The 288,358-nt window shown below is 30.0% G+C and overlaps 6 protein-coding genes across 13 annotated transcripts; 4 read left to right on the forward strand and 2 right to left on the reverse strand.

Annotated features, from left to right (window-relative positions):
• Positions 1-9: 9 nt before the first annotated feature.
• On the forward strand, positions 10-21,698 carry LOC129976610 (chymotrypsin-like elastase family member 2A). Its single transcript, XM_056090258.1, has 8 exons — positions 10-82; positions 2,864-2,912; positions 7,555-7,631; positions 11,595-11,686; positions 11,921-12,195; positions 14,205-14,308; positions 19,206-19,453; positions 21,540-21,698. Exons 1-7 carry the CDS (start codon positions 32-34, stop codon positions 19,416-19,418), a joined length of 861 nt encoding a protein of 286 aa, XP_055946233.1. The 5' UTR covers positions 10-31; the 3' UTR covers positions 19,419-19,453; positions 21,540-21,698.
• A 5,949-nt stretch (positions 21,699-27,647) lies between these two features.
• On the forward strand, positions 27,648-80,411 carry LOC129975132 (phenoloxidase-activating factor 3-like). 3 transcript variants are annotated; one of them, XM_056088082.1, is made up of 8 exons: positions 27,648-27,713; positions 35,045-35,093; positions 36,875-36,951; positions 38,090-38,172; positions 38,403-38,674; positions 42,582-42,676; positions 45,030-45,276; positions 47,257-47,414. In XM_056088082.1, the coding sequence occupies exons 1-7, from the start codon at positions 27,705-27,707 to the stop codon at positions 45,240-45,242; spliced, it is 798 nt and encodes a 265-aa protein (XP_055944057.1). In that variant the 5' UTR covers positions 27,648-27,704; the 3' UTR covers positions 45,243-45,276; positions 47,257-47,414. The 3 variants fall into 3 exon arrangements, with proteins under 3 accessions (XP_055944057.1, XP_055944056.1, XP_055944058.1); XM_056088081.1 differs by lacking the exons at positions 27,648-27,713; positions 35,045-35,093; positions 36,875-36,951; ... (2 more) ...; positions 42,582-42,676; positions 47,257-47,414 and adding exons at positions 65,841-65,889; positions 70,398-70,474; positions 72,044-72,126; ... (2 more) ...; positions 78,949-79,195; positions 80,333-80,411 and having other exon boundaries at positions 45,103-45,276; XM_056088083.1 differs by lacking the exons at positions 27,648-27,713; positions 35,045-35,093; positions 36,875-36,951; ... (3 more) ...; positions 45,030-45,276; positions 47,257-47,414 and adding exons at positions 59,936-59,980; positions 65,841-65,889; positions 70,398-70,474; ... (3 more) ...; positions 78,949-79,195; positions 80,333-80,409.
• On the forward strand, positions 66,989-153,699 carry LOC129975131 (tRNA wybutosine-synthesizing protein 5-like). Its single transcript, XM_056088080.1, has 8 exons — positions 66,989-66,996; positions 141,668-141,738; positions 143,607-143,761; positions 145,046-145,121; positions 147,610-147,792; positions 148,617-148,704; positions 150,411-150,527; positions 153,422-153,699. Exons 2-8 carry the CDS (start codon positions 141,670-141,672, stop codon positions 153,664-153,666), a joined length of 933 nt encoding a protein of 310 aa, XP_055944055.1. The 5' UTR covers positions 66,989-66,996; positions 141,668-141,669; the 3' UTR covers positions 153,667-153,699.
• LOC129975473 (oocyte zinc finger protein XlCOF26-like) lies at positions 83,200-83,742 on the reverse strand. Its single transcript, XM_056088536.1, has one exon. It carries the CDS (start codon positions 83,740-83,742, stop codon positions 83,200-83,202), a length of 543 nt encoding a protein of 180 aa, XP_055944511.1.
• On the forward strand, positions 99,649-113,987 carry LOC129975474 (serine protease 27-like). Its single transcript, XM_056088537.1, has 6 exons — positions 99,649-99,675; positions 100,075-100,084; positions 101,478-101,569; positions 102,695-102,783; positions 111,921-112,219; positions 113,848-113,987. Exons 1-6 carry the CDS (start codon positions 99,649-99,651, stop codon positions 113,985-113,987), a joined length of 657 nt encoding a protein of 218 aa, XP_055944512.1.
• A 486-nt stretch (positions 153,700-154,185) lies between the features above and the next one.
• LOC129975129 (homogentisate 1,2-dioxygenase-like) lies at positions 154,186-209,279 on the reverse strand. Of its 6 annotated transcripts, none has more exons than XM_056088077.1 (18): positions 194,505-194,554; positions 182,572-182,712; positions 180,332-180,749; positions 177,587-177,658; positions 174,436-174,524; positions 172,918-173,023; positions 171,567-171,626; positions 171,282-171,373; positions 168,788-168,822; positions 165,729-165,808; positions 165,149-165,248; positions 164,077-164,198; positions 163,496-163,600; positions 162,550-162,676; positions 159,405-159,457; positions 158,198-158,326; positions 156,156-156,292; positions 154,186-154,369 (listed from the first exon to the last, which is right to left on the reverse strand). In XM_056088077.1, the coding sequence occupies exons 3-18, from the start codon at positions 180,746-180,748 to the stop codon at positions 154,354-154,356; spliced, it is 1,740 nt and encodes a 579-aa protein (XP_055944052.1). In that variant the 5' UTR covers position 180,749; positions 182,572-182,712; positions 194,505-194,554; the 3' UTR covers positions 154,186-154,353. The 6 variants fall into 6 exon arrangements, with proteins under 6 accessions (XP_055944052.1, XP_055944049.1, XP_055944050.1 ...); XM_056088074.1 differs by lacking the exon at positions 194,505-194,554 and adding an exon at positions 184,250-184,813; XM_056088075.1 differs by lacking the exon at positions 194,505-194,554 and adding an exon at positions 184,250-184,799 and having other exon boundaries at positions 156,128-156,292.
• Positions 209,280-288,358: the final 79,079 nt, after the last annotated feature.

Raw genomic sequence — 288,358 nt, forward strand, 5'->3', positions numbered from 1 at the left:
GAATTTTATTCGTGCTAGTAAACATTTAAGAATGTTTAATAAATCTTACATAGCGTTAATTCTGTATTGCTGTTTGCTAGTTGTAAGTATTAGTTTTGATCGTTTGGTTAAACATTGAAACATTTCTAATAGTAATTCAGTTAGAAATTCAGTGATAGATAATCCATATAAAAATAAGTATTATAATGATTCCTATTAAGCATAATTGATATAAATCATACACATGATTGAAATTAAAGCAATTTTTGATTTGTTTTCCCATTTAAAGAATAAAACTTTTTAAGATTGTTGGATGGAATCAGCTTAAATGGTGCTTTTATTAATTCAGACAATATTCGAAAGTGATATTACTAATTTTATATTATTCAATGATTGATAGCTGGACCATTTTTATATATTTTAAATCATTTTATAATGGAATTAAAAGTATTATATGCATACTACATTTCTTATTTATTATTAAATTACTACGTACCACATTTTAGAAGAAGAAATGATTTTTATTCAACAAGCTTTAATCAAGCAAATAATGTTTTTTGAATAGTTAAATTTGATTGAAGTATTTTGTTCTGATTTTTTTTTCTAGTGCATCTTACACTAATTTATATAGATTTACACATTAGTTTTAAACATATTAAATATCTTAAAATATTAGTTTTATCAATGAAATGCCATTACAATTTTTTAAGAATATTTTTAAAATGTCAAATTATTTATTATGATTGAAAACATAGACTTTTCTTGAATTTATACGATTTTGAGATCTGAAGAGGTCATATTTAACCCTAGAACTTTGACTTAGAACCCATGATTTTTTACATTTTTACAAAAAAAAGCATAGCTATTTTGAAAACTGCATATAATTTAGAAAAATTATTAAAATTTTTTTTATTAGTTTTTTTTGGGGAAATTTTAACAAAATTAAACGATACCGATTGATTAAATTACGAATTAAACAATATTCTAATGTCACAAATCACATTTTAAGAATTCTGCAATAAAAATAAAACTCCCTTTTTACCAATATACTTTTATAATGCAAAAATAATATTTTTTAATGGCAGAATTATTCACATAATAGCCATCTTATTTTTCCAAGTTTCCAGTTTAAATCTTAGTAATGTTTTATGCTTATATTTACAAATGTTTATAAAAAACATTTAAAAGAGGATTTCCACACACTCGTTGTTGCTCGTTGAAACAGTCATGAGAAGTTTATAAATGGAAATAAAAACGTGTAACCAAATGTCTACAAGATGAGTGTACAAGTAGTGTTAAGATCTTTTCGATTCACAAAATGAAATGCACGTATTTTTATCCAAATTAATTCTTAAACATGGAATTCAGATTAAAATAAATTCCTCTATGAAAGATTACTCATGCTTGAAGTTTCTTTCACGTTGTGTTTTACATATGTACATGTATAAAAATTGCACTGAAATTACATTTTGAATTGAAATTTACTATCCTATCCATATAATACTTCGACATTCTAACTCATTGTTTACTGTACATAAGTGATTTTATATTTTTAGCCCAAATGTTGTTACTACACCACGAGTTAACTCGTGACTTAATATTACACTTTCACATCTCGAAAATATACATCAAGACATAAAATAACTTCTGTTTCAAATGTTAGTCAGCAATGTGCGAAGACACCTCAAGAATCTAATTAAAACCTTACACCTGCATCCTACAAAAGTCTTTAGAAATGTAGTTTTATAGTTTCTTGTCATTTTAGCTGAGAACTCTTGAATAAAGAGGGAGAGAGAGCAAAATCTATAGATTTAACATAATTGACAAATCAAAACAACTAGTCCTCCAGGCATAACCACCTGATTCGATTTTTTCGGTTTTTTTGTACATAAGAAAGCATGTGAAACCTATATCATCAAGTATATCACCACCTATGTATATCCTCAAGTATATATCAAGTATCTAAATACATATATCACCACCCCCCTTCTCCCATTTTCGAGAGAAATCGCAGAACTATTACTTCACTGTGCATTGTAAAGGAGGAAAAAAAAAAAAAAAAAAAAAAAAAAAAAAACCACGATAAAATTTTTTGTCCCTTAATGTACCGAATTTACAAATTTATTATTCATTTAACCCTTTCTAGGGCCGTGGGAAGTATGCTTCCCACCAAATTTATCAATCTTTGTATGAAATTATGTAGGTTGGCATAAGTCCTGACAAATTTTTTTAGTAAGTCAGAAACTTAGATAATTCAGTTCTTTATCGCAGACAAAATGATGTGTCGTGATTTGTTACTTAATCATTAATTCACCAAATTAATTAATTAATAAAATTAAATTTATATAATAAGCTAAATGAATCCTTTTTCTTATTCTAATTTCAAGCCTAAAAATATTTTAACATAATATGGCTAGAAAAAAATGGCCCTTTAAAAGGGTTAAAAGCTCATAACCTTTGGTATGTCCTTATTGACCCCCCCCCCTTCAGTATTTTTCACAGATATCATAATATAAAACATTGACATCCGTGGCTTTGAGATATAAAAATGGATTTCTGATGCATATTGCATTACATCGGTTATAGTCTCAATAAAAAGAAATCGAATATGGAGAGAAGAAATCATATTTACATTTTAGATATAAACAAAAATCTTATGAAGCTTTTGCAGAAATCAAACATACTCTCTCCCTAATTCTTTGCATTCTGGAGGGCAAGTTGTTTTGTTTGAGAATTAGGGAAACATCTCTTTCCCTAATTCTTTGACTCGTAGGAAATACCACTAATAATTACTGAAATTCTCTAATTTTCTGATAAAAAGAGTAAAATATTTTACATTATGATTACCTTGCTTCTAATTTTAGTAAAATTTCTATTCATTTAGAAAATTGTAGTAGCAGTATCTCCACCTCAGATTAGGAACCTCCAATGTGGTAAGTGGTTGCTATACTTAATATAAAGATAAAAGTATACTGGTTCTCAAAAAACATCGTTAAATTAAAAAAATATATATTAAAAGAAAGCATACAAATTTATGAAATTTAATTTAATTCAGTTAGATTCATGTTCGTAAAGATGAAATTTTGTAGTTGATTTTTGTTAATTCATGTTCTGATATGCTATATCTATGAAATTGTGTAAGTTTCTGTACTCTCTACGACAATTTTTGTTCTAAACCAATGGCGCCATCTGGTAGACAGTTTGAGAAAAAATTTGCCAAATTTGAATGTGGAAAATAATTTAAATAAGAGAATTTATTATTTAGTACACTCATAAAAAGTATTTTAAAAAGCTGTTTAATTATTAATTTTCTTTATATTCAATGAAGAACATATTTAAAAAATTCTTTTGCAGTGTTTAGAGCATTTCAGAGTGCAAGTCTTTATCCAATGACCAGCTACTGAAGCGGAAGAGAATTTTTTTCATCAAATTCTATAACAAACAGAGAATCGATCCGTCTGTTACAGTGTTATTGTTAGTGACGGTTTCTGAAAGTGATATCAATGATATGTAATCTAAAATCGATCTGTGTATGTTTTACATTTCTATAAACTAAGAAATAACCTGCACTTTCCTCCTCCATCAAACAGCTTTGAAATGACAATAATAATCTCGTGATGCCACTCAGTCTTTATTTCATTAAAAAAATTACGTTATTTTATTTATTCTGCCTATTTCCTTTTATTATTTCTTCTTTATTTCTGCTGCCAAATTCTCTCTTCTGAATTAAATGAAATACAAATATTTTCGTTAAAATGAAACCCAATTTTTTTCTTTGTGTAGCGATAGAAGGTTCTATTTATGTATATGATGTACATCAGCCAGGATTTAAATTGCTAATCATTCTTTTGTCTTAGCACATTCAATAATAAAGAAGGAATAATGACTCGTATCAGAATATTTTTATTTTTCATATTTGAATAATCTTCGAAAATGTTATGTTTGTTAGGGATGAGCCATAGTTGCCTCACTCCACATAACGGTTATTTTATGGACTCATATCTCATATGATGTCCCGTAATGAGGCGCCAAAGCTCCTATTCAAGTCCGCTGTCAAAGTGCTCTGCAGCCAACTTACATAGCAAGACAACTTAATCATTTGTGCCGTCTGTCACTTGACTACAATATTTTTGACGAATCATCAGAAACTCATGCTAATTGATTGTCACTAGGGATGACGAATATTTTACGAGCGGTTATTACGTAACCAATATCATAAAGTCACAAATATCAGTGATTAATATTTTTCAAAGAGGTGTGTGATTCAAATCCTTGATATGATCTTACTGGTGATATTTCGATTACAGGTTTTGGATCACGATAGAAAGTAACAATCGATACGATATCACTGAAATTTACCGAGCTGTGACTTCACTGGAAAGAAACAATCGATACGATCTGTCCTATGGAAGCTCTCGAACGAAACAGAAAAGGAGAAATCTGTGAATGGATTGAAAAGTGAACGGACCGGTTATTGGAATTATCGTATCATTGAATTGCATTTCACTGAAATTTATCGGAGAGGTGACTTCACTGGAAAGTGTGAAGTTGTCGCTCCACTTCATGAGAGTAACCTTGACTTTCCGATATTCGCATTTGATTATGCACTATTCCATACAAATCTTTTTTTATTGCTTACTAGCCGCCTTTGGCGACCAGCCGGTTCGTCAATCTTAATGTTCGTTAAAATTTTAATAATTAAATATTTTATGCAATTCCTACTTTAATAGCTTCTTCATCAAAATATTTTAAAACTTCAAATTTTGATATATAATTCACTCATAATATTATAAACGCCTTCAGTCATAACGTAATATGTATCTCTCTAATTTTCTGTTAGTTCCCGTAGAATTTGTACTATAAATTAAAGTGGAAAGGATTAATCTGCAATTAATATAATAATATTTTTTACTGAAACAAAGTTTTTTGTAATATGATTACTGAAAACAGTCACTGAACGTTTAAACTTTATGGGCACTAAAGAATATCTTTCCTAATTTATGTAATATTTCAAGAATTTGTCAACAAAATATTCTCAGATTCATCAGGAGCAGATCGATTCATTAACAATGTTTAATTTTAAATGTATCAAACACTAAGAAAATAAAACGAATCGTTTAAAATAATCGGTTGAAAAAAGGTTAAAAAAACTACTTAAAAAACGATGTACTTAAAACTATAAGCGTATACAAAAAATATATAAGTAACATAAATACAATTTAATTACAAAAACATGCAACTAACCTAAAAATAATTTAAATCATCCGTTGATAATGGTTGCCATGTCAACAATCAGAACACAATGCGCATGCGTGAATTTTCAACGCCAGTTACGGAACGCAAATGCGTGAGTTTTTCTACGCCAGTTGGGGTAACGCTATGCAGATTAGAAATTTTTAATTTCCTTTATCCTGTTTTATTTTAATTCAAAAGTACTTAAGAATGAATCTGAAAGATCGATTCATTAACAATGTTTAATTTTAAATGCATCAAACATTAAGAAAATAAATAGAATCGTTTCAAATAATCAGCCGAAAAATCTTAAGCCTAGCCTCATGACTGTTGGGAAAAAAAACTGAAGCCGTACTCATTTGGCAGTGGGGAAAATAAAAAGTTTTTTGGCGGGAAAGTTAGTTTTTAATTAATAATTAAAATTCTAATTAAAAATTCAAAAAAAGGGCTATCCTATCTTTTAAGTTACATCAAACTGCACACGGTGTGCAAATTAGATTAAAATCGGTTAAGTAGTTTAGGAGTCCATCGCGGACAAACAACGTGACACGTAATTTATATATATTAAGATGACTTGACGTTGCATATATTCCGTTTACTGCCGGTGCCATCTATTGGTAGAATATAGAACTAAAGTAAACATTTAAAAGAAATAACATATATATTTAATTCAAATTTTTCAGAAAATAGTTTACTCCAATAAAGAAATTAAATAAATAGTTTTGAAAAAAAATCAAATTTAAGAATTAAGCAGAAATAGATAAATGAATTCAGTCACACGTTACTCAAATTAGTAAATTAAGTATTAATTAGAATTATTAAATTTTATATTTAATATTAAGTAATAATTTTTAATTAATAATATGATTGAAATAACAGATATTTGGAACAAATATTTAAAAATAACAATAACTAAATTATTTGTTATCCAAAAAATCGTGGGTTATGCATTTCTAATTGTCACAGCCATATTGTTACAACTTAAGGAACATGCTGAGCATGGAATACGTGGTATTATTTCCTCTTTCTGTAACATAAGAAATAAGGAAGTACTAATGCCTTTTATTCAATCCTGTTTCCTTTATGTAAACCCAAATTAAAAATGTGTGCTCACAGAAAATGGACAGAGAAGATGCCCAATGCTTTATTTAGAGGTGCAGTAAAAAGGATCAGGTTTATGAGTAGTCCCCGATAATGAAATGTGACATCAAATCATATACCGAGTCGTTGAATGAGACATGCGTTGCCAAAGCATAAATTACTGGGACACAGATGATTCAAATTGTTTAGCAGCAATTCTCTGGACACATGAATCATACCTGATTATGAATAGACATCAAAATTGAAAGCAGTTTCAGTTGGAGCAATTGATGCTTTTGTTTGAATCGCTGCACTGGGATTAAGTAAGAGAGACCAAGAGACTGAAAATTATTCTTGTTAATTCCATTATTATTTAATTCTTTAGATTTTATTAATTATTTAATTCTAATTATGTATTAATATGTATTCATTATTTTTTAATTCTTTAAAAATTTATTATTCATATTCTTAAATAATAAGGAAATTTTCAAATACTGCTCAACATACACATTTTTAGAAATTAAATTAACGTGAAATAATGCCTTTATAGATACCGTCTTATTTTGTTTTCTCAAAATTCGAAAAGTTCTACGTATATTCATAAAATAATTTTTTTATTAGGGGTGAAGTCTTACTTCTACATCAAGCGATACTTAGGCGATAAGAAAGTATCTTAAGCCAACAAAACATATATTATACTCTTTTTCCAGTGTGATTTTATGCTGAATAACTCTGTGTTAGGTCAAGTGCTTACACAATTACGTATAAGCAGAGTAAATGGATTTATAACCATCTACTTTGGGAAATATAGATTTGAGTTCAAAGTAACTTTTAAACCCATCCTATTTCTACATACGGGCTTTATTTACTCATTTACAAATAATCTTCTGACAGCTTCCTAATTAACATAAAATATTTTCATTTATACCCTCTGAGTAAAAATTATACCTCTGGGAATAATGTAATAGACTACTGGTAGTAAGTACATGTTCAATCCATTGAGTAATCCTTTGTGAGACGAAATATTACTGGAACCACTAACACGGTATTCTAGAGTAGAATTTCAATGAAAGTAATTTTCAACAATATCACATGCATCTGCATATGGTTTGGTAATTTGCAAATATTCCATGAATTCCTGATTAACAGAAGTATACTTCACTAAATAATGAATTTGAATTTTTGAATAAAAATGTTTCTGTAAGAAAAATATATGTATGGTTGAATGAATAATGATAACTAAAAATGCTGCATTTTACACAGATTGCGGAGTTGCTAATGAAAGGACGTCGAAAATTGTAGGTGGTGCTGTGGTTACTCCATATAAATATCCTTGGATGGTAAGATGTGTAGACAATTACTCATGAAAAGTATGTTGTATAAAATATATGATAAATATGTTCAAACCTAATTTTTATCAAAAAAAAAAAAAAAAATGAGGAAGCACAAATCTTTTTGTTCCCCCTTCACTTAGATAATATAGCATATTCTTTCCGCTCCTACTTATAAAAATACAGGGTGTCCCAAAAAAATGTATACACATTTTAGCAGCTGATAACTAAGTTATTTCTTCTTTCTTTACAAACTGAACCCATTGAACCGAGTGATGGCAGACAGACTTGAATTTGAAGAAAGGAAATTTATTCTAAAAGGCTACTGGAAGTATGAAAATGCAGTAGAAGTGCAAAGACAATTTAAGAGGGAGTTTAACAAAGAACCACCTACACGAGTTACCATCACTTGAATTAGAGATAAGTTTGAAGCTGATGGAACTGTTCAGGACGTCCATAAACCTGCAACAGTTGTTCAATTGAGGGCAACCATTGAACATGAATGTACGAATATCCCAAGGGAATTGTTCCATCATGTGTGCTATTCCATCGCTTCGCGTTGTCAGCAGTGTCTGGAGCAGAACGGACATCAGTTTGAGAACAAGACAATAGAATGATATTTGTAGAATCTTTTACATGTTGAAAATTATTCGAATTATAATAAACCCCAAATTTACAATTATTTAAAGTGTGTATACATTTTTTTGGGACACCCTGTATATATCCACTCAAACATATCCTGAAAAATATGGGGCAAAAGTTCGAAGTCAGCAAATAAGTGTGTTTTTCTCTTGCGCGGATTAGTATATGCCGACTTAATTTGCGCTTCATTGTACCAGTATATAAAAGAGTCCAGCGCCATCTATAATGCTGAGTGGAGTTAATAAAATATCCACCCTCTTGGTTTGCATTATCATCAAATGTGAAATTCAAACTTCCGCTTTGGTTCCTTGCAACAGAGAGAGGGATTTTTTTAAATGTTTAAACATACTGATTTTTCGGTGTATGGAAAAAGCTTACGATAGATATAAATTAGTTATAGAATCATTTGTTTAACATTTTATTTGCATTTTTAATGTTAAAGTGTAATAAATGTTAGTGAAATTGAAGTTTCAGTTTTATTATAGTTAGAGTGTATATATATCTAATATATAAAAATCTCGTGTCACGGTGTTTGTGTTCGTACTCCTCCGAAATGGCTCGACCGATTTTTATGAAATTTTTTATGTGTATTTGGTAAGTATGAGAATAGGTCGTAAAGTATATTTCATAACGCTAGGTAATTAGGGTATGCGATTATTGTTATTTAATGTCACCGGCCCATTGTCATTCCAAGATATACGCAAAGTGAATGGAAAACAGTATCCAACATATAAAGATACATGCCTTGCACTCGGCTTGCTCGAAGACGACAATCACTGGGACGATATGCTTTCTGAAGCAGCAATGGGCTGTACAGCAACACAAATTCGTTTACTATTCGCTATAGTGTTGTCTACATGTTTGCCGGGACGAGCAGACACGTTGGGTGATAAGCACAAAGATTCAATGACTGAACGATATATTGCAACAAATTCATACACGGTGCAACGATCTAACGATTATCGAGGATCATTGCGTTGTCATTGCCAATATACCACTCGGTTATTTCGGCATGAGTGCGCCAAGTCGAAGTGCATCTAGGGATGACGAATATTTTACGAGCGGTTATTATGTAACCAATATCATAAAGTCACAAATACGAGTGATCAATACTTTTCAAAGAGGGGTGTGATTCAAATCCTTGATATGATCTTACTGGTGATATTTCGATTACAGGTTTTGGATCACGATAGAAAGTAACAATCGATACGATACCACAGAAATTTACCGGAGCGAGGATTTCACTGTAAAGTAACAATCGATACGATCTGTCCAATAGAAGCTCTCGAACAAAACAGAAAAGGAGAAATCTGCGAATGGATTGAAAAGTGAACGGACCGGTTATTGGAATTATCGTATCATTGAATTGCATTTCACTGAAATTTATCGAAGCGGTGACTTCATTGGAAAGTGTGAAATCGCCTCTCCACTTCATGAGAGTGACCTTGATTTTCCGATATTCGCATTTGATGATGCACTATTCCATACAAATCCTTTTTAATAGCTTGTGAATAACTTTGTAGATATTCCGTTTACTGCTGGCGCCATCTATTGGTAGAATATACACCTAAAATAAACAATTTTAAGAAATGTCATATATTTAAATCAAATTTTTCAGAAAGTGGTTTACTCCAATAAAGAAATTAAATAAATAGTTTTGAAAAAAGAATTAAGAAGTAAGCTGAAATAGATAAATGAATTTCAATCACACGTTACTTAAATTACTAAATTAAGTATTAATTACAATTAATAAATTTTATATTTAATATTAAGTAATAATTTTTAATTATTAACATGATTGAAATAACAGATATTTTGAACAAATATTTAAAAATAACAATAGCAAAATTATTTGTTATTCAAAAAATCTTGGATTATGCATGTATAAGTGCATCTGATTTAATGGACACCGAAATGAATCGTGAACTGCAGTACGATACTGCAGAAATGGCAGCGACTGTTACTACTTTCAGGTGATTTCAGACAAACACTTCCCGTCATTCCACGTTCAACGTACGCTGATGAGATCAACGTTTCCTTGAAATCATGGCACTGTGGCTTAATGTTGAAAAAGTCCAGCTAAAAATAAACATGCGAGTTCAAATGCTACATGATCCCTCTGATAACACATTCTCGGACTACTTGTTGGATATCGGCGATGTAAAAGTTGCTGTCTATGAAAATACTGGATGTATTAAAGTGCCCGCTCATTTCTACACTATTGTTGATTCACAAAATGCTCTCATTGACCGTATATTTCCCGATTTACGCACACAACACATAAATCATGCGTGGCTGGCAGAAAGAACCATTTGGCAGCAAAAAATGTGGAAGTCGACGATTTAAACTTCAAGATAACGCAGTCGTTGCCAGGCGACTTGGTATCATACAAATCTATCGACACAGTTTGCGATGCTGTAAGTTGTCAAAAGAGTTTTTGAACTCACTGGATTTGCCAGGCATGTCACCACACCTTGTACGACTGAAAGTTGGATCTCCAGTTATTTTACTTCGGAATTTGAACCTACCACGGCTGTGCAATGGCATGCGATTGGTCATTAAAAAATTGATGAAAAACGTTATCGAAGCCACCATTTTGAATGGCAAATTCTGAGCCGAAAATGTTTTGCTGCGACGAATTCCAATGTTTCTCACAGACGTGCCAATTGAATTCAAACGCGTTCAATTTTCTATTAGATTGGCATTCGCAATGACAATCAATAAGTCGCAAGGCCAAACGATGTCTGTTTGCGGCTTCGATTTGGGCACGCCATGTTTTTTACACTGACATTTACACGTGGCATGTTTTTTGCGTCGGCAGATCATCGAGCTTATTTGTGTTGGCAAAAGACGGACTGACAAAAAATATCGTACACTCAATTGCTCTTCGAAATGAATATTGATTTTCTTTATTTCATTTTTATACTTTAGGATAAAAAAATATATTACTTTTTTTCACCTTACGTTTAACCTTTAAGAGATCAAACAATGTTCGTTACGTTAAGGAAATGCATTGTATTGAGAAATGAATGTTTTTTTTTTTTTTTATTGGCGATCATCGTCTCCAGCGCTCCATTCCTCTTTCTGTCATAGATCCCATCCCCACACTCTTAGAATACATTAGTTATTTTTTAATTGACAACCAAAATATTCACTAGAAATAATTTATATGACAAAACAACGTTTGCCGGGTCAGCTAGTATATATATATATATATTAATGCTGTTTAAAATAGCAAGATTTTTAATTAAAAAATAAAAATAGAGTATTTTATAAAAAACTTTTTGTATTTTCATTTCTAAAGGCCTAACTACACTTATTTTCAACTAGGTTACAGTACAGGCAGATTCGGCTAATGGGTTGTCAGTTTGCGGAGGGGCTTTAATTACTCGTCAGTACGTCTTGACTGCAGCCCATTGTCTGTAAGTAATGCTCATTTCGTTAATTTTACCAGCAATAGATTAAGTTTGTGACATTCCACTAACTTTCTGATTCTACTAGATTTCTAAATGAAATAATTTTGAACTATCGATTCATATTAATCTTTGCAACTGCTGTTATGCTTTAATTTCTAAGAAAAATAGTTTTTCTTAATCAGATATGGTAATTGATAATTAATTGGACAGGAATATAATCATTTGATCATTCTTTTAAAGGGAAGATCATTGGAGCGTATCCGTCGGAATAGCTGTTCATGATTTGGCCAGGCCAGGTCAGATGATACCAGCCTCAGAAAAGATAATTCATCCAAACTATATTGGAGAACCGTTTTACGACGTTGGTTTAATCAAACTTTCGGAAGCAGTTACACTATCGGAAGAAGTTGGAACCCTTTGCTTGCCTCACAATGTGAAATATGAACAACCTGGCAGGCATGCCTTTGCTGCGGGGTGGGGAAGAATAAGGCCTCCAACCTCACCCAAAGGTAAAGGTGAGTATTAGACAAACGAATATGGAGCAATTTGTTACAGTGCTTATAATGCATGAATTTTATTTAAACTTTTATAGCTTTTGTATAATTCTTGATAGCTGAGCATTCGCGTTAAAAGCAGAAAATTTTTAGAGGATTCTTTGAATATAAAGGAATGAGAATAAAGTATTATCTATGTATTTAAATTATAATATCTTTTAAGAAGTGCCCGCAAATTTTCGGATTTACATATATTTTCTAATTAATCGAGAAATTTGGACTTAACTATATTTGAACTTCGGCCAGACAAAAATTATACTTGAATTCAAGATTAAAATTGAAGATTCGAACACCTGGGCATTGGAGAGGATCAAACAATAATTAATGAAAAAAAAAAGATTTGGTTTGCATTTGAGAGGATCAACCAATAATTAATGAAAAAAAAAAGATTTGGTTTAGTCCCGTTTTTTCAGAAAGCCAATGGTGACTTGCAGGTTCCTTCAATGAGTTTGTTTGCAGTGCACAAAACTTCTATGCAGTGAATTTCGGCATTTGAATTGGGAAGCTGTCTGTGCAGATTTATCAAATTACATAATAAATCTAATGATTGCGAAACTACTAATGAATCCCTTAATAAAATTGTTTGTGTTTTTATGATGCCAGTTCACTGCTGTTTATGTTACGTGCTTATTTATGAGTATGAAAGAGTTATTTAGCATATTTATTTATATTATTTTATGGAATTCTTTGTAACTATTTGAAATTCAAATTTGCAGAATATTAATTTCTGGGAGAACACGGTTTTTTTAGACTTTTAAGAAGTGGCTAAAATTTAGCTCACAGCGATACCGATATTCTTCTGAATCTTCCAGGTTTTCAACTGTAATTTTTATTAAAACTGTCCTAAATGATGAAAGGAAAAATTATTTAATATTTACTTGAATATTTATAAAATTTAATTTAAACTCATTTCAATCATATATTCTGTAAGATTGCAATACATTCAGTTTGTATATTTTCTTGAAAATTGCATTTTAAAGCAGAATAACTTCCGAAAAAGTTGGAATAAAAAACATACCTTATGTCTTTCCAAATAAACGTGCCTTTTTTTGCGAAAATACACATAAGAATTGCACATAATAAAAAAAATGTTGTAAACAAATTTTCTGAGAAATAATGGTGGGGGGGGGGTCATTTTAATCTTCAGCGGTTCCTGGATTATATGCCTTTAAACTTCCGACCAACAATCCCCTCCTTGACGAAGTTGAAAGATGTGATACAAATGCTAAAACTATGTATCAAGTTTTATTCATATAAGTTTTTATGTTTTGTATTTATACTTCTCATTTACTCTTTTCATCTTCTCTGTGTGAAAATCTATCAAAATGTAACAGAAATCTACATATATGTTGTAAAGTCTACATACAAAATTTCTAGTTCTTGTCACTTTTGAATTATCTTGTTCACAGACAGACGGGCAGATATAGTTTCTCGAGCTCAAGTAAGTAGGTAACATAAAAATCATTAAAATATCATTTTTTCTTGACTATTATTACATATTTTTTAGTATATTTCGTATTCGAAAATGTGAAAAGTGTGATTATTCCAAGTAAGAGCAGAAAATACCTGTAAGTTTGTAAATTCGTTTGCACTGTGCTGGCTTAGACCGAGCTCAGGAGCCACAAAAATAAACTCGTCCATTTGTGCCTTTCAACACAGTAAAAGGTTGCAGAGTTTTTTTTTTTTTTTTTTTTTTTTTTTTATAACATTAATTTTTATCACTGCTAATTGATATTTTTTCCCAGTTAGTTAACAAAACGGCAATATTAGCATATTCTCACCCATTTTCCTCAATTTCAACTGTGAGATAAATATTGCTTCTGAGTGTCATAGAAATTGAAATATTCAAAAACTGGATACAGAATAATTCAGATATTTTCTATATTATAAATCTGAAAATGAATTTGATTAGTATAATATTTATAATAATAATTTACATTTGATTTTACAACTAAAATTTTATTTATTAGATGGTCCAGTGAGACGGTTTTTAAAGGAAATCGATCTGAAAATATTACAAGCTGATGAATGGTTAATCTCAGCCGAAGGAATAACTGGCAGTGGTGTTTGCAATGTAAGTAATTCATTATTTACTCTCTATCTTGATCAATTATTACCAATTCGTACAACATTCACAATTTGATATCTTGTTTAAGATACAGAAAATGCAGCGATATATTACCCATTTCTAATTTTAATAATTTTTCAGATCATAATTAAAATTTCTCTTACAGACGGTACAGATGAGATCGAAGAATAATTTTTATCTTCATCTGCTATTTGGTACAGAGATTATACCAAAAGAAAGATTACCATTAGGATTTCATTATCCAGCAAAGTTATCTTTCTGCTTTCTAATCTCCTCGCAGATAGTTTTATTTTCATATTCTATTGCATTACTCTTTATATTGTAGGTGGAATTAGTATAAATGTTTGAAAAACAAGATTATAAGAAAGAAAGACAAGACTTTCATGGGTCAGACGGAAGGAATAACAAGTCTTACATTGCAATAATGCATTAAGAGGAAAAGTTCTTCCAATTTTTTTTTGGTTATAATTCACATTTTAAAAGGATGTTTCGAATTCCATCTGTCCTCGAGATAATTCATAATGGTAAAAATCATTCAGCTTTTGTTCCTTAAATAATCCATTGATCATGAAATTTCAAATTTGTTCCAAAATATTATCTTCGTTAATTTCTGAATTAGCCGACGTAAGAAAAACTTGAAAAGAGGCAAGAACAATTTCGTATTTAACATTAGCAGCCATCTCCCTCTCTCTCTGTATATATATATATATATATATATATATATATATATATATATATATATATATATATATATATAATTACTAAAAATTATCATGATATATATCTTGTTGTTGTTTCTTATAGGACTTGTCATAGACAAGCCCTATAAAACAAGACCGCTCAGCGATTTTAAGCCGAGAGAGCATCTCTTGCTTCAGTAGCGCCATTTACGGTCAAGAGCTACTCTTGCGTCACAATCTTTTTTACGAGGCGGAATTCATTCATAAATCGCAATTTAGATAGCGATCACCTGTGATCCAGTACCCCCAGTGGTATTGTCTCAACATCGGGGACTTTGCGGCCACGACAGAATTTATACGTGCACCAGCCACCACATACATTGGTGTCTTCGGCCGGCGAAATTCGAACTCCCAACCCAAGGGATGCGAATCCAACGCCCTACTTACCAGGCTATCCTGGCGCTGATATATATCTTTAAAGGAGAGAGCTAAAGATACAGCACGTGTAAATAAACTTTTCAAATAAAATGAACAATATATTCTAAATGTGAAAAGAAAACAATACCAATCATACACTTACACAAAATTTATGTAATCATTGTAGTAAATACTTATTATAAATGAATGTCCCAACTTTGTGAGACTATCTGAAGAAAACAGAGAATAACTTTGTTATTCATCGGGAATTACAAATAACGGTTGGAAATTTAAATCCAATACAGTTATAAGTGTTCGTTATAAGCACCTCTAAAACTATGTATATTATCAAGATGATACCATAATTCATCCCATACTCTTTCAGCATATCTGATGCGATGCGTCGATATACTTACTTGCCTTAAGTTTATCAGTGTAAGTTCGTAGCGAAAAAACAAACATCAGTTGCTTGAAGTAGCAGCAGAAAACAAATCAAATGTCGGCATACACGCATATTTGCAACCTTTCTAGGGATGACGAATATTTTACGAGCGGTTATTATGTAACCAATATCATAAAGTCACAAATACCAGTGATCAATACTTTTCAAAGAGGGGTGTGATTCAAATCCTTGATACGATTGTGGTGATGTTCATGTAGAGTGTTGTATAAAGCATTTTATCGCTATTAGGAAATTAACTCTTTATTTCACTAACAACCATCGGCACATCACTGCTTAGCGCACGTATACATAGAACGGGGATTTTCCCGGACGAAGTATTAACATAGATTGTATTAGGGAAAGTTGATAGGTAGCGCTTTAGAATGACATGAATGAAAGGTGGCGCTACGATCACTACACGATCTTACTGGTGATATTTCGATTGCATGTTTTGGATCACGATTGAAAGTAACAATCGATATGGTATCACTGAAATTAACCGGAGCGGTCACTTCACCCGAAAGTAACAATCGATACAATCTGTCCAATGGAAGTTCTCGAACAAAACAGAAATAGAGAAATCTGTGAATGGATTGAAAAGTGAACGGACCGGTTATTGGAATTATCGTATCACTGAATTGCATATCACTGAAATTTATCGGAGCGTGATTTCACTGGAAAGTGTGAAGTCGCCGCTACACTTCATGAGAGTAACCTTGACTTTCTGACATTTGCGTTTGATGATGTACTATTCCATACAAATCCTTTTTAATTGTTTGTGACTTGACTTTGCATGTATTCCGTTTACTGCTGGCGCCATGTATTGGTAGAATATAGAACTAAAGTAAACAATTTAAAGAAATGACATATATTTAATTCAAATTTTTCAGAAAATGGTTTATTCCAATAAAGAAATTAAATAAATAGTTTTGAAAAAAATCAAATTGTAAATCAAGTAAGCTGAAATAGATAAATTAATTCGATCACGTTACTTAAATTCGTAAATTAAGTATTAATTACAATTAATAAATTTTATATTTAATATTAAGTAATCATTTTTAATTATTAATATGAGTGAAATAACAGATATTTGGAACAAATATTTAAAAATAACAATAGCTAAATTATTTGTTCTTCAAAAAATCGTGGATTATGCATCTCTAATCCTTTCAAAGATACCCACCAGGCAGGAAGGAAAATTGTGGAATAAGTTGTGGCACCGCTTCGATATCTTTCGTATTTCTGGACAAGCTCACATTAAACATTTATAACTGTATTGAATTTAAACATTCGACCGTTGTTAATGATTCTCGATGAGCAACAAGGCTGCATTCTGTTTTGTTTTCTATTACAGAATCAGAAAAGTTGGGATATTCATTTATAATCATCCTGTACGATCTTATAAAAGGAAACGACAGAAAATATTATGTTCATTTCTCGGACTAATTTCTTGGATTCTCAGTCCGCCGCAAGAATTTATCTATGTTTGTTGACCTCCATCGAAGATGTTTCGAATGCATAACCAATTATTCGGTCCTTCACCAGTCTTCTTGGTACGAGTTGACATTCATTGGAGAATTTGAAATTCTCAAAATTAGGATTTCCAGGCTATCATATAGAGTTTTTAAGTGGCAAAAGTAATGTTTTATAGTATATTGGTTGCATTGTGTTTCTATTTTTTTTAAAGTTTTTTTCAGATAACAATTTGAAATTTTCAGTGAATATATTTCCTAATAAAAAGTAAATATTCCTAGTCGCCAATTGCTGTAATAAATTGCTAATTGTCGTAATAAGTCGCTAATTGTTGCAATAAGTAATAAATAAAATCTTGGAGAATTTTTAAATCCATGTCATAGTATGTTATTATAAAGATTAATTCTAACTTATCTATCATAAATTTAGAAGTAAGTAAAAAGGATAAAAATCCGATTTTACTGTGAAAAATAGATATGATAATTGAGTTTGTTTTGTGATAAAGTGTATCTCAGATGTATCTCGCCATTCCATTTGCAGATTTCGAGCACAATGCATCCATTGACGTGTACGGAATTTCCTGGCATGAATTTTAGGGTACATGAAAGAAACGAATCAGCCTCTGTATAAGGTATATTAAGAACAAACGATATCCGTATTGGTTTCTTCAATTGCCATCTTCGAAATGGCTGTATTCAGAGAAGAGGAACGCCCATTATCTGGAAGTATCCCATTGATGATGATGTCGTGTCCGCGTTACCACGGAAAGGGGGGTGCAGTAGCTTCTGAGGGTAAAGACCCCTGAGCACCCGTTGGCAGAAGTCTGACTTCTAGCTCATATGAAGATAAAACTTACACATTCGCTTGCACAACCCCTTTTTACATGGGGGGGGGGCACATTCACACACCTCGCAAACAAAACACAGATGAAGAACCACCAAGCCCGAACCGGGATTCGAACCCGGGACGTCCAAATCACGAGAAAGATGCTCTACCCCTGTGCAAGGACGCCGGCAATCCCATTGAATCCATTGAATATTTAGAAACTAGATCATCAATATCTTTAATCGTATAGGGGAAACTGCCATTTTGCCTTTGCTTCTGAGATAAACTGAATAACGAATAGATATCAAATTCTGTAGTTGTTCAAATTTATCTAATTACAAGCAACAAATACATCGGATATTTCTACATAGGTACAATCAGTCATCAGTAATTTGCAAGAGAGCACTGTTATTGTATCCAACAAGAAGGCAAGAAACTACAACCATATCAGGAGGCTTCTGACACTTACTTCGTGGTTCTTCGCGGGATTCATCAATTCCTGTAACCACAAAAGATCAACTATGCCTGATCGTCTGGGGCGTCTAAATGACTGAGTCGTCAAGAAAATCAAAATGAGTATTGTGCTGCTTACATAATATGTCTCATTACGATGCGGGGCAGAAGTACAAGCCATCACTAGTAATGGTAACTGGTAATTCTTGTACCCTCTAGAGAAGTTAAAACCTCATTCCAGGATCTTCTCCTTTTTACGCTGGGCGTTTCCTCCAATATGATTAATCAGTTCCTATTATGGAAGAGTGTATAAAACGTCTAAGATATTTCGGAAGTGCACTGAAATATGTGACTCGGATGCAAATCGCATATTATTCTTTGCTTTCTCAATATCAAATAATTATAATAAAAGTTGAATCATTATTTAAGTTTGATTTTTTCTTGTGATTCATGTTTTCTATATTAGACAATACCTTTAAATCCCACTTTCCGATAACACACAGGCCAAATAATTACCTCTTTATTGTGATCTTATTTATCTGGTTATAAATCTTTTAGATATTTTTAAATCACATTGTGTTGAATTTTCCAGGGTGATTCTGGTTCCCCCTTATTTACAAGATATGAAGATGGAAGGTTCCACGTGATTGGAGTGACCTCAATAGGATTAAAATATTGCTCGGGACCCTCCTTTTATCCTAGAATATCTGCTCTTAATCAGTGGATTATGAGTAATATCATGGATTCAGCACCATGTGAAACGGCTAGTCACCAAAAAGCACTAAATGAAACCAACTACTTGTGAAACTTCATCAAAACCCTTTTACTATACTTACGAGAGTAAGTAATTATTTTTAATTAAATGCTTAAGGTTTCGCATGTTCTGTATTTGTGAAGCCCGAATTTTATAATCATTATATATTAATAATTTTAGAGTTTTTAATATTCAAATAAAATACTAATTTAGCTACAAATCAATTTCGTAGGGGTGGCGACATTAAAAAATTAATTTGAAAAATATTTATTTCTTGATTCCATACTATTTAGAACATGAATGTGGGTACACATTTTAAATATCGGGTCATTTAACAAAATTAATTGGTTCATAGATAGAATATTATTGATAAGAGGAATTGTTAAATTATAGGATTGGCATCAGGAGTTACACTAAATTTAAGAATATTACGGTGTCTTTCTGAAATAGTGCTAATAAGATTCTGTAAATCCTAAGTGAAACACATAATTGACAATTCGAGCGTCTCTCTAAAGTCGCCCATTCTTTTTTCTTCGCTAGCGTGAAATGTTAAAGGACGCTGCTTTTATTAAGAGTAGGTGTTGATCTGAGGTCAAAATGGGTTATGAAAAATATATATTGAAAATTAAAAACCATCTTTAATAGTTCCCCCAAAATGTTTCTTGCATATTCTCGAATAATCTCTCTCTCTCTCTCTCCTTTCTTCTCGAAGAAAATTGTAATACTGTGAATTTTGATAAGATCGTGAATATGGGGAGAACGCAGATTTTTATTTTTAGAGTCTCGTACATGAAAAGTATGTGTTTAATAATTTAGTAAGAAAACCGAATATTCATTTTGAACACCATTTTTTTAGTCGATTGAAACCAAAATTTGACACAAACTATAATTTTTGTAATAAGTTAACAAACCAAATTTTATTATCAATGTTTTCTCGTTTTGAGTTTTCTTGCTTATATACATGCGAAATTATAAACTGAGAGACAGTCAACCCTTCGTCAGATTGGGCTCAAAATGCGATTAAAATCTGCGTTTTAAATAGTATGTACCAAATTTTATTTACCTAGTTTAGGAGCTTTTTTTTATATGAATAGGAATATAAACGTTGGGATCATAACGGTACAGACCGACAGATGGACAATCTTTGAACTACTTTGATTGTCAAAGTAATACCGATCTTTATTTTAGATGGAAAAATTGTGTACACATTTTTATCGACCCAGTTCTGTACGTTTCGTAATTATCGTGGCCACGAGTAAGACAAACAGATTTCCACTGAATAGATCAATACAAAATGTAATAGATTTTTATAAATTTTAGTAGAAGTCCATATGCCAAATTTTATCCATCGATTTCAAAGCATTTGAATTATTCTGTTGAATTATTCAGATTCCAAAAATATGTTTTTAAGATTCAGGAAAATTTGGAACGAGGAGATGCGTCAAAATCTCTCTTTCAAGTTTTTCCGACATATGCGATATTTATTTTTGTATATTTCTTATAAAAAAAGTAACTAGAAAAAAATTAAAAACTTTTTTACTATCAATACGATTATAATCATATTTATAATTTTTCTTGCCAATTGTTAATTGCTTTATGCCAATGTTTATGTTTTTAGTTTGTCACTTTTTTTAATCACCTCGTTTTAATATTCACGGATAAACATACGGACAAATAATTTGATCATCATTAAGATATTGAGAATAATTATAAAAACGGTACAAAAAATATTTTTTCTTTCACTTTCAATCGTTATCAGTGGCTTAGAGTCCAAGGCACAATCTTATCCTATTTTTTCAAAATATTTGCTTTAAAAGTGCCCTAAATGCCCAAACGCAATGTCTCCATCATGCCCAATAAGAACAGGCACCGGGAACTTCTCTACTTCTTTCCAAACTTTCCTCCCCAGTCATTACGCTGCTGGCGACGGTGGATTCTGAAACACACAGATAATTAAATGGTTTCTCAAATGGTAATTAAATGGTTTCAAAAATGGTTTCTCAGGAGAATTAAAGCTAGAGACGGTATCCAAAATGCACCAATTGAGGCCAAAAATGCGTGGTGCTCCTTTAACGAAAAAGTACATTAATTTGCTATTGCAAAGAGACATATTCTTAAGGATGATAAATAGCAGTAATTTTAGTTTGCAATATTTCCTTTTTTCTCTTATAGATTATTCTAAATGGAAGCCGATTTGATGAATATATACGAGATGAGGATAATGTTCTGAAAGTTAATCTGGAGGTTTCTGCAAAATTCATATGAAATAATTTATGTAAAATGTATGTAAATTTATGTGAGTAAAATGTTTCAAATAATTACTATTGTAAAAAAAACCTTGTTACATGTGAAATTTGAATATTTGAATAAAAAAGAATGCAAAATTTAGAATTTGTTTATTTTTACAATTCATAACTACTGTTAAAACTTCACAAGCTCAAAAAATAATACAAATCTATTAAATTTGCTAATAAATACGATTATGTTATTCATTTCTGTAAGATAATCGTATTAAATGAATTATTTGATTTATCTTATTTTCAAAGAATTATAAAAAAGATGAATTAAATAATGAAATTAAAATAAAATTTTCTAATGAATATATGAAATAACACAATTTTATTCTACGAAAAAATAATAATTTTTCATTTTTAAATTCTTCTGAGATTAATTCTAATTCTATAGCGTGAGATTTTCTCAAAATTCTAAGAAAATCTTATTATTCATACATGTGCAATTAGTAAGAAATTTATTTTACAGAAATGAGGTTTAAAGATATCATTGAAGTTTTGGACAAAGGCGCAAATGAGGAACACGAAGCACAAACGAGGCGCATACGACAGCAGTATTTGTAGATATCGACACTCCAAAAAGTATCAACACTTTAATTACTATTCTAGAAAGAAAAAATAAATAAATGAAATAATTTAGCAAGCTGCTTGTTCAAATTTTTAACTTATATACTCTAATTTTCGATTTTTCAATTACCGAGACGAGGGAGACTTTGACATGCTGCTGCCCTGAAATGCAAAATTCATTTGATAAACGTGTGCTTGGCTTGAAAGGAACATCATTATCGAATATAGGGGACATTTCCCTAAGGAAGTATTTCTGCACTGTACGAGCATATACCCTGTGCTCCTGTTTGCAAAAAATAGAAGATTCTAGGCAAGAAAAACCAGGAAACAGTTTTCTTGACTAGTTCATCCATTTATTCACATTGAGCCACACCTTAATTTTTAAAAAAATTCCGATAATCAATTCCATATCACGATTACGAATATTTCTTCAAAACAATAAAAATTATTTTCTTTATAAACTACTCATTTCACAAAGAAACTCGCTGGGTTTTTGCGGGATCTCTAAAATAAATTTGCTCTGCTTTTCCTTGCGAGCTATCGATCGCTCACACTCACGTGAACGTCACCTTTTCTTGACTGCCAAGCAAAACAAGAAATCTTTTCTGCATGACTTACAAGAATGCGCTGCCATTTGATGTTAGGAAGGGGAACTAATTCCATATATCGTGCACTTCTGTCTCTAAGTTTGAACTGAACTTTTAGTTCAATAACTAAATTGTGGAAGTTCGATAAAAAAAAAAATGTTTTTACGTATATGAGATATAGAAAGGTGATTTTTTTTTGTTTTGTTTTGTTTTTTCGAAACTACTGACAGTTTTCATAGCTTATGAAAATTAAAATGCCAGTATTAAGAAAAAAGTAAAATAAAATTCTCTGCATAACACGAGCTATTCGCAAGGATTTTCATAATCTCCTTAAGCGTGTTAATTCTGCATGTTCCATTTTTAATTCAAGTTGGAATAAGAATCTTTGAAAAGCAAAACTTTTTGGTAGGTAGATTCCTCATAGGAAGACTACCTGTCGCAATGTTGCTCAAAAAATGGGCTTCGAGAAAATTTCTGCAGATCTTCTCCAATCACGGACCCAAGAATAAAATTTAAAAAAAAAGATTATTTACACACACACACACACACACACACACACACACACACACACACACACACATATATATATATATATATTGTATATGGAATGAAGTAAGAAAAGAAATAATAACATTAAGCAAATTATTGTCTCATTAAGACGAAAAACTATTATATTTCAAGTGTTTCGATTTCTGGTAGGAAGTTAGACGCTGTAAGATAGTTTTCAACCATTAATTTTGTTTTCTTTCAACATCAACAATTTATTTTAAAATGAAAACGGGAATAAATCTTCTATATTTACTTCATTTTCATACTTTGCTTAATTGCATCTGAAAAAAAGATTAAAACCACGGAGAAGGAGAAATAGATGCCTCACTCTCATGGATGCTAATGGCAACTTTTTTAACATTGCACTTCCACAGACAGTAGCATCACAAACTTCCAGAAAATGAACTAACCGGACACGTCATCGTGACGTCATCAACACAAGAAAGGATGCCTGTCGCCATGACAACGATTTAAAAAGTTTTTGCAATTGCAATTTCGACGGACTGAAATCTCAAGCTAATTTTGCTCCTCATTCATCTGTGTGAATAATCCATTCTATGACTATGATCAAAAAATTCCAATCCTTTCCTCACTATTTTGAGTTCAACTTTTTGTAGAGAACTAATAATTTAAAATTTCATTTAAAAAGTATTTATTTTATATAAAATCATATTCATTTTTAATAGTAAGTAATGGAATAATCAGGACAAATATTTTTATTTATCGCAGGAATATATTTTTCATTACAGTAGACTCTTCTTAATGTGTTCACTTTGGGATGTTCATTAAAGGATGTAAAAAATTAGGAGGTAATGGTGCAAAATTCAGAACAGTTAACCAAATAAGAAATTAAATGCAATGCAGAAATAGTATCGTTCTCTGTGAATGATAAACTCAGAATACTGTATTAAACAAACTAATTAAAATACATTTGGAAAATATTAACAATTTACCTGAGTAAGGTTGTTTTGCTTGGAAAAGCAAAGTGTTTCTATAGCATCCGATATGCACTTGGACTGCGTAAATAAATATTAATTGTAAATGACTTTTCTGGGGTCGACAAATGTCTACGAATATGGTTTTTTGCTTGTAATTGTCCCAAAAGGCGAGAAGTGGTATGATTTTCATATAGACGTTTCTTTCATTTAGAAACGTCTATAGAAAACTTGAAAACAAAGTCTTTATTTTCTTTGTTTTAAGAGTTGTCTGCAGACCATTATTTGTGGCACAGGTTGATACTGTTGGAATACGTATGAGATGTAGGGATGACGAATATTTTACGAGCGGTTATTACATAACCAATATCATAAAGTCACAAATACCAGTGATCAATACTTTTCAAAGAGGGGTGTGATTCAAATCCTTGATACGATCTTACTGGTGATATTTCGAATACAGGTTTGAATCACGATAGAGAGTAATAATGGATACAATCTGTCCAATGGAAGCTCTCGAACAAAACAGAAAAGGACAAATCTGTGAATGGGTTGAAAAATGAACGGACTGGTTATTCTTGGAATTATCGTATCATTGAATTGCATATCACTGAAATTTATTGAAACCGTTACTTCACTGGAAAGTGTGAAGTCGCCGCTCCACTTCATGAGAGTAACTTTCACTTTCAGATATTCGTATTTGATGATGCACTATTGCATACAAATCATTTTTCATTGCTTGTGACATAACTCTGCATATATTATGTTTACTGCTGGCGCCATCTATTGGTAGAATATAGAACTAAAGTAAACATTTTAAAGAAATGACATATATATTTAATTCAAATTTTTCAGAAAATGGTTTATTCCAATAAAGAAATTAAATAAATAGCTTAAAAAAATCAAATTTAAGAAGTAAGCTGAAATAGATAAATTAATTCAATCACACGTTACTCAAATTAGTAAATTAAGTATTAATTACAATTAATAAATAATTTATTTAATGCTAAGTAATATTTTTTAATTAATAATATGATTGAAATAACAGATATTTGGAACAAATATTTAAAAATAACAATAGCAAAATTATTTGTTTTATTCAAAAAATCGTGGATTATGCATCTCTAATGGAGTGTTTAGTGTCTTCAACAGATGAGCAATTGGATGCAGGTAAAGGCAGAGAGTCATCATGGGTTGATGTTGTTTTAGAATTTACAGATTCAAGACAATGGAGAAAAATCTACTTCTGCTGTAGATATTCCTTCTGTAATAGTTAGGCACTTGTTTAAATTATTTTTCAGCGTGCTAGTAAAAGAGGAATCGTAGAAATGTTTGGTACACAGTCTAGCATTCTTTAAGATGTGCTTTAATTTTTGGGGGGGAATTTTTTATTTTAGGGCAGAAACCTTTTTTTTTTTTTTTTTTTTTTTTTTTTTGGAAAATATTGCATAAAAAATTTATGATCAACACAAATTAAATTTCACCAAATTTTAAAAGACAGTTATATGAGTTTAGATATTAACTCCTATGATGAACAGTATGTACTGGCTGAGAAAAAGCAAAAGCGAAAGTTACTTCGCTTATACATATCATGCAACTATGCGAATTGATGATAATCATACCTATCCACATATGGAGGAATTCAAAATAAAACTTGTCCAGGAGTTTCACACAGAAACGTCCTTAAACAATTCTTTGTTCTAATTTTCGGACAGGCATCATTGGTGTTCAAAAATAGTGCACACAGAAAAGAATATGTATACAAATTTATATTTAGGCAAAATAATAAGCAAAATATAAAAGATAATCTCTGGAGCAATCAGAACGCAGGGTCACAGCGGCGAGAAAAAGCACAATAGAATAAACAACACGAGGAAATCTAATATGTCACCCACGTGATGTCACCGTGTTGTTTTTTGTAGTTCTTTTAGACGCGGGGTTGAGATGGCGCTGGGACCGTTAACCAAAAGCTGAAGTGAAACTTTTGTCTTCTCCTTCTCTGCCATTAAGACTTGAATAAAATTAAATAATGAAAATAAAAGAAGAAAAAGATTTAGTACAACATTATGTAAAAATGACAAGGTTAAAAATTTTCAGAATCATGTGTTTTAATTCTTTTGAATGCATTTTATTATGATCTATATCATAATAAAAAAACAGATTGAGAGTGTTTTTTTCCCTCTCTTTACTTAACCTTTAGAAATAAAACGCACTACTTTCTAAAGTTTTATTTCCTTCATGAGAATATACATAAATATATAATACCGTTCATTCACTCTTTGATAAAGAAATTTCCTTAGCTTTTGAAATTGGTCAAATGTTCGTATCTTGGGTTGTAGACTTTTTTATGAAAGGTTAAAATACTTTCAAAGAGATTAAATTAGTATTTTTTATAGAAAAAACACCTTATCATGAAATAGTTTTCATAGTGATTATATATGAATATTCCGACTTATACGTATGTTGCGGTGTTCAATATATGAATTATAATTTTGGATTGAATCTTAGCTTAAAATCCTCTTGAATTTATCTCTAATATGGATCCCAAATAAACAAACAGAGTAATTATTCTACCAATCCTAATGCTGATTTGTTTCATATGATTTTCACTTATTGAATTCTACACCTACTATAACAATCTTGTGAGATATGAAAATTAAAAGTAATCAAAAGGACAGAAAATTAAATAATTTGGCTAAATTCTAATCTATTGCGCCCCCGAGTTTGTCGCCAATATGGTAATCGGAAAAAAGATAGCTGAATAATTCGCCTAGTAAACCTAAAACTGATTTGCCAAATAAAATGGATTTTTTTTTTTTTTTTGCTTGTTGAGTTGTACATATACTACAACAATGTTTTAAGATATGGAAATTAAAAATAATCTTAACATCCTTAAAGAATTTAATTTATTTATAATTTATAGTCGAAAATAATATTACTACTAACAAAATATTCCAATAATATTTTTTAAATAATTATATTTATCTTTTGCAATATTTATTGAATTAAATTGTTCTAATAAAAATCTTCTGTTCACGAATTTATCAGATCAGAAAATAAAAAAAAATTAAAACATCTGCTGCTGCTTATTGAAATCGTTTGTATTTATTTCACAGTTTTTCATTTTAATATTTTCTTGCCATTCTAACGGAATTCTACGCGATTTTTGTTCTTTTCGTGGATTTCTCTGATAATTTATGTCCGTGATATTTAATAATACGACGTCCGATTATTGGATAATCAGAAATATTGTGATCATATATATTAAAGGATATATTTTATTGGAGAATTCGATGTCTGTATTTGGAGTATATTAAGCAACGATAGAACAGCGTTTGCATCAGTAATAAGTTCCACGGTTTTTTTATAGAAATTCCTACATCGTTTCTCTCTCAAATGAAGAATTAAATGAACCAAGTAAGTGTATTTTTTCCTTAAAATTTCTTAATGAATAAAATGAATTATTAGCAGAGTTATTGCTCTGTTTTGCCAACTGATTCAGTATGAGAATTTTATAGAGACAATAATTAATTCTGTACATCATTTGATATCGCTAATTAACCAAACAATGCCGCTACATATTTTCATTGAATTTCAGAGCAGCATCATATTTTATAAAAATTTAAAATATTTTTATGTAAACGTAGTATAGAATTCTTAGTTTTACTTTTCTAAATATATGGATTTTTCTTTTCAAATATTCTTAAAGAATTTTTAAAAAAATATTTTAAGCTCATTTTTATCTTTCTCATTATTTAAGGTAAAAAATTTTTTCAAAAATTTTAACCAATATTCTATTCACCTTTTTTTTTTTTTTTTTTTACATTTTCAAGATAGCAGCATCGATTGCTGAGAAATTTTCTTAAATTTGATTCGACGAAAAAACGTTTCCGAGTTATTGAAGTATATTTTCTTAAATAACAGCTGATTTCAAAGTTTCACCTGAAAACTCATCCTTGCTAAATCTTTTACACAGTATTAAAATAAAAAGATTCTAAATAATGAGCCTAAATTTTATATTATCACCTAAAATGCAAATTATAAAAAGAAATTAATATTCTCTCTTTGTCGTTCCCTTTCTCTAACTTTTTTTTTTTTTTTTTTTTTTTGAGAAATTTGTTTTGGAAATGGATTTCTATGTTCTTCAAATTTTGAATATTACATCAATTTAAAAATTAAATTCTGATTTAATAGTTGGGTTTTGTTAAAAAGATTTTTTTTCAGTTTTAGTGTATAGTGAATATATTTTTATTTAAATTATATTTCGGAGATTAAACTCACACATTTTTCTATTTGGAAAACACTTTAAAAACTATTTCAAGATATTAGAATTTTTTAATCAACTGATCATGTTTTGGCTTTCATAAATGAATTAAGAAATACTGTTTAAAAATTATATTTTCCTGTAATTAATAATGGGTTTTAAAAAATTCAGGCATATATTTACAAATATAGGCAGATTGCAAAATAAAATGGCATAATATACTTTTCCATTATTTAAATGAAATAAACCATTGATAATGTAAACCAATATAAATTATAATATTTCTGCAAATATTTATAAGTCGGAATTGTATATATAAATTTAAAATGACGGTTAGTTCATCCATCAAGTTAATTTCATTGATTTTATAATGAAACAATAAAATAGGCGTGATTTAAATTTCAACATTGAAATTTACAATTTACAATTTTTAAAATCTATTAAAAATAGAAACCAATAGCATGACAATATATATAATTGAAATGATGTTTTTTTCTTTAACTCTAAGATGAGCAAAAGTATTTTTATGTAATAATATTTTAAGAAATTAGTACAAAAATATGTGAAATTTCGCAGAGTTTTTCATCAATTAAAACTAATGCCAATTTCAAAAAAATCAATTTGAGGAGTATGTTCGCACCTTCAACAGCTTATTTAAGCCAAGTGTGATAAAATTGAATCAAAGTCCGTTTGGTCTATAATCTGCCAATAGACACACAGATTGTAAATATATAAATCTCCCTTTCAGTATTAGTAAAGTTAACAACTGCATAATGTATATTTAAATACAGACGACTCTTTTACCTAATATATCATTAAAATGTCCTTTAAAAGATTTTAAAAAAACTTTTCAAAATTTTGTTACACTTGCTCAGGTAATATTTGATATATATTAACTCTTTAAAACATTTAAAAAGAAAGGGCTTGAATGAGAAATCCGGGCAAGTATTTCTGTGAAAATTTCGATATTCGCTATTATATATGGAAGTACTTTTGGAAGAACTACATGTAATGTGCATTTCGATTTATAGTCATTTTTTAAAAATATAACTTGAAATAATTTTACACATTTAAATGATGTTTTCATCAACAGTTGCCTTTATAACTACTATATTATTTAATTCTTAAAATAGTCTAATTAATCTGTGAAATAAATTTGATCGGCTGCTAGATTATATTATTCAAAAATATTTTATATATAATTTTTTAGGTTTAATTTAAACTCCTTCATTCCTCTCTATCATAAGGTTTTTTTTGGGTAGAAAGGGAGGGAAGAATATGATGATAGGAGTTCAAAAGAAGAGGAGAGAGGGCGCTGCTTGTCCTGGTATTTACTTTTTGGTACTTCATCTTATATAGGTACACCTCTGCTTTTGACGTCTGAGTATTCATTTTTATGACAAGACTATGAGGTAAATAATGGCCTTTATTCTTTAGTTCTCCTCCCGGAACACTTTCAAAGATATATGATGTTTTATCCATTCTGATAAAAACCTTCTGATAGTTATAATATTTTACACTTGCCAAATCAATTAGAGGCGCACATGTTGATGTGTCTTTCTTTTTTCTACTTTCAGCTGCTTACTGACTGGGGAGTTCACTTGATGAAACCGCGGTCGTCGGCGAAGAGAATTCAATTTCGAACGCAGCACGAAACCACCGAAAATTCGAATGATGAGTCGCGGTATTTGAAAGTGTGAAGAATAAATATACTTCAAACAATTTTTTTTTTCTGCAACGGGTACACATGGAGTTAGAATATATCTTCGTTTTTCATAAACAGTATGATTATTGCACCTCCACAGTCATCAAGAAAATTATTACATTTTATGTATCAGTATCAGTATCAGTATGTCCTTTCCATATTACCTCTTCATTGTTTGGAAAAATTAGAGAATTTCTTTAAAAGGAAATTCTTCCTCTTAAGGATTTTTGAGAAAAAAAAAAACATTCAAATTTCCTTGAAGATCAATCAAATATTCCTTATAAGTAATTTTCGAAATTTCAACACTTACTGGTCTATCAATTTCCCGCATTTCAAATTTCATTACATGTGTCATTTGGGATTCCCATAACGCACCACTCGAGTTTTATTTTGGTGATATAAGACCCGCGTCTCAATTAATTAGTCGTCAATTTGAGCAACTTTTCGGCCTAGTTCTAGGTTCTTTTTGATTTTTTTGGTTTACTATTGCTTCACATTTAAATTTTGATTATTTTTTTAATATGAGAAATACAGAAACCAACTTGAAAATACATCAAAATTAAAGGTTTTGAAAATTTTTCATCATTTGCTAAATATAACTGCTTATACAAATAATTAAGATCAATAAAAACGTCACGTTTTTTATTTATAGTTGGAAGTAAAAGAGTGGAATAAGAACTCCCGAAATTTGCATTGTTTAAAATAATCTCTTTCTATCTTGATTCATGTAAAAAATGATCAAACTAGTCAAATATCCCCTTAAAATTCTTAATTTTCATCTAGATGTTTAAGTGTTTCAGTTATCTTATTTGATTGCTCTTGGGTGGACAAAAAGACAAATTCCCAGTGAATGGATTTCGTTTAAAATTTAAGAGGGATCAACAAATTTAGTGTTAGGTTCGCATACCAGATTTCATCCGTCAAGCGTCCGCATTTTTGAGTTATTGTGTTCATTAACATGCAGAGGGGCATACAGACAGATATAGTTCAAAAATGTGCTTTTTGACCGCAGGAAAATTTCAAATGAGAACATTCATCAAAATCTCGAGTTTGAATATTTTGACCAACTATTTTCTTTCGTATTTTTTTTTTATAATCCTTCTTATAAGGAAAAGTAAAATAAATTAATTAATTGAGTTCGCTACACTAACTATGAAAATAGATATGTAACATATGTTTCTTAACTGAAAGAAACAATACAGCAGAGAGCGGTGATATATTAAAATGAACTAATTATCTAAAGCTGTTTCGAGGTTCAATTGCTAATTTTGAGCTGAAAAGATGTAAAAAAAGGTTATTTATATATTTGTCAATTAGAAAATGTGAGAAAATGTTGAGAACAAAATTGATGACTGTTAGATGTATTTATCAGTATATAAAGGTTTTGTTCCATTTACAAATAACATTTTATTCAAGTGCTTGTAAAAATTTAAGGATGTTTAGTAAATTTAACACAATGTTGATTCTTTATTGCTGTCTAGTAGTTGTAAGTACTGTTTATGATATATTTTTTTTAAAAAATGCGTTGAAGTTTTTTTGATAATGATCCAGTGATAAATTTAGTGACATATGGAAAAATAAGTATAATAATGACCTGTAAGAAATATATACAAAGCATATGTAGTACCGAAGTTAAAGAAATTTTAAGAATTTTTCCCCAGAATTTTTAATATTGTAGGATTGTAACGGCATAAATATTTCGTTCATTAATTGAACCAAAGGGGAAATAAACATTAGAAATCGATATCACTAATTTTAAGAATAAACGATTATCGATAGCTAATATCATTTTAGCTTATTATCAGTTTGAAATAATTTTATAATGAATTAAAAATATTATATGCTTGTTATATTTTTGATTAGCTGTTAAATTACTACGTACCATATTTTTAAAGAAGAATGATTTTCAATCAACAGGTTTTAACCAAACAATTAATGTTTCTGAATAGCTAAACTCGTATGAAGTATTTAATTTATTTTTCTAGCATATACAACTTTCATTTACATAGATTTGCTCAGTTTTTGTACAAATATTTAATCACGTGAAGAGTCGATTTAAACAAGATAATGCATATAGAATTTATTAAAAAAATTCATAAAATGTCAAATATTTTAATTGAAAATGTCAACTTTTTTTGAATTCAGAGTATTTTAAGATCTGAAGAAATCAGATTTAAGATCTTTTCGAATCGCAAAATAAAGAGCACGCATTTTTATTTATTATAAACAATTATTTTATTCAGTTTAAAATAAATTAATTTTTAAAGTGCACGTATTTTTATTTATTACTAGCCGCCTTTAGCGACCAGCTGGTTCGCCAATCTTAATGTTCGTTTAAATTTTAATAATTAAATATTTTACGCAATTCCTACTTTAATAGATTCTTCATCAAAATATTTTAAAACTTCAAATTTTGATAGTCATATAATTCACTCATAATATTATAAAGGCCTTCAGTCATAACGTAATATGTATCTCTCTAATTTTCTGTTAGCCCCCGTAGAATTTATGCTTCAAATTAAAGTGGAAAGAATGAATCTGCAATTAATATAATAATATTTTTTATTTAAACAAAGCATTTTTTTTAATAATATGATTACTGATAATAGAGTCACTGAGCGTTTAAACTTTATGGGCACTAAAGAATATCTTTCTTAATTTATGTAATATCTCAAGAATTTGTCAACAAAATTTTCTCAGATTCATCATGAGCAGATCGATTCATTAACAATGTTTAATTTTAAATGCATCAATCACTAAGAAAATGAAATGAATCGTTTAAAATAATCGGTCGAAAACAGGTTTAAAAAAACTACTTAAAAAACGATGTACTTAAAACTATAAGCATATACAAAAAATATATAACTAACATAAATACAATTTAATTACTAAAGCATGCAACTAACCTAAAAGTAATTTAAATCAAATCCGCATCCGTAGATAATAGTTATTAATAGAACACAATGCGCATGATTGAATTTTCAACGCCAGTTGTGATAACGCAAATGCGTGAATTTTTCTACGCCAGTTGGAGTAACGCTATGCAGATTAAACATTTTTAATTTCCTTTATTCTGCGTTATTTTAATTCAAAAGTACTTCAGAATGAATCTGAAAGATCGATTAATTAACAATGATTAATTTTAAATGCATCAAACATTAAAAAAATAAACAGAATCGTTTGAAATAATCGGCCGAAAAATGATAAACCTAGCCTCATTACTGTTGGGGAAAAAACCTGAAGCCTTACTCATTTGGCGGTGGGGAAAATGGAAGATTGTTCTGGCGGAAAAGTTAGTTTTTAATTAATAATTAAAAATTCAAAAAAAGGAACCCCAGGGGCACATTTCCGACCTCTAAGGTATACATGTACCAAATTTGGTAGCTGTAGGTCAAATGACCTGGCCTGTAGAGCGCCAACACACACACACACATTGAGCTTTATTTATAAGTATAGATATAGATAAAACGTACTCAAGAGAGGCTATTAAAAAATATTATTTTGTTTTTCTTAAGTAAATGAAATCATAAAGAAATATAAAATCCTCTCTCTATGCATTAGAATATCGTCGGATAAATACAGAAATTTTATCCAGTATATTTGGACATGTTCCTGTACATCCCATTAAATCCTGTTAGTTATCAGATTATTTATAAAAAAAGAAATTTCTTTTTGAATAATAATATGTATAAATGCTGATGTGAATTATAATAAATAAATAAATAATAATTCATTACTACAAAGTTGATAAAATTAAAAAAAAATATTAACTTAAAAAAATCATTAACCTGTCAAAAATGTATTGAAACGTGAAACGAAATAAACAACTTTTTTAAAAAGGGGTTTTGTAATCTGCATTGTTATGCTGTATAATACCTAAATGCGTAACCGTGTGTATCTCCAGCTTAATATGTGTTTCTTAGTGATAGTCTTTTCAAGTAGACTGATCTTAGTTTTGGAGTTGAGATTTTTTATCAGTCTTTAAGAAGCACATGCAAATGTTGAAATAAAATAAATACAGTACACTCCCGATTATCCGCGGAATTGGGTGGCGCGGCCGCCGCGGATAACAAAAATCGCGGATAATCCGAAAAAGCTAAAAACTGGTATAGCAAAAGAGAAAACAGTCATTCCAACTTTGAAAAATCGTTTTATGTACAATAAAACGTAAAATAAACAGCAGGAAATGCTTAACTAACGCTTAATATTTTAGTATATCACTCAAAACTAACCTAAAATGCATTTTGTTAATGAAAACAGAAAAGTGCTTTGTATTTACGAGGGGCGTCAAGGATACACAGAAAAATGAATACATATGTACTGTTTTAATACTGTAATGTATTATATAATTACAAAAGCATAACTGTAAAACTGCACCTTTTTGAAAAAAATCAGTAAAAAAAAAAGAACTTTGTGCGGCAGGCGCGGATAATCCGCACCGCGGATAATCGGGAGTCTACTGTACTTCCCATTCATTTTCAATATGTCCGATATGTAACAATATAGGTTACTATTTCATTAAATAGTCATAATTTCAATAAGAAATAATTTAATGTGGAATGTAGACAAGCCATTTGCATTTTAGATATAAACAAAGATCTTATGAAACTTCTGCAACTTTCTTTCTACAATTCTCCGACTCGTAGAAAATATCACAAAGAATTGCTGAAGTTCTTTGTTTTTCTGCAAAAGGGGGTTGTTCAGACTTAATTCAAACTTAAGACAATTTTAATTTATGGCCACCTGCAAATAATTTTAATAAAATTTATATTCTTTCAGAAAATTGTAGTAACAGTATCTCCATCTGAGATTAGGAAACTCCAATGTGGTAAGTGTTTTGCTATGCTTAATTTAAAGATAAAATATATAGGGCCCGAAAAACATCGTTAAATTTTAAAAATTAGTAAGAAAAAACACACAAATATGTGCAATGTTAATTTAATTCGGTTATTTCCTGTTTGTAAAGACGAAATGTTGTTCATCACCATGCATATAGAATATTTATACAACTATCTGAACATCGTCTATAATGGCCTGAAAATAATTATTAGGTTAACAGAAAATTTTATGAATTTTAACTCGCAATGAAGTAAATTTGTGCTTACATGATACTAGTCAACCGTTATATACTAAAATAATTTTAGAATCCGCCTGGAATTTCTGGAGTATGTTGGCCATCGGTTGGATGCGGTTTTTCCGTATTACTTGGATAGCATTCTTAGGTCTCTTATCTCTTAGTCCGTTGACCTGCAGGACCGTAGAACATTCTGACAATTACCATTCACCTTTCACTTCTTAATCACAAAAGCCACTGTCTATTTTGGAATGTTTAACTCAATAAATATGTTCCTTAGGGATCGGTCATTTTTATGATATCCGACAATTACACCTGTCTCGAAGTCAGACAGTTCTAAATTTCGTCGCATCTTGCATACCACTAATGCCAATGCTCTTTCCTACACGATATTTAAGATATTTAAGTGAAGAAGGCGTGATGCATATCTGGACAGCAGGTACCTTAATTTGCATGGGTGCCCAAATACTTTTTGGTAGATAGAGTATATACATCTGAGTAATATAGATTTTTTTACAAAAAAAAAAAAAAACCGATAAAAGGTGCAGAATTTCAATTTTATTTGGAAGATATATTTAGATCTTTTATTTATTTCCTTTTTTGAAAAAACTGCGCAATCAAAAATATTTTATAGTACCATTATTATACATGTACCATAGTTTAAATAAGCTTATGATATATTAAGTAGTTGCTCTAAAATGGAGTGAAATGAGGATGCGTTTCAAAAAGCTAAATTCAAGGCAACATCTGCTATGTATTAATTCGAAAAATAGATTTCTGTTTCAGTATGAATTATGGAATTCTAACCAGTATATCATCATTACATCAGCTGCCATAGATGCCAGTTTAAGAGAAAGTCAAAAAGAAAAAATTATACACATAAAAAAAAGGAGTTAAAATGACAAAAGAAATACCATCTTTCATTTTTATGAAAAATTTATTCAAATCTTTTATGCAAAATAATGTAATGTACCATTAATGACACATAACTATAGTTTGAATAGATAATATCTAGGTCAGGTGATTACTCAATGATGCACAAACAGAGTAAATGGAATTATAACCATCAATATTGGTAAATATATAATTGAAATCAAAGCAACCTTTAATTCTGTTGCATTTGTAATTACTAGCATGGCTTATTCATTTAAAATATTCTTCTGATAGCTAATATAAATATTTTATTAATATTCATTTAAGTCTTCTGAACAAAATTTATACTTCCAGAAATAATGTAATACAATATTGGTATTAAGTGCATATTGATTAAATTGAATAACTCTTTGCGATACCAAATACTATTGGAACCACCAACATGGGATTCTAATACATAATTTGAATGAAAATAACTCTCAACAACGTTACGTTCATCCGGGTATAGTTTGTTAATTTGCAAACATTCTATGGATTCCGAATTAACGTTCTTATTTTTGAATAAATGATAAACTTGAACTTTTGAATAAAATATATCTGCATGAAAATTATATGTATGGTTGAATGAGTAATGATAACTAAAAATGCTGCATTTTACACAGATTGCGGAGTTGCTAATGAAAGGACGTCGAAAATTATAGGTGGTGATGTTGTTACTCCATATAAATATCCTTGGATGGTAAGATGTGTAGACAATTACTAATGATATATGTGTTGTGTAATATATAAAATAAATGTATTCAAACCTATCTCTAGCATCAAAAATGAGAAAACACAAAATACTTTGCCATGTAACATAGAAACCAGCTTGGAGTTTAAAATATCCCCTCCTCTTTTGGACTGCCTTATCATCGGATGCAAATACCAGATTCTGTTTTCTCCTAACAACCGAGACAAGTTTTTGAAATGTTTGAATTGATTGATTTTTCAAAGCACGAATAAAGATGAGAATGAATACAAATTAGTCATGGAATCAATCATTTCACATTTTAGTTACATTCAATTTTTAATGTTGATTTGTAGCAAATGTTAATGAATTGAGGTCTGCAATTTTTATTATTTTATTGCGAACCTATTACGCGATTAGTGTTGACATGAGTGTTTTCGAATATTATGAAAAGCGAAGATTAAATCACAAGGCAAAGATCATTTTTTAATATTACTGTAAATTTACACACATACGCACGCACACAACCATATTTATTATATTTATATTTATATATAAATATATACTGATTGATTTACATCAAAATTTGTCACAACAATCTTGTCAACAAGACAACATACTATTACTAGCGTTTTTAAGATTTCACATTCACTTACATGTGAATATACAAATCAAAAGACAATCAGCTCTTTGATGGAGTTAGCTAAATTGGATAGAAGTGCACAATTCTTATAAAAAAACATATGAATTGCATCCATCTTCTTGCACAAGTGTTTAAGTTACCGGGCTCACATACACGGCCCGACAAATTTGTTCTAGATGAATTTGATCCCAAATTTAAAAGAAATCTATAACTTTGGTGTAAAGATCACGTGTCAAATTTTATTTGTCTCTGTGTCAACGTTTTTTGTAATCATGTTATGGCAGATACAATTACAGAAATGTTTTTTTGTACACCCGGAATTGGATGCCAAATTTTTTTAGATTAATATTTTTATTGCCTTATCAAATTAGAATCCCTTTTTCATCCATGCCGGTATTAATTCAGAAAAGCAAGATTTTTAATTACAAATTTAAAATTGAGAATTTTTATATAAACTTTATATAATTTTGTTTTTTGTAGGAATAACTACACTTTTTTTTCTTCAAGGTTGTAGTGTATAAAGGATACGATTCTCATTGTGGAGGTGCTTTAATCACTCGTCAGTATGTCTTGACTGCAGCCCATTGTCTGTAAGTGATGCTTGTTTCGATAATTTTATGAGTGATGAATAAAATATTGTGACTTCCCATGAACTTTCTGATTCTATTGCTTTCCTAAATGAAATAAGAAAAGTTTCCATTTCAAATTATTCCACTATTTGTACATGCATTGTTTATATGATTAATAGTTTTATTTAGTCAGATATGATAATTGATAATTAATTGCACATGAATATAATCATTTGATCATTCTTTTAAAGGGAACATCCTTGGAGCGTATCCGTCGGAATAGCTGTTCACGATTTGGCCAGGCCAGGTCAGATGATACCAGCATCAGAAACGATAATTCATCGAAACTATATTAGAGGAGGGCCGTTTTACGACGTTGGTTTAATCAAACTTGCGGACGCAGTTACACTATCGCAAGAAGTTGGAACCCTTTGCTTGCCTCACAATGTGAAATATGAACGAACTGGCAGGCATGCCATTGTTGCGGGGTGGGGACGAAGGACGCCCCCGCCGACATTGAAAAGTAAGGGCTAGAAATGGGCAACTGAATTTGGAATAATTTGCTGAATTGCTTATAATGCTTGAAATTTAAATTTAAAATTTTAATTACTTTTGAATATTTCTGGCATTCATTTTGCATGGTAAAACTTTTCAAAACTTTTTTTTAATATAAAAAAATGAGAAGGAAATAATATTTATGAATTTGAAATAAAGTACCTGGACACTTTAGGTAATACGCATTTTCCTAATTTATCTAAGAATGCTGGACAAACACTCTTTGAACTCCGGCAAAGCAAAAATTATATTTGAATTCAAATTTTAAGTTTAAAACTTGGTCACGAGGGCATTTGAAGAGACTGACAGAAATTAATAAAAGGGGGGAAAACGTCATTTAATTCCATTTATAAGAAAGCCAGCGTTGATTTGTATTTTCCTTCAAAGAATTTACTCGCTGTGCATAATATTTATATGTATACTTATATAATTTCAGCATTTGAAATTGGGCAGTTTGTCTGCAGATGAATAATATTAAGTAATGTTATAAATCTAATGTTTGTGAAAGTAATAATAAATATCTTAATAATAGCATCATTTATTTTTATGATGCAGATACTCTGCAGTATAGGGTACGTGCTTACTTATGAGTATGAAAGAGTTATTTAGCACATTTCTAATGTTCTACAGAATTCTGTGTAATCGTTAGAAAATTCAAGTTGGAAAAATATTTATTCATGGGAAATGCCGATATTTTTCTGAAATTATGAGAAATTCAGTTGGAATTTTTATTTAAACTATGCTATATACAGGGAGTTCATTAATTATTGTCGGGGTTTCCGTACCTCATAACTTTCGAATAAAAAATATTACTCAAAAACCGATTACGTATTCGTAAATTACAACTCAAAGAATTTTATTAATGATATTAAAGTGTAAAATTTGTACAATTTGCACTTTGTAGGCATTCAGCTGAAGGCGATTCTTTGAGTTGTACTTTACGAATACATAATTCTTTGAGTTGTAATTTACGTATTCATAATACTTTGAGTTGTAATTTACGAATACATAATTCTTTGAGTTGTAATTTACGAATACATAATTCTTTGAGTTGTAATTTACGAATACATAATTCTTTGAGTTGTAATTTACGAATACATAATTCTTTGAGTTGTAATTTACGAATACATAATCGCCTTCAGCTGAATGCCTACAAAGTGTAAATTGTGCAAGCTTTACACTTTAATATCATTAATAAAATTCTTTGAGTTGTAATTTACGAATACATAATCGCCTTCAGCTGAATGCCTACAAAGTGTAAATTGTGCAAGCTTTACACTTTAATATCATTAATAAAATTCTTTGAGTTGTAATTTACGAATTCGTAATCGGTTTTTGCATAATATTTTTTATTCGAAAGTTATGAGGTATGGGAACCCTGACAATAATTAATGAACACCCTGTATATGGCTTCGAAATGATGAAAGGAAAAATTATTTCCTTTATTTCAATGTTTATAAAATTTACTTTGAAATGAAAAAACCTATACAAACTGAATTTATGACGCACTTATAATATATATATTTGACATTTGCTTAATGTTTATACAATTTACTTTAAGCAAATTTCAACCCTATATATTATAAGTTTGTCATAAATTCAGTTTGTATAGTTTTTTTTTTTTTTTTTGAAAATTGGATTTTAAAATTTGGAACTTCTAAATGGGAAACAAATTGGAATTTCTAAAAGGAGAACCTTTTTCCTTCCCAAGCATGCTCGCTATTTTTACGAAAACGCCTTTAAGTATTGCCTATACTGAACATAATATTGATAAAAGTTACATATAAATTTTCCGACCAACAAACCACAAGTTGACGGATTTAGTAGATTTTGATGCAAATGATAAAACTGGGTACACTTAATTTTTTTTTGTAGTTATCTTGTTCATTTGCTCTTTGTATCTTCATTGAGTGAATATCGGTCAATAGTAATAGAAATTTACAAATCCGTTGCAAAGTATGCATATAAAATTCATCCCTCTAGTTCAAGTCATTTTTTGAATTCGTGTTAGCAAATGATTGACAGATATAGTTTTCGAACTCAAGGAAGTTATGTAACATGAAGCTTCATTAAAGTATCGAGTTCATTTTCTTTCTCTCTCTCTCTCTCTCTTTATATATATACTAGCCGCCTTTGGCGACCAGCCGGTTCGCCAACCTCAATGTTCCATACAATTTTAATAATTAAATATTAAACTTAATTACCTACTTTAATAGCTTCTTCATCAAAATATTTTAAAACTTCAAATTTTGATAGTCATATAATTCACTCATAATATTATAAAGGCCTTCAGTCATAACGTAATATGTATCTCTCTCATTTTCTGTTAGCTGCCGTAGAATGTATGGTTTAAATTAAAGTGGAAAGGATTAATCTGCAATTAATATAATATTTTTTACTGAAACAAAGCATTTGTTTTATAATATGATTACTGAAAACAGAGTCACTGAGCGTTTAAAATTTATGGGCACTAAAGAATATCTTTCTTAATTTATGTAATATCTCAAGAATTTGTCAACAAAATTTTCTTAGATTCATCATGAGCAAATCGATTAATTAACAATGCTTAGTTTTAAATGCATCAAACACTAAGAAAATAAACAGAATCGTTTAAAATAATTGGTCGAAAATAGGTTAAAAAAACTACTTAAAAACGATGTACATAAAATTATAAGCATATAAACTAACATAAATACAATTTAATTACGAAAGCATACAACTAGCCTAAAAATAATTTAAATCAAATCCGCATCCGTTGATAATAGTTGTTAATAGAACACAATGCGCATGCGTGAATTTTCAGCGCCAGTTATGATAACGCAAATACTTGAATTTTTCTACGCCAGTTGGGATAACGCTATACAAATTAGAAATTTTTAATTTCCTTTATTCTGTTTTATTTTAATTCAAAAGTGCTTCAGAATGAACCTGAAAGATCGATTAATTAGCAATGTTTCATTTTAAATGCATCAAACTTTAAGAAAATAAATAGAATCGTTAGAAGTAATTGGCCGAAAAATGTTAAGCCTAGCCTCATTAGCGTGGGGGAAAAACTGAAGCCTTACTTATTTGGCGGCTGGGAAAATGAAGACTTTTTTTGGCGGGAAAGTTAGTTTTTAGTTAATAATTGAAATTCTAATTAAAAATTCAAAAAAGGGACCTTAGGTGCATATTCCCGAACTCCAAGGTATACATGTACCAAATTTGGTAGCTGTAGGTCAAGCGGTCTAGCCTGTAGATCGCCAACACACACATATTGAACTTTATATAAGTATAGATATATATAGTAATGGTGAAATAAATCGAAGTTTTAAAATTTCAAAAGTTTCTAAGTTTCTTCTATTCCGCCACGATACTTCTAAAATATGTTTGCACACACACCTACACACAAAGATACACACACTAGCACACACACACGTATATAGTTAATACTTTTTATTCAAGAAAGTAAAATGCGTTATTATTTCAAGTAAGATAAGAAAATACCACAAAGTTTCTAAATTCACATACAGTCTACTGACTTACGACGAACACAGAAGCGACAACAAGCCATCCATATCCATCACCACAAAGAAAAATTGCAATTTTTTTTTGGGGGGGGACACTCTCAATTTCATCACAATTAATCGACAATTTTCACTCTTGGTTAATACAGCGGCAATGTTTTTAGAAAACAGCATTATTGGCATATTTTCGCCCAAATGACGCAGCCTCAACTGTAAGAAAAATATTGAGTCTACATGTCTTAGAAATTTAACTATTCATAAACAGGAAACAAAATACTTGAGATATCTTTTATATATGAAGTGTGTCATATCTATAAAATGTATTTCAATTGATTTTGCAACTAAAATTTCATTTATTGGGTAATTCAGGGAGCCGGTTTTTAAGGGAAATTGATTTGGAAATACTGTACACGGATGATTTGAAAATCGATGCCCGAGCAGTAAACGGCGGTGGTGTTTGCTATGTAAGTAATTCATTATTTAGTCTCTTTCGTGATCAATTATTAGTAATTCTTACTACGTTTTCAATTTGATATCTTATTTTTAAACAGAAAATTCAGAGATATCTTGCCCATTGCTAAATACTTTTTAGGTCATAATTAATATTTCCTTTACAAAGGTACACATATTCGCAGAAAGTTTTTTAATCTTTGGACAGAGTTTCTTCCAAAAAGGATTACTATTAGGATTTGATTATCCTGCGAAGTTATCTTTCTGCCTTCTAATCTCCTTGCAGATAATTTTACTTTCATATTCTACCTTTAATATTCTAGATAAATTTACTATAAATCTTTGGAAGAGAAGAGTATGCACTTTCATGATTAAACAGAAAGGTTTAGAGGTCTTACATTATAATAATGTATTAGATGGAAGAAACCTTCTAATTTCTTGGCTGTAATTCACGTTTTAAAAGAATGTTTTGAGATTTAATCTATTCACCAGATAATTCATAATGATAAAAATCATACGGACTTTATTTTTTGGAGAACCTATTGATTATAAAATTTCAAATTTGTATCAAAACTTTATCTTCGTTCTGAATTCGTTCTTTATTTTCGTTTCTGAATTTACCGAAGAATAATAAGCAATAAACTTTAAGAAAAGCATTCGTATATAGAAATAGAAGCCATTTCCTCTCTCTCTCTCTCTCTCTCTCTCTCTCTCTCTATATATATATATATATATATATATATATATAGAGAGAGAGAGAGAGAGAGAGAGGGAGGGAGAATATATAAAAAAATGCTTCTTTATGTCTTTTGAATAAATTTTCAGTTTTTGCCCAATTTAGTTTAATTACATTTTAAGGTAATTGGAAAATTTCTGCTAATTTTTCAAATTCTAAAGTTTATTAATATATGAATTAATTAAAAATTAAGTATGTTTTTTTGTTATTTTTCAGTTACAACTTCCAAAAATATTGGTTTGCAAAGATAATTTTTCCCTGTCAATACTATTTTAATGATATCAATTTCATTTTTTCTCAGTTTTTCTTTCATAAAAAATTTTCAAATTTCATTACATATGATTATAAAATCTTTGTTCAAATAAAGCATTTTTCTGAAATAGAAATTAGGAAATTACTTTCTTTGAGCATTAACAGGAAATAGGATTTGTATTTCACAAACACGCAAAGGTGAAAATTCCATACCTGGCAAACATCGATATTTTGGGCGTTTTCTTCGTGGTAAGGCGCTGTTACAAATTCTAATTCAGGCGCATATTGCCACTCCAGCTGCAGATTTTGAACATTATACATACATTAACGTAACAAACTCATTGATATGCATTTTAGGGAACACGAAAGTAAACGAAGCACTACTTCTAAAAGAGTATTGAGAACAACTATACTTATTGACCTCTTCAACTGTCATTTAAAAGATATTGGATTCAGGGAACAGGAACGCTTATCGTAAGAATTATCTGGGAGAATTCCATTAAATCTGTAGAATGTTTAGAAAATAGATCACCACTTTCTTTAATCACAATAAGGGAAATTGTTGCCTTGCCTTTGCGTCTGAGATAAACTGAACGACCGAGTAGCTGTAATAGATAATATCCAATACTGTTGCCATTTAAATTTCATCTAATTACATGCAACAAATACTCCCGATTTTCCTTCACATGTACGATACGTCATTAGCTGGTTGTTAGAGAACATTACTGTTAATGTACCCATCAAGAAGATGAAAAAACTACAACCATACCAGAAGCTTCTGATCACTATATCTAAAGATCTTCTCGGAGGGATTCATCAATTCTGAAACCACAAACGATCGACTTTCACAATGCTTGAACATCCGGAGTGTCTAAATGACCAAATCCCTAAGAAAATCAAAGTGTGTACTGTGGTTATTACGTAATATCTCTCATTACTATTTGGTTCAGAAGTACAAGGAATGATCAGAGTGGTGGTAATTCGAGTTTCATGTGCTCATTAGAGAAGCGAGAACCTCTCACCCTACCGGAAACTTCTTTTCACTTCAGTTTTCCCCAATATGATAAATCAAATTCCTATTATGAAGAAAAGTATGAATGCCTATGATTTTCGGATGTCCGCTAAGCCATGCGACTCTAGCTTAAATCTTATATTTTCTTGATATTAGCAATATAAAATAATTGTCATAAAATGATGAATCATCATAATTCTTGTGATATGAATCACAAGAATGTGATTCATATTTTCTATACGACCCAACGCATTAATTCATCATTTCCGATCATAAAGGCCAAATCATTACCTGCTTTTTATAATCACTGTTATCTGGTTATAAATATTTCAGATGTTTTTAAATCACACATTATTAAACGTTCCAGAGTGATTCTGGTTCTCCCTTATTTACAAGATATGCAGATGGAAGATACCACGTGATAGGAGTGACATCAGGAGGCGAAATAGATTGCTTGGGATTATCTTCTTATCCTAGAATATCTGCTCTTAATCAGTGGATTATGAGCAATATCATGGATTCAGTGCCTTGTGAAAAGGCCAGTTACCAAATAACGCCAAACGAAACCAACTACTTGTGAAATGCATCGAAGGCACTTCCTTATAGTTATGATAGTAAGTAATTATTTTTATTAAATGCTTTTACATTTTTCCCAAACTACGTATCTGTGAAGGCCGAATTTTGTAATCGCTACATTTTAATATTTTTAGAACTCTTAATGTTCAATTAAAATAGAAATTAAGTTTCGAATTTTATTCATAGAGGTGGTGGCATCTAAGAATTAATTTTAGAAATATTAAATTTTAGATTCCGTAATATTTATAAAATTACAAATTTGACGATTCGAGCGTCTCGCTAAAATCGCTCATTCTTTTTTCTTCGCTAAAGAGAACTAACTAGAATTTTTTTTTTTAATTTTTGCTATTGATATGATTATTTTCATATTTACAATTTCTGTTTAAATGCTTTATGTCATTGTTCAGATTTCAAAAAAGTCGATTTCGTCGACTTTTTTGAAACATCTTATTTAAATGTATGCGGATAGACATACAGACAAACAGCTTGATGATCAGTAGCATAGAGAGAATAAATAAAAAAAGGATATTAAACAGGGTTTTTTTTTCACCTTCAGTCGTCATAAATGGCTTGGCCTTATCCCACCCTTCAAAATATTTGTTTTGAAAGTTCTTAAATGTGATTTAAATATAAAAACTCAATGTCTTCATCTTATCCAAAACGAACAAGCACCGGGAACTTCTGTACCTTGTCGTAATTAGGGTAGTGTGCATTTGTTGTGACTCTAATTATTGCAACGTTTTTTAAAAAAAAATTTATTTACATTTTAACAAAAAATTAAACATTTGATTTTTACTACGAGTTTCACCGAGGCAGTGTGCGCGAGAGTGTTCTTTAGAAAGAAAGAAATAATAACTTTTTTAGAAGCATACCCGGATGATGAGCGGTGCGGCAATTACGTCACACACAGTCTCGACGGAGCCTGTAGTTTACAGATATCTGATATGATTTATATGATACTGTATATATGATTTATTATAGGCATGTATATGATTTATTATAGGCATTCACTACAAACTCCTGCCAGATATATTTTCTTCCACCGTCATTATGCTGCTGGTGACGGTGCAGTTCCGGATTCAGAAACACACAGATATTTCCAAAAATCATTTCTCGGGGAGAACTAAAACTTGAGAGTTAATAATATCTTGAAACCATCATCGCTGACCTTTTTTTTTCTTTTGGCTTGATGATTTTTCTTGGAGCGATGTATCGCTCTCTGAAGTTTGGTTCCTTTCTTGGTGAAATTACCTTCTGCAAGCATATCTTCCCCAAATAATTAACGCACAACTACAGTTCTGTTACTCTTGCGCTTCTATTTACTGAATATATAATTTAAATAAGATAGCGAATTTACTATCCTTCCCGTCCCCGAGAGGGAAGCCGTAAAAATGTTGCGATGCTTCAGACAACGTTTGCAAGACGATCTTATTTCATCTGTGTAATTCATAAACAAGCGAAATAAGCCAATTCATCCTTTTCAATATTGTTTTTTAAATGTTTACATCATCTTAGTATATAACAGGGCAAAATTTTTAAATTTAAAAAACCATCCTCCTGTAGTTTAACAAAAATTAAGAATTGATCGCCAAAATTGTGAAATTTTTTTGGTGACTTTTTGTCACATGCGTGAATTTTGAAATTCTTATTGCAAAGCATATTTTCCATATAAATTTATCACGATATCTTTCAGTCACCCCAAATAATGGACTGTTAGCAAGTTTAAGAGCGTTTAGTACGATTTTGTTATGTTTTGCAAGAAATTGTTCTTAATTCTTACACCTCTGATTTCGATAGCAACGGAAGTTGGGATCTAGTAGATTCATTAGATCATTGAAAGTCAGAAATCTTTAAGCAACACTAGAGTCAAGATCTCGAATTCGCCAATTTGGGGCCAAAAATGCGTGGCATTCGTTTAACGGAAAAATATATTAATTGTTTTTGAAAAGAGAATTATCCGTAATGATGATTAAAAGCAGCAATTTTTGTTTGCAATATTTTCTTTTTTTCTCTTACAGATTAATCTAAATGGAACCTGAGACCGATGAAAGCATACAAGATAAAAATAATGTTTTGAAAAAAAATCTGGAAGAATCAGCTAAATGCATATGAAATCATTAATGTTAAATATATATAAATTTATGCGAGTAAAATGTTTCAAATAAATATTGTTGTATAAAGGCTATTATAGTTGAAATTTAAATAAAAGAATTGAAAATTTAGAATGTTATTATTTTTATAATATATATTTACTGTTTAAACATTACAAGAAATAAATAATCAAACAATAAACAAACAAGATTTTAATTTCAGAAAATAATACAAAGCAATTAAATTCTCTAAGCAATACATTTCTGTAAGATAATCGTATGAAATTCAATATTTTATTTAACAATTTTTCAGAGAATTATAACAAAGAAAAATAAAATGATGAACATAAAGTAAAATTCCCAAATGATATATGAAGCAAAACACTTCATATTCTACGAATTTATTATAATTATTCATTTAAAAACTTTACTGCATTTAGGTTTACCATAGTGCTATAGCGTGAAAGGTCATCAAAATTTTAAATAAATGCTTATTTTTATAAACGTATATTTATTTATGAATTTATTTTAAAGAAATGAGATTAAAAAAAAGGTAAACTAATTTTTTCTCATAATTCTGTAATTTTTTTCTGTACAAAAAAAGAAAAAAAAATACATAGATGAAGCATGCACAAGAGCAGTACAGACGAAAATCAAAACACACAAGCCGAAGATCGTTATTAAACGACCACAGCAGCAAAAAATGCGCAAAGAGATCTTACTGGAGATGAACACTCCAAAGAGAATCAGCATTCTAATTAACATTCCAGAATAAAAAAAAAATATATATATAACAAATAAGCAAGCCTTTTAATTAATTTATACTCTATATATGCTAATTTACGCGTTACATATTTGAAATTTGTACACTTTTATAGTCTCTACAGCAATATAAATTACGTTGTTTCAATACATAATTTAACGAAATACATTTAACATTATTTAAAACAATCATTAGTAAATAATTAGCAATAAATTGAATTTTGGTTCTAAACTAGTGGCACTATCTAGTAGCGAGTTTGAGAAATAGCAAGCCAAAATTGAAAGTGGAAAATAATTGAAATAAAAGAATCTATTATTTAGTACACAAATAAAAAGTATTTTAAATAAAATTTTCTTATTATTTTTTTATGTTCAATTAAAGAAGTATCAAAAAAATTCTGTTACAATGTTTAGAGCATTTCAAAGTGTACACGATTAGCCAATGACAAAATATGGAATCGCAAGATCATACAAGGTTATTTCCATACGGACATAATTTGCAAATTTACAAATATTCTATTAATTTTAATCTGAGAGCAAGACTTCCAAAATTATCTAAATGGAGAGGACAAATAATCTGGTTTATTATATTCAAAAAATAAAATAAAAATAAGAAAAATTGTGTATAGCTATTAAGGAGCACCTAAATTCGAACCGAAGACCTGCAAAATGTTCCAAAAAGGCAAGGACTCTCCATCCGCCAGTCCACACATGCTTCGAAAGTGACGGATATGTAAGCTTCTAAATTCGGTTACCCAATTATAGTTCGAAATACGATGGGATTCTGGCTTAAAAGCCCAATGCTATGAATAGGGCCCATTACTGCGCATGCACCAATTTGTGGAATTTGAGAAGTGTGTTGATTTTATTGATACTTCGATTAAAAAATATAATTTTTTGACTTAAAATTTGTAGAATAATTCGTAATAACCTTACAAATAATCTGGAATATAATATTCAAAAAATAAAAAAAAACAGAATAAAAAGTAAAATAAAAACTGTATACAGCTTCTCACGGGCACCCAGATTTGAACCGAAGACCTGCAAAATGTTTCAGATGGCGAGGGCGCTCAATCCTCTAATAAATATTGCTTTTACATGTCACAGAAATTTAAATATTCCAAAACAGGAAGCTTAATATTTGAGATATTTTCTTTATATGGTTTTAAGGAATATTAATTTCAAAATTGAACAAATTTCTTTTATTGGATAATCCATTCAGTCGGTTTTTAAAGGAAATTGATTTGGAAATGGTGTACACAGATGATTTGAAAATCGAATCTCGAGGCGAAATTTTAGAATCATTATATTTTAATAATTTTAGAGCTTTCAATGTCCTTTTTAAATACTAATTTAGCTACAAATTGATTTCACATAGGTAGTGTCATATAGAAATTTAATTTGTGCAATATTTCAGTTTTAGATTCCGTAATATTTATAACATGGGAACTCATTAGAAATATCGAGAAACTTAAGAACATAAATTTGTTGACTTTTCCGAAGCTTATTGACGAGATAAATATTTAAATATGGGATTGGTATTTGGGGTTTCAAAGAATTCAAGAACACCCTGTTGCCTTTTTCAAATGGTGTTCATTGGATTCTGCAAATCCTAAATGCATCACCCACTTCACAATTCGAACGTCTCTCTAAACGCGTTCATTCTTTTTTTCTCCGTTTGAGATATGATAGAGGATACTCTGTCATAAGAGTAGATTTTGATAAGTAGGCAAACATGATTTTTGAAAAATGTATTGGAAAATAAAAACCAGTGGAATGGAACTCTTCCGCATATTCGAACATAAATTTGTTGATGGACCGATATAATTCTCAAATGAATATTTAGATATGAGATTTGTATCTAGGTTTTCAAAGAATTTAAGAATATTGACTTTTCAAAATAGAGCTCCTTAGATTCTGAAAATCCTAAGTGCATCACGGACTTCGCAATTCGAGCGTCCGTCAAAAAGTTCCCATTCTTTTTTTTTTCCATCTGAGGATGCTATTGTCATTAACGATGTTGGCAAGACTGCCAACATGAATTACGAAAAAATGTATTCGAAATTACAAACCAGCGGGAATGGTTTCTCCTTTTTCTTTGCATGTACTTCATTTCTCTCTCTCTCTCTCTTGCTTCTCGTAGAAAACTGTAAAACTAGGAAATTCGGACAAGGTCTTGAACTTAAGAAGAACGCTGCTTTTTATTTTTACACTCTCGGGTTGTTTTATCAAATTATCATAGAAGACTAAAAGTGGTAATTTTAGTTTGTAATATTTCCTTTTATTCTTATAGATTATTCTAAATGGAACCTGAGACCGATGAAAATATAAGAGTTAAGAATAACATTTTGAGCCGGTGTCCTGGCATAGGGGTAGCGCGTCTTCCCCATGATCTGGGCAACCTGGATTCGTGTCCGGGTTTAGGCATGGTTGCTCTTCCGTTGTTCTATCTATGAGATGTGTGAATGTGCCCTCCTGTAAAAAGGGGTTGTGCAAGCGAATGAGTGATGCGTGAGTAGCTAAGTCGTACTCTTGGACCTAGTTGGCGCCACTAAAAAAACAAGAGACACTCCCCCACCGGCTTATAATCGCTGTCTTCGTAACAGCGGCTTGTCCGTGGCGAGTGCCATAAGAAAAAACAACATAATGTTCTGAAAATGAATCTGGAAGTTTCAGCTAAATTCATATGCAATAATTTATGTTGAATATATATATATATATATAAACTTATATATACATATATATATATATATATATATATATATATATATATATATATATATATATATATATTCAACATAAATTATTGCATATGAATTTAGCTGAAACTTCCAGATTCATTTTCAGAACATTATGTTGTTCATAAATATATATATATATGTAAAACACACACACACACACACACACACACACACACACACACACACACACACACACACACACACACCTACACATATATATATATATATATATATATATATGTAAATTTATGTGAGTAAAATGTTCCAAATGGTTACTATTGTATAAAAACTGTTATAATTGGAATGTGAATAAAAAAGAATGGAAAATTTAGAATGTGTTTATTTTTACAATACATATTTATTTTTAAAACATTACAAGCAATAAATAGACAAACAATAAGCACATAAAATCTGATTTCAGAAAGTAGACAAACTAAACTTTCTAAGCAATGCAATATTTTTTTTTTTTTTGTCTTATAGATTATTCTAAATTGAACCCGAGACGGATTAGAATATACGCGATAAGAATACTGATTTCTAAAAATAAATTTGGAAGATTTACTAAATTCGTATGAAATAATTTATGTTTAATATATTTAATTTATGCGAATAATGTTGAAAATGTATTAATATTTTATTTTATTTATTTGTTTGTTTATTTTAGAATGGCAACGTTATTTAAGAAATATTTTTTGCTGTCTCATTTTGTAGATGGCAACTTGTAGATCAATCCCAAGATGGAATAAACAAAGTTTGAATTTTTTACCGGTGGGATATCGTTTTTCTATTTTAATATAAAAAGCGAAAGAAAACGGTGTTTTTTCTTAGGCAGCTTTAACATTTTTTGGCGTCCGCGACAGGATTTTCTCGAAACAAAATAAATCAAGATGTTTCAAGCAATAAAAGGTTTTAAAAAAGAAGATCTGAAATACGTTGCGTCTGAAATTGGAGAAGACGTATCAGAAAATATTACGATAGTTGGATTAAAATATCTTATTTTAAAAAGTTGTGAATATAAGAATGATCCAGAATTCGTTCAAGAACTTTTAAGTAATGTTATTTCGGAAAGGAAATTAAAAGAAGAAACCGAAAAAGAAGATAAAAGATTGCAGCTTGAAGCTGAAAAGGAAGATAGAAGATTGCAGCTTGAAGCTGAAAAGGAAGATAGAAGATTGCAGCTTGAAGCTGAAAAGGAAGATAGAAGATTGCAGCTTGAAGCTGAAAAGGAAGATAGAAGATTGCAGCTTGAAATTGAAAAAGAAATAGAATTGGCAAGAATACAATCTCAAAATAGAGGTCAGTCATTTTCTGCTAATTCTACTGCTGATTTAAATAATTATAAGAGAAAGTTTACACTGCCTAGATTAGAATTTAGACAATTTGGCGACGATATTAAAGATTGGCTCCCATTTTGGAGTCAATTTGAGCAAATACATAAAGATGAGGATATCGCACCAGAAGACAAATTTCAGTACCTAGTTCAAGCAACAATTTCTGGTTCTCGTGCTAGAGAGGTTGTTGAAAGTTTTCCGCCAACTGGCGCCAACTATCAAAAGGCTATTGATGGTTTAAAATCGCGTTTTGGTAGAGAAGATATTTTAGTGGAAGTATATGTGAGAGAATTATTAAAATTAATTATTTCTGTGCAAACAAAAGAAACATTTTCATTAACTTCTTTGTATGATAAGCTTGAATCATATTTACGAGCATTAGAAACATTAGGTGTAACCACAGATAAATGTGCATCCATTTTGTATCCTATGGTTGAATCGTGTTTCCCAGCTGAATTTTTAAAGGCTTGGAATCGTAGTAATATTTCCAGTATTAACTCTGACGCGAAAGGAAGATTGGATAATTTGATGCAATTTTTGAAAACGGAAGTTGAAGGAGAAGAAAGAATATGTTTGGCTGTAGCCGGTTTCGGTTTAGGAAAGGGCCAAGAATACAGACCTTTGAAAAAGAAACAATATAGCTCGGAGAATTTGAGAAATAAAGTACCTACAGCTATAGGTTTGTTAACGACTGCTGCAGATAAAGATGTAAAGAAATCTTGCGTTTTTTGCGGTGGTAAACATTCAAGTTCAGATTGCTTTACGGCTCAAAAAATGACTCTATCGGAAAGACAAAAAATAGTCAAGGAAAAACGATGCTGCTTTGCATGTTTATCGCCATTTCACGCAGTTAAAAGATGCCGAGCAGTTTTAAAATGCCTGATATGTTCTAAAAAACATTTTCCTATAATGTGTGATGTGCTTGATTCGCAAAAGATGTCTGTAGAGGGAAAAGAAGATAAACCCGCACTAGATGTTAATATGGCTAATTTTAATAAACACAGCCCTAAGATATTTCTTCAAACTCTCAAAGCTAAAGTGGTATCGGATAATAAACAGAAAATTGTGAGGTTACTTTTTGATTCCGCATCACATAAATCTTACATTTTGAAAAGTGTAGCTGAAGAAATGAATTATACACCCGTTCGATGTGAAAAATTGGTACATTCTCTTTTTGGTGGCGTTATCACTAATGAATTTAAACATAATTGTTATAAAGTAAAATTGAGAAATTTGATTGGAAATTTCGGCTGTAATTTTGAAGTTCTGGATCAATCTATCATTTGTGACAATATTAGACCGGTTTTTAAAGGTCCCTGGATAAAAGAATTAGAGGAAAATCAGATTAATCTAACTGATATTAGCGATACTTGTGAAGGCATTGATATTCTAATTGGAGCTGACGTTATGGGGAAAATGTTAACTGGCAAAAGAAAAGTCTTATCTTCAGGTCTTGTCGCTGTAGAAACTTTCTTAGGATGGACCTTAATGGGTAAGGTACCACAGGAAGAATCTTCGGAAGAAAACCTGGCTTTAATAGTGCTGTCCTTATTTGTAAATGAAGCTGAAATCACAAAATTATGGAAATTAGATTCAATCGGAATCAATGATCCTGTTGAGAAAAAATCTAAGAACGAGATTGATCTTCGGACCAAGGAGCATTTTCTAGAAACGGTAACAATTAATAAAGATGGTCGATATGAAGTTTGTTTACCATGGTCTGATGATAAGTCACCTTTGCCCGACAACTTGGATTTGGCGAGGAAAAGGCTCGACTACACTACCTCAAAACTTATAGCTATGAATATGTATGAGAAATATGAAAATATTCTTCTAAATTGGTTAGATGAAGACATAATAGAGGAAGTTCCTACCAACGAAATGAACTCTTATGGTAATTATTTACCTCACCGTGCAGTGATAAAACTAAGCAGCAGCACTACTCCAATTCGTCCGGTGTTTGACGCTTCAGCGAGATTAGCAAATTATCCATCTTTGAATCAGTGTTTGGAATGTGGTCCTAATCTCATTGAGCTTATTCCAAATATTCTTCTTCGATTCAGAGAGGGACAGCTTGGCGTTATAGCTGACATCAGGAAAGCTTTTCTGCAAATTAGTATTCGTAAAGAGGATAGAGACTTCCTTCGGTTTTTGTGGTGGGAAAATAGAGAAGAAAAGAAATTGAGAGTTTTTCGTCACACAAGAGTTGTTTTTGGGGTAAAATGTAGCCCTTTTCTTTTAGCTTCAGTAATTGAGTACCATATTCAAAAATGTGAAGGATTTGAAAAATCTTTGAAGAAAAGACTTTTGGAGAGTTTCTACATTGATAATGTCGTTACTAGTGTCGACAGTAAAGACCAATTAGATCGATTCATTGACAATTCTAAAACCTTGATGGCAAAAGGTGGTTTTGATCTTAGAGAATGGGAATGGTCTGGCGACTGTGAAACTAATTCAAAGGAAGAAACTCAGGTATTAGGTCTTATTTGGAATAAGAAATTAGACACTTTGAAAATTAACATGAAATGGCTGGATGGCATTAATGTGGAAAAAGTAACTAAAAGGAGTATGTTATCTACAGTACATAAAGTATTTGATCCTTTTGGATTCACTGCACCAGTGATGCTCTGTCCGAAAATAATGCTACAAAAGGCATGGACATTAGGTACAAGTTGGAATGAAGAAGAGATTAGAAAGGAAAAGTCTAAGACGACTTTTATATTATCAAATAATGAAGCCTGTGGTGTTGCAAACTGGTACTACAGATATTTTTCGAACTATGATAGAATAGTTCGTCTTGTTGCATGGATCCTCCGCTTCATGAACAACTGCAAAAATATAACTGAGAAGAAGCATGGTGAATTAACCGCTACAGAATTTCAGGAAGCAGAAATGAAGGTTTTATTTATGATACAGAATGAGTCTTTTCTCCCAGAAGAAGAAAAGAGATTAAAAACCCTACAAGTATTTAAAGACGATCTTGGCATCATCCGTTTGAAAACTAAAATTATTTATCGCAAGGACAGTGAAGATTTTCTTAAACCTATTGTTCTTCCTCCGAATCATGAAGTGGTAAAGCGGTTAATCTATAATGCTCACGTTAAGAACTGTCATGCTGGAGTCCAGATACTATTGAATGCACTTAGAGAAAAGTACTGGATCCTAAATGGAAGAAAAGCGGTGAAACATGTGGTGGCCAATTGCATTACGTGTAAAAGATATAGCTCAAAGAACATAGAAGTTATAAGTCCCCCCCTTCCAGAAAATAGAGTAAAGGATGCTGCGGTGTTTCAGATAACTGGCGTTGATATGGCTGGACCTTTATTCCTTAAAGACAAGAAGAGCTGGGTTCTGATTTTTACTTGTGCAGTGTACAGAGCAGTTCATTTCGAGCTTGTTACTGCTGCATCGACTGATGTTTTTTTAATGGCCTTTAGGAGATTTGTTTCTCGCAGGGGAAGATGCACAACAATATACTGCGATAATGGCTCCAATTTTGTTGGAGCAGCCAACTATTTAAAACAACTGGATTGGAACCGCATCCAAAAATATGGAGCAATAAACTCTATTTACTGGAAGTTTAATCCTCCAACTGCTGCCTGGTGGGGCGGATGGTGGGAGAGATTAATTAGAATTTTAAAAGATCTTTTGAAGAAAGTGTTAGGACAGGCACGTCTCAATTATGAGGAGATGATAACGGTTTTGGCAGACTGCGAGCGTGTAATCAACTCAAGACCTCTAACTTACATTTGCGAAGAGGAAGCTATAAAACCAATTTCTCCATCGATGTTCATACAAGATGTGCATGAATGCAATCTTCCTGATATAGATGCTGTAGAGCAAAATTCTGTGAGCAATAGATTCAAATACAGACAAGCAGTGCTTAAAGACTTAAGAAATCGTTTCAGATCTGAGTATTTGGGTGCTCTCATACAGCGGAGAAATAAAAAATCAAGAAAATGTACAGTTACTGTTGGTGACATTGTTATGGTGGGAGCAGATAATAAAAAGAGACTTGTCTGGCCTTTAGGTCGTATCACAGAAATCATACCAGGTAAAGATGGACATGTACGACTTGTTCGAGTGCAAACTTCACAGCAGAATTTCCTGCGACCAATTCAAAGAATATATCCATTAGAGTTAACATCCTCTGATGACTTCTCCACTTCGATGACACCAGATGATTTGAATAAGTCAAATGACATCACCAAAACTTCTGACAGTACTTCTGGCAACGAGATGAAATTTAGTAGAGCCGGAAGAAGAATTAAATTGCCAGAGAGACTGAACTTGTGATTTATTTTGTTTTTGATTGGACATTTTCACATTAATTTTCATTTTTATATTTAAATATTAATTGAAAATTTGTAAAACGTTGCCATTAATTGAATCTCTTAACTCTGTTTAACTAATAGTATTATATTTTGATTATTATTTATAATCAAAAGGTGGGAGGATGTTGAAAATGTATTAATATTTTATTTTATTTATTTGTTTGTTTATTTTAGAATGGCAACGTTATTTAAGAAATATTTTTTGCTGTCTCATTTTGTAGATGGCAACTTGTAGATCAATCCCAAGATGGAATAAACAAAGTTTGAATTTTTTACCGGTGGGATATCGTTTTTCTATTTTAATATAAAAAGCGAAAGAAAACGGTGTTTTTTCTTAGGCAGCTTTAACAAATAAAATGTTTCAAATAATTATATTGTATAAAAGCTATTATAGTTGAAATTTGCCTCTTTGAATAAAAAAAATTCATAATTTTGAATGTGTTTATTTCTCCAGTGCAGATTTACTGTTAATAAGTAAACAGACAAAACTTTAAATACATAAAATAATACTAAGCAATACAGTTCTGTAAAATACTCGCATGAAATGCATTATTTGATTTGTCGGTTATTCAGAGTCTTATAAAAAATGAATAAAATAATGAACTTAAAATAAAATTCTCACACGACTTACAAGCCAAGAACTTGCTATCGTCCGCTCTCTCAGCACATGCGCAATTTCCTTCTGCGCATGCGTGACTTACTGGAATCTTACAACCAGCTGAATGCAAATCCATCTTCAGAATAAATTATGTGAGTTAGATTGAAGATATACATTTTAAAGTGTTTTTTTTAAGTGGACATTAAAGTGTGTGTGTGTGTGTGTGTGTGTGTGTGTGTGTGTGTGTGTGTGTGTGTGTGTGTGTGTGTGTGTGTGTGTGTGTGTTTGCAGAATCTATTGGCAGATTTTATAGTTTAAAATCTGCAAGAATGGTCCCTTCAAAACTTTCTCGCATATTCTCTAATAAATTTGTCATGACAGAGAATGCCTTACATGGTATTGGCGTAGAATGGTTACAAAATATCAATCTTTGGCGTGAATTTAGCATTTTTACTGAATCTGTTGTCAGTATTGGCGAGTTATTTGGCGATTAATTCCTGGCGTGCATTCATAATATCCAAAAACTGAATTTGTGTTTTAGACATGTTTTTCTCAACCGACTTAAACAAAAATTTGATCCAAAACTCCACTTGTAGTGACGCAAATTTCTTACCAAATTTGATATATTTAATTAAGTGCGTTTTTGAACTATCACATTTATTGGTTTCTGAAAATACCGACAGATAGATGGTCAAACCGTAGTTGAATTCGACTCAACATTTGATAGGTGTCTGCACTATATATGTTAAATCTATGAACCGAATTTTATTTATCTTGCTCTCTTCGTTTTGTAATTATTATATCATATTCGAACAGCCGGACAGACGAACTTCCTCTGAACAGATTTTGCTCAAAATTTGATAAAAATCTGCAAATTTGGTGTAAAGATTAGTATATCAAATTTTAGCAGTATAGCTCAGAGCATTTTTGTGTTATCTTTATCAAAGATAGCAGACAGACAGACAGACATTTACCGAAAATTTGTTTTTCGGACCTCGGAAGGTCTAAAACAGTGCTTCGTAAAAATAGTCGTGTTCGAATTTTTTTTGACTATTACTATACTTTCTCTATATAACATATACGAGAAAATAAAAAAAAAGGTAAAATAGTATTCACTATCAAACAAGTACTCTTTGTATGGGTCTTAATACTTCGCTTAATCATGTTAATTTACATTCCAATTTTAATTAAAATCGAATGGAGTATTTTTCAAAAGCAAAAATTTTTTTTTGGTAGATTTTTTATAGGAAAACTACTTATTCCAATGTCTCTCATGACACGGTTTTGAAAAATAAAAGTATATTGACTGATGAATTTTCAGCCTCTAATTTTAACTGTTTTTAACATCAACAGTTCATACTGTCATTTTTGAAAAAAAAAGGAAATAAATCTTCTATCTTTATTTCATTTTCATACTTTGAAATTGTTTAAATGCACCTGAACCAAAGATTGAGATCTTCAAGATCTTCATTAAAATTAATTAAATAAAAATAAAGGAAGAGAACTATTTAATTATTATGTAAAAATAAAGGGAGGGAATTATTTAAATATCAGCTTAAAAATTTCTAGAATCGTGTGTTTTTGCTGCTAAAAATCCGAAATTTACCATTTCAATGATGGTGATGATGAGCGTGGATTTTAATTTTTTTGAATACATGTTCTCTATTTGTATTCAAATTATTATCTGTATCTTGGAAGCCAAATTTTGAGTGTGTTACTTTTGTCTTTATTTAGCCTTTAAAAATAAAATGCATTACTTTCTAAAATTTTATTTTCTTCGTGACAATATACATAAAAATGAATTATCACTCATATACTCTATGATAGTAAAATCTGTTTAACCATTGAAATTTGTCAAGTGTTTGTTTCTTGGGTTGTAGACTATTTTTAATCATGTTTAAATACTGTCAAAGAGGCTTAATTCATATTTTTTATTCAAAAGAAAATTACTTATAAAATTAACTTTTATTGTGCTCATATACAAATATTCAGAATTGTATTTTGCAATATTCAATACATGAAGAATAATTTAGGTTTGAAACTTAGTTTATGATCCTCTTGAGTATGGTATCTGAAATAAGCAAGTAGAGTAGTTTTTTCAGCAATCGTAATGCTGCTTTCTTTATTATTATTTTCACTTGTTAAGTTCCAAACCTACTGCACGAATTTTGTGAGAAATGAAAATTAAAAATAATCAATAAATAGACAGCGATTAAATAATTTGATTGAATCCTGGCCCACGAGTTTATTGCCAATATGGTAACCCAAAAAGTGCAAGTGGAATAATTTTCCTAGTAACCCTAATACTGATTTTTCAAACAAGGAAAAACTTTTTCGCTTGTTTAGTTGTACATCTACTTCTGTAATATTAAAAAAAATGGAAATTAAAAATAATCTACATAAAAACATCCGTTAAAGAATTTAATTAATTTTTAGTTTATAATTGAAAGTATTATTAATGCTATTATAATATTCCAGCATTATTTTTTAAATCATAATATTTATCTTTTGCTATATTTATTGAATTAATGTGCTCTAATGAAAATCAGTGTGTTCACGAATCTATCAGATCAGGAAGAAAAAAAATTAAAAACATCTGCTGCTTCTTTTTGAAATCGTTTGTCTTTATTTCACTGTTTTTCATTTTAATATTTTCTTGCCATTGTAACGGAATTCTATGCGATATTTTTTTCTATTTTCTTTATAATTTATTTCTGTAATGTTCAATATTATATTCGAATATTTTTATTGGACAATTCAATGTCTGCATTTCGAAGTATATTAAGCGACGATAGAACAGAGTTTGCATCAGTGATGAGTTCCACTGTTTATTTAATAGAAATTCTTACATTTTCCCCTGCTCAAATGAAGAATTAATTTAACCAAGTAAGTGAATTTATTCCTTAAAAATCCCTAATAATAAAATGAACTATATGCAGATTTACAGCTCTATTTTACAAACTGATTCAATGTGAGAATTTCATACAGACAATAATTCTTTAATTCTATACAGCATTTGACATTGAATAATTAATCGAACAACATCTCTTCATAATTTCATTGAATGTTAGAACAGCATTATATTTTATACAAATTCAAAATGTTTCCATGTAAAGTTTGGAATAGAATTCCTTGTTTTATTTTTTTTATATGGGCTTTTAATCTCATCTTCTCCATTTATCAACATTAACATTTTTTTTCAAATATTCTTGAATTTTTAAAAATTAATTTAAGCTCATTTTTATTTCATTATTAAACGTAGAAGCAAATTTTTTAACCAATATTCATTTTTCCCTCTTTCTTTACATTTTCGAGAATAGCAACATCCATTGCTGAGACATTTTCTTAAATTTTATTAAATGAAAAAATGTTTCGGTATTATTGAAGCATGTTCTCTTTAATAACAGCTAATATCAAAGGTTTCAGTGAAAGCTGATCCTAGCTAAATCTTTAACTCAGTATTAAAATAAAAAGATTCAAAATAATCAGCTTAAATTTTATTTTACCAAATGTAGACTTTAAAAAAAAAATAAACTTTTTTAAAAAAGTAACTGGATTTCTACATTCCTCAAATTTTGAATACTACATCAGTTTAAAAATTAAATTCTGATTTAAATTTTAGGGTTTTTTAAAAACGATTTTACTGAGGTTTAAATTTCAGAAATTTGCCTTTATTTAAATTTGAATTATTTGGAATAAATTCGCACATTTTTCTGTTTCTGAAATTCTTTAAAAAAATGTGTCAGGTTGTCTATATCTTTTAAAGAGCTAATCATGTATTTGCAAATCAGTCGCGAACCCTGTTTAACAATTATATTTTACACTATTTAATAATGATCTTCAAAAAACGTAGACAAATCAAACGCAGGCAGATTACAAAGTAAAAAGGTACAAAACGCTCTTTCATTATTCGGTTGAAATAAACCATTGATATTGTAAGCTACTAAAAATATTAATATTTGGGAAATATTTGTAAACACGAATTGTATATATAAATTCAAAATCACAACTAGTTCATTCATCAAGTTAATCGTATTAATTTGGCAATGAAGCAATAAAATAGACCTGATTTAAATTTCAACATCGTAAATTACAGTTTGCAATTTAAAAAAAAATCGTTAAAATTCGAAACAAATTTCACAGTTATATATATCATTGAAATTATGATTGTTTTGGACTCTAAGATATGTAAAAGTATTGTTTTTGTAATAATATTTTCAGAAATTATTAGTAAGATAAGTGAAATCACGCTTAATTTTTGATTAATAAAAAGTAAATTTCAAAAAATCGAAAGAGTAAGATCCCACCATCAAGTTTGATAAAATCAGCTCAAATGGTGTAATATATGCAGCATCAAAGGATACACAGATAACAGATAGATAAATCTCCGCATTTAGTACTAGAAATGATAAAGACTGCATGATTTATATTAAATATGGACTGCTCTGTCACATGAAATGCATCTTAATATACTATTAAAATAATTTTTTTTAAATATTTAAATTTTTTCCGAAATCTCTAATGAAAGTTTGTTAGAAAACATTTTTGGGAATTATTTACATATTAATTCTTTAAACTGCTTAGAAAAAAAAGAGCTTGAATGAGAAATTCAGACGCTTATTTCTGTCAAAAATTTCGATATTCGCTGGTATTCTTGAAAGTCTTTCTGAAAGAACTACATGTATTGTACATTTCGATTTATAATCATTACCTTTTAAAACTTAATTTCAAATGCTGTTGTACATATTTTAATTATATTTTCTTTAACAATTGTCTTTATAATTGTTGTATTATATAATCCTCATAAGCAGTTTAATTACTTTCTGGAATAAATTTGATGTATTAATCGGCTGATAGGCTATATTATTCAAAAAAAAATTTATATCTAATTATTTAGGTTTAATTTCTAATCCCCAATATCATACCTGTTTTTGGGATTGACAAGGGAAGGAAGAATAAATGAATAGCAGCTTGAGAATTAGAGTGATATTCGTCTTGGTCGCCCCCTTTTGTATTGGATTTCTGTTTTTGTCGTTTGTATATTCATTTTTACGGCAGGTCTCTGGGTAAATGATAACATTTATTTCTCAGTTCTGCTTCCACAACATATTTAAAGATATTTAATGCTTCCCATTCATCAAAAATCTTCTGACAATTGCATTGCTCCCTGCTTGACCAATAGGCCGCGGTGGCCTGGTGGTAAGGTCTCGGCTTCGAAACCGGAGGATTACAGGTTCGTAACCCGATTCCACCGAAGAACCGTCGTGTAAGAAGGTCTGTTGCACGGTAAATCCGTCATGACCAAACGTCCTCCCGCTGGTGTGGTGTGGAGAGGGGGGTGCCAGCTCAGGAGTCGTCCTCGTCATCTGACTGCGGTTCAAAATGACGAGGTCCGTCCCAAAATGGCCCTAGTGTTGCTTCAAATGGGACGTTAATATAACCAAACCAAACAAAACCCTGCTCGACTAATTACTTTGAGGCTCCCATGCTGACGTGTCTCACTTCTCTCCGGCAGGCGAATTTCAATTGTTGAACAGAATTTAATTTCGGCATAGGCATGAAAGAACAGAGTATTCTTGAGTGATAAGGCACTGTATTTGGAAGCGAGAAAAATAAATGTATTTTGAATAATTCTGTCAGTTTTTCTAAAATGTGTACGCATGGAGAAGGAATATATTTTCTTATTTTATTGTTAGTATGGATATTCCACCTGGACATATTCATTATGTATTACGTGGACATTATTGTATTTTAATATTTACAAATTTGTGAATTGTGATAGGAAACAAGGCATGACTTTTTTATTTCCTAAATTTTTTATTTGCGCATTCAGCTAATAGGAGACAATACAATACCACATATAAACAGGTAATGCACATCGATCATCCTTTTTTTTATGCGTCTCTCTTCTCTCTCTCCACCTCCTGCCTCTCAATTCTTACCTTCCTGCTTGGGGACTCATTTTCTATGCCAGGCTTTCAGAAGTGTCAATATCACAGCGGAATCTTACAGAATCTCCAGAAAATTATTTGTCCACTTCGTCCCATTTTGCTTCTGGTACCGTTTCAGTCTACATCAGCAATAGATGAGGATGTTTAGGAAGAGTTAATAGTAATAATAATTGTGGAATTTCAAACAACACAAAATATATATATATATATATATATATATGCGACTGAACAACTTCTAAACTTGAAAGTTTTAATATAAATTGCATGAAAACGTGTTATCAATACATGCATTTTTTAAATTTAAAAACAGCTCTGTACAAACAGCTCTTACAGACAGCTCTGTCTTTCAAGTACATTTGTCGAAAAAAAATAAACCTGGGAATTCATCTGTAAGAATGAAGGAATCTCGACCCATTCCCTATTGTTAAACCTGTAAAGATCTATTTCTCATCATATTATTTCACCTTTTTTTAAATCTCTCCTATAGCCCTCTACACATCTCCCCTTCAAAACCCCATATCGTTAAAGATAATGCCCATTTATGAAAAATATTTGATAAGGTTACGTTATTCAAGCATTTTTTCGATCGATTGTGTAATGAGCTTACGCAAAACTAAATCAAGTGTTTTGGAGAATTATCAGTAACTCTATAAATGGAAGCCTACCTTTCTTTTCTTTACACCCTCTTTTTTGCAATATACCTAGAGATTAATTAACCAGACAAAGAATAAATCAACAAAGAATAAACACCAAGGGTGAATGTCATCAAGTATGCCTTAGAGAATAATTTCCTTCAATCTTTGATATTTCATTATCGGACTAATTTTTATATCGATGAATAGTTAAAATTTATTCTTAAAAGAATACTGTTCCAAAAATTACATTTTTGGAGTTTCTTTTCTATTTCTTTCTTTATTTTTAGTTCAATTTTTATACTTTGAAAATTTTGGACAGACCTAGCTTTTTAATAAGGTAAAAAAATGTTTATATACAGTCAAATGAAATCTGGTATTTTCGGGGACTCGAACTGGATTTCATCTCTAGGTGGTGATGAAAATCCATTAACTTAAACTTTACAAAACAAGAGGATGTAAAGAAGTTTGTTAATTAATAATGAGTATCTAAAAATTAAATTTCGTTCGGCAGTTTTTTTTTTTTTTTTTGTCAAATAATGCTTTTTTTTTGGAATTACATATGAATATTTTCCACTTTTACCTACATATGAACTGGTCATTTAAGTAAATAAAAATATGAATGCACTTAGTTTAACATATTTTTCGAATTGATTAACTCAATAATGACATTGTTGCTGTTGGATGTGAGCCTAACGTATTCGTTTTTTGATAATGTCATACAGCGCCATCTCACTAAATTTTGAGCTACCAAGAGTTTATGATCCCATGGCAAATGCAAGTACCAGAAAGATTTAAGAGATGGCGCTACATGACATCGTCATTATAACAGCAGATAGGAAAAAGCAGATAGGATATTTTTGACCCACAATAACTTCCGTTCTTTTTTTTTCATAATACTTTGTACACAAAGAAAAAACGTTCTCTACAATAACGTAAGTAAAAAGTGGATATGTAGCAGATGTTTCTTAATTGATAGAAACAACACAGGAGTGAATGTTAATTTATTAAAATGAATTAATTATCTGCAGCTGTATCGAATTTTAATTGCCAATTTTGAGCTGAAAAAGATGTGAAAAAATTTATTCGTGTGTCTGTCAATTAGAAAAAGTGGGAATCGTTGACAACAGAATGAATGGCAACAAGATGTATTTACCAGTATATAAAGGAATTCCGAGTTCGATCAACGACTTACACGTAACATTTTTATTCAAGTGCTTACAAGAGTTCGAGGATGTTTAGTAAATTTAACATCGCGTTGATTATATATTGCTGCTTAGTATTTGTAAGTATAAGTTTTGAATTTTAATTATTAAAAATAAGTTAAAATACATTTAATAGTGATCCAGTGATAAATTTAGTGATATATGATTTAGGTAAAAAATAAGTGTTGTAATAATCTCTTTAAAAGTAAGCATAATTTATATAAATGATATACAATATAGAAATGAAGGAGTTTAAAAAAATCCGCGTTTAGAAAACAATAATTTTCAAGACTGCAGGTAAACACATTATAAATAATATATTAATTCAGTGAAAGGTGGGAATAAACATTAGAAAGTGATATTAGTAATTTTAAGAATAAATAGTTATCGATAGATAATATAAACTTTGCTTTTGATCAATTAGAAATAATTTTAAAATGAATTAAAAATATTATATGCTTTTTAGATTTTTGTTAAATTATTAAGTACCACATTTTTAAACGAGTAATGATTTTCAATCAACAAGTTTTGAACCAAGCGATTATTGCTTTTAAATAATTAAATTCGAATGAAGTATTTCATTTTTTTCTCCGTGGCACTCATTTACATAGATTTACTCAATTTTTTGTACATATATTAAATCTTGTGAAATGTCAGTTTAAAAAATAAAATGCACATGCAATTTATTAAGCCAATTAAAAAAATCAAATATTTACTTTAATTGAAAAATTAACTATTTTTGTGTTCATCTGCTTTTAAGATCTAAAGAGATAAAATTTAATATAGAAAAGGTTTAAGATCATTCGTAGATTCTCATATTCATAGAAAATATCACTAAAGGTTATCAAAATTCTTTTTTTTTGAAAAAAGTGCTTTTATAAATTGTAATTTAAGAGTAAGATCATTTTCCATTATTATCACCTTGCCACCAATTTTAATAACATTTTTATTCTTTCAGAAATCTGTAGTGGTAGGATCTCAACCTAACATTACTCAACTTCAATGTGGTAAGTGTTTTGCTATGCTTAATTTAAAGATAAAAATAAACAAATTTAAGAAAAATATTATTTAATTTCAAAAATTATAAAAAGAAGGCATACAAATATATGCAATTACAACTGTTAAATAATATAATTTGATTTAACATGTTTGATGTTCGTAAAGATGAAATTTTGTAACTGATTTCTTTTGTCCACTTTTTGATGCGCTTTATATTTGTTATTTTGTATATATGTATATTCTTCATTACATTGTTTCAATGCATTATTTTGTAAAATATAGTATTTTTAACATTTTAAAAATTAATTGCTAGTTAATTATTAGCTATAAATTAAATTTTTATTCTAAATCAGTGGCTCTATCTGGTAGCTAATTCGAGAAACAATACGTCAAAGTGAAAAGTTGAAAATAACTGAAATAAAAAATATATGCTATTTAGTGTACTAATAAAAAGTATATTTCTAAAAGCTATATTTTGATTAAATTTTATATTAAATTAGAAAAGTATAAAAAAAAATTTTGGTAACGCATACAGCATTTCAGTGAGCTCACCATTAGGCTGCGGTAACAAAGATAATCGTAATGGAATTTCAATCGTAACAGATACAGAATCGTTCCATCTCTTACTCTGTTATATCATTAATTCATGTCAGCTTTGAAAGAAGACTTTAATAGTATATAATCCAAAATCTATGTAGTACATGAGTTGAAAGTTAAATTCAATAAACTAAACTCTAATTTGCATCTTTCCTAGTGAACAAGCTGTATTGAAATGACAATAATAAGTATGTGATGTCAGTTAATGTGCTTCATTAAAAAATTTCGATATTTTGTTTATTACTAGTCACTTTTGGCAGAGGAAGGGTTCACCAGAGATATTGATTATATTAAATTTCCATTAAGTCGTTTAAATATGATTTCGCGATGAGGATTGCGTCAGAATTTCAGATATTGAAGCTAAGAAGCAGTTACAGAACATACTATTAATTGTATTCATCGTGTACAGGAACTTTTCAAATGGAGTCCAGGCCCATGACATCACAGCTTTATTTAAAATATAAAAATTATGTTCAATTCAGTCCTCTTTCACTTTTTTTTTCTTTTTTATTTCTCTTGAAAATTACAGAATTCTTCTTCCTTAGTTTTGAGCAATGGAAAAAAATAAAGTGATTAAATATTTAATGAAACAATGAAAAAGGTTTCATTTTTAGATTAACAATGTAATCTATTGTTGGAAATTAAGGAAAAGAATTTTTTTTTCAATAATTGCCAAAATTCAGAAATAATGTGCATGAAGATTAAATTAATATAATTTGAGATAATTTTTTACTCTTATGATGACGTAAAAATCGTTTTCGTAATATAATAATTTTAGAAGAGATAGTTGAAAATAGCGAAATATCACTTAATTTTTTATTAATTCAAATTCTAATTAATTTTTTTTAAAAAAATTGGTCTAAAGTACACATTTTTACTCGCCAAAATATATATACGGTTCAAATTTAACAGTAAGCCAAATGATCTGGTCTGTAGGGCGCCAACACATACATGGACACACAATCATTCATCTTTCTACCAATATATTTCAATATACTAATATATTTTTAAAGATTTGCGAAAGCATATAGATACTTCTAAGAAGATATTAAGAAGATAAAGAAGGTTATAAGGAAGACTAGGTTATGGGTAGTTCGGAGAACGAAACGAGGCATCAAATGATATGAAGAATCGTCGAATGAAAAAAATTATAGCAAAGGCTTGTGGCGGATTAGTATGAGCGAGGATAGAACCTTGGACCTTCTGATTCGCAGCCCAGTAACATGACCACAATACAAGAGCAATTTCTCGTGTATCGCAGCTGTTAACTGGCTTATAAGTTATTCACTACATTCAGAATCATTGAAACATAGATGACTCAAATTGTTTAGCAGCAACTTTTGGGGTACATGACTCACATCTAATTATGAATAGCCACCGAATTTGAAAGTGTTTTTAGTAGGAGCAATTCATGTCTTTCGTTTGAATTATTACAGTGTTATAAATCAAAAGAGAACAAACGACTGAAAGCTAATTTTGTTAATTCCATTATTATTCAATTCTTTATTAATATAGAAAATTTCAAATACTGCTTACCATACTTATATTTAGAAATTAGTTAAATTAAAAATGAAGAGTACGGTTGTAGATTCTTCATTTTTGATTTCTCAAAATTTGAAGAAAAACAAACTATGTATGTTAACAAATAAGTTTCTGTTGATTACAGAGTTAACTGCAGCGGAAAAGAAATGAGTTAATATTTAATTTAATTTTTCTACATGCTCTTGCCCTTTTACATTTAGATACGAATGAATAATGCTGAAAGTCACTTTAATTCAACTGAAAGAAAATGAAAGAATTCGACTCGAAAATCCGTCGGTAAGAATTGAAATTTCAATCTCAAATAAGTCCTGCCTTTATCTCCGACACACGCACGTCATATATGTGAAATGATTATTCAAAAGATAAATCATCGTCCATAATGGCCTGAAAATATTCAATTAGATTATTAGAAAATTTCAGTAATTTTCCTTTACATAATAACATTGTTTTGGAATCCATTTCGCACTGTAGAGTAGTAAAAATGGATGCCATTTTATAACACGGAATAAAGCAACGAGTAGTAAACGTCAGACCAGATCCTTGGCTATGTCTGTTATGTGATACTACCACATGTCAAGTCATTTAGTGGAACTGTAAAGTCACTTAAATCTGTCTCATATTATAACCATAATTGTGCTTTTAAATATCCTTATTCAGGAAATGTCAGACGGAAGTGCACCTCATCAATGTTCGTCGTCAGAAATTTTTTTATTTTCATCTATATTGGTCAATTTTCACATTTTTCCCAATTTTTGGTAATATTCCTCAATATTTTGGGGTTAAACCTGACTTTTCGACAAATTACTGACATATTTAAGAATTAAGTCAGACTTTTCGGTGAACATTCTCTATATTAATAGTTAAATCTGACTTCTACTTCAAGCCATATTTAGATGCTAACAAAATTGCTTCTGCCAACGAAAGAGACCTTACTTTCTCATCCATATGTGATTGACTCATAGATCTTCTAAAAAGAACTTCTTACACTATTCTAATTTTACGTTTCTCAAATAGGAATCAAATATATATGTTCAATCCTAAAAGATTTTTATAATGACACATCCATGCCTTTTCAATCCATGCGTCTGAAATTAAAAGGAGTAGCTCTATGATCCCTCAAATTTAATTCTAAGAAGTTTTTGACATATATTTAACATTATAATAGTTCCCAATTTCAGTATGAAATCTAGAGATTAGATTTCTATCTAGACTCTCTACTTTATTAAAAGCATATTTCAATGTGGCAGTTGCTATACGCACTAATTTGAAAGGGTATACCAAATGAGGGTAAATATATATACATCTGAATAACAAAGACTTTGTAAAAATATTAAAAGAAGCAACATCTTGCACTCATTTGGAAAATACATTAAAAAATTTTTTTAATAAAAATTGCCCAACCATGTACATTCTGTACCATTAGGGGTACATGTACCATAGTTTGGATAAGCTTGTTTTATGTCAAGAAGTTACTTCAAAATGGAATGATGTGAAGGTATGAAACGAAAAGATAAATTCTGGGGAACAAATTCTATGTGTTAAATCAAAAATAGATTTCTGTTCCAATATGAGTTCTGGAGCTATAAATACTGTATGATCATTATAGCAGCTCCCGTAAGTGTCAATTTAAAAGAGTGTAAAAAAGAGAAAAGGCATATATATTTTAAAAAATGAAAGAAATGAAAAAAATGAATAATAGAATCAAAAATAATAAAGAAGTGTCTCGCATTTATTTGGAAAATTCATTTATATATTTTGTGCAAACATTGCAAAATTAAAGAAAATGTGATATACGAGTACTATTAATGGCACAGAACTACACGTAGTTTGAATAGCTCAGTTCTAGGTCAAGTAATTGGCCTATGATGCACAAGTAGATTAAATAGAATTATAACTATCAATATTTGTTAATATAGAAATAAAAGGAAAGTAACTATTAATCCTGTCATATTTCTGCACATGGGCTTAAGATTTTCTTTTACAAATACTTTTCTGATAGCTTCCTAATTAACATAAAATATTTCCATTAATATTCCTTTAAATCTTCTGAGTAAAAATTATTATCTCCAGAAATAATATAATATACCATTGGAAATACATGTTCAATAAATTGAGCAACACTTTATAACACGGAATAAGATTGGAAACACCAACATGGGATTCTAGAGTAGAATTTTAATGAAAGTAACTTTCAAAAAATGTTATTTACATCCTGGTATACTTTGTTGATTGGCAAATATTCTATTGATTCCTTATTAACATATGTAATTTTGAATCATTAATAAATTGGACTTTTTGAATTAAAACCTTTCTGCATGAAAAAGTATATGTGTGGTCAAATAAGTAATAATAACTAAAAGTGCTGCATTTTGCACAGATTGCGGACGTGCTAATGAAAGAGGACCGAAAATTGTGGGTGGTGCTGAAGTTCATCCATATAAATACCCTTGGATGGTAAGATGTGTATATAATTACTCATGAAAAATATGTTACATGAAATATATATATAATAAATGTGTTCAAACCTAACTTTTATTACAAAAAGATCGTGGAAGCACAAAACTTTTTGTTGGTGACATAAAAACCAATTTGGATTTTTCTTCCCTTCATTTTTTTAGGACACTCAGATAATATTTCAAAATCTTTAATCAACAATTATTAATAATAATATATAATAATCTTTCCTGTTTTTCTTGTAAAATTATGTATCTACACAAATATATCGTGATACGAGCATGACCAAATTTCGACGTCATGGCAAAGTCCGCAAACAAGTGTGTCCCCGTCTCTGCTCAGATTTACTGTATACCGACTTAATATGAAAAATTTTGTGCTTCGTTATATCAGTATATATAATTGTCCCCCGCAATTTGTAATGCAGAATGGAGTTAAAACTATCCCCCACATTTTGCAAATCAAATGCAAAATCTTGGTCCCGACCCAAATTCCGTTTTTCTATTTTATTATTTCAACACGTACTCTAAAATTTTTTTTTAATTCCCTTGCCACGAGCGGTAGAACAAAAATCCCTGGAGTCTACACAGGTATTTCAAAGTTACCTAACTTTCCACTTCCTAAATCCCAATTGTCTTATAAATCCCTATTAGAATTTCGTGATAAAACCACGAAAAGGAAAAATTCTGTATATATATATATATATATATATATATATATATATATATATATATATATATATATATATATATATATATATATATATATATATATATATATATATATATATATATATATATATATATTTGTATATATATATATATATATTTGTATATATATACATACAAATTCTGTATGTATATTTGATTACAAAACGACATACCGCTCGCGTTTCAGGATATCGCTTCACCTACATATGAATACACAATCTGAAAGATTTCATTTACATTTTTAGTGTTGGATTGTTGCAAATGTTAATGAACGGAGGTCTTCAGTTTTTATTATTTTATCACAAATCTATTAAGCGATTAGCGTTGATTTGAGGGTTTGAGAATACTATGAATATCGTGCTGTCCAAGTATTTTAGTTACCATTTTCACAGGCTTATGACCAGGCTGATTTGTTCTAGATGAATTTTGTGCAAAAAGAAATCTACAACTTTTTGAAAGAAATCTACAACTTTCATGGAATCAAATTTCATTCGTCTAACTTTCAGCGGTTTTTCTTAATCGTCTTCCGACACGAGGACGCAATTCCGGGGGAAAAAAATTTCGATCTCAGAATTTTTTAAAACATGGAGATTCACCCAACATTCGAGATAAAATTTTTTGTAAGAATGTTCTTATCAATGAGACAAGTTTTTGCAATACTTGTTTAAAATTCGAGATTATAGATAATTTATTCCAATTATTTCGCGTGCCAACAGAGGTAGTTTCTTAATTTATTAATAATTTTGCTGAAATTAAAGCAGTTAGAATAGAAAAATTTAAATTAAAATAAAGTATTTGCATAAAAAAAATTCATGTATTTATCTTTCTTAAGGAATAACTACCTTTTTTTTTCAACAAGGTTGCAGTGTATCTTGGATACTTTTTTCATTGCGGAGGTTCTTTAATCACTCGTCAGTATGTCTTGACTTCAGCCAGTTGTCTGTAAGTAATGCACGGTTCGGTAATTTTATGAGAAATGGATTAAATATTTTGACATTCCATGAACTTTCTACTAGTTTTCTAAATAGAATATTTTTAAACTATCAATTCAAATTACTATGTTATATCATAATTTGTATGATCAATTAAATCAAATGTGAAAAAATTGAATCAAAAAATTATCAATTAGTTGCATAGGAATATAATCAATTTATCAATCTTTTTAAGGAAAATGAATGGGAGCATATCTGTCGGAATAGCTGTTCACAATTGGGCCTGGCCACATCAGAGGATAGCAGCATCAGAAGTAAAGATTCACCCGAACTATAAAAGAAAAGAATCGTCTTACGACGTCGGTTTGATCAAGCTTTCGAAAGCAGTTACAATATCAGAACGAGTTCGACCTCTTTGCTTGCCTCAGAATGTGGAATATGAACGACCTGGCAGGCACGCCATTGCTGCGGGGTGGGGTGAAACAAAGTCTGCACAGACAGACGGAAGTCAAGGTTAGTTTTGGACTATTAGAATAATTTTTTAAATTGCTTATAATACATGAAATTTTTGATTATAACTTTAATTGATTTTGAATAATTCTTGATGACTCACACTAAAAGCCGAGAATTTTAAGAAAATATTTTTGATTATAAAAAAAAATAAGAATGAAATAATATTTATTAATTTTAAATATACCCGAAGTACCCGAACATTTTAGGATTTACGCATTTTTCTAATTTATCTAGGAATGCTGGACGAACTCTATTTGAGCTTCGGCTATGCAAAAATTATACTTGAATTAATGGTTTAAATTAAGCATTCGGTCACAAAGTCCTTTTGGGTAGTAAGACTGGAATTTTATTTAAAAAAATATTGCTTTCTTTCTTTTCTTAGAAAGCCGATAATGATTTGTAGCTTTCTTTAATGATTTTGCTTGCTGTGCACAATACTTAAATGCATACTTATATAATTTCAGCCTTTGAATTGGGCAGCCTGTCTTTGCAGATAAATAATATTATATAATGTTATAAATCTGATATTTGGGGAAATAATAATGAATAACCTAATAAAATTATTTATTTTTTAAGATGCCAATTCCCTACAGTTTGTATTACGAGCTTATTATGAGTATGGAAAAGCAATTTAGCCAATTTCTAATTCTTTATACATTTTTGTGTAACTATTTAAAATTTCAAGTAAAAAAACATTAATTTGTGGGAAAACCTAGCGTCTTTCAGTGTCCTAGTGTTCAAAGAATATTAATTCGTAGGAAAAACTCGTGCCTTATAGATTCTCTTAAAAAGTGATTGCAATTTAGCTGACAGCAATACCGATATTTTTCTGAATCTTTGAGGTTTTCAACTATGATTTTTGTTTAAACTGCCCTGCATATATCTGGCTTCGAAGTTATGAAAGGAAAAGCAGCTACATTCCGCGCGTGTGCAATTAAATATTAATTACTAAAATTGTTTATTTTCTTCGGATAATTATAAAATTTACTTTAAGTTTTAATTTCATTAGAATTTTGTCATGTATCCTGTTAATTTTGTGTAGTTTTGTTGGAAAGTATTTTATTAACAAGTTTAAAAAAAATATATATTAAAAAAAATCTATTATTTTCCCAAATATGCATGTTATATATCTATAAAATATCAGTTTGTAGGAAGGTCCAGCATATTTTAGATTCTCATAGGGATTAATTTAATTTCAACTCGCAGCAATGCCGATATTTTTCTGAATCTTCGAGCTATTCAACTGGAATTTTTATTTAAACTGCCATATTTATCTCAGTTTGAAATGATGGAAGGAAAAATAATTTCGTATTTACTTGAGTATTCATAAAATTTCCTTTAAACTATTTCAATCATATATTCTGTTTGTATATTTTTCTTGAAAATTGCATTTTAAAGCAGAATATTTTGTGAAAAATTTGAAACTTTTTTTACAAAGCCTTATTTTTTCCCGAATAAGCTTGCCATTTTTTAGCGAAAATACGTATATTATGTATAAGTATTAAACATAATAAAAAAAAAATGTTATAGAACTCGACAAATCTTTTGCAAATTCTACATGCGAAATTTCATTCCTCTAGTTGAAGTTAGTTAAAATTATGGATACTTTTGAAAATTTTTATGTTATTATTATAGAAAATGTTAAATTTCACAAATATGCGAATTCACATTATGCATTTATTATTCGAGAGAATAAAAAGTGTGATTTTTCCAAGTAAAATAAGAAAATACCTCTAAGTTTCTGTATTCGCATGCCATCTAATAGGATTAGACAAAACACAGAAGCAACAAAGTCCTCCATCTATGCCTATCATCACAGTGAAAAGGTTAAAGTTTTCTGGGATGTCATCAATTTTCATCAGAACTAATTAATATTCTTCACTGTTAGCTAGTTAAACTTCAATGTTTTCAGAAAATGGCAATATTAGTATACTCTAGCCCCGATGGTGGAATTTCAACTGTGAGATTATTATTGCTTTTACATGTCACAGAAATTTAAATATTCAAAAAATGGAATACTTTTGATATCTTTTATATATGTGGTTTTGAAGAATATTAATTTTGAAATTGAAATTGATGTGTATCATATCTATAAAATGTATTTAATTTGATTTTTCAACTAAAATTTCATTTATTAGGTAGTCTAGTGAACCAGTATTTAAAAGAAATCGAATCGAGAATAGTGAACACAAATGATTCGATAATCACAGCTGTAGGAGTAAACGGCCGCGGTGTTTGCTATGTAAGTAATTCATTATTTGCTCTCTTTTTTTGATTAATTATTAATAATTCCTACTAGGACTTCAGGCTTAGACAGAAAGGATTACAAGTCTTATATTACAATAATCCCTTAAGTGGAAAAATTCTTTCCAATTTCTTGGCAATAATTCAAGTTTTAAAAGGATATTTTGAGATTTAATCTGTCCTCGAGGTAATTCAGAAAGATAAAAATCATTCAGGTTTTACTCTTTGAAGAATCCACTGATTACAGAAGTTCAAATCTGATTTTAAAGTTTTATCTTAGTTAATTTCTGAATATGTGTGTGTGTGTGTGTGTGTGTGTGTGTGTGTGTGTGTGTGTGTGTGTGTGTGTGTGTGTGTGTGTGTGTGTGTGTGTGTGTGTGTGTGTGTGCGTGTGTGCGATGATATTTTAAAATATAAATTAAACCCTAATTCATTTCCTAATTTTTATAGTAATTCAGCCCATATTAATCTCATTCTAAAATGTTCTCTTATTTCCTGCTTCAATTCCACCTTTTTAATTTAATTAATGCAACAGAAGCTCTGTAAAAATGCTTAAGTCAGCGGTTCCCACACTCCGTATGAAGGGGTAAAAATGTGTCGATTTAACACATTCTTCTAAAAGATGCCTAATTTTCCCTAACCTAAATCGACACGTGTAAAGAAATCCCTATCAGAATCTCATGGTATATAAGGACCAGGGATAAATATTTATGCCCTTTTTTACGCTCTTTTCTCTCTTGTGTCGTTCGGCGCTGATGTGCCTCGTCGCTTATACTTGTACATAAATTATGCCTTATATATATATATATATATATATATATATATATATATATATATATATATAAGATAATTAAGAAAAGAGGAAGTCTGCTATTAATATTTCAAGGTCCAAAAGTTTATTAATAACTGAATAAATAAAAATTTAACACATTTTTGCAATCTTTGAGTAACAGCTTCGAAAATTATTGGCTCGCAAAGATTATTTTTGTAACGTTTTAAATTAGAAATGCTAATTTAATAAAATAAATTTTCTTTTCTTTCAGTCTTCTTTAATAAAATTTACAAATTTAATTACATGCAAAATTTATAACAACATTTTAATTATTATGATGAAATACAAATTAATTTCCTTGTTTCAATCAATCATTCAATCGTGTGTTTTTGCTCATGTTAAAGTTAAGAAAAGAAAGTGCTTTCTTCATTTATTAACAGGAGGTAGGATTTTCATTTTCGCTTTTATTTCGCAAAAATGTAAATGTAAAAATTCAAAACAACTATCGATAGTTTCCGGTGAATGTCGGTATTCTCTTATTCGCTTGCTGTGTGCTCAAAATATCTGTTACATCTCATTATTCCTCACTTACATCAAGAAATACAGACCCGCCGGCGTCCTGGCAAAGGGGTAGCGCGTCTTGCCCGTGATCTGGGCGTCCTGGGTTCGAGTCCCGGTTTGGGCATGGTTGTTCTATCTGTGAGATGAGTGAATGTGCCCTTCTGTAAAAAGGGCTTGTGCAAACGAATGAGTGATGCGTGAGTAGTCAAGTCGTACTATTGGCCGAAGTTGGCTCTATGATAAAAACAAGAGGCGCTCCCCCTTAATCTTAAATCGGCTGTCTGTCTTCGAACAGCGGGTTTGTCCGTGGCAAGTGCCATAAGAAATAACAACATCAACAACAATACAGACATTCAAAATGCATATTCGAAATGAAAAAAGAAAATAATGGCAATAATAAATTTACTCAACATTTATGTGATTAATCTTACAAGCTTATTATAAAAAAAATAGCACAAGCTTATTATAAATGAATATCCGAAATTTTCAGTTTTATCTTAAGAAAGCAATGAATTATCTTATTGTTCATCGGAAATTTCAAATAACAATTCTAAATTTAAATTCAGTACAGATATTTTATGTTGGTTATAAACAACTCCAAAAAAATGAAACGATATCAAAGTGATACCATAATTCACCCCATACTCTTTCAGTATCTTTGATGTGGTATCTTGAAAGCCTGACGATAAGCATACCATAAAATTACTAGTGTAATTCTATAGCGGAAAAATATATCATAAAATTACTAGTGTAATTCTGTAGCGGAAAAACATGTCATAAAATTACTAGTGTAATTCTGTAGCGGAGAAACAAACATATGCTGTATAATATAGCCCTAGAAAACATATCAAATATCGCCATACACGCATATTTGCATCTTTTCAAAGATACGCGACAGTCATACAAAAAGAAAAAAAATGTGTAAAGAGTTCTGGAACTACTTCAATATCCTTCGCATTTCTGGAGGGTTCATATTGAATTATAACTCTATTGAATTTAAACTTTCAAGTGTTATTGATTCCCGATGAACAAAATGGGTGTATCATGTTTTGTTTTTCATTATGGAATCTGAAAAGTTGGGTATTCATTTATAATCACCCTGCACCATCTTATTTAAGACAGCAACAGAAAAAATTATGTTAACCCTTCAGTCATCGGAAGACAGAGCTTATCTGTGCTTGTTGGCACGCACTGACGATGGTTGAATGCATCATCAATTATTCGGTCTTTCTCAAATCTATTTGGTATTAATTGACATTCACAGGTGAATATTGAAATTCTCCAAATTCGAATTTTCAGAATAATACTTGAAATTTTCAAGTTCGCCAAGTGATTTTTGTAGAACATTGATTGCATTATATTTATATTTTTTTCCAGTCCTTTCAAATAAGAATTTGAAAATGTCAATCAATATGTTTCATACTTGGAAAGTAAATGCTCCTGGTCGCTGAATGCTGCTAGTAATAAATAAAGCCTTGAAACATTTTTATATCATAATATGTAATTATACAGATTAATACTAATATATCTATCACAAATTTAGAAGCAAGTAGATTGATTTTGCTGTGAAAAATAGATACGATAATGGCACGTTTTTTTTTTTTTTTCGTGGAGAGGCGCCATCACAAATACGTATCTCGCCATTCCAGTTGTAGATTTTGAAGCATTATGCATCCATTCACGTGTACGGAACTCACTGACTTGAATATTAGAGAACACGACAGTAAAGGGAGCGGCCACTGTATAGGATGTACGATATCCGTATTGACTTCTTCAATTGCCATCTTCAACATGCCTGTACTCAGTAAAGTGGAACGCTGATTAAGAATTTCTGAATCTGATCCTTCTTATAATGAGATGATATAGTTTCTAAATATTCATCGGAATCACATCGAATCCGATGAATATTTAGAAACTAGATCATCAATTTCTTTAAGCATAAAGGGAAAAACTGCCGCCTTGCCTTTGCGTCTGAGATAAACCGAACGACAGAGAAGCTATTATAGATAATATCAAATACTGTGCCGGCCGAAATTGAATCTAATTACAAGCAGAAAATACCCCGGATTTTCCTTCATATGTACGATCCAACATCAACAGGTTGTTATAGAACATAACAGTTATTGTATCCATCAAGAAGATGAAAAACTACCACAATATCAGAAGCTTCTGATCCCTGATTCTTGTTGGAGGAATTCATAGCCATAAAAGAACGATTTTCACTATGAGAATCCGAAGTGTCTAAATGACCAAATCGCCAAGGAAATCAAAATGAGTATTTTTGTGAATACTTTAATATCTCCCTTTACGGGAGAGTCCAGAAGTACGATCAATACTCAAAATGTTGATAACTCGAGATTCATGTGCCCACTAGAGAAAGGAAAACTCTCACCCTACCGGAAACTTTAACATTTTCATGCGTGATATTTTATGATTAATCAATTTCTCTAACGTAAAAATGTATAAAATACCTAAGATATTTCGGATATGCGCTCACCCATGCGACTCCCATGTAAATCTTATATTTTTCTTGGCGGTATCAATATAAAATAATTTTAATAAAAAGTTAAACCCTTATTAATGTTTGATGCTGTCTTGTAATTCATATTTTCTGTATGCGCAACGATTTAACTCATGATTTCCGGTCATATAGGCCAAATTATTACCTGTTTCTTATGATTTTGATTGTCTGGCTGTAAATGTTTTAATATTTTTTTAATCACATCACGTTGAATGTTCCAGGGTGATTCTGGTTCTCCCTTATTTACAAGATATGCAGATGGAAAATTCCACGTGATAGGAGTGATTTCAAGAGGCCCTTCAAATTGCTCGGGACCCTTTTTATCTCCTAGAATATCGCCAATTAATCAGTGGATTAGGAGGAATGTTATGGACTCAGAGCCATGTGAAAAGGCCATTTACCAAATAAAGCCAAATGACACCAGCTACATGTGAAATTCATCAAAATCATTTCATTATTCTTATGATAGTAAGTCATAATTTTTATTACAATCTTTTACTGTTTTCCTATGTTCCGTGTTTGTGAAGGCATAATTTTACAATAACTATTTTTTAGTAATTTTATAGCTCTTAATATTCAATTAAATTACTAATTTAGCTACAAATTTAGGTTTTGAATAGGTGGCGACATCTAGAAATTAACTTCAGAAATATTAGTTTTTATATTCCACACTATTTATAACATGAATATGATCATCACCTGAATTTTAAATATCGGGAATCTTAATAAAATAAACAAGTTTATCGACCAAATATTATTGATATGATGAATTATTTAGATATGACACTGGTATCGGGGTTTTCACAAAATTTAAGAACATGCCTTTCTAAAATAGTACTAATTAAATTCTGAAAATCATAAGTGCATCACGAATTCGCAATTTGATTGCTCACAAAAAGCGTCTATTATTTTTTTTTTCTCCTTTAGAGATAAATGTTAGAGGGCGCTGTTTATATTCAGAGTAGGTGCTGATAAGAGATCAACATGAATTATGAGAAAAAATTATTGATAATTAAAAATAACAGTGGGAATAGTTTAACAGAAACTTTTTTGCATATTCTAGGATAATCTCTTTTTCACTCCGTTTTCCTCGGTTAAAACTGTAAAACTACTGACTTTGAGCAGGGCAGTGAACTTTCCAAGAGAGCTGGTTTTTATTTTTAATGTATCGCACATGAAAGCTAGTTGTTTCATAAATTAGAAAACAGAAAATGCTGTTAAAACTCCTTCTTTTTTTGCCAACTGAAACTAATATTAAGCTCAAAATTGTAATTGTAATGATATGATGACATACCATTTTTTTATCAATGCCATCGCGTTTTCAAATTTACTTATCTACATACAGTACAAACTGTCGACAGACGTTCAACCTTTCGACAGATTGGGTTTAAAATTTCATTGAAATCTACATTTTAAATTCTATATACCAAATTTCACTTATCTAGTTGTTGATATTTTATATCACCTTTCTTATATGCTTATGCCAAAATTTGCATGGTGTCCATTTAACGAAAAAATACCTTCTTTTGTTTTTGCAAAGAAAATTATTCATAAGGATGATAAAAAGTCGTAATTTTAGTTTGAACTTTTTTTTTTGTCTTATAGGAACCTGAGACTGATAAGAAGATAAAAATAATGTTGTGAAAAGGAATTTGGAAGTCTGCTAAATACATATAAAATAATTTATATTAATATATGTGAATTTATGTTAGTGAAATGTTTCAAATAATTTCTACTGTATTAAAACTATTATAGTTAAAATTTGAATCTTTAAATAAAAATGAGTGCAAAATTTAGATTGTATGTATTTTTATAATACATGATTACTGTTAGAACATTACAAGATCAGAAAATAATACTAAGAAATACATTTCTGTAAGATAATCGTATGAGATGCATTATTTGATTTTATATAATTTTCAGACAATTATAGAAAGATGAATAAAGTGATGAACTTAAAATTTCCAAAATGGCTATAGGAAGCAATGCTTTTTTATTCTACGAATTTATAATAATTATTCATTTTTAAATTCTTCTTAGATGTACCGTAATTCTATAACGTGAAAGGTCATCGAAATTCTGAATAAATAACTATTATTCATACAAGTACAATTAATTATTCTTGAATTTATTTTACAGGAATGAGGTTTTAAAATGTTAAGGAGACAAAGGTGAACAAATTCACGATATTAAAAGAATTCCCAATTAACTATATAGAGTAATATTTTTATGCTACGAATTTATAATAATTATTCATTTAGAAATATTCGTGGAATTTAAATTTATCATAATTTTATAACTTGAAAGTTCATCAAAATTCTAAGAAAATATTTATTATTTATATACATAGTTATTCAAAAATTTATTTTAGAGGTAAGAAGAAAAAATATATATCTCTGCTCTTGATATATATATACATTCTTCCTTCATATTTTTATGGAAAAATTAAATTCAGCTTGTGTACAGACCCACACATAAACTCAGCAACGAATAAGGACGCTTTATATGCAGTATATATACAGTAGCTGTATATATACTACTATATATAATACTTTATATACAGTAGTAAACAAATATTCAGTAATAAACGAAGATGAAGCGTACACAAAACAATACATATAGAAATCAATACGATACAAGCAGCAAATCTTACTCATTAACGTGAAAGCGAGACTTCTACGTCTTATGACTGATCACCGCTTTTTATAACTCCCGTGACATGGCATCGAATGTTCTAGAACAAATGCTGGAACTCAAGTCCTAATGGAAATATAGCCAAGATTCTTAAGTTTTCTGAGTCCATCATTCCTGTCACCAAGTCTCAAAATTTGCATCCAGGCGAGCTAGCTTAACATCATTGATTCAGCATCCATTCAAGTTAATTTTAAATATAACTGGTTAAGGAAGAAATATTACAAATTCATTTTTTTTGTTTTGTTATTTTTACAATTCTGGTTACTTTTGCCGGTCAATATTTCTTTTACGATGCTATGGTTCATTTTCAGAAATGTTTCACATCATAACACATATTAAGCTATGCCTAGACCTTTTACGAGTCTAGCATCAATGCTTTATGTAGTGATTTGAATGGACAAAATGTTTTTACGAATTTTTTGGCACAGTTACAACTGTTTGATGCAGTTTTAACGAGTAGACAATAAAAACCGATGCATATCAAATTTGTTTATTACTATAATTTCTCCGAGGCTCAGTTATTGCACTTCATTGTTTCGTTCAACGCAGTCCAACCAACAGTTTCTTCACAATCGGATATCATGGGCAGAACGGAAGGAATGCCAAAATAGAATGGCATTTAAAAGCTTGACTCAAAATAACTGGTTATACAAGAGAACAGAAATTGTATGTTTTAGCTTTTATACAGTTAAAAAGTACTTTAGAATAAATATAAAGAATTTTAAAGAAGGATTTAGAATTGTGTAAAACAAAATAATAACACTTTGAACAAACTCCTTACTCGTCAAGATCGCGCGTTATACAAGCATCGAATTATCACTTTTCAAGCTTGTAAGCTGAAATTAAATCATTCCAAGATTTCACATTTCGAGAAAAAGATCACGAAATCCACAAACATTTCAATGATTCTATGGGTTTTACTTTCGGATAACAGATTCAATAAGCAAAAGGTGGCATCTAATTCTATAGTATAATTGATAAATATATTTTAATTGATATTTAATTTACTCATAATTGAAATTAAGGAATTTTTACAATTGACTAATTACAAAATTGGTACAAGTCCGTTTACGGCCTATAAATATACATCAGTTTAATTCGCATAAATGAAGTTTATCAAATTATATATTGGTAAATTAGTCGAAACATTGCAGAGATGCCATAATTTACATTTTTGTATTTACTTAAGTTAAACCTACACTTTTCTCAAAGCACAAAAAAGGGTGGGGTGCACCAATTTTGAACTAAACAGCCCAAGTTTATATAAAACGCTTATCCTTTGCAGACAATAATCTATTAATATGCCACTTCATGCACATTCTTTTACAAGTTCATTAAGTAAAAGATGCAAAAACTACTTTATATTTTTTTACCATTACAGATTTCTACAAATTTTATGCAATTTCTTTTAAGGATACAATAACCATTTTTCTCAGGACTTTCTAATATCTTGCGTTTATTAAAGATAAAAACATGGACCAATAAATTGAACTCGGATGTGGTTTTTAAATTATTTATTAAAAACATAACGCGGTCAAATACATGCGAAAAATAAGTACTTATAAAATCAATACCGACAGCTGAATACAGCAGTAAAATTCAAGTCACTGACAAATAAGAGGAACTGCATCAGCAAAAAACAAAATGCATGCAATCAAACATTTCATCTCACGAAAGTAGCATGCGATAGAATTCCACAAAAGTTAAAAACATAAAAACAACAATTTAGTTTTTTCACTTGAAAGTATTGTCAATATTTTCATAAGAAAAACAATTTATCATAACGAATGAGTCCAACGATTTCCATGTGCGCACACTTTCTGCTTGATACACGTTACGTAGGAGCATTCAGAAAACCTATTCTTCCTGCTATGCCTTACACTAAAAGATTGTCTGCTGAAACAACCACGGCAAGGCGCTGCAATTGTTTCTTGGAGAGATACTTCAGATTCTGCAAGATCAGGAATAGCAGCTGGTAAATGCGAGCAGATATCTACAGCACCTTGCTTTCTTGTCACTTTTCTATGTATCAGTTGGTGCATTTTCAGTTCCAATTCGGTGACAAACCGGAATCCACACTTTTCGCAAGTATGTCGCATAATTTTGCCGTGCTTGGAAATATGCAGCTTGAATTTGTGCTCCTCCGTTGAAGATTCGTTGCAATCACTGCAAATGAAAATGCTGCCGCTATCACGGTGTTTCCACTTGAAGTGGAATTCCAGCTGGTACCTGTACGAAAATGTCTCGCCGCATGATGGGCAAGTTGGCGGGTGTTCTGCAATCCTGAAGAGATGCGCTTCACGTGTTTCTAATACAGTCATTTTTAAAAGTTGAAATAATAGTCGCCGATTGAAGAAAAAAAAATCTTAGAAAATTGATGCGATAGATAATAAATTAAAATGAACAGTTGCTTCTAGCTCACTCAATCTGCACTCTAAATAAAGTTAATCTTGAGTACTAGCATTACTCCCGTTACATCAATCGTTGCCATGCAGATGTAACTAAATTGTATTAATGTAATTCTCAATCACCACCATGCGGCATCTAAAATGAATGATTTATGAATCATCATTAAAATATATGGGTACTAAAGACAAAATAAAACTAACCTCGGAGGATAGTTTTTTTCAAATAAAGATAATAAATGGACAAAGATTTAAGTTCCCATTGTTTCAAACAGAGTATTGCATTAACATCGGCGAATAAAATGAAGATTCTAGTCAAACTAGATTTATGTTTATATTGATTCTAAAATGAAACTGATAAAATTTTCTAAAACAGTTGATCATTTTGTTTTATTTAGTTATATTCATGTCCCCTTCTGATTATAGAAAGTTATTTCTGGAAGGAGCTCTTACTTTTTTACTTGAATCAAATGACGAGGGTGACACTTGAGTCAGCCCAACCCACCAGACTAAAGCAGTGACGCTTGCATTATAAAAATAAATATATAATCACCGTTTCAGAAAAGATTATTATCAAAGTTTAAAAACTATAAATCTATAAGCTTCGAAATTAGTCGACAGGATACTATTTTGATTTCTGCAGTCTTAAGTTTTGCGTCATTTTCTTTATCGGTTTTAACCATTTCAGATTATTATGATTTCAAGTTAGAGAAATACAGATAAAATTTTTAACTAAACTCTCTTGAACTAAAAATCTCTTGAACAAAAAAATTTACAGAAAATAATCTTTCAATTGAATGGATCACTTCGGGAAATCTCTTTTCGAACCTTAAAATCCCCACATTACGATAAATAATATTAAAAACAGGTAAATAATTCGGCTTCTTAACAGATAATCCTTGCATTGGTGCAATATCACCCCGGACAAATGAAGGACGTTATTATATCTAGTTTGATCAGTAAAAGGATAATGACACCAGGACTATTGAATCATTTCAATCAATCTATATAAGAATTCCATTTATCGTGATTGTAACAATGTCAGCAATGTTGAGCATATAATTCCATTTTGTGAAAAGCATACTTATTGCATGAAAGAATTTTGGACAAAACTTGTAATTAACAAGAAAAGAAGCATAAAACTTGTCTGATCAAAATTCCTAAAAAAATTCAAGTTGACGTGAAAATAAAGAAAGGCTTCAAAATCTATTCACTGTTTCGTTCTTTAGGGAATGATGGCTTATGTAAACTTTTTTCTCGAAAATAACTTTCAAGTTTCTTAGTGGCTATTTCAAGATAAAGTCTGAATGGCTATTGAAGATGAAATGAAATTTTCCTTGTAGATTTATTTCTTAAATGAAGATAATAATTAGAAAAAAAAATTAAGTATGCATTATTCCAGAGTTTTACAGTGACATCAGTACGGTAAGTGAATTGAAACTTCCAATCGAAGTAAATTTTCTGTTTATGTTGATTTTTAAAAACTGTTTACTAAATCAGCGGTTCGTTTTGTCTGATTTTGTTATATTAAGGTTCCTTTCTGAAGCCATATGAAAGTTATTTTAGGAAAGATCTAGAAAATTTTTAATCGAAATCAAATGACAAGGACAACCCCTGAATTCTCCCCTTCATATCCAAACCCTCACATCCCCAGATTAAGAACGGCACATGAAATATAAAAATTGATATAATAATCGTTTCAGGCAAAATTCAATACATACAAAACATAAATTTGAAATTGGCTGGAAATGTACTATTTTTGATTTATGTAATCATCATTTGTGCATTTTCATGCAAACATCTTGTATCATTTTCTTTTCAATAAACCTATTTGACTTCATTTCCATTTCGATGCATTTCTAAATACTAAATTCTACTCAAATAGTTTTGGAAAAAAAACTTATTATTTATTACAGGTAAACTCTTGCTGCTTGTTATCCTAATTAAATCACAAACTCTTGCTGCACTTAAATTATGATAAACAATTTCTATAAATATAGTAGAAAATGGTAAAATGCCAGCATTACAGCAAACAGATTGTTGCTAATATTTGAAGCCGTATTTCATTGTCGGAGAAGCCGGTATCTCAGTTACAGAAGTAGCATTCATTAAAACAGGCCATATTTCGCATTTCAATTATATGCTTAGTGGAGAATCATGGTGATAATAAAGTCTTGGTTTCGTAAATTCTTTTTTGATTTATCTTATTCACATGAACACGGGCAGACTTTTCCCAACACATTTTGTACAAATTTGACTTTAATCTGCAATTTTTGATAATCTCATACAGAATTTCATTTGTTTAATTCTTTCCGTACTTGAGTTGCTATTTTCGAAGAATAACAGATAAAATTCTTAAAATGTGTTTTTTCCTTCTTAGAAAAAACCTAAAATGTGCAAATATATCAAAGCCTCCCAATTCCACTATTAGCCCAGAAATATCAACTCAATTCTGTTTAAAACAACTAGAATTGTAATTTTAGTGAATTACATCATTTGTTTTCGTCTTTCCAAAATATTTTCTTTATTTTGATTGATAATCTAACATTATTGGAATAAATTAAAACCTCGAATCTTGACAACATTATTTTTTCAAAATTTGCCAGTTTCAAAATTCTTCAATCTTAACAGCTGTCGTTCTGCTTTTTTTCCTTTCGCAGATGTTCTCCGTCAAATAGTGAAGTGTTATGTATATGTCAATAAAACACACAATAATAATATGTTATATGTTTTACACAATAACTGTCTAAAACATTCCACAATATTATGCACTATATTGACCATTTTATCTATGTTAATAAAGTCCTATTTAGAATGATTATAGTGTTTTCTCTTTGTTTATAAAGTAAAAAAAACAATAATCATAAAACTTTAGCGAAAAATTTTTTTAAAAGTTTCAATCAATCAAACAGTGATCAAGTTTTTGTTACCATAGTTTATATTCAGTGTAGTTATAATATCAACCCTTTTTCTTTGGAAGCAACAAGAGGATTTTGCAACAAGCAATTTTAAATTTGCTAATTTTCAATTATGGTAAATAATGATAACAGCACCTGGGCCAGAAATCTTTTTTTCTTACTTTATTTTATCAACGGGTGGATATTTCACCCTTATCAGCAGAGTTAGTTTGCACCAGGATCACTTTAATGGCGGATTTTTGATAAAATCGGGTTTTGAATTTGATGCCTCATAACTGAAAAAAGACACCTTATCCTTAGTTTAGCTATTTCAATCAGTTATTCAAAACCTTCCATTTTTACTTTCTAGCATAAGAAGCATACAAATGGAAGTATGTCGGGATAGCCTGGTTGGTAGGGCGTTGGACTCGTATCCCTTAGATAGTGACTTTGAACACCACCGGCCGAAGACTCTCCGCGTGTGTGGTGGCTGGCGCACGTATAACTCTGTGTCGTGGTCACAAAGTCCTCCATGTCGAGAGTAATACTACTGGGGGGTACTGGTTCAGAGGTTCAGGTCTAAATTACGATCTGTGGATGAGTGAATGAAATGCAATCCGCTCCGTAAAATGGCTGTGACGCGTGAGTAGCTAAGTCGTACTCTTGGCCCTAGTTGGTGCTTCTGAAAAAACAAGAGACGCTCATTCGGCTTAAATTACTGACAGATAACTGTCAGCGAGCTTGTAAAATGCCATAAGTCTCAACAGCAACAAATGAAAGTATTGTTATCGTCAAAGAATTCGAACTTGAGATTTTGATGAATCTTTACGTTTCAGATCTATCTGTGTCCGAAAAATACATTTTGGAATAATGTCTGTCTGTGAACGTGATAACTGAAACTCGGTCTAAACTAGACTGATAAGTTGCATAGATCCTTGCATCAAATTTGTAGATATCATATTTTAAGAGAAATTCGTTTACAGAAACAACGTCGATCCGAGTAACGTGATAAAATATGCTACATGATTAAAATTTTCTACATAGTTTCAGCATGTAAAGTAGATAAGTATCAAATTTTGAAACAAATTCGTCAAAAGGTTGACCGTCCTCAGATTGTGTAATTACTTGCATATAAATAACTTTAAAAAAAAAACAAAGACTTTCTAAACGAAATTTGGCACGTAATGTTATTATTAAAATTATAGTTCTGAGTAATGTTTTGATTTCTGTCGATTGAAAATGCGTATTGTATTTACTTCACTACAGAACCAAGTACAAAACCCTCATGTGTGGAGTCTCAAAAATTAAAATCTAAATCTAATTGTGGGGTTCAAGGGCTTGCACAATGTCCTTAATTTTTAAGTGAGGGGTGGGAGGGTTAAACCTTTCTCGCGAGAAAATACTGAGGAGATCACACCAGCCGTTTATTCATTTATTTATTTATTCTCCATATCCTTTACCTGCAATAAATTTTCTTTATTGAAAAGAGTTTAAAAATAGAAGATAAGCACTCCATCAACATGAAGAGATATTTTATTCTAAGAATCAGTTCTAATATTCTGTGTAATGACCAGGAAGTCATTACCATGAAAGGATGGATAGCTTACAGCTGTTTGATGGCAAGAATTTGTCATGAGTACAGGATTTATCAGTCTGTTAGCTAGATACATTAAATGTCTGCATCTGAGGGGGGGAAAATGCAAGTTTTATTGTAATTTCCATAATAATGTTGATGTTTTTCATTGCTTGATATCAGAAACAATGAAATATTTTAACCCTACAAGGCATCGTGTTGCCATTTTGCTACTCATTTTTATTTATATTTATATGAATCATATGATTGTTCCAAATAGCAACAAAGAATGTTTGGAAATCCTTTTTTAAATGCGTTTTGATAAATATTTGTAGAAAACACCGATATATGACGAAAGTGGAACTGGAATCAGATTTAAACTGGAAGCTTGGAAAAATACCAAGATGGCTGTTGTATAAATAATTTTATCATTAAAAATGCTATCAAAATATTTTATTTCTATTGTAAAAAATATATTGGTAAAAAAAGGACTTTTATTTTTATTGCAGAATTGTTATGATTTATATCACTGGGATATTGTTTACTTCATAAAGTTGTCAATTGGCATATTATAATTTTGTTAAAATTTCATGGAAAAAATAATTGTTTAAAATAATTTTCCTAAATTAAATGCAACTATTCAAAACACAAGTATTTTTTTCATAAAAAAATAAATATGCATATTAATATATAAAATAAATATGCATATTATTATTAATTTCGAGAGCAACAGCAATTTAGAGTTAAAACCTACCGCCTGTGTTATAATTCTGAAAACATTTTAATGTAAGAATGCAGTTAAACTGAACAGTATTGAATTAGAATTAATTCTTTATATTCATTTTAAAAATGTAATATTTGAAGAAATGAAAACCACTCTGAATGTTCAACCAAAGTGGCTAGCGTTTCTAAACCATCAAATGAATACATTTCATTAACTGCCTTTGGTAAATTCTTGTTTCGCCGTATTATTAGTTTAAATTAAATATCTCGTGCATAAATTAATGTTCACGAATTGTTCTATAAAAAACAGATTTATAACGTTCCAGATTATCATAATACCATTAAAAACTTAAATATCTGGAAAAAACTTTTAAAGGCACGTTATCTTTTGAAGTAATGAAATTCCGCTTTTTGCCGTCTCAAAACTGTAACAATGAAAGAAAAATCAGGTAATTGAATATTTGGTGAAACAATGAAAATAGACTGAATTTCATTGCAACAATTAAATGTATTAATAAAAAATCATGTAAAAAATATTTCGCAAAATAAAAATCGTCAAAATTTAAGGAAACTTCGCAGAAAGTTAAATTGGTATAATTTAAAAGACAATTATTTAGATATTAAAAGGAATATAAAAATTGTTTTTGTGCTTTTTGAGTGTTATGGTAGAGAAACGTTAAAATTTCGCTTAATTCATCTTAATAAAAATTCCAATAAAAATTTCAAAAATACCTCTTTGAGGAGTACATTCAGACATTTCAAAAGATATTTGTGCTGAATTTGGTAGTTCTAAGTCTAATGGTATGTCCTGTAGACTGAAAACATATGCACACACAAAAACTTCTTTTTGTAAGTATAAATTATGAAAAAAAAATATTATAATTAAAAATGACTAGTCATGTATATTCATATAAAAAATTCTGATAAATAAAATACTCTGAAGTAAAATTTAGAAGTTAAGTTCTTAGAAATTTTTGATATTTTTCAACAATCTTTTTATCTCGCAGAAACTACACGGAAATCAATTTTGAAATTCTGAAATTTCTTAAAAAAACTCTCTCTCTCTCTCTCTCTTTCAAGGTTTAACTTAGCTATGTTCATAACCAAAAATTAAGTTTATTAATGATTTGTAAACTAAATCGAAAAAACATAAACAAAATTACTACATAAAATAAACTTTTTACTTTCTCCTATAAAGAAAAAGAAATTCGAAATTCGTCAAAAAATTCGAACGTGAGACTTTGTCGAATCTTCATGTTTTTGACCTTCCATGAGATCGAAAAACCCATTTTCGAAAAATGTCCGTCCATCTGTCTGTCTATTTGCCAGTGAAAAAAATAACTCAAATGCGTTTTAAGCTAGATAGTTGAAATTCGGTATACGGTCTTTACGCATATTTGCAGGTCTCTATCAAATGTATTTAGGAGTAAAGTCTATCTAAAAGAAGTCCGTCTGTCCGAATATAAATTACCACGATAACTACAAAACGAAGAGAGTTGGATAGATAAAATTCAGTACACAGATTCAACATCTGTAGTGTAGACACCTGTCAATGTTTGCGACAACACCAACAATGAGTTGACTCTCTTCCGGTCTGTGCTTTCAGAAACATTTCGACGTGATAATTAAAAAAAGGAATTAAATTTATCAAATTAGGTATAGAATTTTGTGACTATATGTGCATTTTTGTGTCCAATTCTTGTTTCAATCGATTGGAAAAAATGTGTCTAAAAGACAAATTCGATTTTCAGATACTCTTAACCGCATGCTAGGGATTAACCGCCAAATAATTCGTCTAGCATTACACGATAGATACAATAAAACTGGTATATTTACGCCAAAGGTTGATATTTCGCAACTATTGTACGACAATGCCATGCAATCCTTCATGGAGATAACACTTTTATTAAAGAATATGTGAGAAAGTTTTAGGAAGACCACTTCCGCTGGTTTAATTATGTTGTTCATATACAAACGGACAAACCGATTTCTTCATGTTGGATTTTGTCTACATTTTGAAAGAACTCTATTAAATTTACATTAATTACAAAAGTAGTGTTGATACTATATAACAAATTTCATTGGTCTAGCTCAATGCCTTCTTGAGTTATCGTATCAAGAGACAAACACAGAAATCCTCCCAAAAATGCGCTTCTGTTTCGCTGAGGTTTGAAATGAGAAAATTCGGCCAAATAGAGAGATCGAGTTTTTTTTAATTGATTTTGAACTAATGGATTGTTTAAATCAATCTTTAAAACTTATTTATCTGGTGTATTTTTATTATTAATTTATTTTTAAGTTTTTTTTACCTATTTTATATAAAAATTATCTGAAAAATCCTAAAAAATTATAATATAAACCCAATTTCGAATAAAAATTACTATTGTGCAATTATTAATAAAAAAAAAATTTCTGCAATCAGGAGTCAACTCTATTGCTTTTATGATTTTATAGTTCATTAATTTTTGTCATTTTTTCCAATCAATACTCAATTTAATTTTTCTTCAAGAAAAAAAAAGGGAATCATTAAGCAGACGATTAAAAAGCCATTAGAATTTTCTGCATATTGATCAAATTTTATATATAAATTCTTCAAGAGGAAATAAAATTGTTTTCATGCAAACGATTCTCTAGAATTCTGGCGTCAAACGATAATTTTGGCTGTAAATTTTGGTGAATAATACGCCAATCAGGAACTAAGGGTTTATTATAAAGAGACGTTTAACGCTGGATGAACATTTCCTAATTTGTATTCTTTCTGTTAAGAGGTATATTCAATTCCTCCTATGCAAAAGTGCGATGAACAAAGTTTAAAAGCAATGCAGCATATAATAGTTTTCTCTTTTGTTGCCTTATTTTATGTGTTGCCAATACACTGCTTCGAAAAGAAAAAGATGGTAAGACTTTTTATTTTTTACACAGGAAGCCATAATTTTTTTAATCAAACTCTTTATGCTTAAAAAGTCAGAAGGCAATTGATTACTGAATATAATCCATTGAAAGACAATGGACCCTATCCAAATGCTTTTTAATATCATTACAGATTTTTATATGTATAGGCTAGAAATTTTACAGAAAGAAATTATTAGTTTATCGTAGATTTTTGTTATTTTCAATAATTTACTTTGGTGTTCCTAAAACCAAATGAGTAATAATAGTTTCTTACTACATTTCTTTATCATAAAAATAAAGATGAAAATTCGTAAACAGTTATTTATTAGAGTTATAAAATTCCAGACAATTGAATAGACATTTTTGAAATCTCTCTCACATATTCTAAGTATAAGAAAAATATTAATGAAATTTTTCTGACAATTAATTAAATTTTTTAAGAAAGAGATGATAATTTTTATTCTTAAAAATTCTGTTTTAATATATAGAAAAGATTATTTTATATTTAAGTGTAGTAATTCCTAATTAATAAAGATATTAAAGAAAATTTAAAACACTTTTTCTTACTTTCAAAGAGCCTCAAACAATGTTATATTATATCTTGTATCCTTATTTAATATTATCAATAACATATGGGCAAATCAGACTGCGGAATTTTAAGTTATTTGTGATTAACTATAATTCATAGTAATGTAGTGTTACGAGATTTAGAAAATTTTGATGCAACTGATAATCTAATTTTAATTAAAAAATAAAACAGCATGTATTAAAATATATTGTGTATTGTATTGTATTATATTATACGAAAGTATTTTAACTCTAAAAGTATAATATTCTTTTAAAATTCATTTACGTATTGTATTCCATAGTGTTATATCAATCAAGTAATTATAACTCAGACACCGTAAGGCATACTAGTTAGTATTAATAATACAAAATGCCTGCAATTTCTGCATTTCAGGAAATTAAGAGTACTTTCTCTTGCTCGTAAAGTATTAACTCCTTCATTGAGATACTCGAATATAGATCGTCCAGCGAATTTTAATACTTTTAAAATTATAATTTAACATTAAATCATTGATTAGACATTTTAAGATCATACAAATTAACAGAGAACGTATGCTATTGTATTCCATAGAATGTTAATATTAACTAAATAATATTTCAGATAATATATTGTATGCCAAACAGTATTAAAAATTTTAAATGCATTCCAGTTTTGTATTTCAGGCAATTAAGTGTGCTTTTTGTTTTTGTTTGTAAGGTAAGGTTTGCTTTACCCCTTAACTCGAATATAGATCGTGCATCGAATTATAATACTTTTAAAACCTTAATTTAACATTAAGTAATTGATGGATATTTTAACGCCGTATAAAATAACAGAGAATCAATCCATAAACATGTGAAATATTTCATAATATCACAAATCTTTTATGGGCCCATAGACAACACATTTCTAAAATAAATCAGCTGCGATGGTCACTTCGGAACATTTTCGTTTTGCTTTCTGATGGAGGTGGTATCCGCTTGTTTTTCTTAAAAATTTTGGACCTTGGGCAAGGATGTGTAAAACAACTGCTGTAATGAGATTATATAATAAATTTCAATTATCTAGTTTGTGGAATGTTTGATAAAAGTGTATTTTAGTGTGTCCCTTGCTGCGCCAAGGATGGCAAATCGCCAATAAAGATGGCGGATAAAATAAATGAACACTTCTGCAAAACAGTTATGGTTATCACTTTCTGCATTAAAATTATGATCTTCACTGATAAGTATTGTTTCATCTGAGATTTTTTATTTTTTTTAACCTTTGGGATCACTATCGCTGCTTATCTTAACAATTTTGAAATAAAGAAGTTTTTCAAACCAGCTGCGCCGGTTTGTTGTGTAGAGAGTACAATTTAGAGCATGTGATGCGTTCGGCATCTGAAGAAGGCACCGGGCAGATTTTTTTAACTTAAAAAAAACATCCGACGGCTTCGCTAGCAGCGGGAGAGGGAACCTAGTTGCTTCGCTAGCACATTGAACATAAGGACTATGTGGATAACAGGGACAGTACATAATCAAAAGAAAAGAAAGAACGTTGGAAGAAGCAATCAAAACATTCTCCATACAAAATTTCAAACAAGCATCTTTTTCCTAACTTCATCAACTCGTAAATATATATATATTCCACTCACACTTCCTCCATTCTGAAAGTACAAAATATTTCCTGCCATCTTATGCACCACATATCCGTTTTGAACAATTAGCGATATAACGAATCATCAAGTAAACAGTCAGATCAGAAAAAGAATTACAAAAAGTGCAAGGAATTCCATTGCAGACGATTTCTTAAATTAACAATTCAGACGATTTCTAAATCGCATACCGACAGTTAAGTATTGCAACAGAATAAATATTTTATGTTCTTATTCACATTAAAAATAACATTACAGTAATAAAAACTTTTAATTATAATACAAAACTGAATTAAAATCTTTAATTGATATTTTTAATTTAACATCTTTTATTTTTAAAAAAAATAATTGTAGTTCATATACAACTCAACCACTGAAAAGCAAATCTCGACTTTTTTTTTTCTAGAATTGACAGCTTTTTCCGGTTTTACATTTTTTTTACTCATAATTCTTGTTCTGGATTGTTAATATTTCTTCTGTATTCCGTTTTGGTCGTTTATTGTGCTAAATTTTAACGTTTTCTGTAAAAGGCGCCCTCTGGTGGACATTTTGAAACTTTTATTTTCTGAAATTCCGTGAGCGCATCTTGTGTATAGTCTATACACCAAATTTCGCTGCAAACCGTTCATCCCTTTGCATTGTAGGATGCTGTTTATAGGAGAAGTTTAATTATAACCACCCTGTATTTTGAACGCTTTTTTTGCCTTCCGATTAACACCAAAATAATGCTCGAAATTGAAGTCATAATTTCAGGATTACATATCGAATTTCACTGATTTAAGTCATTGAATTTTTGCGCTTACATGCATACGAAAATATAGACCAACCGACGTTCAACCATTTGACGTATTTGGTTCAAAATTTGATATCTACATTTCAAATACTAAATTTGTGTACCAAATTTTACTAACCTAGTTCTCAGAGTTTTAGCGCTATCCACTTGACTAGATAAAGAGACAGACTTTCTGTGAAATGAATTTCTTTCAAAATTAGAAGTCCCAAATTTGATTCTAATTCCATATACCAAATGTCAGCTATCTAGCTTCAAGCAGTTCTGAGTTATCGTTCTCACAGACAAACATAATTCCAAAATATGTGTATTTCTATTTCATGGAAGTTTGAAACTTGAAGATTCATCAAAATATGACATTCCAATTTTTTGGAGATCACAACAATGCTTCTTATACGAGAACCTTCAGATATTTATAGCTTGAATTTGTTTTGAACAATTTATCCCATTTTATTACCAAATATTTAATAATCAATTAAATTAATTGGGATTTTTTTTATTCTTTAAATTGTTTGTACAGTATTTCATCTTCAAAATAGATCATCTTTCTTCTTATTGTAAAATTTCAATATCTATAGAAAATATAATTTTTTTTCTATCAAAAGAAATTTTGCCGCCTAAAAAGCAAATTCTTTTCACAAAAAGTAATGACATTTTCTTTGAAGATATAAATTTTACAATAATAATAATAATTTTTACATCATTTTTTTTTTTTTTTTTTTTTTTTGCAGATTTATTTAGTTGAAGAAAAAAAAATTGTAGATGAATATATGGTGAACTAGTTTAAAAGTAAATGGTGGATCATATTATATTTCTGAAACAAACCTCGATAAATGTTTGTTAGGGTAATATACGTATTTTACTTTTCTGAAAAATAATTCTGTTTTCTTTTACAGGATTTGGAAAAATGCAGATCTTATCCAGAATCAATGCTCGTCAAGCAAGTAAGCCAATTACACCATTTTTCAAATTGAAATAATTTAAAAAGAGAACTTCAATTTTTTTTCGGTTTTATTTAAGGAATTAACGAAGAAAATAATGTTTATAAAAGACGATAAAAGGAATACTTAATAAGAAATAAATATTAAATTTACAATAATGCAAAATATTATCATTAACAAAATAATAGATATCAAACATTAGTAGCTACAATAGTTTAATATTAAATTAGAACCTCGATTCTTAGTTATCGAAAAGTTCAACTATTCTTCTATTTGGCACTATTTTATTCTAAAATAAACTTATAGTTTATTATGAGATAATAATTTTAATATTTATCAGAATTCAAATTGATTGTGTATCAATATAATTTGAGAGAATGTATTGATTGTGAAAAGCATTTATTTTCTTTTTCTTAAATATAAAGCACTATGAAATTTGGATGATGGAATATGGAAGCGCGTTGTTCCTTTGTCATCACTTCTGAAATTAGTTAAGAAAAAGGAAAAAAACGAAATAATGAAAGTAACCAGTTAACTATTTCGACCTCTTCGGAAAATGCATGTCTAAATTGTTATAATCATATATATGTTGTATAAACATAATAATTAATTAATTAATTATAAATACAATAATTAAACAATTATTAAGTAAATATAATAATTATCATTGAATAAACTCGTCATAACGCAAAATATTGTACTTTTTCTCTGACGAGTATACTCGTCAAAAATAGTTGACTGGTTATAAGATTTTTTCTTTAATCATTTTTCTGCTTTTTAGTCTTAAATTTAACATTATAAAAATTTTGAAATTTGGAATCAACCGTTTTTTAAATTCATTCAAAATTGCAATTTGTCTCAATTTGTAATCTGACATTTCAAGTTCTTTAAAGGTCAAATTGCAAATTTTTAGCTTATCTATTATTTAGCTTATTATTCAATTTTTATTCTCATAGTTGGTCGCAGTGAGCATTTAAATTTCGTCATTCAAACTTATCTCTTTTATATTTAATAACCACAGAAAATTTTCATTTTATTTTGATTAATAATCTTTATATGTAATACATTGCGTTTCATTATTAAACTATTATTACCTTATTTATATTTATAGGGAAAGATTGACGGAAACAAGCTTTCATCTCACCATGTAAGTTTTATTTTGCATTAGAATAATATATATATATTGTATCTAGAAGGCTGCTCATATACAGACTTTAAGAATAGATAGGACATATGGAAATGATAGATCATACAGTATATGGTCAAACATGTAAATGATGACATTTGGGATTTACTCTTTTTGTAAATGAGTTTAATAAAATAAAATTGAAATCTGCTGTTGCAAATGTCAAGTTATCGTGGGAGAATATTATTTTTTGAAGTCACTTGGTATCAGTCCGACAGAAAAGCGTCATGTTCTCGCATGACTCATATTTCGCAATCAGCAACATTTAGAAAAGCGATGGTTTTTGCCCATCTCAAAATCAATCGAGTTCTAAAATTTGTTTCTCGAGGCCAGAATTGTTTCTTTTTCGTGAAAAACCATTTTTAATCGGTTTTAAACAATCACGTAACTATCAGCTTACGTATGCGTCGATATTTAGAAAACTATGTTTTTCTCATCTCAAATAAATCTTCTCATTTTCTCGAGCTCCAAAATTTTATCTGAAAGCCAGATTTTTTCGAAAATCCGGTTTAAACTCCGAATTGATCATGTGACTATTGTATTGCTCAATCGTCAACTTTTAAAAACTTTTTTTTTTAAATCTGAAAATTTTTACAGCTTTAAAACTTTTTTATTGCCAACCAAAAAAATTGAAATTTTTTTTAAAAAGTTATATAATTTTCGATATTTTACCTCGCTGTTTCGCTTCCCTTCAATTGCTGTTAAGCCCATATATCAAATTTCTCTTCTAAAATTCAATGTCTATTTTTTTTTTCGTGACTTTCACGAGCAGGTTTATTCTAAAAATGTGTTTTTTAATTTGGTGTTGTCTGAAAGGGGTATATCGTAAAAAACTAATATTTGATTTTTTTTTCTTTGACGATTGCAATATTTTCACTTTGTATCATTCGAGATGGTAAAAACGTCTGGATTACACAAAATGGGTGTTCAAAGGATAGCCATCCGAAGCTAAACAAGTCTCACATGTTATTGTTCGTGCAACTGATTTGTTGACTGTGGCGTAATGATGGTAAGTGGCGCCCAGGGCATGATACTATTTTTCCACCACTATGGTATTTCTCTTTAAAAAGTGGCATAAACAATAGGACGTTTTGTCCTCATTGCACGTATCTACTATTGGTGTCTGAGACATGCATACTCTTTGTTCTATTCAACTGACCTTTGAACTATTACAAATTTGCATTCAGTCAATCTGTTCACCGCCTGTGGTGTACACTGTATTTGGCTTATCATCTTTTATTTAATTTACTGACAAACAGCTGTCTGTAACGTTCCACCCTTTTCTTTCTTGGCCCCATGCAGGTCTATTATAAAAATGACTGGTTTCATATGCCTGGTCTATATTTAAAATCTGTAAACGGCCCTTAGAGCCTGTGTGCGGCAATACAAAAAATTTATATACCCGTTGAATATCTACTACATGAAAACATTCGTCAAAATTTTCTAATGAAAGTCATTATTATAAATATGGAACATTATATATTATCGGAAGTGTTAAAAATATTGACCATTAGTAACCTTAAACTTTAGAATTACTGCTACTAACTCTTCGGAATAATCTTTATTGAAACGTCAGTGTTGTTTATTGTCTGATCAGAAAACTCAAAGAACTTTTGCGCATGTTCCGGGATATATTAGTTTTTTCAAATTAGAGGTGAGATAAAAGATGGTTTAGGAGATGTTTACGCTCATACAGTTTATCAAATTATCTACGGAATTATGTGGAGCATCAACCACAGGAAATTCATAAACAGACATTGAATAAACAGGATTTGTGTTAAATTCGTCCTGTTTAAATGATATGTGTGGGAAAAAAAACTCGAAAGAAAATGCAACTAACAGGACAAAGGTAAAAGCTTAGCAAGAGCTCTGGAAAAAAGCTCGGTTTATTTTGTATCCCCACCCCCTTCTGAGGAGTGAGAGTATTCTAAAGAGTTAAGCATGTCTTCTTGAAAGGGGCAATTTATGATGTTTACGTGGGTTGATATTTAGCTCTTTCACTTTTGATGTCTATACTTAAGCCTTTGATTGTAGCTGGTATTCAATTATAAATGTTATGTTTTGGGTCTGCGTATGGTATTGGGATTGTAATGTCATTTTGGTATAAGGTCTAATTTAGGATAAAGAGCGGTATTACAATGATTTTTCCTTTTGAAATTACATGATTAAGATAGTTTAAAATAGGACAGTGGTGTATAATACATTTATAAGATATTAAAAGTTAAAAAGATCTACGATTTAAGTTTATTTTGACCTTCTTCTTGTGTATAGCTAATCGCCCCGCCACCACTGAACGAAGGAGTATCGACAAGATTTGTTGTAGTTGGTTGCTGTCTTTAGCATAACCTGTCCATGCACTGGCTGATTTACCAAACTGATATCCTCTTCGGAGTAGTTGGCCCCCAGCCACAAAGTGGTCAATCACTGACCTTTCTCCTCGTTTTCCCCGCACACCTATTTCCCTGTTAAATAAGAAGCAGGCCATCTCTTTAAGAAATCTCGAAATTGTCAATATTCCTTCAAATTCTAATTTCAGAACGACAAAATTCCAAACACTTCCAATGAAATTTTCAAATAGTTGGTAAAAAACTGACTTTATTTGGGCCTAAATGAAAAATTAGCAATTGAATAACATTGGTTATGCTCATGGAAGCAAATTTATTGAGGGTGAGTTTGGGAAAACTTTTTGGGGGAAAATGGAGATAATTTGTTGCCCCCCCTCGTTATTACTAGTTTTCTAGAATTTCAAGAAAATCCTTGAACTTATTCAAAATTTAAGATGAGAACAATGATTTCATAATAAAGTGAGAATTTGAATCAAGGATCATATGTATGTTTTCCATCAACACTACGGAAAAAAAGAGATTGGGAATTTTTATTATTTCCTAATTTTTCAGTTGTGTGTGTGTTTTCAATTTGACTTTTTAAAAAATCCGAATCTAAAATTGTCTGTAAATGTGTTTTGTACATATAAAAAATTTTACTGAGTAATATTGATTGAAAATTATTTTTATAGCCTTTTTGTATTTATATACTATTCATTATTTGCTCTATTCCATTTTTCAGGACAGTTGCGGTAAGTCAAAAAATGAATCAACTCTTAAAATTTCTATTTTTTTAAGTCGCACTCAAATGTATGATTTAAGATAATGCTTAAATTATATTTTATCATCAATTTAAAATACATATGTCTTAACTTGCTTTAAATTACTTACTACTATATATTCACTTGATTATCTATAATGTATATAAGCAATAATTATTATATTCGAAATAGCATTTGAATATTATCACATTTGCTTGCGAAATACACTGAAAAGATATAATATAATGCAATTATAAAAATTTCAATTAATTTCAAATCGCCATGCATTTATATCTATGTACTCAAAAGTATTGTACATATAGATATGATTGATACAGTAGACTCCCGATTATCCGCGCCTGCCACACTAAGTTTTTTTTTTTTTTTTTCTTCCAAGCAAAGAGAAAATGCTTCCAAAGCAAGAAGCAAACACAAATGACTGATTTCTTCAAAAAGGTGCAGTTTTACAGTTATGCTTTTGTAATTACATAATACATTACAGTATTAAAACAGTACATATGTATTCATTTTTCTGTGTATCCTTGACTCCTCTCATAAGTTCAAAGCACTTTTCTGTTTTCATTAACAAAATGCATTTTAGGTTAGTTTTCAGTGATATACTAAAATATTAAGCCTTAGTTAAACATTTCCTGCTGTTTATTTTACGTTTTATTGTACATAAAACGATTTTTCAGTTGGAATGACTGTTTTTTCTTTTGCTATACCCGTTTTTAGCTTTTTTTTCGGATTATCCGCGATTTTTGTTATCCGCGCTATAATACCAATCGCTTATGGTTATATGGTTCATATTATATAGTTGTCCCACGAGGGGGGGAACACGGGGGGATAGTTGTCCCACGTCATCTCAGAGTTGGGGATGAGAAGCTACCGGCATGGTGATTGGTTCTCACCACCCTTGTGGGTATACAAAAAGGTGGGGGTGTTACCTCCCATCGGGATGTAAGGAAGTACCTCCCAATGAGACGTACTTCCTTAATAAAGGTTGTATCGTGGCCGGTGATGGCCCTTAGGACTCAGTCACAGTTCTCGCCAGAGTTACTGCCACACCGGTCCGATCATTCAAGTTTTACCGTGTGCCTTCGAGCGAGGCGGAGAAGTCAGTCTATGATTATCTTATATTGTTGCCACTCTTGAATATCCAATCCTCGACTTGACAACCATTTACTCAAATATTAAGCTCAAATTAAGCTCAAGCTTGATATTTGAGCCATTTACTCAAATATCAAAATAATGGTATCAATTCATCTGATACCACTGTCACGTGACAAATGATTTCTCACAAATCATCTAATATCCAAGTGTTCTTTGATTTCAGCTGTCTCCATAATTCGTTCAAATTCTCTTTTATTTTTCCCCTGTTTAGATTGTGGAAGAGAAAGTATTGAAAGAGCCCCTTTCATTTACCGAATTGTGTCCACCACTTTCGTGCAGCCCCTCCATAGATATCCATGGATAGTAAGTGTATCTCAATAATTGACATATTTCTCATTGAAATTATTCATACAATAATGTTTAGTCTGAATATTATATGTAAATTAAAACATATATGATTACAAAAACATCACTCAAAACTCTCTGCACAAATCGCCGGGTCAAAATCTATAATTCTGTGGACAGCAGGCAACGACAGATTTAGTCAGTTCACAATATGAGGCCCACTTTTAATAATTGTTCATTTTAAGTTGGCTTTTCAAGCACATTTTTAAAATGTTAATGATTTATTTTATGTATTAGAAGAAATTTATTATGTGATAATAAATACAATATAATTACAGAATAATCATCGGAGTAAACTCACTGTATCTCAAAAGTGTTAGCGACTATGAAAGTAAACAATACTTCAGAAAAAAAGCATTTAAAGGTTTTTTTTATTATAATTTTTTATTAATGTGAAGTTCGAAAAGTTTTGAAACTATTCTAGGAGTGAATAAATTAAACTAACACCGAAAAGGGTCAGCATGGATGGATGGATGGATCTGCTATGACCAATCAGCCTTATAGCAGATATATTCCTTCAAATACGTACTGCGCATGCATGTAACTTATGAGCATAGTTGTTCAAAACTTCCCGTTGTGAAAAACGTCAAATCTTGGATTTTTCATCATGAGAAGGTGCAGATTTATAGATCCTTTTAGATCTCAAATTGCCTTTGAAAACATCAAATTACAGGAGCTTCTACTATCAGCTTATTCCTGTGTTGTCATTCCATCTGATTGTTTATTTTTCCTAATAAAATATTTGCCAATGGAGCAACTATTTAAAGTTCCAAAGAAGTGCAGCGTCAGAGAGAACTCTGTACGCTGCTAATTGTTCGTTCTATGATTATTTATTACTAATCTACTATACACCATAAGCCAAATTAATTATAATTAAACTATAAATTAAATTATAATTATAAACTGCGAAACTAAACTATAATCAATTACATATTTTAAATCTTAGCTTCCAAAGAGGAAAAGATTACTTTAATGCAAAAAGAATTTATTCATTTTTATAATTATATAATCAATTTTTCGCAACTTTTTTCTTTATTCTCACAACATTCATCATCTTACTCTTCCATTCATCATCTTTAAAAGGTGCAAATCCGTATTGCTGGTGAGCAGTGGGGTGCTGGTGTAATAATTACTCCAAGTTATGTACTGACTGCTGGTCATGTGGGTAAAAAGTAAGTATAAATATCAATTCGTTCTTTATTCTTTATTTTTATTTTTCAAATATGCTGTGATATTTAAAAATAATTTTATTCAAAAATATCAAGCTAATATAGAGATCCAAATCAAGATATTGTAAGATAAATTGGAATCAAATAGTTTAGCAGAAACAGTTTAACAAAAAGATTCCTGGTTTAATGCATTGTGAATTTTAAAAATTCACAATCCCAAATTTTCAGAACAATTTGTATGAAGTTAGGAATCTGTACGCAGTTCAGAATCTATGTAGGATTAGAAATATGTACTATAAATCTACATGGGGGTAAGAGAAATTATTTTATGCTATTTAGTCTGTTTTAAAAACGTGGTATATTAAAAAAAACTATTTAAATAACTATTTTTCCTTTTTCTTTTTTTCCAAAACATACAAAAAAAATATAGTAATCGTTAAGAAATTGGGCTCGAGATTTTGACGAATCTCCATATTTCACACCTCAGTGAGACCAAAAAACACATTTTTGGCATTATGTCTGGACACAATAACTCAAAAACGCTTTGAACTAGATAGATGAATCTTGACGTATGCAATAAACACAAAATTTGTGTTTATTCCATATTGCGGGAACTGTGGTTGAGTCCCAAGGGCCATCACCGGCCACGGTACAACCCTTCCCGAAAGAAGTACGTCCCGTCATCGATGGGAAGAGCCGGATCCCCCACCATTTTGTGTACCCTCCAGGGTGAGGAGATCCAACCACCATACCGAAAGCATCTCATCCTCATTTCGAGGTGCCCCCCTTGGGGTTTGTATGTAAATGTAATAATTCAACAACATAACAATTAGATAACTAAAATTCAGTTCCATTTTTAGCACCTAATTTATAGATACTTATCAAATTTTGAATCAAATCTGTCGAAGGGTTGACTATCTACAGATTTATATTTTCACATGAAGGCAAATGCAATAATTAAAAGACACAATTGCTTAAAGAAATGAAATTTGGTATCTTATCTTGTCTTTATAATTGTACCTTTATGTCAAATTTTTATTTTCAATCGGTCGAAAAAAAGACTATCCAAAATACATACATCTGGTTTTTGTGTATTAACAGCATGCCTGTGATTAATTGCCCATAAAAAATGCCAAAGATCGCAATCTAAATTCATGTTATCTATATTTCGTAGCTACTGTTCTCCAATGCCATGCAATTAATGTAGAGGTGCTGGTTTTCTTTAATGTACTACGGAAACACATCGGACACACAACTCTCATGTCTGAAATTCCGTAAAAAAAAATGTAAGCTCTCATGTTAGTCATATCCTTGCGCAAGGTTCATAAGTTTTTACGAAGAGGGCGAGAGTATAACCCTACGACTTTATTAATTAAAGTGCAAGAAAGTTATGGGTAGATAATTCCCGCTGCTTCCCTTCCTCTCTCTCCCCCCATTTTGGTTATACTGACCATATACAAAAGAAAATTTTCGACTGGTTGTCATTTTGACCTGTCTGCTAAAACACAATGCATAACTTTACAGGTTATTTTAAATGTAAGCACTTGCTTATCATAACCAGCATAAATTCATGTAATCATCCGATTAATGATGCTTAGAAAAAAGCTGTAAAAATTGTAGCCAATCCTTATAATTTTACTCCTATTTAACGATTTAATATTAGTTTCCTAAAGTAAAGTATATTCGTAATTATAACGCTGCTTTTAGAAAATCAAGTAGACAGAATTTTTTTAACATTATAATTTATATAATAATAATAAATAAAATATTAAGTATTTAATTTATATTTTAATATTAATAATTTAATATCAAATATAGACGGAACAAAGTTACAGGCACCAAATAAACTAATAAAAAATTTTTTGTTTAGCTATGTTAAAAATATATAAATATTTGTTATTATATATTATGACTATCTGTATTTAATGACAATGAAAGAGTTTTAATTTTGATATTATTGAATAAATATAAAATGTCTTTATAATTAAATTTTAAAAATATTTTATTCTTCAGTTAAAAATATTCTACTTAATATGCATTCATTTTAATTATAGAATCCTGTTATGGTGGGAATTGTATCTTTTCCTATTATTTTATGTGACCAAAAATTTAAAATGTTTGAAAATCCCTGTCTTAATTCATTAGACGGAGCCGTAAGTGCTTCAAGGTTGTTTGTTCTATAGAAGATATCATATAGCCGCATCCTTTATCATGAATCCTTGATATATTTAGATATACTAGGACAAATAGACAAGAATCACCACAGTTTCTATATAAAAAGATAACATAAATTTTTTTCTTCTATTAATGTGGTCAAAAATTAAAAATGTTTGATCATTCCTGCCCTAGTGTTAACCTTAAATCTTTCAAAGTTGTTTTGGTTTACAGAACATAACATTCATCCACATCCTTTATCATGAATACTTGAGTTATCCAGATATACTAGACGAAATAGACTAAAATCACCACAGTTTCTATATAAAAACATATTCGAAAACTTTTTCTGTTATTAATGTAATCAAAAATTTAAAATGTTTTATCATTCTTACCCTAGTGTTAACCTTTAGCGTTTCAAGGTTGTTTTGGTCTATAGAAGATATCATATAGCCATATCCTTTATCATGAGTTCATGATTCATTTAGATATACTAGGCCAAATAGACTAGAATCACCACAGTTTCTATATAAAAATATAATCGAAAACTTTTTTTTGTTATTTATGTGGTCAAAAATTTAAAAAGTTTTATCATTCTTACCCTAGTGTTAACCTTTAGCGTTTCAGGGTTGTTTTGGTCGATAGAAGATATCATATAGCCACATCCTTTATCATGAGTTCTTGCTTCATTTAGATATACTAGGCCAAAAAGATTAGAATCACAACAGTTTCTATATAAAAATATAATCGAAAACTTTTTTTTGTTATTTATGTGGTCAAAAATTTTAAATGTTTTATCATTCTTACCCTAGTCTTAACCTTTAGCGTTTCAAGGTTGTTTTGGTTTACCGTACATAACACTCATCAACATCCTTTATCATGAATCCTTGAGTTATCCAGATATACTAGACGAAATAGACTAGAATCACCACAGTTTCTATATAAAAAAGATATCGAAAACTTTTTCTGTTATTAATGTAATCAAAAATTTTAAATGTTTTATCATTCTTACCCTAGTGTTAACCTTTAGCGTTTCAAGGTTATTTTGGTTTACCGTACATAACACTCATCAACATCCTTTATCATGAATCCTTGAGTTATCCAGATATACTAGACGAAATAGACTAGAATCACCACAGTTTCTATATAAAAAAGATATCGAAAACTTTTTCTGTTATTAATGTAATCAAAAATTTTAAATGTTTTATCATTCTTACCCTAGTGTTAACCTTTAGCGTTTCAAGGTTGTTTTGGTTTACCGTACATAACACTCATCAACATCCTTTATCATGAATCCTTGAGTTATCCAGATATACTAGACGAAATAGACTAGAATCACCACAGTTTCTATATAAAAAAGATATCGAAAACTTTTTCTGTTATTAATGTAATCAAAAATTTAAAATGTTTTATCATTCTTACCCTAGTGTTAACCTTTAGCGTTTCAAGGTTGTTTTGGTCTATAGAAGATATCATATAGCCATATCCTTTATCATGAGTTCATGATTCATTTAGATATACTAGGCCAAATAGACTAGAATCACCACAGTTTCTATATAAAAATATAATCGAAAACTTTTTTTTGTTATTTATGTGGTCAAAAATTTAAAATGTTTTATCATTCTTACCCTAGTGTTAACCTTTAGCGTTTCAAGGTTGTATTGGTCGATAGAAGATATCATATAGCCACATCCTTTATCATGAGTTCTTGATTCATTTAGATATACTAGGCCAAAAAGATTAGAATCACAACAGTTTCTATATAAAAATATAATCGAAAACTTTTTTTTGTTATTTATGTGGTCAAAAATTTTAAATGTTTTATCATTCTTACCCTAGTCTTAACCTTTAGCGTTTCAAGGTTGTTTTGGTTTACCGTACATAACACTCATCAACATCCTTTATCATGAATCCTTGAGTTATCCAGATATACTAGACGAAATAGACTAGAATCACCACAGTTTCTATATAAAAAATATATCGAAAACTTTTTCTGTTATTAATGTAATCAAAAATTTAAAATGTTTTGTCATTCTTACCCTAGTGTTAACCTTTAGCGTTTCAAGGTTGTTTTGGTTTACCGTACATAACACTCATCAACATCCTTTATCATGAATCCTTGAGTTATCCAGATATACTAGACGAAATAGACTAGAATCACCACAGTTTCTATATAAAAAAGATATCGAAAACTTTTTCTGTTATTAATGTAATCAAAAATTTTAAATGTTTTATCATTCTTACCCTAGTGTTAACCTTTAGCGTTTCAAGGTTGTTTTGGTCTATAGAAGATATCATATAGCCATATCCTTTATCATGAGTTCATGATTCATTTAGATATACTAGGCCAAATAGACTAGAATCACCACAGTTTCTATATAAAAAAGATATCGAAAACTTTTTCTGTTATTAATGTAATCAAAAATTTAAAATGTTTTATCATTCTTACCCTAGTGTTAACCTTTAGCGTTTCAAGGTTGTTTTGGTCTATAGAAGATATCATATAGCCATATCCTTTATCATGAGTTCATGATTCATTTAGATATACTAGGCCAAATAGACTAGAATCACCACAGTTTCTATATAAAAATATAATCGAAAACTTTTTTTTGTTATTTATGTGGTCAAAAATTTAAAATGTTTTATCATTCTTACCCTAGTGTTAACCTTTAGCGTTTCAAGGTTGTTTTGGTCGATAGAAGATATCATATAGCCACATCCTTTATCATGAGTTCTTGATTCATTTAGATATACTAGGCCAAAAAGATTAGAATCACAACAGTTTCTATATAAAAATATAATCGAAAACTTTTTTTTGTTATTTATGTGGTCAAAAATTTAAAATGTTTTATCATTCTTACCCTAGTGTTAACCTTTAGCGTTTCAAGGATGTTTTGGTCGATAGAAGATATCATATAGCCACATCCTTTATCATGAGTTCTTGATTCATTTAGATATACTAGGCCAAAAAGATTAGAATCACAACAGTTTCTATATAAAAATATAATCGAAAACTTTTTTTTGTTATTTATGTGGTCAAAAATTTTAAATGTTTTATCATTCTTACCCTAGTGTTAACCTTTAGCGTTTCAAGGTTGTTTTGGTTTACCGTACATAACACTCATCAACATCCTTTATCATGAATCCTTGAGTTATCCAGATATACTAGACGAAATAGACTAGAATCACCACAGTTTCTATATAAAAAATATATCGAAAACTTTTTCTGTTATTAATGTAATCAAAAATTTAAAATGTTTTATCATTCCTGCCCTAGTGTTAACCTTTAGCGTTTCAAGGTTGTTTAGGTCTATAGAAGATATCATATAGCCATATCCTTTATCATGAGTTCATGATTCATTTAGATATACTAGGCCAAATAGACTAGAATCACCACAGTTTCTATATAAAAATATAATCGAAAACTTTTTTTTGTTATTTATGTGGTCAAAAATTTTAAATGTTTTATCATTCTTACCCTAGTGTTAACCTTTAGCGTTTCAAGGTTGTTTTGGTTTACCGTACATAACACTCATCAACATCCTTTATCATGAATCCTTGAGTTATCCAGATATACTAGACGAAATAGACTAGTATCACCACAGTTTCTATATAAAAAATATATCGAAAACTTTTTCTGTTATTAATGTAATCAAAAATTTAAAATGTTTTATCATTCTTACTCTAGTGTTAACCTTTAGCGTTTCAAGGTTGTTTTGGTTTACCGTACATAACACTCATCAACATCCTTTATCATGAATCCTTGAGTTATCCAGATATACTAGACGAAATAGACTAGAATCACCACAGTTTCTATATAAGAAAGATATCGAAAACTTTTTCTGTTATTAATGTAATCAAAAATTTAAAATGTTTATCATTCTTACGCTAGTGTTAACCTTTAGCGTTTCAAGGTTGTTTAGGTCTATAGAAGATATCATATAGCCATATCCTTTATCATGAGTTCATGATTCATTTAGATATACTAGGCCAAATAGACTAGAATCACCACAGTTTCTATATAAAAATATAATCGAAAACTTTTTTTTGTTATTTATGTGGTCAAAAATTTTAAATGTTTGATCATTCCTGCCCTAGTGTTAACCTTTAGCGTTTCAAGGTTGTTTAGGTCTATAGAAGATATCATATAGCCATATCCTTTATCATGAGTTCATGATTCATTTAGATATACTAGGCCAAATAGACTAGAATCACCACAGTTTCTATATAAAAATATAATCGAAAACTTTTTTTTGTTATTTATGTGGTCAAAAATTTTAAATGTTTTATCATTCTTACCCTAGTGTTAACCTTTAGCGTTTCAAGGTTGTTTTGGTTTACCGTACATAACACTCATCAACATCCTTTATCATGAATCCTTGAGTTATCCAGATATACTAGACGAAATAGACTAGTATCACCACAGTTTCTATATAAAAAATATATCGAAAACTTTTTCTGTTATTAATGTAATCAAAAATTTAAAATGTTTTATCATTCTTACTCTAGTGTTAACCTTTAGCGTTTCAAGGTTGTTTTGGTTTACCGTACATAACACTCATCAACATCCTTTATCATGAATCCTTGAGTTATCCAGATATACTAGACGAAATAGACTAGAATCACCACAGTTTCTATATAAGAAAGATATCGAAAACTTTTTCTGTTATTAATGTAATCAAAAATTTAAAATGTTTATCATTCTTACGCTAGTGTTAACCTTTAGCGTTTCAAGGTTGTTTAGGTCTATAGAAGATATCATATAGCCATATCCTTTATCATGAGTTCATGATTCATTTAGATATACTAGGCCAAATAGACTAGAATCACCACAGTTTCTATATAAAAAAGATATCGAAAACTTTTTCTGTTATTAATGTAATCAAAAATTTAAAATGTTTTATCATTCTTACCCTAGTGTTAACCTTTAGCGTTTCAAGGTTGTTTTGGTCTATAGAAGATATCATATAGCCATATCCTTTATCATGAGTTCATGATTCATTTAGATATACTAGGCCAAATAGACTAGAATCACCACAGTTTCTATATAAAAATATAATCGAAAACTTTTTTTTGTTATTTATGTGGTCAAAAATTTAAAATGTCTTATCATTCTTACCCTAGTGTTAACCTTTAGCGTTTCAAGGTTGTTTTGGTCGATAGAAGATATCATATAGCCACATCCTTTATCATGAGTTCTTGATTCATTTAGATATACTAGGCCAAAAAGATTAGAATCACAACAGTTTCTATATAAAAATATAATCGAAAACTTTTTTTTGTTATTTATGTGGTCAAAAATTTTAAATATTTTATCATTCTTACCCTAGTGTTAACCTTTAGCGTTTCAAGGTTGTTTTGGTTTACCGTACATAACACTCATCAACATCCTTTATCATGAATCCTTGAGTTATCCAGATATACTAGACGAAATAGACTAGAATCACCACAGTTTCTATATAAAAAAGATATCGAAAACTTTTTCTGTTATTAATGTAATCAAAAATTTTAAATGTTTTATCATTCTTACCCTAGTGTTAACCTTTAGCGTTTCAAGGTTGTTTTGGTTTACCGTACATAACACTCATCAACATCCTTTATCATGAATCCTTGAGTTATCCAGATATACTAGACGAAATAGACTAGAATCACCACAGTTTCTATATAAAAAAGATATCGAAAACTTTTTCTGTTATTAATGTAATCAAAAATTTAAAATGTTTTATCATTCTTACCCTAGTGTTAACCTTTAGCGTTTCAAGGTTGTTTTGGTCTATAGAAGATATCATATAGCCATATCCTTTATCATGAGTTCATGATTCATTTAGATATACTAGGCCAAATAGACTAGAATCACCACAGTTTCTATATAAAAATATAATCGAAAACTTTTTTTTGTTATTTATGTGGTCAAAAATTTAAAATGTTTTATCATTCTTACCCTAGTGTTAACCTTTAGCGTTTCAAGGTTGTTTTGGTCGATAGAAGATATCATATAGCCACATCCTTTATCATGAGTTCTTGATTCATTTAGATATACTAGGCCAAAAAGATTAGAATCACAACAGTTTCTATATAAAAATATAATCGAAAACTTTTTTTTGTTATTTATGTGGTCAAAAATTTTAAATATTTTATCATTCTTACCCTAGTGTTAACCTTTAGCGTTTCAAGGTTGTTTTGGTTTACCGTACATAACACTCATCAACATCCTTTATCATGAATCCTTGAGTTATCCAGATATACTAGACGAAATAGACTAGAATCACCACAGTTTCTATATAAAAAAGATATCGAAAACTTTTTCTGTTATTAATGTAATCAAAAATTTTAAATGTTTTATCATTCTTACCCTAGTGTTAACCTTTAGCGTTTCAAGGTTGTTTTGGTCTATAGAAGATATCATATAACCACATCCTTTATCATGAGTTCATGATTCATTTAGATATATTAGGCCAAATAGACTAGAATCACCACAGTTTCTATATAAAAATATAATCGAAAACTTTTTTTTGTTATTTATGTGGTCAAAAATTTTAAATGTTTGATCATTCCTGCCCTAGTGTTAACCTTTAGCGTTTCAAGGTTGTTTTGGTCTATAGAAGATATCATATAACCACATCCTTTATCATGAGTCCTTGATTCATTTAGATATATAGGCCAAATAGACTAGAATCACCACAGTTTATATATAAAAAATATAATCGAAAACTTTTTCTGCTATTTATGTGGCCAAATATTTAAAATGTTTGATCATTCCTACTTTAGTATTACCTATTACCTTAAGCATTCCAAGGTTGTTTTGGTTTACAGAACATGCCATTCATCTATATCCTTTATTATGAGTTCTTGATTCATTCATTTCGCTAGATATACTAGGTCAAATATGATTAGAATTCCCGCAGTTTTTATATAAATATATGGCGGAAAACAACATTCATCATTGCATTTACAATATAATTAAGAAAAATATTTTTATATTCCAGCATATTGGTAGCGGCTTCGTATTCCGAAGATAATGAAGTCTCTCTTAAAGATGCGAGCGTGGCTGTGGCAACACAATCCAAGAATTCCGAATTCGTGACATTTCGGATCCACCAAGTGAAGTTCCATCCGAAATTCGGAACATACGGCGAATATCCCATCTATGACATAGCTCTATTGAAGCTGAAGGACACCATCATTTTTTCGAAGCGCATCAGGCCGATATGTCTGACAGATAACAAAAATTTGGAGAAACCTGGATTGAATGCCACCGTAATCGGATGGGGTAAAATGGAACAAGGTACATTTAGTCCGGAATTTTCTTATTTATATACGGTACTCTCCCGAGTATCCAGCCTAATGTGGCAGAATCCTGGTCGAATAATAAAAAAAAACCCGGATAGGCCGGAATTCTGTGAACTCTTTTCTTTTCCCACCCAAGACAAAAATTTTATACCAAAACTCACTGTTTTAATATGTATTTTCTCACTTCTTATTGAATATTAATCCCTCCATTTATCTCAAGCCACATAGAATATGACCGGTGGCCAGGTGAATCATAGAAGCAGTTGGCGATAAAGTGCCAAGTTAGAATACGAGAATCTGTATTGGTAGTTTATAGTGTGCACTGCACGTTTCAAGAATTTATTAGAGAAAAAATAAATTAAAGGATATAAACTGTTCACATTTTAACATAAATTCTGTAATGCCTAATTTAAATGCAGGAAACAAAAATCTTCACTGTAGTACACTTATAAAACACTAAGCATACCCCAAGAACAAATTGCGAATACTGTGCTACTTTACAGTCATAATCAGGAACAGCGGCAACAATTGAGGTACGTTACACACTGACGAAACAATGAGTAAAACGCTGCTCTTCCTGTCACAATTAGTTTTTTACATACAACTCATAGGAAGATTGTAGCAGACACCCACTACCAATGCCTTCGCAATGTTGCAATGCAGCGCCTGCCTTCCTCATTTAATTACCATAAAAAAAACTAGGTCGGTTAATAAAGAACCGGATACTAGGGAGTATACTGTATATTGTAGTTCTTACTTTTATTCTTATATTTACTGTTTCTTGTCTCTAGAATCTTAAATACTACTTATCGTTAGATGAAATTGTATCAATTTGATGCTTTGTATCAGGTGCGCAAAAGCATCAAGTACACAAAATTGATTTAAACTTATCAGGTACTGGGCATTAGTTTTTGGACTAGATTTATGATTTTTTTTGACTTTATCCGTTTCCGATCGGCTGATACTATATTAATCTGATAAAAATTGTTAGATTGATAAAGCCTAGTTAATCGTGTCTCGGAGACACTGTTAGGATCTGTTAGGTTTTTTAACTATAAATATATATAGTGTTACAGAAAAATTATTACACTAAACTCGAATTCGATGTAGTGGATGTATGATGACACAGTAATTCTCAATAAAAAACAACGAAGAACACGAATTTTATTATCACGAAGACATAAATACACAGGTGACAAAACACAGCCGATAAATACATAAAAAATACACAGCAGCACTTGCAGCAAACAGCAGCCCACAAGAAATTCTGGGTAGTAAACAACCATAACAGCACACAAAGTGGCCATACATAACTCAACAGGAAGAGAGAATTCACTAAGGTCTGTCCAAACGCCTGTTATTCTCCACTGTCTCCTCGCTTTAGCTGTATCTAACTGGTGACTCATTATTATACGACTAAATATTCAACACACGACTTGATGCTGCTTATTACTTGTCTCCACGACTCGCATGGCTCAGTTCTCAATTCGCTCATCGCTTAACTTCCCCTCAGCGCCTGCGCTTCGCTGGACAGATCCGACTAATTCGTCGCTGACTAACTATATGACTTGACACGCATTCGTCATATGACTGACTTCAGCTTGAACTACCGGCTCTTTTTAGCTTCCAAGGGCCAAGATGCTTCTCGAACAATCAAGCATAACTCGTCTACTATTGGTCCTATCGCCGAAATTCCAGAAGATTCTAGTATCCATTTTATCGCCAAAGTCGCCAAGCTTGTCGCCAAACCCAGAGATTATTGATCCGTCATCCTATCAGCATCCGATAGAATTATCCGTAAAACCACCTTTCCTACGATAGAACTAATTGTGCCAGGAAGCAACATTACAGATTCGTAATAATACTATATAATCTCGAGCCTCATGTAACAATGCATATTTCTCTGAAAAAACTACACTTATACAAAACACATCAACAAAACCCTTCCTTTCCTTTTTGCTCTACCCGTCAATCACTGTAAAAACCGAGGCCATTGGCTCATATCAACAATACCCCTTCCAAAATAGAAGCCCCAATTTGGAATCGTATTCATATCAATATCAGCTATTTACCTCGGCACAAATGTGAGAATCGATATCTATAGGTAACTTTGGTACAAAAATATCAATCATAATCGATTGTCAACATCAATAATGCACCTGATACAGCAAAAACGAATATTAACTCAGTCTTGATATTGCATGAGGCTTTGAGTGAAATCAATCACTGTAATAAGATCATTCTCATGAATCGACTGTGTGCGTTTTTAAAATGTTTTATTGATATTTTAATATCCGTTTTTTTAACTCTTTGTTTGCCTTATATCTGGTTGCTGGTAAGCTACATGAAAGTTGTTATGGCTGATTTGCGACTCAACAGATGAATATGTTTGCTGAGATAGAGAAAAGTGAAAACGGAGAGAGAATCAAGTTCAGGTTGCTGGTTGTTTTAAAACATTCCATTTTTAAAGCAACATTAGTTATTTTAGGATGGACTATGTAATTCTGAACCACGGTCAGATGACGAGGACGACAACTGAGATGGTACCCCCCTTTCCAAACTTCCACACCACACCAGCGAGTGTGCGTTTTACCCCAATCTTGCAAAGGATTTAACGTGCGCCAAGCTCACTTACACGACAAAGTCCAAAGCCGAGACTTCTCCACCAGACACCACGGTCCTGAGAGATTTGTGGAGAAATATAACAAATATGTCCACTGTTTTTTCTACTTCTGTATAGAACGAATTTAATGCCAAGCAGAATCTTATTCCTGCTTCATTCACCACATGGCAAAACCTTCAGGAAGATCTACTTTGACCCATTCGTTCAACAGCAAATCGTCAGCTCCATTGTCAGCACTTTAAAAGTGAAAAGTCATGCTGTGTGTTCCCGAATTCATGGGTAAAACTTTAAAAGTAGGTACTGTACACATAAATAAACATTTTGTGCAGTAATATTGGATCTGAAATGAAAAATGTAGGCGGAAAAAACAAGAAATACTGAAGACTGAGTGGCCCGCATCCAGTCTATTGACATGAAATGAACCGCTCTCTCGAAACGAAGATTTTGAGATTCGGTTTTGTACTATTGAGAAAACTTTCATGATGCAACTTTAACTCCTATCTTCCATTATAATTCGTAGCCCCGTGCATAAGATGCATGTCTGCTTTTTCAGAAAATGTTTAATCGCTCCATCGCACAAAACGTTTCTCTGATAACGAAAAATCCCTTGAACCTAGCGTAATATCATTCAAACTCAAGAAAATTGTTTTGCATATTTGATAAAGCAAACTAAATAGACTTCCATAACTATTCAATATTTTTCTTTCTAAAAATTCAACCTCATTTAATTTATACTACTTGTATATCTTCTGCTCTAAAAAATCTTACGTAAATGAAGAGCTTTTTTTTTTTTTTTTCCCAACATTTATTTTTTCCGCCTGCACTTTTCATTTTTAGTTCCATATTACTATACAAAACAAATACGTCTTTATATTGTTCGCCAACGAATTCTAAAATCATCCGCGCTTTTGTCCATGCGTTAGGATGGGTTTAATTCGTCAAAATAGGGGTGAGAGAAAAGATGAAAGGTGGAGATTAAGTTTAACAATAAAGTAAATTCGAATTATTCACCCACTATATTAAAATAAAATAATCAGAAACGACATAGAACTCATATACACGTAAAAAAATTGAAGGAAAAAGTATCTCAAGGTCAAAGAAAGAATTTGTCAAGACGACGAATTCCAGAAATGCTCTCATCCTACCTCGTCTCACCCCTTATTAAGATGGAATCGTCGAAAAGTGGTTGTCTCAGAATACTGACACGAACGGTACATGTACATATTTTACAAAAATTTTAATACGCCTGAGCTATATTAAGTAATGGCTCTAAAATAGAGTGAAATGAAGGTATGATTCGTAAAGCTAAATTCCGAGAAATAACTGTTATGTCTTAAACAGAAAAATAGACGGCGTGTTAGTTGAGTTGTACTTTATCTGGTGCCCTATTTTTGTTCCATTAAAATAAAAATTTTAAAAATTATTTTGAAAGCATTTTTAACAAAAAATGCTCCAGTTTGAAGGAGGTTTATTTCTGCCCACGTACAGGATAATAGCATAAATGTTTATACTTTCTGAAGTGTGAAATATAAAGATAAAAATTATTGTTGAAATTTTTAATCTAAACTTTTCGGTGAATTTAACTACAGTACACTCCCGATTATCCGCGGAATTGGGTGGCGCGGCCGCCGCGGATAACAAAAATCGCGGATAATCCGAAAAAAAGCTAAAAACCGGTATAGCAAAAGAGAAAACAGTCATTCCAACTGAAAAATCGTTTTATGTACAATAAAACGTAAAATAAACAGCAGGAAATGTTTAACTAACGCTTAATATTTTAGTATATCACTCAAAACTAACCTAAAATGCATTTTGTTAATGAAAACAGAAAAGTGCTTTGAACTTACGAGAGGCGTCAAGGATACACAGAAAAATGAATACATAAGTACTGTTTTAATACTATAATGTATTATGTAATTACAAAAGCATAACTGTAAAACTACACCTTTCTGAAGAAATCAGTCATTTGTGTTTGCTTCTTGCTTTGGAAGCATTTTCTCTTTGCTTGGAAGAAAAAAAAAACTTAGTGTGGCAGGCGCGGATAACCCGCCTGCGGATAATCGGGAGTCTACTGTACTTTTTATTTTTCGAATTGTGTCTGTCTGTCTGTAAAAGACTGCTGATAAACTCCATGGACAGATTTATAGTTCAAATATGTCCAGACACAGATAGAATAATTTCACAAATGAATTTTTGAACTCTGGCCTAAAACAAGGAATTTAATCAACATTTCGATATCTAAGCCATAAGCAAAATTTCTCTGTAAGGAAACTCCATTGTGCAAAAAGCATTAATTATTTTTGCAGCATGCCAAATAAAAAGGACACATGATGCAATTTTTTTATTCTTTTTTACCACCTTTCTAAACAAATACCCATTTCTGCAATAAAAATCCATTTTTGATAATGAAGCACTTAAACTAATCCTTGATAATGAAGCACTTAAACTAATCCTTGATAATGAAGCACTTAAACTAATCCTTGATAATGAAGCACTTAAACTGATCCCAATCTTAGAATTAAAAGACCTAAAAACGTATTCATCTAACCTCTTAACCATTCTAACTACCTAACATAACCTAACTAACACTTAAGCCGTTTAATTAAAAGTCAAAGTCTACTGCTGCCATCAATTACTATAAAAATCATCACAAACTTTTACCCACACAGAACGAAAATCGCAAGTACCCATTTGCTTTTGGCAGCACACACCCTCACCCTCATCACAAATAACAACCAATAGAATCACTCCATTCATAATCATTCACTTTTTTGACCAACCACAATCCTTCTTGTTAAATTCCATCCACACTCTCCATCAAAACTCTACCTAGCTCATGACATTCTACTAAAAGTTCTCTTAATTAACAGTCGCCTTCATGAAGGAGATAGTCCTTTGCTCTAAGGCCGGGTACTCCGAGAATATTGCCATTGAAATTGAAGTAAAAATCTATTTTCTAGGAGGTAATTCGACGAGGCGACTGAAAAAAGTGGTGGTTCCACTAGTGGAGACTGCGTATTGTCAGAAGAAGCTCCATAAACACAAGAAATCTTTAGGAAATTTTACTATTTGCGCTGGTGGAAAAAAATTCGAAGATGCCTGTGAGGTAACACTTTGCTATAATAGTATACAGAGAAATGTCTTCTCAGCTTCTTCATATATTTTCGTTATGTTATTATGATATTAAGTTTTCCCATTTAAATTTGTTACAAATTCATTCTAACTTCAGAAAAACGGCAGCTATAGTCATAGGAGTGATTTCTAGGTATAGTAAAATGGCAATGCGCCATACTGTGAGATCACTTCTAGCACCACCTAATGGCAAGTTGGTGTTCTTATTTCGAAAACATTTATTAAACGAACGCTGGTTACAAAATTGCAGATAGTTATTGATTTAGAACAAAAAGGATCCTTGTGCTCATTAAGTATTAAGGTAAAAATTATTTTTTGTTCGAAAAATAACATTTTTTTCTTTCGTCCATGTCTTTTCACTTCACAGTTTAGTAAAATGAGAAAAAGTAAATGTGCATTTCAAGCATTCTGTTCTTTGTATTAGTGTACATAAGGTGCCTTTTTACACTAAATTGAGAACTACTTAAAAATTTGTAATTAAAATTTTACCTCTATTTTATACTATTCTTGAAATAGGTATGCTACCTCCTGAATTTATTACCAGATGGCGCAGTAAGCGATCACATCGCGTAACGCGCAGCTATTTTATTATACCTTGAAACCACTATCATAACTATAGCTGCCGTTTTTTTTTTATTAAGGGGAAAGGTGTAAAGGATGTATGAGAACATCTTGCATAATCAAATGCCCTTGATCCCCATCCATGAACTTGATATAAAAACTTGACCGAAAAATTAAGATTCGGACATACAAGGGAAAGATAAACAAAAGAAAACTAGGCCGGATAGTCGCGAACCGGATACTCTAGAGTGTACTGTATCTTAATACAGAATACAAGGGGTGTTCAAGTGAAAAGGTACGAAAGGACATTGTGGGTATAAACGAAGACTTTATTCAAAGTACACACCATAGCTCTGTGCACAACAATCCCGCTGATTAACGAGCCGAAGGATTCCTTGTTCTCAGAATTCCTCTGGCCGTGACGAGATCCAATCCTTCATAGCGTCCTTGAGTTCGCCGTCCGAGTTAAGGCTTCCCTTTCAGATGTTTTTTCAGGGGACCAAACACATAAAAATCGCAGTGCGACATGTCCGGGCTGTAGGGCGCGGATGGTCGAGCTTCTCCCACTTGGCCAGTTCCGCGTGTGTGATCCTGGAGACGTGTGGACGCACGTTATCATGGAGCAGAACCACACCCTCCATGAGTAGCCCCGGTCTTTTATTCTTGATGGATCTGCGTAGTCTTTGGAGTGTCTCACAGTACACATCGGAGTTAATGGTTCTGTAAAAACATCTGAAAGGGAAACGCTTCAACTCGGACGGTGAACTCAAGGACGCTATGCAGGACAAGGTCTCGTCACGGCCACAGGAATTCTGGGAACAAGGGATCCTTCGGCTCGTTAATCAATGGGATCGTTGTGCACAGGCCTATGAAGTATACTTTTAATAAAATCTTCATTTATACCCACAGCGTCGTTTAGTACCTTTTCATTTGAGCACCCCTTGTGTATTTTGTTTTTGAAATTTTACTTTATTATTTTATGAGACTGAAAAAAATTGAATCAGTATGAGCAAATTACTTCACGGGGATATCAAAAAGTGTATTTACAACGAAATAAAACCGGGAGTGAAAATCCTACTTGGGAGTTGCTCTCCAAAAAGCAAATTTTTATTTTAACATTGGCAAAAGTATGCGATTGAATGTTTTGATGGATAATTCTAACTATAAAATTTTAAAATCTTGTTACAAATTATATATCAAATTACATTTTAAAAAAATTAAAAAATAATAATGGATTAAATTTTTTTAAAAAATATTAAAGCTTAGTATGGAAATAAAGTTGATAAAAAAATAAAATATCGAAGTTTTTTTAATGTAAAAAACACAAAGTGTATCGCATGTTTGTTATTGTCGTATTGATTGAGCTTGACCACTAGGAAGAACCGGACAATTGCAGTTTTAATAATGCTATGACGTCATTGGATTGGTCTCCATTTCGGAAAGTTCATGTATATGATGACCAAAATATATGCAAGACATTTAAAATAATAGGCTTTAATGTTTTATAACCATATGCAGAAAATTCTATTTAAATGATTTAAACACAACCATTATTTCCAGCCAAACTGCTGATAATAAGAGGTGGATAGTAATATTACAGTATACTCCCGAGTATCTCGCCAAACTTGGCGGAAGGGCAGACTGAATAACCAAAAAAACCCTGATAAACCGGAGTTCTATGAATACATTTCTCGGCCCACCAATTACCAGAAGACAAAGTTTTTATATTAAAGCTCACTGTTACAATACGTATTTTCTCACTTCTTATTGAATATTAAACCATCCATTCTTCTCAAGCCACATAGAATGTGAACGCAGCGGTGGCCCCGTGAATCATAGAAGAAGTTGCCGGTAACGTGTCGAGCTAAAATAGAAGATTCTGTACTGGTAGTTTATATATGTTTATATACTGTACTGCAAGAATTTATAAGAGAAAAAGTAAAAGGATATAAACTGTTCACATTTTAACATAAATTCTGTAATCTTCATTGTGGTACGTTTAAAAACATTAAGTATACCCAAAGAACAATTTACGAATACTGTACGTACTGTGAAGTTATAATCAGAAATGGCGGCAACAACTGAGATCCGTTACACGCTGATGAAATAATGAACAACGAGCAGAACACTGCCTTGTTGCAACTTGTATTTTGAACGGCAGGACCCCTGCTTCCAGTGTCTTGGAAATGCTGCCAATGCAATGCCTTGCTTTCTTCATTTAATGACGATAAAGGAAAACTAGACCTGATAGTACGGAAGCCAGATAGTTTCGAACCGGATATTAGTGATTGTACTGTATATAGGATAGCTGTGAAGAGCGGTTTTGAGTTCATTCCCATGGTTGTTGGAAAAGCAGGCTTGGGTAAATCAACATTAAGTAACTCTACGAGAGTTAGAAATACTTAATGTAATTCTTCTGTAGCAATGCAACTTCTGTAGAGATGCCAACCAAAGGAACTAGATAAATATATCACACATTAGTTATATACCTGCCTTACCTCAGAGCAAAAGGACTCTCCCTTCCTACATCAAGCACTGGCGAAGTGAAGAGAAGAACTGAACTTTGTGTTAGTGTAATGGTCTAATGCAGTGTTCTCGCGAGGTTTTCAAAACAAGAACAACTTGGGTAAGGATTGAATGTGTCAGAGGTCGTACAGCACGATAATACCACCAAGGTATTGCGGGGAATCTGCATTATCTTACAGAATAGTGGCAAGGTGGGTAAAAGTCTTCAATAAAGGACTCCCAAATGTGACACGCATACGTAGGTTAGATCATTCTAATGTCAGTGACGAGATGGATGCTGTCGCCGCACTAATAGACAATGATAAATGCCATACGATTCGCGAATTAGCCGGAGAAACAGGATTAGTGCATACGACAGTGCTTCACATTCTGAAGGAATGCCTGGGCATTCCTAAAGAAGTAACTTCACGATGGGCCACATGATTTGATGGCAAAGGCAGAAACAGCTATGATACGACGCTGCTCGTATTCACTTGGAGCACTATAAAGACAAAGGTGAGTCTTTCTTGTGCCGTACATTACGCTGGGTGGGACATGGGTCATATCGTACGAACTGCAACTGAAACATCAGTAGAATAAAAGGCGTTCTTACGGGTCACCACGAAGTCAAAGGTTCCTCAGAACCCCAGCAGTGTGAGAGTTATGATAATTCTCGCTAGCTTTGTTTAAATTATAGTGTTGCCAGACAGACAAATATATTTCTAAAATAACTTTTTAGGGCTTGGAGGAATCTAAATTATTGATATTATTCAAATCTCGAAGTTGAATTTTTCGAAGATTGCAATTCTTTTTTCTCATTTACTTTGGAGTCTATGTTGTGTTTTGATAGAGTAAAAATGAATTGTTTTGATATCTGTGTTACGAGAAAATAAAATGAAATATTTTAAAATCTATATTACAAGAAAGTAAGAATAAGTTGTGAAAATAAAATGAAATATTTTAAAATCTATATTACAAGAAAGTAAGAATAAGTTGTTTTGAAATATATGTTGTTTGATTTCCAGAGAGACTCTGGAGGACTATCACAAATTCAAGACGATTGCAATCGAGGGAATTTATTGGGCATTGTGCTACCTTGCATTGAGGCTTGTTATGAGAGATTAAAAATAAATTGTTTTGCTATATGTGGTACAAGAAAAGGAAATGGAATATTCTACAATCTGTATTACGAGAAATTATGAATGAGTTGTTTTGCAATCTCTGCGGTTTGATTTTTCAGGGTGACTCTGGAGGACCATTGCAAATACAAGACGATTGCAATCGAGGGAATTTATTGGGCATTGTGCTACCTTGCATTGAGGCTTGTTATGAGAGATTAAAAATAAATTGTTTTGCTATATGTGGTACAAGAAAAGGAAATGGAATATTCTACAATCTGTATTACGAGAAATTATGAATGAGTTGTTTTGAAATATATGTTGTTTGATTTTTCAGGGTGACTCTGGAGGACCATTGCAAATTCAAGACGATTGCAATCGAGGGAATTTATTGGGCATTGTGCTACCTTGCATTGAGGCTTGTTATGAGAGATTAAAAATAAATTGTTTTGCTATATGTGGTACAAGAAAAGGAAATGGAATATTCTACAATCTGTATTACGAGAAATTATGAATGAGTTGTTTTGCAATCTCTGCGGTTTGATTTTTCAGGGTGACTCTGGAGGACCATTGCAAATACAAGACGATTGCAATCGAGGGAATTTATTGGGCATTGTGCTACCTTGCATTGAGGCTTGTTATGAGAGATTAAAAATAAATTGTTTTGCTATATGTGGTACAAGAAAAGGAAATGGAATATTCTACAATCTGTATTACGAGAAATTATGAATGAGTTGTTTTGCAATCTCTGCGGTTTGATTTTTCAGGGTGACTCTGGAGGACCATTGCAAATTCAAGACGATTGCAATCGAGGGAATTTATTGGGCATTGTGCTACCTTGCATTGAGGCTTGTTATGAGAGATTAAAAATAAATTGTTTTGCTATATGTGGTACAAGAAAAGGAAATGGAATATTCTACAATCTGTATTACGAGAAATTATGAATGAGTTGTTTTGCAATCTCTGCGGTTTGATTTTTCAGGGTGACTCTGGAGGACCATTGCAAATACAAGACGATTGCAATCGATGGAATTTATTGGGCCTTGCATCTTGGGGTGAGGGTTGTGGAGTGTCCAAAAAACCTGGTGTATACTCTAGAGTGCAATTTTTCCTAAAATGGATTCTTAAGGAGACGCTGGATGGTATGTCATGCGATTTTGCAAATTATGAACGCATTGAACCGAATTTAAAAGGTAACTTGTGAGAAATTGAAGTTCATACATTTCTGCCTATCTTGTATAGAAATAATTCCATTTAAATAATTTTTTTTTTGTTGTAGAATGCGGCATGCCATCCTATAGATATATGAAAACTGGTATTCCGGTTCAGATATTAACTTTCCCATTTATGGTGAGTATCACTGCTTCAATATTTTTCAGAAATTATCCACACTCGATGCATTAAATTCAGTTCAAAGTAGCATAGTGAATGTAACATTTGCGGTTGGCGCCTGCATTCAATAGTTAGCACAATAATGTTTTGCCATTTTTTCCTTGTGAAATAAGTCGCTAATGATATTGCAGATTTCATGAGTTAAGATTATTCAATTCACAGAAAAAAAGTCGTAAATTCGTGAGGGAGAAGAAGTATGATCATATAGCTCAAAACTCAATAACAAAAAAGTTCTAACTGTAGTTTATATAAGAGCATAAATCTCCGAATGTTTGAGCGTCAATCTTTAATTTTTAAGATGAAACTGAATTAATTCATTTACACTTCTCTTGTTGACTTTGCAATTTACATTTCTGATCGATTGACTGGATTTCAAAATTCTGAGCTTATATTTTACAATCTCCTTTCTTTCATTTTTAAATTTAATTTACAAAATGCACTGAAGAGTCACAAGAACTGGTACACCTGGTCTAATATCAAGTAGAGGCCCCAAGAGTCCCAATAGCAGAAGTGCCGCAACACGGCGTAGCATGAATTCAACTAATTTAAATGAAGATATTGTAGAGACAGTTCACACCAGGATTCCAGCAGGGCAGTTCACAATGCCATGGGAGTTCGAGGTGGTGGAGATCTCCAAAGGACAGCACGTTGCATAGTATCCCAGATATGTTCGACAATGTTCATATCTGGGGTATTAGGTGGACAAGCGAAGGAATGAAATTCAGAAAACTGCTCCTACAGCCACTCGGTAGCTACTATAGACTTGTGGGGTGGCACATTATCTTGTTGGTATTACCCACATCAGTCGGAATGAACAAAGGATATAGATTGATGTAGGTGATCAGAAAAGGTGTTGACGTACCACTGTCCCTGTCATGGTCACATCTAGACATATCAAAGGTCCCATTTCATGCCAACTGCATGCTACCCATACCATCACAGAGCCTCCACGAGAGTGAAAAATTTCCTGTAGGCATGAGGGATCCAAAGATTCATCGCGTTTTCTCCACACCCGTGCACGGTCATCTGCTCGATACAACTGGAAACGTGACACGTCAGGCCAGACAACATTTTCCCAGTCATTAAGAGTCCGATAACGGTGTTGGCGAGCCAAAGCGAGAAGAAGAATTTTGTGCCACTGAGTCAACAACGGTACACGAATTGGTCTGCAGCTGCGAAAGCCCTATATCAATTAGGGTACGTTGTACAGTGCGTACGCTGATACTTGTTAATGGCCTTGCATTCAAATCCTCAGCAATTTGAGGAAGCGTTGAACGTCTATCTCGTGTAACAATTCTTTTCAGCCGTCGATTATCCCGTTCTGTCAAGGTCTCTGACAGAATTTTATCTATCGGAGAAATCTATCTACAGAAATTATCTACCGGAAACCTGATATTCTCGATACACCTTTTTAAATGGCCGTGCATGAAAATCCGAATTTCATCGCTATTTCGGAAATGCTATGTCCCATCTTTAGTGCGCCGGCGATTAGTCCCCCGTTGAAAAATCACTTGCATCTTGATAAGCTGACATTATAGCAGCAAAACCGATGTAATAGCATGATTGAAAACTGATTTGGCAATCTGAGGAGCGCCCACCTCGAGTTCGAGGCTATCTCCTTCATGACGGAATGAGGCCTGACTTCTCACTTTGACCTCGATTGTTTGAGTCCTGGAAGTAATAGCCTCCTCAGACACCTGTTGTCTTATATACGCTCTGTCGACCGCAACACATTACGCTGATTAGTTGCATACCTCCATTATTTGTGACTGTACTAGTTTTTCTGGCTCAGCAGTGTATGTTCAGCATACTTCCTTTGAACAAGTTGTACTATGATTATTCTGACCTTTTCAAAAGCAATTGTTTACTGCCCTCTCTTAAAGGAGAGGACTGACTCCAACCCATAGGGGTCATTTATTATATTATAGTTACTGAGTAAAAAGGCTTTTGTGTTAGATATCCTGACTAAATTACGTAGATTGTGGGAGAGGAAAGAACCTTAAAACGCTATGAAAGGTTAGCATTTCTTCATTTAAACTGGTTATGCTATATTTCGTTTGACAGGTTTTGTAAAATTATAAATTTTATAGTTAACATGTGTTTTGAGTTTTGTTTCCTTATAATCTCAGCATAACAGTTAAATTTTACATCTGAAAGTAAGAAAATCAATATATAATTATAATTAATTAGAGTAAAATTTTATAATTTTAATCATTTTTTGGATAAAAGCATTAAAAATAAATAAAAATACATTAATTTCATGTTTGCTGAAATATGCAACTAATTCCCCAGGTATTAAAAGAGAGGATTCACAATGTGCGCTGCCCAGTGCCACAAAATGCCTTTAAAATATCCGCCACTTCTTTATGCTTTCCAACCATTTATTAATCTTGTATCATTCTTTATGAAAAAAATTTCTATATATATAATCATACTTTTTTTTCACTTACTTTTAATATTTTATTTGAATATTCTTATAATTTTATTCAGGCAAATCTATATTATGGACATATATTTCTTGGAAGTGGCGTACTCATTAACTCGACTGTTGTTCTTACTACGACCAGCGTAGTAAAACCATGGTATGTATCCATAAAAATGGTGTCCCAAAATTAACGCAAGATTTGAATTTGCAACCATTTATGCAATAAAACATTAGTAATCATATGAAACACCATTTGACGGCTCATAGTTTAGGGCTAGTAAAAAGGGAGCGTTACACAATAGAACAATGTGCTTTCATTAATGAAAATAATTTCAAAAATGATGAATCTTGCGCCCACAGTTCAAACATTTGAGATCTAGAATCCTAGATATTGTGATTTAACATCACTGTATTTCCTTTTATGGGGTTATTTGAAGGTCTCTGCCAACAAGCCCACAAGCACGCATGCATTGAAGGAGGAAATTCAGCCACATTTCTGCAAAATGGCCATAGAACATTTCGACAAAAGAGTGTAGACGTGCCAGCAAAACCGTAAAGGCCATTTGCGCTATGTGTTATTCAATACATAACCCTATCCTGTGTAATTTAAATTTGTTATTTATTACCATGAGTTTTCTTTTAGTTGTTATCAAGTAACATAATTTCGTATGTTTTGAATTGTACATTGTTTATTTATACAATATTTATTGTTTACTTATAAATTATTTAATCCTTTAATCTATTTACTTTACATCTGTTGCTCTAATTTTAGATGTTTTTAGATTTAATGTTTTAGACGTATTTTGCATCTACAATTTTTCAATGTGAAAAAAGGACTAACTGTATTTTACCAATTATAAATTGTATCATGAAACATTTCAATGATTTTAGAATTTTAACACCTTTCATACAACATCACCATATATTTCAACACCACGATCTTGTTTATAGACCATACGGTTGACGCAGTATGGCCAAGAGTGGCTCTTGCGCCAATAAAACCAACCAACCAACCAACCTGTGTACTTTAAGATTCAATAGATATATAACAATTTAAAGAAAAAAACTGCGTTTTTTTATTTAATTCAAATCGTGCGTTAATACGCTGTTCTATCATGTAACTGTAAAGTCTCGATCCAATAAAAGGTAGCGTTATGATCAAATTCTTTATTTACCGCTTTATTTACAAAAAATTACAGTTCATCATCTAGGTTAAATGAGTTCTAGGTTAAATGATTCTTATTCGACACAACAAGGATAGTTCCTCGAATACTTTCGGAGAAACCTCCCTAGAAAACAGCAAACCGACTCTTTAGCGTTCTCGCAAACAGGCCGTAGCTCCAGGGATCCACCGTATCTTTTCGGGTGGAATTCTAGTCGGACACTCCGCTCTCTGCCTCAGTGTCCACGATTCTCGCCTCTCTTCCAATCTCCTAGCACTTTTATCCTGTTCCCACCCTCATTCACATCGGACCATTTTCCCGGTTATCCAATAATCGTTCAGCAACAACTTCACTGGTCTACCGTCGACCGTGGGAATCCGTTGGGGAGCCACCCTCCACAATGTAAAGAATGCAAGTTTACATCTGTTTCAAATACAATGCAGGGGGTTCCTTATCTGGACTCGCACTAATTGCCCAGATGTCCTTACTTTAAAGGGGTTGACCACCTGGCACTTCTGGAAGCACTTACACTGCGGTAGGGCGACGCCATTGCTGATATTGCTGTCTGGATGCTAATTATGGAGAGTGGGAAAAGAAACGTCTCCATGGTCAAGCAGGGAAGAAGCTGAATCATTACATAACGCTTCATTTTCACTAACCCTAAACTATCAGCTACCAAATGTTTTTAATAGGGTTGCCAACACTTTACTTCACAAAAGGTGGCAAATTCAAATCTTGCGTTAATTTTGGAATACATTTTAGAAACCTATCGTTTTAGTTCAATTGAATTATCCTGAAAAATACCACAATTTGAGAAAAATGCCTACCTAGTAGTAATTTTATTATATAATTTGTTAGGTTGATTATGCAAAACAGGGCACTTTGCTATCGTATAGTGAACCAGATGAATGGATGAGAAACTGGAATGTGGCTTGATCGTTTTATTTGAAAAAATATAAATCAATATGAAAAAAAATTATTAAATAAAAAAATGCTATAGTTTTTTAATACCTACAAAATGACATCGCACGTTAAATCAACTTATTAGTTTAGAAATATATTTTTTTGGTATCCGCCTACGTTCAAATGACATTTTTAACCGAAAATCACAAATTTTCTTCAATAGTGCATTTCTGCAAGAATGTTCTTTGAAATTTTCAAAATCATTTATATTTTTTATGTCTATGATAATTAGAAATAAAATCAAAGACATTTTAGTAGAATTCAACAGTTGAAAAGGAAATAGTAAATATCTCTATAAATAAGCATTTTTTTATTGTTTTTATATAGACTAACTGGTACCGCTGCCACAGAATTAGTAATTTTGGAAATATAGTTTGGAAATTTGAAATGGCTATCTTGTTTAATTAGGAATGATAGAAAGAGTGATATTTATTTTCTTGTCGAAAAGAAACATCTTATTTATTTAAATCACAAAAAAGTGTAAATATCACTATTCAGTTTGTGGTACTATTACAAATTTTTGAAATGTGATCTAAAAAAACATAATGCATCAATTGTACTGTCATTAAGCCCGAAAAGTAATTTTGTGTAAAAATTACCAGCTATCGAAAACGCTCTTTCGGCATCTACGCTAGTTGATGGTACTGTTAGCAATGCGCGATATACTTTTTCCAAATATTTACCTCTAAATCCCTCATCCTCAAATAAATCGATTTCTCGTCGAATGGTTTTGGATATAGCTGATTTCTGTATTGTATTTTATTTCGTTGAAATCTTTTTATTTATCGCTAATTCTAATTTTTGTTCAAGAGACAAATCCTTTTCACTATCGACAGTAGTGACATCATAATCTTCGATAATTGAACCGAATTTTGAATGTGCATACGTTTGTGGGAAAATTTTTTTAAGAAACTTTACTCTAACTTAATCAGATTTGAATTGGTTATTTTCTTTTCTTCTTTTCATTTTCATTTTTAAAATCATTAGAATTATGTAAATACCATAAGACATTTTCTATTTCGGTATGCCTTTCTTCTGTGCGATTTTTCAATGTAATATATAATTCTTCAGATACTAATGTGTGCTGTTCTTTCAGTGATTGCAACATGAAATTTATTGTTACATTAGCTGTTAATAAATTAGAATCTCTCCGACATAATGCCTCAATAGTCAGTTTTATTGGAAGTAGAGCTGATATAGTTCTGGATATTAAGTCGAATTCACTATCTGAAAAATTAATTTACAGGTTTAAGTCGATTATTACTTTTTGGATTGGATTTCTCAGTTTCAAAAATCGTTTCATCATTAGGAGTAAACTGTTCCAACGTGTTTTAGAATCTAATATTAACATATATTCTGTTTTATTTTCAGTTAGTATATATTTTAGTAATATATCCTTTTTATAGGGGAACGTTTAAATATTTGAACAATTTTTCGAATTTTATAAATTATAGGAAGCAATTCTTGATAGGTTAATATTTCATCCTCATTAGCAATATCTTCAACAATTACATTGTTATCATCTTCATTGTCAATATCACTCTCACTCTTACTCTTTTCAAAGTTGGAATCCGAAATTTCTATATCCACAATATCTGGATTCTTCTGTTCTTTATTTTTTTGGTATAACACATCTATTACTCCTAATTGAATTCCATGTGCATAGCACAACTGCTGATTTGCACCAATCAACTTTCCAACTTTTTTCATAATTGTTGCTCCATCAGTCGTTATGGATACAATATTTTCTTTCAAGGATAATCCATGTTTTGCTCATTTAGATTTAAGCAATTAATTAAGCCATTAATTAGTTAATTAATTTCGCCCGTAAGAGAGACATAAAAACAAAAGCGTATACTATATTGCTATGTTCGCGATATCTGAACACATAGTGGAGACAATTTTAAAAATTTCTAGTAAATACCTAAAAACCGGTAATTAAACTTGTGAATACCGGTATTACAAAATTGTACAAATGGCTCAAAATACCGGTATTCGGTATCCCGGTATACCGGTACTGCAATCCCTACATGTGACTATCGGATTACGCATGCGTCGATATTTTAGAAAAAACGATGGTTTCTTTCATCTCAAAATCGTTTAAGCTCCAAAACTGTTTCTATATGCCGGGGTGTTTTTTTTTCGTTTTGCAAAAATTCGGTTTAAACTGATTTGGAACGATCATGTGATTATTGTATTGCACAATCGTCAACTTCTAGAAAAGCAAGGGGTTTTTTTCCCATCTCAAAATCGTCCAAGCTCCAATTTTTTTTCCAACTACAAAAATTAAAAATTAAAATCTTAAAAAGATTATAATACTATTATATATATCATATATAATATATCTTTCGATGCCTCTCCTCGCTGTTTCGCGTTGATTCCAGTTTCCTACTTAGTATTTTTTTCTGGCGATAACTTCTTACGAGATATGCCCTTATTTTCTGCCTCCACATTGCCCCCGAACCAAAACAATATAACGTTCTCACATAAAATTTAAATAACTGCAGAACTTGCAGAGTTTGGAAAAAAAAGGTTCTAATTTTTACTATTTAAACATTTTTAAACTGATATCTTGTTAACCTTGCGGTTTTGCTGTAATCTTAAGCTTGCCTTCAATTTCCCCATTTCATTGGGTTTTCTGTGTTCTTTCATGCTTGAATTTTTTATTCGAGGAGAGTCTATTTATCCTTTAAAGCTAAAGCTGATTTTCTAAGGTTTGTATAAATTAATGAAAGCATGCAACGTATGCATAATTAAGATTGCCTTCAATTTCGCCATTTCAATGTATTTTCTAATCTCCCACATACTTGAATTTTCTTTTATAAGAGAGTCAATATATCCTCTAAACCCAAAGATGGTTTTCCAGGGTGTTAAATGAATGAATGAATGAAAGTATGCAATGTATGCATAATAAGATATCCTTCAATTTCGCCATTTCAGTGAATTTTCTATTAGAGGAGAGTCCATATATCCTCTAAAACCAAAGATGGCGTTCTAAGGATTGAATAAATGAATGAAAACATGGAATATAAGCATAATAATAAGATTGCAATTCATTTATAAAAGTTTACTTATTTCAGGGGTCCTTCTCTCAAAGCACTTAATTTTACTGTGCATTTTGGGTCACCAGCTCACTACTTGAACGCTTCCGACTACCTGTATGAACGTATGTACGTGAAGGAAATCATATTTCACCCAATGGCCGGTCATCGGTTCGACCTGTGTTTGGTGGTTCTGGGCGTTGCAATGGCCGACAGCCTCATGAAATTCCACCCAGTCTGTTTCAGCAACTTTAAAATGCCTTTTCGATTAGGAGATGAAATTCAAATTTCAGCCTACACAGGTAAGTTCCAAGAATTTGCAAATGACGTAGGGGGAGTGGAGGATGTATTATGTGGGCCGTCACTTACATTGTACATTCATTTTGTCTTAGTCCTGTTAAATATTTGAACAACGTTATTTCCACCATTTTCTAGATTAGACCTTTATCGTAACCCATGCCCTATTAAGTATTTGAGCGGTATTATTTGAACTATGACCTAGTTTGAACATTTATAGTACTCTCTCTGTTACATATTTGGGCTGTAAAATGTGTAAAATAGCAACTTATGTTGTGCATGTCTGCATATTGTTACAAAACTGTAATGTTGCTGCCCACCATGGTTAGTACAATCACTGGAAGGACCGTTTTACGATCTACTGGATGCTGATCGGATGCCGAATTGGTGATCTGAGGGTTTGGCAACCATTTGGCAACTTGGTGGCGACTTTGGCGAGAAAATAAATAAGGCTATAATTTATCAAGAATTTTGGTGATAGAACCAATAGAAGCTGAGATATATTTGATTGCTCCAGAACCTTCTCTGCTCTGCTCCAGGAACTATAAAAGGCCAGTAGTCCAAACCGAATACAGCCATGTATAGAGTGGTAGAGAGGTTTAGAGTTGCATAGCGAGTCAACGACTAATTAGTTGGATCAATTCAGCGAAACGCAGGTGTTGAGTGGATCTCAAGAGATTTGTGCATTGAGCTGTGGGCCGAATCCTGGAGTTTATTATAGAAGCAGCATCGAATCGTGTGTAGAGTAGCCAGTCGTGTAGTAGTGATTCGGCAGTTGGATACAGCTAAAGCTAGGAGACAGTGAAGAATTGCAGGGGTTTGGAGAGACCATAGAGAGTAGCTACGTAGATTCCTTCTTCCTGCTGAATTCTGTCTGGTTTTTTTGTGTGCTGTGGTTATAGTTAGCTACCGATTACTACCTGTGGGCTGCTGTTTATATTAAATGTGCTGCTGTGTGTTGCTTGTGTACGTCTCGGCTGTATATTTGCTATCTGTGTATTCGTGTCCTTGTATTAATAAACGTCGATGTTTTCTATTTAGGCCTATTGATGGCTTTAAACCATACACCCACTACAAGGAACCCTTTGATTTTACCAACTTAGTGGAAGAAGTTCCGTAACAATACGGTTTGTAGAATCATATTGATAATCAATGGAAATAATTGCTGCGAAGTTTTCTCACCTACTTTCAAATAAAGGTCTTTCTCTCCCCGTATAAAATTGTAGATCCTGGGAAAAGACTGGAATGCCTTGCATAGCATGGGCGAACAATAATCACGAAATGTAAATCTATGGCCTAAATCTAAAATGTTTACTGAAACTATCTTGAAAATATATATTTTGGACGCTTTCTTTTACAACTGACTGAAACCAAAATTTAACATGGAACCACATTTGTAATCACAAAATCTCATACCAAATTTCAGGGATTTATGTCCTTGCCTTTGAGTGATTATGTATACATGCATACGAGAGTACAGACCGATAGATTGCCAATCCTTTGATATTTTTGGTTTCAAATTTGACATATATATATTTTTTAAATATTTAATATGCATAATAAATTTTGTCTATTTAATTCTTTTCGTTTTATAGTCATCGGGTTCACTTATATTCGAATATTGGAACATCCGGCATGTCTTGTTGGTTTCGGTTGGTCAGAAAAAGGCATACCAAATGCATATTTGCACGAGATACTCAATGAATGCGCAACATTCATATTGTTACAAATCTGTAATTTTGTTATCCGGTACGAATAGTGTCATCCTGGAAAAACCGTTAAAACTTTTGTAAGATCAGTACTGTGCGTGCTGAGCTTGGCGACCATTTGGCGACTTGGCGATGAATTTGGCGAGTTTGGCGAGTGAATGGATAATACCGGAAAGTTCGAGAAGTTTCACGATCCATCCGTTTCACGAATAACCGAGATACACCAAGGTACGCCCTGATTGGTCTGAAGATTCTAGCTCTGCCTCCCGGAACTATAAAAGTCGAGCACTCTGAAGCTGGGAAAGAGTTGTGTGTATCGTCAGAAATGGTGTGCGAGAGGAGTCGGAGTCGCCGACACGTAGAGAAACTGGAGGATTAGACAGCAAGAAAGCTGCTGAACTATAGCGATTAAATGCGTTACGTTATTACGATTGATCGACGGTATTTTGTTGTAGAAAAATTTTGTAACAATATCAAGGATCTATATTTTGCAATTAGTGTTTGCCAATGTCATGCAATGTATTTGCGGCCTTTTCGAAGATCCAAAATTTCATGCGATGAGACTTTTATTGGCGAAGACGCGACATATTTTTGTGGATACTACTCCCGCTAGTTTTAATAAACTTCTGGATTTTGAAAAGTTAAAGAGGACTTTCTATTTAAGAGTATGTACACAGATTTACATCAATATGGTACATCTATAATCTGGACGCCTGTCAAATTTTGAGCCAAATGCAACAACAGGTTGATTTTCTGTCGGTCTGTTCTTCAAAAGCGTAATGAGTTAAATAAATCATATCTGGTATGGCATTTTGTGGCTACAAGTGATACGATTTTCAGATACTATTAACTATACACTGATAAATTGCCAGATATCTCGCTAAGGAAGACACAGTACTTCCAGTAAAAATGCTAAATTCACGCCAAAATATAATATTTCTTAACTATGTCAACCCTTCTCTGGCATGGCAAGTTTATTGGAGTGCATGCGAGAATGTTTTGAGGAAACCCGCTGGTTCTTCTATCTGTATACTATTGTACGCTAATAAACAGATTAGCTTCATAAAGTTCAGTTCAAAAAATAAAATGTAAATTTTCCCCTCTCTCCTCACATGGTAATTGGTATTCAGACCAGATGTGATGTCATCCGTATAGTTAAGTGCATACGAACCGCCAGATGGGGATCCTTTTCACTATGAGAGTCATTGTGTCTGGCCATTTGTTACTATCCAGGTGTGGCAAAACAGAAGTGTAGCCAGTCGTTTTTAATAGATCCATCAAATAGATTCTTAATAGACCCATGTCTTCAAGGGATTGGTTTGGTTTAGTTATATTAACGTCCCGTTTTAAAGCAACACTAGGACTATTTTAGGACGGACCTCGTCATTTTGAACCGCGGTCAGATGACGAGGACAACAGCTGAGCTGCCCCCCCCCTTCTCCACACCACTCCACGCCAGCGGGAGGACGTTTGGTCATGACGGATTTAACGTGCAACAGACCCCTTTACACGACGGTTCTTCGGTGAGTAAAACATGGGAGTGAATCATCAAAACAATTAAATGCTAAACTTTATTTTCCCTTATGAAGAGACTCCTAAAGTCATCAAGAAAGGATCAATCACCAGCAACCTTTGTCATTAAGGGTCAAATCCAGGTGCACTTCAGTCGGTGTTAGCTGCGGTCGGCCACAAAGGTTAACCTTAACAGGCACTCCCTCGATCGAATGGAGATCATTGAGGAAGTGTTTCTGAGTAGCTATTGGGTGATAGGGAACTCAAGTTCACCAATGAGAAACCAGAGGTAGATATCTGATGGAAATAAAACAAAAACTCCGAGAGAGAGGAGGAAAGAGAAAAAGCTTCGAATCAGAATTCGGAAGGAGGAAAAATTGTACCTGATTTTTAAGAAGCTCCGTGTGATTCGATCTTCTATTTAAGGGTACATCCAACAAAAATTGGTGGAATTCTGAAGCGGCCCTGGAGTAGCTGTTTAGAGCTAACAACCTGTCAGTGTTTTTTTCTTTCTTTCTTTCTTTCTTTTTTTGGTAACTTATTCTCCAATTTGTTTGAAAAACTATTTCTTGATTGAACTGCTATTTGATTTTTGTAAATAATATTAACCTAGATGTGAACAAGTTGTTTTTTGTAAATATATAAGGCTGTAAATAAAAGAAATGTTTTTTTTATGCTACTCTTTTATTTCATGGGTCAAGATCAAGACATTACAAAATATTCCAAAGTAAAATCTATCTTTGCTGTCTAAACTTAGGAGTCATTTTTCAGAATAAAATGTGTGAATTTAATATAAAAAATTGAGAACTTCTGCATCATCGGTTATGTAAGGTAATAATGAGAAAATGAATTAATAAGATAAATGTTTTGAAAGATATAATTGAAACCATTTTCAAATCCATTTCAGGAGGTTTTTTACACTCGTTTAAGACAGCAAGTGGAGAGATTCGAAAATTTTCCAGATGCCGACCTTTGAAATATGGCGCATTTTTTAAATACAGAAGTTACTGTGTTCAACAGACAACCAAAAATTTTTCTCCACATGCTTTTGATAGCAAATGGAGGGAATCTTGTCAGGTAATGCATTTATTCTTTATTTGTTGGCGCATGCTCAGTGCAAAAGATATCGAACCAAGCAGAGGACGACACATTGGTACCTAACTCGAAAATGCTGAGTGTGTAGCTAGTGCATCTGTGAACAATGAAGTGAAAAATAATATGTGAAAAAAAGAAATTGTACTTTTTTTTATTTTTAACTGAGCTGTCACATCAAACAATATTCGATGAGTTGAAGTCATGGAATTGTAACACCTACTTTTATTCAACCAATTTTGCACCGCACCAATGACTTCTAACTTCATCGCTACAAATCTTCTTCTCAGCGTTTTGTTCAATGGTCCAAATATATGAAAATCGCTTGGAGCGAGGTCTGTACTGCATGACGAGTGTTCCTCAGCTCCTTTATTTATTTGACCGGCCGTTGGATAGATTGTGGCCAAGCGTTGTCTTACTGCAGGATGCAGCCATAAACAGTTATCACCACACTGCGCCTTGCATTCGATGAATAATTTACGCAAGTTTAACACCTTCCACAAAAGGCGAATCACTACTTCAGTTCCTCCTGGGTGTATATCGACAGTGGAACTGCCATATTGATGGTCTTCTACACTTCAATGACTAATTCGGAAGTAAGAGTGGCATGTTGCATAGAAATGTTGCCGACTAGACTAATTCAGTGCTACATACTAACAGTACTACAAACCCTGGAAAGAGCAATTGCAAAAATGCCTTCACTTTTTGACTTTTATCTATCCCCCCGAGGGGCACGTCGAAATGAGGACGAGATGTTTCCGGTATGGTGGTTGGATCTCGCCAACCTGGAGGGTACACGAAAAAGTGAGTTTTTGCCTCCTCCCATCGATGACGAGATGTACTTCCTTAAGGAAGGGCTGTACCGTGGCCGGTGATGGCCCTTAGGACTCAAGCACAATTCCCTCCAGTGTTGCTGTTGCGGCGATCCTGTCATTCAGTATTTATTGTCCGTTTGCCTTTGGGCGGGTCGAAGAGTCAGTGATATGACTTCCCTCGTAATATATAATGCTAAAGTATGTGGCACACAAATCCCTCATATTACTAATTATCAAATGGCAGCAATGAAATGTAAACATTTCGATGTGCAAAAGTTTCAGCAGACTGCTTTATTCGGCTTTTTTAAAAAAACGTTCGTTTTTTAAAGCTGCATTTAATTCAACACTTCGATAATTAAATAAAATTAATATTTTATAAATTCTGTTCGCCGTGTCAATCACTTCATTCAGTCGAAAGATGTAAAAAAAATTAAGAAATAAACTTTAATTGGAAATTTTAATAATCGAGGGCGAAAATAGACTTAACCATCACTATGGATACTCCTCACTACTTACCTACTGGAAATAAATGACTTCCGAAACTATTAATTTCCTAAAAAGGTTTTTGAATTATTTTAAAACTGAAAAAAGTATTTCCTTAATAATATCGATTTCATTTCTATGCAGTTTTTTCTTTTAATAAATTCTTCAAGTTTAATTCACTCGTTAAATGTGACGATGCTTTTAATAAAAGGTTTGGTTTGGTTATTTGGTTCGAAAAAAGCTTTTTAAGGGTTCAGTCAGTTGCTTTTTTAATTTTATAAAATTCAAACTCATCCGTTCAAATATTCAATCGCGTGCTTTTGCTAAAGATAAATTTAAGATAAAAATGACTTTTTTAACATTAATTCCGAAATAGGATTTTCACTTCCGTTTATATTTCATAATATATATACTTTTAATTTGCGCCCACAATAATAATTGTGTAATGATTCATTTAAAATCCTCTTTTTAGACCGTATCAAATAAACAGGATTTTTTTTTAAATTCTTTCTATATTAATCGTTTAATAACCTGATAAATCAACAAGCTTGGCGATCAAGTTGTCCGCCAAAGGCGGCTAGTGTATGTAGAATGCATTAAATTGAAGTAATACTAATCTGTGTCTTAATACGTATCTAAATTAACATTTACCATCAAAAACTTGTTATGCATTTCTTTCTTATCTTGCAGGGAGAAATCGGCGCAGTAATCACAGCTGCCATAAACGGAAGACATTACCTCTTGGGCATATCATCAACTCGTCCTGATAAGTGCACATCTCCGAGAATCTTCCATGACATTAATTGGGCTTTACCTTGGATAAGAACAATATGCACAATGCTTGATGTGGCTTGAGCATAAAGCATTTTGAACTCAGTATCATGAAGAGAAAATCTGTTTTTTCATAATATGAAATAATATCGAACTTTCACTTATTTTTTTCAAAAGGATAAATTAATGTATTAGAAACGGTTATTGGCATCAAATAAAAATATATTCTTATGCATCATATTTCTGACTGAAACAAAAACCGCTCCTGCGTCCTGGCCTAGGTGTAGCGCGTCTTCCCCGTGGTCTGAGCTTCCCGTGTTCGAGTCCTGGTTGTTTTTTACCCTGTGTTCTATCTGCGAGGTGTGTGAAAGAGCCCTCCTGTAAAAAGGGATTATGCAAGCGAGTGTGTGAGTGTCATCTTCATATGAGCTAGAAGTCAGACTTCTGCCCTCGGATGCTCAGGGGCATTTACCCTCAGAAGCTACTGCACAAACTAGGCTTAAAATCTTTGACTTCATCAGTGGGCTTGTCTATGTCAAGTGTCTTAAGTAACAACAACAGTGACCGCGGTGGCCTGGTGGTAAGGCCTGAGCTTCGGAAGTCTAAGCGGGCTAATCCACGTTAAATCCGTCGGGGCCAAACATCCTCCTGCTGGTGTGGTATGGGTTTGGAATGAGGGTGCGAGCACAGGTGTTGTCTTCGTCAGCTGATCACGATTTAAAATTACGAAGTCCATCCCCAAAAAGTTCTAGTGATGCTTTAAAGCGGGACGTTAAAATAACTAAACTAAACATCTGACTAAAGCAAAGAACATAGCTCATTTTTTCACAATTTGCGTTAAGGCTGCCGACATTGAATCTACCTCATTCGATTCTCAGGAAATTTTCCATTAAATACACGAAAAAAATAATATTCTTTAAATTAAAACTGGATAGAAGATATCAATCTGATCCTTAAAGACTAAACAAATTCTGTGAAACAGAAACATATACTTCCCATGACTCTAAAAAAGGTTAAATGACCCAATAATATCATAGCCCACAGATTTACATAGAATAAAAGGAAAGTTATTTTTTCATTCATCGTCGGAAGCTAAATAAATATATTGATATTAATTTAAATAGTAATTAGTTTCATAATTTTTTACCCTAAATTAGCCAACTACTTTATTCTAAATTTTTTTTTTTTTTCTTATTTCCTGTCCCAAATTCCACATTTTTATTTATTTCTTACACGCGATCTAAAAAATTAATGACTATTGCAATTTATCACGTTCCGAGGAAAGGGATAAAAATAACTAACCTTTCAAAGATGGCTAAGATTCCTTTTCCTTTCGTCATCCATCCTTAAAAATTAGATTTAAACAGACATTTTAATTTTTTTTAAAGTTTATGTTTTTTCAAAGTATTTTTAAAGAATAAAAAAAGCCTAGAAAAGGAATATAAAATTAGCTATACTTAGAATAACCCATTCATCTAACGATTCTTTCTAATTGTGTAGAAGAAATGAATGGTTTCAGTTACAAATATCTATGAAATCACATCCATAAAAGTATTATTTTGTAAGAGAAATATTTACATGGTAAAAAAAATTTTCAAAATATATTTAACAAAAAAAGAATATAAGACTCTTTGTTGTATAATGTATGGAAAATAATCAACTTTAAAAAAATAAATTTTCTTTTTACTTTATTAATATAAAATTAATCATTCTCAGGTTAATGTACCATGAAACCTCATGATAAACATTGATGAAGCTTCATTATCAAAAACTGCATTACAAATTCAAGTAAAATGAATTTCAAGTTTCTTCAGTATTGATATTTTTGCGTTGAAATATTGAAAAATGTATTGAAAAAAAAATATTTTATTCATAATGCTTAAAAATTTATACACGATTGATCATTTTTAGGTGAATGTATTAAAAAGACATCGAAGGAGTCAGCCGATTTCACTTTTATGTACGATATTAATGTAAAATCTTAAAGTCGGCAACAGCAAATACGTTGTAAGTGGGAAAGGAATAAAAAGAGTCGCGGATTCCCTTCAATCTAAAACCGCAAATGAATATTGACATTACGCTATGAAAACTTAAGCAGACGACATCTCTGAAAGAAAAGAAGGGGTATCAGCTAATCCCCGACCCTCCAGGGGGTGGAAAGGAAATCCCAGTAACACAAAACATTCTTCTCTTGTGTCCTGAAGGTCCCATTCCTTTAAGGGAAAAACAGAAATCTGTGAATGGGTTAAAAAGTGAACTGACCGGTTATTCTTGGAATTATCGTATCACTGAATTGTATGTCACTGAAATTTATCGGAGCGGTGACTTCATTGGAAGTCACCGTCCCAGTTAATGATAGCGACCTCGACTGTAAGATATTCGCATTTGACAATGCACTATCCCATATAGATAATTTTTAACTGCTTGTGAGAAGACTTTTTTATTGCATATATTCGGTTCACTGCTGGCGCCATCTATTGGTAGAACATAGAACTAAAGTAAACATTTTAAAGAAATGACATATATTTTTAATTCGACTTTTTCACTCCAATAAATAAATTAAATAAATAGTTTTGAAAAAAAAATCAAATTTAAAAAGTAAGCTGAAATAGATAAATTAATGCAATCACACGTTACTTAAATTAGTAAATTAAATATTAATTACAATTAATAAATTTTATATTTAATACTAAGTAATAATTTTTAATTAATAATATGATTGAAATAACAAATATTTGAAACACATTTTTAAAAATAACAATAGTAAAATTATTTGTTATTCAAAAAAAATCGTGGATTATGCATCTCTATTGTTGCGCTAGTTTAAATTTACACCGAATTATGTTGTCAGATAAAAGGTGGAGAAAAAGGCGTGTGGGGTGAAACATTCAATATTTGAGTATAAATAAAAAGCTATTTATCTCGGGCGAAAAGCTTAGTCTAAAAATTGGTAGGTATGAAAATGCCTATAAAATTAAATTTAAAACGTAAAAATAGTTTAAATAGATCAAGAGTAAATTAAAAGAATGCTAATGTTGAAATTTTTTTTCATTTATTTTTAACAAAAATTCTGTAATTTTACTTAAGCATGCGTAAGGAAAAATAGGAGGAAGGGAATAATTGGTGACAATTTGAGATCAATATCTGCACAATTGTTTGAAAAATTCGACTTTATAGACCAAAAAAAGCACACAAAAAAACAGGGTGATCTGAAAATGCTTATGAATACTTTTCAATTAGTAGAAACTCGAGGGTCTAAAAAAGTTGGGAAAGTTAAATTTGGGGGGGGGTGATCATACTTTGTGACGAGCGAGTCTCGAAAAACATTAAAAATTACGACTCGCGAGAATGACGAAAAATGAATTTAGGCATGACTTCAAATTTAATTAACACAGCACTGTCTTTATATATACATCTCTCTCTCTTCTTGAAAATTGTAAAAGTCAGTAAAATTACAATTACTTTTTTTTCTCATGACAATTCAACTGGACTACAATGCTATGTCATCAATGACTGTCTTGTTTATTATAGTTTTAAAATTATAGTTTTTAACAAATTTATTTCTAGAAAGTTCATCGAAAACTATCGATATCATCAAGAAACTTAATTCTATCGAATGTTTCTGCACATATTATCGATTATTTATCGATAGGGAGGAATAAGTACTGTAATCGTTGGTGGTCATGGTTTTTGTTTTGCTATCATGCGGCGGTATTCACCAAAATAATCTAACGTGGTGTAATAATATATAAGGGAATGAAATTTCTTTAATTAATTTTTAGTTCAATTTCATATTATTTTTTGCTGTAAAGGAACCATTTTTATTTCTCACTTTTCTCTCTGATGGCTAATATTTCAAAGAAAGAAATCCCTGTAATTTATACAGCAGACGTTAATGATTTGCTAGAAAAAGTAAGTGCTACTGCATTCTCAATACATGATTTTGAGCTCCTGAAAAGATATGAAGAAATATGAGCTAGAAATAATATTTTCGTTCTTATAACAACTTTTTTTTATGTTTTAAAATCAGTTTTTTGCTTTCATAATATTTATTATGTTAGCTTGAGAATATTATTTCACGTTGAAGTAAAGATTACATTTGATGATGTAGAAGCTTTATTAACTTTCAGAGATTTGATCCCTAAAACTATTTTTCATAAGCGCTATCTACAAATTTTTCTTCATTCACTGAAGGGTTTTTTTTTTAATTTATTTATTTATTAACTCTGGCATTAGAGGATGACAGCCTTTGCTGCTAAAAATTCCAATTTATCCATTTTAATAATATTAATATTAGTGATAATTAATTTGAAAATGGAACTTTAAATGATAATTTTTTGAGTATTTATGGAACTCGTTTACTTTTATATCATGTCATTTAATCCAATGTTCATTAGTAATTTTATGTAATAACAAGTTTCTATAGATTCATTTACAAAAAAACTAAAAAGAAAATTAATTCATGATGCATTAAAAAAAAAAATTGTTTTAAAAATTGTCCCTGTTCATCTTGCAGCAGGAATTTAAAGTTGGTATTCCAAACCATGTAACTTAATTGATGGTTTAATTTTCAATTATGAAGTTGGGCAGCAAATAGAATTAGTTAATATTAAACTAAAGAAAGATCTAATTCATTGAAGGGGAAATATAGAAAGGATCATGATATATTTGTCCACTGTTATTATGGAAGATTTTTTGTAGTTCTAGTATCGTGGTTAAAGTGACTTTGTACATTTTAAATATATCTGCTACAATTTAGAAAACTTTGAATATTTTCTACTGAATTCATTGTAAAAGAAAACATTTTAAAGAGCAGCTAAGCTTTTATTTGTGTCATATAAGTGGAAGTTTTTGCACTGTTATGAGGACGCAAAAGAAAAAAAAAACAAAATACTAAACTTAATAAAAAAAGGTACAGCACACACACAAAAAAATGTGTTTTTATTGACAGGTGAATAAAATAGCACAGAGACAGATTTTTGTAATTCATCTGAGAATTCAAATTCTGAACCTGATTCAGATTAATGTTTTAATCATAAAAATTAAAAAAAAGAATTGTAAATGCTTGCATCTTTCATTTTAGTTTAAATATTAGCTCTTTATCATTTCAAAAGCAAGATCAGTATTGTCTGTTTTCTTTAATTAATTTTATTCCTTTTTGTAAGAAAAATCAACAACTTATGCATTGTAATTAAAATGGTTGATATTCATGTAAATTGTATACCTCTGTATTAGCCACTTGCCAGCAATCAATTGCCAAAAATATTTATTGCAACCAACAATTTTTCACTAAAGATATCATCTTAATCTGTTGACTATGTTGGCCAATGACTGTCGGTTTAGTTAAAAGTTGGCTAATGGCATGTAATTAAACCAAAAGTTGGCCAGTGGCATGCAGTTATTACACAAATGCCATAAAAAGCAAATGCAGCACTGCGATTGCTCTGTCTGATTAAATTCTTTTAGATGAAATTAAAATATCACAAAAGTTTCATTTGTTTCTTTTTTTTAAATCTTATCTTGCATTAAATATATAACAATATTACATTCTCCATCAATATAGATATATTTAATTGAAAAATAAATGCCTTGCTAACACCTATTTTAGATATTTACACTTCAAAATTTGTCATTTTACATCACTAGTTTTGACTAATCTTTTTATTTCCCATGAAGTATGGCTAAATAATGTTTTCATATAATTTGTGTAGGAAACTGAAAAAAATTATTTTAATATTTATATTTAATATTTTTTTTTTTTTTTTTTTAATGTTTTAAAGAGGCTTCCATTTGTTTTGCGTGGAGCTAATATTGGTCCTTGTTCCGAAAAATGGACTCCAGAATATTTGAGTCAAGTTTTAGGAAAAGAAGAAGTAAAAATTCATGTATCCGAGTCCCAACGTTTGGACTTCTTAAAGAAGAATTTTATGTACAAGTATGTAATGCTCTTTTATTTTATGAATTAACTTATTTTATCCATATTTTAAAATATAGTATATATCTAGATGAATTTCTAATTTGTCAATAAGCAACTGCCTGAAATTAAATACAGTAACCCTCCCTTTTAAGTGAGAATGAAATACATTTGGTTACTTTGATATCTGCTGCATTCCTGCCATTTATAACATTTGACATGGCACATATAACTTGTCATGTATTCACAAAATGACTGTAGAGCTAATTCAGTGAAAATATTGTCTAACACAATGCAACCCAATACCTTTTTACACGTTAAAAAAAATCATATAAAAATTATGATAGAAGACCTTTTAAAATAATTGCTGTTCACTTCAAAAATTGTTGCCAACTGCTCATTTCATTTATGCATTACCAACATTCTCAAACGAAATGCCAAATAAATATTTTGTTCTTTTTCCATTAGTTTCTGCTTTAGAAGTTGTTATTTTAAAAGTTAAAAATATCTGATTGGTGAAATTTTTAAAATAGAAAATCTATGATAATCAATTTTCTTAAAAATACATTGTATTTTACATAAATAATCTAAGCTACAGAATTTTTTAAAATCAAATTTAATATTTTTAAACTGTCATCTAGATATAACATTTTGTAAAGAGAGTCTTTAAGTACTAATTAACATTTTCAAACAGATGTCACCATTGTGAAAGTATTACACTATAAATAAATTGAACCTAGAAGATTAAGATATCTAAAATGAATTAAACAGAAATCTCATCTGCATATCATAAGAAAGCTTCTAGGTTTTAGAATTGTATAATTTATAATATTAACTTATCAATCATTTATGGTACAAATAGTTTTTTATGCATACATATTATTCTTTAAATTTGAATTCATTTCATGAATTAAAATCTACCCCTGGCTTAGTAAATTATGGGAAGATTAAGGGATGACAACCAGAGGATAAAAACTTATGCGTTCTATCTAGGCTATGTTTTTAAGCAATAGAAATTTGGGCCAATTTATCCATGAAAATCTTCTAGGAAGGCCATTTATCTTTTATATGGCAGCTAAGTGATTTTAACTGTGATCAACCATAAAATGCCAAATTTGTCTTTCATCATAAATTAGAAAGATATTTTAGATAAATGAAATTAGATCCATCATTACCATAATTAAATTAATATGCAGTTATTTTAATTAAAGGTTATGAATGGGTTATAATGGTAATTATAATTTTATACTAAATTTTGCATTATTTTTTAAAGAATAAATTCTTTTTTACTTACTCTTTTTTTAGAACATTATTATTTGAAAAATTGCTGCACCGAGCTTCCAAATCTAAACAAGAAGAAGGTGAATATTTTATATCTCCTGTGAGTACATTATTTTATGTCATATTATGTTGACATTTAAAATATTTTACTACATTTGATATGAAAAAAATGCTTTGGTTAACTTCTCCTGTTTTTAATAATTTTTTAAAGAGTTTAACAAGTGAATGAAACTGAAAAGAAGTGGTCATTCTTAAAAGTCTTCTCCTTAAATCCACAACATTCTAGCAATAACCACAGAAACTTACCATCATTGAAAAAGAATCTAAACATTCCATTTGAAAAAGAAGTATAAAAAAATTATAGTTATTTGTTCATTTTATTGCATTAACATTCTCACATTGAAAAAATCTTTCAACTTATTTCATGATTTAAAAGTCTTTGAATATTGCTAAAATTTGCTTTGATGTATGCTTGAAATATTTTTCAATATACTTTTGAGAATCAAATTTTTTACAATTTGAAATATACACTATCCAAATTAAAAAAAAAAAAAAAAAATCCTGAAGATATAGTTTACATTGAGACATAATATACTATTACTCATTGCTAACTATAAAGTTTAGTACATTGTAGTGAATGGTTCCTCATATCAGTGGTGTAATGAGGATGGGTGGGGATAAGAATATATAGATGCTTCGGGTACAAGTTTTAGTGTCATGAAAACAAAACATGAATTGCTTTATGTTACTTTTTAAAACAAAATGTGGTGTAAATAAAAATAACAATAGCGAATTCCAGGCATTGTTTATATTTGCTTAGCTGTTAATGGTGAAAGAAATGTTATATTGTAAGCTCAGATATACTCATTGCAATACTCAAATTTGTTTATTGATTAATTTACTTTTTGTGGTAGTATACTGGAAGCAGATATTCAAAAAGTAATTATTCTCTTGTTGTCTATTAGTATTTTAGATTCTATTAAATTAATTGTTTATGCTGTTGAAGTCATTTAATTAACAAATGTTTTGCCAGTACACAATCATTTTAATGTAGCCTGAAGCATAAACATATCCATACTGTATCCATAGATCTTAGAGGTTAAGGCCATTTAATTATCTAATTTAGTAGCACCTTAAATAGTAATAAAATATGAGAAATTTGCAACTTAAATCATGAAATAAGAAATGGGATTTGAGCGGAGGCACATCATCCCGAAACCATTAATTAAGAGTTCACATTGAATTTCATTAGATTGCTGCAAAAAACTGAGAAAAAATTGACAATTATTTCAATATTCGTTTTAACTCTTTAAACCCAGTTTCCTATTTCTAATACATTTACATCTTGTACTCTTGGCTACACCAAACACATTCTAATCTCTCTTTCTCTCTCTTTGTTTGCTTGTTTTAGAAATCACTATGTATCCCCAAATTTAACAACTTTTAATTGCCATCTCACAGTCCATTAGTCAGATTTTAAACGCAATGTTAATTAATTATTATATTATTATTATTATTATTTTACTTTTTTTTTATTTCAGGATAATGGAAGGAATTTGAAAGTAACTTTATTTTTAAAATATTTCGGTAAAAAAAATTTTTAATGCTATATATTTTTTTTAAAAAAAAGTTTATTAATTTTTGAATTTTTCTTTTAAAAATATTGAATATTCCTCCTTTATCAAAATAAATAAATAAATATTTTTTTCCCCTCTTAATTCTAAAAAAACATTAAGTGCTAAAGGAAATTTAATGCATTTAATTAAGTTGGTCATTAACAAGTTAATGTAACTGAAATTAATAACTATTATATTTTGTCAGTATAAACCTTCTTTAGTTTTAATTCCCTATATTTATTATATTTCTTAGTGAATTAGATATAAATGTTTTAGTTTCTGGAATCGATTGCATCTATAATCTATCTTTCTATATATTGATACTGTATATTTAATGAGCTGTATTTAACACAAAAACACATACACAAGTAATGAAAAACAAACATAGAAAGATATGCTGGGGAATATAGTTCATTTGGAGGAGAATTATGTATTGATATTCAAAATGTGATACTTTAGCTATGTAAATATCTATTAAGTTTTATATTTAATAAAGACATTTACCTATACCAGTAACTTTATAATAAAAAAAAAAATAATTCTTAACCCTTTTGCACTTCTGTAATGAGTCTGACTCATCATACTAAAGGATGCATTGTTTTCACATTCTTGTTAAATAGTGATTATTATAATAGCAAAAACTCTTGCGAAAATTTTTGAAATTATAACCTATATTCTTGATTTTCCTATGCATTAAAAAGATTCCTTAAATTCACATATGTATATTTAAGTATATTATTGCTTTTTAGAGTACAAAGGGTTAATCATTTTGTATGTCAATTTATTTTCTTTTATGTGATAATTCTACTGTCTTTTTAATATCTCAAACACTTTTTGCATAAATTTATACATTTTATAGTTCAATTAATCATACTTACTCCATGCCAAAAACTTATCTGTTTATTGTATAACTGTAAGATTTAATTGATAAGCATATAATTTGAAATCTTTTTTTAAAACTTTGTGTTTCAGACTGAATGTTATTATTTGCGATCTGTTGGCAAGGATGCTCGGAAAGATGTAGCAAATATCCAACAACAATTTCCAGCTGTAGCTGAAGATATTACATTTCCAAATTTTGTTCCAGAAGGAAGTGTTTTCTCAAGTATTTTTCGAATAGCTTCAAAAGGTGTTTCCATTTGGACCCATTATGATGTATTAAAATTTTGAATATACTCAATATCATTATATTGCTCGATAATTCTTTTGTTTACAGAGAATACTTTTTCATGAAAAGTTCAGTTAAGCATAATAAGTTATTTTTCTGATTTCAGGATCATTCAACTTTTTATTTTCAATCATTTTGATTTAAATATTAAAATGTTTTCTATGGTAATTTTTAATATGAATTTTGTCAGAAACGAATGGAATTTTTCTAGATTTGTGAAAATCAGCAACACTAAAAGTAAAAGAAAATATTTTGATATAGTATTCTTACTGTAGTTTTTGAATCTTCAAAAAAACTTGTTGTAGAAGGGGGGGGAATGCTTATAAGTGTGGTTAAAAGAAACATATTTTTATATTTATTTGGAAGAAGTGATCTAATTTTTTTCGAACAAATTGTATATGCTTTTGAGTATAAAAAGGTCAAGGATAATAAAACTATGGAAATCCACCAAAATTATACTTTTAGTGTTGTAAAAAATTAACTCTAGCAGTATTCTTTTTGTTCTTTACTCTAGTATGAGCTCTCAGTTTAAAAACACTTTTACTAAAACATGGAAAAAGACAACAAAAATTATAATTATATTGCTCAAAAGTGAAACTAAATTTGAGATCAGAAAATTTATATAATTTCAAAATTGTGAATTTGATCACAAGCTGTTAGTTTGAAATTTCTGCTATCAAAACAAATTTGCCTTCATCACAGTCTTCAAAAATGGTTTTATTCCATTTTAAATTCTAAGCATTACATGTTAGTAACATTATCTAATTATCTAAACATTACATTGCAAAATTTACTATATTTCTGATTTCAGGTTATGGATAATGCCTTAATTCAAGTGAAAGGCAGTAAACAAGCTGTTCTTTTCCCTCCTACTGATGCTCTAAATTTATATTTAAATGGTTAGTAAGATGCATTTATTTCCTCATATCGACTATTAAACGAAAAAGTATGTGTCAGTGTCCATGTGTTTTAATGTTGTAAAGAACAGATTACATGACCTAGAAATATCAAATTTGGCACACAAAGAGTAAATTTTGGAGGCTGTGAATGTATGTTTTAAAATGATTCTTTTAAAAATGTAATTAAATTTTAATTAGAATTTAATTAACTTTTTTTAATTTAAGCAAAATATGAGTTTTTGTACAATTTCTGTTGAAAAGAATTATGGCATTTTTTTTTTTTTTTTTTTTTTAAAATCCTGTCTTAAATTTCAAAAAAAATTTTATTTTTTTAGATATCAGTTTGTTCAGATTTTTCATCTGTTTTTTACAAATTTTCAAAAATGTTTCTATGTTTAATATACAACACTTTTTTAAAATTAAGGTAATATAATGAATTTGTCTGTCTGTCTCTCTCTTTTTTTTTTTTTTTTTTTTTTGTTGTCTTGTCATACCTATGAAAAGATATTAAATATGTTGGGAAATTTGTCAAGTAAACTCAAACTTTTTTTATACTTATATTTTAATTCAACTAATATGCTATATTTCTTTATACGATATTAATTCTCTAACCTATATCGGGTACTTTTCTAAAAAACAGCTCGCATTTTTCCAAATTCATCTTGTTGAAAATTCCATACATCATAAAATTAATCATTATAACTTAGGCCAACGGAGCTCAGTGAAGAACTTTATTGCATGAATATCCATTGCAGCTGCAAACATGCCTGAAATGTCTGCCATTTTTCAAAGTCTTCATTAATTCTTTCTACAATGCTATCAAGCATGTATTACTATTGGTAGTTGGTATTGGAACATTTTGCATTGATTTTGTAAATGCACACATTTTTCCATGCATGTCTTTTTTTTTTTTTTTTTTGCATTCATACTTTAAACATCGCTTTAGACTCTACATTCCTAAACAATAAATACATGTTTTAATTTGCTCAACCACCCCTCTAAGTTTGTCCCATCCTATATATATATATTGTGTATGCAGTATGCACTAGAGGATCCAATACTTATGAATACAGTATGTCCACTCTAATCATTAACAAGTAGCTAATTTCTTAACTTTTTAATGTGTGCATATACTTTTGATCGTAAAGATATGAGACCAGCAGATTCAAGAAATAACTATTTAGAAGAATTTTATGTTTTTTGAGTTGGTAAGTGTACTACTAAAAATATTCCAAGGTCCAAATATTAATACAATTATCCAAACTTATTACTCATATTTAGTACAGTATTCTTGACACTTCTAATTAAGACAAAAAACATTCCAGTGTTCTATGATTAAAATTAATCAATTTGAGAGTCAAGAATATTTTATGAAATATGACTAAAAGGATCAGGTGAATGTATGAAAATTGTGCAGGATCTGATCAAATTCACAAACTCGAAACAGTTAGCAAACTTTGTTTGATCTGACTGAAACAAAAGTAACCGTTGGGCCACAATTAGAGTGCATACCTTGCATGTATTTGGTGTAACCAAAAGATATGTTAATGATAACAATGTTTCAAAAACTGTTAACATAAATTGATTATAATATTCATGGAAAGTTAGTTGAATCTTTATATAATTTGTTTGAACTTTGTTTCCTGCAATAATATAATTTGTTAAATCCATCAATCAATTGATGTGGAATTTAATTTTACTATTAGGTGACAAATCTGAGGTGGTAGATATTGAGAATCCAGATTTTGACAGATTTCCAAAGTTTAAAAATGTTTCATGGCACGAATGTTGTCTACTTCCTGGAGATGTACTGTACATTCCTGGTAAGTTTGCATTTTTCCAGATGTATTAATGATTTTGATATTTAAAATATCTAGATGTGCAATAAAATGTAGATAACATTATCCAAGTCTTAATTATGTAACTTGCAAACAGATAGAGGCACAATATTCATAAGTCAGTGCACTAATAGACATAACACTGAATATATAGTAGTGTGCAGCGTGTGCCATTAAACCACATGCATTATCAATTTTGTGATTTAAATTTGAACAAAGATTGTACATGAAATATTCTCTGAAGTTTGGCAAGTCTGCCACAGAATTGTTGCACATGGTGCAGCAAGTTGATGATACTACTACCGCAACAAAGTGCATAGTGAGAAATTGCAGCAAAAATTAGGTACTTTTAAGCACCTTTTTACATGTATGTATATATACATAAATTTTAACATTTTCTAACCAGAATTTTTTTTTGTTTTATAATGCATAGTTTTTATTAATTTTTTAAAAAATAAATTTTAATTTAATTCCTAAAATTAACAAAATATTAGTTTATTTAGATACATAACTTCATTTAATATGCTTCAAATAATAAGATTTGTAGGGTTGTTATGGAATGTGTAAATTTATTCCTGCATTCATTCATTATATTTATTAAATTTATATGCAGTTAACAAAGTAAAGAACTGAAACATTCTGGAATGTCTACCATTATAAAACTGACAAAACTGCAAAGAAATTTACGATAGAATGATGCCATGCTCTAAATTAAAGATTTCATTGAGAGAAAAAAATCTATAAGAGTTATAAAAAGTAAAAATGCAAAAATTGTTATAAAATGGATGAAAATGCAAGCCCTAATGAATGAAAGTTTTGAAACACTTTTTTTTTTATTTCCTTAAAAAGTTTAAATACCAGATCCAGTAGTTTTTGCTTCATTTTTTTCCTTAGTAAAAATTAAAATTTGGTGTGATTAGTCCAGTATATAACTTTCAAATGAATGGGGACATTAATAAAAAGACTGTGAAAGAAATTACAATCATTGAATTTTCATGGCTTCAAGGTAAAATCTCATCATATTAGATTTTACACAATCGATTAAAGTAATTATATACCATATTTAACTCCAATTCAATATAGTACTGTCAAATCCCTTTAATAACTTATTGAAATGATTGCTCCAAAATGACATATTAATGAGAATGGTGATGGAATGTGTAACATACTTTATAGAAGCTTCACTAAACATTTTTTGAGTAGCTTCTCCCATGTTTCATATATCACTTTTGTGCACCAAATTCATCCTACTGTATTCTTGTTTGTCATTGATCAGACCAATCTGCATATTCTTCATTAACAACACATAAAAGGTTAAGCATATACTTACCAGGCACAACTTAAATCAATTCTTTAATATCTAAAACATTAAAAATTAAAGTTTGAACTTTTTGAATTGCAACAAATATGAGAAAATATACATCTCATACTGTCCCTTCCAGATAACTATTCCTATATTTCAATAAATGGCAATGTTTTGTTGAAGAATGAAGGAGCAGAAAAAAGGCTTATTAAGCATTATCTTAATATATGTTGGAACCTTTGAATCTATTTCACTCTGGATATATTTTTTTTCTCGATACATCCAATAAACAAGCCTTTATGATTATGCCTTTGAATTACCATATTCAATTAGTGAGGAAACAAAACAAAAAAACGTTCTTCACACTTCTCGAGAAAAATTGGTACTTTTTAAGGACCATTTTTCAAAATTAAGTATTTATAAGGTGCTTAAGTGGTTTTCATATTTCTGCATTTTTTATGATGCAACATACCCTCCATGAATAATATAAATTGTTTTCAGTGATCCATGTGTTTTAAACATGGAAAAACATTATGGAGGACATTGTGACATCCAGTACAAATTGCAGATAAATTCCAAAACATTATTTAAATTGGTCTTCCAGAAATATTAAGTGCTGTATTGTGGTATAAGAAGACTATTTTAATGACATTATATCTAAATAGATTAACTGTGTTATAAAAATAATTCATTTATTTCAAAACATTTGTGTGTGTGTGTTAAAATAAGAAGTGTAATAAATATTTTTAATCTGAACAAATTTCAAAATGTAAAAATTACTTCTATATTAAGTGTCACATAAAATTTTTGAGAAAATAAATAATTTATCTTGAAAGTTTTTTTTTATCATATTTTATTTAATTTTATGTTAATAGATACAAGTAATATTTTGTCATTCCTAATTAATTATAAAAATTGTTATCGTATATTGTTGTGGTACACATTCTTTTCAGTCTCTAAAGTTAATTTTTATTGAACCTGTATATCAAAAGGAAAAATATTAGACTGAACTATAAAAGTACATTTATTAAGATATTTCTTTTCTTTGTAACGTTATTGCAAATAATCTTTTATTTTTAAAGGTTTTACAGAATGTTGAGTTTACAGTTGCACACATTTTTATTAATTACTTTCCTACAAAAAAATCCCTAGCAGTTGAAATATTGAATTAAGTTTTATTGATTATACTGATAGCTAGGATAGACATTATGGTGACGATGATGCAATATATCATTAGTCTGTTTGCATGGTTCAGATTGTAAATTATATTTGAACATAATTTATTCATTTGTAATGCAGAGTGTGTGATCAGTATTAAATTTTAAGTGTTAACCAAAAAAAAATTTTTTTTTTTTTTTTCATTTGCTGCTCTCCCAATAGACTCCAAGTCAAAGAAATATATACTTTTGAATAAGTTGACTGTATAATAATTACAAGATATACATTGAATGCTGCTATTTAAAAAATCAATTTCTTATAGAAATAATGAGAATTTGCTCTTTCTGTTCGCATAGTTTTTAAATAATTGCTGGAGTTGGATGCTTATTTATAAAATTTATTTATGTGTTCATTTCAGCATTTTGGTTCCACAACATGAAATATTTGGACTTTGGAATAGCAGTAAATGTATTTTGGAAAGAGCTAGATCCATCACTGTATGACAAGAAAGATCCATATGGAAATAAAGATCTTCTACCAGCACAGCAAGCATTTGCTTCTTTAGACAGAGCTCTTACTACGTTATCTAAACTACCAAAAGGTTATAAGGAATTTTATTGCTTGAGGCTTATTGCACTAATTGAGAAAAAAATGGAAATATAATGCTACTATATTGTAAATAAATTTATTTTATACACTGTTTATTATTATTATTTTTATTACTGTATAGTTATTTTGGAAACAGAGAAAATGTTTTAAATTCAAATAAATACTATATTTCTCATGTATACATAAATATGAAGCATTTAAGGCAGGTAAACTTGTAATATATTTTTGTTTACAAGACTGAAGTAAGCATAAATAAGATGTTAGGTTGTATGAAGATATCTTCCAATATATTTATACCTTTTGATTTATTATTACCATTAGGTGTTTGCATGCATGCATTTAACACTCTTGATAATTAGAAGTGCAAAAAATAAAACATTTTTAAGATTGTGTCATTTGTTTTACCACAAAGCAAAACTATTGAACCCTTAAAAATTATTTATAGATTACCGAGCCCTAATTTTTAATAATAATGATATAAAAATGGTTTTATTAAATTCATTACTGTATTTACTAAAGAATTTTTTGATCATACCAATTTATACAAACAAAATTGTGACCCAACAGGACACATTTTATATATCAAAATACATAGTTTATTTGTACAAATAGTCATAACAAAAAGCATAACAATTGGAGATAAAACTTTTTTCTTGGATTAACCAAGTAAGATAAAAAACAGCTCATTAGAATTAAGTCCTTTGATCTCGTGCTGTCATTGCAATAGATGCCTTTATGTTATCACACTATGTCAGAACTGGAATAAAAAAAATACAAAATTAATAATTTCTTACAAGTGAATCATAAATGTTTCAAGCTTCATTAACATAGAATTTAAAAAATTGTATATATCTTTATTAATATCAAATTCATTTTTTCAAAATCAGTCATTGACTAAAAAGACAAATGCATAATCTAAAAACTAGTTATTTTATAGAATTTAAAGCAATAAATGTTAATCACATATATGTGATTTCTTTTATAAATAGAAGGGAAAAGAGATGCGTGCATGAAATTCCTTATCAATATCATTAATGATAAAAATTCTCCAAAAAGGATTTAAAACATCAAAGAAATTCTGCAACGCAGTTCTTTAGAATTGTATGAAAATTTTTATTTACACAAAAATTAAATTTCAGGCAATAAAATTATGTTTTAATATTGTACTTAAAAGTAAATTGCATCAACACAATGTGTTCAAAAAATATAGATACTGAATGAAATTCAATAACCATCCTTGGAAAAATAAATAGTCTCCCAAAAGTTTCTCGCATTCTCTTTAATGAAAGCCCCATATAAAATTGTAGACACTGGGCAAGACCGTGATTTTATTTTTAAAATTCTACACTACGTAGCATAATTAAGATAACCAACTAAAACTAAAATTTAACAAAAAAAAAAAAAAGCAATTTTAGTAACAAACAAAATTCCATTTATATAACTCACTGCATTTACATATATGAGAATATGGAGACTAATGTAGTAGTCAATCCTTTTACAGCTCAAAACTTGATATGTATTTAAACTTTAGGAACTAAAAAATTTTATACCAAACTTTAAAAAAAAAAAAAAAAAAAAAAAATCTAAGTCATGTTTTTGACTTGTCACTTTTACATGCATGCATATATACAGATCATCAATCCCTAGTCGGATTCTATTGAAAAATTGATACTGATCTGTACTTGTGATGTTCAATGTGAGTATCAATTTTTATCTATCAAGCTCTTTGAATATTGTAACTATCTTGTTCTTGGACGATCAGACTAACTTCCTCCATTTAAAATTTAATTGAAATCCACATATTTGAAGTAAGACAGCATAATAATTTTTATCTGTCTAATTCAAAAAAAATTTTTAAGTTACCTTGTTGACAATGCGAGTTATGAACAAACCATAATTATAAGAATTTGTTTTCGAGCTCAGAAAGGTTAAAGCATGGAGATTCATCAAAATATTGAATTCAAATCATTTGTATAATTCATTTACAATTAAGTAAAGGGGAAAAAAAATAATACTTTTGCATATCACATATATATGATATCTAACAGACGTCTTAGAAAAGCCATTGTAATAATTGTTTGTTTTACACACTTCCAAATCAGTCAAAACTTTAGAAAAATCTTTTAGATAATATTCTATAAAAATATTTTTTTAATGTAGGCTTTACAGAAAAATACTAAAATAGCAAATATTTATCTCTGATACAACATTTTAAAACAAAAATTGTATAAAAAATATAACTATTTCTAGTTGCACTTTTATAAATTTACAACTCCAATTCCTACATTTTAAAGATGTATTTATGTATCTTGGGTCAAAGTAAAAACTTCGTAATAGAAAACCAAAAGTCTGAAGAAGTTAAAGAAATTACGTTGTCAGAATGCTTATTTTTTATTTGTCCATCTTTTGTGTAACCAAGATAATTGTTATGCCATGAATATACTGCATCACTAAATTAGAATCAAAATATTATGCTATGGTTTATATTATAAATAGCATTAAGGTGATACTCTACCATGATATATACAACTGGACCACCTTACATATTTGCTTTCCAGTTAGGGTCAAAGTTTTTCTTTAAGGATTGCCAGCACTTGTAATAATTAGGATCCAGTTTCTGGCATCTCCTTTCACCCCAACTAGTAACAGTAAGGCTAAGAGACGTTTCGAACATGAAGGCCTAAATGGAAATAATATTTACAAAAAAGCATATACTGTATCAATAAAATACAATTACATTTTCAAAATATTATCTCAAAGAATTTTATATTTCACAACATTTTTAGTATGAACAATAAAAAAAAAAGTATTATGTGCACAAAATATTTTTTTTTTGAAGATACAGGCATGGAATTCATTAACCATTTTTATTCTTCATGGGTTAATTAAATAGTCCAAATTTTATCTGGAATTAAGATTTCTAAGTACAGTGTACCAACTAGGAAGGCAGAAAAGAGAAAGAAATCATTTTGAGCATACACAGTTTCAGAAAGATATTTGCCGATACTGCATTTTGGTTCACACAACTAAGAAGTTAAAAAAGTTACAGTGAAATCATAGTTCGAGTGACTACGGAATTATTTTTAGAATGCAGGTAATTAGAAATTATTACAAACTTATATAGCCAGGACATCATAATCAAATATCTGTTCAAAAGAATACATCAGCCATAATATGCATTTCATCTGATCAGTAACGTCCCTCATAACTGATTCCACATTATATCACACTAATTTCATTTTTAAATTGATATTTAGTTTAAAATATTATTTCAAACATTTTGTTGAAGCAAATAAAAAAATTATCATATTTAAATTATATAACTGGTTACAATGACACTCTCTTTGAATTCTTATTTATTTACAGCAGACATTAAAATTATCTATTAATTATTTCTTTGAATACTAATATTAAATTTCCCTGTAGAATTTCTTCCAATATTTTTTAAAGTCAAGTTTTTTCATGGTTCAGAAAAAGTAGAAACGATTTCAACAAATTTCTTTTTACACAAATGTTTAATGAATCACTAAGTTGAATTATCTTTGCTCTTAGCTAACAGTTAAAAATTCATTTCTTTAGAATAATTAATAGAATATTAACAACAATTAACAAAAAACTAAAATTGTGTTCATTATATTCAAAGGTTTGGTCTCTTATAATAATTTGCAAAATTCGACAAATAAGAAGTAGTATTACATCAATAATAAGTCAATTTAATATTTAGAAAGGTGTGGCAATATTTAAAAGACAAAAAAAATTCATATGCAACTATTTCGCTTCTATTTATTTTATTCCAATGTATGCGATATTGAAAGTGTTATCACTTAATCCAAGAGTATAAAATTAGCTACTCACAACAAATTTACAGTCAAGCAAAAAAAAAAAATAATATGCTACTAATTATTTGATAAAAATTCTATTACTTAATTTTTTAAATTCCTAACAATTATGAACAACGAATTATAGCATTTACTAATAATCAACTTCAAACCAACATTTCCTTCACCAGTGGCAATGAATATTATAATAACCAATATATAAAAATATTTTTCCGAGAAATCCCTATCAAAATATCATATTTAAACCCATTGGAGGGGGAAATTTCAGTCTCCTGCTCCTGTTTTGCAATGTAGACAGATATATTTCTAACCGCTTATTTTTTGCATGTAAATTATGCCTCTCCTGGTGAAATAAATCAAAATTTTAAAAAAGTTTCTTCTGTTTGGCCACACATCTTCTAAAACACATTATAACTGCCATTTAGTGTGTGTGTATATATATATATATATATATATATATATATATATATATATTAAATTTTTGTAATAAATTAATTTGTTATTTTTTTAGTTTTGGCATGTGTTAATATTTCAGTTTAATACTATTAATCGGTCAATAAATCTCCAGTTTTACTTTCCATAAAATACAAATAGGAAGGCACAAAAATATTAAAGATAAATATTTTGATTAGATTATATTGATGTACATCCAAATACTTCATTCAGCAGACAATAAACAAATCTCACTGTTTTACAATCACAGTTTAATATATAAAATTATTAATATTGAGAAACAGCTAACTTACCATACTATTTTCTGCAACTTTTTCAGGGCCAAGCTTCACAGTTGAAGCCTTTGCAAAACAGTCAGCATCAGGACCATGTGCAGTCATGATGTTATGCAAAGTAGCTCCACCAGGAAGAAAGCCTGTTTCCTAAAAATAAAAGGATTTAAAGAAATTATAAAAATTCTTAATATTAGGTTTAAAAAAAAAGAATAGTTGCATTATTTTTTGTTTGGCGTCAAAGATAAAAACATTAATGACTTTTAGAAATTTCAAGTCAAGCAGACGTTCTTAATGCAAAATTTGTGCCTGCAAATCAATTCAGCTTTTCTTAAATTATCTGAATAAGAACATCAAGCTCATGATAAAAATTGAACAACATATCTGAAAGAGTCTATTAAAACTTTTTACAAATTATACAAAATTTTAAAATTTAAAATGCAAGAGATGTTTTGAAACAGACTTTGTAATTTTTAAGTATGGCCAGATGTTGACAATATCTTAACCAGGAACCCTACCTTTCCTCCAAACTCCATCATATTAGTAGGTGGGTTTCGACTGTAACAGATTTTAGGCCAACATATACAAAGAATATAGTTCCTAAACTCGTAAAAAATTCAGAATTTCAAGATCCAAGAGTAGAAATTTGAATAGAGTTTAATTTTATTAATATTAATGCCGCATTTTAAAGTAACACTAGGGTTATTTTAGAATAGAGCGCATCATTTTAAGCCACAGTCAAATATCAAAGATGGGACATGAACAGAACATTCCTTCTTCAAAATACCACAACATACCAGTAGGAGGAATTTGACCCAGACAGATTTAACTTGGACCAGAACCATTTACATTATGTTTTTTCAGTGGAAGTGGATCTTGAACCTGAAATCCTCTGATCCCTCAAGTCAATCCTCACCCAATGTGAGAGGGAGGAAAATTGGAAAAACAATTACAGAGAAGAAGAATGTTTTTAAATTAAAAAGGAGATAAAATATTTCTCCATTTAGATTCTATTTATTTTATTTTTCTGTTACTCTAATTTAGCTAGAATAGGAATTTTCATGCTGAGCAGAATGTGTCAAATTAATTATCATGGGAACAAGTTTTAAATACAATAGAGTGGAACATTTAAATATAATAGTGTTTTAAATATTATAATCAATAAAACTCATCAAAGTTTCTATAAAAAACTATATGAATATTAACATATAATACATAAATTATTTACCTTTGCTTCATATGATCCAAAAATTAGTCCCATGAACTCACTCATGCAGTTTCCTAAAAAAGATACAACACTAAATAAATGCCTCAAATAATTTTGGATGAAGAAATGATCAGAGAGAACATAAATAGCTGAATAACTAAAAACAAAAACATGTTCTTTCTTTCTTAACAACCTCACTATAATATGACTTGCTTTAATATGACATTATATTTTATGTTAGACAGATAATTAACAATTTTTAATTGAAAGAAAAAGAAAAAAATTCATTTCATATAATAATGCTATAAATTTAAAAACTTTCCAATTATAAAGTTGGTTCTAGAGCCTTCAGACTGATCTTTCAACCCTGAAAGGGCAGTAAATTGTCCATATGTGAAATACTATTTGCTCTAACAGTCATTCTTTTAAATGTTAAATTTCTTTTATTATATATTTTATATCTGCTTAAAGAACATGAATTCATTGAATTCAACTCAGCTTAGAACAATTAAGACAATATTGGACATAAATAAGGGTATCATTAGTGAATATTAAATCAAAGAAAAATATGTTAGATTATCAATGTGAAAATTTTTAAACAAGGAAAAACATTAAGCCTGGAATTTAAGAAATTACTATTTTCTATTTTGAAGGAGCCTGAAAAAGTTACCAATAGAAAAGCTTTTGTTTACATTAGTTTGAATATAATTTTTAAAGGCATAATGTTACATATATATATATATATATATATATATATATATATATATATATATATAACCAATCTAAAGTAAGAAAAAGTTTGAAAACGAAACTAAAATGAAAACGAAACAAAACAGTTTCGAAATCGCAACTAAAATTTATTATCTATTTAAACTAAAACCAAAAAGGAACTTCATAGTATTTAGAGAGCGCAATTGCAGCTACTTCTAAAACACAGATGAATTTATACAAAAGTATTAGAATCAAGTTAATAGGAAAAACAAAATCAAATAAAAATTAAACCAAAAAAATTATTAAAAAATATTAAAAAAGAATCCGGCCTGAAGACTTTTTCAAGGGTCACCCTCAGGCAGGGATTCAAATAAAGGGATTTTTTCTGTGAGGACATACAGACATTAAGTCTAATAATGATTCCTCGTGACCCGAAAATCCCCCGAAATTATGCTCAAGAGATATACCATTTTAACAGAAAGGAAATACAAAATAACAAATTAGAAAAAAACCACAAAGTAAAAATACAATGAAAACAATAACAATAAAAACAAAAACAGCATTAAAATTAAAATTAAAATTAAAAACAAAAAGGCCAGAACATACCTTCCAACAGTGAATGAAACTTTAAACAATCGATTGTGATTTCCTGTTTTTGAAAGTTAACGGTTAAATTATGTAAACAGAGGTAGGCACCCAGCGCCATCTATTGAGTGATCCAATATGCAAGTAAATTTCTATTTTTATTTAAGCCAAAAGATTAATCCCAAACCATACCTTGTTTAATTAAAAAATTGACATTACAGTAATTTCTAGGAAAATCATTTTTAATTAAATTTTTAAGGAGGATATTTGATGCTTCAATATAAGAATTTTTATTATTGCAAACCCTTTTGATCCTGTTAACTTGTGAGAAAATTAGATTTTTGAAAATTTTAGAGTTTAGATTGGAATGGTAGTTACATAGTTTTGTTATTTTAAAGTTGAAATCATCCCTTTTATCGTATATACCAACTATTGTTTTATCATTAGCAATTTCGATTTTTAAATCCAGAAAGGTAGCCTCAAGTTGTATATTTGTATCTTTTAGAATTAAATCTTTTGGATAGCAATTAGTAATAATATTAGTATTGTCGAAGTTAATCAAAAGTAGGTCATCAATATATCTCCACCCGTTTATTAAATTATATTTAATTATTTTTTTCTCATAGTAATGCAGGAAAATATTAGCTAAAGCACTTGAGAAAGCTGTCCCCATTGGAATGCCCTTGACTTGTTTATAAAAATTAATACCATTAAACACGTAATTTTCAGTAATATTAAAATTACATAACTCAAGCCAGTTATTTTTAGGAATGATATTTTCATTTAAATATTCGTCATATAAATCAACTTGAGGCTACCTTTCTGGATTTAAAAATCGAAATTGCTAATGATAAAACAATAGTTGGTATATACGATAAAAGGGATGATTTCAACTTTAAAATAACAAAACTATGTAACTACCATTCCAATCTAAACTCTAAAATTTTCAAAAATCTAATTTTCTCACAAGTTAACAGGATCAAAAGGGTTTGCAATAATAAAAATTCTTATATTGAAGCATCAAATATCCTCCTTAAAAATTTAATTAAAAATGATTTTCCTAGAAATTACTGTAATGTCAATTTTTTAATTAAACAAGGTATGGTTTGGGATTAATCTTTTGGCTTAAATAAAAATAGAAATTTACTTGCATATTGGATCACTCAATAGATGGCGCTGGGTGCCTACCTCTGTTTACATAATTTAACCGTTAACTTTCAAAAACAGGAAATCACAATCGATTGTTTAAAGTTTCATTCACTGTTGGAAGGTATGTTCTGGCCTTTTTGTTTTTAATTTTAATTTTAATTTTAATGCTGTTTTTGTTTTTATTGTTATTGTTTTCATTGTATTTTTACTTTGTGGTTTTTTTCTAATTTGTTATTTTGTATTTCCTTTCTGTTAAAATGGTATATCTCTTGAGCATAATTTCGGGGGATTTTCGGGTCACGAGGAATCATTATTAGACTTAATGTCTGTATGTCCTCACAGAAAAAATCCCTTTATTTGAATCCCTGCCTGAGGGTGACCCTTGAAAAAGTCTTCAGGCCGGATTCTTTTTTAATATTTTTTAATAATTTTTTTGGTTTAATTTTTATTTGATTTTGTTTTTCCTATTAACTTGATTCTAATACTTTTGTATATATATATATATATATATATATATATATATATATATTTCAAATTTACTCAGTGGTAAACAGAAAATTCGAACATCATATAAAATTTCAAATTGAAAAGGCTTCAAAGAAAAATAATATAACTGTTCTTTAAATAAGAAAAAAGACAATTTGCTGTTTGAAGTTTTAAACATAATTAACACATCAACAAGTAGAAGTATGGAAATAAAAAAGGGTTAGAATATGCTTACTGTGATAATAAGGCGGCCTAAATGTTCCTTCAGAAACACCCCATCTAGGAGGAAATATTACAAAATCAGCTATTGCAATACCAGGACGTGTAGATGGACATGTGAGCACTGTGAAAATGGATGGGTCCTAAAAAAGAGAAGAATAACATTAATATCAAATGTTTTAATTGTTAATATAACTTTTCATTACATGCTACAAATCATAATGCACACAAAAAGTACATAGAAAGTTATCTGAGAACATGCTTTTTATAATGAAGGACCACTTCTGCACATATCTCATTTTAGTCTGTTAACCTTCTACTTAAAAGCTGTCAATATGTATATACAAACTTTTGAACGAAGGGTGATTTTGGGTTTCTAGGAACTATCAATTAAGAACTGTAAAAATTTTGATAGTCATATCATGAGAATCATTGCAACAAATAGTCTTCCTATACTATTTGAAAGCATGATGAAAGAAGAAGGCATGAAAATATTAAAGTAAAAATACTTTCCATTATATATAAATTCTATTATACACCTAAATTTCATGTATACTTAGTCACTTTAAATATTTTCTTTTAACTTATTTTTAAAAAACATAAAAACAAAATTTTTTCCAGTTTTGTTAGAAATATTACAAATCTATAAATACCATAAGGAAAACCATTATCTATCATTATCTAAGGAAACCATTATCTTGAAAGAAGTGTGCACAAACCTTAGTCAATAAAAAATAAAACAATAAAAAATTAATGAAATTTTAAAATGCTTATCTCACTCCCCTTTGAATATAACTGATAAAATGAATTTTTCATCAATTTTTTGAAGGAAAAATTATGTTTTTGTATAGTGATATTAAAAAAAAAAAAAAAAATCTGCATTAAATTTAGTATTTAAGAAAACAAAATAATTCATTCGTTACTTTAGAAAGAACAACTCAGAAAAAGGTCGAATCACTTACAGGATGATCAAAGGAAACTGAATTGATGGCCATGAAGTTAGATAAATTATATTTATATGGAACGTAATTTCCATGCCATGCTACTACATCAAAAGGAGAATGTCCCTGAAAAATAATAAATTAGGCAACTGATTCACAAGAAAATACATAGGCATTTCAGCAAATTACTCAAAATATTATAAAGCATCATCCATTGATATCACACATTTTATTAATGCCAATTTTAATACATATTACACTAATTGAAGAAGGATGATTGTAGTTCTAGAATGAAACTCTGGGAAATTAACATAAATAAAAATCTAATATGATTCAAAATAATTCTAGTCATATGTACAAAATATTAATTTCAAACAATAATGATAATGCATGTATTTTACAAATCTGGGGAAATTCAAATTCAAGAATTATGAATATACCTGGATTACAATCACCCTTAAATGATACATCTTTAATGCTATAATACATATCTATAATACTAAATATAAATAAAGAAACAGCATGTTTGTTCATTTGAGATTTAGTTATTAAAAATAGATATTTCTTTCTTTAATCAATAGTTAAAAAAAAAAAAAAATTACCTGATGAGCTGCAAATAGCTTTCCTTGAAATTTCTTAACTACTGTGTAATTTTCAACTTCTCGATCCTCATATAAAGCCACAGGAGTTAAAAAATCTCTAGGGTTGGCTAAACCATTTGCACCTAAATAGGCAACATTAAAAATGTATGTAAAACTTATGATAAATTAAAAAAAAATATTCATGCAATAAATTTATAACAATTCATATACAGGATACTTAGAATCTACTTATTCTCTGAAATGTATATCTATCAGATTGAAACAAATGAGTAGAAGTAGTTGTACAGAAGATAGATGAATATTAGATGATACGTACAGAAGATAATTCTTAGAAAGCACATAATTCAATGATCATCTCTACTAAAAATACAAGTGAATGTGTGTTCATATGTCTTTTGTTATTTTGCAAATCTTATTATTTAATCTAAAACTACCAAACTGAGTACAGATATAATTTGTATTACCAAAGTGGGCACAGCGGCAAAATTTTCGAAACATTTCAGTTAATTAAAAATTGGGCAAAATTTTGGTGTAATAACTTCTAAAAATATTATTGCACAAAATTGGATTTTATGGCATTTTAAAATTCTTTCGAAAGCTTTCAAGCACCAAGTTATGCACAAGAGATTTAAATAAGGCTAAACATTCCAAGTAAAGCAGCTGGTCACCAAAGACAGCTAATTCATAATATTTCAATCATAATTATAATGCATATAAACAGACCAATGTCTAATTAATGCAAGTATTACAAGTTCAACAATTAAAAAATTCATATCTAATATATTTTTTTTGACACATGATTTCTTGTGATCTGAAATTCATAACTTATCAGATTTGAATTTCAAAAGATTACTGATTTTTTCCCCCCTTAAAAGAAAAAAAAAAAAAAAAAAAAGGATCCCCTCTAATACGTTTTTTAAAATTTTTTATACCAAGTATTTAAAGTTTCTTAGAATTTAACATTTTGAAAATCTGTAGACTAAGCACTTGAATATACACACACTTTAAATGTACAATAGAACAAGAATTAAATTGTCGCTCATTTCACGGCAACTGTATTAATGAAACTTACCGATAGGTCCCAAATAAGGCAAATTAAAGTGTGCATCAAACACTTCAAGAATATAACCTCTGCTAGGCCCTTCTACTCCAACATTAAATTTCATTCCTAGCTATAAAACATTGATTATAAGTGTCATCAGTTTTACATTTCTCTCTCTCTCACACACACAAAATCAAAAGAAAATAATACAAAAACTTATGTGCATTTTAATTAAAATTTTTAACTACAGATTTTGTTTATTTTGTAATTATTACACATCAATAAAACAATTGTAAACTTATCATTGCAAGCTAATAATCTAACATGAAGACATAAGTTAATAATTTAACATTATCACTATGAACTCACTAAAATGTAGCTAATTAAGAAATATATACTTTAAAAAATATAAATGTAAATATTTTAACCCTTAAAAAACACAGCAACTTTCCTGAATAAGCATCTTATTATTTGAAGCCATTAGTATCATTATAGCATGACAGTTAACTATGATGGGTATTTTAATTATATTAGTTTATTCTTAAAGACAAAACTTTTCATAAAAATGCCATCCAATATACTAAAAGTATTTTTAAAAAGACTAATTTACCTGCATCACACAAATCTCATTTGGCTCCACAAACATTCTACCAAATTCAGTAGTTATAGTAAGTCTCCCTTGTTGTGGAACTAGACAAAAATGGGAATTATGATAAAATAAAGTTAATAATTATGTCATATTTCATACTATCAATTATGGTTATTTACTACTACCATATATAATACATTATAATTAAAGAAACTTAAATAACATTACAGTGTATAATGGAAATAGAAGTCTGAATTTTTCTTTTTTTATGTAGATATGATTCTTTTTATTTTATCGATAACAGAGATAACGCTTGCCAATTATGATTTGGAAAATCAGTCGAAGTAAGATTCTGTATTCTGTTGAAGTGAAAAAAGTATATACAATATACATACAGTCGCTACAAGCCAAACTTGGACAGCACAGGAAACAAACTCGCTCTGCCAAATTATTTGAACTAAAATGAATTAGAAAAAATGCGAAAAGATTTTTTTTGACAGTGAATTTATTGTACGGCTGAAAAGTCAGACATCTCACAATTAAGCACCAAATAATTACAACCGTGGTGTAAAAATTACTCCCGCCTTTACTGTTAATGTTAAAATTCTTCAGGGGAATTTTCCAATTGTGTTATTTTTATTCATTGTGGAATTAAATAATTATTTAATTAAAATATCAAGGCAAAGAGGCCAAACGAGCATTGAGTAAGAATATTGGTTATTAAGCAAGCTGAAAATGGAAAGTATGTGCTAGAAATATCAAAGATTGCTCGCAGAAGTCATTCAATATTTGATGACATCATAAAAGGCTTTAAACCCAATAATCAGGTAGAAAATGTGCCTAAGACAACCCACAATAAGAATTTCAAAGAAGCAGATGATCGATATTTAATCAGAAAAGTAAAAGCAAATCCATCCCTTGGTGCACCAAACCTATCTATTATTGCTAAAAAGGAATTAAGAAAAAATTTAGCCCATGAAAAATAAAAAAATGTGCAATATAAGGCAGATCTCAATGGGAGACAAACCAGATAAAAGGTTTTCATAAGTAAGCAAAATCAGACTAAGACTTAAATTCGCAAAATAAAGACAAATTCTCAAGGAATGGGAAAATAAGGATTTTTCCTATTGGAAAAATGTCTTATTTACTGGTGAGAGCAAATTCGACATTTTTGGATCCGATAGCAAACCTTATATCTGAAGAAAATTGAAAGAGGAATTTTGCACAAAAAAATTGAAAATGTTTCATAGTTTGATAGCAACTATGAAACATGGTAGTGGATCAGAAATAGTTCAGGGCTCATCTTCAACTAATGGCCCAGGAACCCTGCATTTTATTGAAGGGAAAATGGATCAGAATGTTTACCTCGGCATTTTAAAGAAAAATTTGCGACAATGTGTGCAGAAGCTTTCTCTTGGCAACAATAGACAATTTTGTCAGGATAATGATCCGAAACATAAAGCTTATTGAGTGCGTTTCTGGCTTCTATATAATTGTTCTCACGTCATGGACACTCCACCCCAAACCACCGATATAAATTCCATCGAAAATTTATTAGAATATCTTAAGAAAAAAAGTCTGAGAACACCTCATTTCCTGTAAAAATGAATTGAAAAGAGTATTGTTGTAGGAAAGAGAAAATATTAAAATTAATTTTTGTGAAAAATCTGTACAATCTATGCCTAAGTGTCTTAAAATGGTTATAAAAAACAAGGACTAAATGGTTATAAAATACAAAACGATAATTCATTTGAAATATTAACTAGTTTTTAGAATCTTTTTATCCGTCTGAGTTTGATGTGCATTATTTTTTCTTTTGTTTTGCTTTTTTGCCATAAATTCTGGTTAAAATAAATTAATTTATATTATTTGTTTTTATAATTGCAATAAATATGCTATTGAAAATTTATTTAACTAAGTTTGTCATTTTTAGTTTACAAATTTTGACAGTATTAGTATCTTTTCTTTGATGTCCGAATTTGGCTTGGAGCGGCTGTATAATATGGTGCTTTCATTATTTACCATACTATCAGCAAACTTCTCCCAACTTCTATATACAAATATCTGCAGTTTTAAACATTTGTTTTTTACATATTACATGAGAACCGAATTTGTATGATAGATAAAGTTATTATTAACTATTTCCAACATTTTATGAATGAGATGAAAAAATAATAATCTCAAAAGACATAAGATTAAATGTCTATATATACTGAGAAATAGAATATTTAATCTTACAAGAGTACTTCTTTAAAGAAATTTCAAGACTTAAAAGTTCTCAGTAGGTTTGAAAGGTATCCGAATCAGACTATAAATAAAAATCATGTATTCATAAACATCCCCTATCACGCATCTCCTATACAAAGCCTGATTAATCCATTAAAAGAGAGAGTTTATTTAACAAAGTTAAATTAACATTCGGTTTTTCAGCTACACAAAATTATTTTGGAGCAAATCTCATAATTCTGAACCAAGATCGAACCGCAAAGCAAATGCAGAACTGTCTATAATTTGTAACATTTCTGTGCTGCACAATTATTATGACATTTTATTCATAATTGGAAATTTAATATGCACCATGTCAAAACATACAGCAGATCTTAAAAAGAATTAGGTCTTAAATTATACCAAACCGAATGCTATGATAATTCTCTTATTTCTACACAAGAATAGACCTTTAACAATGGGCATAAAATTAGGCTTTATAATTATACCTGTTCTCTAAATGATTTTTTTAAAAAATGGAAGCAATCCATGCAATATCAGTGCCAACGAATTTCTTAGTATATAAAGATTTTATGTATTTAACAGAAACAAGAAATGGTTTCGAAGAAATAGAGAGGTTACAAGAAGGATATGGAAACAAATTGTAAAGTTCTAAAATAAGAAAATTTAATTTCTGAAATAAGAAACTTTATTTAATGAATTTTAAAAAGCTTAAACTCTAAGGATTAAACCAATATAATATATAGTAATCAGAATTTGTGTAAAAAGTAAAGGTATACAGTAATTAATTAAATTTTCAAATAATTCAAATAGACAATTTAATATAAATATAAAGTATAATTGAATATAAATACCTATTAAGAAGTCTCCATCTGCATTATAAAAACACCTAAAAAAAGAAGGAAAAAAAAAGAGTATTTCATTAAAAGAAAAGGAAGAAACATTGATTTTTTAAAAATTATTTCATTGCAAATTCACATATATAAAAACAGGGGGAAAAATGCAGTACCTAAAAATTTTTTATGAATATTTAGTCATTAACCATTTATAAATTTTATTTTCTATATATATACATGAGACATTTTGTTCTTTATGCTGTAATGCATAAAGATTTGGTTTAGCTCAAAATTTATTGCTGTTTTGAACTGCACTCATTGACTGACAAGCAGAAGAAAACCTGCATGCACACTGTTGGGGATTTCATTGACACATGTGACCAAGATCCAACTTTTCTGCAAACCACTGTCACAGAAGATAAGAGCAGATTCTACCAGTATGATCCAGAATCGAAGCACTATGGAATGGTGCTCAACATCTTCCTGCACCCCAAAAAGAGCCGCCTATAGAAGTCCAGGATTAAGACACTCTTGATTGCATTTTTCAACACAAATGACATGATCCACCAGAAATTTGTCCAAGAAGGGCAAAACTGTCAATGCCAAACTCTACAAAGCTGTTTTGAATAAGTTACTGCTGCACATTTAATGTGTTTATCCACAGTTGCACAAGACTGATAAGAAAAGTCTGTTGTATGATAATACCCGTCCATATACTGTACACAACTTCTTGGCAAAATGTTGTGTATCCAGCAACGTGTAACATCTGTGCTTCACACCATTTCAGAAGAGGCCTTCACTGACTCATTCCAACAACTTTATCAATAATGTCAAAAGTGTACTGTGGCTAATGGATGTCACTTTGAAGGAGAATAAAGGTATTTTGTTCCCATTATTTGTTTTATGTTCTGATTCACTGTACTTTTTAGATGCACCTTGAATATATATATATATACGAGGGTTGGAACTTTAATAGTGGCAACTATTTATTTACATGGAATACAAAATTGATTCATGTCACCATGTTTTACAGTCCTTCAATGTAGTCGAAAGAATTGTGTACAACCCATTTTCAACGATGTGGAAGTTGCAGAACACCTGTAGCAGCGCCTGTTCTGTTGACAGTTCGAATGGACCGGTCTACTACCGCAAGAATCTCTAGAACAGTTTTGAAGTGAATGCCACGATGTGGGTCCTTCTTCTTAGGAATTAAGTCAAGGTCACAAGGGTTTAAATCTGGGGAGTATGGTGGATAGTAAAGGTCTTCCCAGCCCTATCGATCGAGCAATAAAGCCACAGCTTGCGATGCATGCAGCCGAGCATTGTCATGCAAATTGATAAGGACATTTAGCAGAAAATGTCGCCGTTTTTTTCACAAAGCTGGCCTGAGATGGTGTTCCAAAAATGAGCAGTAATACTGTGCATTGACGATCTGCTGTGGGGGAACGGTATGCATTAGCATGACATCATCACAGTCGTGCACGAGAATCAACATAACTTTCGCATTGCTGAGGTTCTGAAGAATGACCCGTAATGACGACATGCTTTTGATTAGAGTTTCAGTTTTGGCTGGTACAATCTGGCCCAAGTCTCCTGAAGCATAATGATACGACGTAAAAAAGCCTCTTCTTTGCGCTCATAGCGCTTTGGGTTCAAGCAGCATCGTATCGTAGCCATTTCTGCATTTCTATCAAATGACGTGGAACCCATCGAGAAGCAATTTTTCTCATGCCCAGGCGTTCCTTCAGAATGTGCAGCACAGTCGTATGTGCAAAGCCTGTCTGTCGGGCCAGCTCACGAAGGCTGTGGCATCGACCACTGTCCATTAGTGCAGCAACAGCATGCACTTCTGTTTCGCTGGCACTAGGACGACCTGGCCGATGCATGTCTGCCACATTTTGGCGTCCTTCATTGAAGGCTTTTACCCATTTTGCAACAGTTCTGTAAGGAAAAGCAGATTTTCAGCAAGCCTCTTGAAGCCCTAGATGACATTGTCGTGCTGTACAACCTATGGCACATTCAATTTCTATCCATCTTCATTGTTCTTGTTTTGAAAACATCCTGATAACACTTAGTTTAGATTGCAAGCTAATACAAGGATCAGTTCTTCACGTCACTTCGCATGTGTGTGACGTAGGAAGGACGAGTTTTTTTGCTGAAAGGTAAGGGAGGTATGTAGCTAACATGTGGTATACGTAACATTCTTTGGTTTTGTTGCGTGGCATTTTTACAGCAGTGTTGCCACTATTAAAGTTCCAACCCCCGTATATCAATGCAACTATACACAGATTTTGACTTTCAAAATAAGATAATTAGTGTGATTAAATGGTTAATAAACTATAGGGTAATATAATGTTTAATAAATTACATGTGACAATAATTATCTTATTTAATTTCTCTTTATTTCAACAAAAATATGAAACTTTAAATGCCAAACAAATTAAATGTGGTTTAGTTGAAATCTAAACGCTAAATATAATTCTAAGAGAGCACTTCTTTGTGTATTACTTACTTATCTTCCATCGATACATTACATAAATATACATGAATAGCAACTCCATGCCTTATTTTAGGATCACCAGCTCCGCAAATTGTTTTTATACCCTAGGAAATAAAAATAACTGTACTTCAATTAGCATTCAAACAAGAATTTAAACGTAACATATTTTATTTAAAAACAGAAAAGCATGTACTTTCTCAGTATTAAACATTCTGAAGTAAAAAATTTATATTGTTTCAGTGATTTCATAAAACTGTGAGACTTGGGGGGGGGGGGAGGAATTCAAAAAAAAGTTACCTCTACAAAATCAACTTGCTCCAGTTCTCTTTCTGGAATGTCAAATGGTAGCCACCGCATCTGAAATAATAAAAAAATGAAAACATTAGAAAATATGACTGCAGTGCTGAAAGGGAGAAAAGTAAGAAACAAAGAGAAATGTAATTAATATGATAATACCAATATAAAAATAGATTTATCCAATATCAGTTATGCTTATATGAAGTGGCTACAGAAGCTATGAAAAAAAATTTCTCTGACTTATAGCTAACTAACAGATTAGTTTCCTATAGTCTGTGTAATTTCTGTAGGCATCTGAAGGACACTCGTTTTCCCTACTCTTCAATCTTTCTCCTTCTCTGTTGCCATGGTTTCGACAAAGCTTGTTTCTTTTTTCCACGCCAGCACGTTTCGGGAATGCCTTACCTTCTGAATACCTTAACAGGCGTGTAAAACAAAAAAAGAGTGACACTGTTATCTGCCTCAGCAAGGCAGACAAGCAGTAACAAGATAGAAAATGTGACTATTGAACTGCAGGCAGAAAATACACAAACTACAGCTTTCTCCCTACACAGAATTACTGAATGTGTATTACTGTACTTTATTAAAACATTTTTACAAGTTATTTAGTATTAAAAAATAATATATTTTCAAGAAATTTTTTTGGAAAAATGGAATGAACATTCCAAAAAGCTATCAAAACAGTATATTACATTTCTTACATGGAAAAAACAATATTGGAAATTTTAACAAAACTTCATAAGAAATCTAGGAAAAATTAAAAGCACTTTTTACAACACATATTAAGTTATGTAAAAGTTTGTTAAGTTAAGTTAGTTAAAATTTTGAGCTTGCCCCTGGTTGTTGTTGCTATGGTCATTTTGATGACATTAGGCTTTAAATCCAGAGAAATGATAGTGCAAAATTGCTGATTGTTCATATGCTAGGCAGAAAATGCTCTAATTTTCAATTTTTCCCAAATTTTTATATATTTTTACTTATTTCCCTGACTTTAGCAGATCAATAAATTTTATCGACCACCTGGTCCTTCACCACCCTGTCATATCACCATCTTGTGATGGCTAAACTAAAAATGGCACATGGTCATGAATAGTTAAATAATCCAATTCCCAGCAGATCATTGCATGTCTGAAAATAATTAATATACATGATAAGAACTTAGAACTTACTTTTTCATACAATAGGATCTATATTTACCATAACTGTTTTTTTGTTTTTTTTCAATTTCAGAATTTTTTCTTTCTATAACACTGGGATGCATAGAAACACTTATTCACTAGTCGTTCATAAGATATCTACATTTGCCAAATTAAATCCTTATTAGACTAAAAATATATCTTATATACTGCACCTGGTTAGGATTAGGTTCATTATCGTTCCAATTATGAGTCAGATCTCCACAATTCAGACGTTCAAAAGGGTCGTGAACAACAGATGGTCTTATTCGGTAGAACCATCTGTAAAAAGATGTCAAAATACAGTTCCCAGTCTCACGAAATTTTTACTACATTTTCATTTGGATTACAAACCTTAAGAAAATACATTTTTTTTTTTTTTTAGAATTATTAGAAAAATACAAATTGGAAATTAACTTTTAGATCACATGTAGAAAAACAGATATCTCTTTAAAATGAGAATTTTAATGAATAACAGGAAAGTGCTTTCTCCCTTTACAAGTTTTTAGAAAATGTGATCTGCAATTTCTATCAGTTGTCTGTAAAGTTATCTATTAATTCCTATTTTTACAAACTTAACAAATCACTACAAAACAGGATAATAGCAATATGATAAGGCAGGCAGTAAAATGATGTACAGGAGAATGAAAAATATTAGAGCTGTATAGAGAGAAAACCCTAAAAAAAGTTACTAGTACAACATTTGTTCCAAAGATGCAACCAAAGGAAAAAGTTTGCAGGTACATTATCAATACCATTCATGAAAAAAAAGGTTAAATAAGTAAATTCTCTTTAAATATTAATTTCATATATTAATTAGATATTTTGTTGCAAAAAGAGAATGAATGAGAAGACTTTATAACAGGTGTAGTATTGTTAGTTTTACAAGATAAAGGCACTTTTGGTTATGTTACATTAAATAAAATATCAATAGATATATTTAAAAAAAATAAGTTGAATCCCCAAAAAATAAGTAAATCTGAAACAATTATGTACAAAATATTATATTTGTGATATGCAAGATATAGTTAAGAAATAATAATAATTTAAAAAAAATAGTTACACTTGAATAAACATATACTTACATTCCATTAAGTATGCCAGAATAAAGTTAGAATGCAAGGAACAAAACAAAGCACTTAAACACAGTGACAAAAATTCTACTTTTTTTTTTTTTTTTTTTTTTTTGGAAACGAACAAAGATAAATATGAAGAATTTTAGTAAATAAATCACTCAATCTGGGATAAGTTATATATATATATATATATATATATATATATATATATATATATATATATATATATATATATATATATATATATATATATATATATATATATATATATATATATATATATATAATTGGTGCCATGCATCAAAAAAAAAAAAGCATGAATCTAAAATAATAATAGGAATTCATGTTTTCAAAAATAATAAATGGTTTAAATAATAATTAAGTCAGAAAAAATGAATTTGCTTTATCTTTTTACAATTATATAAACTCTATAAATTATAACTGCAATTATTCATTCAATTATTTGCAAATAATAAGTTTAACATACATTCTAATTATAATAAACTTGACATTTATAATAATAACTTTAATTTCTTGTAAATAATCTGCTTGAATAATTGTAACAATATAAATAGTTAAACGTAATTAATATTAGAATGTAAAATGTATATATATTACGTTCTCCTGTTATATTCTCTAGGTGCTGTAAATGCTGTTCCTGATAGTTGTTCAGCATACAAACCATAAGGACACACTTGTGGATTATTCTGTTAAAAAATATATATATTAGAAATAGCCATAATTAAACATCTCTAAAATATTTTGCATTCATTTGAAGAAAATGAGAAAAAAATATAATCAAACAAATAGGTTATATATAATTATATATATACACTTTTTCTTAAAAAAATTAAAACTTTAATATATTAAAATTATTTAGGGGGTTACAACCCCTGCTCATTTCACTCATTAACCTCCAAGAATGACACTGCTATTCTTCTGAAATCACTAAGTGACAAACAACTCATTTCGCTCGACATATAATTATGCATTTCTGTTAGTAATAAGAAATTACTAATACATTCATTACTAAAAGTAAATTTAAATTATTTGAAATTGTATGAACTGCTAAGATTAATTTTTTGTCAACCACTAAAAAGTAAAACATGACTTTCTAAAATAAATATATAAATTTATACATTCAGAATATATATATAAATTTTTAAAAATTCTAACTATATATATATATACGTTAGAGAACAAAAATATATAATTTTAAGATGTTCAAAAACTAAAATTGAATGTACTTCTTTCTTGTTTTGATAAAATGTGTTTCATTAAAATTGGTCAATAAAATGTTAATAATATCGAAATAATTCCCGAATATCAGTATGAAATTAGTCATATTATTCAGCTTTGGTGAACAACATCTTATCACAAAAAAGATATTAATTATAACTGAGCAATAATCATAGTGCATTCTGAATGGCTAAGTATACTTCAAAATAATGAAATTGATAGGCAATGTTCATGTAGTTCGGAAACTCTGTATGTACAAAAAAAAAAAAAAAAAAAAAAAAAAAAAAAACTTTAAATCTCCATTTTGTTCATTCCAATTATTCTTCTTATGAGTAATTCTTTAAAATTTTCATTAGCCCTAACACCTCATTTTTGACAATTTAAATTCATAATCAAAATTGCTTGTTTTAAGCTTATTTTTTGGTATTTTCCAACACCACAAAAAGTACTATTTCAATTTGTTTATGTAAACAATCTAAATGTGCAAGTAATTGCAAATGATGATTGACAAATTTAACTTGATTTTGCATCCATAAAATAGCTTTACACTGTGGGTTTTACATATATTAACTGTGAGTGTTTTTTTCCCCACACTTTTATCTAACCTGACTTGTTTCATGTTATTAAAAACAAAATTTAATTAATTAATTTTATTTTCCACTTCCTGAAAATTCTCTAGACGTGTGTTCTTAGTGTCAAACTATTTTAACATTTTTAAAACTTATTTATTAGTTAACCAATTAGTTTATTTAAATTTTAATTATTTAGGAAAGATGCAGCCTGTGATTGAATTTCAGAAGTAACTGATTGCAAGTTCCACAAACCTTAAATTGAATTCTAAACTAAAAACTAAACATGGAAAATAATTAAATTTTAAAAATAGTACTTTTCAATATACTAATAAAACTGTGACTTTAAGCACTGCTTTAATTGAATTAATTCTGCATAAGCAACCTTTTAATTGCATACTCCAGTTTGAATGAAGTGGAATACTATTTATATTCAAGGTCACATTAGCATCTTCCTTTTAACAACAGCATGAATTAAATCCATAGAATACCAAATAAGGAATTTATATTTCAGTAAGCCAAAATAATAAATGCAAAGAAATGCTATTATAAACTAAATAATGTATTTATATTTCAACCTGCCAAGAAAATACAGAAGTTTATGTAATGATGTTATAATGAACATTAGATAAATATTTAGAATTCATTATTTATATACAGCATGATAGATATTACTATCTCTAAAATTTGAAAAATCAAAATGCCAGACAGAATGCTGTGGATAATGGTTTTTCACTTAGCCATTGAAACATTATATTAGAATCTGAAATACAGTACACTCCCAAATATCTGGCCTAATGTGGCGCAAGGGCATGCTGGATAACAAAAAAGCCAGATAGGCTGGAGTTCTACGAACTCATTTCTTTGCTTTGAAGACAATTTTTTTTTATTCCAAAACTTACTGTTACAATATGTATTTTCCTCTTTACAATATGTATTTCTTATTAAGTACTAAGCCCTCCATTCATCTCAAATCATGAAGAACATGAATGCAGCCATGTCCAATGAATCATAGAAGCAGCTGCTGGTAACTTGTTGAGTTAAAATAGAAAGCTTTCAAATGATAGTTTATATACTGTACTGCATATTTCAAGAATTTATTAGAGAAAAAGTAAGTTAAAGGATATAAACTACTCACATTTTTGCATAAATTCTATAAAGACTAACTTAAATGCAGAAAACAAACTTAATGTTAACATAAATCATAGGCTCGATTCTTAAGAAAATTGACTCAAATTTATTTTATTTTTTACTGATACATGATGACACATATATGAAAATGTAATCCTAAGATAACAGTCAAAAATTACAGTTTTTAGTTTTTGAAGAAGTCCTTAGTAAATCACTGCTTCTGCATTTTAGCTTGTAGCAGATACCCACTTCCACTTCTTGGCAATGTTACCAACCCTTGCCTTCCTCGTTTCATTACAATAAAAGAAAACTAGGTCGGAATAATATGGTAGCCAGATAGTCGCGAACCAGATATTCGAAAGTGTACTGTATGTATATACACTATAAACAAGTACAGGAATAAAGAATTGCACATAAAAAAAGAAAGGAAGAAAAGAAAAATCTAATGGAATATAAAGAACATTGGTCAACTGTTTAGCAAATTAATTATCAGTAAAATCTTTAACAATGGATCTTAAGAGAGATTTATAGACCCAAAACAATTTTGTTCAAATTTATAAATAATATGGCAATGAAACAGCCTTTAATGCAATAAAGTTTAGAAAATGTAAAACAATAGTATATAATTAATTCCAAACCAAAAACTGAAAAAGATGAAACCTAATTAATTAAATCTAAAAATTATGGATGAATTTTTGTAAATATCTAATATCAAACTAAAATCCCCCAAGCAATATGCATACTAAAAATTTCATAGACACACAGTAACACCATGCATAATTAAAGAAATTGTTCAGAAAGAAAAAAAAAAAAATGCCATAAGAACATACTTGACCCCAAGGCAATGAATTTGCACATCTTGGATCTTCAGAAGTCAGATCACTTCCAAACCCAGATAAATACTAAAAAAAAAAAAAAAAAAAAAAAATGTCAATAATACTTAAAACAGATTGTTTAGGTATAAAATGTTGTTTCAGTCTAAATATACACGTAAACCAATGTTAAATAACTTTATGTTTAAAGAATAACTAGCACCTAAGATTTAAATATATATTTAAAAAAAAGTGGTTATATTCTATTTATCAGCCTGAAATACCTACAATGTTTACTCTTTACTTTTCAGAGCAATTTAGAGACAGTAAATGCCATGACAAATTTTTAAATTTTCGCTCTGATTAAATTAGCATTTTTCTTAATAATTTCAATCAATCATATGAATTGCTGTTTTATATGATATCAGTAATAAAATTAAAAATATTTTCACTGCATATAATGATATATATTTAAAAATAAAGTGAGGGTATGTTTTCATAATAAAATCATAATCATCAATTCATATCTACAATAACATTAATTTATTTATTAATATATATTAATTCTAAAATCAATGACTGTCTTCACTTTAAAACATATAAATAACATTTTTTTGACTTGAGTAAACACTCATTCATCTATACTTATAATAAAACTGAATGCAAGTGTGTGTGTATAGGTGCTCTACAGGCCAGACCGTTTGAAATACAGCAACCAAATTTGGTACATGTATACCTTAGAGGTCGGAAATATGCACCTCAGAGCGATTTTTTAAATATTTAATTAATTAAAAATTAAATGACATTTCAGCATTTTTTCACTTTAACTTTCGAAACTATTACAGCATAAAACAGATTTTTACTTCATATTGAAGTTCAAAAAATAATCTTTTAATGATACTAATGTTTTAAACAGTAAATAATATTTTTAATGAAGTTTTAAAAAATAATTTAATCATATATTTCAACAATTTATTTCGCAGAAAATAAAAACAAATTTTAAGCTGCATGAGCATGTTATACTTGAATGGGAAAAAATTACTGTATCAACGTGTCCCCATCATATTGACAAGCTCAAATTAAAAAATAAGTTAACTATCATTGCAAATTAAACATAAGAAAATGTAACTTTTAGCACATGTCTGTATGAAATGAAATATATTTTTTGAAAAGTAAATAGAAGGACATATTTTCTACGATCTTTTATAATACCTACATTACTCATCCAATCAAACAGTTTTATTAAAGGCAAATATGGTTTAATGTGTACAAGATATTTACTCTAATCAGAGAAAAATAGCTAATTTGTAAACCTTTAGAAATAGACAAACATCAGTTAGAAAATGGTCTAAATGAAATAAATATTTTATGTAAATTAAATGAATAAATGTTGATAAATTACGAATTTTAAATTTTTACATATATCATCTGCCCTGTGAATCATATTTAACAAAATATTCTTGAAACACAAATATCTTAAATTAAAAGAGTTGCACTCCAATCAACTAAATAAATCACTAAAGCTGACCGATTTATGAGATTTTCAATATCATTACTATGTAAAAACAGGAGATTTTAGATAACTTCATCAACTGTTTTAAAGAAGCAAATCATTTCCAAGGTTTTTCAAGAGTAATGGGCTTATTGATAATGTGGATTGGCCAGTGGGTTTTGAAAATGTTGATTGATCTAATATTGCAATATTCAAAACATAATAAATCGGTCAGATTCAGTAGCAGAAGATAGAAATGTTTATTTGTTTATTCAAAAAAATGGAGTGTCAAGAATATTCTTTGAAACATTATGAAAATTATTCTGTAGTGCACATAAGACTTCAATGCTGAATGACTCGGCTTTCAGTTCTCATATTTTTTTTAAAGACATGCTGGGATTCAGTAAAGAAGTCTTTATATTAATTGTACTTTCATCATTATTTATAAGCTATTTTTTTTTCTTAATGCAGTATGTTTATGCAAGCAATAATATTTTCAACTTTTACTTTCAAAGATTTCAAAGAATAAGTCTGTCGCACTTCGGTTTTCATAGTTTTTTTATATGTAATAACATTCTCCCTAATTATAAAAGATGATTTTTATATACATGTTTCAAGTGCTAACATCCATTTAATTTAAACAACTTCCAAATACCTTGCAATTAATGCTCATATTAGTTTTGCTGCTTTTACAGATATCAAATAAGTATTCATTTTACAAGTACTTTTTATCAATTCATAGTTTTTTAGTTTACCAATTATAAAGCTAATAGTATGCAATTCAGATACAAATAAAATTAAGTTTATATAACACTAGGAAAAGATTAACATAAAAATTATAGTAGCCTTTCTGTGCAAGAGATTCATATTTTAGTTTAGCAACTAATTAAATAAAAACAAAGACAGCAATTTTAGCATTTTCAGATTATCCTTAAGCCATAGCAATTGGAAAAAACAACCTTAAATTTTCATTAATATATTACAATTCAATAAGAAAATTGAATATCTCTAATTGGAAAGCATTACACAGAGACAAACAGCTACATCCATCAGAAGTTCAAATGGTTTGTAAAAGAATGAAACAGATAACTCATTCTTTTAAAACTGAAATCAAAATATAAATTAATATAATAGGAGACTAGTAGAGAATTTAAATATCATAACAGCTTTAAATAAACACATCACTATTTTAACACAAAAATGTTGAAGATGAGGAAACAGAAATATGGAACTGAACTGCTCAAGCTCAATGATTTTATTCTCTCTTTCACCTTTACTTCTGTAGTTGCTTGCTGACATTCCTGATCATTAAGCACCCACACAAGCATTGGTTGATTGGCTTTTGAAGAACTATTTTCTACTTCAATGCTTGAAGAGTCAAAATTCTGTAATGATTTAATATGTTTTCTAGTTTGAGAATGTTTGATAAGTTCACTTTTTCCAGCCACTAGCTCTTGGTTACAAGACATGCATCGGGCTAGGGTTGGATCTTCTGGATGACGAGCCAACCAGCCCTTGAATTTTTCCTCATCTGTCCATTTGTCAATGAATTTTTGTTTTCGCCAAGGTTTTTCATCTGTAGGAAGAAGGCGTCCTCGCCAGGTCTTTTTGGTTAGAGGCTTTTTTTCCTTAAATGCTTTTCGAGAGACAAGGGTCATCTCCTTTCGAGGGACAAGGGCCATCTCCATGCTGAAATAAAAATAAAAGATCACAATGATAATGCATTCCCATACTTGTTATAATGGGAAGTTTTTGAGAATTTTTTTAAAAACATTTTCTGGGGCCAATCATTTTCTTTCACATTTAAATAAAACTAATCATGTTAAAATGAAATTCAAGTGTGTTTCACAAGAATGAGATGACAGGGTTGCCACTCAAATCTGGAAGAAAATTCCCTGTATTTTCCTTGTATGTATGTTCAAGATGCAAAGAAATATGCGAATAGCACTCATGTGCAAGTTATAAAACAATATAATTTTAAAGAGTGGAAAAAGCAAGGAAAGGAAGCAACAATTTAACATTATTCAAAATAATATATTAAAAGAAGGTTTATATTTGCATAAAAAAAAAAAAATCTCTTCATTTATTATCTAGAATTTAACAAGAAAAAATTTATATATTAAGGGTGATGATATATTACCTATCATGATCTTTAACTGTAAATCATACAAAATTAAGGACTCAGGTGAAATAAAATACAAAATCTTTTGTTATAATACAATTCATTTAATGTTTAACCTTAACGGGGGGGGGGGGGGAGATTTTTTATTTATTTATTCATTTTTGCCAATTCTTGTATTTGGACATCAATTTCTGCAGATTTTTCAGCCATCAGATTCATGGAGCTAATCCTTAAGAAATACAGTTTGGTATTTTTGTACGGCCTAACATGCATTTTAAAACGATTTCATTTTCAGTGAACATATATGAAGATATTTCTGCTATATCATTGAATGACTTAAACAACGAATGTGACACAATACATTTTAATGCTCATAAAAAGTGAGGTTTAAATGGTTGTTCTTTAACTAAAAAGTTCGAAATCGGTTTATTTTTGGGCATTAAATTAGATATTTTCGGATTCGACATGTCATCTTTCCCTGCATTCCTATTAGATACTAAGTACAACATCAATGATGACACTTTTCAACTGACAGGCTTCTTGTATGTTTTCTTCTCTTTTGACATAACTATTTTCTTCTCTTTTGGCATAACTATTAAGTGCCTTTTTTCCTATATTACTTAAGCATATTATCTTCTTACAAAGCAAGCAGTATGCAACAAATAGATTTTTCCAATTTGTATTTAATATGGAATTTGAGTAGTTCATTGTTGAAAAAAAAATTCTCAAATATAATTTTTAAAAAACTCAGTTTCTCAAGTAATGAGCAAACCATTTGACAAACTCAAGTACAGTAGATCAAACACTATCACACTTCTTCTGCAGATTGAATGAACCCAGCAGAGAAATATATCTTATTCTTTCATGCATTTACAAAGTCCCACGTATGTTCATTAACTGCAAATGGAGAATCTCACAGAAAAAATATATGTCTTGAAAATCGAAACTGGATTGATCTATACAAAAAAAGGGGGGAGTAGAAAAAGGGTTAGTTTCTGTGTTACATAATCGCAAATGGTATTGTTTTGTTTTTAAAGGCTGTGACTATGATCTTTATTCTTGCAGTCTTTAGAGATCTGCATATTTTAAATAAGAAGAAAAAAAAAAAAAAAAAAAAAAGAAATCCCTTGTATTTTGCCAGTTTTTATGGAAATTTTCTTGCATTTCCCCTGTTTTTTCTGTCAATTTTTAAATTCCCTGTGTTTTTCAGGTTCTTCCGGTGGCGTGGCAACCCTGGATGACTAAACTGATGGTTAAGCAAATAAATTATAAATTGACTAGGTAATTATATAGTGACAAATAAATGAAAATATAAATTAGTATTTCTAATATGTACTTTATGATCATGATTTTAATGCAATTTTTGTTCAGGGACTATATTTTACACACCTTTCATTCCCGTCTTTATCTGAAGTATTCGTGTTCTGTGCAGGAAAATTATTTGAGGGACAAAGAAGGCCATTTTCTTCAACAGTGTTTCGATTACTATCCAATTTTCCACACCAAGATGAAACATAGTACAATTCGGGGCTAAAAAATTTTAAAGATTTAACATTATTGATCAATTTCAACAAAAGAAAAATTATATTACCATGCTCTAAAAATAAAAAAAAAAGACTAATATTTAATTTCTAGAAATGTTATTTAATACCAGAATAAAGTATAAAAATAATGCATTAAATTATTAATACAAATAAACAAAACAATTTCTGTAACATATCCAAAAATATCAAATAAACAAGAAAACTAAATTTATTTTCTATTTTAAAATTTTTGTAGACTGTTATATTTTAACATCATAATATCAATGGCAGCTATATTATCAAAATAATTTTCATTTTTTTTTAAAAAATTATTTTATTTTTTATAATTTATTAAAATTGCTCATAGGGAAAAGAAGATAAGGAAAATTTATTAATTGCAACAGAAGAGTCAGAGAACAAATGAATAACAGACTCAGGAATAAAAACCAATATTAAAAAAAAAAAAAATGGAATAGTCTGACAAAAAAAAATTGCCATAGATGATTATTTAAAAGATCAAGCTATTTCAGAAATACTGATTTCAATCATATCAAATTTCAATATATTATCTATGGTAATAAGAAAATAATGATAATTAGGAATTAACAGTTTAATGGACAATTCTAAATTATGAAAACAAAAAGAAAGAAAATAATTCCAGGACATCCACATACAAAAGAACTGTCATTCAAACTGCACTTTCAATTAATTTAATTTTACCTTGATATTCATTAATTTTTTTTTATTTAAATAGTACACCTTATGTATAAAATATGCTTTCATTTTGTACAACTTCTAAAATTCTAATTGGCACTGTCTGTTTATAAAATTATTTTACATACAATTTTATCAAATAATATTAACTACATTCAAGCATAAAATATTACTGGAGGTAATTTAATATCTGCAAATTTAAGAAACATCACAAACAGTAATGAATGTCAATAAAAATTTTAGAAACTGGATATTTCTTTTTAGATGAAAAGCTTGGAAACAAAATTTGCCCAAGGAACATCAAAAGTATTCCCCCTCATAAAGTTAGTTTTCTTAGAAAAGAATGAAACAGTGCAATACAGTTCCCAAGATAAAATTGCACATAAATCAAGCTATAAATTATCTTTCTATAATACAATTCAAAAATTATTAAAATTTAAAAAAATCACAGCATTTTATAAAAATTCAATATAAATTATTCATTTGAACTCTCTTCAATAAGCAAATATCATGTGAAATGCATGGTTTTTGAAGTAATGAGGTTCAAAATAACTATATGCTTATTTTACCTTTTATGTAAATGACAATTATGAGCCACCTGATTTTTAAAAATATAAATATGATGCAAGATTGTATTTTCAATTCAATGGAATCCCACGCTGAAAGCATATATCAAAAACATATTTATAACAGTAAAAGCAATTATAAATGACAACCGATTTTGACATCATCGCGTCTGAAAAACAAACTCATTAATATCACTTCAAATTTTAAAATAAATTAATAATTTTTCAGGAAAAAAATAAATACAATATTCAAAATATGCTTACTTTGTTTCCATGCCAGTTGAAGCATTTTCTTCCGTACAAGCAGTTGATTCTTTGAGTACCGTGTATGTTAAGACATGATCCGGATCAGGGGAGTCGACACTACTGCTGGTTCCTGTGATCCCGTCCATGTCAACTTTTGCATTTACGTACGGGTATAAAGACATTTGAGTCCATTTGAATTTTCAGGCATGATATACCAGGAGACGGGATAACAACATTAAACTTGGTAACAATTTCAATCAACAAGCGCCATAACATTACACTCAAACAAACATTTTGACATCATTGCCATTCGTGGTTTGAAAAATGTTGATTCAAAAACTAAAATGCATGAAGTCGGAAAAATCAGCAGTTTCAGAAAGAAGAGGAAATCTACTTAATGTCATACTATACCAGAAATATATAATCGCAGCATTTTGAAGTTGTAGCAATCACATTATCAAGTATATGAGTTAGAGTAAAGGGGTTTGTATACTTAAAATGACTTGTTACAAATGCATGTTTCCGCTTTTCACCCAACAATCACTAACTTACAATTCTTTCGAAGAATCTGTGCAGATATTTACAAGTTCTTAGAAAAAAACGCAGACCACTTTGCAATCGATGCGCATGCACTCATCTGATATCTCTTATCAGAGGTCATGTCATTTTCTTCAGATGTCCAGAATGAAATAAGAAAAGTGCGCGTAAGTTGAAGGACAGCACAATCATTCTAAATTCGTTTGACTCCAAAAACATATCTTGCAAAACTGAATTTTTCTGCCACCTTCGCCAATGGATATATCAGCTCCATATTTCCATTTTTGAAATGAATACTAATAACTATAATATTCAGTTATCAACTCAAGAAAATAGGAAGCTGGACACTGATGGAAGGAATTCTGATATTTTCATCATTTTTTACGCGAAAATTGAATTAGTTTTCCAGATACAATGGATCTAATTCAAGAGATATCATATCGAAGTAGCACACTTAATTGTATAACAATATAAAATTTGAAAAAAAAAATTGTATAATACTTTTTTACGAAATTGGAATATTATAAAATAAAAGATAATTAATAATACTCAGCATCGTGTCCCAATACTGTGAAGCATACTTTGCTGTATTGTACACCGTAATTAGGTTCATATGATTATTCCAGAAAATAAGCCTATCAACTTAGTACAGTCAAATTAAAATTTTCAAAGAAAATTTTTGATTCGTGTATAGCATCTTTCGGTTATTTTTAATTAAAATTCGCAATTTTTCGTTCATAGTACCATTTTCCTCGCACTATTTGAAATTCAAACACCGCAAGGTACATCTTATTAATAAAGATAGCAAGGACACATAAAACAAGGCGTGAAGAATACGATATGAAAGATAAAGACAGCCATATTAACAAATATTCCGCGGAATCACAGATCAGAAGAGAACAAAAGACTGAAACTAAGATTCGAACACATGCAATTCGACTAGCGACCTCTTCAAGAGTTTGCGCATTTCTGAATAAACTGTAAGAAGTTCGGATGCCATTCGTCTCCCACAATTAATTTTATATATTTCTACCCATTAAATTAATTTAATACAGGTTTGGAATGCAGTTAAAGAGTTTGCAATTTTCGCTCATAACTTGCTGCGTCAAGTGAGTCTGACGACTTAGGTTGTGGATAGATGGCGCCACAACAGCTGTAGAAGGTTGCGTGCTTAAATCATGTCCGGGTCACCAATGTAGCTGATTGGTATGAGTGTGGATAGAACCTGGCATTTTGTGGTTCGCAGCCGAGTAACATGACCACGATACAAAAGCAATTGCTCGGGTAGCGTAGCTGTTAACTGGCTTATAAGCTTTCACCACAAACTCATAACTAAGATTTTTTTTTCATTGGAATAAACTGAAGTTATTTCAAAGTATTGCTTTTAAAAATATGGGTTAGTATAGAAAATATTATTTTTCAGAAAGCATTTATAGTTTTTCGGGTTTAATGTATTTTATGATAATTAAAATTGGAACCCTAAAAACTGAAAGTGAAATAGAATTCCCTGTCAAAAATGGATTGCTCATCGCAACTTACGATAGTTTGCTTCGACAGAATAATTTTCGAGCAAAGAACTTTTCAAAAGCAAATTTTTTTGCAATTGTACATAGTTAGAGCTTTTAAAATTAACATTATTTTTAATAAATAAGTAACAAACAAAAGAATTTTATTTAAAAAAAACACGGTATTTTTAAAATATTTGGACTAAGGATATGTATAAATGCATTCAGAGTTTTACATAAAACACATAAAAATGAATAATAAATTGCAATGCGATATTTTTAATTTTTAATATTGCCATATTTACTGATCCGAATCTAGACCATCGTTGTTAAATTAAATAATATTCTTGATAATGCATTTGATTTTCTTCTTTATAGTAAAATATATCAATTTTGTTTCTCCTCAAAGATTCCCAAGATAGAAGAAATTACCAGTAACGAGTAAAAATAGAAGGTTCTGTACTGGTAGTTTATATATGTTTAGATACTGTGCTGCACGTTTCAAGAATTTATTAGAGAAAAAGTAAGTTAAACGATACTCAATTTTAACGTGACTTCTGTAATTTCCACTGTGGTATATCTAAAAAGGCATTAATCACACACCAAGAACAATTTACGAATACTGTTCGCACTGCAGTTAAAATCAGGAAAACAGCGGCAACAATTAAAATTGGAACCCTAAAAACTAAAAGTGAAATAGAATTCTCTGTCAAAAATGGATTGCTCATCGCAACTTTCGATCGTTTGCTTCGACAGAATAATTTTCGAGAAAAAAACTTTTAAAAAGCAAATTTTTTTGCAATTTTATATAGTTAACGCTTTTAAAATTAACATTATTTTTAATAAATAAGTAACAAACAAAAGAATTTTATTTTAAAAAATACGGTATTTTTTTTAATAAAATACTAAACAAAGTGCAGAATGCTGCTCTTTTCCTATCAGAATTTGTATTTTGCTCACGGCACGTAGGTGTATCGTAGCAGACGCCCGCTCCCAATGCCTTGGCAATGTTGCCTTCCTCATTTAATTACAATAAAAGAAAACTAGGCCGGATATTCGCGAATCGGATACTCTAGTGTGTATTGCATAAAGTATCACAATCCATTGATATAAAACACTATAAGGCAATTCGAAAATACTTTTATTAGAGGGAAAGCAATGTTGTAAATAATTCTATATTTTTGTTTCTCAAACATTACAATTAATCATCATAACATAACTCCATTTCAACGTAAGGGTTTAAAATTGGTACATTAGAAACATATTTATTGTACAGAAACAAAACATATAATACATTGTACACTTTTCTAAATATATACAATTTATATAAAATGTGGATTATTTGTTTTGAATGATATATAGAACATATTAAAGAATATATAAGAATACAATATTAATCATTTATAGAATGTTTGAAAAATATAGATTTCTTCATATTTATCATCTTGTGCTGCGTTTATGTTACACACTTATATAAAGCACAAAACATTACAGATTTAAAAATTAGACAATAGTAAAATTACCTGTTCTAAATACAAAACAAATTAATAAATCAAGTTAATTATTTTGACAATCACACTTCACAACGAAAATTAAGGCGGTAGTATAGTAAATACAACAGCAAGTAAATAGCGATAACATAATAACATTTTAATATGTTATCAAAATAATGCAGAAATAATGCATTTAACAAAAACGAATATTTATTCCAATAAAAATAACATAAAATGTGAATAAGGTATTCAAATAAAGGGAATTAAAAAGTAAAATAATTTAATTACAATACAATGGCTTCATGTATAATTAATAAATTAATGCAAAAAGATCCATTAAGAAACTTTAAACAGAAAAAATTTAATTTAATGCCGTAGACTGTAATTTAAATAAAGAAATGCTTATCACAAACCAAAGGTTAGATAATTTTTTCATAGATCAGAAAGATAACTGTTTGATTTTAACTACATAAAAAAAAATTTTTTTTTAAACCAAATTCTATTTATAAAATCAAAATTTTTAAATAATAATTTGATACACTTTTTTTTTTATCAAATTACAATCAGATGTTTGTAGAACAGAATTAAAATTGATTTTTAGTTTTGATTTTTTTTTTATTCAAAAATATGCTGAAAATTATGTTTTCAATTTCTTTCCAACTGTACTATTTATCAAATGAAATACAAAAATAAAATATTTTATTAATTTAGTACTTTTATTTTCAGCACATATCGAATTATTCCCATTAAATTTATGAAAATTATTCAGTAATATGATATCACAATCATTCAAACAAAAAATGGAAACTAAACATTTATATTACGGCATTTTCTCTTCATAATAATAATAATAATAAGTTGTTGTTGTTTTTGAAAAAAATTGTAAATTTTATTTTGAATTTAAATGCAGATAGAGAAATAATTATATTGCGGCTTGATTTAATACAACGCAGAATATGGTGTTAAATTTAAATATATGAATATATTTAGAATTTTTTAGGAAATTTGACCCATTTTATTTCTTTACTGGGGCTCAGTGAGCATTGTGCAAATGTTGAAAGGCATTTGGAAGAAATATTTTCGGTCAAATAATATCCAAATTTACAATTATCTATTAAATAAATTTTGCCTTATTAGCTACTATTCCACAGCAGAAGAAGAATTTGTTTTCAAATGATTACGTAAAATATATCACAATTATAAATTTAGATGCAATATGAATAAGAATATGGGACTTCATAATCTATTGTTTGCCAACGGAACCCTCCGCGCTTGTGCGCATGCGTTAGGATGGGTTAATTCGTCAAAATAGAGGTGAGAGGAAAGTTGAAAGGAGTAGATGATTACATTTAATAATAAAGTAAAATGGGATTACTCGCGGGTTGAATTAAAATAAAACGGCCAGAAAGGACATATACGTGTAAAAAAAAATGGACATTAAAAGTATCTAATAGAACGGAATCAAGGTCAAAGAATGATAAAAAATTCCAGAAATGCGCTCATCCTTCCGAATCTTACCCCTTAGTGAGATAGAATCATTGAAAAGTGGTCCTCACAGGATACTGAAACGAAAAGTATTCAGGATACATAGCAATCCTATGTCGACAACAAATTCTGTACTTTGCGCAACCTTGTTCATAAAAAAAATTTTCCGTTCACTTTCTTTAAAACATGAAACGAATGAAAGAAAAGAGTCAAATGGAAGGAAGGAGAAATAAGTGCTAACAAAAAATATGAAGAGAAAAACATCAAATTAATAAATTATTTCAAATGCAGAGAAATTTAGAAAGGTTGGTAATTAGATATAAAAATGATAAGAAATATCTATTAATAAATGAATAATATTTCTTAAGGCAAGCGATTAAAAAGAATTACTGTTACATTTTTAGTAAAAACAATCTTATCAATCATCGATTTCCGGTGTTTGTAAGACGATTCTTTTTTGCTAGAATGAGTGTTGCTGTTATTGAGAAGATTCTGCTTCTTCTCCCCCCCCCTGAAAAATGTCGTCATGTCATTTTCAATAATGCAAGATCGCTTAAATTAGCAAATATAATATTCATAGAATTGAAATAGTGAGCTTGATATCTCCGCTCTATGATAATATCGCAGTAATCTTCAAACACAAGTGAAAAATTCTAATCGCATTGAGCTTTATATGCCAATTAAATATTTAAATGGAAAATTTTTCTCTAAAGATTTTTTTTTCATTTAAATCTAACGAAAATCCATAGCAGCAATTCAAGCAGAAAAAATAACAGTTTTTTTTTTTTGTTCTTAAATATATAAGGAATTATTAAAACAACTACAGTTAAATAAACCGTTTTTCAAAATTATTGAAATTCCACTATACAGCAATCAAATTATGAAAAAATTAAAAACAAGAACAATTATATTTGATGTCTAATATTTAGGCATCAAATATCGCTAAATATAAATAATACATTTTTTTATGTCTTCCAATATCTGCATACATGTTTGTATAATTTTTTCAATATCTGTGTACGTGTTTGTATTATCTAATATATAAAAAGGAATTTTTGTTTGTTCATATTTTATGCGCGGCTGCACCGGTCATCCGATTGCGTTAAAATTTTGTCAATTTATTACTTGCACTTGCGTGAAGGTTATAGATATAGTGCAGTTATTATATCTAATATTGAACCAAGAAAATCCACGTTTTACACATGGTCAGTTAGTTATATTAAGGTGACCATTTTTTTTTAACCTGAAACCAGGACAACCTGAATTTTGACCAGCCACGCCCAAATTTTATAAATTTTTATCAAAAATTCACCCAACGGCCAACCTGTATACTTAAGTAAATAAAAAACTTTTAGATATCAAAAAATGTTGTGTTTATTGAAGCACAAGAAATGTGATAACTAAAATATGATTTTACAATATAAAAATAAAACATAATAAACATAACATAACATGATAAGCCATACCTAATATAATAACATAATAAAACATAAGGGGTTATTTAATTTAGTTTGTTTTTTTATATTTTTCTGAGGAATGAATTGCTTTTAACAAATTTTTGTTTTCCTGTATATTTTCATAGAATTCCATACAGATTGCATTTAAATTATTTTTGACAATCAACAAGGATTTCAAAGTTTTCACTTTCAGTTGGGTTTTCTCGCTAGTCCAGATGTTGTTTAATAAAGAAAAATCCCATTCGGTCGGTGCATTAGTTCCTGGCATACAGAGGCAATACTCTACCAATTTGCCAATATTATTGGATACATCATTTTCTTTAAAGGCTTTAAAAATTTCAATCCACCTATCTCGTGGCGGTCCTGTGCATGCGACACCTGACGATATCACATGGAATTATCAGGGTTGCCACTTCTAATTTTATTATTTTTATTTTATTACTTTTTTTGTTTTAATGTTTTCTAATCTAAAACCAGTACTTTTCATGTACTGGTTTTGTTTAATGACTAACCAGGACTTATGCCCTGAAAACCAGTACTGTACTGGTAAAATCAGTATGAATGGTCACCTTAAGTTATACGTTAGATGCTCACGAGTCGAACAGCCAAGAAATTTATTGACTATAGATTTATAGAAGACTATATATATATATGTGTGTGTGTGTGTAATGCTTTTTGAAATATATATATATATATATATATATATATATATATATATATATATATATATATATATATATATATATAATGCTTATTGCATCCTGTCGGCTCAATAATATGTAACATATTTTGATTGAAGTAGAATGCAGGTTCGAAACAGTGAAGAGACTTGGTATTTTTAATTACGTTTTATTCTATTCCGAGTGGCAGGCATGATTATATACAAGAAAACGCAACGCAACGCAACGCAGCGCAGCGCAGCACACACAGAAGTAAGAAAAGGGAAAAAAATGGCCAAACAGATGATCACTAGCCTTATATAACATTGGATTTCTGGCCAGGCGCCAATTCAATACACGTGTGACCTTTGACACCTTTTGAAGGGTAAAAGTATCACTTTCATTTAATACGTAGTACTGATGGTGTTAGTATGGTTAGACGATGCTGTTTAGTATGTATTTATTATTAATATATATATTATTAATCTATTAACAAATAATACGCTGGATTTTAATAAGGAAAATCATTTGCCCCATTAAAACTGAATGTAGCATCAATAAAAGATTAAAATGCCACCGAAATTATTACGATAATATCATTTGGGAGTTGCACATAGACCCCTGCGATGCTTGAAAACTTACATTTTGCTCTGCATTTTACCATGCACCCCCTCCTCCTCCATATCGAAAAACCCATAACAAAACTAAATCCCCAATTATGATTTCAGTATGATGAATATGCGATCAACCGCTATCATTATAAGTCATTGTTAGACATTTAAAGAAAAACCATTCGAAAGTTATTTTCGGATCCGAATTTTACGGCCCTTGTGTTGTTTTTCCAATCCCGTTCCATGATCTCAATGAAAGTAAACAAACCGATGATTCCAACCCAACCTTTTTGCGAGTTTTGTGGTTGGCAACATATCGCAATGCAAATCGAGCGACTATTTTAATTTCGGCTCGTGTCGTAGTTTTTTAGAGAGGAGAAGGATATGGAATATGAGAAATGTGTTTTTAGCTCTAAGAGAGAGAGCGTCGACTTTTTGGCTATGCAACTGTATGTTGCTTCAACATTTTAACTACGCCGATTAGTTATTTTAGACGGTTCGAATCTGAGGTCTGGTAATGTTGATTTAAGTTTTTATTATTCAATTTATTATTTTGAGTGCTCCAGTGACGAGCACATTGATTTTATTCTTGATTTTTAATAAAAGTCGTTTTTTAAGAAACTGCTTTCATCTTTATGCCTTCTTGACACAAAAATTTCACTGCTTGCTTTACTAAAGTTTGGGTTAGTTTACCCTAAAGTATAACAGAGTTCATTATGAGCCTAGAAGGTTAACAGTTGGTTATAGGCCCAGAAGTTTAACAGTCATTGCATTAATCGCCATTGCTTAGACGGTTAAAATCAGATGTGATCAAAGGCCTTATATATATATATATATATAAAATCTATCGCGATAGTTAGAAAAAGATTTTTACTTCATCCAGGGTCCTAGTGCGTCAAGCCTTAAAGATATCCGACTAGATTCGGTGACGAATTTTGAAGAAATGATACATGAATGTTTTTTATTGTGCCAAATATTTACAACACATTTGAAAGGTCACTTATAAGAAGGAAAAACACACTCATTGTCTTTAGTTTTCGGATAAACTGCTTATTTAATGAAAATTTAGCAACATTTTCAATGTTAAGAGAAACAGAGTAAGTTAAAAAAATAATGGAAATATTTAATTTTTATTTCACCTATACATAGCTCAAACTACATAAAATGTAACAGATTACAAGATAGAAATTATTTTAATAAATAAAAATGTTATGAGCATTTGAAGTTGCCGCTAATGAGTTTTTTTTTTTTTTTTTTTTTTTTTTTTTGTCGAAATTTGTCTATGTTTTAAACTTAAAGTGTCTGTAAAACATGTCTAAACGAAGCTATCTTAAAATCCACGGTCTACCACACCCTCAAATATTTTGGATACATGCGTACCAAATTTCATGAAATTTTATTGAATTGATTTTGAGATATCGCAGTGAAATATTCATTCATTAGAAGATGCATTTATATGTTGTACTTGTAAATTAATTCATCCAAATGCGCTGGAAACAAATGTAATTTTCACGCTTTTTTAACAGAAATGCCAAAAATAAGTAAGTAGTAGGTAGAGAATTAATATAAACATATGAAATAATTTTTTGGGGGAACCTTAGGGTAAAAATAGAATAAATCGCTCATTTTCGGTTAAAAATGCCACTGTTTCCATTTCATTTTTATTTGTTGTGTATTATTGAAACTACTGTATCTATAGTTCTTTCTTACATACATTGAAAACAAAGTTTGTTTTAGAATCTACGAATTTTTAAGATCATTAAAATCAAGGATTTTATTTTCAGATCATTAAAAATTAAAATTCTTCTGGAAAAACCTTTTTACAATCTAATTCAGACCCGTCATTATATTGCCACCAACAGGATTTAAATTTTATTAAAATCATTGTTATATATATATCAATCATATTTCGTGTCAATCAGAAATCTGAAAACATGCTCGTGAAGAAACGATAATGAAAACACATAAATGATATTATAAATTGATTTTACATTAGCTTTTAATTCATCCAAGCCCACACAAATTCACAATGGAGTAAAAAAAAATACATATATAAAAATTTAAGATTCAAATAGTTAATTTAAACTGGGAAAACTTAATTTTTTTGTGCTGTGTATTTCATTTGTAGTAAAAAAAAAAAAAAAAAAAAAAAAAAGGCAACTCTTATATTGTATTATTTTCTAAGAAATTTTTATTTATATTAAAATTTTTTATTGATATCATCAACATGATGACTTTAACATAAAATAAATAAATATTTCTTTATGTGAATAAATAAAATAATAAAAGATTCATACACTAATGCAAAATAAAATAACCAAAACGTTTGAATAATTGAGGCAAATATTCTATTTGATGAATCATATTTCATAACAACGTTGTTCAGTTATATGTAAAAACAAATGTCGATCGAGAGGTTCTATTTCAAACAGAAAAATATACGCAAATTTGTTCGAAAGTCATTTGTTCAGATTCTAATGTTATTCAAACAATTTTGAATGAAAAAATACAAATGCAAGAACTTACTTTCAAACTAGTCGAATCCTTAGCCATGTCAAAAGTTATTGCCAAGTAATGCAAAGGAACTTAATGTGTTTGCTAATATAACCTTGGTATGTTACACTAAAAAGAACCAGTGGCCTTCCTATCGGGGATAATTTTCCCTAAGGATTTCCCTAACGGCTTTTATTCCCTCCTCTTATGAAAACAAATTTCGAAAATCAAACCGAAGAGTGATGGAATTATTTATGGGTGTTTGTAACAGTTTTTCGCAACAACGCGAATTTCCACGTGTCGGTTCATTTTGGCTGATATAAATCCCCAATTATTATTAAAAATTTATGTGAATTTTTTTAATTAATTTTTTATTATTGAGAGTGCATTTAGAGAACATTTATCTTCTCTTTCAGTAAGCAACTGCGTTTTGAAGTTCAAACTACAGACTTCATGTGACGTCTTTATCACATGGTGAAATTTACTATGTATTATCTAATTAACAACGGTTTTACCCAGTACTATGTCCTTTTATATAGTACCTTATTTTACTCTTTAGTAAGTTGTGTTATAGAAAATTAAATAAGCTTGACGTATTTGCCGTCAAAATATTCAAAGTTGATATTTTGATGAATCGTTTGTTAAGCTTCATCAGACAGAAGAAAAAAAAACATTTTTGATGCTATATCTGTCTATCGCATCTGAAAACAACAAATGAAAATACAACGAACTATATGGATGAAATTTGGTACTCGATCTTTAACATAAAATTTAATGATTTTTTTTGTTGTTGTTGAAATTCTTTCACTGGATACTTAGTCACCTGTATATCTATGCACATGATGATTGAAAGATTCAACGACTTAGATACATGCAAACACACATAGGAGTTTTTTTTAAAAATAATTGTTGATCTGAGTTTAGTTTAGTTTAGTTATATTAACGTCCCGTTGTAAAGCAACACGAGGGCTATTTTGGAACGGACCTCGTCATTTTGAACCGCGGTCAGATGATGAGGACGACATCTGAGCTGGCATCCGCCTCTCCACACCAGCGGGAGGACGTTTGGCATGACGGATTTAACGTGCAACAGACCCCCCTTACACGACGGTTCTTCGGTCGAATCGGGTCTCGAACCTGAAACCCTACGGTTCACAAGCTGAGACCTTACCACTAGGCCACCGCGGCCCAATTGTTGATCTGAATCAGAATTTAGAGAAAATTCGTCAAAGGATCGACTGCCTGTTTGTTATATAAGAACACAGAAACCCCAAAAGGAAACAAACTAAAGAAATAAAATTTGGTATGTAATCTTGTCACCAAAATTATAGATCAGGACTTTCAAACTGCATTACAAAGCGATAGATAAACGCTTCATACTGTGTAACTTTCGAGAAATTCAGAACTATAGTTCTATTATATTCTAAATCTTATCACCCAAAAAATAAATAAGGATGGAAATTTTCATGAAAGAGTAGATTGTTTCATAATAGATTTCATTCACGTGACGTCTTCATCACGTGTTAGTACTGTACATATTAACCTAGCAATTAATTTCAGTATTTCTCAAACTGTGGCAAGGCGTAGTATTTTGAGCAGCTAATATAAGACGAGTTGTGTATTTTAAGTTTAAGTTGGCGAGGTGCACGTGACGTGTATCACATGTTCTTGAATGGACAGAATTTACGATTGAAAAGAAATATTCAAATAATCCTTACATAATTAAAAGCAGCAGTTTATTACTGAGGTAAATATTTAATATGTTAACCCTTTCTAGGGCCGTGGGAAGTATGCTTCCCACCAAATTTATCAATCTTTGTATGAATTTATGTAGGTTGGCATAAGTTCTGACACATTATTTTAGAAAGACAGAAATTTAGATGCTTCAGTTCTTTATCTTACACAAAATGACGCGTCTTGGTTTGTCACTTAATTATTAATTAACCAAATTAATTAATGAATCAAATTAAATTTATCTAATAAGTTAAATGAATCCCTTTTCTAATTCTAATTTCAAGCCTAAAAATATTTTAACATAATATGATAAGAAAAAAATGGCCCGTTAAAGGGTTAAAAAGGGCGTTGATCACGAAGCTGAATAAAATGGAAACTCTGCCTCAGAGAAATGTGCCACGCATATAAATATAAATTATAATATACTCAACTAACCATAATAATAATAATAATAATAATAAATAGCCTCCAGAGGAAGATTTAAACAATTTGAGACCCTAGCGCGCTCTTTTAATAAGCTGATCATTATTTGAATTCCATTTTGAACTTAACATCATGTTAATGATTTAATTTAAGTACATTTTTTATTTTAATAACATACAATAATGTATACGTTTTTATTTATTTACTAGCCGCCTTTGGCGACCAGCCGGTTCGCCAGTATTACCGCTCGCTACAATTTTCAATTAAATATTTTAAGTAACTGGTCTCTTAATAGATTTTCAAACAAAACATTTTTAATCTTCTAATTTTGATAGTCATACCAAACTTATACTGTTGTTTAGATCGTTTTTTCAACGATCAACTAAGACTTATTTATGAAGTTTTAAATGCTAAAAATTTAGAAAAACTCAACATTTTCATCATCTTAGGCCAATTAATCTTGAGAAACCTGCGCGCTGATTGGCGTATTTTCTTTGAAACGATCGATGGAAAATCTAAAATTATCCTTTTTTTATTGAATAGTGATATTCACATTTTCATAAATCAGTCAGTTGAAGTGATTGATTTAGTTGATTGGAAATTAACTCTTTTTATTTAAAATATTAGTGTTTCAAGAACATTTTGTTATTCGTGATTTCCACAGCAGAAGCTTTATGTAAAATCAAAAATTCGTTATTTATTAGAGCATTTATTGAATCAAGTTACATAAAATATAGTCATTTTTCCATTTAAACCATTTTAGCAGATCTGTGTCTTACTAAAGGTTTACAAATTAGCTGTGTGGCCCTGATTTGGATGGATATCCTGTTCATATTAAACAAAACTTGCCTTAAAATAAAACTGATTTATTGGATTAATAATATAGAGAGTGTAAAAGATCATAAAATAATTTTTCTTGAATTTATTTTTTAGAAAAAATAATATTTCATATTTGTTTCATTTCCTACAGACACGTGCCGAAAATTATATTTTTGCAGATTTCATTTCCAAAAAGATTTAATTTATTTTTAGTTGGAGCTTTAATCAATGTGATGGCAACACTTTGAAAAAAGCTAATTTTTTCCCATGAATGCGAAACGTGCTCGTGCAACTTAAATTTTATTTTTATTTTGTACGAAAAAAATTGTTGAGAAATATAGTTAAAATATTTATTTAAAAATTCATTAAAAATAGAAATTTAATTTTAAGGTTAAAACATTGGTATCATTTAAAAGATAAATTTTTGATCTTTAACTTCATGTAAAAATCTTTTTTGTGCGGTAATATTTTCGGAAGTTATAGCAGAAACACGCCAAAATTTCGCTTAATTTTTAAATAAATAAAATTCTAATTAAAAATTAGAAAAAATAACCCCCAGGTGCACATTCTCGGCCTCCAAGGTATACACGTGCCAAATTTCGTAGCTGTAAGTTGAATGGTCTGGCCTGTAGAGCGCCAACACACACATACACAAACACACACACACACACATTCAGCTTTATTATAAGTATAGATATAGATTATGGATCATGACTTTATGGTATTCACGTTTGTGTGCACAACTATTTAAGAGATGCTTGGTATTTTTAAATATATAATAACAAAGTAAACGAAATGGACAGAAAGAAATTGATCGACAAAGTATTCATATTATCCTAATATTAAATGATTTATAGAATTTGTAATTTCTAGAAATTTATTCGGCAACTAGGATAAAAACATCTTTTTTAATCGACGTCCCAGTGATTCCTTTCCCTCCTCAGTCCGGTGAGTATAGGCAGCTGTCTCGTTTGGTAGCAATTATTTATTGGAATTTGAAACTTTCATATACAAAATATTGCTTTCATAAACAATTCATTCAATAGTGAATACATTTTTTTATTGAAATCATCCATTATCTCCTGATGCACATAGAATGCAAACAGTGGCGTATTTCTAACAGGCAGAATAGGCAACTGCCTAAGACCTTAGACAAAAGAGAGGCCGCATGCAGATAGATTACAAAGCGCTTTTAGCCTAGTTGTGAAATAAATTTATAAAAAATACAAATTTTTTTTGAATTATAAAATATAAAATGTGCGTAAATAATGAATCATTTAAATCATCAGTCACTTTTTCGGTAATAAATATGGTTGATTTTTCAATATATGTAAGCATTATTTTATGTGAAGTAGAATGCAGTTTGAAGACAGTGAAGAGACTTTGTAGTTTTAATTTCGTTTTATCCTATTCCGAGTGGCAGGCACGATTATTTACAAGAAAAGACACGGACATTGCGCGTCCGCCACAGCGCAGCACAAAAACAGATGTGGGGAAAAAGAGAGAAATAAATTATCCCTCGTCTTATATAACATGAGATATGGATAGGGAAAATATTTTTTTACAGAATATATTACAGTACACTCCCGATTATCCGCGGAATTGGATGGCGCGGCCGCCGTGGATAACAAAAATCGCGAATAATCCGAAAAAAGCTAAAAACGGGTATAGCAAAAGAGAAAACAGTCATTCCAACTTTGAAAAATCGTTTTATGTACAATAAAACGTCAAATAAACAGCAGGAAATGTTTAACTAGCGCCTAATATTTTAGTATATCACTCAAAACTAACCTAAAATGCATTTTGTTATTGAATACAGAACTTAGTATTTACGAGAGGCGTCAAGGATACACAGAAAAATGAATACATATGTACTGTTTTAATTCTGTAATGTATTATGTAATTACAAAAGCATAACTGTAAAACTGCACCTTTTTGAAGAAATCAGTCAAAAAAAAAAAAAAAAAAAACAACTGTGCGGCAGGTGCGGATAACCCGCCCGCAGATAATCGGGAGTCTACTGTATAAGATTTTGATAAGGATTTCTGATGCATGTCAATCACATGTAAAGGAAACACAGGGATCTTTTAAAAAGAATGTGCTTACTGGACAGTTTTTACCACTTCAAGCGGAGAGTGAGAATGTGTCAGCGTTTAGTCGATTCAGCAATTTTACAAAGCTTCTCTTGAAATAATTTACATAAAGTGGAATTGGATCACGAAATAAGAGAATATTTTAGAATGAAGTTACTATGGGCTAAATTAAGATAAAATCTTCGAAATTAATTAAATTGAAATTAAAGTTTAAAATATCATTACACACACACACACATATATATAACTAAAGCACAAATCTTGAAAACTCAGCCATAATTATTATCTAATGATTCCTTTCCTGACAAAAAAAAATTATAGTTTGTATAATATATTATAAGAAAATAATAAACTTCAAACAGTTAGAACTTCAAAACTGTCAAGGAATTAAAACCAAATATAACATAAGCAGTTAATGAATAAATAATAATCCTATGTAATGGGAAAAAGGGACATGATTTAAATAATTCATTATTTACTCACATTTTATATTTTATAATTGAAAAAAAATTGTATTTTTTATAAATTTATTTCACAACTAGGCTAAAAACGCTTTGTAATCTATCTGCATACGGCCTCTCTTTTGTCCAACGGTCTTAGGTTGTTTCCTATTCTGCCTGTTAGAAATACGCCACTGTTTGTATGGTGCATTCTATGTGCATCAGGAGATAATGGATGATTTCAATAAAAAAATGTATTCACTATTGAATGAATTGCTTACGGAAACTCTTAAACTACTACATTTTGATTTTTTCATAAAATCTCAGAAAAATTAAAATCCTCCTTATACTAATTTTCCAAAGGAACAGTTTATATTATTAGTGAGAAAATATAATTTTTTTAAACGATAGAGAATAGAATGGGTTGGGAAGTAACGCATTTTGCTTGTTTATCTGGACTCAAAAAGTGGCTCGGATTTGTCAGAAATTTTAATTAAATGCAATAGAACTTTTAGCATTTTAGTTATAAGCTTACAACTCATATTAAAATAAACAGCGAGAATGAAATAAAAAAAAACAGATTAAAAAGTAATTTATGGATAAAAGTAAAGAAAACTCTCTTTAGTTTTACTAAATGTATAAAGTGACATTTAAAGATTCGACAATAAGATAACTTAGACAACTCGAAACATTGACATGCTTAGAGTGAGCCAGTACAAATCTGATTTCTAACTTTTGACCCAACATTCCTCGAATTTGAAATAAATAGCCTGGATTGTTCAATTTTTTATTCACTTTCTGCAAATAATTCAGATTTAAAAAACTATTTTAAACAGCTAAATTAAAAAGTTAAATACATGCTTTTATAAGTGTATTAAAAAGTAATTTTTATTTTAATATATTCTTACTATTTAGCCATAAGATATATAATTTTTAAAATTTACTGCTAAGTGAATTTGATTAATCTAAAATTAAAATTTAATTTGATTAGTGATTAATTTATAATTGTATTTGAAATATTAAAATAGTTTATTGTTATCGAGAAAACAGAAGTATGCACAATTTAAATCTAATCAACAGCAAGTCAGCAAGTTACTACAAAATGCTATCTTTAATAATACTAAATAACTAAGTAAAAGTAATTAAAAAAAAACTTCAAAAGAATTTTTCAAATTTTCCTATGCTCTTGATACGGCCAATGTCAACGAAACACCTTGACAGAAAAAAATAGAAAATCTAATACCGAATGTATAACAGATGTTTCTTCATTTTTCTCCTTTTTCGAAACTTTTTTTAATAATTAACTCCTTTCATTGCCTCTGATTTTATTCATTTACTTCATATTTTAAAAATTTATATACTTTTTTGGATTTTATAAAATTTAATTTTCTCTAAGCTAGCATATCAGATGGAAGTTTTGAAAATCGAGACTTTATTTAAATCCATCACCATTTCATCTTTCCCTAAAATATTTCGGAAGTTCTCGAAACTAGATCAACCAATCATCTTCTAAGATCGCCAAGTACCATTTTGCTTGGCCACAGAGGATATCGCCTGGCCTATCATAAATTTACCAAACAATCTTTCATCGTCGCTTATCTGCTGAGATTGCTAAGAAGTATCAATTAAGAAATCTCCATCTTTTATCTTAAGGGTCAATATTGATAACATCACCTTCGAATCATGTTGTAATTTTATCAACTTTCCCACCATTCCAGACATGAGACGTGTTGAATAAGTATGAAAAAAGAATAAAAGTCCTTTTCAAAACGTACTCTGAATATGAGAAATGGCGAATTTCGTTTAATGATCTTGACCGTGCATGTTTCATAAGTTGTGTTTCAGGTCAAATGAAAGTGTGTGTGCTTATTAAAAAGAGTGGAATAAGCTTGTTCTTAGCAAAATGTAAGGAAATATCTAAAGGTTTGTTTTCAATAAAAATAAAAATTAAATAAAGAAACATAAAATTGATGAATTATTTCCAATGATGCAGTTTTTATGTCGATGCCAAAATTTATGGAACAATGCTAATCGTGTATTGCGGTTAGAAATTCTTTTTTTTCACCTCTTGTTCCAAATTCAAATTATCTGACTTCCTCTATTTTACTGTCATAAAAAGGCAGTAAAAAGAATAAAAAGAAGAGGTCAAATAAGAAAAATATTTTGATAGAAAATTTTTCAATTAAACAGTTTTACAGTGATATGACTTTTTAAAAAAAATTTAGTTCCATTAAAATGGAATAAAATTCTATTAAAATATTATGCTTTGAAATAACTGTTATTTAATTGAAAAACTTATCTGAAAATAACCATTTTGAGAAATTTTATTAAAAACTTGGTTACCTAAAATACAGACTTTTTATGTCTTTAAATTTGCCTTAAAAGTAATTATTTTGAAAAATGCCTTTAAGAACTTGGTCACCTAAAATGCAGACTTTTTTTTTTAATCGTTACATTTATCTGAAAATAATCATTTTGCGAATTTTCGTTAAAAACTTGGTCACCTACAAAAAGACTTTTTATGCCCCTGAATTTACCTGAAAATAATTATTTTGAGAAATGTCCTTAAGAACTTGGGCACCTAAAATGTAGACTTTTTATATCTTTGAATTTGTCTGAAAACAACTATTTTACGAAATATCTATAAGAACATGGTTGCTTAAAGTGCAAATCCTTTTTATCTTTGAATAGAAAAAAATTATCCGGAGTTTAAGAAGTTCATTACTTTGCCCGCCAGTACCAGAAGACAAAATTTTTATACCAAAACTCATTATTATAATTCGCATTTTTCTTACTTCTTATTGAATACTGAATTCTCCATTTATCTCAAATGGCCCGGTGAATCATAGAAGTGGTTGCCATTTGTGCTGTATTCCAGAGTCTAGTCGCTATATAGCGCGTCATTTCTCCTCCATGGTTATTATAACTTTTTTTCGGTTATTACCCATTTTGAAATCTTCATCGTGGTATACTTAAAAAAACATTAAGCATACCCCAAAGAACAATTTACTAATACTGTACGTACTGTCCACTTATAATCAGGAACCGCGGCAACAATTGAAGTCCGTTACACATGGACGAAACAATGAACAACGAACAGAACGCTGCTCTTTTTCTGTAATTTGTATTTTGCATATGACACATAGGAGGATCGTAGCAAATGCTCGCTTCCAATGTCTTGGCAATGTTGCTAATGCAAGCCTTATCGTCCTCATTTAATTACGACAAATGAAAAATAGGCCGGATAGTACGAAAGTCGGATAATCGCGAGCCGGATACTCGGGAGTGTACTGTATTAAAATTCGGTAGAACTATAATGGTATTGTAATATGACAACGAGTATTTATGTTATTGTTTATTTTTCGAACAATTTTACTTCGTCCTTTCAAATGTTGTATATAATGCCGAATATGAATGCTAAACGCAACAAGAGAATAAGTGTCTCTCGATGTTTTAGTTCTAATAACATTTACCAGACAGTGAATAAAAATATACTATAAAGAAAAATTAAAATGATAAAATCATTTGAGTAAATTATACACTGTAAAATCTCACCACTTTCTTTATTTCCTGTTAGCTGTGCGTAAAGCTAAACTTACATTTAATTCTTTTTCTTTTAAAATCAATGTCTTGTTATACTCCAAAATCAACGAGAGTGGTCTCCTTGAAACTATCTAGCATATTCTCTGATAAACGTGTTACCCCACCCCCACCCCTAATAAAGATTGTGGACGTCATGAGCAATCAGAATTCTATCTTCCAAGCTCCGCACATCCGTTTTATACTTCGTATTGGGAGGAGGTGAAACGAAGCATGTATTTGATTGCCTTCTTTTCTATTGATTGAAACTAAAATTTGACACAAAACTACAATTTTACGGAAATATCACACACAAAATTTCATTTACCTAGGCCATTGCGTTTTTGAATTATCACATTCAAATGGATGAAAATACACATTCGGTCAACTCGTTGACGAATTTGTCTCCAAATTTGATATAAATTTACACTTTAGATGTTAAAACTGTGAATATTTTTTCCATTTCCATTAGTTCTTTTTTTTGATCAATTCATTAAAAGAGGCTCCCAGGGCGACAAAATGTCTAAATCCACCACTAGCAGCTACATTTTTTTTTTCATTTAGCTTTTTTTATTTTGTAATTATCGCGTTTCTTTCCACTCGAACTGACAAATTCATTCACAGACTTCCTTCCTGTGAATGAATTTTTTCATTTGATCAAAATCTACAGATTTGGTGTAAAGATCACATGTCAAATTTCATCCGTCTAGCTCAAAGCATTTTTACTAAGCGTTTTCACAGACAAACATAATTCAAAAACTGTATTTTTTCCGACTCAAAGATGTGTAAAAATGGAGATTCGTCAAAATCTTGAATTCGAATTTTTTGACGAGTACATTTTCTATTTGTATGCTCCGCATAAGAGAAGGAAAAAATCAATATAAAATCTTTATTTTTGATTTTAACAAAATCCATTTCATAGCAATGATATCTATACTTTATTCCAAAAATATGTTTTTCGGACACAAGGATCTGAAATGTGGTATAAATCAAAATTTTGAGGCTGAACTTTTCGATAACTGCAGTACTTTTCCCTTTGTGTATTTCATATTCAAGAAAGTAAAACGACTGATTAACTGGCATTAATTTATAAGGGAATCAAATCAATCCATAAATTTACATTGAAACACTTTCTTATGCTAACATTTTCCAGGTATACATTCTTTTCAAAAATACATTTATTTCCTATGTAACACAATATGAATTTTTACATTCTTCTTCAAACATATTCATATAAGTTTTTATAATAAATTCCCTGAGGACCACAGTTATTTTGTCTCAAACGAATCAATTAAAAATGCAGAAGAAAACTATACAAAAATTCAAAAAATTTTCGGATATGTTTTTTTTTATTTTTTATTTCCCAATTTGACATAGTTTATCTAAAGGATATTAAAGTTGATATGAATCGATAAGTAAAAAAATTCAGTAAATAAAAACAGCACACCCAACAAGGATGGAAGGAAGTGAAATAACAGTATATATCTATATATATTTGTTCTTTTATTTATATATATATGTATAGTTCTGTTCTTTCATATTAATATTAATATACAATGGAAACAGGAATAAAAAATATATACTTTTGTATAATATAATAAAGGCACAAAGAATCCTTAACAAGAAATCTATATCTATACTTATAATAAAGCTCAATGTGTGTGTGTGTGTGTGTGTGTGTGTTGGCGCTCTACAGGCCAGGTCATTTGACATACAGCTATCAAATTTGGTACATGTATACCTTAGAGCTCGGAAATGTGCACCTGGGGTCCCTTTTTTTGAATTTTTAATTATTAATTAAAAACTAACTTTCCCGCCAAAAAAATCTTCCATTTTCCCCACCGCCAACTTTTCTGCCAAAAAAATCTTCCATTTTTCCCACCGCTAAATGAGTAAGGCTTCAATTTTTTTTTTCTCCCAACAGTAATGAGGATAGGGTTAAAATTTTTCGGCGGATTATTTCAAACGATTCTGTTTATTTTCTTAATGTTTGATGCATTTAAAATGAAACATTGTTAATTAATCCATGTTTCAGATTCATTCTGAAGTACTTTTGAATTAAAATAACACAGAATAAAGGAAATTAAAAAGGTATAATCTGCATAGCGTTACCCCAACTGGTGTAGAAAAATTCACGCATTTGCGTTACCGGAGCTGGCGAAGAAAATTCAGGCATGCGCATTCTGATTGTTGCCATGACAACCGTTATCAACGGATGATTTAAATTATTTTTAGGTTAGTTGCATGCTTTTGTAAGTAAATTGTATTTATGTTAGTTATATATTTTTTGTATATGCTTATGGTTTTAAGTACATCGTTTTTTAAGTAGATTTTTTTAACCTGTTTTCAATTATTTAAATTATTTTTAGGTTAGTTGCATGCTTTTGTAATTTAATTGTATTTATGTTAGTTATATATTTTTTTTGTATATGCTTATAGTTTTAAGTACATCGTTTTTTAAGTAGTTTTTTTAAACCTGCTTTCGACCGATTATTTTAAACGATTCATTTTATTTTCTTAGTGTTTGATGCATTTAAAATGAAACATTGTTAATGAATCGATCCATTCATGATGAATCTGAGAAAATTTTGTTGAAAAATTCTTGAGATATTACATAACTTAAGAAAGATATTCTTTAGTGTCCATAAAGTTTAAACGCTCAGTGACTCTATTATCAGTAATCATATTATTAAAAAAAATGCTTTGTTTCAGTAAAAAATATTATTATATTAATTGCAGTTTAGTCATTTCCATTTTAATTTTAAGCATAAATTCTACCGGAACTAACAGAAAATTAGAGAGATACATATTATGTTATGGCTGAAGGACTTTATATTATTATGAGTGAATTACATGACTATCAAAATTTGAAGCTTTAAAATATTTGATGAAGAAGCTATTAAAGTAGGAATTACATAAAATATTTAATTAAAATTTTAACGAGCATTAAGATTGGCGAACCGGCTGGTCGCCAAAGGCGGCTAGTATAACAATAAATATAACTTATAAATTGTTTATAAACACATATAATTAAAAAAAACAAATGTGATTTTAAAAATCCTGAACACATGAAAATTTATAAAATTTATCTAAGGAATAATTTAAACCTATTCATGCAATAAAATCAAAGGATATTGTTAAAAGTAAACGACAATGAAATAGTTATTTGATCATATCTACAAATCTCATGCCAGTGTGATGAAACAGGAAATTTGTAGAAAGGGAAAGATTATCGTGTAACACATACGTTTTGTCTTACTTTTGAGAATAAGACAGTTTTGCCCGGAAACTCTTCAAGTATTTTATAAATAAATTCTAGTAGCAAGCAAAAAAAAAATCGTTTTAAAATTTTTATGAATAAGTGTATTCTTCTAAAGTTTAATTAAGAATATAGTTAGATGTATATTTTTGTTCTTTTTCCTTATCACTTAATATAAATATTTATTCTTCAATTATCGTCTGCGAATAGAATCGCTCCGATCAAAAACTGAGATAGAATCCTAATGCGACGCACTTTTATTCAAATGATGTTACCGTGGATGTTTTCTGTTTATTTAGAACATTAAAAAGTGTATGCAAATAAAATAAAAAAACATATTTTCATATTTACATTTTCTTTTGAACATAAGGAGGATTTTCACTCTATGAAAGTTTGAAAATGAAGATTATTGTAATTAAGTTATTTATTCGAATATTGTAAGCTTGAATGGTGACACTATTTCTTTTGTTGAAAGCAACAATGTTTCTATCATTTTTTATGAAAATGATTTGATTTATAATTTTGTAGATAAGTGATCTTTTTTTTTTTTTTGCATTATTTTTCATTAACATATTCTTGGGAAGAAACACACTCTTCCGACAGTTTAAATTCTCTTTTATTTCGTTCGCCGGAATCATACGTAGCCAATATTCTATTTTATATCCGTTAGGCCATATTAACTATAGTTTTAATAAGTGCCGATTGCAAAGAGATCTTAAAAATCCAATTAAGTTTCTATATTTATTAAAATCTTAAATATATTATCGTTAAAAATTACTTTATTGAACGTATCGATGCTTCAAGAGATAACTTCTGTGAATTTCAAAAATTAAAAGACAATGACTTCATTCATTTATAACTCCAATTTGAAATACACTACACTCCCGAGTATACGGTTCGCGACTATCCAGCCAATTTTTCTTTTGTCGTAATTAAATGAGAAAAGCAAGGCATTGCATAGGAAACAATGCCAAGGCATTGGAAATGGGCATCTGCTAAAATCCTCCTACGTGTCATGCGCAAAATACAAGTTGTGACAGGAAAAAAGCAGCGTTCTGCTCGTTGTTCATTGTTTCGTCAGGGTGCAACAGACCTCATTTGTTGCCACTATTATTGATTATAACTGTACCGTATGTACATTATCCCTAAACTGTTCTTCGGGTCGCCTTAATGTTTTTTTAAGTATACCACGATGAAGATTTCAAAATGGGTGATAAACGAAAAAAAGTTGTTTTGACAATGGAGGAGAAATGACGAGCTATGCAGCGACTAAACTCTAGTGTAATGGCAATAAAAAATATATAACTTCGGAGTTAGAAGTTGCGAAAAGTGAAGTTGGGGAACTGTAAAAAAATCAAGCATAAATTGAAAAGTGGTGCGTTGCATGTGAAAACTTTGTCTTCTGGTATTGGTGGGCAAAGAAATCAGTTCAGAGAACTCCGGCCTATCCGGCTTTTCTGTTATTAGACCTGCACTTCCGCCATATTGGGCCGGATACTCGGGAGTGTACTGTATAATATTAATATACTCATATGCCAACAGATTAAAATAAGAGAATATGGTCTCCTTGAAGGTTTATATCATTCCATATAAAATTTTGAATATTGAAAAAAGTTACGAACGCCACGAGTGCTCACTATTTTATCCCAAATAAAAGTATTCTGCATTTTGTAGTATAATAAGGAAGATATCGAGTATGCATTTTAAATTTCTTTTTTCTACCAAATAAAATTAAAATTTGCCACATAACTACAATTTTAGCAATAAGAGCACATACCAAATTTCATTTATCAAAGTCATCGCTTATATAATTTATAGGGATTATATTTATGAAAATACATGGGGCGATAGACGAAATCGGATTTGGTTTTGTAAATTCAATACGATGCTAAGCATTGGATATTAAATCTCTGTTCCAAATTTTATTCATCTAGCGATGTATGTTTTGTAGTTGTCATGTTCATCGTTTTTTGAGCTGATTTCCAATAAATGGATTTCTTTCAAAGTTTAATGAAAATCTATAATTTTGAGTAAAGATCTATGCAAATTCCACCAATCTAGTTTAGAACGCATTTAACTTATCGTGTCCACAGACAAACATAATTAAAAATGTTGCAGACTCAGAGAGGTTTTAAATGGGAGATTCGAATTTTCTGTTGATTATAACATTTTCTCTAAGTATTTTTCGTATACCAGAAAGTTAAAAAAAAAAAATCAGGTATAAATTGTCAAGGAATAAGTATGAGTGAATTATCGCATTTGGACTGAAAATAATCAAAAGGGAAAAAAATTTTTAATTCGAATAAAAATAATAAATATTTTCCAGATGGAGATAATCTATGATAAATATTTAATCAGTATAAATTCCAGTCTAGAAGAAATCAGCTAAAACGATTAAAATAACAAAGAAAGGACATACCTTAAGGTCGGATGTTTGTTTAGCCATTTGTCAGTTTGTTTTAAAGAATTATGAAAGTCGTTTAAGCAAAATATACTTTTATCTTTTTAAACCTAATCAATTTCCTGCTCCTTATGATTGTAAGAAATGAAGTTGAACTCGCTTGACTCGCGGGAAAGTGAAAGCGGAGCAGTGTGACATGTCCGGGGAGGTAATGATGTCATGAAAGTGTGCCTCAGTTCCGGACCGGAGGGTAACTCGGTTTCTATTTTTTTTTTTTTTTTTTTTTTTTTTTTTTACTTTCTCTTATACGAAGTATGTAAAGAGAAAGTATGATAATCGTCGAAAAATTTGAACTCGGGATTTTGGCGAATTCCCAAGTTTCAAACCCCCCTGAGTGCGAAAAATAAGATTTTTGAAATGATTTCTATCAGTCAACATAATAATTCTAAAACTCAGGGCTAGACGGGTGAAATTTAGTATGAAATTTGTAGAAATGAGTACAATCTTGACACCAAATGTTTGCAGATTTCAATTAAATTTTGAGAAAAATTCATTCAGAGAAAGTTTATCTGTCCGGCTGTCTGAATATAAGTTAACAAGATTACTACAAAACAGAACGCCGTCTCATACCCCATTCTGGTCATTGAATGGTTTGATGGTATGCTACGAGAATTTTATTAAATAGCAAAATATTTACAGTAGAAAAAACAAAAATGAATATGTACAGAATTTACAAAATATAAGAAATGATAGTAAAATGAAACCGTTTACAGAGATTTTCTACTTTGAAATATAGAAAAATTATTTGGAATAATAATAATATGCGGAAAGATATTATGCGTGAAAAAACACAAGGATTATGTGTTCACTTGTTATCATGATATAGTAGCTGAGGATGCAGTTATAACTAGTAATATATTAAAAAAAAATTATGTCAATTCCAACCTAGGTTAACAATTTTTTTTAGTTACTTTTTATTAAATAATTACAATTAATATAAATACGTATATACTTAGGACAGAATTACAATATTAGGTGGCAAAATAGAACTTGGTGACCATTTGGCGACTTTGGCGATCAAATAGAAATTACTAGACAAATTTAATTAATTAATTAATATTTGAAAAGAAACTGCATTAACATCAAGTGTCATCCACTGCAAGTTTTAAAAAAAATGTATTTGAACTTGAATAAAAAGTATGAACGAATGAATAAAAAATATTTTATTAACGATTGAAAATTTGAACAAGATATATGAGCCGTTTATTTTAAAAATGGGGCAAGTCCATTTTTTGTATATTTTTTGTTGTTTGTTTGTTTGTTTCTTATGGAACTTGCCACTGACAAGCCCACTGTTACGAAGACAGCGATTTAAGCCTGAGGGGGAACGTCTCTTATTTTTTATAGCAGCGCCAACTAGGGCCAAGAGTACGACTTTGCCACTCACGCATCACTCATTCGCTTGAACAACCCCTTTTTACAAGAGGGCACATTCACACATCTCACAGATAGAACAACAGAAGAACAACCATGCCCAAACCGGGACTCGAACCCGGAACGCCCAGATCACGGGGAAGACGCGCTACCCCTATGCCAGGACGCCGGCATATTTTTTGTATTTTGTGGAACCAGATAATGTAAGTTTATAATCCAATAGTGTTTACAGTTCTGACTAAAAAAATAAGAGTTTCATTATAACTAAAAGAACTTGCCTCACTTTCAAAATTAAAGAATTATTGCAATCATTCATTTAATTGGGAAATACTTCAGTCGCATCAGACATTTTTTAAGAATAAAAACAAAATAGTATTCAAATTTTTATAAATATTTATTCATTTGATAAAAAGGGAAATAAAACCAAGAATATTCTAGTAGAAAATATAACATAACAACAAACCATTCAGTTTTATTAAGAATTTCAATGAAATTATATATTTCAGTTTATACGTAGGTATAATCAATTTGAATTTTATTCAAGATTTAACATTTAAAAAAAAATTCATGCTGAACAGGAGGTATATATGGTAATAAATCCATCATATCCTTGTATTTTTCAAATTTAATAAATCTCCTTTTTTTCTGACATAAAAGATAATTTTATATTTCTGAAAATACTTGGAATTATTTACCTTTCTCGTTGTGTTGACAAATCGATCATTTTAAATTCAAAATCTCGAAGTTAATCGTTTTAAATCGAAGTTTTGTTGCACATTTTGTATGGGGCATTCCTTGTAAATCTTATCCAGCGTATAGTTAATCAATTCACGGTTACTCCATCGGTATTTTTCTTTCTTTTTAAAACCGCTTTTTCCAGAAGTTGGGTTGAAAATAAACTTCCATGTTTAATTTCATGTACTAAAAATTCATTATGTTTTCAACAATTTTGTATTACTTTATAGTAATCCTGGGGAATATACAAGGAACTGGTTTCTGGATTGAATAGTTACTGGATAGTTCCACTCCAAAATCACGATCGTTCGGTAGAAATGAATGTCCTGACAATAAAAATTTGTGATCAATGCTATTTATTTCGTTGTCACTGGATTGAATATTCGGTGATGGAAATAAACATTATTATCGACACACAAAATTAAGATATACTTTTTATTATTTATAAAATACTGTGCAACCACCAATTTTCAATATCAAAAATAGATAAATAGAAACACCCTAGATTTCAGACATGATGTCAAACGGCCACATTTCCTTCACCATAGAGCAACCGAAGCTAAATATGGCCTTAATATATTACGGCAATCTAATATGGACTTGCACCACTTTCAAAATAAACAGATTTTCAATACTGTTAAGAGCTAAAACTTCCATCTCCAAAATACTAGAATCTAAATATTTTTTTACCATAAATTTTTTACTCATAAAAAGATCACAACAAGTTTTATCTATAACTGCCATTATCTCCATTTTTTTCAAAAATGGATTTGCCCCGCTTTCAAAATAAACGGCTCATATATAGAGAGAGTGTGAGCTAATAGTAGGAATTGAAAAATCTAATAAAAATAAATTGGTTAATGGTAACAAAGAAAATCTCTGTTTGAAAGATATTTATGAATGCAAATGAACGTAAGAAATTTTGGTGCTTCCCCCCCCCCTTAGTCCTTGTGAGTACAAGATTACTACAAATCAAAGGGAGTTAAATAAATACAAACTGTATACAAATTGAATCGGAAGTCCAGATCTGTAGCACATTTCCACCAAAGAGGTTGACCGTTTGTCAATCTGCTTTTAGAAGCATTGCAAACGCAATAACTCAAAAACGCAGTGACTTAACTGTATGACATTTAGTATATAATTTTGTTACCATAATTGTAATTCTGTGTCAAATTATGATTCAATCGGTTGGAAAAAGGGATTCCAAAATACGCATTCGAATTTCCTGCACTTAGATATTAATTATATTCCTGTGATTAATCGCCAAAGGTCGCACGTTAATACACTCTTTCATAAGTATTGTTCACCAATACTATACAAGTACATTTATTAGAGAAACTATGAGAAAATTTGAAGGAGATCATTGCGTGGTATATTTATTATCGATATCGGAAGAAATTCTATGAGAATAAACAGTGTTAGGACACTCTTTTTCCTATACAGTCTGGTCAGTTTTGTGTTTAATTTCAGTGAACAAAGAAGAGGATCGTGTATGCCGTTTGGACTTTTCCCACTGACATATTGATTCTAAAACGTTGATACAAATCTACGATTTCAGCATCAAGAGCACATGGTAATTTTATTTATACAGCTTTGTAAGGTTTTGAATTATGAGTCTCACGTGCACATGAATAAACAGACCGAATGCCAACCAACCTACTAAATTTTTTGTCTATTTAATATAGGCTTACAGTTTTATGAAAAAAATCATATGCCAAATTTCATTGATTTAGCTGCTTTATATCTCATTGGGAGGGACTCAGATATGAAGCTGAGAAACTTTTTTTACGTTCTTTCCTTTAAAGGAAACTTTAATGGTGTAGGGTTACAATCTCTACTCCTATGACGGTTAGTACGTTGCATGAGCGGCAGTACAAGCAGCTCCATAATGAGAGCTGTAATGCGTTCACAATAGCGTGCGGTTTAATTTTTGTGGTAACTCGACCATTCAGATTTCCCTAATGTTAAGGCAAAGCAGGATCTTTGTGTTCTGGTGTATCTAGCTTCTTGTCATTTTGGATAAAATTCATATAAATATTGATGGACAGACAAATAGACTTTTTGATTTCATTCAAAATTTGATACAAAATTGCCATTTTCGTATTGACAGAAATTTACCATTTAGTGTTTTTTACATATCATGTGCTTTCAATCAATCAGCTCAAAGTGTTTTTGTGCTATTTTGATTCCAAAAAATATGTTTTTCGAGCTCAGGAAAGTTTAAAGAGGAATTTCATCAAAATTTCGCAATTGAATCATAATGGCATGGAATCATTTCGGTACATAAATCAATAGATTTTTCTTAAAATGTTGACAAAATTATCTTTGATGCAAGATTTGAATACTGATTTCATTTCACGTGACCTTTTAGCTTAAAATAAATTACTCCTTAATGATTCAGTGGTTTGAAATTTAAATAACGTTTCACCACATTCTTTAGATACATTTTATCTCTGTTCTTGTCTTACTCTAAAGTCCAATTCAGAGTTCTGAATTAGACTTTAGTGACTTAACAATTGAACTGGAACTGATTCGAGCTCTAACTATCTGCATTGTGACTTTGCCATTTCGCAGACCATCTATCTTTTATGTAGGTCGAAAGGCGACCAAACTTAAGAAATCAGTGATGTCGTGTACGCGTTACCACGGAAAGAGGGTGCAGTAGCTTCTGAGGGTAAAGACCCTTGAGCACCCGAGGGCAGAAGTCTGACCTCTAGCTCATATGAAGATGAAACTCACACATTCGCTTACACAATCCCTTTTTATGGGGAGGCACATTCACACACCTCACAGATAGAGCACATATTAAGAACAACCATGCCCGAAACGGGACTCGAACCCAGGACGACTAGATCACGGGGAAGACGCGCTACCCCTATGCCAGGACGCCGGCTAAGAAATCACTGCCAGCGCAATTTCAAATTTTTGCTATTTGCCTCGGATTTATTTATTAATAAATAATTCATATTAAAAAAGGTTTAATTAAAATTAAGATGAAAGAAGAAGCAAAGGAATGCTTATTTTACGTAAAATAAAAGTTTAAAAAAATGAGTTAGTTCCTATTTTTGTGATACATATAAAGCAAGACATAACGAGTTAACCAGATATGTCCCTTTTAGAAAATTGAATAGAAAAATTGATCCACATTTAAAGCAATTTTAAATGTATGTCTTATTGTATGTAATGTATGTAAATGTATGTCTAATTTGTCTTGGATTGTCATTTATTGTACTTATTAATAATAAATCTTAATTAAAACCTGTGCCAAAGGTCTCCTAGAAATTTTCTCGCATACTCACCAGTAAAAGCTGTTATCTCCCTTCTTCAGCATGAAATCGTGGACCTTGACTAAGATCGCGAATTCCTTGCAAGGTTTTGCTGAACGTATTAATGAAATATATATATCTTTGGTGTAAATTTAACACTTTTACTGAATATGTCTTGAAAATATGCATTTTTGATGCTTTTTTTAACCGTCGATTGATATCAAAATTTGAGACAAAATTACAGTTGTAGACACAGTACAACATATTGAATTTCATTGATTAATTGTATTTACATGCATGCGAAAATACAGACCAACAGACAGTTAACCGTTTGACGGATTTGATTCAAAATTTGATAATTATTTATATTTTAGATGCTAAAACCAGTATACGAAATTTGTTTTACCTATCTTTTTGTATTTTATAGTTGTCACTTATATTCGAATAGCCAGACAAATAGATTTTCTCTGAATGGATTTCCTTCAAAATTTGATAGAAATCTAGAAATTGGATCGTAGTTGTATGTACCAAGTTTCATTAGTCTAGCTGAAAGCGTTTTTGAGTTATCGCATTCACAGACAGATAGACATAATGCCAAGAATGTGTTTTTAGGACTCAGAAAGATCTGAAATGCTGGAAATCATAAAAATCTCGATTCAAATTTTTTTGACGATTACAGCAGTACTTACCCTATATTTCGTATACGATAAAATAAAAATTGAAGATATTTAATACTGAAAAATAATGGTTTTTAAAGAATTCTTCCAAATTTAGAGAATAATGTTCCCGTAAATACATTATGGGTAAATCTGCTTGAAAGGAAATAATAATAGTAACTTTAAAACGAACAATATGGGCTTCTTCATATTTCGATCCTTTTTTTATTCTATATTTCCTGAGAATATTTTCAATTAAATATAGTTGCAGTGTTTTTTTATTATCGTTTTATTATTGATATATTCGGAGAGCGTTGTTTATCATCCCATCTCAACCTTGCTAACATGCTGTTAGAAATTATTAATTCCAAAGCAACATCGACGTCATCATCAGATTGGATTTATGTGGTAACCTGTTTAAAAATTTATACAGGCAGAAAATCACACGACATGGTTGAAGAGCTAAAAATAGGCATAAAACAGCAGGGAAAATACTCTGGAAATCATTCGGAAGGAGAAAAAAAAAAAAAAAAAATATCTCAAACACAAAGGCTAAAATTAAACGAAATAGACATCAATTTTTGGATGGTTAATTTTTTTTTACATGCATTGTTTGTTTATTTTAATTTCAAAACAAAAGAATTTTTGAACAAAATCCTATAAATTTGTTGAAATTAAATAAATTTTCAAAAAAATATTAAATCACAAATAAAAGAAATAAAATGAAGCAAAACGACCGAAAACAGAATGTACTATCGTCTAAGAAAATTCCATCAAAATATCTATTTGAAAAGAAATATCAGAAACATTAATCTATACACATATTTTTTTTAGAATGACTGTATGTATTTTAATTCCTAATAGATGGCAGCACCGAACTGAATAAAAAGCAAACAATAAAAATGTGAATGAAGACAAACTATTTATCGGAACTAATTATCACTTATTTAGTTTATTATTTTGAACTCGGAACATAAAGGGATCCAGCTATTAAAACGTTATTCTTTAATCGTCTCGAACACCATGCAATTTATGTCTTATATGGTAAACTGATCAATTTCCCGATTAATCAGTACAAATCGAAATTGGCTGGTATAGATGATTCCTTGTTCATTACCGATTGAATTATTCTTTAACACTAAGCTTATTGTTACAAAAGACGCACGTAACTCACGAATATTCAATCAGAGTGATTCTTGATTGTGAAAAATCTTTACCGAAAGTTTGATGAAAATAACTCTATGATGGATAGGGCCGGTTTACTAAACAGGCAGAGTAGGTAACCGCCTAGGGGCCCTCGACGCCTCGAGATACTGTTCTGTATTTTCAGAATGATTTAAATTTATGCTTGCATATGACTTGCAAAAGCGGTGTATTTAAATACTCTAAAATTGCCATTTAAATTCCTCAATATTATTTCTAAGATTTTTTTCATATTTACATAATCGCTCGTAGATTAATGTGGTTTAATTAATTTTCATTTAATTGACTGGTTCAGAAATCAACAGTCGGGATTTTTCTTATAACCGCTTGTATTTTTTATTGGTCGATTTTTGGATGCAAGTTGTAAATAATACACCAGAAACAAAGAGTCACTGTCACACTATTTCTTGGAGAAGAGTTTTTTTTCTTCACTTCATTAATGATTAAATGTACCATGAGAATTCTGTACATAAAACTTTCCAAATGAGAATTTTATCTGTCTTGTATTACTTAGTTATTATTCATCAGTCCCTTTTGGCACACAGAATATTGATTGTGCATAATTTCAATTAATTCTATTCTGCGTAATTTGATATTAATGATTCTTTTAACATTTTGGTAGCTTTACATCTGTTCCTTTAACTGTGTACATGAACTACCTTGATAAAGTCGAGTCACAAGAAGTAGCATTTGCATGAAAAATGTTACTATTTTATCTAAATGCACGTTATTTTAAGCGGTGTTGTAACTAGAATTTCTTATTTTTCGTACAAAATACTCAGCGATATCAAAATTAAATTGGTATAGGTAGATTTCGCGTTAATTATGTCAGTATATTTAACAGCAAGTCAACTGGGCTGAATCATGCTGATATAAAATACATTAACAAATAAAATCATTCACCTTTCATATTTAAAATATATTTCCTAATGCACTTAATAATACTTTAATCATTTTTTATTTCAAATTTCACAAAAAAATTAATGAAATAAAATAAAAAATGAATTTTTTTTATAACATTTGCTTTAAAAAAAAGAAATTCGCTATGTAATGCAGCTCTGGGCCTTTTTTTTAGAGCTGGGAACCAGATGGATCATATGCTGGACTTTATTGAAACTCGTTGCGAATTTGGGGTATTTTTTCAAAGAATTTAATTAATGTTTTTCTCATAAATTCAAAAACAGTTTCGAATTGGAGACAATTAATGCTATAAGAAAAATTTTATTTAATAATTTTTTGCAATATTTCTGCGTTTGTTTTAACGTTTAGATGTTTGATAAAAAAATATTTTTTTACTTCTTAGCACACTGCTAAAAATGCGCATTTTTTAAAAATTTTATATTCATTTCAAACTCTTTTTTTTAAAAAAAATTATGAATTCCTTGTTGATATGACAAATGGCCAAAGCTATGGTCAAAGCAAAAAATCGGGTAATACCTTTCATTAACGCATGACATATTTCAGAAATCATAATAACCATGATCACGGTCGCAGTTTCGCTTTTATCCATTCCGCCTAATGATCATTATTAAGGAGGTATGAACTCTGATGAATACTGAGAAAAAAGTTCTCACCTGGTGCTAAGTATAACACGTTAGTGGCGCCATTACCAGCTTGTTGAGTTTTTTGAAACCTTGTTCTTTCACACTTTGATATTGTCTATGATCTATCTGATTAGATATTCTCTGGCATAATTTTCGGTCGTTAATAGATAATCAAAAATGAATAAACATTTACTTTTGATAAAAGGGATTATTTTCTACTGTAATCATCTATCTGGAAACACTATTTCGAAATAATTGCTACTGTTGTTTTGTTTCATCCGGCAAATAAATTAGATATATTGGGTTATAAAATGATGTGTTTGGATTACATATAAAAAGAAATTAGAAAAAGTGAAAAAGTAATTCTAAGAACCAATGAAATAGTAACTTAGATGCTGGTAAAATTACGCTTTGTAAGTATGTAATTCTATTCATTTCCTTTAGTCAAATAAGTGTATTTTAAATTGTTAATAAGCACTTTGCAAAACATCTATGAATGGTAGGAAAGATCAAAAATTTACATGCTGCGAATAAAATTTTTGTCTCTAATTTACAAGTATAAAATGGGAATGAACCCTCATAGTTTTCTTGCATACACTCAAAAAATGTACTTGCGTATTATTAATCGCATGCCTTTGGCGAACAATAATGAAAAAGCAAGTAAGAGTGCGATATTTGGCGATTAATTGTTGGTATACGATTAATAAACAAGTATCAGGACACCGATTATGTATTTTGGAGGCATTTTACGCGACCAATTAAAATCGAAATCTGGCACGGAATTACAATTGTAGTTAGAAAATCACATACCGAATTTAATATATTGTAACATTCCCCGTTTCTTAGTACTGATAAGACATTTACAGCCAGCTGTCGTCGCTGTTACTTACTAAACTCCTCGAGATAGCCAGGTGGTGGATCTTTTCACCTGGATGGTCTTGCATCTGTTCATTAGCGACTACAGTGAAAGACCACATGTGGAACTCCTCGTCCAAGAGATATTGATAGTACTTTCAAAGAGAAAGGGGTGCTCAAACATCTGGATGCTAGATACTTCTCTTTGTGAAAGGACCTTCTCACGACCCACTGGAGCCGCTGAAGGAGCATATTGCTGAACCCCGATTGGCCGAAAGAGAGCTCAAATGACCAATGTAAATTAAGAGGCGGAGATTGTCGCCGAAATAAAGTGCGGAGATATTTTTTGAGGAGGAGAGAAGAAACGAATTGCAGGCAGACTATTGGACTACGCCCACGAGTTCGGAGTCCGAGAACCAATTGAGTTTCAAGAAACCCTTCGACTTCGACTGTTGTATCTGCTACTACAGGTGTAAATAACTATTTATTTAACCAAGATTAGAACAAGTTGTTCTTTTGCATATATTGTTCTTTTGCATGTCTGGAAATTCTGCTTCGTTATTTGATCAGTCTAGATCAAGACATTACAATATTTAACTCATGGCGTTTTTGAATTATCGTGTTTAATACTTGTGAAAGTACAGACCGACAGACAGGACGGTCAACCCCATTACGGATTTGATTTCAAATCTGAAACATATTTACATTTTAGATGTTAAACCTGTGTGTCAAATATAATCAATCTAGCTCTCTTCGTTTTGTAGTTATTGTGTTAACTTATATTCGTACAGCGGGACAGATACACTTTCTTTGAGTGGATTTCTTTAAACATTTAAAAGAAATATACTAATTTGGAAAAGAAATAATACAACAAGCTTAATATTATCTTAAATCTTTTTTGCATTATCGGGTTTACAAATAGACAATTACCAAAAGCGTTTTTTTTTCTTATTCAAGAAGCTTTGAAACGTGGAGATTCGTCAAAATTTCGAGTTCGAATTTTTTAACGATTACAATGCTTTCTATTTGCACTAGAAAGTGAAAAGGAAAATACTTGAAGGCTCATTTTTAATATTAGTTTATTAATTTTTTTTTGTAAAATAGTTTTTGATTTAATATCTACGAAGATTTTGTAAAATGATTCTGGATAATAGGATAGCTTCGAAATAACTCAAGTAATAATTTTAATTTTTGCTCCCTTACTTTCTAAAAGATAATATTTTCACTTATCAATTTTTCTTTATAAGTTACTCATTGATTTAACACTCAGGAACAAAGTAATTTTTAATCATGCTGTTTTATGGAAATTCTTTGACAAAAATATTTTTAAGACAAATTTAAATTGTTACGATTTATTTACAACTAATTGGGATTCTGGCTTTTTTTATTTGTATGAATTGACTATTGTGAGCAACAAAAAGGAATAAAAAAAATTATAAACTAGATAAACATCGTGATGTCATGAAAATACAGCCGAGTGATTAGGCCAAATTTGTCTTTTAAATTTGTTTATTTACAACACCACAGTCGGACAAACACACAACATCAAATGCATAACATAAAAACATACACAATATATAAACAATAGGAAATTCATACATTACAATATTTGTAAATCCATTCCCACGACCATTACCTTACTCCACAAGATAGAACACCATCACCAGGCATCAATGTCTTTTACTTTCAACACCACATAATACAACACAACATCACACAGCACAACACCACGCTGACTCCCGAAAGAAATCTCTGTCTGCCAGAAGTACCACCGATGTGATGTCATCACATTTTTGATCTACATCAATACAGTGCTGCCATCTATCTTCTGGCAATTTTCCGGTCAAATTCTACTAATGATATTATTTTCTCATATACTATCCACGAGTTCTAAATTCATAAAATATGATATTCAACTTGATTTTAATTTAATGGGAATAAATTGTTTTAAAGTATGATTTTCACTAGGATTAAATGATTTAATAAGTCATGTACTCGAAGATTCTGGCTATCGGAAGAAACCAGAATGGTTTCCTTGAAACTTTTTCACATGCTTTTCAACATAGTTTTTATTCTCCTCCCCCGTATAAAACAGTGAACCTTTGGTAAAGCCACGAATACCTTCCATAACATGGGTGAATAATAATTACGAAATATATATCTTTAACATGAATTTATAATTTTTACTGAATCTATCATACGAATGTATCGAATATGCATTTTGGACATCTTTTTTCCGTCTGAATGAAACCAATTGTTTGGTTTGGTTATATTAACGTCCCGTTTGAAGCAACACTAGGGCTATTTTGGGACGGTCCTCGTAATTTTGAACCTCGGTCAGATGACGAGGACGACACCTGAGCTGGCACCCCCCCCCCTCTCCACACCACACCACACCACACCAGCTTTAGGACGTTTGGTCATGACGGATTTAACGTGCAACAGACCCCCTTACACGACGGTTCTTCGGTTGAATCGGGTCACAAACCTGGAACCCTCCGGTTCCGAAGCCGAGACCTTACTACCAGGCCACCTCGGCCCTTGGAATGAAACCAAAAATTGGCACGGAACTACAATAGTAGTCACAAGATCACATATCGAATTTTATTGATTTACAAAATTTGCGTTTATTAATTATCGAGTTCGTTAAAACTTCAACAACCAGATAGATAGAACGTATTTTGTTCATTGACAGACAGACCAGTGTATTTTCCGGACTCGAAGAGAACTGAAAGATTTGTTAGAATCTCGGATTCACATTTTTTAAGGATTGTATTACTTCCTCTTTATATACTTAGAGTTGAGTTTTTTAAATCTAAACAATTCGAAAAATCGAATTCTTGATAAAATGACAAGGTGTATTTGGAGGTAAAAATGTCAAATACCCAAATTTGATTGAAATAACAATAGGCCATACAGGGATTGTAGCTATTAATTCTGTATTCTCTGAAATATAAGCAGAAATTCTTGCTTATCATTTTAACTATCTAGATTCCTTTCCTCAAATAGATCAAGATAAATGGATGGTTTGTTTTTATCTGGCGTTAGATTGATTTAATTATCTAACGCGTGACATATATGCAAAATGATTTGCGCAATATCATTCGGAAAGTAATTATTAGTTATGGTAGTCTAATTGAAGATAAAAATAAAAAATCAACATCCAACAACTGATTTCTCCTAGTGAACGTTGAAATGAAATAACTAGTTTCCTCTCTCATCTAGCATTGCTGTAATAGAAGCTTGTCAAACTTACAAGGACCCGACAAACAAGACCTAAATGTGGATGAGACGCGTTCGTTTTAAGAAATAAGATATTATTTCAATAAATAAAAAATAGAACAAATATAATTATAATGTTAACTTTTTCTTCTTGATGCTTTGGTAGATTCTTCTTGATGTATTTTTCTTACTTTGAAAGGCAATCTTGTTCGAAACAGTGTAACCCAATCACGGAATCAATCCATGTTCTTGCGCTTCGTTTTAGGTAGATACCAAAAATAACAAAATAATATCATGAATAATATCATCACCCGTTGTTCTTTCTAATGTTATAAAATACATTAATAAATCAATTGGAGTTGTCTCCACTCCACTTTCTCAAATAGTACAATATGTCGCGTTTCATCTTGTACTTGGTATTTTAAATTCAAGATTGATTTAATCAGCATTTGATACTGATCTGAATTTCGGTATCAAGAGCGTTTCTCAAATTTCAATTATCTATTAAATAGTGTACTTGAGTTATAATATATATCAAAGTTTGCCCACCAATGGATTTTGTCCAAACTAGGTACATATCTACAATGCTGGCTCAAAGACCATGTTCCAAAATTCATCTATTTAATGAATTTCGTTTCTGAGCTGTCATGTTCCCAGACAGAGAGATGTCATTTCACGAATGGTTTTCTTCCCAGTCTAACAGAGGTCTGAAGCATGAAGATTGATTGATCAAACGCACGAGATTTCATTTTTGGTCAATTACACTTTTTTTCTATACTTCGTACATTAGAAAATAAGCTAGCAGTGGTCTCCACAAAACTTTTTCTCATACTGCCTGGTTAAAGGTTCTACTCTTCTAGGCTGCTGCATAAAAATTGCAGATATTACTCAAGGCCATTAACATCACGAGTTTTTTTTAAAAATAATTCCATGTATGAACTCTTTGTGATTCGTATTATATAGTAAAGAACGCTAAATATATGTTTTGGACACCTTTTTATCGACTAACTGGTGCCAAAATTTGACTCCTAACTAAAAGTTTAATTATAAGATCACTTACTAATTTTTACTTATTTGAATTATTTCGTTTTCGTTTCGTTTCAACAGACAATCCATCCATTGACTGATTCGATTCAGAATCTGATACGGATCTATATTTATTAAATTCATGTATATACTTTTATCCACTAGCTCTTTCTATTTTGTATCATTCGATTGAAGTGCACAAACTTCCTGAGAATTGATTTCATTCAAAATTTGAGAGAAAATTGCAAACTGGGTATAAACTCTACATACCGAATTTTATCCGTCTTGTTTAAACTATTTTAAGTTAAAATGTTTACAGATAGACTGAACGTAATTTCAAGAAATGTGCCTAATGAATTCAATGAAAGAATACGCCAAAAATCTGGATTTTGAATTTTTTGTCTATTGCAAACCTTTCAATTTGCATACTTCCACGTTTCTTCATATACGAAAAAATAGAAATAATTAAACATGCAGTAATTTCTTTTTGAAATGTTCAGTGCTTAAAATGTTTTTAATTTAATTCATACCAATAATATAGCCAAAATTGCGTAACTTCCTGCCTTTGTTCCAGTTTGACATTTTGAGACCAGTAAACAAAGAACGATTTGCTGAATTCAATTTATATCCTTCAAACTTTTAACACACTTGTGAGATCTAATCCCTTCTGCAGGCCGATCACCCAAATGCAGACAAAAATTGGATTGAATTACAACAACAATCTTGGGAGACAATAATCGTAAACATCGAAAAACAGAATAAAGTAGCACGGCGACGAATTACCCAAGGGTCTTTTTCTGTTCCTTTATTATTTATTATTCCCATGTTCGTTGTTAAACCGTAAGTAAGCAAACGCCTACTGATAAGCTAAGTTCTACTTTCTACAATTACGACATTCTGTGTTGTTTTTGTTGTTCTTCCAGAGTATTGAAAGTGCTTCATCAAGCCACGCCTTTAGTCAGTTATATCATTATACTCTCACCCTACTAAATGGCTGTTAAATTCTGTCACCTACTGTTTGATGAATCAGTAAAATGTTCTTATTTTATGTGTCATTCTGGTCATTGTTGCTTGATTTAGAAATGAGGATTGCGTATGCAGTTTATTGTCGTATTTTTGATGATTCATTACAAAATTGGGTTTCCTTAATGTTGATTTCTATTGATTTTGTCAACCCTATTCGGGAAAGAAGCAAGGTTTTAAAGTTTTATGGACATAAATTTTAATTGAGCATTGATTCACTCGTTCTATTCCTTTTCAGATACGGAAACGCAAAGTTATTTGAAAGTAGAAAGAATAAGATAATATGAACCATCCGTCCTTTTGTCTGTGCACCAATCGGTTTTCATTTTAGCAAAATGGAGGGTGAAATAAAATATCAGAGAGAATATATTTTTTATGAAGATTTTTGTTAAAGTGATATCTTATATAACGGCTGGAGATTCAGCCGTTTGATATTAAAGTACTGCAGTGGAAATGATTGGGTCCGAGAAAACAAAAGGTTTAATTTAAACACAATTTATTAAAAGGAAATAAAATTAAACACATGATGAACCATTACAGATATGATGGAAAAAACAACAACTTATAAATACATAGACGGTTATTATAGGACCCGAAACCAGCACCGAACCACATTACAAACATAATGACACGTATTTATATCATGTCTTAATTCTTATATTTTCATATTAGATACGGTTTATCGGGTTAAATAAATGTCAGATATGATACCGATTAAATAGTTATATGTTTAATGTCAAGTGAAGTGAATTTACTCAAACTAAGGACGCACAATAACAGGTTCAAAATGCATTGCATCATTTTTCAATAAAGTACGGGAGACAAAAGAATTTGGAATTTAGAACCTTAATGCCGAAATTTCCTAACAATTTTAATACCCATATTTATGAGCATTACAGTAAGATACAATAAGCTCTTTAATAATCACAATACACATTACAACAGTTCAAACAAATAGAAAATGAAAATAAGGATAAAAACAACAAGAGCGGTCTTTTAGACCCTTTCTCGCTACCTTTTAATAAAGATTCTATCTCCACTCCCTCCCATATAAAAGTTGGGGATTTTGTTCAAAGTCGTTAACGCCATGACATTTTTACTGTCGGAATCTGCTCCGTAGAATAAAGTGAAGAAAACTGAATATGCATTTTGGACTACTATTTTCCGATCGAGTGGAATCAAAATTTGAAACAGAATTACAATTTTAGTATCAAGAACAGATGCTGTATTTCACTGATTAACGCCAAATTTAGATGATTTCATTGATACTAAATACATTGCAGTTTTGAGTTACCGAATTTACATGTCTGAGAAAGTACAGATTAACAGACGGTCAATCCCTTGCCGGATTTGATTCACAATTTAATACAGATCCCACTTTAGATAATAAAATTGTATGCCAAATCTTATCCATTCAGATTTTTAGGCATCATGTTTACTGTATACTCACTTAATATCAAACAAGCATTCAGAGCGATAGACGTATGTTTTTACAAATGAATTTCGCTCAAAATTTGACAGGAATACACAAATTTTGTGTGATACGAAAATCATTCGTCTAGTTTACCGCGTTTTTCAGTTATCAGGTTTCAAACAATAATTACTATGAAAATTTTCATTTCGCGCTCAAGAATATCTGAAATATGGAATTCGTCAAAATCGAGATTTTGAATTTTTTCGACTATTATAATAATTTTTCTTTGTGTTCTTTGTATACGAGTAAGTAAATATCAACAAAACATTGAAAATGAAGATGCACTGAAGCAAAGAGCGAGAGAAAATCAAATCAATTAATGTCTTTCAAATAATTTTTTTTTGTCGTGTGATTATTTTAAGTCAAACTTTTGCGTAGTAGCTTCTGAGGGTAAAACCCCTGAACACCCAAGGGCAGAAGTCTGACTTCTAGCTCATATGAAGATAGCACATACTCGCTAGCACAACCCCTTTTTACAGAGGGGCACATTCACACACCTCACAGATAGAACACAGAAGAATAACAACCATGCCCGAACCGGGACGTCCAGATCACGGGGAAGACGCGCATCCCCTAGGCCAGGACGCCAGCCTTTCAAACGATGCATTAACAATTTAAATTATATAAAAAATAATTCTCACGATTCTTGAATTCTCAATTTGGCTCCTTACCAAATCAATGAAGAAGTGAAATTTCATCCAGCGGATCAATCAGCATCCATGTATCGGTGATGAAAGTCTTTGAATTTGTCAATGAAATGATCAATTACAAATCAATAGAAATGGATGTATTCCGTTTATCCTTATTTTAAATTGGAGGGAAATATTTAAATAATCACCAAGCAATAAGAAAGAAATAACAGAAATAGAAAGTCGAATACAGGAATATCAATTTCAATCCTGTAGAAAAAGTGATAAATACTTCAAAATTTCTCAAAATAAATGAATAAATTTCATCAGCTGTTCAAAACAAATTCTAATAAAATTGTTTGTAGATTAAAAGAATTTTTGAATTAAAATTGTTACTCACTTTCATTTTTTCCCTATAATTATTAAAAATTATGTTATGGACAAATAAGTGCGAAGAACCATTTAAAATAACACAAGATATGAAATTACAATTTGGATCTCGAAGTGCATTGAGTGACTATTATTTCTACCTGTGTGCACATTGCATGGTTGTAAGAGTGATGGATATGTTCGAGAACAGCGGAAAATATCGCGGGAAAATGGCAAAACTCAGCTTAATTTTTAATTAATTAAAATCCCAAGTACACATTTTCACCGCCAAGATAAATGTGTGATGTGTAACAAATTATGGAGCTTTAAGTCAACTGATCTGCCTGTAGAACACACACATTCTTTTATAAGTATAGAATGTGAACAATAAATAACGAGAAAAAAATGTTATTACGTTTCTTCGGTATGATTAAAAAATGAAACAATTTGTAGCTTGAAAATTAAGCAACGTCTGAAGACATCTCCACGATTGATTTAGTGTTAAATTTTAGTTTTAACAAAAAGTGTTGAAAGATTGTGATACATCTTTTCCTACTAAGCGGGAAATAGAATGAAGCAGCAACTTGTTTGCTAAGCGAGAGGGCCCGCGATCTACCAATTAATCTTTGTCAATCTGTGTTGTAATTAACGCTCATTAAGTGTGCATGTAGTCATTAGTAGAGGTCCTTTGAAAATGGATGGCATGACCTGTTTCTAGAAATAATCGGTTTCAGCACTACATATTTCTACTTATGTGTGTTAAAATAATATATAAGAACACAGGTATTCGAAAACGCCATTTACGGCGTTTTGCGAAAAGTATTTATGCTGATTATTTCTTTTTACTAATAATAAAGGAGAGTGTGTAAGGGGTGTTTACGCTCTGTCGGGCAGATTATTTAATATAGAACTATCGAATTTGGATGAAATATAATTTGGAGGGTGTGAGTCGGAGAGATTTTCTTTTCGAATTTTTAATTAATTAAAAATTAAGTGGTATCTTGACATTTTTCCACGACAACTCTTGGAAAATATTATTACTGAAAACTAATTTTGACAACATTTTAAAATTTTAAAAAAAGCTGTACTTTTAATCATAATATTTTATTTACCGTGTAAATTTTTCTTAAATATTTGAGAACTTAAAAAAAAAATGCATATTTTTCCAACAACAAATTTTATTGCTGATCTGAAATTCAAACCATTTTCAAAGTTCTTTCAAATACTTATTCACCTGGTTTACTTCCACTGTTGAAAGCTAAGGAAGGAAGATCCTACCCAATATTGTTTTTATATGATTGCTTAAGGTATGTAACCACGTATGTAAATTTCTTAAAAAACGCTGTAAAACTGTAATATTTTTTAAATCTTTTTCATGACGTTTGAAAAACATCAATAAAACCAAAGCATGCCAGTTAAATGTTAAAAGTTTTCTGAAAACTGGCCTGAGGGAGTTAAAAAGACATATAAAGCAAATGTCTTTTGGTTTGGAGGTTTATCAAATGATTTACTTAAACTTTTTCAGACAGATTAAGAAATGTTTTACCTAGTTCCTGAACTAAAAAGCTATTTTAAATACTCACTGTATTATGCCATTCTTTAAATATTGAGGTTTGACTGTTAAATAACATAACATTTTTAATTTCTCACGCATTGTAAAGCATTAAAACAACTATAGAATGTTTTACAATGAATACTGCTTATTTCCCAATTCAGGAGCTGCAGAATATACTGAGAAATTATTATACCAAATTTGAATAAAAAATATGCATTAGAGTTTAATTTTCGTTAAAAAAATAGTTTGCAAAAATTTAGAATCTGAGAAAATAATGATTAAAGATTTAAAATAGCATTCAAATTTATATTATGCTAATATAAAAATCAATATAACTTCCCAAGAATAAGCTTAGAAAAAAAAATTCAAACGGGTTTATGAAGCAGACTTCTCCGAAATTAAAAATATTGAATAGAAAAAAAATGTTTGTAAAAAAGGCTGTAGGATTTGATTATGTTAGTAAAGTTCACGCGCGCAATAAATAGAATACATGTAAGATCATTAAAATAACGACTTTAATATTTTTCATGCTTTAATGCTTAAAAACACTGAATTGAAGAAATCAGGAAATAGTTATACATAAACTTAATACATAATACATATAGTTACACATAATGCATAGATATAAAATCAATAATCCCCCTTCATTGCTAAAGTTGGCAAGTTCGTAATAAAAATCTAAATAATACTTTTACAAAATGACACATTGAGACTGATTTGAAAAACACCGTTCCATTTGCGAATTCATGGCATCCGTAATATGTATTTAATCGCTTATTTTAATATTTTACACTAAGTAAAAGCATATGCAATACTTTTACTTAGTTGTAAAATAATTTAATGTTATCCGATAGAGAGAAATGCCTTTTGAAGATTCTTGTGACATCCTATGTAAGAATTTTTGATATTTCTTGATAATAAAAAGAAAAACTACAATTTTACTTATAAATGTTAGAATGATACATTGAAATTGATCACGGAAAATATTCATTACAAGAATATTTCAGCATCTCATTTCACCTTTATTTTACCTACAAAAATGTATTAATCGTCGTTACAACGAGTTTGTATCTAAACGATGTTTCTGTAATATAGATATTTTAAATATTTCTTAAAAATTAATTAAAATATGAGAAATAAATTGTACAGATATTAAATTGGCATTAATCTCAAACCTATATTATTAATCTTTAAATATTGCAAGAATGGCTTTTATACAATGATATATTTCAAAATTACAGAAGTAAAACATTAACAATGTGATCAATTTTTAATTAAAAATTTAATTAAATCCTTGAAAAACCCTTCCTAAATAATCACCCACTTCCCTCCCCCCCCCCCCCCCCCAAGAAGAAACTGCAAGCGAAATTAGGTAATTGTAAGTCAAACAATTTTGTCCTATAGAGCGTTTTAAATGATATCTTCATCATACGTATACATTTTTTCATCATACATAATTTTTTCATACCTATATTATACACTACGCAAGTTACAAATATTATGTTAAAATTTTTATAATATAATAATTATAACTATTTATCATTCTTCTTTTTTTTATGTATTTTCCAATTTTAAGCAATTTTTGTATTTTTCAAGTTTTCCAAAATAGGTAAAAGCCTAAAACACCAATTCTAGGTTCGCTGGTACTGTATTTCTAACAACATTTTCTTTCTTTCATAACGCAAGTTACAAATATTATGTTAAAATTTTTATAATATAATAATTATAACTATTTATCATTCTTCTTTTTTTTATGTATTTTCATATTTTAAGCAATTTTTGTATTTTTCAAGTTTTCCAAAATAGGTAAAAGCCTAAAACACCAATTCTAGGTTCGCTGGTACTGTATTTCTAACAACATTTTCTTTCTTTCATAAACCATTCAAATAACGTATATGCTTAGTTTTTTACTCAAGTTAAAATCGTAATATTAAGAAAATTACCTGCCTTAAAAAAAAAAAAAAAGACGGTGAAGGGGGGTTTACATTTTTTTTCCTTTTTTGCATTTCCCCTGTAGATTAGAAAAACAGAAAAAGGAATTGCGTCAAACTGTTGATGGATAAAATTAAATATTACATTTATATCCTGAAAATAATTGCGCCGAAATTCCGCTGTATCTCTGTGAATAGCCGCCCCAGTTCTTAAACTCCAAGCTACGCCCTTAGCATCGTATATATATATTTAATTAGACAACTTTAGTCTAATTAAATATTTGATTAGATTAAATTTGTCAGAATTATTGGTAACATAAATTTTTAATTTAAACTTTTGTAAGTACGTTAGTATTAATGGCTCTGTCACGAAAATATTTTTTAACTTGAAATTGTAATAGTTATGTTACTATTTAATTATTATTACAGTTTATACTATAATAATATTTTATATCATTACAGTTATTACTATTGTAGTAGCTTTAAGCAGTGATGTTCACTGTGGTCATATGATTCTCAATATATCTATCTTTCACCTAAAATATTAAGTTTATTTTTCAAAGGAAATGATCGAACTTTAAATAATCCAGTAAAGTTTTAGCTGAACTGGAAGACTTTCGTAAAAAAAAAACTTAAAGACAAAAGAGAATTTTGTTATACATTACAGAATATACTTCATGACTCACGTAAGTATGTATATCAGAGGATTATTTAAAAAAAATTCAGATTCAATAAAAAGAAAAAAAACCCCAAAGGGTCTAATTAAAACTTTCTCCCAGACTCTCTAATAAAGGTGTTATCCAAGAAAATACCTTGAAGTGGCTTACAATAATTACGAAATAATTTGGCGTGAATTTAGTTTTGGCCTGAAACTTTTGGCGTGAATTTAGACTTTTTACTGAATCTATCGAATCATTCTTGGTCAGTGTTTTGGTGATTAATCCTAGGTAAGCTGGAATTAATCGCCGAAAATATAATTTGCTTTTTGGGCCTGTTTCTCTCGACCGATTGGAATTAAAAGTTGACATAGAACTACAATTGAAGTCAGAAAATCACATATCAAATTTAATAAATTTAAATAATCGCGTTTTTGAGTTATCGCGTTTACACGTTTCTGAAAGTACAGAAAGACAGACAGTCAGTCCCTTGACGGATTTTACTCAAAATCTGATAGGTGTGTTCACTATAATAATTAAATCTGTGTGCCGAATTTTATCTATTTATGTTCATTTTGTAACTATCGTGTTAAGTTATATTCGAACAGCAGAACAGACACAGTTCCTCTGAATGGAATTTGCTCAAAATTTGATAGAAATCTACAAATTGAGTATAAAATCCATGTATCAAATTTCATCCGTCTAGCCCATAGTGTTTTTGAGTTATCATTGTCACAGACAGTTTCCTAAAATGATTTTTTCGAACTCAGGAAAATCTAAAACATGAGGATTCGATAAAATCTCGAGTTCGAATTTTAGACGATTACAATACTTTTTCTATACCAAGTATACGAGAAAACAAAAATTAGCTTTCTTGGCGAGTTTCGGAAGTTTTCTTGCCGATTTTGTTTTAATCGGCAAGAAACCGAAAACTTATCTTCAGTCTTAACGATCTAAATTCTCAGTAAAAATTATGATAAATGTCTATTTTTCTGCCAAACACAACAAAACCACACCATTCGCCAAAAACTCCTTAAAATGCGCTATATTAGATGGGAAGAAAAAATTATAGACTACGGCTTTTAGAGTTGCAATAAAGAATAGCAGAATTATACCATTTAGTGAGAAACAACCAAAAAACTAAAAGAACTTTAGCAGCAGGATATTATTAAGTTTGACCTAGAAGTGAATCCTAAAATGAAAACAATATCTTGAATCGAATTTCAATTTCGCAAAAAATAAGGATTAGGGAACTTACTTTCTAAGACGTCCTATGAGTAATTAGAATCCAAAAACGTTAGCTCATTTATCCTTCATAATTCATTTCAATCCAGTTGCATCACAATAGCAAGACAAATATTTCTTTAAAAAAAATAATAGACTTCAAATGAAACCATTATTAAATTTCCTTTCATTATAATCAGAAGCGTGCATTTAAAGAATAAGAATGTATTTTTCTAGTAGAACAACAGAAACGCGAACATTTGAAGACAATGAATTACATAAACATAGTTGATAAAAACATTAAAAAACATAGTTGATAAAACATAAAAGCATAGTTGACATAAACATTAAAAAGAATAAACGAAAACTGAATGAATGTTGCCAATTTAATAAAAAAAAAATCGTCTTGAATATTAAAAACTATTTGTTATTTTAAAAGAAAATTATAAATAAAAAGGAAGTCAGACGATAAAAAAAAAAGCAAGAAAGTTCGGATTGCGGAAAAAAAAAACACCCGGAAATAAACTAAACAAAAAATTTTTTCAAAACAACAAACATGCATAGAAAATTGCTATTTCGTCTTCTACCTAAAGAGTTTGTTGCGGCATAAATCGTAAATATTTTATTTAAAAGTAGCTAACGATTATTTTAATAATTATAAATTTTATTTTGTAAATAGTTGTAAAATTCAGATTGGCAACAGTGATACTTTTGGAACTTGCTGTTTAAAAACGATGCTAGAATGTTGAATGAAAATAAGCTGATGTAAATTTGATAATATTATCTATATGTAATATTTAGTTTTATAGTACGTTGTCTGCATTTTATTTTTTGTTGATGCACGAACACAACATTGGTGACCCGATGACGAAAATACGCAAACTTCATACAACTGTTGTGGGCCAATAATCGGCCAATAAGGGAAAAAAAAATGCAGCTGATAAATAATCAGCCAAAAAAAAAAAAAATGGATAAGGCGCAACAGCCAATATATCACCACTAATAACAGCAAAAAAAACAGGACAAAAAATCGTTCGTCTCACCTCCGACGAACTGAAGGGGGAGTAATGTGGTGACGCTTTATAAGCCAGATAACAGCTACGAGACATGAGAAATTTCTTTTGTCTAGTGGTCTTGTTACTCGGCTACGAACCCAAAGGTTGCGAGTTCGATCCTCGCCTATCGCCAGTAGCAACAAGTTCAAAGCTTTCAAGTATTCATTATATAAATCGAACACTTGTAATTCTAGTGAAATATTTATTTGCTTTATCTTCTGTCTATCACAGACATCTTGACATTAATGATCTGTTTTTGTTGTAGTAGTAATAGTTGTAGATGGAAAATTGATTTAATGACATGCAATTCGTTTTGAAAACAGTTTAACCTAAATTTTTGCATTCAAACTATTCAATAAAATGAATAAACTGAATATAAAAACATAGGAAACCTATTAAGAAAAGGAAAAAACATAAAAACAACATCATTTTTATTAAATTGATTCTGTTGAGCAGTTATAAAAAATTTCTGTAACTATTTATACCGAGCATCTTCAGTTATTTATCTTTAATATATTAAGCGCAAAATTATTTCTTGGTGTTATAAATTCATTCCAGTTGTAATTTATATAAAAATGAAATACATCAAGTACTAGTAAATTAATGCATTAAAAAGAAGAATTGCGAAAAAGTCATTACATATTCATTTAGCTACTGATATTGTGTACATGAAATTCAAAGGTAATTTAAAATGTTTGCCATTTTGTAAGTATGTGAGATGGAAAGCAACTGCTTTTCGTCATTTGAACTTCTGTTTTTTCGAAATTTAGCTTGCCAATTATTATTCAACGAAGCCATTTTTAAAAGTTTTGATTCTGATCTCCGATTTCGGTAATATAACAAAATGCTTTTATCTTATAACGTCAAATGAACAATTTGTATATATATCTAAATTTATTTCGTGCATCTCGGAACCGGCTTTAACGAGTTGGATCAAAAATTATATTTAGACAAGATTAGCTTTCGTTTTCTAAGTTTATCTGTATAGGTGTATTTCCAGAAAAAAAACGCAATTTTATACACACACATATAGAGATTTTCTATCTGCTTTCATGCTGACAATGTCATGTAGCGCCATCTCGTAAATTTTTGTGGTACTTGCATTGTTGCCATAGGATGAATAACCTACTGGTACCTAAAAATTTTGTGAGTTGGCGCTACATGACATTATCCGAATAATATACGTTCGTCTCACATCCAATAGCCACAATGCAATTACTGTTAACCAATTCGAATAAGGTTGTATGACAGATGCGTACAACCATTTCCGTACAGCTCATAAAAAAGCCAATAAATCACGCGTAGCTCTTTGAAAAAAGGGGGTAGGGAGTAATTAGTCTAGGTTTGCTAAAACATATGTTATCTGTTGGCAAGAGTATTTGGCGAGAAAATGTATTGGTATTTTAACTAAATTTTGATGCTTAAACACAGGGAAAAAACTTTTGTCTCTATGTGTATATGCTGGCTCTGTACACACCTTGCCGTCTGCCTATCAAATTTGGCAAATATATATTTTGGAGGGTAGGAAAGTGATTTTTTGAATTTTTAATTAGAATTTTAATTTATCAAAAAAATAAGAGAATTATTTGATAACTTTCTAAAAATTTACAGTAAAAAATAGTTTTGACTTCCAAATCATATAAATTCTCTGCATTATTCATTCAAAATCAAAGTATGCTAAATATAGTTCTCATGAAATGAAAATCAACAAACTTTAAAAAAATCCGAAATAGAAATTCCATTCTCAAAAAAAAAAAAAAAAAAAAAAAAAAAAGAACACCTGAACTTAACTATTACCATCACAAACGATTCCCATTGTTTTAAAATAAGTGAATCATTTAAATGTGCATTTCAGCTAATTAATAGCACATAAATCAATAAGAGAATTTAACAGTGATAAATTTACTACTATTTGAAATTAAATCTGTTCAAAGCTTTTGAATTTCTGGAACTCAAATAAATAATTCAAATACACATGAAATAAATAATTTAAGAAGCCTGATATAATAAAAATACATCTTATCTTATATTTAAAAATCTAGTATTCTCTTTTATGTGAAAACTTTATCTTTTCGTACGTAAATATAAACGGAAGATCTTGACTATAAAACATACATGCTATCTAAGATCTGTATTCTTTTTACAGAATAAAATTAAGCAAAGACTGATAAACCAATAAAATTAATGAATTTTTAAAAAATTTTAAGATAATTTACGTAAGACATAATATTTTTTTGTATTAATATTTTTAAATGCACTGAATTGCATATTTTTTTCTTCCAAATATACGTGTGTTAAATTTAGTATCTCTACTTCCAATGGTCGATATTTTAAATAGAATGATAGACGCATATATATACATTCACTTTCCTTCTTGGAAGAAAATCTTATTTTGTTAATTAAAACTTTTAGATTAAAGTCTAAATATTCCACACTTTAATTTTTGAATAATTTTAAACGAAAAATTTGGAGATATCTGTGAAATTTAAAATATATGCTTCCGTGTTAAAAGCCAATTTTTTCCACCCCCCCCCCATCCTTTGTGTGTGTGTGCGTATGTTATTAGGTAATTTTTTATTTAAGTTCCTAAAACAGTCCTTATTTTATTTTATGAATTAAAAATAAAACTCAGGATATTTTAATGGAACATTACAAATGGAAATGGAATAATAATACGTAAGAAAGCATTTTTCACAATTTTTAAACTTATCCCGCATTTACTATTTATTTGATTTTTATAATATTGCAGTGTATTGAATACTATGATCTAAGAAATCATTTAAATTATTTTTTTGTACATAGTAGCATTAAAGAATTAATGCTCTGTGAAATATTCCTTCAAATCCAATACAAACTCACCAAACTTTTAGCCTATATTGAGAAAAAAAATTATAACTGTTACATAAGTATTCTAATGCAGTTTTTTTTTATTTAGCAATATACTAATAGGAAATTATTCATTTTATTTTAATTACAAGATTGCAAATTTCTATAATGGAAATACTATAATGGAATACTGAAGATTTAATCAAAGTTTCATGTATTATGAATGAAAGTAAATTACAGGAATAGAAGTGAATGTTCACTTATATAGTTATGAAGAAATAAAACATCTCTTTAAAAATTTCTTTAATGTTACAGCAAGAGTTTCTTCTGCAATGCAGTAAAAGAAGTCTGACTTTATTTTTTTAAATAAAGAAACTAATGTTCTAAATTCATTTGCTCTTAAAATCTTATATGGATCTCGACTGGGCTTCTGAAAACTATGGGCTCATTGTGAGATAACCAGACATTTTCCATAGCAAAATATCTGCAAATTGTGCATTTTTTTCACGAAAAAAATCGCTTAAGAACGTCCGAATCAATGGTAAAATCGAAAGATGCCCTTGAAGCCATTTCTATTAAATATAATTAATTCCCAAGAGATTTGAATCTACTATACAGGAGCTGTTATGTCAACAGTCCAAAAAATTATTTAAATAATTCTAATCTGGGGGGGAGGGGACAAGATTTTTAAATAGGTAAAGTTGGCAATTGCCAAGGAACCCCTCAGCTCTTGATAATTTTTAATAGTTGTAGAAAGGAAAATATTTTTATACTTTCATTTAATGACAGTGGGCCGTGCAGTCAAATTTATTCAAGTTATAATCAAAATTATAAATTAATTTTGAGACTTTACTCTAGTAATATTTCTAATTACCATTTACTCGTTATGCTATTTTATAATTCTAAAAAATTTGAAGCATTACAGTTTAAAGAAATATATTCCCTCCTTTTACAATATTGTTTAGAGTGTTATAGAAAGTTTTCTTTTGTTTTTGATATTTTGCTTAAAATTAATTTTACGTCTTGACAGTGCACTTTTTTTATTTGTATAATATTGAAATGGACTTTTTAGAAAGGGACTTGCGACTTCAGTTTTCAAAATTTACTACTTAAAATTGGTGAATAAAAATTAAATTAAAATCAATAAAAAATTTGGAGGGAAAAAGGGGCTTTGAGATTTGCATTATCTCAGGGCCCCAGGAAGGTTTAAAACGGCCATGAATTCTTTTGAAATTAGAAATAATTACATTGTTTAAAATATGGAAAAAAACGCATAGCTAATAAGTAAACATTTCAATAAAGGGGTAGATGTATATTGTTGAAGAGTATTTTACCAGAACTTCATTCAACACTATTTTTAATGACTTTTTGTACATATAAGAACGATCTTTAATGAAATTAAAGTTTCTGAAGAACATATACTACATATATTAATGTAAAAATCCTTTTTCTTAATTTTGTTTTATATTTAACAGTAGATTTCGATTATAGTTTAATGAATAGTGCAACTAGAAGAAAATTAAATTTGAATTCAGCTAATATTTCCTACAAATTTTCGCAGGTACAGATGATCAGTTAGCAAAATATTAATATACTTCTGATTTAGTAAGCTGCTTATTTTACGCACCTTATACTTAAAATATTTCATACATAAAGTACAAAGTCGTATAATGAACAAATAATTTATCTTTATCAGAGTATAGATTTTTGAAAAAAATGTAACAACATTTAACTTAAATCTACGATGATAAACAGAAAAGTTTAAATTTGAATGGCGTACTACTCTGGAAACTGATTTTTTAAAAACAAATACAAATCCCTCCTTACAAATCCTTCCAATTCCACTAACCTCATTTAATTGTACTTTAAATTTAAGAAATAATTTTTAATTGCCTATATTTAAATAACGAACTTATTGAATTAAATAAACGAATCAAGAAGAAATAAATCAAAAATTAATGAAACGCAAACTCTTTCGTTTAATGCAAAACGTTATATTTATGTAAAGTAATGCATTTATGTCTGAAATCTAGAAAAAAGGATTATTATTTCGAAGTGGGTACACTATTTATATGAGCAGAAATATCTTTCCCCGATGTTTTTATCTTACATTTTTAAATATATACATTGAAAAGCAATTCATCTTTCATAAAAAGCAAAGTGGAAATTAGTCATATAGTATTGAAACGCATGAAATGATATTAATGAACGTATCGTTAAGTATTCGAAATTGTGTCAAACATCAGGCTAACTCTCGCCAAATATGACACTTTTAGATAACGTTTAAGATGTTGTAACCTCTTCTAGAACTGAACCTTCTCAGTAACACAACCGCATTGTAAACGAGACAACTGATTGACAGTTTTATGATTCGTACGCAAATGGTTGTACGCATCTGTCCCACTACCTTCGAATAACATGTTAAACTAAGTGCATTCGTGATTTTTTTTTTTATTTAAATGACCAGTTCATACGTATTTAAGATTGAAAATATTCGTATGTAATCAACATATGATTTATATCTAAATATTTTCTCCGAAAAAAACACAATTTTACAAAAAAAAAACAAAAAAAAAACACCTGCCGACTACTACTGCCTAGTTTGGTCTTCATGGTATTTATTATTATTATAGCAATGCAATACTTTCCTCAATAAAATGTATCACGAAAGAGATTTTTTTTTTTTGAAATTCAAAACATGAAGGCGATAGAAAGTTGGCACTGTGAAAATATATTTATCAAAAAAAGTTTTAGACAAATTGAAAAATAAAAGATGGTCTCTCAGAATGGGATTAACATTAATCGGTTTGTCAAAAACGTAGATTTTCAAATTTTTTTTATAAACATTAATAGAAAGGAAATTTCTGTTTTTCAACCGCCAAAATGTAACATTTTGAATACTAATTCACGGTAAGAAAAATATATCTGTGTTATGAAAAGTTTATGTTTTCCGAATTAACTGTAAAATGATAATTTTTTCGAAAATTGAAAGCTTATTTTTGATGATTGAGTGCTTCTTTAGTTTACATTTTTATTAACAAAATTCTTGCAGCAAAATTGAAAACAAATCTAATATTAATTCTAACGATGGAACAATTCATCATTAGAATTAACATTTCTTTTTCAAGCATTGAATTTTTATTTTTTATTTTTTTTCGTATACGAAGTAATCACTGTAATCATCTAATAATTTCTACCCGTGAATTAACTGAAACTTTATGTCTCTGATCGCCTTGATGTAAACAAAAAAAAGCCCACTTATTTAAAATTTTGTATTCGAAAATAGAATCTCAAAAATCGATAGAGTTTAGAGCAATGGAATTTCATATGTAGTATTTTAACCAAAAATGAAGTATTGTGTCAAGTTTTGATTAAATCGAAGCAAGGGAAATTATTATTTTTGCCTATCCAACTACATGCACGAGAACATGATAGCTCAAAAAATCAAGATGGATGAAATTTGGTATAAATTGTTATCAATAGACAATTTGAGAAAGCTCTATCAAATGATTGATTGCTTATTAGTCTGTCGATTCCTGAGTGTTGAAACGATAAACTAGATATATAAAAATTTGGCATCAGGTTTGATACTAAAATATAGCTTATGTATTGAATTCCCGTATCAATAAGTCAATGTCCAAAAGACGCGTTTTTATTACTTATAGTAATTAAAACATCAGTTGCTTTTTTGAATATTTTCAGTAGCGGTATTCATTTTCAATATGGATACTATATACAATATAAAAGCAATCGCAGTAAAAAAATGATTAATAAAAGAATCAAATGTCCATTAATTTGGATATGAAATTTGCGATGTTGCAACTTTCCATTGGAATTCTATTACAGACACCAAAAACCAACAAAAGAAGTGTAAGAAAGCAATTAGCAGAATTTTATAAAATATGAACTACGAATTCAATTTTGAAATATTGTGATTGCGAGAAATTTGTTTATACAACAGTAAAGGAACCAAAACAAACCATCAGCAATTCAGCCTTATTTTGTGAAAAATGAAACAAAATATGCTGGTAATGAGAGAAACAAATTTTACGAGACACAAATATAAATTTTTATTATTAATATCCTAAACTTTGCAATTTTGTTGTTGAAAACAAAAAAAAAATGATTTCGGTTTCTGTTTCCTTTTTAAAAAATTGAAATTAATATTTTTAACAAATAGATTCACTTTTGACAGAAATATTTAGACCTATTTACTTTAGATCGATTTCGAAACACCCAAATATCTCTGAGTTCGACCCAAATTTTTTCGTCAATAACTGAACACAGTGACATCTTTTTTATCAAGTTCAAATTTTGAATTTCAAAAAAGTGTTTTCCGTGTTACACCCTCTTTCTCTCTCTCTCACACACACATAAAAATCTAACTCGTTGTATTTCTGAATCAAATAAACAACAAATAAATAGAGGCAATTTCAAAAATTAATTTTTATTATTCTTCAGAAAAATATAAATCGAAGAAATTTATTAAAATCTCATCGTTGATTTTAAGCCTATTTCATCATGCAATTTTCGTATTCGAGATTAAAAATACAAAGATATTCCATAGAATAATAGTTAACTTTTAACTAACTGGGTCACATTGCAAAACTATACTTTAAAAGTGTTTTTATTATTTTTCGAAAAGAAAAACCATCCGAATTTGATAATTCCATATCCAATGACTTGAACATGGTATTTTATTTACAGTAATCACTCTCTCTAAATCTTCTCCTGAGAGCGCTCCTTGATATTCATATGAATAATTCATAAAGAAGCATTTTTATTCGTAATAATGTAAATACGTAGTCTCGGAAATTGGCTCCTTGCCTTGAATAAATTAGAATAAAGAGCGAGATTGTAACAGCCTGTTGAAGCATCTGGAATTGTTGAAGATATCAAAGACACGAAGGAAAAAAGATGTATGGGAAATATGTATCAGATCATCTCACAGAATACTGAATCTTCAAATGTTAAAAAGTCTAAAACATTTTACCTGGAATTCTCATCTTGTTGATTTATTTATTTTAGTTATATTAACATCCATTTTGGAACAACATGAGGGTATTTTAACGAACCAACTTTCATCCTTTTTCACTTGAATTGTGATAAGTTAAAAGAGAATCTGAGAGATTAAAATAAAAAAAGGAGCTCATCTAAGTTGATATCATAATAATAATCGTCTGTGAAATTGGTTATATCTTTAATTTAAATACCTAATGGAAATTTTTTTCTTTGTGGTATGCTTTCTAGCATGCGACATTATATATGCAGCTTTTCCGTACAGTGAATGAAACTGAGAAACAATTTGAATGAATAGTTTCTTCTTACAGATCGACATTATGTAAATTTTTTACAAGAATTTAAATGGACAAACTGGTCACAATAATTCTATTTTTTCATTGTTATTATCAAGCGCTCTGAATAAAATTAAATTTTGTCTTGCATTTATTATTTTCTTATAAAAAAAATTATATGTAATAATTTTATTAGAATTGTCTCATTTTTGTATTGTTTGCTACGGTAAAGACGTGCTTTTATTTTATTAAGTAATAGCCTATGGTGCCAGAGCCATTGGTTATATTTAATTTCAGTTAAATTGCTTGGATATCAAAATTAATCTTAGATATATCTTCAAAGTTAATGCGTAGACAAATTGAGTTAACTTTGAATTTTCAGAACTAAAAGTATTTTTTTTATTTTAAGTGAGTAAAGATTCCTAAGAGGTTACTTCGAATCAAAAGCAAAACCGCAGACTGAATGCGACAGGTGCTTCGTGTACAAAAGGCTGGTTCATTACATATACCATTCATAAACTGAATAGACATTTCTTTTGTTGCTTAAGTTCTTGTCATTCATCTCGGAGTCGCTTATAGTGCATGCTGCTCTATAATTTTTCGTGTTTCTGTCATGTATCTTGATGAACATTTTATCATATTTTCGCGAATTGTGAAAAGATAAATTATAGATAAGATATTATTGTGGTGTCAACGACATCTTATAATTTGGGGTTCCTAAGTATATTTTTGCCAAAATTGATAGCCTCAAGTCAAATAATCAATTTTATAAAGCCCCCATACTTACAAGATGATTACACATATTCATCTTTATTGTTAGTAAAGATAAAAAGCATAATTTTTTTTATATAGGCCATTTGACTATAAATCAAATTAAGTGTAATTCAAGCATTTTAATCAAAATCGGTTTCTAAATGGAACCTTTTTTACTTTCTCGCTTCATAGTATAAAATATAGTAATCGTCAAAAGAATTTAAATTCAGGATTTTGACGAATCTTCACATTTTAAACCTTTATGAGTTCGAAAAATGCATTTTTGGAAAATGTTCGTCTGCTTGTCTGCGACAAAGATAACTCGAAAATGTTTTGAGCTATACTTTTAAGATTTGATATATCATCTTAATATCAAATTTGTAGATATAAATCTACAAATTTGAGTAAAATTTGTTCAGAAGTCCGACTGTTCGAATGTAACTTGAGACGATAATTATAAAACGAAGAGAACAAGAAAGATAAAATTCGGTAAGCAAATTTAACATTTACAGTGTACAGCCCTGTCAAATTTTGAGCAAAATCCACCTACGGATTGACTGTCTATCAGTCTGTACTTTCAGAAACATGTAAACGCGATAATTCGAAAACGCAGTGACCTAAATATGCCAAATTTGGTATAGGATTGTACAGTTTTGTGTCCAATTTTCTTTTCAATTGGTTGAGAAAAACGTGTCTAAAACACAAATTTAATTTTTATGTTGTTGTTTCTTATGGCACTTAGATAAGCCCGCTGTTACGTAGACCGGGATTGAAGCCGATAGGGGATGCGTCTCTTGTTTTTTAGTAGCGCCAACTAGAGCCAAGAGTACGACTTTGGCACTCAAGCATCAGTCATTCGCTTGCACAACCAATGTTTACAGGAGGGCACATTCACACAACTCACAGATAGAACAGAACAACCATTCTCGAACCCAGGATGCCCAAATCACGGGGAAGACGCGCTACTTCTATGCCAGGACGCCGGCTGTTTAATTTTTGAATATTAGTAACGCATGCCAGGGATTAATAGCCCAATTTCTCGACATGGATGACACGATACATTCAGTAAAAATGCTAAATTCGCGCCAAAAGTTAATGTTTCGTGTCTATTTTACGCCAATGCCATGCAAAAGATTTTTTAGCATGACAAAGAGAGTATGCGAGAAAGTTTTAGGAAGACTACTCCCGCTGATTTCAATAGAGAAAAATATTGGGATTTCACAGTTAATACATGGCTATTGGCCAACTTAACCGAAGTTATTACTATCATTTTTTCGATTTACTTATCACTGAAAAACTTGTATATTTCTATTCAGCAGCTTCAATTTTCTTGGAAAACTCTTTCACGATTTCTATTTCACAACCTTTCCATCGCTGAAGCGAAGATAAGAAAAACCCGTGTTTATAAAAGGCAGTGCCCGGTGTTGTGGGCGGACATGACAGAATGAAGAATTGCGTCTATTGCATCATGAAACGCCTTTCTATGTCGTCCTTCAAAGACAAAAGCGACCCTTTCTCACCTTTCCGTTGCCATTCAACGTGACGGAAATACGGAATATTTTAAGGCCCGTTCCATCAGTCAATTCAGAGCAGCGTTTTAATGAAGAACTTACTGTCATATTGGCTAAATGATATATGACTTCGGGAACTGTATGGAAGTTGTTGCTACTTTTAGCATGGAACATTACTTTGATGACAAGTAATAGATCATTCTCGTAAACCTTTTTCAAGGGAATACAGAAAAGATAGTAATCTTGGTATTATATTTTAAGATAATTGTGGCTAAGTTTTAAAAGTTGCCAACTTTTAATATAAACAAGAGTTATAGTAGTTTTAGATACATATATATTTCATATCTCCACTAAACAAATTCGACCGGAGGTTGCACATTTATTCTTCAAGAAACAGTCAAAATACATTTTTAAAATTTTATATTTTGAAGGTGAGGCAAGTCAATTTAGTTAGAATGGAACTCTTATTTTTTTTAGTCAGCACTGTAAACACTATTGGATTATAAACTTACACATTCTGGTTCCACAAAATACAAAAAATATATCTATTAATACTTACCAATATTTTAAAATTTATTGAAACGCAAACCTTTAAATATCTCTCAATAATAAAAAAATGGATTTGCTCCATTTTCAAAATAAACGGCTCAATTTTGAAAGTGAAGCAAGTCAATTTAGTTATAATGGAACTCTTATTTTTTTAGTCAGCACTGTAAACACTATTAGATTATAAACTTACACATTCTGGTTCCACAAAATACAAAAAATATATCTATTAATACTTACCAATATTTTTAAATTTATTGAAACTCAAACCTTTAAATATCTCGCAATAACAAAAAATGGACTTGCCCCATTTTCAAAATAAACGACTCATATAACTGAACAGACGCAGACGATTTTCAAATAAGGAAATTTGTAAATAACGAAATACTCCGTTGCTAGGCAACTGTGAGACTGGACTATTCTACCTTTATTTTTTGATATTTCAGTTTTATATTTAAAAATATTTTTGGCAATTTTTATTTGTTTTAAATTATTATTAAAATCATACTAGGTTTACACTTGGCCAGTTATGAGACAGCTAGTAGGCAACATATGCGTAGAAATGTTGAAAAATGCTATTCGATAGTAATTGTCCCAACGGGCCAACAACATGCTGCTGTATTGAATTTGTTTCTAACTGCAAGTGCGTTTGTAGAATTTGGCGGGTTTCTTTTGGCGTGAAAAAAAATTAATCACTTACCATAGATTAATTCGGACATTTTTTGCTCTTTGTTCTTTCTGATGCGAGGTTGCATTTTTTTCGTTTTAATTGTCGTTTTTTTTAATATAATTTTTCAAATTTAGGTATGTTAGGTATGTTTTTTTACCATCTTTCTTTGTGCAAATATCCAAAATTTTAATACGATACGCAGTGAAAAATTCAGGGACGCTGAAAAGGCATATTTATAGCCAATCATAGAATGTTGGAATTTATCTTATGAAATAGTTGCAAACATAAATCAGTTCCTTTTTACGCATGCTCTGTCTATTGACTGACTGTAAACCCGGCATTATTATGATAAAATTTTATATTTTAAATTATTATTTCGAACTATTCTGAAATCTAATTTTTAAAAATAAAATTAGATGATAATAATCCAGACGATAGAAAAACTTTGTGAATTATAACATTTTATGCGAAATAAATTTTTTGTAAAAAAAGATTGTTTCCGAAACATAAATTGCATTTAAACGAAATTTGAATCATTAAAAAGTTGTGGGTTTTTTTTTTCTGTTTTAAGAAAGCTCAATATTTTTTTATGTGATAATAGTTTCTGAAAATTGTGTTATAAAACACAAAATGTTAAATAGTTTTTTAATAACTTCTGCAATTTGAAAAATTTGTAGATTCTTTTTTTTTATTCGAAGTGCAAACTTGTCAAATTTCATCAAGATAAGAAAAAAATTGTTTATTTCTTTAAAAGGACATACAAACAACCATTAATCTTTATACGAGTATTGAAACTGTCAATAAATTCTGTTCTTTTTTTTAATCGAATTTTATTTATTTTTGAAACTGCTAAGGTCTTCTGAACCTTAAACGATACGTTATCTCCAAAATTAAGTTTGTCGAATGCACTAAGTCTCTGCAGTTCACACATCCGGATATAGTAGGCTGGAAAAATAGGGAATTCCGGCTGTATCTGACTTCATTCAACTTGTTGTAACATTCCACGGGAGTTTCTTCGGATTAACGTGTTTATTTCTAGTTTTACTTCGTGGAAAAAACTCTTCATTCTGTTCCAGACCTTGTCAGATCATTGACATTAAAAGGCTCCCAACGGCTGAAAAAGCTGCACCCAAGCCTTGGTGCAGTTGGTAATATTTCATAGCCTAGGGCAACACCTCGTGTCCATTAAGTGAGTGGAGAAGAAAAAAAAGAGCGTGTTTTTCATTAGCATGGATCTTTCAGTTAAAAGAATTTGCTTAATAACCTAAGCTACATGCAAGATTTTGTGCGTTTTTTCTCCCCTTAAAGTTTTTTTTCAATCCTTTGGTAAAAGGTTGGGTTAGTTTTATTATTTTATTCGCCACCTTCAGTGACAATTGGTTTACTAGAAATATTTGTTGGGTTAATATCAATTAAACTTCTTAAGATTCATTATTCTTTTTGCAAATTATTTTTGGGTATCAAAACTGTGACAGTGTGATACTAAATTATGTGATTTTTGGTGTTTCTATTATTTTGATAACTTTACACAGATAGATTTAAGCATTTTTAAGCAGATTTAAGCCCAAGTCAATACACATTATGAAACTCTTGTTTGTTAAATTATTATTATGATTATTGTTGTTGCTTATCCCTAGGGATTGCAATACCGGACCAAAATTTCAATACCGGTATTCGGAATTTTTTAGATCTTAATACCGGGATACCGGTTTTAATACCGGTAGGAGAAATTTTAGACAAAGAAAGAAAACACAGGTGTTTCTTTGTTTTATTTGCCAGTTTTATTAGAGAGTGTAAATAATTTGTAACTTATAAATTATAACAGTTTATAATCACAAAAAAGTAAAGGAACAACAGCATATAAAGAAAACAAAAAAAAGTGTAAATATCACTATTCAGTCTGTGGTACTATTACAAATTTTTGAAATGTGATCTTAAAAAACATAATGCATCAATTATACAGTCATTAAGCCTGAAAAGTAATTTTGTGTAAAAATGACCAGCTGTTGGAAATGCTCTTTAGGCATCTACGCTAGTTAGTGATACTGTTAGCGATGCGTGATATACTTTTTCCAAGTATTTACCTCTAACTCCCTCATCTTCAAATAAATCGATTTCTCGTCGGATGGTTTTGGACATAGTTGTTTCTGTATTGTATTTTGGTTCGTTGATTTTTTTTTATTTATCGCTAATTCTAATTTTTGTTCAAGAGAAAATTCCTTTTCACTATCGACAGTAGTGTCATCATGATCTTCGATAACTGAACCGAATTCTTCTGAATATGGATAGGTTTGTGCGTAAAAAATTGTAAGAAATTTGCTATAAACTTAATCAGATTTGAATTGGTTATTTTCTTTTCTTCTTTTTCATTTTCATTTTTAAAATCATTATAATTATGTAAATACCATAAAACATTTTCTATTTCGGTATGCCTTTCTTCTGTGCGATTTTTTAATGTAATATATAATTCTTCAGATAGTGATGTGTTCTGTTCTTTCAGTGACTGCAACCTAAAATGTATTGTTGCATTATCTGTTAATAAATTAGAATCTCCCCGACATAATGCCTCAATAGTCAATTTTATTGGAAGTAGAGCTGATTCAGTTCTGGATATTAAGTCGAATTCACTATCTGAAAAATTAATTTACAGAATTAAGTCGATTATTGCTTTTTGGATAGGATTTCTCAGTTTCAAAAATCATTCCATCATTGGGAGTAAACTTTTCCAACGTGTTTTAGAATCTAATATTAATATATATTCTGTTTTATTTTCAGTTAATATATATTTTAGTAATATGTCATTTTTTTATAGGGGAGCGTTTAAATATCTTAACGATTTTTCGAACTTTATAAATTATAGAAAGCAATTCTTGATGGGTTAATATTTCATCCTCACTATCAATATCTTCAACAATTACATTGTTATCATCTTCATTGTCAATATCACTCTCACTCTTATTCTTTTCAAAGTTGGAATCCGAAGTTTCTATATCCACAGTATTTGGATTCTGCCGTTCTTTGCTTTTTTGGTACAATACATCTATTACTCCTAATTGAATTCCATGAGCATAGCACAATTGCTAATTTGCACCAATCAACTTTCCAACTTTTTTCATAACTGTTGCTCCATCAGTTGTTATGGTTACAATATCTTCTTTCAGGGGTAATCCATGTTTCGCTAATTTAGATTTAAGCAATTAATTAAGCCATTAATTAGCTAATTAATTTCGGCCGTTAGGGAGACATAAAAACAAAAACGTATACTATTTTGCTATGTTGGAGATCCTTTAACATATAGTGGAGACAATTTTAAAAATTTCTAATAAATACCGAAAAACCGATATTTAAACTTATGAATACCGGTATTACAAAATTGTATAAATGGTTCAAAATACCGGTATTCGGTATACCGGTATTGCAATCCCTACTTATCCCCCTTGGAATAAATGTCACTTCAACCCAAGATAAGAGATCCGGGAAGGAGAGGTGTAGTAGTTTCTGAGGGTAAAGACCCTGAGCACCCGAGGTCGGAAGTCTGACTTTATCGCACATGAGAATGGCACTCACACGTTCGCCTGCACAGCCCCTTTTTACAAGTAGGCACTTTTGTACACCTTACAGATAGAACACAGGGTTAAAAGCAGCCATGCCCGAAGCAAAACTCGAACCCGAAATGCTAGGCCAGGACGCCGACAATATTATGGTCACAAACTAATGACCAATTTAATTTCACATTTCAACATGCTTTGAACTTCACAACATAAAAATTTTTCTGATTAATTTTTTTAAATGAAAATTTGTGAAAATACATATATTTTCATTATTTATTATGACTCATGACTGACTATCATTCACATGACTATAATTGCGACTGCGTATTATGACTATGACTGCGTATCATCCACATTTGTACACAAAATAGTTTAATCAGGCGTATATAAACAAAATAAATACATAAATAAAAAGATTAAACATAATGGATCATGCAGGAAATTGGCTATTTATACTTGATAAAGCATTAATAAAGTCGTCGTATTATTTTATGCTTCATAAAAGTTATATCATTTTATTTTCACATTTATCGAAGTTATTTATTTAACTGTTAGACTAACAGCATCATTTTAATCAAATCTTTTACGGTCTATCTTCGACAAAGAGGTCCTTGTAAATATTCTATCAAAACTCCACCACTGACTTTATATCTGTTATCTTTATTGTTAATAGATTTAATTTTAATAACATTTTATCCATAATGTAATCCATAATCTAATTAAAATCCTAATGTCTAGATAACCTCTTACGAATTTCATGATGTCTTTTGTGATAGTAAAATTTGAATTCTGAACTCTAGTAAACTAGACCGATAATAAGCAAACCAAAACTACTAAACGTGGTATGAATATACTTGGGAAGATCAGAGTATGATAATGATGGTGCTATTTTGAAATTTTAATAAAAAATGAAATCCTTATCTCATTACATTTATTTTGAGACGATAATATGAAATTATATATTGAGCATTGACAGTGTCGGATTTTCAACTAGGTAGAGTAGGCTGCTAGGTCAAGGCCTAAGAAGGGGCCATACAAGCAAGATAATTAAAAAACTTTTATTTTCTTTATTACCAAATAAATAACTTTGTAAAAAATACAAATTCTATTAATAATCGAATATAGATAATATTAACACTTTAACAAGCCTATTTGGCCGGGTTCCTATATGTTTTACTTGGTTATTATAACACTATTATTAGTTATCATCAGATATTATAGTTTCTATTAGTAGTTTTCATATTCCGTTCATTTAGTTATTATTATAATTGTAAACATCGAACATGCGTCAACAGCATTAATTACAAACATGGCTTGACATAATTGTATTTAAATAAATATATATATAAAATAAATAAAATGATGAATAAACAATTTTAAAAATGAGTTATAAAAATATATTGATTTGTACAATAATCTTTCAGCACTTAGTTGTAGATTTGGATATTTTGAGACCTTAGTACTAGGTAGCACACAAAATGGGGCTCGTCTTTTAAAAATTCGTCAGTTTAGTTTAACATTTTAGTACATATTTAAGAAGTTAGTGATTTATTTTAGGTTAATGTTTTTTTTAAATTTTATCAACTTTATGAATATATGTGCTTATATTTATTTGTCTATTTTGACTCCAGATTGCCAAGAAGATATGTTTGTAATTAATGCTGTTGAAGCATGTTCGATGTTTACAATTATAATAATAATTAAGTGAACGGAATATGAAAACTACTAATAGAAACTATAATATCTAATGATAACTACAAGTAAAACACATAGGAAAATTATATAAAAAATAAGTAGATATGCTTATATAAATAAAAAAAATATTTCATAAAGGTTGGCAAAAGGAATTTTAATTTTGTTTGCAAATTATTTGTTATATATGCATTTTAAATTAAACATTTTTGGTATTTTTTAAAAACAATTAAATTTTCACAATACTATTTATTGATAATTATAACAGCCGAAGGACTTTGAACAATTGATAGAAAATTCAAAAATTTCAATCCCAGAAAATTCAGAACTAAAAATTCTATTTCGGGACGTCTGCTGACACTATAAAAGCTTTTAAATATATTTCAGAATTTTTATACCTGCTGTAATTCAGATTTCAAACCACAAATTCTAAGCAAAACAAATTAATGAGTCTGATATGCATTTATCTGATAATTTGTTTGATTTAATAAACTAATACAAGTTGGCAACATCTATATTTAATTCAGTTATTAATTTTTTTTTGTCTGAATGACTCGATATCAGTGTTCTGAATGAAAGTGAATGTTAATTTCTTTACTGAAAGAGAAAGCAGTTTCTTTGATACTAAACTCTACCCTTTGATCAAGCTATTCAAATCCTCCAAATTACACCCTGCACGGCAATAAATGTTGCCATCAGGATTATAAATAAATACAGCAGGCGATTAATTCAAACACGTCCCGTTTCGCAGACGCCTCAGAACCACTTATTATTAACCTTTGTGCTGCTCTTTCTTATTTCTTCTCAACATTTCAATCTCTATTTCAGAATTATAGATGCGAAAATGATATTGGGGTTTTTATCAGTAGCGCAGAATCGTATAACTTGTTTTTTCAATTTCCAAAGAGGTGCTTCTTTTTTTTTCCTTCTCAATTAAGTAGTAAAGCTAAAAATAGATTTCAGATTAGCCATTTCTGTTTCGGTCCAAGCTTAGAATTAAACAGGTTATACTTAGGTTCTGTTACACTTAGTATACAAAAAGAAACTACAGTACACTCTCGAGTATCCGGTTCGTGACTATCCGTCTTCCGTAATATCCGCCCTAGTTTTCTTTTATCAATTAAAAGAGGAAGGCAAGGGGTTGCAGAAGCAGTGATTTATTAAGAACTTTTTTAAAAACTAAAAACTAGGTTTTGACTCTTATCTTAGGTTTACCTTTTTATATCAGTGAAATCATTTATCAGTGAAAAATAAAATTAGTTTGAGCGAATTTTCTTAAGAATTAGGCCTACGATTTACGTTAATGTTTTATTTATGTTTCCTGTATTTAAGTTAGACATTACAGAATCTATATTAAAATGTAAACAATTTATATCCTTTAAATTAATTTTTTCTCTAATTAATTCTTGAAACGTGCAATGCAGTATATAAACATATATAAACTACCATTACAGAGCTTTCTATTTATACTCGACAAGTTACCGGTAACTACTTCTATGATTTCTCGGGCAGCGGCTGCGTTCACATTGAGATAAATGCAGGGCTTAGTATTCAATAAGAAGTGAGAAAGTATGTATTATTACAGTGAGTCTTACTATAAAAACTTTGCCTTCTGGTATTGGTGGGAAAAAAAAAACATGAATCCATAGAAGTCCGGCCTATCCGGCTTTTATGTTATCCGGCCAGTCCTTCCGCCACATTAGGCCGGATACTCGGGAGTGTAATGTATTCGAACTCGAGATTTTGACTGATCATCTCATCTCAAATCTCCCCGATAAGAGGCAAGCACGATGTGGAAAATTAAGTTAAGATTAGATTTAGTATGATGGTAGCGCAATTTTAGGGTTCCATTCAATAAAATATCAAAAAGCAATAGCCAGTCTAAGAAAATGGCTCTCAAACTTTCAGCAAATTTATATATTAATAACTGGTCTCCGCCCTAGAGCGCCTAGACAAACTCACTCGCTAAGGCATTTACTTAGCGTACTCTAGATAAGTACTCAATCTTGGACAAGAGTTTTCTAAGATTTCTTTTTCTTAAAAATTAAATTAATAGCTTAAATTTTTTTTAATTAATATGCTATATATTTTTAATGTAAAAATAAGTGTTCATTCACATAATACCTAAATTATAATTAAAATTTATTATTTATTTCAAGTTATCATTATTATTAAAAATTATTATCTCATTAATTAATATCACAAATTATTATTTTAATTTAAAGTTATATTTTTATATATATTTAAACAGAAAAATAATTATAAATACAACTTTAAATGCGTTAAATATTACCGGTAAGGAATCACATCAAAAATTATTCAATGATTCTAGATATTTATAAATTAGATATTTTTTTTAATTTCTCATCAATATTAATTTCATGAGAAATTGAACTCGAAGATTCCGACGCAATCCAATTATTCTTAACTAGTAAATCTTGTTTATAAATAACTGCAGCTTTTAATCTCAACTCTGATACTCACTATATAGTGATTCTAACGTGATTTCATCACAAACATTTTAACTTCAGAAATTTTTAATTATCTATATTACGTTAAATATAAGAATAAGACTCTTCAATTGCAGCAAAATTCGAGAAGAACTAGCAGGTTTTCTCAAAGCTTCTAGAAACAGAATCGTTGGAAGAATTTATAGAATACCTGTAGAAATTCTTCTGTAAAAATTGTAGTATAATGTATAAAGCATGTATCGTATTGACATTTTCCGTTACTTTGTAAATTCTTTTTGTGTTCTTACAGAACATGCGTTTTGAAAAAAGTTCCTCATTTTTATTCTTATTCATATTGTTCTTCAATGTTTTTAAAATTTTACACCATCTGCTTAAACATTCGATAACTTAACACCTGCTTTCTACCGTATACTTATGGATTTAGTAAATTATCGTCTGTTCTGTTCTATTTCCAAGATAAATATAAGTTAAAATAAATGATTTCTCATTATAAAATCCAAAAATTTATAGCTTTTCAGGATTTTAAGACGATACTATTTATTTAAATTATTTACCATCGTTAAATTATATTCATAATTATTTGAATGCTTAAAAATTAAATTATAATTATATTTCAAGTAAAATGTAAGTGTGTATTTAGTTTTACATAAATTTTTTGACACATTAATTGAAATTATCAGTAAATTGTTAATTTAATTTGAAATAATTTCGAAAGAATTTTTTTAAAAAATTGTTCAGGATTGAACCTTGGCCTCACGTATGCTTTAGTGAATGCGCTGTCTGCATACGCGGAGACGGGGACAAATTATTAATACAGAATCTGTGCTGAAAATTTGATGTACATTTTTATTTGGAATTCGCTATTTTGAATCAATATCGTATTGAACGAACATCTTAAAAGTATGTAAACATCATTCGGAGTCTCCTCCCCAATTCGATTTTCCAAACCAATGCCTTCCCCTTGTAAATCCGAAAAACATATTTTGAAATTATATGTCTGTGAACACGATAGTTCAAGAACGCTTTAGACGAATGAAATTTGGTATGCAGTTTTTACAACGAATTTGTACTTTTTTTTCAGATTTTGAACAAAATTTCAAGAAGTTTCTGAGTTTATCTTTTTTTCCAGGAAGTTTATCGATCTATCTGAGTGCAAGTGAACACGATGATTAAAAAAAAAAAAAAAAAAAACTTAAGGAACTAGATGGAGGAAATTTGGTACACAATTTTATCATATAAAGTGTTGATCCACATCAAATTTTAAATAAAATCTGTCAAAGGGTTGATAGTCTGTCGGTCTGTACATTACACGCACGGAAATGCGACGATTCAAGAACACAATGACTTAAATATGAAATTTGGTAGATCTTGAAACAGGTTTATATAATATTGTAGTTGTGTCTTAAATTTTGCTTAAAATTGGCGGAAACAAAAAGGAATCCAAAATGTTTATTCAGTAGTGCTGGATTTATACCCGATTTTGCTGTATCAGGTACAAATTGATTTTGATACTTGATTGCATTTGATTCTTTTATGTCCGATAATCGGTTCTTTTGCTGTCGAAATGAAATCGGGTATTCGACGGGCCGAGACTAGCAATAGATACTAATTCCAAATTGAAATTTCGCTTCTTCGGAATAGGTTTTGTTGAAGATGCTAATGGCCTTGGTTTTGACAACGATTGATAGATAGGTGAAGAGAGGAAAAGAAAGGCTTTGATGATTTAGATAGAATAAGAGAAAATGAAGATTCTTTGAAATATGTGCATCATTACAGTAATAATTACAGTAAGAAGAAGTGTAATGATTGGGAGGAAAATTTACATGTATACATATCGTTTGCCAACGGACTCCAAAACCACCCGCTCTTTTGCGCATGCGTTAGGATGAGTTTCATTAGACAAAATAGGAACGAGAGGGAAGATGCTTACGTTTAACAATAAATGTTTAGGAAATGCTTACGTTTAACATTACATCCGGAAATGCGCATTTTCTTGAGATTCTCATCCCTTAGTGAGATAGAATCGACGGAAAGGGATTGTCTCAGGATACAGAAACGAACATTATGTGTGTGAATGTTTGTATATGTGTCTGTGTGCACATTTTATTCTAACGAACTGAGCTAAATCGAAATGATTTTTGATCTCAGATTGATATAATATCATCCGATTGAAAGGAATGAGGTCGAGGAGAGAAAAGAGCGTAAGAGAGAGACAGAAATATTTCCCCCGGTGATTATATACTATGAGATTCTGATAGGGATTTCTTTACACGTGTCGATTTAGGTAATGGAATTATAGGTATCTTTTAAAGGAATTCGCTTAGTTTGCCAGATTTTTATCCCTTCACTCGGAACACGTGAAAGAGCATTTTTACAGAGCTCGTACAACATTAATAAATAAAAAAGTGGAATTGGATCAGGAAATAAGTGATCATTTTAGCACGAAGTTAAAATTGGTTAAATTAAGATAAAAATTAGGAAATAAATTAAGTATAATTTAGATTTTAAAAGTTTTTTTCTCCAATGTCTTTTTACCCCTTCCTCAATCGACATCCTGGATTGGGCGCTCAGATTCTAGAGTATCCCGGATTAAAATTCGGAACATCTGGTCACTGTAGTAGAAATCCAGTAACTACACTTTTAGTATCTACCTATCCCTGTAAGACACTTCCTTATTTTTTACCCATTATCTATTCCAAATATCATTTCACCAGCGTAACCACCATGCAAATGCTAATAGCGAACCGTTTTCCTTAAGAGGAACACCTCCTGACAAGGAACCGATGGCATTATTTACCAAACGACTACCAATAAAATGATACGATGAAACGCAATCGATACTGGCTGGAAGACTACCATGTATTCTATCTCGGTGAGAATGGCAGACCATTCATTTAGGGAGATCCTATAAATCGTTTGGTAAGTGGGATAACTTTCTTCACCTTTTGCCCCCGATCTCCCCCCGGGCTAGAAACGGGTCAGAAAAACACACACACACTGACACCATTCTCACCAATCAAAGTCAGCGGGCGGGCGCTCCCCTTTTTGTCTGCTTACTCCCTCAGTGTGGTAGATGAAAATATGCAAAGCTTTAAAATAATACCGAAGTGAAACCAGCGGGAGTAGATTCCTCAAAATATTAACTTTTGGCGTGAATTTAGCATTTTTACTGAATCTATCGTGTGGTCCTTGGCGAGTGTTTTGGCGATGTTTTAGAGACTTTTTTTCTCAATCGATTGAAACAAAGACTTGACACTAAATTACACTTTTAGTATCAAAATCCCATACTTAATTTGATATATTTAAGTCATTGCAGTTTTGAATGATCGCGTTTACATGTTTCTGTAAGTATAGACCGACAGACAGTCAACTCATCGTTGGATTTGGCTCAAAATTTGACGGGTATCTACACTATAGATGTTGAATCTGTGTACTGAATTTTATCTGTCTAGCTCTGTTCGTCTGTAATTATTATGTTATATTGCAACTATCGGACAAACGAACTTCCTCTGAGCAGATTTTGCTCCAAATTTGACAGAAATCTGCAAATGTGGTGTAAAAATTGTATACCTAATTTAGGCCATCTAGCTCAAAGCGTTTTTGAATTATGTTTGTCACATTTTATAAAAACGGACATTTTATAAAAATGTGTTTTCAGAACTCAGAGAGGTCTAGAACATGGAAATTCTTCAAAATCTCGAGTTCGAATTTTTTTGACGATTACTATACTTTCTCTATACTTTACGAGAAAATGAAAACGGAGACGATGATTGAAAGAACGGATATATTAAAGATATAACGTTATGATTACATTTTTGTGATGCTGCCTGAAATGACATACATTGTGTTTAGTTAGTTATTGCAATTTAGTCCGGATTTTTTATTATTTATCTCAAAATGACAGTTCCGGATTTTGCTCGGAAGTCTCGGAAAGTATAGTTCTATAATAGATTTAGAACAAAATTAGTCATTGCTTTAGCTTCCATACAAAGACACTAAATTTCGGAATTAAGTTTATTCCTTTTTTAGGTAGATGCCTATAGGAAGATTATCTATTGCAATGATTCTCTAGATTTCAGGAAAATTTCTGCAGTTCATCACCGATCATGGCCCCTGGAACCCAAAACCACTCTTCGTTCAAAAGTTTATATAAATATATGCGTGTGTATGCACTCGCGTACGCTTTGTCCGTGTAATCTTTTAAACGGAAAAACTAGAATAATTGCCGGCGTTCTTGAATAGGGGTAGCGCATCTTCACCGTGATCTGGGCGTCTCGGGTTCGAACCCCGCTTGTTCTTGGTTGTTCTTCATCTGTGTTCTATCTGTGAAGTGTGTGAATGTGCCCCCATGTAAAAAGGGGTTGAGCACGCGAATGTGTGAGTTTCATCTTCATATGAGCTAGAAGTCAGACTTCTGCCCTCGGGTACTCAGGGGTCTCTATACTCAGAAGCTACTGCACCCCCTTTCCGTGGTAACGCGGACACGAGATCATCCTCATCATCAGTAGAGACACGGCATCATCATCATCACTAGAATAATTTTATTCGGATTTTCACTGTCTTAGAATATTTGTCAGAAATGTAAATGTATTGTCAGAAATGTTCGCAAATGGGCCATCTAGCACAAAGAGGGTGGAAATGCTGTGACTTAGAAGTTTTCATACCAGTATAATTTCCTCAATATTGAAGATAAAATATTATATTAATAAAGATAAAAAATAAATCAAATAGTTCAAATGGGGGTGGAAATGGTAGGGAGACTGAAATTTTCATATCACTATAACTTCCTTAATATAATAGAAAACAGAAAAATGAATCTAAAATTATAAATATGGAAGAATAAATACAATTAACCAAATTAGTACCTCATTAAGACGAAAAACTTTTGTATTTCAAGTCTTTCGATAACTGCAATATCTTAGAAAGTTAGGGGCTGAGAAGTGATTCTCGAACCCTAACTTTGATGAAAAGGAATCTACATTTGCCTTCTAACTTGCTGAGAGGAATTTTTTATTTAAGTTATAAAATTCATTCAAGCGAGCGCAGATAGGAGATTGGATAGATAACCACCCTATTAAAGGTCTTGATCTAAAACTTGATGTAGATGTATGATAAAAGCAAAACAAATATATTTTTTTTATCTAACTCGTCGATTTTTTTTTTTTTTTAAAAAGGCCATATGCTAAATATCAATTATCTGATTTGTTTTGTTTCTGAGAAAGTGTATTCACAAACAACTGATAATAGAATTCCAAAAAGGCTTTTGTTTTTTCAGAGATGTGGAGATCTAAAACAGCGAGTTTCATTAAAATTTCTTTGTCGAATTTTTCGACCTTTACAGTACTTTCTTTTTCTATATTTAATGAATAAAATAACAAAAAAAAAAGAAAGAGAAAGAAAGAAAATGATAATAAAATTATGCCCTTTCGTTACAATTGTTGACATTTCATGAGAATGAAATTTAGAAATAATATAATTAATAATAATTAAAAAAATTGCTCTCTCTAAAATTTTTCTACAACATAAGATTCTGTGTAACAAAATCGATTACTTTAAACGAAATTATCATCTGAAATTCTCAATTTGCCTTTCCAGACAGAAATGAAAATTTATTATATTTTCCGAGTAATATGTAATTAGTTAATTCGTATGATAACAACATTCGTAGACGACATTTGCATAAAGATAAAATCTTATCATTAATATTCAAAATAAAGAGACAAAATAACAGAAATTAAGATTTTGGAAGAAATTTCTTTTATAACTTTTATTTGCATTCTTTTTTGTCAAGGTTTATGCAAATAATATGTATTTAAAACTTGATATGCAACTTTATTTAAAGTCTACTATCTCCGAATTTTTTTCCCCCGTCTTATTATTTTGGAATCGCTTACACAAATATGTCTTTAAAAAAAAAAGATAGTTCGAGTTTATTTAATGGCTTACCAAATTTTCGCGTTCTTGTATATGGAATGTGTAAATATAAATCATTGAAATCGACCTCGAGTGTTTTTGATTCTCCTTGTTTTAAGCCTTGTGGAATTAATAAAAAAAAAAATCTAAAAACTGAATCTTGTCTGCTTGTGAATATTATAAATCAAAATAGCAATGAATTGAATAGATAAACTTGGTGGATGGTAATATTATTAAAATTTTAAATAAATAAATTTCGAGGTAAATCCATCAATGAATTGGCTGTCTGTCCATCTCTCCATATGTAAGTTTGGATATGTGATCGTTTAAAACCCTAAGCTATATGAATGAATTGTTATATCAAATCATAGATTTATAAGAAATTTTGAGCCCTATTGGCAATCGGAAAAAGTAGTTAAAATGTATACTCCATTTTCTTCATTATACAAATATAAATAACATCGAAATTTTAAATTCGAGTTTTTGGATAGTCACTTTTTTTTTTTGCATATTTCGTATACCATAAAGTAGAAAAAAAATCCTCGAATTTCGAACCATTCCGAAATATTATAAAATGATAACATTTTAGATTTAATTCACATGTCTTGTTTTCGTTTGACTGGATTGCGTAAGCCAAGATGCGTTATGTAAAAATCGTTAAGGCGTATCATAACGATTTTTAAAGTAATCAATTTATAGAAAAAAATTTCATTCTGAAAGCATTATTATGTTAAGAAAACATGATACCCTCACAACTTTTTTTAAAAATTTTAAGCATTAAGCAAAAAAGTTTTATAGTAGTGTACGTTAACATTGAACATTGAAATAAAAAACCGCTGAAAAAAAACCAATTTTAATGTACTTGCTAAGATAAAATTTCAATTTTTAAAATTTACTACTAATGTTTTAAATATGAATATTTTTGCTTCAAATTTTTTTTATATATTCTCTAACATATATTGTACAAAACTGTGCATGGATTACAAGATATAATCAATACTTATTTTAATATAAAATTTTTACTATTACATATGGTGAAAAATAGGGAACTTTAGCGGCACCTCATTTTAACTCTGGTATTTAAAAAAAAAACTAATCAAGTGAATGCTTATTGCACGCTTACTTTTATTAAACACATAATGATAAACTTGAACAAAATTTGAAAGTTCTATCTTATTTAACAAAAAAACCTTAGCCATTTTAAAAATAAGAAGATGAAGTAAAACAGAACATGGAAAAAAAGAAATTTAAAGATTTAATTTATGAATAAAACTCTATTTGCTCTTTTCTCAAACAAATATTTTGCATAGTCATAAAAACTATATAATTTAAAATATATATACAAAATTTAAAACACGTGTCTTCCATACAATATATTTTATAAAGATTTAAATACTCTTTATTGCAGTAAAAAGAAAAACAGCTGTTTGGAACCGACAAAATATCTAGATTTTTTAAAAATAAATTAACATACCTGGTGATTAAAATTTAATGAACACATGATTCAAAAGCATCCAGGTTTGTATGCTAGTCCTTCTTTTTTTAAATTATAGTATTCTATGCTTTCACAAGTGCGTTAAATTTTTTTCTGAATTGACTCATACACAGCAGATTTCTTATGTTTTATCTGATATACACGCCTATAATCCCTCCACATGGCTAAATGTCTAAATTGTCTGTTCAGAGGAATGCTATTTTCAACTGGAAAACTTTCTAATAATTTAGATAATCCTACACTGAATTCAGAAACTGCAACTGCAATTCGGACTCGACACAGTGAAGCAGAAATTTCGTTTGAGCACTTATTCCATATTACTAGCCGCCTTTGGCGACCAACCGGTTGGCCAATCTTAATGTTCGTTAAAATTTTAATAATTAAATATTTTATGCAATTCCTACTTTAATAGCTTCTTCATCAAAATATTTTAAAACTTCAAATTTTGATAGTCATATAATTAATTCACTCATAATATTATAAAGGCCTTCAGTCATAACGTAATATCTCTCTAATTTTCTGTTAGCTCCTGTAGGATTTATACTTTAAATTAAAGTGGAAAGGATTAATCTGCAATTAATATAATAATATTTTTTATTGAAACAAAGTATTTTTTTGTAATATGATTACTGAAAACCGTCACTGAGCGTTTAAACTTTATGGGCACTAAAGAATATCTTTCTTAATTTATGTAATATTTCAAGAATTTGTCAACAAAATTTTCTCAGATTCATCATGACCAGATCGATTCAATAACAATGTTTAATTTTAAATGCATCAAACACTAAGAAAATAAAACAAATCGTTTGAAATAATCAGCCGAAAAATCTTAAGTCTAGCCTCATTACTGTTGGGGGGAAAAACTGAAGCCTTACTCATTTGGCGGTGGGGAAAATGAAAAGATTTTTTTGGCTGGCAAGTTAGTTTTTAATTAATAATTAAAATTCTAATGAAAAATTCAAAAAAGGGACCCCAGGTGCACATTCCCGACCTCCAAGGTATATATATACCAAATTTGGTAGCTGTAGGTCAAATGGTCTTTTCTGTAGAGCGCCAACACACACACATTGAGCTTTATATATAAGTATAGATGAAGATTTTCGTTGAATTCTGTGTCAACCACCTTGTGCAAAGCTCATCTGATGTCAGTCGTTGATGAATTGGCATAATTTTGGGGGCACATTTTTCATTTAATGTTGTATAAATGTGTTTTATGTGAATCTGGTGTTTTACCATTATCCAAAGCTTCCTGATAAAAGCACCAAGAATATTTACTAGAAGGATACAATTCTCTGTTAAAAAGAGTAAAATAATTCAATATTTCTTTGGGTTGTGACACTAGTTCGGAAATTCCGGGTCTTTAAAGGCCATTTTTAAAGATTAAGGTCCTTTTAAATCCGTGTCGTTGCGAATAAAAATGTTAAGAATTCAGTTAACCACGTGATCTTCCTGGGCGGAGCTGGCTGCCAATCGTGTATCACGTGGTCTCCATGTTGTTGTTTAGTATTTTTTTTTTTTTAACCAATAGAAGCGAACTGGACTCCTGTACTAGGGGGAGTGTGATCTCGGATCTCTCTCTCTCTCCCGAGAAATTTTATGTGTAGTTCTCTAGGCTTACTACACTATGGCGTAATCATGTGCCTTTTGTTGTTGATATTAACAATAAACCACATAAAAGACAACATGTGTCTTCAAGTCATTTCACCCAGACCACAATCTTCACTATCAAATAAATTATTGTGTCATCAAGAAAAGTAGTAATTTAATTTACAAAAAACCTTAATAACTTTTGAAATAATACAGATACAGCTTTAATATTTTAGTGTGATATGAAGAAGGGTATATGAAAACTATGTAGTTAATAAAAAATTCGACATTTTGATCATTTTTTAGGTACCGTGTCCTGTTAAAAAAAAGTGGAAGTGAATATTCTGCTTCGGATTTTTATGTTCAAAAAACGCAATTTTTAAATCATAACATAAGCAAAATCCTCGAGTTGAAGATCTCATGATAAAATAAAACTCATTCGATTTTAATTACAACAGCAGAAAAAATTGTTACAAAGTGTATTTAAAATTAATTTTTTTAAAAAAGATTATTGAAATAGAAAAAATTGCAAGGGAATAAAATTGGCATGAAATTCAAAGCTAAATTTTTATTTTAAAGTGATGTAAAAATAAATTTTGTCCCATTAATATACTTCGAAGATATTTGATTGAGGCGCTAAAATTTCGGTTAATTTTTTATTAATTAAAACATTTTGTAAATTTTGAAAGATCTATCCTAATCCTTTTGGGTACATTCAATGTATCAGAACGTTCCGTATTTGTTTAAATTTATGCTTAAATCTTTTTTGTAATACTAATTAGATTAAATTATCTCAATATCATGCAGCAGTATATATTCTGAATAATAAGAAATAAATGAATTCTTATATAAAAGCTACTGGCTTCAAATGTTCAAAAAATTAAATGCGCTCCAAATGCAAAAAGTGCTTTTTAATAAATGTGTAGTAAAAAGGATTAATATGCCAGTTCTATCTAAAAATATAGCTACATGCTAAATTCGGTAGCTTCTATAATTTATCCATTATTTTATCAGGGCACAAACTTCGCTGTCAGACTTTGAATTTCGCGCATAACATGCACGCTTACGTTTCACAATTTACAAAAAGAACGTCTGCTTAAAAATTGCATAATGATAAAAATTTTCCTCCTCAAGTTATGGAAAATCGTCTTTTTATTTTAAACAACGTCAGAGAGTAGAACTGGATTGCCGAGAATCTGCTTTCTTTTTTTTAGTGGTCACTCAATGTCAACTAGGAATTGAGTTGTTCTAAAATAGGCCTGTCAATGCACTTGTTTAAATATTTTTTTTTTACTTTCTCGTTAAATAATGAATATTTCAAGTTATACAATGAAAGAGTCTTGTAATCGTCAAAGAATACGAACTCAGGATATTGACAAATCACCATGTTTCAGACCATCCTGAATCCGAAAATTACGTCCCCCTGTCCGTCTGTGAACACCTCCTCTCATAAAATTTTGATATATAAACTTTGCACCAATTTTTCAAATTTCTTTCAAATTTTGAGCGAAATCTGTTTAGAAGAAGTCTGTCTATCTGGCTGTATGAATATAACATAAAATTTAATAACTACAAAATGAAAATATAGCTTCATGGAAAAAATTTGGTGGACAAACAGAGAAAGTCTATCTGTCCAGCTGTCCGAACAGAAAGGAATACAATAACTTTAAAATATAAAGAGTAAATAAATAAATTTGATACCCAGGTTTAACATTTAAATAAAAATGTTTATCGAATTTTGAACCAAATCTGTCAAAATTCTAACTGTCTACTAGTCGGTACTTTCGAATGCAATTAATGCCGGGTTTACACTCGGCTAGTTATAAGACGGCAAGTAAGCAGCGCATGCGTAGAAAGGCGGCTGAAAAATGCAGTTCGGTCGATGGCAAGTAATTGTACCGACGGGACAACTACAAGCTGCTGTACTATATTTTTGTCTTGTTGCGCATGCGTTTGAAGAAATTGGCGTATTTTTTGGAGTGAAAAATAGATCACTTATCATAGATTAATTCCGACACATTTTGTTCTTCCTGAAGCGAAGTTTTTTTTTTTTTTTCATTTTATTTGCCATTTCTTTTCTATATTGTTCCAAAGTTAAGTATGTTGATCTTTTTTTTTTATTTTGCCATGTTTCTTTGTGTAAATATCCATCATTTTTTCATGAAAATAAAAAATTCAGAGATGCCAAAACGGCAATTTGTAGCCAATCATGGAATGCCTGAATCTATCGTATGGAATTGTGGTAAACGTAAATCAGTCTCTTTCTAAGCATCGAGTAGGATTCGAGTAATCTAAAACGTAAGAAATTCATAATAATCTCAAAAAAAAAAAAAATTTGATAATAATAAAACTCTTTTTAATTGATTAATTCTATGGAAGTAAATACGATTAGTCAGAATACTTCACTTCAAATCGAGGCAAACCCGAAGTATTTTGTCTCTTCCGGAGAAATGAGTAAGATTGAGACCAGGTCGAATAAATCGTTAGATTTTGTCACTTAAAGAATAATATCTGATTTTGTAACATCTATTAGTCTCTACTGATGATGATGATGATGATGTCGTGTCCGCGTTACCATGGAAAGGGGGGGCAGTAGCTTCTGAGTGTAAAGTCCCCTGAGCACCCGAGGGCAGAAGTCTGACTTCTAGCTCATATGAAGATGAAAGACACACATTCGCTTGCACAACCCCTTTTTACAGGGGGGCACATTCACACACCTCACAGATAAAACACAGATGAAGAACAGCCATGCATTCGAACCCGGGAAACCCAGATCACGGGGAAGATGCGCTATCCCTATGCCAGGATGCCGGCCATTAGTCTCTACTAAGACGAGATATCTGTCCATTTTATCTATTATCTTTGATGTATGTACTTTTCTTCTACATCTAATCATTGCTAAAAAACAGCGTATCTAATGACTTTAGAAATAATTTGAGATCTAATTATTTCTTAACATCCGTTCAAAGTCTGAGCTGACAGTTAAAATTATTTTTTAACTATCGTATCTATTTATGTATCTATTTGCATTATGCTCTGCATTGTCTAATATGGTCTTTGTCAGACTAATGTTCCAATTTTTATGAAAACGATCACGTATTTAATGGATTTATCATTCTACGACAGTAAAAAAAATATTTCAGATCCTTCGAACTTAAAAAAATATCCGGAACCAACAAGAAAATAACTGACATTCTATCCAAATGAGCTTGTCGATGAAATCGCAGCCGAATGAGACATCCCCTTTTCGAAAATATGCCTCAAGGAAAAAAAAAATGAAAAAATATATAAAAAAACATATAAATTAGAAAGAGACAGAATAAAAAAATAAAATAAAGAAACAAGAGCTCTGTTGGGTGCCGAATTGCCTGAAGACGTTCGAACCGCGAAAGTGAAGCCGCCATGTTCGCCTTCTATATTTGCTTAAAATTCAGGTTAACTCCGCCTGTGGAGTTTCGTTTTGCCTTTCCTGGACGTTCTAACCTACAAGTTGTGTTCCGCTGGGATTTTGGTTTTTGACTTATTTGTTTTTTTTAATGAACAGCTGGTATTGAAGACAGCTGCTGATGAAGTGATTTTCAGTTGCTGAGAAGCTGAGATTGAATATCGGTATCCTTAATTGAGGAATCATTGCACGAGGGTTAATGTAAGTTGATTCTTCTATATTTTTTATTATTTTTTTAACATTTTTTTTAAAATACGTAAATGGTGGTCTAAATGAAAAGCAGCATTATTCCTTTAGCAGAATTCTATGTTTTTTCAAAATCATTTTGCATATTTTGAAATTGAAAAACAATTCTTGAATTTAGAATAGTTTTGCAAATAAAATTATTCTAAATTCAATTCATTTATGGGAAAAAAGGTTTCTAATTTATCAACACAAATCAATAGCATAAATATTGGATGAATAATAAGATTATTCTTACAGAAGTGTATTTATCCTTCTTTCTAATAACAATTCTTGAATTTAGAATAGTTTTGCAAATAAAATTATTCTAAATTCAATTCATTTATGGGAAAAAAGGTTTCTAATTTATCAACACAAATCAATAGCATAAATATTGGATGAATAATAAGATTATTCTTACAGAAATGTATTTATCCTTCTTTCTAATAAATTCTAATAATTGCTAAAAGCAATTTTTACGGAAAAGGTTTTCCCTAATTGAGGAATCATTGTACGGGTTAATGTAAGTTGATTCTATTTTATTTTTAAAAAGGGATTATAAAGAAGGGATTTTAAAGAAGGGATATGGTGATCTATAAGAAAAACAGTATTATATTTTTAAGCAAAATTCTATGTTTTTTTTTAAAAAATCATTTTGTATATTTTGTAATTAAAAAAATTCTTGAATTAAAAATAGTTTCACAGTTGAAATTAAGCTCATTTCATTTATGAAAAAAATGTTTCCAGTTTCTTAACACAGATCAATGACACAAATATCAGATGAATAATAAGATAATTCTTTCAGAATCTTCGTTTAGAATCATTCTTTAAAAAATTATGATTCATTTTATCCATTAAAAATATTTCTACTAAATTAAGAAAATATATATTTTAAAGTTTATTATTGAAGACGAACTAGAAGTTCTCAGAAGAAATCGCCATTTTTTATTATTCCTTTTCAAACATATTCTGCCAAACATTTTAACAAATTTTTTTAACTGTTGTCGATCCTTGTATTAAAACTAAAAATTATTTCTCTATGAGGAAAAAAAGTAAATCATAATTTATGGTAAATTTTTGCCTTTCCAGAAAGATTTCACAAACACATGTTTGATCAAAATTATAATTCACAAATATCAGATGAGGAATGTTTATAAATCTACAACTATTACATCATGTTTGAAAAGTAAGATGTATCTTTTTCTCCAAATGGCAAATCATGATTTATGGTAAATCTATGCTTGTTAAACAAACGACAATCATTAATTTGGATATAAATATATTTTCTTAACATATACAATTAATAGTTCATTAACAAAAGAAGAGGATTGTTTGTGAATCTACAACTATTCCATCATGTTTAAAAACTTGGATATATCTTTCTCTTCAAGTCATAAATTACAGTTTGATGAAAAATATTTAATAACATATACATATCTATTATACAATTAAAATACTTTAAAATCCTGTTCATAAAATAATTGGTTTTAAAATATACTGCAACATAGCAACTTTCAATTAAAAAATACTCGTTAAAATGATTCGCTTTATAAGAAAGTAATTGAAAGGCAAAATCTTTTTAAATGTAATTATTAAATTTTCTTTAAATGTACTAATAATGCTCCGAAAGAAAGTAAAAACTAATTTGTTTAAATTTTTATAGATTTTTAAACTTTCCTATTTATCAAGTTATTTTTATAGGATGTTTTACGTATTTTTTTCTAAGTAAAAAGTTTATAAAAGAGAAGTTGGTTTCCTCTTCTCACAATAGAATATTTTCTGCGACTTCTCTGAATTCTTATGGATGATTTCATTAATTTTTGTACACTTGATTGTTTTAGCATTTTCAACCAGTGAAGCCTCAGCTCTGTGTTTTCATGGGCTAACCAAATTCAACTTAATATTTTTAATGAATTACTAAATGATCGCCATTTTTGTGAACATTACTTTTGGCATTATAAGTAAGATAAAGCTTTATCAAGATTTAAAGTAATTTTAAAAGATTTGTAAATATTGATATTCATAGAAGAAATATGATTAAATTTAGATTCATTTATTGAGGGAAAATTAAAGTGAACGAAGTAACGCAATAAATTTTTAATTATCTGTTCTTGAAATCTTTGCATATTCTATTTCAGTCATATGGTATAATAGTAAAATTATTCCTCCTTTGATATGGAATATGTTTTTTTTTCACCTTAATATAAGTGTTTGTATGTAGTATTTGATATCTGAAGCTTTAAAGATAATTAAAATTTGATTAACATAAACTAAAAATCAATCTTAAAATAGTTAAGTATCTAAATAGCATCTACAAAAGAAAAAATGATTAGATTAGAAAGATGTTAAACATAATGTTTCTGAAATTGAATTGTTTTCTTTGAAATAGGGTAATTCCTATACTTTAATATCTCCACAAATATCTCGCCTTAAGTATTGTTAACCTTTTGCACTCGGATGATGACACTCATTCAGCATTCAAGACGGTGCATCATTTTGTATTATTATACGTTTTATTTGTATATTTTTTTAATATTAATTGTTAAAGATACCTACAAAAATGGCAAGAAGATGCGGAAAATAATACGGGAAAATATAAATTAAAACAATTATATCTATATTTATTTTTCGGAGCAATGTACAAGTCCTTTTCTTAAGTGAATAAATATGCATCGAATTACTTTTCCAAGCGCAAAGGGTTAAAACAAGGTCGAGCTTTAAGAAATGTTTATTAAATTAATAAAATAATCATGGTGCAAATAATATGAGGAATAAATTAAACCGCAATAATTGCAAGACTTTTGCTAAAATTTTATTGAACAGTTATACTAAAAGATTAATTCGAATTTCTTTAAAAAATGCATTAGTGAGTAAAATTATCGAATTTCTAATCTAACTCGAAATTAAATATTTTAATATAAGACTAAGTGTTCTTATATATTTTTTTTATTATTATTCAAAGTTTTATTATTAATTATCTAAATGAGTGAACATTTAGATGATTTAAATCATTTTGAATTATAAAAAAACGTGAAGCTTTTTAACAAAAGTTTTAAGATTCAGAACTTTCCTTCGATATACATTGTAAATGATTTTAGATATTTATGATTGTTCTATTCATGTATGGAATTAAATTATTAAATATTTCTTAAATAAACTTTGATATCAACATTTTTATGTTAAAGTTACATGTTACACTATTTCCATGTAAAGTTTGTTGTTTTTGTTTCTAATGGCACTTGCCAAGGACAAGTTCGCGGACGAAATCAGCGATTTTAAGCCGATACGGTGCGTCTCTTGTTTTTTAGTAGCGCCAACTAGGGCCAAGAGTACGTCTTAACTACTCACGCACCACATTCGCTTGCACAGCCCCTTTTTACAGGGGGGGGGGGCACATCCACACATTTCTCAGATAGAACAGATGAAGAACAACCATGCCTGAACCGGTACTCGAACCCAGAACGTCCAGATCACGGGGAAGACGCGCTGCCCCTATGCCAGGACACCGGGCTGTAAAGTTTAGAGTAACCAAAATAAACATTTGATGTTCTGGTGCTTATAATATTAACACATTTCAATAATTTATTGCCAAATATCGCACGCTAATAGGCTCTTTCGTTCGCCATGGCTTATGGTTAATTATATGCAAGTACATTTATTGGAAAGAGCGCGACAAAGTTTCAAATTTGCAATCAAATCCTCAATATATTGATTGCATTGGATCAATATATAAAGTGTAGATCCGAGTCAAATTTGCAATCAAATCCTCAATATATTGATTGCATTGGATCAATATATAAAGTGTATATCCGACTCAAATTTGCAATCAAATTCTCAACATATTGATTGCATTGGATCAACATATAAAGTGTAGATCCGACTCAAATTTGCAATCAAATCCTCAATATATTGATTGATTGGATCAGTATATATATTGATAATCAATATATATATTGCTTGGATGTAAACGCTATACTTGAAAAATGTAGCGATTTGGGTAAACTATCCTTGATATATTATCTTGTACTTAATTTGTAGTTCTAAATTGAATATTGATTTCAGTCGTTCGAAAAAATGCGTACTTTATTTTCTTCAATGTCCTAGGAAGCACAAAACGCTCATACACGCACCTCAGGAAGTAAGAATCTTTGTATTCACAGTCTTGAAGAAAATCCACGCTTTATAAGTGTGAGGAAGAAGAGTTAAAAATGTTTAATTTGGAGTATGCCAGAATGTTACAGGGAGACCACTATTGCTGTTAATTTTATTATTATTTTCTTTTTAAAAACATTGAAATTCCTGTCGCAAGGCAAGTATGTATGAATTCTCCGAAATTTTCTGATTGATACTAATGTTGACATCAATAGCTGTAGCCTACGAATTTTATTTTGTGTCTCACTATTGTCTGAAAAAATACGAAATTCTTTGACAGAAGACATGCTTTTTTCGAGGTAGTTCCAAAGAAATGAGCATACATCATTTGTGCCTTTTATTCTGTTTTTTTTTTTTTTTTTTTTTTTTTTTTTCTGTTTTTACTTTTTTGTATACGTAGTATAAAGAAAGTATAGTAATCGTCAAAAATTTCGAACTCGAGATTTTTACGATTCTCCAGGTTTTAGAGCTCGAAAAACACGTTTTTGGAAAATGTCCGCCTGTCTGTCTGTGATACAGATAACTCAAAACTGCTTTGAGATAAATTCTTGAAATTTAGTATACGGCCTTTGCACCAAATTTGCTGATTTCTATCAAATTTTGAGTAAAATCTGCTCAGAGAAAGTCCGTCTGTCCGTTTGTTCGAATATAAGCTAAAACAATGACTACAAAACGAAGAGAGCTAAATAGATAAGATTCGGAACACAGATTTAGCCTCTATGGTGTAGACAGGCACCTGTTAAATTTTGAACCAAAACCAGCAAAGGGTTGACCGTCTGAGGGTTTTTCAGAAACATGTAAACGCGATAATTCAAAAACGCACTGACCTAAATATATCAAATTTGGCATGGAATTTTGAGACTACAAGTGCAGTTTTGTGTCAAATCTTTGTTCAGTCGATTGAGGAAAACGTTCTAATACAAAATTTCAGTTTTCGAATACTATTAAACGCATGTCGGAGATTGATCGCCAAAAAAACTCGCCCAAGATCAATGACACATTTAGTAAAAATGCTTAATTCCCGTCTAAAGTTAATATTTCGTAATTATTGCACTTCAGTGCCATGCAAGGCATTCTCTGGCATGACAATTTTACCAGGCAATTATTTTCTGGTATGACAAATATTTTCTGAAAAAGAAATTGTGGAAGCTATTAAGTTCTAATCAAAATAGAGAAGTCGTTGGAAATACAAAAATACAACGATTTATTGTACAGTTTGATTATTGCTAATAGGGTTTCTAAAGAAAAGACGATTTCCAACTTTCAATTTACAGAATACTTTTTAAAGTCACTTGAGGAGTTTTTATCTGAATCTTAGTGTCCACTATTAGCGAATCGTTTCGTTCAGAAAGTTCGATTTTCAAAAAATATTCATTTGTGAGATTTGAAATAATAAATTTAGACAAGTATTTTGTATAGGTTAACTATCTATATTTTTGAAGTACATACTGATTTTTAACTCAATGGCATGTAATAAATTATTCGTTGTTATTAAATAAATTTCTATTTGTTCATTAACATGCTATTTTTTTTTAATTATCGACATTACGTTACATTAAAATGGGATTTTCTAATGCTTTGTTTTCATCTGCATCTCTTGCTGCTTGTTGAGATGGTTCATAATTCATCAATGTTTGTGACTGCATTTTAGAAAACTGAAAAATTAGATGGTTGAATGATATTAAAAAAGAAATCATTTCATTGCTAATTTATTAATTTCTTAATTCATCAAACTTGTTTTAATTTTTATATGTCATGTGTATAGTAAAAATTGAAATTGTTATAAATATCGTCTGATGAAGAATATTTGAAATTCGGCTAAATTAAATAAATTAAAAATAAAAAAAGAAAGAACGAGAAGTAAAAAATTATATCGTCTTTTCATTTATGATAAAAAACTTATACTTCAATATTATTATTATTTTAATGAATCTAAAAAAAAAATTGTCATAAAAATTATTGTTTTGTTTAAAAAATAAATTAAGATAAAATTGGTATTCTTTGTTAATAAGTCATTTAATAAGTAGATGATATTTAAGTGAATATATTTTTCAAACTATATTAAAATATATATAGAAAACTAATTATTTTGAAAATCTTTTTGTTTTTTGTGCTTTAACTGCAAAATAATTTTTTTTTCATATTTCAAAGCAACAATTAAAATGATTTAATGTAGTTAAATTTAAATATGCATTGAATTTTCTGTTTTATAAACATATGTATTGTAATGTAATAAGTAAATAATAATCATATTTGATGGATCAAATAAATTCATGGCAGAAAAAGAAACCCTATAATTTCACTTCTATTAGAAGCCAAGAAAAATTACTGATTACAGAAATATGTTAGGATTTAAAATGATTTCATAGATATTAAATTGTGCAGAGAGGCTGTTTACATATTTTTCGAAAGTTTTTAATGACATATATTAACAATCGCTTGTTTTAAACCAGTTATAATTTGGTACCACTTAATGCGTTTTGCGTAGATTACAATCTGCCGATTAATATTATATGGCATTTGTAAATAACTACAGAATACCATATTTTAGTATTTTCCACATGGAAATTATTTTATTACGTTGTTCAAGAAACAATATATCTCAAAACATAATTTGTATGATAGTTAAAAATAAAAGATAAATACATAAATAAATATTAGACTCTGAATTTTAAAAGATAATATATTCGAAATAAAAAAAGGAATTTTCTGAACATTTTTAAAGTGATATCTTTATGTTTAAAAGAAAATCCAATATCTTAAAAACCTTACAAAATCACTTAATTTTCGGAGTAAGCATAAAAAATTATTTATAACTTTCCATGAGATATGTGTTTAAACTTAATAGTTTGAAGTAGGGATTGCAATACCGGTATACCGGGATATCGAATACCGGTATTTTGAGCCATTTGTACAATTTTGTAATACCGGTATTCACAAGTTTGAAGCAATATTCTGTGTAGGGATTGCAATACCGGACCAAAATTTCAATACCGGTATTCGGTATTTTTTAGATCTTAATACCGGGATACCGGTTTTAATACCGGTATTAGAAATTTTAGAAAAAGAAAGAAAACAAGATGTTTCTTTGTTTTATTTGCCAGTTTTATAAACGAATGTAAATATCACAAAAAGTAATATGTAACTTATAAATTATAACAGTATACAAAGAATCACAAAAAAGTAAAGGAACAATTTATTTATTTAAATCACAAAAAAAGTGTAAATATCACTATTCAGTCTGTGGTACTATTACAAATTTTTGAAATGGGATCTTAAAAAAGATAATGCATCCATTGTACTGTCATTAAGCCTGACTATTTTGAAAAAATTACCAGCTGTCGAAAACGCTCTTTCGGCATCTACGCTAGTTGGTGGTACTGTTAGCAATGCGCGATATACTTTTTCCAAGTATTTACCTCTAAATCCCTCATCTTCAAATAAATCGATTTCTCGCCGGGTGGTTTTCGATATAGCTGATTTCTGGATTATATTTTGGTTAGTTGATTTTTTTTCCTTTATCGCTAATTCTAATTTTTTTTTCAAGAGACAATTCTTTTTCACTATCGACATTAGTGTCATCATAATCTTCGATAACTGTACCGAATTCTTCTGAATGTGGATAGGTTTGTGGGTAAAAAATTTTAAGAAAATTTACTAGAAACTTAATCAAATTTGAATTGATTATTTTCTTTTCTTTTTCATTTTCATTTTTAAAATCGTTATAATTATGGAAATACCATAGAACATTTTCTATTTCGGTATGCCTTTCTTCTGTGCGTTTTTTCAATCTAATATAGAATTCTTCAGATAGTGATGTGCGCTGTTCTTTCATGACTGCAACATGAAATTTATTGCTGCATTAGCTGTTAATAAATTAAAATCTCTCCGACATAATGCCTCTATATTCAGTTTTATTGGAAGTAGAGCTGATATAGTTCTGGATATGAAATGAAATTCACTATCTGAAAAATTAATTTACAGGTTTAAGTCGATTATTTCTTTTTGAATTTCCAAAATCGTTCCATCAGTAGGAGTAAACTGTTTCAACATGTCTTAGAATCTATTATTAACATATATTCTGTTTTATTTTCAGTTAGTATATATTTTTGTAATATGGCATTTTTTATAGAGGAGCGTTTAAATAGCTTAACAATTTTTCGAACTTTATAAATGATAGGAAGCAATTCTTGATAGGTTAATATTTCATCCTCATTAGCAATATTTTCTTACACAATTACATTGCCATTATCTTCATTGTCAATATCACTATCACTCTCACTCTCACTCTCTTCAATGTCGTAATCCGAAGTTCCTATATCCACAGTATTTGGATTCTTCTGTTCTTTATTTTTTTTGGTATAATACATCTATTACTCTTAATTGAATTCCATGAGCATAGCACAATTGCTGATTTGCACCAATCAACTTTCCAACTTTTTTCATAATTGTTGCTCCATTAGTCATTATGGATACAATATCTTCTTTCAGGGATAATCCATGTTTCGCTAATTCAGATTTAAGCAATTAATTAAGCCATTAATTAGCTAATTTCACCTGTTAGGGAGACATAAAAACAAAAACGTACACTATTTTGTTATGTTGGCGATCCCTGAACATATAGTGGAGACAATTTAAAATTTTTTTAGTAAATACCGAAAAACCGGTATTTAAACTTGTGAATACCGGTATTACAAAATTATACAAATGGCTTAAAATACCGGTATACCGATATTGCAATCCCTAATTCTGTGTGAAATGCATTGAAGTGGATTTGAATTTGCCATCATTTGTGCACTAAAGTGTTGGCAACCCTATTAAAAAAACCATTTAACAGCCGATAGTTTAGAGTTAGTAAAAATGGAACGTAACATCATGGAACAACGTGTTTCATTGTTGAACATTATTTCAAAAATAATAAAATTATGGCGGCCACAGTTCGAAAATTTGAATATTTGCCTTCTAGATCGTGCGATTTAACACCAATAAATTTATTTTTATGGATCAAAGGTCTATGCTAAGAAGCCCACAAGTACGCGGGCATTGCAGGAGGAAATTCAATGCTGCATCAGAGAAATAATCAAAATAATCATGGAAAATTTCGACAAAACAATGCGTATGTGCCAGCAAAACCATGGAGGCATTTGCCCTATGTGTTACTCCAAACATAACCCTATCATGTGTACTTTACATTTCGATAAAAAATATAACAATTTAAAGAAAAAAAAACGTTTTTTATTTAATTCAAATTTTGCATTAACACGTTGTACTGTCGTGTAACGTTCCATTTTAACTAACCCAAAACTATCAGTTGTCAAATGTTTTTTTTTAATAGGATTGACAACATTTTACTGCAGATTCAAATCTTGCGTTAATTTTGGGACAGCCTTAAGTAAACGACTAAAGGCGCCATCCGTTTTAACATAAAAGAAGGGTGGGAGGATTGTTGTCTGGTAGCAGAAAAGTGTAGCTGTTCGTAGAATCCATTTGTCCGGAAATATATTGACAAGAAAATTTATTTCTTTAATTTCGCATTTTATTTCCCGCTACTCTAATTTTATATGGTTTGGAGAAAGATGGTTTTGAAAAAGATGAAAGAAAGTATAACTGGTGAGAGCGATTTAGGGAGGTGTCATATGTATAGATTTTTAAAAAAAAACTATCGAAACATTTCCAGAACAAATGTAGTTTATTAAAATGACGTACCAAGTTTAAGATATCTTTCTGCCTACAACAGTAAGAAAATTAAGGAAAATGGAAATTACTGAAAAAAATTCGGAATACTTTCTTAATTACTAATTTCTTAAAATTTTTTACTTAGAACAAAATCTTTATATATGTATAAATAGCGCAGTTCTGTAATTAAAGCTATTTGTTACATAAATTACACTCATTCTGTCTAAACAAGCCAAAACTTAATAAAGAAAATAAGGCTTAAAATATGTTGTTCCGTTTAGAAAATTGTTATTAGATGATCTATACAAAGTATTCACTTAAACTTTGCCATATAAAAAATTTGTTTTCATATAAAAATTATGAATTCTTCTAAGAAGAATATTGGAAATATTAAGATAAGAAAAAATTATTAAATACAATGGATTGTAATCAAGGTTGCGATTGTTCAAGTTAATAAAAAATAAAATTAATTGATTAGATTAAACAGAAATTGCAAACGATAATTACTGAAACTTCTTTAAGAGCTAAATCATTTTGATATATTTTTAGTATTTCTCTGTGTGTACAACTATAAATGTGCTGTTTCAATATTTGATTCTTATTTTTTGTCGCGTTACTTTTATATTTTATTAAAAAAAATTCCGATGATGAACTTTTAAAATGATGGATCTTGAATTGTAATCCCTAAATTATAAGATTTATGGATTTTTATTTTCATGTAAAGTATTTCTTCGATTATTCTAAGCTACGCTTTCTTTCTGCTCCAATTTTTAGATTCTACACCTGTTATTCAGATGTTGTTAAGTAAAATAATGGAAATAGTCCCCCCGAAACTTTCTCGCATTCCCTCCAATAAAGATTTTTATTCCCTTTCTTTTGCATAAAATTGTGAATTGAGTAAGAACGATCCTTCCTTTCTTGACGTTTGTGAACGATAGTTATGAAATATAGATTTTTGATATGAAATTAGAATTTTTATTGAATTTAATTAGTGAATACTTATTTTAGACATCCTTTTTCCGACCATTAAAATCAAAATTCGATACGGAACTACATTTATATTCTAGGATCACCTACAGAACTTCATTGAGTTCATGAGTTAGGGAGTCTATATGCATGCAAAAGTATTATAGACCGACAGACAGTAGCCCTTTGACAAATTTGATAAGAAATTAAGCTTTTTAGATGTCAATTTTAGATGTTAAACATTAAATTTTAGATGCAAACATTACTTTATTTCGTAGTTAAGCTGCTCATTTATAATCGGATAACCGGACAGATAGGTTTCCTTTAAAGCAGAGATTTCCAAACTTTTTTTTCTCGTGGACCACTTTCAAAGTTTTACTATTTTCGGTAGACCCCCTGCTGCTACATTTCTACTGTATTCCCAAAACTCCTAAAAAATATCACCCTAAATTGGGGGTGTTAAGAAGAAAAAAAAAAGTAGCACATTTTCTAGTGTCCTATTTATTAAAATAATACTTGTGGTCATACAAAATTATAAACATTTAATATTACAGACAATCAATAATTGACAAAAAAATCAACAATGAACTCTGAAATGTAAATCAACAATAAAAAATAGTCATACTTTTAATGAGACGGATGAACTTGATGAATTGACAGCAAATTATCAATATTTGGCTTCAGTTTTGTAAGAAGTAACCTCAAATCTTGATTAATCTCAAATTTTTGAGTACCTACCTAGTGAATGATGCTACCTGCCTACGTTGATAGATAAATCCAAGCCAAAATTTTTGTTCTTTATTATGAAAACCAGAAAATTTTTCGTGGACCCCCACTTACAACATGAGAACCCCTGTTTTCTTTTCACGTCTACGTGGATCCCCGTGTGGTCTCCTATGGACCCCTGGGGGTCCACCTGGACCACTTTGGGAACCTATGCTTTAAAGGAATCCCATTCAAAATATTGTAGAAATCCTCAAATATGGTATAAAGATTTCATACCACATTTCATTCCTCTAGCTCAGTTTTTTTATATTTATCGTATTCATACACAGACATAATACTAAATATATCTTTTGGGCTAATCCAGGATTTTTGGGTTTTCGAGTCTGAAACAGGGAGATACATCAATATTTGAAAATTACCGTACTTTCTATTTGTATACTTTGAATACCCGAAAGTTAATAGTAATTTCTAAAATGATTATATTTATTTAATTTTGATACAATATAATTAAATTACTTTACGAATTTTATTTAAAAAATTAATGAAAGAGCACAAAAATACTGGCGCTTTGCCAAATCGCAACGGACTTTTTCATGAAAGTAAAGAATGTCTTTGTCGCTTATATCTTTCTCTTATATCTCCGTCCAAGGGTTTCACCTAAAAAGTGTGATCAAACATTCTTTGTCCAATGTGAATTAACATTGCCAATTGGCAACCACAATTTTGTTTTTAAAAGTATTCAAAATTGCTTTCTGCATTGACAAGTTTTCATTTTGTTTTTTAATTTCGCGATTTTGCATCTTCCGGTGATAATTTAAGTAATTATAATTTGAATGAAACGATTTTTATGCCATCTTAAAGGTTCAAAACATCATTTATTTAATCGTGTTTACTATTTTCCCTTCCGGTTGTATTTTTTTTATTTATTTCGATTGCGTTTTAGATGAATGATTTAATGAGATGCATATATAAATAAGTTTTTATTGTTTTCACTGGTAAAATCAAAATTGAAGTGCTTATTTATATGAGCGCAGAAAGTAATACTGCATGTAAGATTCTCATTTATTGAAATAGCAATGTACATCTTTAAAACAAATTCAGGCATATGTTTAAATTTGGGGGAAATTTTTGAAGAGCGTTGTAAAATAATTATATTTTCGAATTTTTGTGAAAAAACGACTGAAAAAAAACATTTATGAAACCAAAATATACTAGCTTGTATAATGCCAAATGTTTTTAAAAACTAGGAAAGGGCCTTTGTTAAAAAGAGCTATAAAGCAAAAACGTTACACTTAAAATGTTTATTAAATGATTTGCTTAAACGTTTGCAGACAGCTTAAGAAATATATTGTCTTGTTCCTGAACTAAAGGGGCCGCAGTGGCCTGGTGGTAAGGTCTCGGGTTCATAACCGAAGGACCTCAGGTTCGAGACCCCCTTCCACCGAAGAACCGTCGTGCAAACGGGCCTGGCGCCCCCCCCCCCCAAACCGTCCGGGCCAAACGCCCTCTCGCAGGCGCGGTATGGCGCGGAGACAGGGAAGTCATCCCAGGTGTCGCTCTCGTCCTCTGACCAAGGTTCAAAATTGCAAGGTCCATCCCAAAATAGCCGTAGTGTTGCTTTAAAAAAACGGAACGTTAATATAGCTAAACTAAACCCTAACTAAAGATGTATTTCTATCCTCTATATTTTTTTCGTCACTATATCCCCGAATTTCGAATCTATAGAATTCCCTGTAATCTAAATATTGGGGTTAAACAGATAAATTACATTTCTTATAGCTTTGTGATAAATTAACTACAGAATATTTCTGAATAAATACATTACTTATTCTCTAATTCAAGAGATGGAGAATATATTGAGAAATTATTATACCAAATTCGAATAAAAAATTAAGTGTTAGATTATAATTGTTGAGGTATGTCATAATAGAATTCTTCCTACGAATAGAATTTGAGAAAATAACATCTGAAGATGTAAAATAGCATTAAAACGCAAATGCAAATATAAAAATCAGTGTAACTTCCCAAAAAATGGATTTAAAAAAATTTCAAACGCTTATAAAGAAAACTGTTTAGAGGTTAAACAAAAAAAATTTCGTATTTTCACATAAAAATCGGCTTTTCAACCTAATTACTTACCTTAAAGGAGATTCTAACCTCTAATCCAACATATCGTAGTATGATAATATTTTAAGCTGATTTTTCTGTTTTATTATCAAAAATTTATACTCTTCACATAGTGCGTGCATTGTAAGCTTCACATAGTAACGTGCACATCAAAACATATGTAATATTATTGCTATCTGTAAGATGGATTTCCTGTGTGTTTTCTGTAAATTTCTCAGTAATGTAGAGAGCTTTACAAATATTATACTCGGTGCCAAATGAATGCTAAATTCAATGACCCCCAGCTTTGGCTACCATTTGGCGATAAAATTAAAAATTTCTGAAATAATTAGAATTCTGGTGATGTTTTAAGTAGAAACGAAGATATGCAATTAATTTCTCAATAATAAAGAGAGTTTTTCAGATATTATACTAGCTGCTGAATGGATGTCAAGTCACTGACCTCCGGCGTTGTCTACTATTTGGCGATAAAATGAAAGCTCCAGAAACGATTGGAATTTTGGTCTGATATCTCATTTAGGAGCAAAGATGCGATATCATCTAGAAGCTTCTTTGCCTTGTCACGGAGCCTATGAAAATCCTAGAGATAGCGGTCACAAGAGTTGAGAAAATTCCTTCTACGGAGTGTTGATCTCCTGCGAGTTCTGTTTGAGTGCTTCATGCTGTTTTGATTATTTCATAATGATTTGTTGCTGTTTTGTGTACGCTTCAACTGTGTTATGCAATCTATGTTTCATATTTTCGTGTAAAATAAAGCGACGTTATCCGTTACCAAGCTTTTTGGACTTTTTCCTGAAATGGTGCACCTCAAATATAAGCATGAGAAGTTCTCTCAATATAAGTGGTTAGTTCTCTCTATCCAGATGGTTATAGAAATGGTGTCGGGTCGGCTACCTCCTACTAATGATGAGACTATCTTCCACAGGAGGCGTTGTACTAAGAAAGATGATGGCCCTTAGGACTCATCCTCAGTTCCCTCCAACGCTATTGAGGCGGTATTGTCATTCATATTTATCCGTATGCCTCAAGGCGGCTAGGAGTAATCATTTTATGACTTACGGCGTAAACTCGTAGGACTGATTTTCTGTAACAATAAAGCTATTGTCTCAACCTGCGCATATGAAAATTTACTTTCAAACATTTTAAAACCTTATTGTAGCTGGAGAAAAAAAATTCAATTAGAGAAATATAGGAAATGAAATGACATTATTGGAATTCTAATTTTTAAAAAATTCTAATGTATTGCGGAAATAGTTGTTATGCGATTAAATGATACAAAGTTATTGTATAAAACATACTACTTCGATCCAATTTTAATTAAAATTTGGAAATATTACTTATAAGTACCTACTATTCAAGAAGTAACTGTCAAATTTAAGAGCTTTAGATATATGTTTACTCTGGTGATCATTTTTAACTTTTTTTGCATCATATATGTAGCAATTTACAGATAGCAACTAGTCTTTTAAACATTTTTATAAAATAGCTTGGAGTTTTACAAAAGTTTTTGTTGATGTTTATAGCAAAATAAAGAAGATCGAACATCTATTTCTACCTCTTCCCGTTGACGAGTTTGGGCAAATCTTGGTACAAATCTGTAATTTGAACATATATTCCTATAGTTCGCTGCGCTTTCAAACTACTGCATAGTCTCAGAAACCGACATATTTCCACAAACGGTTTTGTGTGACTTCATCTGGCATAATTCCAAAGACGGTTTTTCAAGAGTTTATCCCCTATTTCCACATGATATTTTATGACATCTCTATGATATTCTGAATGTCATACAATATCGTGAAGATACCGTGGGAGTGTTTTGAATATTTTGTGTTGATAAGATCCAGATAATTCCATAAATGATTTTTCGGGACTTCATCTGGCATAGTTCCACAAATAGCTTTTATTTTGTGACATCATCTGGCATACTTCCACAAATGGTTTTTCAAAATTGCATCAAAAACTGTAGCTCCAATTTTTTGACGATTTCCATTTTTTTCTCTACATATACGACGCACATTTGGAAAATAATAAAACGACGGAACCAATTTCTTATATCTTCTGCCAACCCCGCCCTTTCTGTTCGATATAGAACTCCATGGGTGGTCGCATGGGAGGAGTCTTCCAAATTTCACTCACATTTGGTGAAAATGGTCGCCGAAAACCACATCCACCAACTTGTCATTTATGATTAGCTGCCCAAAATAAGTCCATTTTTCCGCGGACGCAATTAGACGGAAGAAAAAGTAATTGAATAGGATCTCGGTGGTCTTTTTCGCTGCCGAGTGTCAATCAATTACTTAGAGGTGTAGGCTTCTGAAGAAGGACGCATTGTGATGTAAAGGTTCAATGCTTTTTGGTATTCGTTTGGGTCTCTTTCGTGCGCGTGTGAGCATTTTGTTTCTTAATGGATGATTTAGCTTGTGATTAATGAATAGATTTGTTTTCTAACTGAACTCAACAGCGTTCTGCCTTATTATAAACGTTAAGGGCCTACGGAATGATACCTAAGGCATCTAAGCAATGAAACATTCATGAGCCACGTCGTGAGAGTTCAGTTATGGTACAAGAATACCTGGCTTCCTTAAGCAAAATAATCATAATAATTCATGCACTTTGTTGCAGATTTTGAAATCTGGTACAAAAGCACCTGTAGTCTTAATAATAATAATAATAATGCGCATTATAGAAGGTTAATAACCCACCTCCCCTCTAAAAGAAGCAGGCCCCCGAAACCTATCCACTTGGAATTTAAGTCAAAATTCCCGAAGCGCCCCAAACCACCTCACTAGAAGTGAAAGGATTAAAAATGTATTACAAGGATACTTAAATTATTATAGTCTGTGTATTTTCTGTTGGCGGTTCAAGTTTAAACTTTCTACCTCGTTACTGGTTGGCTACCTCGCAACGCTGAGGTAGATAACAGCGTCACTCTTTTTTTTTTTACACAACTGTTAAGATATTCCGAAGGTAAGGTATTCCCGAAATGTACTGCCGTGGAAAAAAAAGGAGCTTTGTCGAAACCATGGCAACGGAGAAGGAGAAAGAGTGAAGAGTAGGGAAAACAAGTGTCCTTGAAACGCCTACAGAAATTACACAGACTATAAGCAAATAATAGTAATTCATGCCTCTTTTTACAAGTTTTGAAGTCTATTACAAGGCTACCTGTCTTCCTTAAGCAATAATAATAATAATAATAATAATAATTCATGTGGATTATTTCAAATTTAGTGGTCTAGTACAAGAGTGCTTTACGCCCCTAGGGAAGTTATAATAATAATTCATGAAACTTGTAGCAAGTTTAAAAATTTAGTATAAGGGATACTTGGCGCTCTTAGGCAAAATAATAATAATAAATCTTGTACAAAAGTACATGGTGTTTCTTAGCAAATAATAATAATGATGCACGCTCCTTTTTGCAAAATTTGAGATCTGGTACAAGGGTACTAGACGCCTCTAACCAAATAATGATAATGCGTACGTTTTGAAAAGCTTCAAGTCTAATACAAGGCTATGCGTGACGTCAATGCAAATAATAAATATAATAATTCATGCACCTTGTTGCAGGTTTAGAAGTTTGGTACAAGCATACCTGGCACTCTTAGGCAAAATAATATTAATGACAATAATAAATGCACCTTATTTATAAGTTTCCAAATCTAGTTCAAGGGTAATAGGTTTCGGCTGTACCAAAAACACTACCTACCTTAATTTTCAATTTTTTTTTCAAATGAACTGCAAAAAAGCTTATTTTTTCTCAATTTGCAAGGAGATGTTTGCTTCACATGTTATATAAACATGAGACCACGTGTCTGATATGGAAAAAAAAATTCAGAAATAAGCATCATTAACTTTTCGGTACCAGCTGATTCGTAAGGAATGTTAGTTGCTTAATTTTCATTGAATTTCTTATGCATAACTTGAAGATTATTATTTCTCCAACGAAGTTCTTTTAAGCATTAAATCGGGAAAACAGTAAAGCTGTGTTATTTGAATAGCCTTACACAAGGCTGATTTATCGTGTGATGAATAATCTTAATATAATCCTACTGCTGGTAAAAAAAAAACAAAAAAAAAACAGTTAATTTTTCTTCTAAATTTCGCGATACTGTAGCTTTCTTTCTTCTTTTATGCCTCGTGTAAACTACATAGAAAATAAGCAGAAACTTGCCTCTTTAGCTTTTAACAATGGGAGAAAATCATGCGTTTAAATATTTGATGGAGCAATGAAACCGGTTTGAATTTTATTGCAACTATGAAATCTAATGTTGAAAATTATGGAAAAAAAATTAATTACAAAAATTTTGGAAACATTTATTTGACAATCAAACTGATATCATTAAAAGACAATTTTAGAATGGCGTAATGTGCATAATATATATATATATATGTGTGTGTGTGTGTGTGTGTGTTATATTATTGCTTGTACCGTAATATTTTTAAGAGATATCATGTGAAAATGTCAAGATATCGCTTGAATATTTATTAATTAATATTTTAAAAAATAATTTCGACGTACCCATTTTCTTTGTCCAAAATATGTTCAAGCCATTTTGGTAGCTTAAACAAGTAAACACGCCTTCAGTCTATTTTTGTGGAATGCTAGAACACACACCCACACATTCTCCTTTTATTATTTTAGGTGACGTATTATTTATTTAAGCTGTTTAAATATAAAATATCCTTTAATGCTATTTTTAATTCAAAACATTTCCATTGCTGTATTCATTTTTAGTCCAGTTTTTTCTTGGTTTGAATTAATTAACTAGCAATACTTTTATTATGGGTTCAAGCAACTTCAAATCAGCCTTTGTCATTCTTTTCATGATTTGAATTCTTGTACAAGCCACATTTTTATTATGGGTTCAAGCAATTCCAAATTAACTTTTGTCCACAATACTAATGCATAATAAAATGTAATGTTGATGCTTTTTTTTCAAAAGGAGAGATCAACACTACAGTTAGAAATACCCACAATTCCAGGTATCATATTTAACTTTTCCATCAGCTCTTTTTGCTGAAACATGTCCATTTTTCTCAAGCATTTATCTTTAAAAAAAAGAAAACATTCCAAGCCACCTTCTCCAACGACATCTACTTCGAATTCCTCGACCAAACGATAAATCTTCTGTCCTATGACTTCCAGGCATGGGGAGGGACCCTTTTAAAACAAACAGACACGCTAAGTACTCTGCTGGGATTATTTTGTTTTCCGAGTGTCATAACCAAATGAGAACCCATTAACGTCAGATATAGAAAAGCAAACCAGTTTCACCCAGACGTGCTGAAACAGCAAAAACTAAAAAAGGAGGTTGAAATTTAAATGGAGGCCAGCTCGAGAGCTAATTAGAATACCTATTCAGCTCTCATCAGAACAGAAGCAACCCTAATGAAGGTATACCGTTGTTTTTCATGCTAAAAGAAGGATGTACCCATGGAATAGATTCCGCTTCTGATTTCTTTTGAATGATTGATTCGGACGCTGGTTGAGGAATGAATGGGCATGCTTCATTTTGATAATGCCACTGTCCATCCTAGATTAAAAAGAGAGAGAGAGAGAGAATTTTGTCTTACCAGTTTTAAACAAGACATTGACGAGTTGTATGGTGCCTTGTCATTTTTTTAAGTATGGTATTGTTCTGTTGTATACTGTTGTGTGAAAACTTTAAATTGTGCATCTTTTATAGTTTCAGAATTGACGTCAATCTGCATCACTTACAGCTTTTGTAGGATGACGCTCGTTCATAGGGTATTTTGAATCCGACGAATTACAGTTTAATTTAATTTTCTTTCAGCTGTTAAAATAAGTGCCAGAGTTCTATAGAAAAAGCATAAATTGTTGCGAAAGCAATTTAGACGTAACAGATTGTATTTTAATAGCGTTAAATTTCTTTTAAAATACAGCCATCAAATGCTTCTACTTGCCTCTATTATTACACATAAAATGAATAATACAAATAGCACAGCTAGTTGTATAGTGTGCTAATACACAATCACAATTTGTTACATACTAACATGATGGATTTCTAATCATATATTTTGTCTTAAGAGTTATTTTTTAAGAAGATTTTATTCATTATTATAAATATCTTTTTAATTTTATTGAAATAAAATAAAAAAATATAAATAAAATAAGAAAATTGAATCTTATGTTTTTGCTTTATACGAGTACTTGTGTGAAATGTTTACAATTTTTTCCATATGAAATTATATAATGCATTTCGAATTGTGAAAAAATATAATGCAGATATAATCATTACACATTATGCAATATTTATTTTAGATTTTTTTTTCTTATATATTCACGAACAGAGAAACAAATGTATATTAAGAACAATGTTTAACACGAGCAAGTAATCACAAAAAGGAATTACAGTTAAGAATCATTACCATGAAGGGTAATTATAGTTTTCATATTCAAGAACAGGACGAATGAATATTACTAAAAAATATTTGATTTATTCTAATTGTTAAATAAAATGAGATATGTAACTTAAGCAATTAAACTTTCTTATTTTGAATTTTTTAGATAAATAAAAGGAATATAAAATATTCTGCGTTCTATTCCATAATAATATTAACAGATGATGAATTTAATTTGTCCAATAATAATAGTAGCAAAGGAATATAAATATAAAACGCAACATTTACAACCGAAAACTAGATTAAATGAAACGATAAAATAAAAATATTGCTACTAATTTAAATTTTGATAATATCATTAAATATTTTTGTCAATATTTATCGATAATTTTTAATGCATTTTTAGATTGTAGATAGGATCTCATTAGATCACAGGATCTTATTTTTTCTGTAAGAAATCGTTTGCTGGTTGCTTGAAACTCGTTTTATGGATTTTAATTTTTTCTCCCAAGATTTATAGGAATGCAGATTTGGAAACTTTAATAGTCTGAGTTGCAGATTTTATAGCGTATCTTCTTCTATGAGAAATATATCTAATTTTTTTTCTTTTTTCTTAGTGGTCTTTACATTTATGCCCATAGTTTTTTCAAAGAGTCAACATTAACATAAGATACGACTAGATAATCATTTTCAAAATCACATTTCCAAATCATTGATATGGTCATTCCATTTTTCTTAAATTATTTTACATCTAACGTTAATTGCATCTTTCTGCAACATTTCTTTTTTAATGTATTCTTTTCTTTCTTTTTCTTTTCTTTCTTTTTAATGCAACAAAAATGAGTAACCTCAATTCGATTCTTCCTCTTTTTCTTACTTTTACAGTGAGTTAATATTAACTGAAATCGAAATAATTGATTTCGATCGGCGGAAGAAATCAGAAAAGTAATTATAATTTGTAATAATTAGGGTCATGAAAATTGAAAGATGAGACAAAACAAATGAAAGATGTCCTGGAGCAATGATTCTAATTCAAGACTTCGCAATTTTGCTTTACAACATAGCTTACAGTCGCTTTCTCCAATAATTCCTTTTTTAAATATTCATCTGTTACAATTATTGTAAGATACATTTACATATTTAATTGTTACAATTATTGTAAGATACATTTACATATTTAATTGTTACAATTATTGTAAGATACATCTACATATTTAATTGTTACAATTATTGTAGGATATATCTTAAAGTTTTTGAAGTGAAAGTTGAGAAATGCATTGATTTTTTTTTTTAATTTGACAGTGATATTCGGAATATTTTTATGCAGCAATAATTTCTCACAAACTTAATGACCAACATTTTATTTAGATTTTTTTTAATTAATTGCAATAAAATTGATTTAAACTGAAGGAAGTCATGAATAAAGTATATGAATAAATCTATGAATTAAGAATAATAAAGTTAAAAATAACAAAAAATTAAATTTCTACTATTCTGAGTGATTTTGTTCGTATACGTTGCTAAAACCTTTTCTGACTCATGTCGATATGAAAAGTAAATTATTAAATAAACTGATTAATAAATAAGTCAAAGTCTTTTTTAAAAGACGGAAGTGTAATAATGGAAGAATGAAGTATGTATTAAACTACTATTCGTTTCGGTTTTCTAAGTCGACCACTTCTCGACGATTCTATCTCACTAAGGGTTGAGACGCAGAAGGATCTGCGCATTGCCGGAATTCGCATTATTGTTTAACTAGCCGCCTTTGGCGACCAGCCGATTCGCCAATCTTAATACTAGGTAACATTTTAATAATTAAATATTTTATGTAACTCCTATTTTAATAGCTTCTTCATCAAAATATTTTAAATTTTCAAATTTTGATAGTCGTATAATTAACTCATAATATTATAAAGGCCTTAAGCCATAACGAAAAATGTATCTCTCTCATTTTCTGTTAGCTGCCGTAGAATTTATGCTTTAAGTTCAAGTAGAAATGATTAAAGTGCAATTGATACAAGAACATTTTTTTTTTTTTTTTTACTGAAACGAAGCATTTTTTAATTTGAGTACTGAAAACAGAGTCACTGAGTATTTAAACCTTATTTACACTAAAGAATATTTTTCCTAATTTATATAGTATCTCAAGAAGTTTTCAACAAAATTTTCTGATTCATCATGAACAAATCGATTAATTAACAATGTTTAATTTTAAATGCATCAAACATTAATAAAATAAACAGAATCGTTTGAAATAATCTGTCGGAAACATGTTAAGCTTTTAAAACCAAGTTCGTATCCGTTAAAAATAATTGTCAACAATTAGAACACAATTCGCATGCGTGAATTTTCAACGGAAATTATGGTTATGTTATGCAGATTAGAAATTTTTAATTTCCTTTATTCTGTTTTATTTTAATTCAAAAGTACATCAGAATGAATCTGAAAGATCGATTCATTAACAATGTTTTATTTTAAATGCATCAAACATTAAGAAAATAAACAGAATCGTTTGAAATAATCGGCCGAAAATTTGTTAAGCCTAACCTCTTTAGAGTGGGAAAGAAACTGTAACCTTACTCATTTGGTAGCGGGGAAATGAAAAGAATTTTTGGCGGGAAAGTCAGTTTTTAATATAATAATTAAAATTCTAATTAAAAATTCGAAAAAAGAAACCCCAGGTGCACATTTCCAACCTCCAAGGTATACATGTACCAAATTTGGTAGCTGTTGGTCGAACGGTCTGGCCTGCAGAGCACCAACACACACAGAGACATTGAGCTTTATTATAAGTATAGATGTAGACATTTCCTCCTTCCTTCGTTTCTTTAACCCATATTTTGTCGAATTAAACCTATCACAACACATGCGGAAAAGCGCGGAGGGTTTCAGAATCCTTTTGCAAGCTGTAACTCTGTATAATTAAGTTATAAAGAGTCTCGCTTCTCTACAATATTAATATTCTAATCTTATTTAAGTTCATTTTTATGATTCAAAAATATTTACAATTTTAAAAAATGCTTTTAATTTCGTTTTCATAGCAAGAACAATTTACTTAATTACAGAAAATATTATATATTTTATATAGAAACATTTAAATAATTATCAATGTGAAACAGGACATTTCACACATTTAGAAAAGGGTGAATGTATATATCATTTAGTAAAAGTAATCGTTTTAATAATTGCTCGGTATGCTGCAATATTTAACCTATCGATACTCTAAATTATTAACAATACAAAACAGACACTTTACTTTTGTTAAGAGCAGTGTCTGTATAAAACAAATATGTATTACT

Source organism: Argiope bruennichi, chromosome 7 (genome assembly GCF_947563725.1).
Source record: "Argiope bruennichi chromosome 7, qqArgBrue1.1, whole genome shotgun sequence".
Classification (NCBI taxonomy): domain Eukaryota; kingdom Metazoa; phylum Arthropoda; class Arachnida; order Araneae; family Araneidae; genus Argiope; species Argiope bruennichi.

Excerpts from the sequence above, each read along its gene's own strand:
- LOC129975132 (XM_056088081.1), top strand. The coding sequence starts at position 45,244 with ATGCATCGAAGGCACTTCCTTATAGTTATGATA. Across the intron at positions 45,277-65,840 it reads ACTTCCTTATAGTTATGATA|AAATCTGTAGTGGTAGGATC; the intron begins GTAAGTAATTAT and ends TTATTCTTTCAG. Across the intron at positions 65,890-70,397 it reads CATTACTCAACTTCAATGTG|ATTGCGGACGTGCTAATGAA; the intron begins GTAAGTGTTTTG and ends CATTTTGCACAG.
- LOC129975129 (XM_056088074.1), bottom strand. The coding sequence starts at position 184,413 with ATGTCTTTATACCCGTACGTAAATGCAAAAGTTGACATGGACGGGATC. Across the intron at positions 173,024-174,435 it reads AGAGAATATAACAGGAGAAC|ATGGTTCTACCGAATAAGAC; the intron begins GTAATATATATA and ends ATCTTTTTACAG. Across the intron at positions 156,293-158,197 it reads AAGTTGCAGAAAATAGTATG|GCCTTCATGTTCGAAACGTC; the intron begins GTAAGTTAGCTG and ends ATTTCCATTTAG.
- LOC129976610 (XM_056090258.1), top strand. The coding sequence starts at position 32 with ATGTTTAATAAATCTTACATAGCGTTAATTCTGTATTGCTGTTTGCTA. Across the intron at positions 11,687-11,920 it reads TTGACTGCAGCCCATTGTCT|GGAAGATCATTGGAGCGTAT; the intron begins GTAAGTAATGCT and ends ATTCTTTTAAAG. Across the intron at positions 12,196-14,204 it reads AACCTCACCCAAAGGTAAAG|ATGGTCCAGTGAGACGGTTT; the intron begins GTGAGTATTAGA and ends TTTATTTATTAG.
- LOC129975131 (XM_056088080.1), top strand. The coding sequence starts at position 141,670 with ATGGCTAATATTTCAAAGAAAGAAATCCCTGTAATTTATACAGCAGAC. Across the intron at positions 141,739-143,606 it reads TTAATGATTTGCTAGAAAAA|AGGCTTCCATTTGTTTTGCG; the intron begins GTAAGTGCTACT and ends AATGTTTTAAAG. Across the intron at positions 148,705-150,410 it reads TCTAAATTTATATTTAAATG|GTGACAAATCTGAGGTGGTA; the intron begins GTTAGTAAGATG and ends TTTTACTATTAG.
- LOC129975474 (XM_056088537.1), top strand. The coding sequence starts at position 99,649 with ATGCTCATGGAAGCAAATTTATTGAGG. Across the intron at positions 101,570-102,694 it reads TCCATAGATATCCATGGATA|GTGCAAATCCGTATTGCTGG; the intron begins GTAAGTGTATCT and ends CATCTTTAAAAG. Across the intron at positions 102,784-111,920 it reads GCTGGTCATGTGGGTAAAAA|CATATTGGTAGCGGCTTCGT; the intron begins GTAAGTATAAAT and ends TTTATATTCCAG.
- LOC129975473 (XM_056088536.1), bottom strand. The coding sequence starts at position 83,742 with ATGACTGTATTAGAAACACGTGAAGCGCATCTCTTCAGGATTGCAGAA.